At 41.3% G+C, this 288,358-nt stretch overlaps 4 protein-coding genes across 16 annotated transcripts; all 4 read right to left on the reverse strand.

The window, feature by feature from the left end:
* Window positions 1–7,920: 7,920 nt before the first annotated feature.
* PER2 (period circadian regulator 2) lies at window positions 7,921–51,200 on the reverse strand. 8 transcript variants are annotated; one of them, XM_062005416.1, is made up of 26 exons: window positions 51,086–51,200; window positions 43,077–43,132; window positions 42,126–42,179; window positions 39,425–39,675; window positions 33,557–34,030; window positions 33,005–33,073; window positions 29,863–30,017; window positions 29,222–29,343; window positions 27,422–27,623; window positions 26,162–26,213; window positions 24,670–24,812; window positions 24,275–24,353; window positions 23,200–23,306; window positions 22,447–22,600; window positions 21,988–22,096; window positions 21,511–21,642; window positions 19,992–20,088; window positions 19,103–19,259; window positions 18,889–19,016; window positions 17,271–17,444; window positions 16,751–17,008; window positions 14,577–15,424; window positions 12,687–12,873; window positions 11,905–12,097; window positions 10,164–10,314; window positions 7,921–9,159 (listed from the first exon to the last, which is right to left on the reverse strand). In XM_062005416.1, the coding sequence occupies exons 5-26, from the start codon at window positions 33,940–33,942 to the stop codon at window positions 9,010–9,012; spliced, it is 4,053 nt and encodes a 1,350-aa protein (XP_061861400.1). In that variant the 5' UTR covers window positions 33,943–34,030; window positions 39,425–39,675; window positions 42,126–42,179; window positions 43,077–43,132; window positions 51,086–51,200; the 3' UTR covers window positions 7,921–9,009. The 8 variants fall into 8 exon arrangements, with proteins under 8 accessions (XP_061861400.1, XP_061861397.1, XP_061861399.1 ...); XM_062005413.1 differs by lacking the exon at window positions 51,086–51,200 and adding an exon at window positions 50,757–50,811 and having other exon boundaries at window positions 39,425–39,585; XM_062005415.1 differs by lacking the exon at window positions 51,086–51,200 and adding an exon at window positions 50,757–50,811 and having other exon boundaries at window positions 39,425–39,591.
* A 12,626-nt stretch (window positions 51,201–63,826) lies between these two features.
* On the reverse strand, window positions 63,827–121,988 carry LOC104559328 (vesicle-associated membrane protein 2). Of its 2 annotated transcripts, none has more exons than XM_062005825.1 (5): window positions 121,887–121,988; window positions 80,883–80,997; window positions 76,891–77,049; window positions 74,846–74,897; window positions 63,827–72,732 (listed from the first exon to the last, which is right to left on the reverse strand). In XM_062005825.1, the coding sequence occupies exons 1-5, from the start codon at window positions 121,916–121,918 to the stop codon at window positions 72,716–72,718; spliced, it is 375 nt and encodes a 124-aa protein (XP_061861809.1). In that variant the 5' UTR covers window positions 121,919–121,988; the 3' UTR covers window positions 63,827–72,715. The 2 variants fall into 2 exon arrangements, with proteins under 2 accessions (XP_061861809.1, XP_061861810.1); XM_062005826.1 differs by lacking the exon at window positions 121,887–121,988 and adding an exon at window positions 114,582–114,850.
* A 6,223-nt stretch (window positions 121,989–128,211) lies between these two features.
* On the reverse strand, window positions 128,212–218,007 carry PIK3CB (phosphatidylinositol-4,5-bisphosphate 3-kinase catalytic subunit beta). 5 transcript variants are annotated; one of them, XM_062005992.1, is made up of 24 exons: window positions 217,928–218,007; window positions 196,638–196,808; window positions 165,872–166,057; window positions 164,660–164,885; window positions 162,931–163,154; window positions 160,226–160,354; window positions 159,747–159,917; window positions 158,812–158,889; window positions 157,490–157,741; window positions 156,824–156,920; window positions 155,804–155,934; window positions 152,749–152,802; window positions 150,553–150,741; window positions 147,800–147,921; window positions 145,588–145,731; window positions 144,534–144,633; window positions 142,079–142,257; window positions 141,354–141,463; window positions 140,955–141,033; window positions 133,572–133,739; window positions 132,976–133,099; window positions 131,777–131,922; window positions 130,135–130,267; window positions 128,212–129,727 (listed from the first exon to the last, which is right to left on the reverse strand). In XM_062005992.1, exons 3-24 carry the CDS (start codon window positions 166,022–166,024, stop codon window positions 129,590–129,592), a joined length of 3,147 nt encoding a protein of 1,048 aa, XP_061861976.1. In that variant the 5' UTR covers window positions 166,025–166,057; window positions 196,638–196,808; window positions 217,928–218,007; the 3' UTR covers window positions 128,212–129,589. The 5 variants fall into 5 exon arrangements, with proteins under 5 accessions (XP_061861976.1, XP_061861971.1, XP_061861972.1 ...); XM_062005987.1 differs by having other exon boundaries at window positions 160,172–160,354; XM_062005988.1 differs by lacking the exon at window positions 217,928–218,007 and adding an exon at window positions 216,616–216,673 and having other exon boundaries at window positions 160,172–160,354.
* Window positions 218,008–248,872: 30,865 nt separating this feature from the next.
* On the reverse strand, window positions 248,873–249,790 carry FOXL2 (forkhead box L2). Its single transcript, XM_062006055.1, has one exon. The coding sequence runs from the start codon at window positions 249,788–249,790 to the stop codon at window positions 248,873–248,875; it is 918 nt and encodes a 305-aa protein (XP_061862039.1).
* Between the last annotated feature and the right edge of the window lie 38,568 nt (window positions 249,791–288,358).

Genomic DNA, 288,358 nt, shown 5'->3' on the forward strand with positions numbered 1-288,358 from the left:
AGTATAATAATGCTCAAGCATATTGGGAATTCTGAAGTATTACCTCCCTCCTGAAACACATTAGATAACGTTCCCAGTACTTTTAAGTCTTGTATATAGAAAGAGGTGGACTCTTTAGTCTGGTAATCCTACCCTACTGTTAGTTACTTTTACAACACAGCATATACAGATAGTCACTAGAGTCATTCAATACATCGAATCACCTGCAACAAACAGGTCCTTGACACAAGAAAACAGCAGTTTGTTTCACCACTTCTGGGAAAACCAAAATAAAACTGTGGCCCACAGTACAGTCCCCCTAGGAACACAGGGGGACTACAATGTAAGAGTCATCCCTCTGGCCTAAATGGTAAGATTTTGCCACCTGGTCCCTTCCATTGCTGAAATCCCTGTTAAGAATCCCATTAATGGGCAGGAATTGGATTGCTGGAAGGTATCAGGGGAGCCTACCTTGTGCCACTGCCTTGTTTTTGTTTTCTGTGGCACTTGTAACCATGGCACCTGAGCAGCCAGAAATATAAACCATGCACCCTCACAAGCAGAAGTGCTTCCCCTTCCCCTGAAACAAAAGAGTTTAAGTTTTCACTTGTTTCGTGCTTACCATTTTGGCTTTAGAGAACACTTAATGCCTACTTTATATATTGCTCTGAATAAAGCCACAGATGGATTTAAATGGCCCAATTACTTGAGTTATGATTTTCAAAGGTACCCAAATCTGAAGTGCCTGGACACTTTGCTTTGACTCTGTTTCTCAATGTTACTTCAGAGTTCTGATCTGTACTGAGACTATACTGAGACTGAGGGAATGTAGCACAGCAGAGAGCCCAGTGCACACAGCCCTTTGTGGACTTGGTTTCTGCAACTCCAGCTTTTTGTTGTGTAAAGCTCTAAACATCACTTTTTCCTCTCTCCCCCATATTTTCTATTTTTTTTTTTTTGTCTAGCTACAGGGCAGTTTCCCTGCTTTGACAGCTCTCTCATTTGTTATGGTCAGAGATTTAAACCTCTGCTTTCCTTTTGCATCTGTATTTTAACAACTCCCTGCCTGAATTCAACTAAACCTTTCCTAAAGGTTCAAATACCAGCAGGACTCAAGAGAAATTTGTCTTCATCTCTCAAATTCTCTGACAAGGAACCACTACATCTCACCAATAAAATTGTGTTAAGCTATTTCAAAGAAGAGGCAGCGCCCTTTGGAACTGCATTATTATCCTCTTCCTCCAATTCTTTTGTGAAAGTCACAGAGTGCAACAACCCAAGTGTTTCCAGAGCAGCAGATTGTCACCTTCTATATATAGCCCAGGTTCAACCCTAGTCTTATCTAACAGGCTTAGAGGTATGGAATACACAAGGCTTGGAAGGCTGGAGATACATTTAATTACAGCCATTTAACTCACAGTAAGTTTTGGCAATCCACTTCAAGTCACTACCTGTTGATGAAGACTCTGGAGAAGGCTATTAACATCCATGCTCCTGGGCAGGCTCCTGCAGAACAAATAACACAGATTGCTCTTTCACACCTTCCTTTCAAGAAAAAGAACCAAATATTATACCTGAAAGTTTTAGAAGTCTTCTTTGTAAATGCTTGAAATAGGCAGGTTAGACTGCACAAATCAAGTAGGTGATAAACACATCAGAACACAATGCTGTGCTGCCTGGACTGAATTTACTGCCAGCTCCCTGACATATGGAGGATTTACATTACAGTGGCCAAGATATCCCAACCTTCCTCTGCATTACTTCAGTTTGTCCCCTCAGAAGGCACTATGGGCAGTGTCACTGCTCAACAACTTCCTGAGCATTTGGACCCTTTGATGCTGTCAAATACATTCAAAAAGTAAAGCCACTGTTGTTCAGTAAACATTAACACCATAAACTTCACAGGCTTATCAACATTGACTTGGGTGACAAAGGCAGTCATACATCATCTCAAACTAATTCTGTCAGTAGGGGAAGTCTGTAAAACCATTTACAGTATGCAGTCTGGTATCATTTACATCATTTTGCTGTGAAATTGGTTCAAGACTATACATAGTTAAACTCAGACTAGGACACAGACGCCTTAATCTTCCTAATCTGTTAGCTAATAAATCAAATACAAAAGATAAAACCCAACACAAACAATTTTCCTCAAAAATCCAAACCAGGAATTCCTGAAAGTTCTACTCTTAAATGTAGGACCTCAGCATCACTTCATACTGACAGAGTACACACAGGGAAGGAATTTTAGGTGGTCTGCTGGGACTAACAATGCTGTATGTATATGCTTTCATAGTTGGGTCTCTACAGCCAACCTCATTTAAATTCCCTACTCATGTACCACGTAATTATTACTAAAAGAATATTAAATACACTTCCTGACTACATCCAAAGCTTTAGGAGCTTCCAAAGTAGTTTGGTAACCACCTTTTTGTTTATGCACAGATGAAGACACTGCAAGAATGTCACAGTTCTTTAGGTGATGTGGGAATCCTTCATTGTTGCAATGTGATTTTAGCAGTTACACATTTCTATGCAATTCTAACGTATTTATATTTGTATCTGGCTTTAAAAGAAAGAGAGGCAAAAAGAGAACTTCCAGACAATCGACAGTGAGCAGTCTCCCAGCCTCCATCAGCAGACGGGGAGGCGGAGCTTAGGCAGAGGTATGCATCTTCCTAGAAATCAAATCTGAACAGAAGGCACTCCTCCTCGCCCCTGCCTGCGCAGCCGGGACAAAGCCTTCACTATTCACAGGCTGGCAGCAGCTCTTCCGAACACAAAAAAGTAGCTCGTAAAGACAACGGTAAATAGACACTGGAAATAACTCTCACTTGCCACATTCCTTACCTCATCACTTCCTTCTGCATTGTGGCCCACCCTATGCTTTTTTAAACGCACAAACTGCAGTAGGTAAGACACTGCTTTTGGCCCCAGGCTGGGATCCCTGCCCGAGGGTCTGAACTCACAGAGCAGTAGGGTTGCTGCTGAGCCTTCTGAGTCTCTCCAGAGAGCATCCTGCAGAGGGGTTGCAGGGCTTTCCATCCCCGGGGGAAGACTTTTTTTCTTCAATTTCATTAGTTCCTGGAGATAGCAATTTGAATTTTTTAGTACATTAAACCCTCATTTAGCCCAACCAGGAAAAAATACTCCAGCAGATAGTTATTATATTGCACAACGTAAGAACACAACAAAGGTCACTTAAATACCATCTGATACTAAAACACACTGGTGGACATAGTAAATTACACACTATTTTGCTGCAAGACTGAAATTACACAATGCTACTGTATTTCTTAGAATTCTGTATTGCTGCAGAAACAAAATACAGATTTTAAGACTCTAGAAGCAACAATGCATCTGCAATGCAGCTCTTGCTGCTGCTAATTGTTTAGCACAGAGAAGCTGGTCTGCAATCTGATTCAACACCTTCATTATAAACTGCTGGTTTTACCACAGTTAGAAATGTAACTGAACTGTGAAAAAAAAAACACTTATCCACAGCATGGGAAGGCAGATTCAAAATTCAGTATTCAAAACTCAAACTGAAAGTTAAGGGAGGTGGGAGAGGTTTATCAACACAAGCACAAGAAAAGCACTGACACCAATTCACGTATTAGCTTCAGTCTTGGTATGTACCAGTAACTTTGTATGCACTCCCAACAAAACTGCACACACTTAACAGCTGGAGAGATGCAGTCAGCAGGAGCACAAGTTGCAGCACACAGATAGATGGGTCAGATTAAATTAGTACAAATGCCTGTGTACAACCCACACCATGGATGTGGCACTTACCTCAGAAGCTCCAAGTCTCACCAGAGCTGTGCAAAACCAAGTCATGCCAGTCCCAGCACTCAGCTAAATCGAAGCAGAGGCAAACACAGGACACCCAACCCTTCTTTTGCTTCCTGTAGCTAAGAAAATTAAAGCCAGAGATGCCAAATTCACCCACTACTCACATGAATGGGTTCCTGGGTTTCCTGGTTTGGTTTTGTTTCCCCCATGCAAAAAGGCACAGAAACTTCAGGAGTCAGCTGGTGACAACAGAAGGGAAAGCAGTAGACCTTATCTTAGGCAAGCAATGGCCAAATATATTTCAAACAGCAACAAAAATCCCTTATTGTATTAATATAGAGACTACTGAGAGAGACACACACCTTGACAAATCCTGGAATACCAGGAAATTCTAATCCAACCTATTTGTCTCCTTTTGTCTAGTTAACAAACGAATTGCAAAGTACTATGATCCTCTAAGGCTGATGGTGTAAGGGCTCCCCATCAATTCACCCACCCCAGCTGCAGCAGATGCTTGAGAACTCTCCCTACTGATTTCACCCTTGTGTGTTACACAGAAGTCTTTGTACCCATCATGAAAATGCATCACATAGTTCTGGGTTCTTTTATTGCAGGGGTGTTTGGTGGTTTAAACTCACATCCTGTAACACCAAAAGCAAAGGGCCTGCTACCTCACTGCACTTTCACAGCACCTCAAAACATGGGACCTCCTTCACAGCAGGTTCATCAGCTAAAAGGCATCATCTTTATTAGTGAATGGCAAGTGTTTTCATACTTACATATTGTCCACTAAGGTTAAACAGCATTAGTGTGCTGCCACAGCAGATTCTTTGTGTCTGCAGTCTCTAGATATAATCCAGAGCCAGAAACACTGTAGAATGAAATCCCATCACACTCCTATTGCAGGTGCAATTTTGACCAATCTCAAGTTTTTCAACAGATGCTAAGAGAAAGACCCATGGCTAAGAGTTCACTTGTCTCAATTTCTACTCAGTCCAATACTTCTTTTCCACTTAGGAAACCTGGCAGAAGTTTCTTACTTTTGAGTTTTTGGTTTTGTGTCTTCTGGGGTTTTTTCAAGTTGCACCAGTGAAGCACACTGACGTACCAGCCCTAAAAACACCATCCTCTTCCTCAGCCCCCAAGAAAGAGGAGCTGATGAGCTGTTCATTACCTCATTCAGTAAATCAAGCACACTTCTCAAGTCACTAACCACTTGTTCATAGGGAAACACAGGGATTTATGGAAATTACACCTATCAACATTACTCTCATAAGTCAGCCACTTGTCACTTTGCCAGAAGTGTACAACTCATTTCACCATGTTCTTTCAGCCAGTCTTATGAATGCATTAGGTTCTTTTGACCCTTGCTAAAGAGACAAAAGAGGCATCAAGAATCTTAGTTCTCAGTAAAGACAGGATAGCCTCAAAATACAAACCAAACAGAAGAAAAATAGGTGTGTCAAACCTGCCAGATATAACCACAGGACACCAGTGACGCCTAGGGGCTACTGAGGGGGCAGAAAATATCTCTGACAAAAGACTGTTTTCAACAGTTCTTGCAGTGCAAAGCAAGTCATTATCTTTGAGTGCTGTCAGAAGGCACATCAAGGAGTACATGAATACCTGAAGCCACATTTAACTCACAGTCTTATTACTAGTGCAAAAAAAAAATCATGAAAAGTAGAGATAACTGAACTATTACCTGATAATTTGTCACAGCAGCAGCACTTCTCCCAGTGTAATATGCCCATTATCAAAACTTACATGCTAACATATAACAAATGCTAACACAATGCCTTCTCTACCCAGTTGCACAGATACTCTGTGCAATACATCTCTATGTTTGGCTAACCAAGGAACTATTAGGGCAGAAGCATTTTCAGACTTGATACAAACAAAACTGCTCATGTATTTAGAGGTCAATTCAGAAGGCTTCAAAGGGACTTGGATGATGTGTTGAACAAGTATGCTTTAAAAGGCATGTCTTGACAATGGAGTGTGATTCTGCCATTCTACCCTTGGTGTGAAGGCAATGCAGCTATGTGGTGAACTGCCTGGGGTACAGTAACACCTTAATTTCACAGCTCTGAAATATCTGAGTCCTTGATGATGAAAGCAGGGTTTGCACCAGCTTGTTCCCTTTAAAAAAAACCAAACAAACTAGAAGCCCCTTGAAACAGAGTCATAGGAAAAAAAAGACCTAATGAGAGTTTAATAACCCAAGTACCTCCTAAACCACAGAGGCAGTGGCCACATGCCACACTCCCTAAACTACATCCCTGGCCCAAGTCAGAAAACAGAACTCCTTAGGACTCCCCACTTTCTTCACTCAAGTATAAAACAACACCATCAACAGGAAAGTACACTAGCTTGACAGGTTTCAGCAATCTTCAGAAGACATGACACTTCAGAGCATGACAGAAGACTAATAATCACTGTACAAAGCAAATTCAAAGGGCATAACTGAAATTCTCTAGCCCTAAGCTACCAGTATAAAGCCAGAGGGCTGCAGGAGAAAAGGTGTCCACAGATGACGTTATACAAAGCAAAGAGCACAATGTGTCTCCTGGTGGTTTGGAACACCACACACAGAGAATGCAGCCACATACACTCTTCCAGATAGAAAGTTTGTACATGTCTTCAGAGCAACTTCCATTTGACCTCTAACAAGTCAGACAAGCAAACAACAATTTGACTTCAGGAAGTAAGCCACAACTAACTTCATAGACTGCAAGTTCTTCAAGTTGAAACACTTCATATACTACCAGTGATGCATATTTTAGTTGAGTAGAAGGCTCAAGGAACAAAAAGGCAACTAAAAATATATCTGTTTTATTTACCAGTTTTCTAAAAAGCAAAGTCATAAAAATTAGTCACAAGTGGCAAAACCAAAATATATTGCACAGTGTACAGAAAACATTGTTGACATGTTGACAAAATGTCATCACAAATAAGTCATCTTACAACAGTTTGGAAAATTACAGCTTCAGAATCTTATCTATAAATGGAGGCATGTAGATTTAAAGTTACAGGAAAATATTTTAATACCACCCTGTAAATGCAAACACTTTAAGGATGCAAGATTAAAGTCCATAAGTAAGCACATCCACAAAATGCTCTAAATTTACTTTTCTCTTCCTTTCACTAAGTTATGGTTACAAGATGGTCATTGAAAAAAAAAAAGGAAAAAAAAGAGGATAAATTAGAAAAAAACACAACAAAAAAAAAAAGCATGCTCAAGCAAAGAAGTTCAAAGTGGTTGAAAAGTCCCTGAAAATAATTTGTGTCATTATGATGCACTCCTTCTACATAAAGCTTTTCTTTTCCCCTGGTCCAATTAAAACTACTTGTGTTTACATGTAAAAATGGAATATATTTAATATGCTGGTATAGCTGCACTGTTCAATTTATGATCAGAACATTCAATACATTGGACTTGAACACCAACGTTTCACAATTTCTCATTCAGTTGATATTTACATATATTTAAGTTTGACCTTGCTAAACTATTAAAAGCCAGGAAGCAGATCTTGCTGGGTAGTGCTTTACACTACATTTAACACACTTCTTTCTTAAATTGTGATTCTATTTGTTTCACAAGTTTACCCACTCTGCTACTTGCAGTACCTGTCTCCAATGCAAATTTCCACATGATACTCTCCAATTAATAACTAATTACTTAACACAAATTGTTTTTTCCACTAAGCAAATACCAGTCGCTTCTGTGTGATTTTGGTGGTGTCAGATCCAACTTCACATCCTCTTTGTATGCAAAGAGAAATATTTTTATGAAATAACCTTACATTTCAGTGAATAGAAACATTATCCTAATAAAAACAGGATATGTTTTCCATGAAAACTGTTTTAAGACAAATATAAAGTGATTTGAATTTCTCCAAATGTTTTTCTCCCCAAGACTTACAGCTGACATCTACCAACATGGCAACTAAATGTCATTTAACTAACCAATATATTAAAGTTGCTCTTTTGTGTTCTCTTCCCACATCCAACATGTATAAACAGCACAAGAACATAAAGTACATATATTCAAGTCAATACAATCTCAGAGGCATTAATTTAAATCCTTGACAGAGCAGGATTCCAGCCATGCCAAGTTTCAGATTATGCAATTCAAATGTAGTGAAAGTCAATGCTATTGTCAAAAATAACTTGTTTGGTTTTGTTTTTTTTTTTTTACAAGAACTATCTTCAAGTGACAAGAAATGCCTAATCCTCTCTTGTCACAAGTTTGATGCTTGTTTATCCACATAGGGAAAAAACCAACCCTGATGTCCTACTCTAGGTGGTCCTGCTCTGGCAGGGTAGTTGGACTACATCATCTTTCGAGGTCCCTTCCAACCTTAAGATTCTGTGACTCTGTGTGATTCCAACCTCCTGACAGAACAAATCAGAGAGAAAGGTTAAATTCACACCAATCTTTGTCTAACAGTCACTGGAGCATACGCAGTCATCCTCTGTGGTCTTAGCTTTTAAAATCTTTAAAGCATAAAGACTTCTTGTGTATACATTCTCAGAAATGATGCTTCAAGGTAATAAACAGTTCATAGCATTGCAGTGTCCATTTAAATAAAGGCTACAAAGTTGTCAGCACTCATCTACACTTTCTTACACATTCACATAAGTATTTTAACCCAAGACCATGTTACAAAATTTCTTAGACAAAAAAGGTTCCTACATTCATAACCTATAGGAAGCAAAGAAGATGGAATCAAATGATACGAGAAGGGCAAGTGTCAATTGGTTTGCTTGAAGGTTATTTCTTCTACTATGCTGGACCACTTCAAATATTAAGAATAATGCTAAAGAGCCACTAAGCAAAATTGCTAGAACAATTTATAATGCTGAATCGTTACCAAAAGGAGATCTGAAGAACCATATGTCTGAAGGGGATTTTCAGTACTCATGAACCCACTTTGCAAAAAACAGTAGGCATCAATGAAAGTTTCTGTAGTTTATAAAGAAATACTTGAGGCATGTAAGTGCAAAATATGTGTCTCTCGTTTAACGAAAAGCTATGCCATCTTCAGCAATGTCCTTACTGGGAAGAGATTGCCACCATTTAAAAAGAGATTCATTCACAAATGACTCCTCTAGAGCAAGAAAAACATATTTGTTTGATGAACTGGATTCATCTTGCTGGATACAAGATTAAAACCTTTATTGATCATCACTGTAGTTTTGAAGCAGCTTTGAAAACAACAGACTCAAAGGCTATGTCTGTTCTTCACTGACTTGGCTCAGGGAAACCAGGTTGGTTTCCCCACTGTCTTCAATCATTTCATTAAGGTCCATTTCATGGATTTCCTCATCATATGATGTATAAAAATTGCTCTGTATATTGTCCTCACAAAAAATACATTCCTAAAAAGAAGAAAAAGAAAGTTTTAGAAACACATGCACATACTCCCTCATTCCAGGGGAACCTTTATGTCTGAGCTACAACTACCAGATATATTCCATTTCCCAGCTTTGCCACACACAATCATTTTATAACACATGGTTAATCAACACAAGTACTTGAGAACTCTACTCAAAGTCGTCATGTCATAGATCATTTATAATGCTGATATTTTACACACACTTCCAACCACCTTCTCCTCCATTTGATTACCAACTCCTCAGTATTACGTTCCTGTCAGCTTAAGACACTGAAGTATCTGTAGGCTTACACAAGTCGGGTGCTATAGCATTAATGTTTCAGTAACATTAACATCAGGATTAGGATTCCACTGCAGTTCTGTTACACCAACTTCTGAAACACTCATGTGAAAGAGAGCCTCTGCATTTGATAACACAGTGCCAAAAAGCTAAAAATGATGAAAAGCTTAGGGAAAAGAGAATGCAATCGGGCATTTGTGTATAAATAAGATACATGGACAACAAGTAAAACTTCAAGGACACTTTGTTTACTTTTTTGCATTTCAAGCCATTAAACCACTACCAGAATCAAGGCAAGATGTGTTTCCACGTAAGAAATCTGATAGAAAAAAAGGAACTGTGTACTCCCATTAATTTTGTGCTCTCTAGAAAGCAATGGGTATAAATTTCTGCACCCAAAATATAGATTTTCACATAGTGAAGTTCCTGGCTGTGTTGATGAACGACTTTGAAAGGCATCCAGAAATTTATAAACAAGAAGGAAACTTCTTATACTGTATTCACCACTACTTTGACCTTCCCATCAGAAACACAACTTACAGTAAACTAAATCAAGCCAGAAACTACTACATAGAAGTTGGAATCTTTTTTTTTCTCCTCAACTTTTTCTGACCACACTTTCATAGCAACAGAAATGGAGAAGTCCAGCATAGGGAGCTATTAACTTACACACAGTTATACATGCAAAAGTAACCATTTAAACTTACAGAATTAGCAACAGTTTTTGGCAGTCCACCTTGCTGGATCCATGGATGAACTTCAATAAGTTCTCTTTTTTGTTCTTCTGTAAATTTTGGCTGTAGTTTCTGCATTTGCTTTAACTTCTGCTTATCTTCTTTTAAAACTGTTTCCAAATCTCTAAAATAAAAGATATTTAGAAATTGAGCTTCAACAGTTTCTGGGCTTTATGCCTATATAAGGCTACACAGTCTTACACAGTCACACACTAACATTTTTAAGAACCTATTTTTTTCTGGAACATTAAGCTTATAAATCTTAAGATTGGAAGAATATTAAATGTCATTATTTCAGCAACTTTCAGCACATGCAGATAACTTTTAACATCTATCCACTGGCTCATTGTCCTTTCAAGTCCCACCAGTGAAAACAGTTTTTAGAGCTATTCAGGCAGCACCACCAGTGAAACCAACTAGGAACTCATTTCCCTCTGCCATTGCTGCAGTAAGTTCCAAGCTCCCCTGTTACTGGAAGGGCAACCCAAACAAGACACTAGATGCACACATGAGATACTAAAGCAGAAGAAATAAGATACACGTAAAGGAGGTCATAAGGAACGGATTAAACTTCAGGACAGAATGAGAGAATTTGAAATCACTGCTGTATTTCAGCAGCCAAAGTTTTCTCCCCTCAATGCCCCACCCTGACACCCATACCACAGCAAACATACATGTGTCTAGATAAGATTTGTATATCGCTGTAAAAGATGACAATAAAAAGTATGTTCTAAGAAATCCAGCACTAGTTCTGCTCCTTACAGCATATCTAAAACCAGGCTGGCTTTACATTTCTCTTCTTGGGCATCATGCTCTGACAGTGAGCTTAACTCTTCTTACTACAACAGCCTGTTTTATATTATGTTCTCTTTGGCAGGCTTTGCTACTCTTATAGTCTACTGGAATTCCCATATCTAGCTGTCAACCCTTCAGGCTACAAAAACTGAGAAATGCCAAAGTATTTTTAAATTTAGGGAAAAAGTCTGAAGTCCTTATGATGTGTTCTCTATTGTTTTCCTTCCCTTTCAAAGGACGTGTCTTACTGAAACTTCCTGTGCTTTTCAAAATGCCATTCACTACTCCCAAGAACTATAAACAAGATTAAAAAATGATGTGCAGACTTGTTACCTCTTCTCCACCTCTATCTGCTTTTTGCTACTGAAGCAGGTAGGTTTTTTTAATAATGCTTTTCCTACTTGCAACTTTGATTTTTGCCTTCTCTCCTATATCATATTTGAACAGAAGTTTCACCTGTTCATTTTTCACTGTAAGTTAACAACCCAAGAAAAAACCCCACAAGGCAGAGAAAACAACATGCCACTGGATGTGGCATCTCAAGAACTGTAGGAAAGTACAAATTTTTCCATGCTGCAGAACTAGATCTAAGCACACTCGCCAGGATCTGTTAATCGAACTACAAGGGTTTCTAAGCAAGTAGCTGCAAACCACTAAATAGAAGAGAACTTCAAAAAATATACTTCAAGTAATTGATCTAAAAACACAGGTAAGTCTAATCAAGTACTCTTTACTGTTTGAGAACTTCCTATATGGTATACAAAAGACATAAAGGAAGTAAGAATCCTTACTGACACCGAGCTAAACATGAAAACTGATTTCTATTGAGACAGAGATTCATATGTATCTTCACTTCTGTATACCCTGCTCCTTTCAACATACATATATATAGCTTATGAAAGACTACAATTGCAATTACCGTGAAGGAATCTGGTAGGTCATCATAACAGTGTCATCTGTGTTTGCCATCAAAAGCCATATAGGATCCTGAAGAACATACTTGATGAAGTGCTCACTTTCTTCCATTGCTGCCTTCATTTTGGTTTTATGATGATTTTCTGAGGAATCAATACTCCCAAAGTATTTGCTGGTATGACTAGTTTCGCTACTACCTTTAAAGAGAAATGTAAAGTTTCACTATAAATTATCAAATCCTAGTTTATCCGAATGCTTCTCAAAATAGAGAAGATTCAAGAGAACTGAAAGTATCAACACAATCAATGTTCTATTTCTTACAGTAGAGGGAACTTTCACCCCTAATAACTGCATTTTTTTTTTTTAAAGCTCACATTCTCAAGTCAAGCCTCTTATTCTGTTGAGAGTTAATGCTTAAATTAAATGAAAATCTCTCAAATGAAACAATGTTACTCTGTCCTACCTACCTATATAGAATCATAGAACGGTAGGGGTTGGAAGGAATCTCTAGAGATCATCTAGTCCAACTCCCCTGCAGAAGCAGGGTCACCTAGATATAAAATCTTACTGGTCATTTACACACATCTAATGGTTCTGTATATTTTCTATAGTTTCTTGTTAAGTCCAGCACAACTGAAAAAGTTGCATGTTGTGTAATAAAGAAAAAAATAAACTGTGCAATGAGGAGTAAAGACAACAAAGTTGTTTACATAAAGCATTTGATGTTTGCAACATCTCACATTCCAACTCTTCTAAAATGCTAAGAGTACTCTTTGCCAGTGTTACCTGTTCTGCTCCCTGACATGCCACAGCCATTGGATCCAGACCCCAGAGACTCAGCAGCTGCAGATACACCACTCCCTGAAGAAGCTGACCCAGTGCCTGAACATGCATCTTCTTGAAGTAAAATGTCAAGTAGGACACTTGACATGGAGAGTGCATCGCTATTTTGAGCATCCATTGGTGATTCAGCCTAGTGGTAACAAGGAGGGGAGAAAAAAAATGAACCACCCAAACCAAAACAACCAACAAGGCTACTGTTTACTAACCATTTACATTTAGTATTAATGAATACCACTTTATATTCCAGTGTGTTTACGCAGTTACTCAAAGACAGACAATGACCAATAATACACGACAAGACTAACTAAGGATCAGTGAAGTGGACTGATGGGCAAACAAGTGGTCCTTCAGTAAGATTAAGATTTTCATTTTATTTCATTTAGGAAAAAAAAATAGTTTAGTGAGGCAGTAAGCAAGGCATCTGCTCTTTAGTTTTTTCAGTCCCTACTGTCCTGCACAAGCCAATTTATGCAAGCCAACTAAGGCATACTAGCAGTTGCTAGTGTTGTGTTAACAGTCCACCAGTGTTACTACTCTCAATGCATAATGAGGTGTTCCCAGGCAAGACAATTTATTTGTACGTTTTTAAGAGAAAGTGCTGTAACTACACTGATTTCTAACACAAGTAAAACATCACTGCAAGTCACTTTGAAGATTAAATACTAGAAATTAAGGCTGACAGAACTTAGCAAGATACATAGTAATGAAAAGAACTGGCTTTATCCTTAGCACGTTCCTGAACAAATGTCTGTATTGTCCTCATTTTCTACTAAGTGATGAGGAAATTGCAGAAATTACTTTTTGGAGGTTTCTAAAGAATAGGAACTAATAGCTCAAGGAAATTAAAAATAATTTGCCAGAAAAATTGTTACTATCAAGCTTTTAATGAACTTCTTTTAATCCAGTAGAGGCGTCTCCGAGCACGCTGTAGGTTACAGACTGTCCAGATGTCACTGTCATGCCATGGCACAATTCAGAAGTCCTTACTGAGATGTCAGAGATGTTACATAGTGTGCACAACGCACATAAAATATGGCACTGATGCACAGATCTCAAAATTTCTCTCTAAGTGGCATTTGCACAAACTAGTACGAGAGAGCAATGTTTAAAATAAAACCCAAATGTATGTGTTCAAGATCATAGAAAGCAAGTAATAAAAGAATGTGTCAAGTTTTTGCACTCTATCAATCAAGTTCATAAGCTTTCTAGAGAAATCTAATTCTCCATGTTCTCCTTCCCCTTAAGGATCAATATTGAGAATATTCAGTGAATTAAATCATTTGGAAACTAACTGGGGTGAAAGACTGAACATGGAGATCTAAATGTTCCCCATAGTCTGGAGAACGAGCACTTTCAGAAGTTTTTCCTTCCTCCACCTTTACAACTTCTAATGTAAATACATGCTTATGACTCGCTGTACTAAGTCACCTCATCAACTGCCAGTATCAACACTACCAATGCTTTTTACTAATTACTTAGTTTAGATTTCAGACATGTCTAAAAGTAAAATCACCCCTTCCCATGCCTGATTTTGGGTTTAACTTTTAAAGGCTAAGACTACTCCAATGCTGGGATTTCAGTTTTCTATTCAGTCTGCTGAAGTTCGAATTCACTAACTACAATTGGGAGTTCGTCATCTGGCATTACATTGATCAACTATGTTTAAAAAAAAGGTCTCACAAGTGAATAGATTAAAAACAATGTAGTAGAGACAAGAAAATGGGAAGTGAGGAGGGGAAATCCATGTTAGGCCTCTCTACATAATTCAAAACTTCAGATATATTCAATAATGTGAAGACTAAGAAAAACCCCCAAACCTATGAGTGTACTTACTGGCAAGGATCCCTTTCTGCCACAGTTATCAGTTGTAATGATTTTGCCTGTGGCTGCTTCCTCACTTAAAGCTCCATGTAAACCCACAGGAGCTCCACTTTCAGCAGTTTTTGTGGTTTCTTCTAACTGTAGAAGATTCAGAGGAGAACTGCACCTTGACTGGAACAGAGGTGGTGAAGCCTGGTCTTGAGGACCCACTGATTGTGGAGTGCAGGAACGGGATGGCTCATTTCGTGGCTCTGGGACAGGAGCCTTTTCACTCTCTGCTGGTGGATTATAGTGGAATGGTTGTGTTGGAAAAAATGTCTGCTGTGGGAAAGGGCTGGGTGTAGCAAATGGTGGCTGTGCTGGAAATACTGTCTGTGATGAGAAAGTAGAATGGGCAGTGAAGTTGGGTTGGCTGTGGTAAAGTGTTTGAGGTACATTACTGTTCATCTCCGAGTAGACATAGTTGGGGAGCACAAAAGCTATGACAGGTGTCATGAGGGGTGCAGAGTACTGGGATGGTTGCACAGGGCAAGTACTTCCAGAGTCTGGCAACTGATTAAAACCAGAGAGTGAAGTCTCAGGAGGTGGTGGCACAGTCCCTGCTGCTGGAAAAACAGGAAGTGGATATGCAGGCATAACAGTGGGAAAAGACATTGCTGAGTAGCTCGCTTGTGAAGTCTCTGATGGTGACCAAGCAGTAGTATTTAAACCTTGAAGAGGGAATCGATGGGGGAATTTAGTTCCAGAAGTTGTACTGTCTGAAGACTCCTGTGGTTTAATGCGCTTTGATTTCCTGTTCTTTCCACTTTTCTTCAAAGGCTGATCCATTCCAGAAGGGCCATTTCTTTGTCCACGGCCACCTGCAAAAAAACCCAGAAAAAACAAACACCACCATCAGGAAGGATCCCTACTTGCAATCTGATGGATCTCTTCCATATTGTCATTACTAGAAGTTGCTCAAAACCGTGGTTCTGGACTTAGCCTACCCAAATGGAATGCCTTCGAGAAGGGGCCAGGCTCACATTTACCTCTTACCACAAAAGCTGATCTAACTGGACAATGAAACATGCTGACACACCATGGAAGAAAACAGAGGATCAATTCAGGCTCAAATGTGCCACCCAGACAGCATAAAGCTGTAGAACAGAGGCTCCCAGATGGGCAAGCTACTTCAGCAACTACAAGGAAAGCAGTATGGGACACGAGTTAAGATGACACAGGTCCATAACTGAAAAGGTGGAGGGTGGAAGCAGGACGAGACAAAGTACACATGAAGAAAATTTCCTGAGTGGAAATAAAAGCATGCTACCTTTACAATCTTAGTTTAGGAGAAGTATGTGCCAAACAACTCTTCCCTAGGTGAAGGCTGGCAACTCATCTGGTCACAGACACGAGGAAATGCATAAAATATCTTCTGGTTCTAAAAACTGCTCAGATTTTAACTTCATCTAAAGCTTATTTATATGTTGAAAACTTGCAGAATAGGTTTTCTAAATCAAAGACCTGCATAACTATTCACATAAAAAGTGAAAGATAAGAATCTGCAAAATGTGCTTAGCAGTGTCTGATTTCTCTTCCAAATCAAATCAAGACTGAAATGGGAACAAAGTCAGATCACTATCAAGCACTTCTGAAAATGCCATCTGGAGTTCCTTTTCCTAATAAACAAACCAATCTCACTATTATGGCTAGTCTGTGAAATTTCCATCCTATCCATCTCATTATTAACTTAAGGGCAAGCAAACAATTATCAGATTGTTTCACTGATAACACAACAGTGAAATGGGAGAAACTGGATGTAAAGCGAAGAGGCTAAAACCAAAATCAAGCCACAATCCTGAAAAACAACCAGATGGAAAGACAGAAGGAAAATAAAAGCAAGGGAATACAAGCACAGATATGTAAAGCAAACATTCTAAAGCATGGATTTTGTCCTTTGAAAGTAGATACATGACAAGTAATAGTTACATTAGTTACTAAAATATCAGTTATTACTTGAAAAGCTACATTCTACTCCCAATCTTCAAGCAAGACTTCACAGAAAGAATTTGAAAGTGGACCTTAAAACCAGCATTCGACTGTCACTATTCAGTGGCCCCACAAAACAGCTAAAAATGGAAATGCTCTCTAAACAGGATTTGCTTCCTACATTAATGGAAATTTTATAGTGAAACCTATTGCCATACCACGCTCGCCAGGTCGTCCTTTTGGTTTATCTTGTAAGTAGTAGTTGCAGTGGGACTGAAAAATGTTAAACCTCTTGATTTCTTTAAACTTATTCAAAAAGCTCTGCTCCTCTTTTTGTGTATGCATTGCAAGGACTTCCTTTGTAAGTCCCAGCTTTTTAAATGGCTCCTTTTCTTGATTTACATGTGCAGAGCTGGATGGAGGGGCAAGCTGGCCATCTACGAGTTCTGCTCCACTTGGACCATCTTCTATCATTTCTACATAAACAGAAGGGGGGAGAAAAACATCAAGATGAAGTAACAAAAAGCTCTGTATATGCATTTTAAGCTCTTACAATACTGTTGTAGTTTCAGTGTAAATTTAAAATACAAATTCTGTCCCTCCTTATTCCATTTTGATAGAAACATTTTAGTTGTAAGAAAATGGAAATCACAAGCAGATAGTAGCTGTTCACATGTCTGAAGTTGGAACTTGCTAGCAATCACCATTACAGAAAAAATTTATAAGCAAAAAGCTTACCTAATTCAGGCTGTGTTTTTTTGTCTCCAACATGAACAATGGTACTACTGTAGCTGCACTGACTTGTGAGAGAGACAACACTTTCAGGCTTGCCAGGTAAAGCCAAAGATGTTAAGTGAGCACCAACCACTGGGGGACCGTTTGATTTACCAGATTCCTTCAACACAGCAGGATCTATTAAGAGAAATAAAGTTGTATTTTATTGAACATAAACAAGAGCAAAAGTGATATCTTGAATTGCAAAACAGTAGAAGCTAAACTGTACCTGACAAGACAAAATTAACATTTTATTTACTTGCATTCCACAAAGAACTTTATAGGAATAAAACAACTTCTGAGCAACCACATCCCATCCTCTTTCATGCACAGCCAAACCAAGTCTTTTCAATGAAAGACTTTTAAGCTCTTTCCTGATCTCTCTTCTTCCATGGCACAATTTTAGAAGAAAGTTTCTAGTCTCTTCCTGCCTAAGATAAAGTCCCACCCAGTTCCCATGTTGTACACCAATGTGTCATTAGCTGCTTATGCTAACAGCTTTGCTTTGAGCATCCACCTATCTGCATTCTCTCACCTGAAAGCTACACACAATAATCCAGCAGAGGTCCTACCCGTGCCTCCTTAAACAACATTAGAACATTCCTTCTTTAGTAGGAATACTTGACATAATGCATATTTATGACCTAAAGTTTGCCTGTGTTCCTAACGACATGATGCTAGTTCCACCACTTCTTCCTCTCTAGTTCTCAAGCCATTCCAATTCCTTCTACAGGACGCTTCTTTCCTACGTATACTGAAACCTTCCAATTTGGTTCTAGAAGCTGTATTAGAACTTCTTTTTGAAGCTCAGAAGGAAATATAGACAAGATCACTCCCAAGATCAATTTTTGAGAAACTTCACTGGACATTTCCCCTTCAGCCTCATATAAAGACAAAGCTGAATCAGCAAGTATCTTATTTATGTGTAGTTCTTTATCAATCTCACAACTCTTGTGCTAACCAAACAGATATGTTCTTCACTTTAGCTCCTCATCCAGACAGGGACTGTATTAAATGGTACACTCAAGTCCTAACAAATTAAGTTAATGCCTTTGCCTACAGTAGGCTTTTTAGATAACTACCCTCAGTAATCCCAATCTTTTGTTTTCATGGCTGAACATTGGTTTTCAAATGGGTTCTTCTGCCTCACAACAACAGAGCAGTCCAATGTTGCACTTTAATGTTCACCAAAAAAGAAAGTATTAAGAGAGAGTAAACATACACCAAGAAATAGAATATTTGTTACAATTAATTAGCTGACAGGTTCTTCAGCTGCTTGTTCCTACAAGACCCAACTGTGAAACAAACTTGTATTTTATAACAATTCAAGTCATAACTCAAAATCCTGCTGTGTTTTGCACAGTATAAATAAGCTTACTGCATCTAAAATCCAGATATTCAATCCACTACTCAGTATTCTGACTGTAATGAGATTTTTCATGATAAAAGTTAGATCTCCAAACATCTAATAATGAGAAAACAGCTACAAGGTGATGTCTAAGCTACATACATCACTAGCTTGCAAAGAAATAACATGCAACTGGTTGATAGCAAAAATCAATAAGAAATCTGACAGAGATACCTCCCAAGGGCTGTACAGCATTATCAGCTGGTTTTTGTTCATGAACTCCAGAATTCAGTGATGCAACACTTGATGAAGGTTCACATTTTCTTTTTGCCGTACCAGGCACATTGCAACTTTCCAAGTACCTAAAATGCAATGATTTAACCATATTAGGTATGCAAGTCTTCAGTTTAGATACAGGTCAAAAGTAATTTACACATTGGTTGCTTACCTGATGACACTGTCCAAACAGCTAATCTGCTGGTAAGAATATACAGGTTGCTCTTTCCAAGCCAGTTCTTCAGTAGTCACATTTTTAGGAGCAGCTGTTACTGCAGTATCCTTTCCTGCTGCATCTTTCACCTGACCACCAGGACCATTTTGTTTTTCTGTGAAAACAGATACTGTTATTCTACAATTATGGTATTCAATCCTTGCAAATTCCTCTAAAAGCAACAGAAAAAGCTCTCATTTATACATATTCAACAGGTCACAAGTTAACTGCTGTAAAGCAAGTAAGAGGTTTGTACACAAATAGATGAACATTGTGTAAATATTCCTGTCCTTATGCACTCTTGGAGGTGTGAAGTTTAGTTAGGTTGACGCATATGGTTCCAAAGGGAATAGATATTATGGCTGTAAGAGAATAGATATCATTAGAGTTGAAATACACTCAATATTAGGACAAATGTATTGCCCATAAGTTGTAACAAATTATTAGAAGAATAACCTATTGCTCCAAATCTCCTTAGTAAGATTTTAGTTTACCAATGTAAAAAGTTCTGAGGTTATAACACAACAGGAAAGACAACAACTGTTAACATTTTCCTTCATCTAACAGCAAAGTTGTTTGACGTGTATGAAAACATGATTTACAACTAAGGTACTCCAAAACAACAGCTTTTGGACAGGCCTTCACTGTGTTATACCACTATCAGTTCACGTACAGCTGAACACAGTATTTTCCTGAATATAGTGGAGAGACATAGGGCAACATAATTGTAATTAATAAAAATGCTGGATTATGCATTGATTAGAACTGAATGAGAAAAAAATCCCTGCTGTCAAATAATACAAGGCACTACCACAACAGACTCATTCTTAGCTTGCTAATGTCTTACCTGCAAAAGGCTCTCTTTTATATTCCAGTTTTGCTTTACTGGCACTGAAAATATGCTGTCCCTTGGTTTTGGCCCTACAGGCATCTTGACGAATCTCCTGAAAACATTAGAAAAGGGCTATTGCAAAATTCTGACATAAAACATCACATATAGCAATTCCTCAGTAAACCACACCTGATCTCAGTTAATCTCTATCTTACAATTAGTGTGATCACAGGAGAAATTGTGAGGTATGTAATTTTATTGTGCAGCATCAGAATCTTGGGAACTGGAAAGAAGAATTTTGAAGTATGTTTTTTGTACACAACCATTCCCTTTTGTTTAATATGGCTGAACAACTTGGATAATAAAATATGAAGACACATTAAAACAGAATTCAGAGAAAAAACAACCAGTATCACCTAGTATGCAAAATACTGTTGTTAAGGCTGAAACCTTTTTGTGCTAGAAGTTTAGCAAAGCACTGACAGGATGTTACAGAACTATACTATAAAAACCCTCATAAACAAAGAAAAGGTAATTCCCTCAAAACCAAGATTTCCTTAAACATTACTTTTCTGCATAGCTCTGAAGTGTAAAAGTTCTCTGTTAAACAGAAAAAACCCCTCAAAACCAGAAACTTCATCTCCTTAAGCCACTGGTGTTTAAGGACTGAAACCAGTAAAATAACCATTTTGGCAAGAGCAGCAGTTGCCTGATAACAGAGCAAAATCAGATTTGGGAGAACTAGAGTGGAAGCAACATAAGCAAAGTAAAAATTTGGCTTTCAGAATTAAACACAACTCAGTGAGCTACAACCAACTTTGGGAAGAAAGGCCAGCAAGGCCAAAATTACTCGAGATGTTAAAAGATGAAGTTCCTTTGACTGCATCCACATTCAGTACATTATTGTCTGTCTCATTTACTTTGCTTATGGAATAATTCTGTTAAGTCTAGCTACAAATTTAACACTACTGTTTTGTTCAGACTAGCAGAACTTTGAAAGTTACACCTCACTATCAACTAGATGTAGCAATAGCACAACCTACAGTAAAGCTAGGTTTTAAACTTCTTGGTTTTTTATTTCATTCCATATTATATTGTTTATGTTTGCAACAGAAAAAGTGATCAAGGTCAAGCTATGACCTGGTTACATGGGTATTGCTACATTTTATCTTAGTTGCATTTATGCAAACACTAATTACAGACTTTCCCCTCCCAGAAGGAATTGCTTTCAAATATCCATCTGGTTTTCCCAGAAACACAGCATATGGACATTAGGCTAAGTTAACACACTGTTCAGGTTTAAATTCTTCATTCACCCCTCTAACCTGTAACTGTGCTTCACTAACCTGAGACTTCATCTACACCAAAACCGTTTATTCTCCCAGACAGATTTTTCCCGTGTTAAATAAAAGACATTACTTTTTTTTATACTTTATTCCCCCCCTAATTTGAAAGACTTAAGCTAAAAGTAAAAAAACCCACTTTTACTAGTATGTTTTGTACCACACACTAGAATAAGAAAACCCAAACCTACCGGTTTATCCTTATGAGTGTCATCATTATTATTTCCTGTGCTGTCACTGGAGGATGCCACACTCATTAAGTGCTCATGTGAACCATTGCTACCTAGACTTCCATAGCCACTGGATCCACTGTTGTGTACAGGCTGTCAAAAACAACAGAATTTTATATATATATACATATATATATGCACACACACATACACACCTCAGCACCTGCTTTAACCAAAACTGAATCGTTACCAGTAATTCCATGGGGAAAAAAATTGATTTGTCTTGGGGCTTTTTTTGTTGGGACTCCTATCATAGATGCAGGAAATCCTTAACATCCCACTTGTAACTTTAGCATACTGAAGTAAATCTTATCTGATAATCTTAAGGGTAAGTGATTTCCAGGATCGTAGCTAGAAATTCCAGTACAGTAGCAGATAGCTGAAGGAAATGTCACACCCACAGAAATGAAAAAGGGGACACTAAAACACATGCTATACCTGCAACAATAGCCGATATATTTGCTCAGTGATTTCCTGAACACTGGGATGAAGGATTCTATCCTCTGTATAGTTGGGAGCAGCAAAGACATCTTCATTTAAAGGACCCCTGCATAAACCAAACATATCCCAGCTCATCACAAATGCAAGTACTTCTATCACAGAGAGACCACAACTTCAATTTAACATCTATATATAGTAAACAGAATCTGATACTTATACTATTATATCTACAGCCTTAGAATCTGAATTTGAAGGATTTGAAATTTCTTTTTAAAGCAATAGCTACATCACAAACCCCAGAGTTAAGACAATTTGTAAGTGGGATTCCACACCTCCCACATCCCTCAAAAAAAATCCCTTATTTCTTTATCAAGGATCATCATGTAAACACAAGTGGAGGACACATTAAGAGGTTTTATTTATTTGCTTTTATGTCGCTACAGTTCATTGACTTACGTCCTAACTTTGTGTCTTCCAATAATAAATGATACTTTTCGACTCCAAGGGTTGATGAAACTGGACCAGCTAGTGTCCATGGTTATATAATCTCCATTTCTCGTGCAAAACCTGATCGGTGAATAGTCAAAAGGCTGTCCTCCGTACTGAAGTACTGTAATGAACATGCCAAAGAAACTTCAGATTAAAATATGCACAATTCTACTTAACTATTTGGGATTTTCCAATGAATTGCGAAGGAAGATGAAGACATTTGAAGGAACAAATACCAGTTACATCTATACGTTTAGAAATGCTGGGCTACTAGAATAAGAGTGCTTTTGTAATTTACTAATTATGTCGCCTCAGAATGTGAGCTAAAGATGACTGAAGAAACAGCTTTATGTTTTCTAAGTTTAACAAATTAACACTGCCAGAATGGCTCTTATTTTCCTCTCTAAGAAACGAAAAAGACTATCATTGAAAGTATGACAACTTCCATCATTGCACTCAAGAAAATTTTCTTTAGGTATGAAATACTCATTTACAGTCAATTTGTTTACAGCAGATATACATGCTTCACATCAAGCACAAAAATGAGTGATTTTTCACTTTCACCTGTTTGCACTAAGAAACAGGTTGTAAAGGATTCAGTATTTACTCGCAGAAAAATTCAGTCATGATTCAGTTTTACCTCCTGCTTGCTGAGGTTTTTGTAGTCATTAGTTTTAGGAAAAAACAATTCTGTTTCTACCACAGTAAGAGAATACATACTCTTTTTGTGAATTGCTAGCATTAAGGGTCTGTCATTTGGATGAAGATGCACCAAGACTGGCGTCCCTATTAAGTCCTGAGGTAGGTATCCCAAGAGAGGTACTGCTCTGTGGAAAGAAAAGCAAAGGAAGAAGTAAAAATCAAGAGGAATAAATGATTGTTTTCTCTTTAGAATGCTTCCATTTTAAGTTTTCTTTGCTCTTTTCTCTCTAAAGGGAATTAATAATTTTAGGTTTTAATTTGGTGGCACAGCAGTGCCAACTCCATAGCAGTTCTTGAACAAGTCAGTTTTTGTTTGGTTGTGAGGTGGTTGGCTTGTTTGGTTTTTTTTTTCCAACTTCACAAAACAGCATGGTCAGACCAAATTAAAACGCCTGCTACAGCAGTTCTGTCTTTTCTATGATGCCTAGCTCTAGAGTATAAATACTTACCCTAATTTTAAAAGAGCATTAATGAAGTTTAATCTTGTAAAACTCTCATGAAGGTAAATAGTACCCTAATCTATGGGCTGCGAGCCAAGGCTAAGGATTGCCATAGCTGAACTAGCAACAGAATAGCTGACCAGGACTCAAGAAAACTTTCTCTCGAGCAGGTTAAGAGTTCAACTCAAAGTTGCAAGGAAGTAAGTTTATTAATTAAAACAGACAATTAAAAGTAACACTACTGAACTCCTGCACATTAATAATGACCACTTGTGATGATGTGAATGACTAAATTATGTGATGAAGTAGTTTTCATTGATCAGTGAAAGCACTCAAGTTAAGGAGATAGAGTGAAAACTCACTAGTGTCAGATGGCAACTTACCCTGGAAGCTAAATGCCAAAAATATATGTTGGAAAAAAAATTATTAGGTCATTATCAATCAGTAATGTTTGAGAAGTTACCAGATGCCAACAAGTCATCTTGTAAACTCAAAGTGCTCCATACACCTTCCTCAGGAAATGTATTGGGTTAAACACCCTTCCATAGTGTCATAGTTTAACCCCATGCAAACTTAATGAAATCCTGAAACACCTGTAAAGATACTGCATTGCTTGCTTATCAGTAGACTAAGAAAGAATATCTTTAAGTTACCTTTCATCTACATCCTGGAATAAACAGGTTGGTGTGTGTGTAGTTGTAAAAATTCTTTTGTCAGGAGGAATTCTGGGTGCTGAGAGAAAAATAAAAGCAGATTAACAAGCAGGTTTTTTTTGCCCGTGTAAAATAATTCAAGCTACATGTTTCTACTAAATACAGAGTACAGTTTAAAAATATGTCTAAGAGCATACAGGAAAGCATCTTACTTGCTCATAGCACCTCAGAAAACACAGAAAACAGAACCAATTATCTTTCACTTTAATAAAATGTGAAATCACTGACAGTGGATGGCTTTCTTAGGTCGAAATTCAGTTGTGCTACACTGCATGGAAGTTCCTGTACCAAATAAGTCTTACTTTCAGGAGACCAAATTAATCTTTATGCATTACCTTCATAACCAGAATGTACTTTTTCTGCAAGCAATACACAGCAAAGCTGGTCCTCTGCTATTTCTGGATCTTGCACTTTGATAAGGTAAGGAGTCATCCGAAACGGGTGATAGCAAATCTCATTTTCACGCTCCTTTCCCGCACTAGTAAGTAAAAAGAGTGAATTATTTCAACAGATTCAGCATATGATAAAAAAAGTTTTTATTTATTTATTGTGATTTCCTCATGACAAGGACTGTGTAATAGCTCCTGAAACAGCTCCAACTTTCTGAATAGTTGGAGTTTCTTTGTTAGAAGATAAGCTAATTCTGGCAGCATCCTTTGCACACCAATTGCAGTAAAGAACATGCTCATCCTCTCTCAAATAAAAGATCTCCAATTGCTTTAAATAGGAATTTGATGAAAAAAGAAAAACTCATCTCCTGTAATTATTTTGTTGATCCAATAATCTTAAACTGTGACGTTATACCATTCAAAAGAATGAGTATTTTATGAAGATGAGTATTTTATTTTGCATTTTGTGAAGACTGCTGCATCCCCTCAGTTAACATAAGCACCTTCTTCTACTCAATATTTAATCCAATTTTTTAAAAAAGACGACTCAAATTCTTACCTATATCAGCAGTTGTTTACTTGGTAAGAATCCAAAGCATTCTCATAAAAATAACCATTTATACAGATACAAAAAAAAGAAAGAAAAGTTCTGTTGTAATATGTTTGTAACAGCATAGCTTTATCAAAGCTTTTGGAACCAATGTTAGTTGGACCAAAAGAGTCTACAACAGCAGCAGTACTGGAGCAGTGCATTGTCTCTAATGTGTTTTGAAGTTTACTCATACCTTAATGATAAGTATTTATTTACTCCAGAAGTAATTAAATAATAGGATCCACAATTTTTGGCTTTGGAAATGCTACTAGAGAGGCAATAAGCAACAGGAAATGGAATTCCACAAGAAAGAACACAGAATAAGTTGTCAGCATTTCCAAAATAAAAGCAACTAAAGTGTGTAGGGGCAAGAAAGGAAAGCAGAAAAGCAAAGTCAAAACAAGTGTGTCATCTAGGCTTGTCTCTTTTGCAGTTACAAGCTATCCCCATTATCTTTCTTTACAGAAAGCTCAAGATAAATTTAAGATTAGACAAATCTTCTACAATGAAAGAGCCTCTGTAGCAGGTGCTGAGCAGAACAGTTCCATTACTATGAACTGATGACTTTCCACAGGAGTAGGAGATACCGTATCAGCTTCCTTCATGGTGTAAAGGTCAATATTCAAACAGATTAACCGTAAGATGCAACTTCCTTAAATCACTTCGCAGTTTTCTCTTTAGCTTCTAGGACTTAAGCAACTAGAGGCCATGTGTACATTTTGCCTTATGCTCACATTAAGGAAAAGTAAGAAACTTCAAACCCATATGCTTCTTACAGAAATCAAATATTTTGAAACTATTGATTGCAAAAATATAGCACCAAGCTTTATGACATTGTTGCCTTACCTGATGCGACAGAAAAACGATTTCTCTTCCATGCAGTCCTGAGTGGAAGACTCTAGAAAAATTAAACACATATCATCATAAGTTAAAAATTGCTATGAGATGATGATATTTTAAGAATAATTTTTGCATACATGATAAAAGACTGAAGTATTTTAAAGGTTTGTGTTCCCTGAAGTGTCTATATATATTTGCTAAACAATGTACTACTTCAGCAACCAAACCTGAATGCCACCCAGATTCCAAGGATGGTGTGAGTCACAGCTGCTTGGCTACTAAGCCTTTTGCCAAACACACACCTAAACAGTTCTCCAGTTGAAGCTGTTGACTCTTACCAGCTTTTCCACTGTACTTCATTTCCCTCCTTCCCCATAGTAGACACATACTGATTTTCAAGGCAAACTCTGGTCTTTCAAAGGCCTCAGTGCTTTTGATATTACATTACATGGCAGTCAATACATGGAATAGTGTACACAGTTCCACCTACTGCATCTTTGAAATTAGAAGCTATCCACAAACATAAGAAAACTACAAAAATGTTTTGGAAAATAGAGTAACTGAGTAATATCTGTAATTAGGATCACGTGGTCAGAATTCACCATCAGCCCTGTTGGAACAGAGGCCTCACAAGGTCACTTATGACCTGCTTTATCTATTCATTACTTAGTATGTATTTATTGCCCACTGGTTTCAGATTAAATAGAGTTCACATTGACTTTCTTTAATAGACTTGATATACACAGTTGACAGCTATTTCTCAATTCTTAGCAGCTGTGGTTACACTAGTAAAACTATCCCCCCACAAAGAAAAAGTAAGTGCCTTCAGACATCTGATCCTCTATTGTAATCCAAGTATTCAAATCAGAACCACTCTAAAAGGACAGTGGCAGGATATCTCCCTTCTATCCAAAGAAAACACTTTTTAAAGAAAAACTGCAATCATCTGATTGCTAGTAAGAGTAGAAAGTAAATCCACTATTCATCACAAATGCCTACTTTGATTTCATCCATCATTTGGATGAAAGGGGCACAAGAACCAATAAACAAGGACATTCAGAAGACTTTTAGCCAACAGGCAAACCTTGCTGATTTATAAAAAGCATGTTATAAATCAAGTATTGTTGAGAGATTTTCTAATAATGTATCTGTGTTATACCCTCAAAATTGATGAAGAAGGATAGAAAGATATTAAAAGTCAGTTCAAGTATTTGCATTTGCACGATGAAGAATTTCAGAGAAACATCCTCTGCTGAGACCACTCACCAGCTCTATTGCAAATATTCCATGATGGCAATCTGTATGGAGTGGTAGAAGTATAGAACACACTGACATCCTGAGGTGCCAAGAACTCCACAAATTTGGCATTTTTAAAATATCCCCTCTTGCAGCGGAGAATAGAAGCAGCTTGATCAGAGATGTACAAAATTTTCCCAGTAATCAAAGAAACAGCTACAGCAAACATATCCTAAAAACAAAAAACTCAACTTATTTAAACAGTTTAAAACATTCTTCAACTCAATATGGATTTCTTAGTAAGACACTTAAGATAAAAGCATTAGTAAGTTCATAATAAAAATTAAGGCAATAGTGCTAAACTGTATCTGTTTAGGGAGCAATGAAATAAAATTAATCTGCTTATGAAGTAGACACTGGCAGCACACTTTGTACTATGGAACAATATGAGTAATAGACTAGCATCTTACCAGTTACAGGCCCTAAATATCATTGCCTAAAGTGTTACGATACAGAATGAATTTACAAGTTAACATTTAAGGAGCTTCCAGCTATAAAACTGCACATTTTCCTTGTGCTTGTTACCAGTACACTTTACACATTAAATAAGTGTTTTACGAAGTGCTGTTTATGTTAGCTTGTCCATTCACTGCAAAATGAAAAAGTGCTCTAAACCACTTGGTAAAATAACAAGTGGATGTGGGAAAAAACAAAGGTCTCACACAACCATAGACACACTCGACACGTTTTGTTTCACATTGATTTTCCTTCTTGACACAGGAAAGTTTCCTGTGTCACAACCTTAGTGGATGGAGCACTAACACTACACACAAACTTAAGAGGTGTTACCAGAACCATGGTTTCACAAATTAAGATGCTTCGTATCAATTCTCAGATGTACTCTAGATTTCCTATTTATTTTACCTTGTGGGCAGCTTATTATTCATATATACAACAAAACCCACCTACTTCAAGCTAGGGAACAACCCTCATCATGCCTTTATTTTATTGGTTTTAGAACTTCATACATTCAAGACAGAGGCTTCAGGTAAAAAAAAAAAAACAGAAATCATAAAATCACAGAATGGTTTGTGCTGGAAGAGATTTCAAAGATCATCTAGTTCCAACCCCCCTGCAATGGGCACAGACACCTTCTACTAGACCAGGTTGCTCAAAGTCCTATCCAACTTGGCCTTGAAGGTAGTCTAGTAAAGTTTAGATGTGATTATTATTTGCAGACTCCATAACATGTCCCTACAACTCAGGGAATGTAGAAAACAAAGAACCATTTAAAAAAAAAAATCAGACTAAAAATTATGTTGATAATCATAGCTGTTCTTATTTAGACAAGATGACAACATCACTGGATCACACAGAAGGCAGATCCCAGTTGCAAATACCAGACAAATACCACATTAAGAGGACACAACATACAGTGAATCCAACACTTTAATCACTTTTCAGTTACACTACCACAAAGAACTGATGAAACATGGAATAACCTCTGCTTATAAGGACAAGCTGAAACGATTCACAGGGTGCCTTGACTAAAATTTGGAAGGAGATACTCTCCAACTTTAGCAGGTGTTCTAAAATGAAAACTAGCAATGCTTCACAGTGCACATCACACAGATGTTGCTGTATGGTCACACCATTGTCTAAGCACAAGGTACAATTCTGAGGACCATGAAGTTAAAATTACTTATTTCCCCCCTAACTGGCTGGAAAAAAACCAAAAACTTTTACCTCATAAAAAGAAGGCATGTCTGAGAGCTGCAGCTCTACAAAACATTTTCAAACACACACTGTAACTCGGGTCACTATACTCACTGCATTTTTCATGATGTATTCCGAGGTTATGGTCTCAACTTCTTCCACTGTGTAAGATGACACATTGAGTCCAGCAGGTTGGGATTCATTGATCATCAACAATTGGTAATACTCCTCATTGGCTACATGAGAACATGAAACAATTCAGAATTTAAAAACCAAAATCTCATCAATAAACATTTCAGCCTGGAAACTGTAAATGCAGTAAACAGTCAAAATCTTCTTTTGGCATAAGCACAGAATGGGTAGTTGGGAGATCTAGGTCCTGCTCCACATTACGTTTTCCTCAGTAGATTCTCCATCAGTAATCCCAAAAACTTACCCATTTTAATATACCCACACATGCATGAACATAGATTTTGGTCTGTTTGACAGTTCAAATAGTATGAAATTTTAAATTGTTGTCAATTTAATTTTCTGACTCCACAAAGTATCAAGTAAAACATCAAGTATCCTGAAAACTGATTTCACTCCCAAAGGAACTCACAGAGCCAACAAATGAGAACACTGAGAAAACATCTGTTTAGAGAGGTTTTCAAACAGCAGAAACTTCGCTTTAAACAGACAAGCACATTGAAATTCCTATACATGTTTCATTTTATCCAGATAGGCATTGTCTAGGTAGCAACATACTCGATTACCTTTGACTTGTTTAATGCTTTTAAGGGCATATTTCAACGTTGATAGGACACTAGATTTGCCTTTAACTCTCTTTTCAGAGGGAAGGTGAGCTTTCAGCTCTTGTAATGTTTTCAGCAATTCCTTTTGCGTTTTGGCTTTAGTAGACTGCTCACTACTGTAAGATGAAAGACAAAAATGTAAACGTCACTGGACTGCTTGAGCATACTCTGACACTTGTCACATACCTAAATCTGTACAGTTAGCCATATTAACTTTTCCAGTACTTTGTATCAACAAAAGTTTAAAAAATTCTTAAGTTAGCTAGAATCACTTAAAATTATTTACTACCACCTGCAGTCTTATTGTAAAAATGTAATCTATGTGCAACAGTGCATATACCCAAGCATCAGAGCATTGTATTTATTTTTTGCCAGTCTCCCTCCTCCCTTTTTAGTGGGATTTTCCTTAGTTCCTTTCAAATTCAAACTCATAGAAATGTTCATGGACTTCAAAGGAGAGAAGCAGGAGGTCCATTCAAGTCTTCACCTCCTGTTCGAGCAGGTTCTCATAAGAAAGGTCCCTGAAAAGGGAATGGCAGTGGGAGAGCATCAAGTTAACAAAACAAATGGAGAAATCCTTGGAACAACGTATCCCAGTTAAGCACAGCAATACATTAAATTTAAAGATTAAATATGTAGGGAAAAGAATCAGAGGAGGCTGGAGACAGAAATTGTATTCACAGTTCTCAGGTGCATGTTCAGAAGTGCAGTCTCAGTGCAGAGGTTCAAACTACAGAGGTTATCAGTGTCAATACCAGAAAATGATCACCTTCCTTTGCAGTTCCTGATATCTCTCCCCATTATTAAGAGGTGCTGATCAAATAAAAAATGACTAGAAAAGAAAGGAAGGGAGGGGGAAGATGACAAAGACAGGTGACAGGTGGGTAGGAAGCAGTTAAAATGAATTTTTTTTTAGAAAAAAATCACTTTGTCTATTCTCATGAAAGTAGATTTTAAAAGCTTATTGGTCACAGCAATCAAAAGGATTCTACACCTATTCTTAGGCCTTCCTGAAAATAAATTCTTTCCCATCAAAAGGAAGGTCTCTTACCTAGTTACCCTAATACAAGAAACAATAGTCTTGGCAACTGTACTGCCCTGCCTGAAGTGCTCAATAAAGTGGCTTCAGCTTCCAGAGGATTTCTGAACATTTTTCTGGCAAGATTTAAAAGGTCTTCTAGTAGATCAGTCATCTGACAGGTGCTGGGTGGTTTTCACCAAAAACACCTGGTAAGTGACAAAGCTGACTTGTCCTAGAGAATAGATATTGTTCTTGCTTACGTCACACTGTACTACAAGAAACATAGCATTCACTTAATCAGTGGTCATTTTGTACTGAGAAATAAAGGCAAGGGCTAAGACAAAAGAGTATAGTACTCCCTTGGAAAACATCGTGTTCATGCTGTGTATTAAAATCACATCTACAACATGGCTTGACAGTTTGGACTGATGCAATAGGGCCTTGTTAATAGAAGAATTCTCTATGCTAGTAGTAGGGAAGAGAGGGAAGAGATTATGAAACAACTGAGCATATTGCTGGTTTTGTACTCTTGAGTATGTCTCATGAGAGCGATCATGCTCACTGCAAGAAAAGAAACCTTTCCAAAGTAGCCCACAGCAGGAGCAAGTATCGATGGGCCTCCTTGGAAAATGTTACACAACTCAAAAATGTTTTTCCAAAGGTCAGCAGCGTCAGGCCCAGCAGCCAACCACAGTAAAGGCGTGACTTGCAGAGGACAGAATAAGCAAGTTCCAGAAAGATAAGAGCTTTCCATTTTGCTTTATGTGGACAGTGAACCGGAAAGGTACCTACAGATAGCAAACTAAGTAGCTAGTTTGTGCTGACATTGAATCTAAAGCCCAGTAGTCTAAATCAAGGACTGAATCTATAGCTTGTCAGCCTATGTTCATCTTCTCTTGAAAGATCATTCTCTAGACTGAGGATACTCAGTCTCCCATTCCCAAAAGACAATCAGATTCTGTTCTGTAACCTTCTAGCACTGTGCCTGACAGATGGGGGAAACACTGTACCATCTGTGTTCCTAGTTATTTCTGAGCAGAGCATTATTAATTAAATTTAAAATAAAGATTTATTAGAAAAATCATAAGTAACCCCTTAAGAATCTTGCAGGAAATAAAACAGAATCAAATGAAAAGGAAGATAAATAAATGGTTTCATCTGACTTTGTCTTTCATACTAAGCAACGTGAACTCCAGAACACCATTTCCAATTGGAAATACAGCATGGAACAAGATCTCCGTGTGCCTGCAAGGCAGACTAAGAAAATAAGTTCATCAGGCACCAAACAGTGAAAAGGGTTACTCCTCTGTGTCAGGTAGAAACATTTTCAGGGGATACATGTAAATAAGGGTTTTCACATCAGTGTGTTATAACTAGATATCCTCGATCTGCTCAGAATCAGGCTTTAGTGTCCTGATCAGAAGAAGCTGACTTAAAAGACTCAACAAGTACAACAGGGCACACTGAAGTTTCCAGATTTGTGCCTTCAATGCCCCCGGGTTTCTCAAGGCTATCAGGGTCTGAAGCAGAATTCACACAGAGGGATTCCTGCAGCTGATGTTGGTTTATCGTTACAGACTTGAGGCTTGAATCCTGGTGAACGGAACATAGGAAAGGCAGATGATGTGGCTGCTGGACATCAGAACACATCCAACTCAATGAGTGAATTCTGATGTTAAAACACTACTAGATTGTCCTCAGTCAAGGGCTTCAGATTAAATTCTGAAGGGCAGAAAACTTTAAGAAAACCTACTAAAAAACCACCAGAGCTGCAGTAATATTCAAAGCAAACCACAAAAAAAAAGTAATTAAGCTACCAAATCAAAACAAAGTAAGATCAAATCAAAGCAAAGGCCATCACAAGTTGCATGGAACAGCAACAAAAAAGCTCTAATACAACCAAATGGTGAATAGCACACAGTCCTCATGTCGGACAGGAAGAGAATCAAAGATAGGATTTCTTGTCTACTCCTCCAGGTTTAGCCAAAACAAAACGAAAACCCAAACCACAGAAGTACTTAGTTTTCAACACTTAGCATTACATACATGCAAATTACTGAAAATATATGCACATGAATTTACCTGCATCCACTGCTAGACTGATTGTGTTCCGAGTTTGCAATCATCAGACTAAATGCATTAGAGCTTGAACTAGAATAAGGAAAGATAGAAAGAGTCAGTAAATCTAACAAAAAGCTTTTAGTTCATTTCAGCTCTATATATTCTTATTAACAACTGGCTATCTAGAAAAAAATCCCAACTTCAGAAACTTCTAGAAACAGATGCTAGCTTCAGAAACAAATGCTAGCTGTAGTTGTTACACATTCAAGAAGGTTCTTACTGTAGCTTTGCTTTGTACACTAAGCTATTATTGAAAAGATGAAAATAGCACAGTTGCATCCTCAGACATAATAAACTGATAATAAACTTTTTGATACACAATTATAGAAGTTATCATACAGGAAAATATATAAGGCAAAGACACAATGATTAGAATAAAGATCCTAATGTCCAAGTTATCTGGAACACTCAGCTTCAATATGACTATACGCCTTATTTCTTAGTTATTCAGAAAGTAGGATTTAAATGGAAAATTAGTGACAAAAATAAGTGAAATTTAATATTAGCTATTACCTTTTATGACAGTCTGAAGATTCCATGAGCATTGCTGATTCTTTCCCATTTTCATCAGATTCGTGGCTGTGAGAATCATGCCCACTCGAGTAGTTTTCATTTGTGTCATTTCCACTGAAGTCATTCCCACTGGATCCACTGCTCATTTCAACATCTTCCTGAAGAACTTCGTGAGAGTGTTCAGGCTTTGTCTGAATTTCTGAATCTTCCGCAATCATCTGACTATGGTTATTTGCAAGTCCAGAATAATCACTCATTTTCACTTGCTCTTTTAGCGAAAACGATGAAGAGCTGTTTTCACTGATGCTAGGTTGCTGCTCAGGGTTCTGCTCCTCAGTGCTAGAGTAGAACCCCCCGAACTTTGACAGAGTCCATGGGACATTCATTAGAAACACTGACACGCTCAAGAGCAAATCAAGCCATATTCAGAATTTCCACTCTCCAAACTCTGTTTGGAAGTACAGACCCACAAATCTGAGGAGGAAGGGAAGGAAGAAAAAAAAAATCATTTACTTGTTTGCCTTTGGTGACAAACTGGAATTCTCACTGGCTTATGAAATTGAAAGTGATGCATTTGAACATTTGAATACATTCAGCATTTGAACAGTGACAAGTTAAAACATTGTCAGGTTTGCAATATCATGGGAAAGGTATTTATTTTTATTTTATTTAGTAAACACTCCCACAAAAGAGGAAATGAAATTAAAATCTCCTTTAAAGTTTAAATATTTGCTTGATTGCTATTCTCCTACTTCATCCTTGACAGTTTTACTGCCTGGATTTGGCAAATAGCTGTTCTTATTTTCATTGAAACCATTCTCCTGGCTTTCAATTTATCTTAATAAGAAAGAGATTCCAGTTAGGCATTACAGAATTCCTTACTTGGCTTGGAGGTTGTTTGGTGTTGTTCAGGTTTGTTTCTAATTTACATACCTAGTCTTGCTTTTAAGCTCAGTTCTGCCATTTTGCAGAACACTCTTCGTTTCCTTCTTTATTCAGGAGTCATATAGGTAGACAGACTGAATGTACAGTAGGAACAGGGAAACGAAGTACACAAACCCACCTATTTTATCAACAAAAAAACCCCTAAAGTCAAATAAGCTTTGAGAATATTTTATCTACTAATTCTCACTACTTCAGGGATGAAAAGAAAAATTAACAAATTCTGCAATGTTTAGAAAAGTAAGTTTAAAATGAAAAATCCCTGGTTTTAAAGCAAGTTCTAATGCACTAGGCTTAAGATCAGAAGTGAATTAAGACACTCACTAGTCAAAAGAGAAGTACTACAGAGCACTTCAACTTTATTCATTAAATAATCTGATTCATTTCCTCCTCTATTTCAGCAACCAACAGAGACAACAACACTGCAAAAACACGAACTAAGATTCTCTGAACAATATAATTCTTCATCAGGAAAAAAAAAGGTTGTTTTTAAAAACAACAGAATCCTGTTTGTTCCTTCGAAGTATTTCAGATTACAATTGTTGACTAATAAACCTCTGACTGGAATGATAAAGTCAATATAAAAAATTGCAACTAAGTTTTGCCAATATTAACTGCAGCAGCTGCCTTTTAAACACAAATGTATCTATTTTTAGAAAGTCTATAACAAAAAACACTAACTTAATGTTCATTTAAGACTCACTATGATTCAATTTCCCTACCTCCCCCCCAAAAAATCCCACATTGAAACTATTTCCTTACCCTTCTAATTGCTGGTTTTCCAAACATTTTACATTTATTTTGAGTTTTTCAGAAATAAATACTTATTGTCTTTCATTGTCTTTCTTTGGCCAAACGAGGAGACATCTATTTTCATTTAAAAGGGGGAGTGTAGTTTAAGTACACTAACTTAAGCTATCAGTAATGGTATACAAATCTAAGTAAATGATTTTTTTTCTTTACAGATCATTCACTAGTACGTCATTATAGGTAATAATATACATATGTTGTAAGTAGAGTAAGATATACTGACACTTCGCTTCTGCATGTATTCATTTCAGGTACTCTAATCCAGACTCAACAGACATCCTGTTATGCTGTTGTATTGAACAGTAGTATATGGTGGTAAATTACACTTCAGTAGCTCTAACAGCTTCTTCTGGACTAAGTAAGCTACTTCAGTCTTAAAAAATACATAACTGGAACATGCAATAAAAGAATATTTACTCTTAGAAGAAACTAGTATTATTTCACAGTGGCACACACTCTTTTGGCCAATAATTAACTAGATCAGACAGTTTGTCTCTGATTTAATCTCTCTCTGGTAGACAGTGCTCACATTTTCACTTGCCTTACTTAGACATTTTAACAAAGTTCTGTCCCTGTATATAGTACACTGGCCAGCCACACAGGTTGTTCACAATTTTTTTGAGTAACACCCTTTCCCTTTGAAAATTATTTCTTCAAAGTCTTTCCTATAATCATAGGAAGCTTAAGAGTTAATGAAATTGTGTCACAGGTAGTGTGTAGAGTCTTACAGTTTGAAATAACAAGCTGTTTAACCACTGATGGGTAATTTTTTTCACTTCCAATTATCATCTATTGTCTCATCTCCCATCTTCTTTCCCGGACACCTTGGCTAGCTTCTGATATGTATTTAGAAAAAACTTCAATAGTGCTTCCTTAGGTGAGAAAGAATCAACCCATCCCCCAAGATTACATCAACTGCCCAATCACTTTAGAGGAATTTCCCATATCTCCTTGGAGAAGAGATGAGCAATTCACTGACAGTCAAGATTTCAGGGGTTTATTATTTTTTTATTTGAACTCAATGTTTAAAATGGCAGAACCTCCAACAGAAAAGAAACAGGTACTGGCCTATAGGAGAGACATCATGTAAATTTTCTTCCCCTTGATATCTCACAGATATCAAGGAAATGCTTAACTTGCATTACTTCTGTCTCTAACTAGCAACATCCTGGAGCATCTGCAGCTTTGCTCATGGGAAGTATACAGATCATGCATAACTACATTACAGTAACTACATTTAGAGCCCAAGGACAATGGCATCAGAAACAAAAATTAGTATCCCAGAAATGGAGAAAATACAAGTTTGACCTTCTTAAAGGTATCTTTCAAGAAAAATTATCTCAACTCCTTGAGGGGGGATGGTGTTCTCAGGCAAGACTAGAAGATTAAGATCACCAAAAGTTTGTCTTGCACCGTTTCTTCTGTTTCCAAATGTCAAAAGTCTCAGTGTCAGAGGCACATATCAGAGAAAGAAATATGGAAAGAATAAATAAGGAACCAGAAAAGCATTATGATAAACTTCCCAAAGCTTCTGGGAAAACAAGGAGGGGAGAATTTCTAAAACAACAGCCTGTACAATAAATGAAAAAGCCAAGATCCCCCAAAGTAACAATGTTAATATATGACATAAGTTTGAAGACATTTCTAAGAGAATAGAATAACTGTAAAAAAAGAGAAGATACTGTCATTTACCCTACACCACGCTCTATGCCTGTAATTTTTTAATAAGAACTCATGCACCTGGCTAGACTTTACTCTCAAACAGAGGAAGACCTTAAGTGGAACATCTACATGCATACACAAGCACCATGCAAACACTTCAGGACCACAGAGGGTCAGTCAGCCCAGAGAGATTAATTAAATGTTGAAACTAATCACAGTCAAAGTACTATAATGAATTGCATGCATTCATCCCACTTAAATGCTTGAATAAATTTTTCAATCAATAACCAAACAAGATTGAAAAGGTACGAGATTGTATGGTTTTCATGAGGTTCTTTCCTGGTACTGGAGTTTGAAGAACGTAACTGCATCTCATACCAAGTTCAGTAAGCAAGTGCAAACAGTCACATGGAAACAGAGGATAAGCTCTTTTAGGTTTGATCTTGAAAGAAGTACATTAAGCCGTTTTGTTCTCTTTTCTGCCCCATCTTTCTAAACATTTAAGGGAGGTTGCCTACTTTGACTCTGTAAATAAAGTCTTTTTATTCTTAAACTGGTACCAGTTGAGCTTGATTTTAAGGCAACTGTCTCACAAAAATCTTTCTACTCTTCTACAGACAGCAAACCTCCCACAGTCACTCTGGTACAGTCTAAGATGCTGATGCAGTGTTTGCAAAAACACAACCCCACAGAGCACTAAGGACAAATGTATTCATTCATATGCCAGGTTAGATGTGCAGAAAACGTCTTCTGGTTATTCATTAGCTACAGTAGCCCCCTTATCCTGCTGTAAGACAATGGAAACAGCCTGAACTTTAGTGTCCCTAGAAGAGCACACCAAAATACATATGGACAAAGGTCTAAAGAAATGTTTATGATCTTGAAAAACTCTCTTGAGAAGTAGTGTAGAACACTGACGAGGCCAATTTCTTTTGAAATTATGGCTAAAGTTTCTAAACTAAGTTTCACAGAAACTTTTTAAATTCAAAAATCTTGTTTCAGCAGAGATCTGGTTACACTGGGAGAACAGATTTTGCCACACTACTTATCACATGAAAAATACCACATCTAGTACTGGTGTTTAAAGAATGAAAAACTAAAAATCCAGAGTCAAAATTACCAAATTCAAAAGAACACCTGAAAATTGTAGTCTAAATTTGCAACTTATATGAGCTTACCAATATTCACAAATGAGTCAAAAGGCATACTGCAGTTTATGACTATACTTCAGATGTGAATATTTGTGGACTCCTAACTGTACTAGCACTAACAGGAGACACTCTGAATGGTCAGGAGTCAATGTTACTGAAGATGTTATCAACAGACTTTCCACATGTCTTCTGGATGATTTTGCTTTGCAAAATGGTGAAAGCTGTCTCATTTGTGTGACAAATAACTATCAGGGGTTTAATCCTATCATATAATTTTCTCTAAATTGTAAATTAACATCTACAATGAATTCATTCTCCTTGTGCAATTAGACCATAATTAAATGCTTGGTAGTAGCAAAACGTTAGAAAGGAGTGTTGAAAAACAGACAATAATCCAAGAAGTGACTTGTTTTAACTGAACAACTTCAACAGCAACAACATTGAGAGTTTCACTTCTCTTTTGGGGCAAGAAACAGAACAATTAACAGAACACCTTCACTAGGACACTTCCTAGGAATGGGAAAGAAATGAAATAAAGAAACAGATGGCAATATTTTCAGACCTCACTACAAGAAAAAAAACAGATGCTTAACAATTTTCTGCAAGCTTTTTGAATAAAAAATGGATCCCTCACCTCACTGCAAGTCATCATAGATACTTTTTGCTTTTCTTACCAGGGGGTGGGATGTAAGTAAATTTCCTACTTATGGCAATAAAATGATCAACAACAGGTAGACTATCACATGTGCTTCCATAAAACCTGAATTTCACAGCATTCATTCCATGTTTGTTGATACAGATTCATCTTTCCATTCAAGAGAATCCTGAACATCACACTTATTTAAATAAAAGTTAATAATATCTTTATAAAGGTGATCCTAATCAGCCACTGCTTACAGCTGCCATTTTACAACATAGGAACTGATCAGTCTGTGGCCATCCAGGTGCCACCCTGAATTTTATAAAAGTTCCTGTACAGGAAGAGGTCAGCATAAGCACCAGGTCAGGGTCCTTGCATCCACAATAAATATACCTCCAACCAGACTGTTTCCTCAGTGAAGAAATTAATATTTTAATATAAGAGTATGTATGGTTTTGGGAAAAAATATTGTAGGCTCAAATAAGGTAGCTCCCAGTTTATATATAAGAAAAATAGTTCTGAATGAGTATATATATATGACTGAAAACACAGTTCTAAGATAAATCACACATAGAACAATATTTTCTGCATAAACTCTACGGGGTTGGGAGGGGAAGTGTCTTTCTATTAACATGAATTGTAACAATTATACACGTCTCTTACCTTTTTTTTCTACGAAAAGTTGATAAAAGTGCTTATCAAGTTCCCTCCCAGCTAGCATCAAAAGCATGAAGTGCCTAGGTCCAGAGTCTCCCACATGCATTTAATTCTTGTCTCATCCTCTTCTACTGGAAATCTTTGACCATTACAGAGTCCGGACACCTCTATAACTATAAAATATAAAAGAAATACCTGGGCCCCCCAACAGTGTCCTCTTCAAACAGATACCAGAGAGATGCTGAGTTATGCCATGCCTATGCAGATAAATGTTGGTTAAACATGGAACTGTCATCCAGCAGAGGAATCAGATACAATTTTGCATTTTAAACACTTAGGGTCTAAAATAAGATCTTAAGACTTTTAAAACAATGGCACCTTCTCCACTAGACAAAACAACCCTTCTGATTTACTAGCCATATGGTATCACACAATGGACATGCATGGTACATACACTGTCTAAATGGGCTGACACAGACACTAAGAGCAAAGAGCCAATCTCTCCAGTAGATAATAGAGCAAAGGGCCTGATGCAGTCAACAGGAACTCCAAATGCTTAAGACGTTTGGTCAGAATACCATCTTAACAATTGATCTAAACTCATCTATGCTGCTGTAGGTTTAGTATAAGCATTAAAGAGTTTCAGGCAGCTACAAAAATTCAATTTGCAGAATCACAGAACAGTTGAGGTCAAAAGGAACCTCTGCTGGTAACCTTGGTCAATACCCTGTTCTAGAGCAGGCTGCAAGGTGGATGAGGATTCCTCAGCCTCTCTGGGCAATCTGTTCCAGTGCTCACTCACTCAAAAAAAAGTTTCTTTACATCCAGAAAAATCTCTACTAGTGAAGTCTATCAATATTATTATTCATCCTAGTAAAAAAAAAAAAACTACTAAAGAAGAAAAAACATTGGGAATTTTGGCAGGAAAAAGAGAATCTGGAAGCTCTTCCAATAAATGTAGGAAACTAAGTTTGTTGGTACATGCCACTGTCATGTGACACAAAGAAGTAGTACAATAAAATCAGAAGTGCTGAAGATCAACGTTTGTGTGGCAAAAGGTTACATCACTTCAAGTGCTTCATTTGAATATGCAGAAAGAATGTCTGGAACAAAAATTTGAAACAGTGTTCAAATCCCAAGCTAACCATTTTGGAAGACAGCCCATGTTAACATGCCTTAATTTAAAATGCTGCACGTTTACCAACTGTTAAAAGTACATTTGTGTTGGCCAGACTAAAGGAAAAGTCTATTCACAACATTCCATTCTGAATAATGTTGCAAAGCCGACAAGTTCTATAAGCCTCAGATTATGATACAAATCTGTGTATAGTTGTTCTTTAAATGTTTTGCCTGTGCCTTTATCATAAATTGATAAAACAGGATTTAATTTTCAAGCTATCTCTGACCAGGGGAAATGCTACAAATTCCTGTACCTGGAGGTAATTGCAAATTTTGCAATTTTTAGCTTGAACACTGAAAACATGGAATGTCTTTTAGCACGAGTTGTATCTTGTTTTAAAGACAGCTCTTCCAATTCCATCACACTACTTCATCTTGTAATTGTTATTTCCTTGATGGAGTTAAGTTTCTACCTTCACTAATCAAGATCTACAAGAAATTAGTCACAAGGTCTTGCTAGACAATAAAATGACATAACGTTTATCTAGTTTGGTGACCTCCATCATGGCATATTCATAGATCAAAAAAGTAAAAAAGATTAAATAAAATCTAGGTTTGAAGAGGACACTCACATTAGTAGTGTGTACCACTTTAACTGGGAACCATATTGGCTTGATCCACTTAAGGCATCCAGAAAAACATTAAGAAAAAACAGTCCTTGTAAACCACTTAAAATTCTCATGGTAAGCCTTCCTAGATTTAACTGAAAGGTAAGAAAAATGTATGCCAAAAGGATTTTTACCTGAAACTAAATACAAGTAGTTCAAACCAGACATCAGTTTGAGTAGAATTAGAGGCAGTTTAATCTTTCAGTTTTCTACTAGCTATCAGATGAAACGCACAAAAGACTGACTATCCTATCCTGGTTTTGGTTGGGATAGAGTTAATTTTCTTCCTAGTAGCTGGTACAGCACCCTGTTTTGAATTTATGCCTAAAACAGCATTGAAAATGTTTTGATTATTGCTGACTCTGCTTGCACAGCATCAAGACCTTTTCTGCTTCACACCCTGTCATGACAGTGAGTAGGTTGGGGCTGCACAAGAAGATGGGAGGGGACACAGCCAGGGCAGATGACCCCAACCAACCAAAGGGATATCCCAGATGATATGGCATCATGCTTAGCCGGTAAAGCTGGGGAAGAAGAAAGAAGACAGAGGCAGGAATGCTCAGAGCAATGATGTTTGTCTTTCCAAGTAACCACTACACGTGATGGAGCCCAGCTTTCCTGAAGATGGCTGAACACCTGGCTGCCCATGGGAAGCGGTGAATGGACTCCTTGTTTTGCTTTACTTGTGTGCACTGCTTTTGCTTTACCTGTTAAACTCTCAATGCACAAGTCTTCTATTCTTACCCTTCCCGTTCTCTCCCTCATCCTGTGGGTGTGGGTGAGCAAGCAGCTGTGTAGGGCTTAGCTGCCAGGTGCTGCTTAACTACAACTGTTTCCTCTGATACTGAGATATATCTATTCTAAGCATAGAAGATTTCAAGTATTAGAAAAGAATTAACAACCTGTTTTAGGAAACACACCTGTATTACAAGATCCCAACCAAGTTCACTTTCTGTAGAGAATTGAAGTCACACCTGCAGCATTGAAAAGGGAACATTGTCAGTTTTAAAGAACCTCTTCAGATCACTTTTTGTAGGCACAGAAAAAACAGTATATTTTTCAATCATTTAGACGAATCAGACACTGTGGTATTAATCCTCAAAATCTTTGCATCATAGATAACACACCTCCTCCATTCTCCTTAAACTCTCAGCTGTTTCCCTTTTTTTGTTCCAACAACTATCAACTTCTCTTCATTTTCAAAGTATTTCTGTAATTCTGACTGTCCTTCCACCACACATCCCACACAAGCTGCAATGGGCTTTTTTTTTGGTCATCAGCTTCTCACACATCAAATAAACATGTGTAAGTCAGTATTCTCTGATGCCATGTGTTCAGCTTCTCAAACAGGTTAGAATAGTATCAGCCTGTTAGAAAGTAAAACGCAACAGACCAAAAAATATTGGAAGCTACAACCTGCGTTCTAAATCAAAGCTTAGAAGCCTAATGTTTTCCTGAGCTATCATCCTGATTATGTAACAACAGCTACTTTGTTTCCTGGACTGCAAAATTTTTCTTATCATTAAAATTTCTTAACACAGCTGCAAGAGCAATGAAAAGACTGGAAGACATTAACAAACTTCTGCAGAGTAAACAATGCAGATGTACCACTTGATAGTGGACACTACACTAAAATTCAGTTTCCTTAAGATTTAGAGAAGCCACATCATTTCCATGTACTTCATTATGTGTACAATAGGTTTTCACAAATGTAATACCATAAGTATTCTTATTTTTCAGCATTCTGACAACACAACTCAAAGGAAGCTTACAAAGCAGCAACAACAAAAATATCAAAATATCAGTTGAGATTCACTAAGAAAGAACTGGTACCGAAAGTCACTTTCTTGGGAACGTCATAAGACACTCACCTTAAGGAAATGTACTAATCATGATCTTTCCAAGTCTGAAAGTCATCAACGTATTCCTGTTAAAGAAAACACAAAACACCGAGTTTTACATGCAAGGTAAAAAAAAATATGAAACATGTATCAAATCCACTTAATGCAATACAAGTTCAAGCATGCAACATATGTATTCCACAAATGAAGTTATAATACTACAAATAGAGAGAAAAATGCAAGAAATTTTGCTGATTAAAAATAATTACTATATCAGAGCATTATTCCTAAATTGGTTCCTTGAGCAACCCTCAGAATAACTATCTCACGGAATTCTGTTCCTTTTATAAAAGAAATGGCCCAAAATTTCATCTCCATGATCTTCACTTAGTATTAGAACACTGTTTAGATACAGATATCAATACAGCATATTTCATAATCAAGTGTTCACTCATTTGAGAGCATCCAAGCTGAAGAATGACTACCTAGTACAAAACCTGAGATCATATGTTTAAATTCAAGTTATGTTTCTTCTTACACAGATTACAATCTTAAAACATTTCACCATTGAAATACAAACTCCAAATTAGCCTTTGTGGATGAGAAGCTCTTCTGACATAACTCAACTAAGTACTGACGTCATGACCAAGATTAGTTACATATTCTAACATACGACTATACATTCCTAAAGCAAAAGCTTTTTCTAGCTTACCAACACTCATGTTTCTTTTACCTGTTAAAGAGAAAACAACCAAAAAACCCAAAACCTCAAAACAAACAAAAATCACAGAAAGAAGATTGCTTAGCTATGTTCCTGAGACCCAAACAGGAATAAAATAAATACCTCAGTCCTCAAACGGTTCCTAAATGGACCTAAGCTTATGTTACCACTCACTCCTATTCCTGAAGCACCCACGGCACTACTATTATTTAATTTCCTTTCAGTTTTAGATTGGTTTTGTTGTTTTTAAAGCTACTTACTCTCCCCGTAATAGCAAAATGTTAGCCTGAGCTAAGAGGACAAAGTCCACCCAGTTTTACTATGAATAGCACAGTACTAGCACATTGCTGAACTTACCAAGTTCACCTCGTGGAGAGTCAATCTCACCTATGCTGTGCTGACCAACCTGTGCCAGCTACTGATTCATCATTTTGTGTTTCCGTAAGCACAAGAAGCCAAGTACTAAAGTAATTGCCCATCTCCCCTGTTGCAAAAAAGCAGTCAGACCCACTCCTCTAACAAATAGCAGGAATTGCTCTCTTTCCCCCAAGACCAGAAGCAAAACTTATTTTACCCTCTCAGGTAATTGTGTGGTTGGTTAAACCAACCACTTGTGCTTAATTCTCCACAGCAGATCTGATCAATCCCAAGAGCCAACAGAAACTGGTGATTTCTTTACCTTGAATAATAAGCCGTGGCCCAGAGCTAAGTTGAATTGCCAACAGGTTGGGTATTTGCCATAAAGAAAAAGCCAGACATATACCCCTGCAGTTTGTGCCAAGAAATCTTAAGAAACTAAACACATTCATCTTTAGCCTCATGTTAATTTCTAGATATAGTTCCTTTTAGTCTTGCAATAGGCAACTTCTTAAAGGCAAACTAAAATGTTTCATGCTAAGTATGAATTTAAAAAGATGATTTTGTCTGTAAACAGAAAATGCTATTCTATTCCCAAGTGGAACTGTATAAATTATTAAGAAGATCAGTAGTCAGAACTAATATTTACATGTGCAAACTCTTACACTTTTTAAACAAAATAAAAAAACTATACATTTGAGGAAGTGTCATCACAGAAACAAGGGGAAAATTATCACATCCCACCATGCAGGCATATATTTTACCTTTATTAAAGCTGAAACTAGATCTAAAATATCTATAATGCCATATTTCAATATTTTAATATTTGTAAATATATCCATTAAACAGTATATTTGCACACCTACTGTTTACCTCCCTTTAAAAAAATAGGGCAGAATTTCCCTGTGAGGTATTACATTTACAAAAATTCCATGCTAATGTTGGTCTTTAGACATTGCTGCAGTTCACACCCAGTTAAAGATTTCAGTCAGAATCAAAGTCCTGTTCCTGAAGACTGGGTGCCAAACAACTAGTGTATTACTAATAAGGCCCCCACTGCAACAGTAATACACTTTACAAAGTGTGGCAACCTAACAAACACAATGTACTTGTCCTATGAGCTGGTTGTATCAGTACTGAGAGTCACAGAGGAATCTGTGGTAGAGAGGCAATTGAAATGAAAAAAGTGCTTTATATACCAAAGACCTTTGTACAATTAAAGAAACTAAGTAGAAGAAACAGAAAAGTACATGCAATAAGATCAAGTACAGAACCCACAGTAAGATACACAAGCTACAAGGAATAAGGAGGATAAGATGCAAAACCAACAAAAAAAGAAATGTACTGAATATTCTTACCACTTCATCTTGTCTCCCTAAGCTTCAATTATGAAAAATTAGAGGTGTTACTCAACAGTGAAGTGCCTCTGTTTTAGGACAGGGTGTTCAAAAGGCAGTACAGCCTTGGTTCTACTTTTTAAAAGCCAGTTCTACTTTTAAAAGCCATCTATACAAGGAAATTTCTAACTATTCTAAGAAAAATCAGGCATCAAGAATTACCACGGTACACTCAAAGTCAGCTGGAATCAAAACACTCAAGTCTCTCAGACTTTTCTACATACTTCCCCCAGTACCACAACTTTTTAGGATGAACTTTTTTATCGCTTCTACTTAATTTCTGCAGCCTGCTCCCATATTTTGCAGAGTAGCTATATATTCTAGCCCTCAAAAACATACTCTGTGTATTTTAGTCCACTTGTCATGTAAAGAGCATATTGAGTCTTTATTCCGTTGGGAGAAAAATGAAGGAAAAAGGAAAATCATACTCCATTATGATATATCTCAAGGAAGGTAAATTTAGCTTAACTTCTTATGATGTCCTACAAGCAAAATTGTCTAAAAAAAAGTCAGAAAAATCAGAAGACTCCTCTAGGACTATTACATACTACTTCAGCAGCAGCTGAAAAAAATCTGTAGAAAAACTTTTCTTGACCTTACAATAGCTTTCACACACACACACAAAATCTCATAACCTCACTTGCGTATGTAGATAAGCAGGGAAATGGTGCTCTGCAGAACCATTGCATGTGCAATTTGCATGAAACTTAGTACACTACTGCTGTCTCTCAGGAGCTCTTCAAGAGGCAGAGACGATCAAGTAAGAGGACGCTGTATGGGATTGGTAGAAGTTCATTGCAGGCATTTAGACATAGAATCATAGAATGGTAGGGTTGGAAGGGACCTTTAGAGATCATCTAGTCCAACTCCCCTGCAGAAGCAGTTTCATAAAGACCCTATGTTTACTTAAAGGATAACTTCATACAAAACAGAAGCACAGAAGCCTGATCCGTCTATGTTCCAGCCCTGCTGGTAGGCAGAGTACAAGCAGGCTGCACAAGCACACCCGGTGATCTACTAAGCTACTTACTAGAGTACCAGATCACCATTGGTAGGCTCATGCATGTGGATCCCCATGTGTTCAGTTGCTTTCCTACTACATACGGTTGCTGGCTCACTGTCAGTGTGAAGAGAACGTGCTCTAAAGAGTAGCTACAATCTCTCCACAGCATTTGCAGACATACCCAAACCATCTGACCCCTCTCCATTTTGGTCTTCTCTGTCATAGTGTATTTCACAGAAGTAGCCTAGGGTCACAAGAAATCCCTGCAACAGATTGCAAAATCATTAACCTGTGAAATGTGGTTTTGACTGCTGCCTTTTCTTTTCGCATTCTTTGAAACATACTTCACAGAAGGAAGTATCTCACCAGCAGCTAAAAGAGAAACAATCCCCCAAAAAACCCTCCATGTGTCAGAAGGTGGAGTTGCTCTTCACTAACCAAAAACTAGCAAGAAAAAAGTTTGCCTTACTACCAACAACACATGCAACACTAATCCTGACTCCAACTACAGTAGTAGTTAAGGCTGGAGCAGCAGTTAAAGCAAGAGTGAAGACAGACACCTTTTACACGGTACACAAAACGTCAACGGCATTATTTTCAATACCACCACTTTCTGCATCCAACCTCATCTGTACGCGAAAGTCAAAGCCTTTCAAAGTACTAAAACTATATCAACAATGGGTAATGTAGATATTAATTGACTCTTTTTCTGTTCAGTGCTTGACAAGCTAAGTTAACACAACAAATATCCAAGCAGTTTAAAACTTGCACAATGGGAGTGTAACTGGATCTGGAAAGTGTAAGTACGGCTGGAGAATCCAGTTAAAAAAAAATCTCTGTAATCCACCATTCTCATAGAGGAATTCTAGGCCATGCAACCAAACCTGGTCACAAAGATTCCTTTTCAGAAACACCTGATTATCTAGTAATTATGATGGGACAACATTATGACTGTAATATAGTGTCTACAGGACATTCATGCCAAGTATTACACAACACATTACTAAGAACATGACGTCCCATTTTAAGATAGGCCAACCATAGCAACCCTGTATCAAACACTACAGTTGATCTAGACTAGTGATAATTTACCTGATCTACTGGCTAGTGATAATCTACTTGCTTTTATAACAAAATCAAATATATTGCCCGTGTGCTTATACTTTAAGGGCTTAAAAAAAAGCTCCTCTGCAGTAACACGTTTTTAATACTGTAAAGATGTTAAAGAAATGAGGGTGTGGCAAGAATCCAGTAAAATGAAAATCGGTTTATCAGTCTCTATCTAAACCAAACACTTCCTGGTCATTATAAAATCTGAGGTAGAAGAAAAATCCAGAACTTAACTTCCAATCACCTCCCTCATTTCACTCTGTTCTCATATCATGGCTAAACTCCCTCAAAATCTCAGGTCACTCAAAAAATTGTGGATTCCTCACATGGGAAATTTATTACTATAAAAAATGTACTGTCCATGTACTGACAGGCTCAAGTAAGTTTACTTGATAAACTGAGTTATGTTACACCGAGAGCTGCCACAATATGCTGACCTTCTAATGCCTCTCTGTGGAAAATCCAGTAGGAACTGTAAGCTGTAAAGATGAAGATTACTTAGATTTTCACAGGTAGCATTTGTGTGTTCAAAGAAATCTAGGAAGTCTACAACAAGTCCTACCAACTGACAAATAAACAAGAAGCCCAGCAAAATCATGTAGTCTTTGGATCACAAATTGAATCCAAAAACCTGCTGAATCCTAAGAGAGCACACAAAAGCAAAAATCCTGCTTTCCATGCCTTCACCTTCCGGATTAGATTGAGCTGAACTACACTTCTTCACAACACAGGCCATGTTTTTTCACTGCATGGCGTTGGACACTTATGCCAACTACCCATCTAAAGTATTCTTCTCTCTACCTTGAAATAAACACCCGAAATGGACAAAAAACCCCCACAAAAAGTGAAAGATGTTACTTTTTTCTTCTACTCTAGGCCAAAGGCCCTCTTTCTTCCACTATGTCCTACTAGTGAAGTATGCAGCCTTCACAGTTCAGAACAAGGACTACATCCCTCAAGACAGTGCCATAACCCCAAGGCTAACAGCAACCCTTGGATGAAATAAGGACACAATTCAGTTCTTCAGTGAAATTCCCCTCACTTTGCAGAAATAACACAAATTTCAGTAAGAAAAGGCAAAAAACAAGATCACAAGAGCATGCAAACATGCACAAGCACAAGAAATAAAAAGAAACCTAATGTTACAGAGCAGCAATGTGGACACTCTCCCTAACATGAATCAAATTCTAGGCCCTACTCCCAACTCTTGTACTCGAGAGCCACTGTGTAAGGTGCATAAGCAGCACTGTGCCCAAGGCTGAGAAGATCAAGAACACATACAGGCACTGAGGCACTCTAGCAGGCAGATAAGTTTGACTTTCATCTGAGTTTATGAACCGTTTACGGAATGTGGCCACACCATCAAGGCTTTAACTGCCAGATTGATATACTTAAAAACTGCATTATTAAAACTAATAGTTTGCACTCAAGTACATAATCACAATGATTATAGTGACAAATAATTCAGATTTTACCTTTATCATAAGTCAGGTCCAAAAAAAAGCTGCAGTTTTCACAAATGGTAACTAACATTAACTGCCATCTATAAGCAAATTCTGTGGTTAAAATGATACTCGCAACTCAAAACAGTTTCTCACTACACTAAGTCAGTTTTTCACTCTACTTTTGAGTAGACCAGACAATCCTACTGCTAGAATCATTACAGAATTTCCACCTTTTTCTCTTTAATTCTCTTGTAATTCCCTCATTGGTAGCCATTCAATTTCAGACATACAAGACAGTAGACCTTTGAGCCTTACATTTGGAAAAGACATCTCACAGCCTGAAAACATAAACCAACGTATTTCTTGAAAATCCTTCACATACACTCTCAGCCAAGTTATCATTTCACTGGAACACAATTTCAAAGTGCTTCAGTTTCCAAGTACCAGAGAACTGGTACTGACTTCTCTGGGGACTTTTCAAGCTCCTCTGGTACATACAGAAATAATGTGCCCTATCCTAACCTATTACAAAAAGCCAGTTGTAAAGTGTCAGCTTGACTGTTACCATACTGCTCATCTATTTGCATGAAACTGTTCTTATATAAAGTGTTTTGTAATCATACATGTAATAGCATGCAACTAATGTCAACAGCAGTCCAACCACACAGTCTCAGAGAACAGAGCGTCCCTGCAATTACAGGCAATGCAAAGAAATCCAGAGCACCTGTTGCCTATGCTACCTGTAGATCACATATCTCAGCAGTGGGCTGTTAACTTGCTGCCACACAACTCCTCACGTGAAAAAAGCCGCTCGGCCAGCTGCGTACAGCGCTGTCCCCTCACGGGGAGGAAGGTGGAGTGAGGGACCGCAGTCCACGCTCACCGGACCGGGACACGTGTATTCCCCAAAGGTGCTGTCCGCGCCTTCAAAGCCCGGCGCTGATCTTTCGCACAGACGCGGCCGCCAGGGACGCCAGAGCGAAGCCCCGCGGCAGCGCCGAGGGACTGCCCCGCCGCCACCGGGCGGGGAACTCACAGCCGCCCCGCCGCGCTCCTCCGCACCGGCCCGACCGCCGCACCGCATCACCGCCGGACGCGGGCGGGGGATACCGCTCTGAGGTCACCGCCGTCCCTCGGCACCCCGCCACGACCCCAAACGAGACGGGGACGTGGCGCGGCTACCCCTCAGAGCCCGGTCCTGAGTTGGGCGGGGGTGGCCTGCGCCCCTCACCTCTGGACACCGCCTCCCGTCCGCGATGGGCGGGAGGTACCACACTCACCCCCGGAGCCCTCCCACACCGCAGCCGGTCCGAGGAGGGAGTTAAAGCCGCCGCCGCCCCCTTCCCCCGCTGCGGTCTGAGACGGGAGAAAGGCGTGTCACAGCCGCCCCCTCCGCGGTTTGCAGGAAGCCCCAGCCGCCCCCTCTCCGCCAGGCCTGGGAAGAGGAGTCGGTCGGACCCCCTCGGCGCCCCCTGCCCCACGGCTGCCCCGTCTCGTCTCCTCGGCAACGGGAGAGTCCCGGCGCGCAGAGGTTACGTAACCTCGGCCCAGCAGGCGGAGAGCCCCTCTGCCCCCCGCCGCTATCCCCCGCCACCCCGTCCCGCCGCCGCCAGGGTTCCCAAGAGCCCCTCGGCTGCGGCCGGCCACGGGGAGAGCGGCCGGCGCAGCCCGACTCACCACGCACAGCACAGCCACCCGGTCCGCCACAGCCCGGCACCGACTTCATACAGGCAGAAACGTGACTGAGCCCCAAGAACCCGCCCCGCCCGCACGGCCATTGGCTGCGGGAGCGTGACGAGCGCGGGGGCCGCGGGCGGGGGCGGGGCGCGCGCGTCTGCCATTGGCGGCGCCGGACGCCGCTCATTTTACATAAGCCTCACGTGTGGCACCATGTTTCCACCGGCAGCCACGATCGGCTCCGAGCCTGCCCCGCCGGCCCGCCCCTCCCCCACACCCTCCCCTCCCCCGCCGGGGACGCGTCCCCGCTCGACCACCGGAGCACTCACCGCCGCCGCCGGCGAGCGTGGCGCTGCCTGCCGCTGCGGTCCCCCCGGCCGCCCCGCTCCGCTGCCCTCCGCCGCGGACCGAGACGCCGCTGAGGGCAGAGGTTACATCACGCCTCAGGGAAGCGGCTCCGCCCCGCCCCCTCGGAGCCGTCCGTGACGTCAGCGCGCACCCGCCCGCGGTGTCGGCGCGCGGGAGGCCGTTGGCGGCCAGCAGCGCGCGCGCTGGCTCGCTGAGGCGGGGCGGGGAGGGCCGCGGCGCGCTCGGGCCCGCTGGCAGGGCAGGGCAGAGCGCAGCGCGTTGGCCCGGAGCGCGGCTGATCGCGGCCCTCTCGGCGGCGGAAGGGTGGGCGAAGGGCGGCAGGGCTGCCCGGGCCGCCCGCCGAGCATGATCCGAGGCGGGTCAGGAAGCGCTGCCGCGCTGTGGGTAGGAGAAGGCCGATCTGAAAGAGGCCGCTGCGCGGCCTGAGTGCTGCCGCTAGCGACGTGACGGGAGCCCGAGCTGAGGGGGAGAGGGAAACCAGCCCGGCCTGAGGACCCTCGCGCGCTGCTCGCGGCATGGACACAACAGCAGGAGCCTTCGGAGGCTGCCTTGGCGGAGCCAGGCGGTGCCCTGCTGGGTGCTCCGTTCGCTTACGTAAGGGAGAAGTGGCCGTATCCCGTTTCCTGGTGTTGCCACCCATGCTGGGTGCGCGCCCAGAAGTTTCGAAAGTCCCCGCGTGTAGTGTGCAGAAGTTAGCGTGTCACGGACCAAAGTGCAGGACAGGCGAGCGTGGAGCTTCACCTTTCTTCAACAGCAATCCGCTTAGCATCAGTTTGAATAACAAAAATGGTTCAGCTACGGTTTTTGAGGCATTAAAGATAAGTACTGTTCTCTTGTGCAAAAATACTTCCTGATATGCTAATTGCCATGTGATTACTTTCCATTCCATGTACAATATTTTTTTTTCATATTTATTCAAAACAAATCTTTTGCCAATCTACCCAGGCAAAACATTCACAGAGCACTGGTGTTTCCCATCTTATTGTAAAAAGTATTTCAGAATCCCTTGGGATGTTGGCCAGAGGCGTGTGCTTAGGCCTCTGCACTATCGTGTTGTGGTGAGAGAGAAACTGACATTGGAGGCATTACAATTCAGCAGTAAGATTACCCACTTAAATAGTTCAGCATACTTGAGTGGTATGTTTTGGTCTCCACATCTTAAAAGGCTAAGGAGAGCAATCAGCAGCTCAGAAATTGACAGCTTATCCATATTCTGCATTTCATTTCTCTTCATAGTGATATGTGGCTATGCAAATAAGGAACAGATGACATGCCAAAGTTCTGTCAGTCTTGGTGTGAATACAGCAGTCTGGCATAACAGCATTTTTACATTCACTGGCTACGTGCAATTGCTCCATAGGATGTAAGGCAGTAGAGAGCCATCAGGGCTTCCACTGTTTATCTGCAAAATGAGGTTAATGCTGTTTCCCTACCTTACTGTGGTGTTAGGGATAAGTCCATTAGGTATGCAGATATTTAAGCGAAACAGCCTGTGAGTAAAGTATTGTATTTAACTCCTGGAGAGGAGAGCGGATGGGCAGCGGAAGCATTAGGACCAGATTCTGCCACTGGATTTGTTGCAAAGCACAAGTCTGCTTATCAGGATACCATTCTTAGTTTGCACTCCTCTGAGGAGTCTAATTTAAAGACTAATCCTAATTAGATATTCTCTCTAGTTCAGTCAATGTACTGCTGCTGTTAGGACTTGGCATCCAAAATTTCATAATCTTTTCTGTTTAAAGTTCCTGCTTTAGGGTTGGTTGGAGGGATGTGGAATTATGGTCCTGGTTTCCATGGGATGTTGTTTTTCATCTTAGGTGCCAAAAATACCTTCTCTGACTATGCTAAGGTCTATATACTTCTTGCCACAGATTCAAAGAGAGGCACCTCATCCGAGTGCAAGCATGAGAAGCCAGAGGCAAACTGTGGCACCGTACTGGAACTGAGTGAGTTTCCAAAACAAACAAAATAGGAGACACATTCATCACTGTGGAGGAGCATGCCAGTTCTAGCAGGCAAACAGTAATCACCACTACCAGAAATAGCTAGTACCTTTTCCATCCTAGTAATCACCAGAGGCATTACTTAAGTTCTGCTTATTTTAAAGGGACACCAAACAGTTATTTTGGTCAAGCTCACAGGAATAATTTTTAAATTCTATTCCTGACACCTTTTAGTGTTTATAGCTTTCTATTTATTTTACCAAAAACTAGCAAAAACAGTGTTGCTGAAAATGTGATTGTGCATCTTGAACCAGTTTGGTCCAAGTTTTTCTGTTTTGCCATATTTCTCAAAGGCAGGCACATGGCTTCTAGAGGAGTGATTACTACTGTTCACTCTGGCTCATCTGCTAAGAAAAAAAGCAAAGAAAATGATTGCAGAACACTAAAGGACAAAATAGTTTATTTTAAGGACACTGTACCCAGTAAGTAGCTATAGAATAAAGGTTTCAATAGCAGCATGAGTAAAATGTATTTGTGTGTGCATACAAACAGCTTTTAAAAAACACAAACATTGTAACAAACATTTACACATTTGTGGGTTCTTTACCCAACTTTTATTGTGTGGCTTTCTAAATTCAGTTGTAACTCTTATTATTGTAACTCTTGGATCATGGCAAGAGCAAATCATTCATATAAGGCAAGCTCTTTATAAACATCTGTTACACCATATAACACAACATCTCACATGAACATTCATCCATCTTTTGGTTGGTGAGGTGGGGCACTCTCTATCTTTTAAATTCTATCTGTCTCCCTCCTGTGCTTTCACAGGGCAACTTGTCTCTATGAAACACCACAGAAGATAGCAGGCCTTTTAGAGTCCATCTATAAGCAGACAGGTTTGGACCTTGCTGTTTTCTTTTAACTGCACAACTAACATTGCTCAAATTGCACTGCTAGTATGTAGTTTCCACATGCTATTGAATCTCTTCCTTGCTAAGATTTTTTTTTCCAATATAGTATCTTTCTGAAATCACAGAAGATGAATTAGTAGATCTTTTCTTTTTACAGCAAAGATTTTACACACAAAAAAAGTCACTCAGAAAGGCTTTTATTAATGAAACTCCCCTTGCTTCTCTCACTTCCCAATGTTATCAGAACTTTACATGCACACATGCATACTTTAAAAAATGGAATTTTTGTTTAGGAAAAGTATTTCAGTCAATTCTCATAAGCAGCAACACATTGACAGTATCAATAGTTTTTGGGGAAAGAAAAAAAAGAAGACAATTTGAGACCTCCTGAAAAAATACCTGCGGATTGCTGGCTTGGGTGTACTACTGTTAAAGAGATAGGGCTCATCTTTACCAAGTAACTATGTTTCCCTGTCCACTAGCAGAAATTACCTGTTTTAAGTACTGTATATTGTCAAAAAATATGTAAAAAAAATTCCCTATTTTGCAGCTGGAGCCCACATCTAATCCTTCATTTCCTAAGTCTAATTACTCATCATGTACAGTGACGCCAACAGCCACTGATTCTTGTAAAGATCCGGAAAAGCTTTTTTGCTAATGAGTAAAAGGTGTTACTGTTGCTGCCTGTACAGACAAAGGGTGAAGGAAGGGAAAAAACCCACTTTCCTCATTGCCAGTGAATACATGGGCAGGTTTTTCCAAAAGCATTACAAAGTGTAGGAACAGACTACAACAAGCAGAAAGGTAGCAATATCCATACAGTCTTGAAAACTTTTTGATTAAAGCATAAAGGAATGTAAGAAACTTGATGAAGAACCCAACTCAAGCAGGAAGCTCCCGAAGAGTTCTGCAGCTCCAAAGTCCTTTGCAAAGGTGTATGGGTCTCCTCAGGCAGAAAGCTTTTCCTAATGAGTTTTGGGGACTGTAGTTTTTCATTCTGTCACCATTCTTACTGTTTTCTAGTTATTAATTTCAGTTTCTGTTGGCAACCTCAGTGTAATTCTAACTTCAATATACCTTGAAAAGTGACACATTAAGGACCCCTGCATTGTTCTGTTTTAAAAAGACAAGGATACAAAGTGGAAGAGGTGTGTCTCATCACTGTAACTATATGTACTGAATCCCAAGTCTGTTAAGATGAAGCAAATTACAGCTCTGAGCAGTCTGGGTCTAGGATCATGCTGTTCAGTGTGTATTAGCAACTCATTTTCTGCACTTAGCCTCATGGAAGGCTGAAGAGAGCATGAAGTTGAATCCACAGTGCTGAAAAGATGTTTTAAACTTCCTGTACAACTACTGGTACTCGTAGTTTGTGGTTTTGCAGTCTAAGGTGACCAAAGACCTTCCACACCCACCCAAAGGAACAGTCCTACCACCTCCACTAGTTAAAAATTAGAGTTTATGCCACTGTACTGTCAGGCAGATTAGGAAACTGATTTGACTGAAAACATCCCATGAAAGAAGTTTGTGGTTGGATCACATCACAGCTGAAAGAGCACAGAAGCCAAACCAAACCAGTATGGAAGAACACATTTGGAGTGTGAGCAAGTGTCCAAAGCCTATTATACATGAAATTACAGAGCTGGGTACTTAAAGTGAAATTTGCATGCTGTTAGACTAGCATAAGAGTGCTAGGAAAAGACGCCAAACAGAAAAGTGTATCTCCTCATCAGTCACGGGAACAACAAGCCAGACCATCAGAAGAGACCTGGTCTGTTCTTCTATGGAGAATACTAATTATAGATCAGTGACTGATGATTGCTACAGAAGGAAGCAGCAAATTTTAAATGAGAAAAAAACCTCTTTCTGTCTAATTCTGAACAGTTACTCTTAATTAAAAACACTTCATTTCCAGATTGAGATTCCCATTACTGTTCTGCCTCAATTAGTTTTCCAGCATTAGTTCACGCATGAGCTATTTTGAACTGAACTGCTGCTACTCAAGTCAGTGTAAGCTTGGTTTTGTTTTCAGGAGAGGGTTTATACCAGCTGGTTGAGTTTGCTTCAGGAAGGGAAGCTTGACATACCTGGCCACACTACTGGAAAATGACAAGTGTTTCAATAAGCCTTTCAGGCACTTGTATAATCCTTTCAGGCACAGAAGTCCCTTGTAGACCATATCAATTCAAGATCATTCAGTAAATAAAGCTTCACAGATTGTGTCCATAAATAAATGTGAAGTTTTTGATAAGCATTAAAAAATTCTTTAAATTACAAGTGAAAGGACGGCTCACTTTGCACCCTGTCATTAATTCACAGCACCAAGGGGTGAGTGATTGGCACAAATTCTGTTAGGATGTGGTAGTTTGACCCTGGCTGGATGCCTTTGATTTAAATCCCTTTGGGAACTTGCTCTAAAGAAGACAGTAGTTGAAACAAAGAAGGCAGAAATCTTTCACATCGTTGTGCATGATTTGATGTTTAATTAGTATAAGCTTAACTACAGTCCTTTCCTCAGTGCAGCTCTAGAGCTACTTTCCTCATTTACCTGCCGTCCCACATATATATAATTTATTGGAAATTATGTAGCTGAAATAACCTCAGCACTACTTCCTATCTGTCACATTTGTAGACACCAGCTAAAAAATTTAAAGTTATCAGGCAAGGGAGAGGAAGCAAGCAGACACAATCAAGGTAATCATGTGAGACATATTTACATCAAAACCCTCTAAAATATAGTAGTAATTGTCATAATGAGACACACTCCATTCACTTGTAACATGTGATACTCCCTTAATGGTAGGATAAATTTTGGATTCAGTGCTTTTGTTGTGTAACTACAGAATAAGTGAAATTAAACAAGCAGTTTAATTTGGTCAAAAGGAAAAAAAAAACAAACCAAACACCCTCACCCTTACATTTCATAAAGGAGAAAGTTTAAAGGGCATAAAAGGGAAGCAGGAGTTGGTAATCCTAAGTAATATTAGCTAAGTTTTGCTCATTAGAGGAAAGGCTGCTGTCACCTTAAAGCACTGTGCTGCAGGAAAGCTAAGGGAATATATTGGAGAAAATTGGCAGCTATAGCAAAACAAAAAGATTACAAGAACTCTTACCTTGCTGTCTGGTTTAGGCCCATCAGGGAACAAAAGACCACGATTAGCCTCAAGTACCATAGACCTGAGAATTGCCAAAGGGCAGGGAGAGCTTAATTGCCACTTAAGGTCCAGGACAAAACAGAGCAGGCTACTCGGCTTAGGGAAGAGAACAGAAAATAATGTAGTGCAACACCAACTAAAGCATAACCATAAAATCCCAAAACATAACCAACACAAAACAACACGGAGGGGTACAACGATGAAGAGCACAACCAGCCCTTTAAGACCACCTCCCCTCTTCCCGGGCTCAGAGCTCTGATCCCGGTGTCTTTCTCTCCTTCCCCGCCGAACGGCTCAGGGGGGCAGGGAATGGGGGTTTCAGTCAGTCTATTCCTGATGGTTTCTGCTGTTTGTATCTCCTCAGGGCAGGTGGGCTCCACACCAGTCCTCCCTGCATGTCCGTGGGGTACCTCACACACACGGGCTGCTCCGTCGTGCGTTCATCCCAAAGGCTGCAGCTCCTCTCTGCCTCGTGTGGGTCTGCTCTGTGGCCCGCAGGCTCTCCAGCACGGCCTGTACCATGGCCGCCTCCTCATACAGTCTCTGCCCGTCCGGGCGCACTCACCCTGAGCTGGTGGTGGCTCTCAATCCTCCTATTGCCCTCCAGGGGTTGCAGGGGCACAGCTGCGTTCTCGCCACAGGTTGCAGAAAGGTCTCTGGTCTGGTGCGCCTCCTTCCTTCCCTCTTTTCTGACTGTGGGGTCGATATGGTCGATTGTATCACTCTTACACCTCATCCGAAGCACTTCAAGTTCCCGTCCTTAAACAGTGATGGCTGAGGCGCCAGATTGGCCCAGCCGGGCCGGGGGTGGGTCTGAACCCAAGAGGCGGGGGAAGAGTCCCAGAACTTTTTAGCAGGTCTTCAATGCAACCCCCTCCCCCTGTTACCAAGCAAAAGCTGCTCCTTGCCAAACCATGACACTTACCAAAAAAAGCAGAGGCATGACATATGCCTCCTGTTGGCAATTATAAAAATGATATAAGGAATATGGTTTCATTTTTCCTAGCGGGTCTGAAAAACATTCTAAGCTGCCTTTCAGCCCTTTTATCAATCTGGGTAATTTACTATGATTATTTTGTGTCTGTGGCCTCGCATGTTCACAGCACATAACTAACCAGCTATTGTTAATAATACTGGTAGTTTTTGCTGGCTTCATTTAACACACAATAAAGCTTAGTTGGGGAGGCTGATTTCATTAATGCAGTAATAGCATTCTTTTTTAAACAAATACAGAGAAGGAAAAACAGAGACTTGGTGCAGCCTTAGAGAACCACATTGCAGGGACAGCCTCTGAAGGCAGCTTTAAAATAGTGGAAACTTGCTGGATAGGTGAGTGTGGATGCAAAACCCCCACAAAGAGCTCAGTCAGTGATGAGGCTTTTAGCCCATTCTGCTAGAGCATTCCTCCAGCTGGTTAGCACAAAGCGGGTTCAGACAGGCTGGTCTCTGTCCTTAGCAGCTGATGTCCTGAGCTGTGATACCTGGCAAGTTTGCTGAAGTATTTCTTGATGTGCTCTTCTGCTCATGGGACTACAAGAAGGGAGGAATTTCCCTCTGCACAAAATCTTTACACCTTTACTTTGTTAGTTTCTGTATGTTCCTATCTGGGATTCACTACCAAGAGTTACCTAGCTCAGGTTGAGAAGAGTGATAAAAACAATGTATTTTCATTAAACTTAACAGCTTGTATTTAAACACTAGTCTCATCTACTTCAAAATTAGTTACCAAGTTTCAAAGTCTCTGCTCTTCTAATTTGGATTAGTTCAAGGCACGTGCAAATCTCTTCTTGCAGCATGGAAGGCAAATTTGTATTTCATCAGATTTTTTTCCCCCCTCATATAGCATGCTACCTACCGTGGCATTTAAGCAGCTTTACCAAAACTAAACACTGAGTAACTTCAGAACTAAGCCATCAGTTTGTCCTTACCTGCAAGTCAAAGAGTTTGCAAATCAGTCAGACCAATTTAAGTCTTTCTTTGCTTTCAGAAGGGACAATAGGTCTGAACATCAGCAGAATTGGAGATGTTTTGGCCTAATCAGAGAGGATGAGTGTGCTACTCTTCAAGGCATTTCAGAAAGTGATCCAAAAAAGGGAAAATTTTTAAATGACAGATTTTATACTTCATTGGAACCTAATAACCAATGAATCATCTTTTCTTGTCATACACTGTCTACTGAGACAAGATGTCCTCTTCTGAAGCTCTAAAATGCAATTGAAGCACATTGTGTCACTATCTGAAAGCCACTACCTCACTGCAAATTTGATCATTACAGCTTGCACTCAAGTCCCTCAGAAATACAGATCAGTGCTTAAAACCAGAGACATGGCGCTCCACCACATGCCATGAGGCTCTTCAAGTAACCACACCTCACATCTTGAGATGTAGCATCTTATAATTCACTCTGAGTTAATGTGAATGTCAGTTACAGAAGCCACATCTATTCAAACTCCCCAGTCACGTAGTGAATTACAGTACAGTGAATAGTATAAGGGAGACCATTAACAAAATATAGTTCAAGATTGTACTGTGCCCATCTAGACACAGCATTTCTCATAAAGTGAATGCACTCCATTGATTCCTCCTTCAGATGCCACTGCAAGTTAATTAGGTAGAATCGGTGTACTACAGTCAAATAGAAACAACAGGAAAAGACCTAGTATGAGGACTAGTGCACTGCACACTCAGAAAATGATGCTGTTTGCATGCTGTAATACCTTAATCTGAGCCTAATCTGTATATCTATACACACACTTTCTCAAAAAGAGCCTTAACATAGTGATTACTGATACACCACAAGATGGAGAAGCAAAGGCATAGAAGGAATTAATTTCTTAGCTCCTTGTTAAGAAAACTGAGTGTGGAAGTTGAACATTCTTGGGTGTGAAGTCTTATGGACCAAGCCTTGATGGCCTGGTCAGACTAGACACGAATTTCCTTATTTGCAGAACTCTATTCTCATCTAAACATAATTATTATTAATATCATCATGGATTATGATCGCTCCTCAGCACACCAACATTTTGTATTTTTAAAGTTTTTTTGTTTTAAATCAACACAGAGCTGTTCTTTCATTAGTATTGGTATTGACATATGAGTGTCTCCTGCTAGAGGTGGTTACATTGTAAGGGCTCGGACATCAGGGAAGATGTAATTGTGGAGGGACAGTTGTTTCAAACATGCTACTGCGGCAAGTGGCATGTGAGAACACTGTGGAAAGCTGACTGAAGAACTCTTTGTTCTCCCTTCAGTTCTACTTTACTAACTTTTCTGAAACCAGTTATTAAAAGGGAAGGTAGGGAATGTTCTTAAATGAGTCATGTTTGTTCTACGACTGTCAGGCTACATCCGTAACTGGTTCAGTAGCTCTATTCAACTGGTGAGGTCATTCCCATGCAGCATATGCAGCCTTTGTACAGACAGCTGCAGGCAACATGCTTCATGCTGGCTCCTGACTTGAGATGTCCCTTAAAGGGATCAACAGGTACTTCTCTGCATTAATGCAGTGTTTTCTGATGCTTGCGAGAGTGCAAGAAACACTCCAAACATGAGGAACTTGCAGCCTTTCCTTCTAAGACAAAGGTACATTTATGTTATTTATTTGTTTTTTAAATAAGAGTTTAAAGAGTTTATTAAGGACAAATGAGACAATGTAACGTCACTTTGAGCAATGCCAAACCAGAGAATGCCAGTATGTAGGAGGCAGCCCTGGAAGCATCAGGAGAATACAAAGACCTTGATGGCTTAGTCGAAGTATGCAACCACTGTGGCTAGACACAAATCTTCTGATATCTTTTTTCCATAGGGAAAGTGGGGAACATAATTAAATGAAATTACTTGAGAAGTAATAGCTTTCACCTACAAGAGAGACAACAGTATTTCATTTATCACCATGAAACAGACACCAGGTGAGATGAAGTAGAGAAAGAAAATGAGACAATGCCAAAACCACACAGAAAAATGCTGTTAAGTTTGAGAATGCTTAAGAAATTTGAAGCCTGGTGGAAACAGGGGCTGGCTTCTTGGGAAGAGTAGAGGAACTTTGCCAGAGGAAGCACGGTGCAATCAGGAAGGCTAGACCCTTTTAGAATTAAACCTGTCCAGGAAAGTAAAGGAAAACAAGAAGGTACATCAGCAGCAAAAGGAACATTAAGGGGAATGTGGGCCCACTGCCGAACACAGAGGGTGCCCTGGTGACAGCAGCTGAACTACTGAATGCCTTCTTTATGCAGTCTTTATGGCCAAGGCTGGCCCTTGGGAAGCTCAGTCCAGCAAGGATAGTAGGATGGTCTGGACAAAAGGACTTGCCCATGGTGGAAAAGGAAGAGGTTAACGACTTGTTGGGCAAGCTTAACACTCATAAGGCAATGAGACCTGATGGGATATATCCAAGAGTGCTGAGGGAGCTGCTGATGTGGTTGCTAAGCTGCTTTCCATCATTTTTTAACAATCATGGAGGACAGGTGAGGTGCCTGAGGACTGGAGAAAGGCCAATGGCACTCCAGTCTGCAAAAAGGGCAGGAAGGACGACCAGGGAAACTACAGGCCAATCAGCCTCCCCTCCATCCCTGGAAAAGTGGTGGAACAACGCATCCTGAATGTTATCACTGAACATACGAAGGAAAAGATAGTTATCAGGGGGAGTCAACATGGATTCACCAAGGGGAAATAGTGCTTGACTGACCTGATGCCTTCTATGAGGGTATAACTGGCTGGCTAGATGAGGGGAGAGCAGTGGATGTCACCTGCCCTGACTTCAGCAAGGCTTTTCACACTGTCTCACTGTATTTTTTTTTTTTAATTTTACATCTGTCTGGATGTGATCTTAAAGTCATCTTATTCATCCACTTACCTCTGCAAACTTCAGCTCACAAAGCAAAATAGACAGTCACTTCAAAATTTATTTTGTCTTTGAACTATCTTCTGTTGAAAGCAGCTCTTTACCCCACATAACTTGGTAACCCCAAAGATACAGTCCTTCCTTTTGCTGCCTGAACTTCCAGGAACCATGCAGATCTGTTATCTGAACAGCAAGCAAAAATCCATTAGAATTTTCATACAGTTTTACTGATTCTGCCATATCCAGGTTAATTTCTCTATTACATTACACATAACTAAATTTTCACTTGGTTTTGTCACTTGCTAGAATTCTTTGTAAGCTTTGTAAGAAATTGGGACATTTTCTTCCAGCAAAACTGAGCTAACTGTGCAAGCTGACTATTAGAGAGCTAATGGATTATTAGCCCATTGTGCTCTGTTAATTATTAGCATAAGCTTCACTGTGGCTTTGATCAATTTCCTGTGTTCTTCAGTATCACATTCATACACACAAACCAACATAATTCCCTCTCTCACTTAGTCCTTCTTTGCTATTTCATGTAGTTTAATGTTTCATGTATGTAGAACATATACTGTATGAAATCACTGATTGTTTTTTCCCAGCTCCTTCTTATAGACTCAAAGTACTCCTAATTTATTGACAGGTAAGCTATGAGTTACCAAGGAAAAAATCTACTGTTTTCTAATAAAGGACTGTCATACAATAAGGCATCTTGACATGATCTGGTTTTGGTGTGTTTGGGTGGGAAGAGACAATACTATACCCTTTATATGTACTGAGTTATTTTGCAATAAAATTAGAAGAGCTGTTGAATGAGAGTAACATGCCCTATTCATGAAAGTGCAGAGCTACCAAGGAGTTACTGCAATGCTTATATATTTTTAAATGTACATGTAGTCACTAGAAGGGGAAGAGCAACTTCCAACTCTGGTGTTTTCAAAGAGCTTAATTATGAGTAATTAAGGAATAATAACTCATTAGGAATAATGATGGCAACAGTTAGCAATGCCTTATTAAGCTGTCACACCAGTGGCCAGCATCAGCTGTTTCAAGGCAGAAGATGACTCTGCAAGAGAACCTCTTTCCTTCTCACAGAGAATCCTTCTTTCTTCCTTTACAAAATGTGTCCGAAGTACACAAAATTTGTCAGCTAACAATATCTCATGGCAATCAGTTCCCCAAGTTAGAGAGTGGAGCACCTCCCTTCTGATGAAAGGCTGAGGGAGTTGGAGCTCTTTAGCTTGGAGGAGACTGGGAGTGATCTCATTAATGTTTACAAATGTGTAAAGGGCAGGTGTCAGGAGGATGGAGCCAGGCTGTTCTCAGTGATGGCCAATGACAGGACAAGGGGCAATGGGTACAAGCTGGAACAGAAGAGGTTCCAAAGGAAAAACTTCTTCACTGTGAGGGTAACAGAGCACTGGAACAGGCTGCCCAGATGGGTTGTGGAGTCTCCTTCTCTGGAGACATTCAAAACCCACCTAGATGAGTAAGAACTGTGACCTACTGTAGGTGGTCCTCCTCTGGCAGGGAGGGTGGACTAGGTGATCTTTCAGAGTTCCTTCCAACTCTTAAGATGCTGTGATTCTGTGATATGTTACCATTAAAAATGCACTAAATGCATTCTCCCATCTGCTGCTCTTCATAATCTTTTAGGAGTTGTACCACTGTCACCACTTTTTTGTACTGAGTCCATTATTGTTGATACAACAGAAGTGGGTTTTTTTCTATTCTATTAAACTGAACATATAAAAACTCAGTGTGAATTAGAAAATCTTAATTTCCAGAAGTTGTTAGGGAACAGGAATGACACAAAAAGCAACTTCTTAAAACAAGATTTATTGGCACAAACATACATGTTACAAATGTCTACGATATTCCTGTAAAATATGTTCACTACTTAAAAAAAATCACCATCCACAGAAAAGTAAAGGAATATCAAACTCAGTCATCACAATTTTAGCATCAAAATGCATGCATTCATCATTTATAAATGGAATTTCACTGACCTCCAGATTTTTCCTTCCCAGGTAGTTCTAATAAGATGCAAATGGAATGTTTTCTGTAGAGGCACAAATCACAATTTCTTGCTTAGTACGGCTGAGCCTATGAGGTGAGAAATGCTGTTCTCAGCAGAGACTTTGAGATCCTTTCTGAGTGCATTACTAGAAAGCTCAACATCACTCTGTGGCCTTTAAAAGGTTGCAACTAAATATTTGGTCTGGAGTTTAGTTTTTAAAAGGGCAACTGAAGACCTATTTCTTATTAGAACAAGCACAGCTTGAAGAGTAAGGAAAGAGGTAGAAGAAAGGATTTTGTTTTGCTTGCCTTTCCATTGAGGTGGCATTGCTAAGATGACTTGTGAGGAGAAATAGTAATCTCAGTAAATCCTCTCTTTTCTTGGGTGCCAGTCTGGTAACTTAGTAGCCAATCAAGGTTTTGTCACTGACCTCAGACAGCACAGAACTAGACTTCACGTCACGTCCTGGATCTGACCCTGCGCCTATCATCAGTTTCAGTGTCAGAAGAGCAGGCTTCACTGGGGAGAAAGCACTGATACCCTCAGCATGATCAGATCTCGCTCAGTCCAGTGTAAATGAGGAAAAAATGTTATTGGTGTCAGTGGAAGCTCTCTGAAAAATGGGGGTTGCACTTATTCCTACTAGATCTGAATTTACTGTAATCACATCAGTGTACAAAAAAACCTGCATAAACCACATACACATATGGAGGTGCATACTGCACTTTATCAGCCTTAGGAGGGCAGGGAATATATCCAATGGCAGAATTTGCTTGTGGAATTGCCAACCTTGGACATTTACAAAACCCATCAAGACAAACCTTGTACAGCCTGATACAACTTCAAGAGTGGCCTTGCTTGGAGCAGGAGATTAGACTAGATAAACCTCAAGGGTCCTTTCCATTCTGATTTTTCTATCATTCAAAGGAAAGGCTTTTCCTCTACTGAATCAGAACATGGCACAGATTCTGTATCAGGCCTGGACTTAGTAAGGACTAGATTTTGTTATCTTAAACAGCTAATGGAAATTCTCTAAATGTTTAAGCACATGTTGAAGTCACTTCCAGAACAGGGCATCTTTTGCTCTTTACTCTGGGCCAGAGAGTGTGAAATACTCAACTATCTGACCATTTAAAGTCTACAGTGCTGAGCTGGTTAGACAGCACCCCCAGAGGCCGCTTTTGTGTGTTAAGACTGAAGCATAAGTCATTAAGGAAAATACTAATTAGCTGGTTATAGACTCATTTCCTGCAATGACCAAAACAACTTTATAATAAATGTTCCTATATTGCTACTAAGAGAACTGCAAAACAAACTGAAGGTTGTTCACAGCAGATGCTGGCTATGTTTCATCTCTTTCACAAGTTGAAAGTGAACATTATCACCCAAGTGGCAAATGCTTGTCTATGTATATAAGCACTTCTTTCAGAAAGGAGGAGGAAAAAAACCAGTTCTCAAAAAAATTAACCTCTACTGCAGATGGTGTTTCCCCCTCAAAATGTATTTTTGCCACAAAGGATGTTTTTAAGCCCTGCTCTTGAGTAGGAGGTAACAATTTCTAATCTTTAAGTGGTGCTGATATACATAATGTGACTAATATTTTACCACGTATGGCGTCAGGGGAGTGAGGACTTTACAAGACAAAGAAATGATATCTTTTATGACAAGTAGTGGGCTATCAGTAACATTATATTGTGCAGACATGTGAGTGTGTCTCAGCTACATTAGCATTTTATTTTATTCCCAATATAGGGAAAAAGCAAATGGAGCATAGATTGAACTCAGCATTTCTAATGAGAAAAAATACCCATCCATCAATAAAGAGGCTTTGGAAATTAATTATTCAACTATTTGTCTAGCTGCTAATGCTTTAAATAATAGATAAATAATACTTAAATAAGTAATGCTTAAACTGTATACCCATGGCCTTTACTGTATATTTCTAGTTTTATTCAGGATCTTTTCTTCCCTTCAGTTTCATGAAAGGCTGACCTTACATTACTTAGTACGCTGTAGCTTGCTAGCAGCAAGGCAGCCAAGCTGACCACCAAATTTTCAGGTCCAACCAACACTACTGTGGCTAATGGAGAAATTGTTGCAACCTTTCAGGTTGATACTATGGGTACTAACAGCTCAACTTCTGAAAACATTTAGGCATAACTCCATTATATGCACTATCTCAAACATTGATCTTACAAAGAAAACAACCACAGCAGCCATTATTTACTCTTACTTTAAATAGACCTGCAGTTTATCAGGATGAAGAATAGATTCAAATATTGAGACCTCTTAATTATTTGAAAGTCTTTTCATTACAAAAGCTCAGACATCCATGTATTCACATATACATGAGGGGAATGTAATGGATTCAGCAAAGTGATTTTCCATCCTCTTCTTAGACCTTTTATTGGTGGACAAGCATAGACACTCGAATGGAAGAAGGGTAAGCAAAATAATCATGCTGTGTCAAAAAGACTTCATTACTGGCAGATCAAAGTGCTACACAACAAAGTAGCCATTCAGTTTGTATCTTTACTTCACCAAGCACTCTGGAGCCCTATTTGACTGAAGTCTGTCACCACTTCTGCAGCTGACAACAGCAGCGTATCTTTGGACGCTAAACCCCAAATGGTGCTCTCTGCAAAAAACCCTAGATCATCCTTCCTGCATGTATCTCCCGTGTTTTCAATTAAAAAGTGAAAGGAAGTAAATTTAACTACCATTTGTAACAGTTCAAGTTGTAGTCCATATACACTTCAATAGACTGCTTAGTTTTAACATCTGAAAAGTGCTCTTAGGTATAGCCACTTATAAAAACGAGTTTACTGAATGTTGGCTGTATTTCACTTAAACAGTTTCTCAATTTACTATTTTGTCATTATCACACTATCCTTATTTGCTATTTCCTCTCTTTTCCATCAAAATTGATGAAATTACTGTTACAAGGAACATTAAATACATTTAATTAAAATTCCAGTGTTTAATAATTAGTGTAGTAAAAATGCTGTTGTCTAGCAGTCAGAAGCCTTCTTTTGTGTTGCATCATTTTGAATCAAATGAGGATCCAAGAGCCATATTCTACTTCCAGTGTTCTCATCCCATCAGTGGTAGCTGGTCTGAAGACAGAAGAGCATTATAGGGTGGAGGTTCAGCTCCACTCTGGCCTGCCAGGGCTCTGATTGAGGTAAACAATGGCAGAAGGCAGGGAGTCAACTCAGAGGGCAGCAGAACAACCTTAGCCCTAATATGCTATGTTCCAAATAGACTACACTCTCAAAACACAAAGGCTTTCTTGGAGAACAAAGGGAGACTTGAAGAATAATAGAGAAGCCAGATGCTGTGGGAAGAGCTAAAGAATGGAGAAGCATTTTCCATAATTACCTTTGTTGTTCTCAATATTTTCTCTTTGAGAAAAGTACTTTGCCCTTTTAAATTTATACCACATGGCTTCTTTGGTTGAATAGAGTGTTACATATGAAGCATGATGCTGTATTCATGTTTTAAACCAGCACAGGTTATGATTTTTGCTTTGGATAGTTAGCAGATGTGATACAGTCATGACAGAATGAGGTTACTGCAGAAATGACTCATTGTTGAATAATCAAGTGTTTACTCCATCAAAACTGCATGTAGCTGGACTGCCACAGTTTTTCTGCTTTATTGTAAGATATAGCTTTTAAATGTCAGTGCATCAGGAAGAAAGGTAAACTCCTTGGGTGGCTTAGATCTCTTTTTACTCATATGTTTAAAGGCAAGCAGCCCTCTGGTTCTTAATGGAGGAAAAAGGCTGCTGAGTGTATCAATGGAGATACACATTAATGAAATAAGGAAGATAAATTAGCTGAAGGGGAAAACAAAATCCTTTCTTGAAGTGGCAGAGAGAAATGTTTCTGAAGGATATCAGATGAAGAAAGAACAATTGATATGAGGTTCTGGTTTCATTGTTTCATACTCGCCAGTCTAATATCCCTCCTGAAAATACTGGCCCCACCTGAGAAATCACCAGCCAATCATTTCTCTAGATACCACTGATTTTTTTTTCAAACTACATTCTTCAGTCTTTTTGGTTTTGCTTTTAAAGAAGGTAATTTGAGGATGCTTTGTGCTTTCTATTGCATGAAGGACAACGTGCTCAAATATATCTCATCTAGCAAGAGGGACCTAAATCATGTGAAAGGAAGAACTAGATGGAAGAGCATCTTACTCTTCTGACTACACAAGAGGGACCAAAGGTTATGATCTCTTATAGGTCTAAAGTACAGGTCAGGACACGAATCCAGACCGAAGAGACTTTGGTCTCTTTGAGGACTTTCTCCGATACTCACTGTGTACCTTGGGAGTGAGCCCAGTGCCTTATATGGCTACTGGTTTAGACCTCTTCCTTGTTTAAAGGGCAAGAGAAGCAGGGTTGAAATCTAAATCCTGGATCATACCCAAGTCCTCTGTAGTGTCTTTGCAAAGATCTAGCACCAACATGTATAATCAAAGCAATGTTATAGAAAAATAATAGACTATGCAAACTCCCACTGGATGAATAACTTCCCATAGAATAGAGAAAAACTCTGTAAAAACATGAAAAAGAGTTAACATCTGAGCTTCTAAAGGTTCCTGAAATTTGAGACTCCCATAGTAGATGCACCTCTGAGAAGCAGACATCATTTTTTAACACAGTTGTCAAGTCATGAACTTGGTCTTAAGAGCTAAAATCCATTGTAGTCAGACAAAAAGTAGCTCGGCTGTTTGTTCATAAAGTTACGGGAAGCCCAGTCAGAGGGGTAGTGACAAAAAGGAGACACAGAAACAGGAGAATTTCAAAAGGTCTTGCTACCCTGTCAAAACCACAGTAGATTGTGGCTGTTCTAATTAATTCCTGTTAATACTGTCCTGTTTTTCCATGACTGCAAGTGCTGACATCACTTGTTGAAGATCACGATTTAAAAAGAAAAAAGCCATGCTGGAACTGTTCCTAGGGCTAACTTCATGCAGGTTCCAACAGAATTAAAGTGCTAGCTACATTTCTAAATCACTTCTTGGCTTACAAACCCTAGGTTACATTCAGAATCTTTATCAGCTTCTCCTCTTCTAATAATATTGGATTATGTTGGACTACATTGGATTGGCTGTGCTGTTACATAATGTTGTCAAGTGAAAATCAGGTCAAGTGCCCCATTTGGGCTTACACACTACTTGTTCCTGCAAGTTTGCCTACCAGTTGTTTTTAAGTTTAAAGCCATGTTTATGTTATTGCCAGGTGAGCTAAATTAGAATGAAGGTGTGACATCCAAGCAGGATCTTACTAGGCTGTGGACAGTGGATGCAAATAACACACTTTCAACCTCAGAAGATGACAAGCACTCATCAGCGAGGCAAAAAGCAGCTGTGGTAAAAGTACAGACCAGCTCTTAACAGTGTCATTTTAACTCTTCTGTTTCTGAATGGCATATCATGCTGGCATCCCCACTGTGCAGTGCTAGCTCAGAAATCAGAGGACGAGTAAGTGTTTCCTGTAAGGATAGAATACGCAAGTCTCAAACAATGCCCAATTCTGGCTAAAGCTACCAAAATCCTTGCTTCCAGACAGAGAAGTCTTCAGGTCAGTCTCCAAAATGGTAGTCAGAAAGCAATCAGCCTTGCAGCCCCCTGAGGGTTTGCTGGAGAATGGGTAAAATGAAGCCCTTTGCACCTTTTTCCAGCCTAAGGTAAAAGCCCAGGCAGTAGTTTGTGATGAAGAGTATAGCTGAAATCAGTGCTGACCAAACAGGGAAACTGATGATTGCAAGTGGACAGTTGTCATTGCATGGACATTTTAAATGTAGAGGAAGTGAGTGGAAAGCAATCAATCCTGGCTTCAACACAAATAAGATCTCCAACTGTGTTTATATAGATTGTCCTCTGTACCAGTCTACCTATGCAAGATAAAGTTTCATAGTCTATGACCCTGAACAATCCTGTGTTACTGTGTTCTCCTTGCAGAAGAATTAACCCTCTGCAGGAGCAGTTCGACTCTGTGCATCGAGAAAAGACGTATTTGTTTATTCTTCCTGGGCTGAATTAGAAATGTTACATGTCTTATCTTATCTTACTGATTGCAACCAACCAGCACAGCATGACAAGGAAACATCAGCATTCACAAACACACTACATGCAAATGACTTAAAAGACACATTCATTTAGCATATTTCATTAGCACACAAGAGGAAATTGTCTCTTCACAACCATTTTACAGCCTACTAGAGGCTAGGTTTCTTGACTAAACTCTTCCTTGCAATTTCTCACCAACATTTAGCAGGCATCCCTATTAGTTACCGTTTTGAGTGAGAGTGGGTACATATTCCACAACCAGCAATTTCTCTTCCTCACTCAAAGCTTGGGCTTTGACTAGCTTGAGATACATTAGCTAGGAGGTTATAAGCTTTGCCTCCTTAGAGCAGTTTCATTTGGAAACTTTGTAGCTAGAGGATTCAAACTCTTTGATGTGGATTTGCAGCAGTATCAGCTAAGTAGTCAGTTCAGACCTTCATAGGAGAAGGCATTAAGGATCTACATAAGGGATCTGTAGCAGCACATAACCTTACTGATTGCACCATCTCCAGTGAAAGTTATCTCATGAATCATGAATCCTTTTGGCATTCCTGCAAAAAAGCCCTGTGAGGATCAAGACATGCTCAACATGGTTATGGGTGGCAGGGTCTCACTCTTTGGAGAGAATTCTTTTGTATCAGCTAGCTAAATATCTTAGTAGTTTAAAAAAGGTGCTGAAGTTGGACAGCTTACTCTGTTTCCAGTGAAGGCTCAATTATATATAGCATTCAGCTGTGGCACCTAACAGAGTCAGGCCCTTCACGACAGCAGAATTTTCCATGTGGCCCATGAGGATTTCAGAAGTGCTTATGACTCAGACAGAAGACTGATGTAATGGGGAATACCAGGGAGGCCAGTAGCACATTAGTAACTTTGAAAGTTAAGTTTCATTAAGACTGTGGCCACTTATTACTTACTGATACTAAATAGTACATATCCATGTCAAACAATAAATAGTGGAAAAAATGTAACTGGAACCTTTCAGCTGATCATTGCTTATTTTTTCTGTGAAACTCTACTTAAGCACAATTTGTATATGTATTCAGTGCAACAAACTGGTCTGTGTTTTTTTAATCTAAGACCATGTCAAGACAGATACTCTGCAGTGGGAATAGTTACACTACTACCATCACCATTTCTATGTCCTAAATAAATTGAGGACAAAAAAAGCCATCAACCCAAACCAACCTTAAGCCATTTCTTTTTTAAATTCTACTTCTTCTTAGAAATTCTGAAGGAGTCATCCTGAACAGACCCTTTCAGAATTCCCTAGCTCAAAATTTGATAATTCGATTTCAGTTAGGTTCTTTGTGATTAAACTAATCCAGTGTTTAAAAAAAGAAAACAACCCAAGGAATTCAATATCTGGGAGAAACTCTACAACAGCAACATACAAGAACTTTCTCTCAAACCACAAGATATTTTTCATTTAAATACATAAAATGTTAAACTATTTGAGTATGAAAAATATCTCAGCTGAGCACTTTACAAAGACAACACTATAGTTTATGAACTATAACCACACAAAAATTAAAGTTTTTAAAAGCCTATTAACACCACCACTTTGGAACAGTGTCTTTCTGCCTTCCTCTTCTCCAGGAAAGCTTTGCTAGGCATCTTTTCCTTCCTTAGCCTCTCTCCACTGTTCCCTCTATTTACTCATACCTCCTCCTTCCTGATTTTTTAACAGTCCTCAGAGTGGAGACTGTTTCTGCAAAATGGAGCAGAGGTAGCTTCCTACAACTGTGCTGAGAAGCCACAGACATCACCCAAATTGTTCATGTCCTTTAGGCTAGGGCTGTAAGTATTAGGAATTGCCACACAAAAGAGTGCCTTGAGTTTTTAGCAAGAGTCTGTATCTTAGTCATGTATTACGCTTATATGACCATTTTTGCATTTCACTTGGCCCTTTCAAGATTGTGCTAGCTAATGTCTTTTTGGTTGTCATACAGTTTTGTTTCTGGCTTTCATATTGAGGCAATCCTGGTTGTACAGAACACCTCATAAGCAAAAATTTAAATCCATAAAATTGAAATCCACCATTTATTTTCTGCAGGCCATGTTTTTAGACTTGGATCCCACAACTAATCTCAAAAAAAAAATCTCTGTTTGGTTCACTAAGTTGAAATAAGATGTCTTACATGAATAATTGTTGGTACCACTCTCTTCAATGGGAGTAACAGATACTACCTCAGAAAGTTACAACTGATAGTGGATTTTGTCATCCAACCTCAGCTGCTCAGATGCAGAATTTTGGCCCTGATGTTTGCTGCAACCTTAAGTTTGGGTCCAATCCACCTGACAGTGTCCCTTTAAGCAGGAGTTTCCCCACAGCTGCATTCTCTCATTCTGAGATGTTTAGGATGCTTTTCACAGACTACAGTTTCTGAAGGTCAGTGCGTACACATTTTAAGACACAGTGATAAGACAGTGTATGGAACTACTTGGCAGTATTTAGCTGGTACAGTTTCTTGTGGAAACAACAGAATCCCAAAACACACCACACCGAATGCTTATGGGTTATTACAAGCAAAAATCCCAAGACACCGGGAATTAAAAAGCGGAGTTCAACAAAGGAACACTGATATCGTTGGTTGATATGAACAAAGTTGTGCCAAGTCTTCCTTCTTTGCTTTTTCAAGTGGAGAAATAAACTGGGAAAGGAAGCAGAAAGAAAAAAGAAAACATAAACCATCAGTTATTACAGAGTCACTGTTGTGCTTTCCTTCTCAGAAGCCTATGCTGTCCCAGAATGGCAAACGCCTTTAGCACATCTTTGCTGACAGAGCATGACATGTCTTTCACACAGTATGCCTTCCTAGCTGGAATGGAGGTGCTCCTCCTGCATCTAAAGGAGTTTGGAGTGGAAAGCAGGAGAGACTGTGGCTTGAAAGATAGAAAGTGCAAGGACTGACAGAGATGGTAGACACCATCCCCCACTCCAACAACACCTGCAGTCCCATGTGTTCTAACTCTTCCTTCAGTAGGGACCCAGCCTGCTTTTCAGGGACCCACTACCAGGATGGTCGAAGCCTGGTTTGGGCCATTTTACTACCCATAGTAGCTTGCTGTGGGGAACTACCCAATTTATCTGCATCTCTAGTTGGCCCTGTCTGAAGGGTATGATCTTGTTCCCATTCAAATCAGTGACTGGAAAAGCCATGCAGGCCTTGTCTTCGACAGCACTTGGATGCTTGACATCAACAGGATGTAAACATATACTTGAGAGCTACTGTAAATAAATACATCATTGAGTTCAATACACAGGGTCCTTTCTGAACCTGCAACCTTTAGACCCTACTACAGAAGGATCAGATTGAAAAAATAACCTCAGATCCAGAGCTTAAATATATTTAAGTCTCACTCAACTTGCACTAGATCTCATTGTGGTGAGCCATGATCTTGGTTTGGTGATGTCACACTCAGGTGTGACCCAACCTAAGCCATGTCAAACCTGTTATGGCTGTTTCTAAACTCACCAGGTCAGGAACCTAACATTTAAAACCAGGAGGGAAAGAATGTTATTACTCATGTATACTTTCAGCCTTAACTTCTAAGGACAAAATTATGAGCTATCTTGTCTGCTTTTCACTTTCACTTTTGCTCAATGATGCATATATACACAGCAATCTGTTCAATGGCTGCACCTCTGTCTTCTCAGCTTGCCACACTAGACTGCAGAACCAAGGCCTATTTTTCCCTTGAAGCCAGTTGCTTTGGGTACTCAGTTAATATAGTTAATTAATATCTAGCCATTTCTCATTCTTGCTGTATCAGTGTTACGAAACCCTAGAATTATTCTGGGTCACTCTGGTGCCAGCATTCATAAGACGAATAAACTGACACATGTATCTCGATCCATTTGGTCATGTTTACAGGTGATTCTGTAAGCCTTCTTTACAGAAACAACAGAGGAAAACAGAAGCATGCTAAATACAAGGCATGTAATTTGAGAGCTGGGAATTAATTCCAATCCACAGTCTAGCCTCCTGGATTACTAGCTGGATTGTCTAACTCAAGAAATCTCCCTTTTAGGAGTTAATGCCACGGTACAGTTATGTCACATAACGGCTGTTGCTAACACAGAGGTTACGTAAATCAAATGTTCAGTTCCTGTCATTACAAGATCCCTGGCTCCCAACCAGCATGACTGCTGTTTTTCATTCATATGCTATCTTTCCTATAACAAATGTGTGGTATGAAATGATCTTTTGAGACAAGACATCAGTAAGACTTTGGGCCATCTTTTAGCAATATTTAGGTATTCAAGATGCAAAGGGATTGTCAGAAGCACCATCATTGCAAATTCCGGCTGATTTCGTGGGAAATAAGCACCTATATGCTTTTAAAAACTTCCTCAGATGCCTATTTGCCTGTGGGCCTTCATTTCATTTTTATAGGCATGAGGTAATTCAAGCATTACTGTTCTCACTAGAAATCATTGAGACTGTGTCACTGGTGGTAACGAAAGGAAGATATCTGAGACTGCATAAAAATTTATACGAACAGGAAAAGGGAGAGTCTTTAATCCTAGGGAAAGTTATGTAACATGCTAATGAAAATACTTTACATGTTAACAAATTCTACCTATCTAAGAGTCCAGGGAGTTTGCAGTAAATCTCACTATAACAGCATGGCACCAGAAAGGGAATTTCACAAATTAATCAGTTTAAATAGTTCCTGTTGTTTGTTTTTTTTAATATATCAGCACTTCATAAGTCACAGAGCTACTGAGACCAGAAACAAAAGAGAAAATTAATTACTCACTTATAATTATAATGAGAATGACTGCGCATACTACACCGAGGATGATCATCATCTATCAAAAGAAAGTTATGAGAAAAAAAAAAAAGAGAAAGTCAGGTTTTCACACAAAAGACAGCAACCCCTCAGGTTTTGTTTTCTTAGTGGCTCGTTCCTTGCACTTTTCATTCCTGCAAGGACTCACTGCGACAGACTTGTTAAAGCCTCAACTTTAGTGTCAGTTTAGGAAAAGCTGACCAACAGCAATGGATCATAGCATCTTGTTGCATCTTGTCAAAGCTAGTATGTTCTTGCCTGTCAACTAAGATAGAGTGACCAACCTTGTCCATTTCCAGCAGTAGAAAAAGTAAACTTCCAAAGTAAAACTGCAGACGTGGTTTACGTGGCTGGATTCACACATGCCCATGGCCACTTCCTATTGGACTAACCTCATTGCTTTTCACTGCATTGCCAAACAGTCAGGGAAGAGGCAGCTGGAGATGTCTAATGCCTGGCAGCTATTTATGCTAGCTTTGTGCACTTATGCTGTTTGAGAGAGGTAGCTCATGCTAGCCAGAACAGCTTCCAGCACATCATCCCCGAAACAGCACACTGCAAAGTTGAAATCTGTTCCCACAGGAACAGATACATCAGAGCCAGCTGTGCATAGACCATAGCAGCACTGAGTTGTGTGGGTTAGAGACCCCCATGTCAGGCCTGCTGAAAGCTAATGAGGCCTCCAGAGATACTGCAGTGCAATCACCATCATTACTACAGTGAGAATGGAAAGACTGAATAACAACAAACACGAACATGTCAAATCAAGGCCTTCCTTCCTCCCAACATATGTCTGGAGGACAGAGCTAGCCATTGGCTTTCAGGAGATTCTTTTTTTTCCCCTCTCCTTCCAGAGTTTGGGAACCAGTGGAAGAATAGGGGGATTCTGTTTGTCAGGGTAAAGGGACAGTGAGAAAAAGAGAATGAGGGTAAGTTAGAAGGTCTGGTGTAGTGCAGGTCATTGTGGTGACTGCAGTCACCATGGGTGAACCTAACTCAAAATCTGTCTGTAGCTCCCAAAAGCTCTGGCTTCATGGCAAAGCAACAGGGCAACAGCTAGAAGAGGCCTAGGGGAACTGCTCAGTTGAATTTCTAGCCTAGAACCACTTACTTCCAGAATGTTCATGTGTGTAGTTTACTCAGAATATTTTGCCTTGCTTTACATATCATAGCACTGTGAAGTGAGACTGAGAGACAAAGCAGGCAACAGACTGGTTACAGATACATGTGGGATTCTTCTTTGGGAACAGGTGATTTTATTTGGGTGGGCACGAATGGTCATCAACAATGATGGCAGCAAAGAGAAATGGCAATGATGCTCAACTTTCGGCATAGCGTTCATGTTGGTGTTACGTAAGTAGCAAGAAGCAAGGATATGGAGTCTTATATGAATAGGAGGAGACAAAGTTTGTGGGTCCAGAAAACACAAATCCTGAAGATCAGAAAAAAAAGAGGAGAGTAGGTTCCCTCTGCTCATGGGAAAAGATGAGACTTTGAAGACAGCAGAGACAGAGATGGTTGATTAAAGTCTTACTTTATTCTAACCATCCCCTCTTTAAAAGAGACTGTCATTTCCTCACAGTGGTTTGTGGAACCAAGTTTGGGGTTTTTTTTGTAGTTTACCATTCTAAAGAAAGAATGATCTCCCCCAAGGAAAAAGCTTCTTTTCTCTCAGTGCTAGAACTCACTACACCTGTTCAAGTTTTGTAGCTCACACAGGGAAATGTGATGAATTAACATGGAATGCTTTCCCATTCCTATTTACAGGCACTGCCTGAAGCATCAAAATTTCTGCCTACATTTTATATACTGTAGAAATTATATAAAGAATAGGTTCTGGTAAAGATCAAAGCTGCTTTACTTATCCTGAAGCCTAGAGGCCAAGGCATTTCTTTCTCTCTTTGACAAGAAGACTCCTTAGAGATGCCACCCTACAAGCAAAGTCCCATTAAATGCAAGTGAAAGTAATGTCTGCAATGAAGTTACTCTTAACAAGAATTTCTATTCCTTACCTTGCAATTTTTCCACCAGTATTTTCTCTTCAGTTTGGCTGCACTGGTTTCAAACTGTGAGGCACCTGCTTGCAATGCATCTGCCCGGTTGTCAAGTTCTGATAGCTTCTGGTCTCTTTCTAGCACCTTGTCCACGTTCATTCTCATGATGTCTACCACCTGCAAAAGCACAGCTTCACATTAGTTTCCACACACAGTAAAGATGGAGGTCATCCATATGTTCAGACTCTGGAATATGACATAGCATATTGAAACCAGCCATTTGGCATTCTGGTATGTGATGGCAATTATCTGAACAGTGCCTCAAAAACAACGCCCATGGAAACAGACACAGTAAGAGCAAGATGAATGTAGCTATATTGTACTCAGATGCCCTTAAGGGTAAAAAAAGAAAGGGACAGTATGAAATACTGTTATTAGCTTCATTTAAAACTTTTTATTTCTTTTAGCCTACAACTAGCTACTTCACTATACATACAAAAACCTGATAGAAACTCCTGTACTATTGTTTGGTTCACATTTGTCCAGTCATCACTAAGATGAAGGCATTATTTTTCTTATACATTTACTTAAACTAGAGAAATCAACTAGATAAAGCCCACAGTGAAGGGAACTCCATGCATTTCCTGACCAAGGAATTCACTCGCGCTGCAGATCTTTCTCAGACAAGATGACTTCCCAGCCATAATCTGAAGTAATCTGAAGTTCTGCTTGAAAGTGGAGGAGGAGAAATTTTTACCTCACAAAACTAACCCTGAAGCTTATCAGGGAGCTCATGCCACCTCATTGCACAGTCTCAGCAAAAAAAAAGTGTGCACAGCCATTACATAATAGGTAAAGTCCTTTTGTGCATATATTTTTTACATTCAGTTAGACAGACATCCTCTTTTAGCAAACCAGTAACTCTAAATAGAAATACTGCACAAATTCATCACTGAGATAAATGTTAGACAGTATACCAATCTCAATAAAGTTGTGTCCACTTATTCTTGCAGTGAATATTGTTGCTGGTCTGTTACTTCTCATGCTGTATAATACAGAAGTTCAAGTAGGTTTTGTATTTGATATAATTTAACCATTACTTGGAAAACCTCAGGGCTATTCATACATTATTTCAATGGAGTGAGATGCAATTAGTAGTGAAAAGATCTGTGAAAGGACTGGCATGGGGTGAAATGCCATTCCAAAATTCAGATTTGTTTCACTTGTCTACCAAACCTGAAACAAAATCAAATGTTTCGGTCAACCCAAATTTTCCTACTTGCTTTTCCAATCTGAAACCCTCCAAACATTTAACTTCATATCAAACAAAAAACCACTGTTTTGTTTTCCTTTTTCAGCTGGCATCTAGCTCAATTTTGTCTTGGTACAAGGCTTTGTATTGAAAATCTTGAACTATCTGAAACTAAATAACGTTTCATATCCATTCTCTCATTTTCCTCCCAGAACAATTTAGTGAATATAATCTGACTGCAATCAGATTTAATCTGACTTGTTCAGATGAGACTGCAGTTTTGTCAAATAAATAAATGTTTTTCTAGACTAAAACCAAGACCTGAGCCTTAGAAAATAAGCTCTTGGATGCCTAGATAAATCAGAGGGGGAAATCCAACGTGGATATAACTGAAATACTACATCAGCATCGACATAGCTTTGAAAATGTCAGTCATTTTACTAAGACCAAGAATTTTCTCTTAAATTAAGTCATGATGGTGTTGCTGAGTTTTGGGGTTGGGTCTGAAGTGCTGTGCGGATCAGCCAGAGGAGTGTGGTGCTGTGCTGTGGTGTCTGACGCCACCTATAGGTTACTTTCCCACAAAACAAGAAAGGAAAACGACCAGCAAGGATCGAAGTAGGAAGGTTATTAACAGATAAGATTCTTAGGTGCTACAAACCAGTTTCACCTCAGTGACTTCACAGTACGGAAAGCCCAGTGGAGTTTGTCTCTCCTGGTTATTTTTATATTGTGATTTCCCTCTTAAAACAAGGAACCACTGATCATCTGCTATCCACTCAAAACCTACACCAAACTCAGCTTCCCTCTCAAACAGGAGGTGAAAAACCAGGAGGAACCTGATTATCACCCATATAATTGTCAAATCCTAGGGCTACCCATAGTCCTCTCATACTGGTTAAGAGTTCTTGCCAAAATTCTACCATCATGTTACACAAGAACAAGTGTAAAAGTCTCAGAGTGAAAAGTCTCAGAATACAGAATGTCTTAAACACAAAGCAGGGGTTCACTAACCTCACTGGAACCATCTTCATGCTGGAAAGCCCTGTGTAACTGACCTAGATTTCTTGTTTTAGACAATAAATAGCAATTGTTTTTCATCTTCTAAGGACAACTGCTTTTCCTGTAGCTCACATAAACAATTATAGCACCATCATGATATAAAATGTTCAGGTCAAGAAGCTTATTTCATTATTCTGACTCAAGACAAAAAAGGAAATGTAATATTCCTTTCCCATTGCAAATGACACTCCACTAACATCAATTAAGTTAGTGTGATGTGAAAAGCAGTGATAATGAGAACTGGGCCTAGAAATTTCTGCAGCCATTTCTGCAGCCAGAGGATATTCCTGTAATCAGCTCTGAGCCTCAGCAATCGAGAGGCCAGAAAGATTGTTTTAGCAAAAGTTCTCAAAGCTCAATTTGACAGGTGCATTACAGAATCATAGAATCATTTCAGCTGGAAGAGACCTTTGAGATACTGAGCCCAGCCTTTGTCCCAGCCCTATCAACCACTAGACCATTTCCCTAAGTGCAACATTCACCTGTCTATTAAACACCTGCAGGGACAGTGACTCCAGCACCTCCCTGAGCAGCCTGTTCCAGTGCCTGACAACCCTTTCAGTAAGGAAATTCCTCCTCATATCCAGCTTGAACCTCCACTGGTGCAACTTGAGGCCATTTCCTCTTGTTCTATTGCTTGTCACTAGAGAGAACAGACCAACCCCCTCCTCACTACAACTTTCTTTCAAGTAGTTGTAGACAGTGATAAGGTCTCACCTGAGCCTTCTTTTCTCCGGGCTAAACAGCCCCACATCCCTCAGCCATTCCTTGAATTCATCTTAAGAAATACATTTGAGTTGGCTGTTGTGAAGACTGCTCTACTGTTTTTAAAGCATACATGTTTAAAATAGAGGCTTTTATACATGTCAACAGCAATTTTCTAATGTCTATTTTACTGAATCACCATTAAAGGATCACACAAGTGCTGGCCACTTCCCCACAGATGCTAAGCTATGAGTTACTCAAGCCTTTGCAGGGGTTTAGCAAAACTCTGTAATTGGTAGCCATCACACAAATCTGCACAGTAGGTGTGCAAGGATGTGACAGCTGCTACTGTACTGTGGGTATGCTCAGGGACTACACCCACATGCCGTGACACGCTCCCTCATTCCCACTGTCACACCACTTAGATGGACACTGCCATTACAGCCAAGTTCATGGAGTAGTCTATATGCTACACGGTCCTCCAAGGCCAAGAAAAGGAGTGGGGAATTGTTGAAGATACTGTTATCACATCATATGTGGGTGCATTTCTTTGGAGCTAAGTTGTGATGATTAATCAGTAGAGCTCTGGCTAATGAACACAGTCCCCAGATGTACAATTCTCATGGCTTGAATCTATGAGAAGCCAATGGTCTGTCCCTGTGAACTAGCCTGTAAGATTAGTGTCTAACCTTTAGGAACACATTAGAAGAACTGGTTCCACTATGACATTTCCTCCTAACCTGACTGGGATGAATTCCTGAATTGGCACCAATGGCCACATTTTTTCTACAGAAGTATTACTGGTACAAGGAAGTTCATACTCAAAACTCTCTTGTATTTTCTGCCTCCTCAAAGTCTATCTTTTGGTAAACCTCATTTCCTAGATCCACTGCCTTCAGGTGATCACTAGGGAGGAAAGCATCTTAAAGAAAAAAAAAGTAACCATATCAGTGCCCTTATGAGGAGCAATGAATCACCTGGAGCCACTTACCTCATCCACCTGGGCTTGTGTCTGTTGCAGCCGTTTGTTGCTTGACACATTGCTAGCTGGAGGTGGCCCTGCAGCTCCAGCACTGGTGGGACCTTGAGTAGGAGCTGGAGCAGACCTAAATCAAAATCAGGGAACAGAAAAAGTGACTGAAACCATCTTCACTTGTTCACTACTTTTCTAGAAGTCAAAAGTACCTATCTCTTTAAAAGGCTGTCTCACAGCCCACATTTTCCATTCCTGGATCACAAGCCTAATATTCCATTCTCTCCCATGCTGCAACTAGTTTTCACACACAGAATTACAGAATCTGGGCCACCAAATGTCCCACCAGAGCATCTGGCTTGGCCTGAGCATCTGACACAGACCCTGGATGAATCTTTGCAGCAATGCTGTGAACAGAGCCCTGGTCACCTATGCAACAGCTCTTTTCTTAAGCATCAACAGTGGCTTTCCCCAGCTTGCTCTAAAACAAAAGGCCTTTAAAATCCAACAACAGATCCATCCTGTCTCAGTGCACGACCTTGTGCAGACAAGTCACTCTGCTGGCCTCAACCTTAGCCAGTCATTCTTTGCATCCACACTTTAACCTATGAAACCTTACCTTTGCTTTCAAGGGACCCCTGTCACTTCTTCCTGCAGAGAAATAAAGCCCTTCCCGAAGCTGCAGAGGAAATCCCTAAGCATGCAAACTGAAAAATACCACAAATCCCACTCATGCATTACCAATGCCTTCCCACAGTGACAGACTGAGAGAACACCATGTTTCTCTGTGAATCATTCCCTTTTACATCCTGGGGTCTGAATAATGCTGCTGGAAATATGGCCTCATTAATACACTGTCAAAGTGCCTAGGAGCACTAATAGTTCCCCAAAGGTACCTTGAGCTGCAAATTCAGTTTGCAAAGCTCAGTTTTACAGGTAATACTGACCCTTCCAGACTCCCAGTGATGGGGCAGCTGTTTGCAGGCCTGGAGCACTGCCGTATCTTACACTTCAGGGGTTTTTTAATTGCTAGTAAGAACTTCATTATCAAGCTTTACTTGAAAGAAAAGAACCTGACCTATACACAAATTGCTCATCCTTTGAGGACCTCAGAACCACTATTAGAAACATAGAAGAGTAGATGCTGCTACCACCTGCAATGAAACTACTCCATTGAAGGGCCAAGGGCTAGGATCCCCAATGGGATTTATTCTGAGTTTACATTGTTGTCAAAAAGGATCAAACTATAATGCATATTAGATTCAAATAATGCAAAACAATATCTCCCTGGAGCATTAGTAACTTCAAAGGGAGTTTCTAGCACAACAAAGCTAAAATGGAAATGGTGCCATTTCTTTGCAGTCAAGGAAGTAAATAGGCTTTTCCCAAACAATAAAAGCAGATTTTTTCCTATGGAAACATTGTGTCACACTATTCACCACTACAAACATTAGCAGAGCTCCCTTCTTGAGCTGTGTACTGCTAGCATCCCACAGACTACAGAAGGGAAGAGCACAACAAGTAGTATTTTTCCTGGTCATGTTTCTACTAGCAAGCACAGTTTCTACAGTGTTCTTGGTCAAAGCCCTACGATAACTCAAGAGTTCAGTGCTGTGCCATGTGCCTTTTCTGCCTGGCAATTCTAATCTTCTTTTCTTTTTGCACCTCCCAAGCTATCCTTAAAATGATTTGGCATAAAGTAGACATTTCCTAGTTTGTTCTCTTACAACATCTTTGTTGCCATCTGATTTGGTATCAACTGTATTTCCTGGGCCCTCTCTGCTCCATGTGTAAGGGTTAAATAGCAAGAATGGAGACTTGTACAGGCACTCTGACCATCCAGCAGGAGCTACTGTAACTAGGAGAGATGGCAATCTTTATGCTAAGGTACAGCAAGCTTATAAATAACATACTCATCTTAATTAATGACATAAAATCTAATATAAGAGTAACCAGAGCTGGGTGCTGCCTGCAGTGCTGAGCTACTCTTTTGTCTCTGGAGTTGTGTTCTCCTTACACAGTAACAGCAGCTGCCTCACTTATGGCCTCATGGTTCAGAGCAATGAGCTGCCTCAAGCAGAAGAGCTCTCACCAGAAGACAAGAGGTACAGAGGGGACAGCACAGGTTTCCGGACATCAATCCTTAAGCACGTGGCTTTAATGCCAGCTGCAGCTCTTGCAGGTTAACAAGGCCTGAGCCCTCTCTTGCCATGAAGCAGTATGACAATCCAAATACAAAATTGACAAGATAAGCACAAAGATACCTGCATCACCTCTGCTCCTTCTGTCCTCCCTAGGCACTTCAGAACAGGACAGAGGGGTCTCCATGCTTCTGGCTCAGCCCTACCAGTGTTTGATCTCTGTAGAAAGTATTCTGGCTGGGCAGTACCTTTGTGAGCTAACATGGCTCCAGTTCCATAAGATGTTTGTTAAGACAGATGTCTTTGAATCTAAGTTTTCCACTAAAGAAGGGAATTGAAGGCCTACATCACTGGAAAGCACCAAGTCCTCTGAGATAATTTAGTGTAAAACTGCTAGAATGAAAGTCCAACCTCCATTTACATAATTCTTCTATTATTACCTCTGTACCCTGTCACATCAGCTTATAATCACTCAGAGAAATTTATGCAAAACATCAGCTCGATGTTAGAGAGGCTTTCTTTTGAAATACATGAAGCACCACAACTTTAAAGTCAAATTGTTTCATGGCTTAGTATGATTTTTGGGAGCTTTAAAAGAATGCAAGATCCATATAAAAGCTCCATCACTGGACACTTAGCCACCAGGCTTGTGTACTATTGCTTTTCTTTCTTTTTAGGAAAACAAAAAAACCTACCATTGATGCTGAGAACCTTCACTCCCAAGAACAGGTCAGATTAATTTGGAATGGAGAACAAAGCTCTATTACTTTTTTTTTTTTTGTGAAAAGGGGTATAAATCAGTAGTAAATATTCATAAATGGCAACCACTCTGCAGTGTCACTTAGTTCAGGACAACCATATCACCTGCCTAGAGCCTCAGCAGCAAAGTTGTTCTTTATGTAACATTAGTGACATCCTTGCTCCCCACTGTGCCAGATTTTACTTCAGTTAGCACGAGCAATGTGACTGAAAGCAGATGCTGGGTCTGCATGTGCATGTAGCCCTCTAGGAAGAAACATTTGAGGACTGTCCTAGTGATTCAGTAAAATGGTCTCAGCTGACTCAGATGTCCTCAGTTCTTCTGGTTACTTGCTGAGCCTGAAATTGGTAAGTCAAAATAATGACTAAGAGATTTCTCATCTCACCTGAGTATTTTGGAAGCAATTTACTATGTAGCTCTAACAGTTAAAGGGAGTTGCAACTCTAATTAAGAGACAATTGGAGATATCCAATGTTACTGTCTTCCATTACAGCTCTGGCTGAAAGAACATTAAGGATGATCATATATCTAATGTTTTGGGAAGCTGCCTGACACATATTTCCATTTTTGTTCATATGTACAAGCTACATAGGAAAAAGACTTTTGTGTGAGTCAGGCTAAGGATGGGAAATGCACAACCTGAATACCAGAAGGATGCTGGACCACCACTATGACTTTGGTAGAGTTTAGGTTAGCTGCTCTCATCAACTAGTTTTATCCATACAAAGTATTTTCTAAAACCTCCAGCTACAGCACCTAATCCCTTCAAAGTCTTTATCCTAACAACACTGCAGTAAACTGAGGAAAAGCTATTATCCCCATTTATGACTGGGCAACAGGTACAGAGAGATTAAATGGCAAACCTCTCCACTGCCATCCTTCTGCTCCTCAGTTATATGCATAACTCATATATAATCCTCAGTTATATACATAACTGAACTTATGGATATTTAAGCCACTGTTCTCCTATTTGGGCCCAGTGCTTAGATGGGGTTGGACACTGTAGTTACAAAGGCATTTAAAAAACAACAAAGAAACCCCCAAACCCAAACAAACAAAGCCAAACAAAAAGCCCTCAAAAGCTTTTATTGAATTGTAAATTTAATGATAAATCAGAACAGTTCCAAAGCTCTGTAGCTGAGCTTTAACTCTAAAATAATTATTAAAAACAGATATAAATGCAAATTCATACACTACTTAAGGCACTATGGATGCCAGTGAAGGTCCTGAACCTAATAGCAGCTGTAGTAACAAACCACTCTCACGTGCTCCTGGTGCTGAGAGTGTTCATCTGTGAATTTAGATGCCTCTGAAAGCTTTGCAGCAGGAGGGATCTCTGAGGAAGCAGAGGAGCTCTCCAGCACTGGATGTGTGCTGCTAGCTTTGAACTTGCCTTGTTTATTCTATGTAATACTAGTGGAAACAGTTTTTCCATTGCTAATTCACAGTTTTCTGTGAATTGGGTTCTAGCACATAGGAATTTATTGCTGCAACAGGTCAGTTTAGCCAACATTAGCACAAAAGCTTTAACACTCAGCTTGGCTATATGCACTTTGGTACAGCCCTAACAAAATCCAGTCCAACCAAGAAGGCAGACTAAAATTCTGTGCTAGCCTATTTACAAGCAGTCTCTCAATGAAATTGGTGCTTCTGCTATCTAAACTCCTTAAGGTTCTGGGCTTTCCAGACTTGGGTGCCTAATTGTACAACACAAAACAATAGTACAGGTCTAACACAGCTGTGTGTGGACAGTCATGTTTCTGTTTGGGAATACATAGATGTGTGTATGTCTAAAATCAAGAGACATTAGCTATCCATCCCAATACCTCCCACTCAAACTTTTGCTTTTCCCACAGTGAACCAGGACAGTGTCATACAGCAGGTTGTATTACTCTTTCAAATCACACACTAATTCTCTCAGGAGACTTTCAGAGAAGACTTACTGGTAATGCCCCCATAAAACTAAGTGCCATTTAGAATTAGGTTCTCAGCCTTCTTACTTGTAGATAATGATGTTCTCTGCCTGTAAGGTAAGAGGACTCTTCAAAAGAAAACCCTGGCTAGAAAGCATGACCTACCCAGTTCCAAGATAGATGCACCCAGTAAAGTAATTTGTTTTTCAGGTCAGTTGCCCCCTAATTGTATGTACTTCAGATTTCCAGCTCTTCTTCCCCCCTCTGTTATTACCTAGCCTATTTTAACAGGCTAAGATTACTCCTGTTTTCATCCCACTAATCTCACTTTCAAAAGGGAGAAAAAAAGCTGCTCTATGGGAGTAAAAATATGATAAAGTCATGATATTACAAAACTGATTATGGTAAAAAGATAATTAGGTAATTGACAGAGAAGTATCACTGCTGGGCTAGAGGACATTTGCATACTTGAGGGTGGAGGGATCTTCAGACTATGGAAAGATGTTTTCAGACCTCTGAGATTTCACAGAGGAAGCAGAATTGACTGCCAACAGAGCAAAAAGGCTTCCTTCACTACCAGGGAACCATCACTGCTTTAGCAGAGATGTTTTTCCTAACTGTACTTTCCAGTGTTTCATCTGAGCCTTTCTGTATTCAGTAAAACTGTGAGTATTGCCAAGTAAATGGCTACAGACTTCAACTTAGACTCATTCCATTCTATGACTATCAATTTTAAAACGATTTCTCATGCTCTTTGTAATAATTGGGTAGTAATGAGTAATATTGAATTGGTGGTAGGAAGAAAAGAAAGCACATATAAAAGGATTAACATTTCAGATGCCTTAACTTTGTGACGAAAGCTCTGCTTTGAACACATTTATGTTCCCAAATGTGGTTTTCATGTTCTAGCAGCAATACTCTACAAGGACTCTCCTCTATTACAAAATATTTACTCTGATCATCAGCCAAAGAATTATACCCTACATTTAATGTCCTAGGAGCACATTTAATTAAATATTCCCACCAGTTTATTATGACTGCATTGACCATCTGGTGTGCTAAATATGCACACAGAGGAAAAATAGAGGGACCTAAAGACATCATCTTTAACTTGATCATAATTTGTTATGCCAGTAATGACTGACTGATTTATCTTCTCCAGTATCTTCTATTCAAGCCACATGAGTATTACTTACGAGCCCCAAAGCACCCGAATTCTAAATCATGCCAATTAGTTCATCCAAATTATTTTTGTGACAAACACAACAAATTGCCAGAAAGAATTGCATTCTTTCCATAATTTCTCTAAATTACAGTCTTCACAACAAGCAGTTGCAGTGACTCAGGCAGGGTTTCTGTCAGTCAGAAAAGTAACACAAGGCAGGATTCCTTTTCTAAAATATCAACACTACAGATGCTTTTTAGATCCTTCTTTCCCCTTGCTGGCATATTTTGCAAAGACTGTGGTTTAAGTTCAAATCAATACAATGCAGGGATTGACTTGTCCTGTCACTAGATCCAATAGAAAAAAGTGCTGCCCCAGCCTCCTGACACCCACCATTTAGGTATTTCTAAATATTAATGAGATCCCCCCTCAGTCTCCTCCAGACTAAACAGCCCCAGTTCCCACAACCTTTCCTCACAAGGAAGATGTTCCAGTCCCCTGATCATCTCGGTGGCCCTGTGCTGGCCTCTCTCTAAAAGTATATAAACTTTTTAAAACTTTTTCTGACATTCCTCAAGCTGTTATGATGTGAGCTAAGAACCATAAAACTGGCAGAAAGCTCAGCTCTGTGATCTGATTTTGCCACAAAATGGCTACTATTTCAAGTTAGTTGAATATAGATTAAATATAGATTAAATCTAGCACTCAGCATGGGTTGCCAATTTCAAATAGATTCAAAAGTGTAGATAAATGAACTCACCTTTACAAAAATACTAGAATTTTCTGCTCCATCAGCTCTGTAGTTTTTATCTTAATCTAGCTTACTGACATGACTCTATCCCTGAGAGCTCTTTGCAAAGTGCATTGGTAGATGCCTTTCTGCAGTTACTACGGCTCAGACTTGCACACTGAGGTAACCTTATATGCCTGGAAAAATAACACAAAGGCTGACCATCACAGGTAGAGCTGCATTTTTCTCCCCAGAAAACTTAATTAAATGAATTTCAGTTTATAAATAGGAGAATGCTTTTAATGGGCATAAAGAAAACCCAGCAACCAACACGGTTTTCAGCAGAGAAATCAAACTCTGGAAAACACAAAGCCTTTATTTTTCATGTGCTAAGTTACTGATCTGAAACTAGTGAAAGATAGAAGGTACTGTAAACTGAAACAACAGTGGATTAAAGCAGAAAATCACCAAAGCATGTAGGCATATAAGGGTATGGGAGAGTGGAAGCACAAAAGCACAAAATTTCATTCAATGCCTTTAGTGAGATACATCTGAAACAACTGAAGAATAAAGCAGTAAATGCACTGGAAATGCAGTCAGTATCATTGCTGTCATTTTCTCCTCCAAATTGGAAGAAAAAGAAGAAACACAATCTGTCTTGGAAACTATAGGGGAAAGATATAAATACCAAATATGTTGCTAGAGAAATGTTTCAAGAATGCAAGACTTTAAAAGCCAGAGTCCATTTGAACAAGCTGATGATGTTAAACATCCTCATCTGACAGATATTGCTGATTCACAAACCTTTCCTTTCAACCTCTAGAGCAATCACTAAGGACATGGTTCAGTGGAAATGATCTGCTCTAGGCAAAGTTCCAAATCCTATTTCTGAACAGGAGGTGATGTACTCAAAGTTCATGCTGACGTGGTTAGACTTCACCTGTTTCTCATGCAGAGGAGTAAAAGCATCCACTCTTTCTATCTTTCTGTATAGACTGCCAGGATTATAGGCTATACCCAAAGGAGTAAACAGGCAGCAGCTGGGCAGGGAGTGGGAGGGAAGGATCAGGGTAGAGTTTGACTCAGTTATCCCCTACTCCTTGACTCATGTACTGGTGCAGAAGAAACTGCTGCAATTTGTTGCTGGTTGCAGTCAATTCAAAGTTAACTCTGACAGAAAGGAGCAAGGAAGACTCTCAAAGGAATAGTAAGATTGATATGCCTTCCCTGCTTTTAAGTAATATTTTTTGAGTCAAGGATGTTTTCTGTGCCTGTCTTTCAAGAGGCCAAAATGAAAACCTAGGAGGCTTGGGGGCTCTCCATTTGCCTATGAATTCCTTCCCAGCATTCTTCTTTCACTTTAGAAGCAAATAAAGTATTAATGTGCTTTTTCTTTTCTTTCTCATTAAAAAAGCCCCAACAACAAAACACCTGAAAGTAAGTCACAATTTCATCAGCACTGAAATGTTCTTGTGGCCTTGCTATACACATCTATTCAATGGCAGTCTCATCACAACTGCATTTTATAGGGCAATTACCCTTCTTATAATACAGCTTAATTACCAGGAGGCTTATTAAACTTAACTATTCTCTAACTTCTTGGCCAAGAGAACAACAGTAAACATTTTTTTTCTCACTTATTCACTACTTAAACAGAAGTCACACAGTACGTGCTATAAGAGAGAATAGCAAAAATATCTGTACAGAAAGCCAAACCTTCATCCTTATTTCTTTCAAAATGCCACATTCAGTCTTGAAGAGCTTCCATGGTGCAGAGCTACCATTTGCAAATGACTGTTCTTATCACAGGTGCCTTGCCTTCCCACAGTGTTATGATTCTTATGCAAGGTATTTTCTCCCCAGTTTCAACATCCACCAGTTACTGAAACTAGACTCCATTTAACCAATTAAATATATTAACTAATAAAACAAAAGGAGACATCTCATTTCAAACTCTCACTGAATGAAAAAAGCCTCAAATGTTGGGACATTTTGAATACAACACAATCAGAGTTTTCTAAAAGATTTGTCTATATCATCACAGACATCTCTCAAGTTCTTCAGGCTCACCATCCTCATGGGATCTCTGAGACTCTTGTAGTTTCTCCTTAGACTATGCTCCTATCTTTACCTTACTATCTGTCTTTCTCTCAAAACTCAGATAGTTTTTAAATGACCATCTTTGCTTTAAGAAAAGCCCTATATGTAAGTCACGTTTCCAGAACCCTCAGTGTGATTTCAGAAGCTTACAGATATGCTGTGGATCATGCTGAGGCTGAGATGTAGCATCTGACTTTCTTATTTAGTTGAGGCATTTAAATCAATGTTGTGCACACCTGGATATTTTCAAATTGCTACAGTCCAGAAACTAAACTTTGCTTCCCCCCCCCAAATAAATCCATACACTTCTAGTAGTTCAGCAAGGACCAGTTTATCTTGGTTCTGTCTTTTAGTCTTGTTACACTTAAGAGACTGTCTTTGCTATTTGTTAAAATGCTTAGACACTTTGCTGAAAATCTGTTGTGAGTTGCATCATTATAAGCAGCCCTTGGGGTTCTCTAGATAAATGGAAACACTCTCCTCCATGTCTGCTGAGTGAGTATTGCAATTTTGCTCAGCATTCATCTGAAACTTGGAAGTTAATTACTTTTACAGTACTTCAAAAGTAACCACTTGGTCCTCATCTTCTTTGAAAACAAAAAGAAAACCCATTAGGATTAAGGAGAAATGTTTGAGATTTAAACCTGATGTGTTGAAAAGCCAAAGATTTACTCAAAAATTGAACTGTCCACTTGTTATTGAAGTGAGAAGAAATTGGTGAGAATTATATTTGGTCCAAACCAATCCATTCACAATCAACCATAAAGTCCTGTTAATATAAACAAAGAAAAAGTCAGATCGCTGAAGCATTCCTACAGTTAACATTTCCTGACCTCAAAGCTACTTTTCAAGCTCTCTTAGTCTTTCCATTTGCATTACATCCCTTGAAGGGCAAGGTATTACCTCTTCCTTTTGTGACTGGGATACAAATATATACTTTGCTTTAGAAGCAAATTATTCATGCAGCTTGCTTCTGTAAAAAAGCTAAATAACTTTCTACAGCTATCTCAACTAAATATTGAGAATTAGAACCACCTGTCCACAACAAATTCAGACTACCTACAGCAAGATTCAATGCATTAATAGAGCTATTACTCAAATGAGTCATCATGCTGCTGCCAGTGCTGTAATGCAGGCCTGGCACAACAGCTTCCAGTCGTACAATTCTTCAAGCACTACTGGGAACCTTGTGTATGGTGTACGGGAGCATGATGACGCACCAAACAGAGAAAGAAATGTGCAGGGCTGTAACCAGTTCCCTAGGTAACAAAGAAATACTATTAAAAGAGAAAGTGGTACCAAGGTGGTACATAACTAACTAAATAAATGCATACAATAACATCTCACAAGCATGAGTAACTTTCCTAGGTACTGCAGAGAACAGAGAGGGGCAGCGTATGTAAATTCATGCACCATCTATGTGTGAGAAAACAGAATAATCCCTCCCCAGTGAAATGACCAAATAATATCCTCATTCACAAGTTCCTTTTAGGCAGCCAGGAAAACTGCCTCCCAGCCCTTTTCCTCTTGCCTCACCACTAGTTTCTCAACGCTCTTTCACATTACAAACAGCTATTAAGCAACAGGAGGTTTGCTGAGAATGAGTCATTCTGTGGCTGATAGTCTGAGTGCAGGATGGAGATTAGTGACCTGACAATGCACAGCCCCACAGTCCTGCTTCAAGATAACCAATGTGGTCACTGAATGCAGCAAAACTTAATAAATAAGTGCTTTCAAAGGACAAAATTATGTCATGCCTTATCTTTCTCACACATAGATTTCTTAGCCTAGCAAGAAGACTGCTATATGTTAGATGCAGAGTTGATAAACTGCATCAAGCAATAGGTATTAATAAGATATTCCTGTAAAGCAAACTAGGTAATAATTGCATTAGATTTTATTTAGATAGCAATATGAAATCCTTAGGTTTTGGAATGACAGTAAAAATTTGGGGAACTAAGACAAGGGGAAGTGGGGCACAACCATGCAAGGTCAACCAGTTCCTAACGTAAACAACGGATTTTGACTTAACCAGAAGTGTTTCTGGCAGGAGACATCTTTTGACTGAGGCTTTACTTTTTCTTTTATTTCCTTTTTTTCTCTAACAGAATAATGGAAAATAGAAAATTTATTCGGGAAAGGTCCCAGGAGTTCATCTTCTGCACTCCCTTATCTCCAGGCAGGACTGACTTCTTCAGATCTGAAACTAGTTTGTCTGCCTCAGCCTTGTCTGATTTTTCCCCCCAGCGATATTTCTATCACACATTTTCATGGTTCATTTAGCACTTTTAACTCAAGCAAGCTCCAAGGGCACAAGATGGAACCCTTAATCCTTGCAAATAGGTTTTGCAGTATTTAGTCTTAGGGCCCCTAAGCAAGGACTGGCCAGAACACATTTGTAGCATAGATCCCTCAATCATGATCAGCTGAGGGACTAGAATATCTAGAAGAGGAGTCATGAGTTTTGTCTATGATGCATCTTGATGCCTGCATGAAAATCTTAGGAGCAAGTCCATGAAATCCTGGAATAGCTGAACATCTATAGAGCAATTTAATACAGTAAATTAAGTCATTTCTCTTGTTAAGTTTGGTAGAAATTACACTGATTCTGGAGGAAGCCTCTACGAAATCTTTCACAAAGCACATTTTGAAGGGATCTGTTCAAATCAAAGCAGAGTTCTCTCATTGCCTATTCTCTTGAAAACTGGGTTGCCTCAAGTTTTCTAGTCTTAAATAGAATTGGCTGACTTCCTTAAAAAAGTAATAACATACTCATAAAAGTATTAAGATGTGCAGTGCCTACTGACTGTGAATATTTAAATGAGTTAACTGAGACAAACATTATCAGAAATACATATACTACAATGTTAATGGGAAAAAAAGAGTTAGAAGCGAGATTCCAGTATTCAAACTGGGGTGAAAATTAGAGAATTAACCTGGCCTAAATAAACAGACCACATTTCTGGTTTTCCCATCACATTTGAAGTAAAACCAACTAACAGCTTGTGAGTAATCCACTGAAGAACAATTCTCAGAGATTACTTTCAAATAATTGTTGAAAAAAAACCTGTTAGATGCTTAGACTTCTCACAGACAACTCCAAATTGAAGAGTCAAAGAAATAATAAACCATGAAGTACCGACTCACCAAGATGGCAGAAGTTACCTGTGCAAGACTTTGTTATGCAGGTTACTTAATAGAGACTGAAGTAATCCCACATATATGTAATGCATCAAGATATTTGTGTCTATGTGTATGTGTGTATCTCAAAACCTCAAAAACTGTGACCATCAGAGTTCAGGGAGAAGATTCTAGACACTAGCTTGTTCTCCAATCTAGCATACAAAAATGTAATGGTCGAAGACCAGTGGGTTACCAGTTCCAATGGTTAAATGAATGCCAGATTCCAAATCAAAAGCCTGAACATCAACAAACCAATCCTTGATGTAATTCAAACAAACTGGCAGTGGCTCTAAAAAAGTAAAACATGAAATAATATATACATGACACAAAGTCATGAATTTAATGGCCTTGTGGCCTTAGTCTGTGTTTCAAGCTACAGTATGATTAAAGAAACCTATTTGAATGAATTCCACTTTTATCAGTAACTGCTAAATACAATTTAGGATAAAGTGTATGTTTGGTGAGCATGCTAATCTCACACACTGCTACATCCAAGTTATCTAAGTAAATGAAACACAATCTGTAACTTGTAGAAAGCCCAATTTTGTTAACAATCATCTGGGACATGGCTAATTGTAGAGGTTTTCTCCCTATTTGTTTTGCTCATATGCTCTTGATATCGTCACTTAACTCTAACAGAGATTCTTAAGACTTTCATGAGTCAGAAGAACAGCATATGGTTTCTAATAATTAACCAATAATTATCACAATCTCACCATGCAGCCAGGTTTGGTTTTCACTTAATGCTCACACAGGGAAGTAAATACAACAAAAAACAATGACCCAATTTATGTTATTGAGGGAGTGCATGTTTAGTTTTTGCTCTGGATAAGGCTGTATGAAATTCCTAGGTCCTCTCCAGTAAGGTTCCTACTGCATCAGGACCTCAAAAACATCAAAATATCTGAGTTTTGGCATGGTACCACAGGCTTTTTAAAAAATAAATGCAAATTCTTACTAGTTGCAACAACTGTGTTGCATTCGCATGTTCTCCAGTAGCTATCATATATAAGGTACTGTCTGTGCATATGTGGATTAACACCAGCACTTCTTCAAGGAGCTTGTAGCTAGCACGAGAGAATGGTTTGTAAGTGGTTATTGATATCTTGAGACCACATAACTATGGTTTATGGCCACATTCCACAGAACCAGCTGCACAGTTCTATATACAACCTTCCTGAATGATACTACAATGATAAAGAACCTTCCCACACTCTTTGTTTAGCATTTTTTTCTTATTAAGATTATGACTAACATTTAATGAGATTCAGTAGATTTGAAGGGCATGCTTTTCTGGAAAAGCCTCTATTTCAGAAGTTTGCAGTGCCTTGTACTTCAACTCAGCCTTCAATCTCACACATGCAGTTTTACATCTGATTTACTGATGTAAATCAGATTTTACTGATGAGAAATATTATTCATCTACCTACCTGATGGCATGTGCAGGCAGTTCAGAGATTTTTCTTGAAGTCAGTAAGATTACTCTCCTACCACCGTAAAGGAATGATCTGACACAGATATCTTATTTTGAGAAATGCCTTGATGAATCCCATTTAATCTGAAGAGCATTCTAATAATATAAATTCAGAGCATTCTGTCAAGCAAATATGCCTGAATCACACATATTTGGTTTAACTCAACCTGAAAAAAAATGACAGCAATTGCAGCACTCTGTCATCATCTTAAGACAGCAATTTTAGTTAAATATTACTGTCACAGCTCCACAATGTACCAGGCAGTGTCCAAGGGGCTTTCAATAGTAGGAAACAGCTCCATCTTGACATTTTAGGTGTCCTGTGGTGCAGACAATTATCAATGTCCGAAAAGAAAGAACATGTTTGCTTGACTCAGTTAGAAGAAGTAGCAAATAAAGACATTAAACTATTCTGACTGTATCCATTGAACACAGGCACTTTCCAGAACATCTATCTTGGAATGAATATATTGAGTCAAACAAAAGAAAGAAGCAGCAGATCTGAGTCTGTTAGTTCTTGCTTTTATTGGCTTGTCAGTTATGACTTTGAAGATATGTATGTGGACTCAGAAATTTCTGTTACATACCACACAATGAAACATAGATTTCAATAAAAGTGCCAAAAGAAGTATATTAATAATAGCTGGCTTTAATTTTATCATTTGTATGTTAGTTTGCTTGGAAACAAAAGGTATCAACACAGGACAAATGATCCGCTGGCTTATTTATTTATGGAACAAACACTCACGGTATAATAATGTCCTTCACTGTGGTTAGGGTTCCCAATGGGTTTTTATTGATACCAGGACTGAGTCTTAACCCCTTTACTGATCTAAACCAGCAGCAGTATTTAGAATTACTCCATTTATTCCTTGTTCTATGGTATCTTTCATGAAAAAGCAACCTTTGCAGACTATATTATGAACTGTTCTGTGAAGAAACAAACCAACAAAGCCTGGCTTCATATCCAAAATTGCTAACATTACTCCCCAGTCACCAAAAAAACTCAAGCTTACTTCCCTTACCATCTTGCAAGACTTGCTAAATTGTAATATTTCCTGTTTCTAAGGCATCCACTAGATCTTCTTCACCCTTTCCCCTTCTAATGAACATGGCATGGTGAGGTCCAGAACATCTCTGCATACAGGCAGCCAACAGCTTCTGAGCTTCATTTACTGACTTTTCCTCAGCTGGCAGCAATAATTTGGTCTTCATCTCTACCTAGCAGCTGATTTCTCAACAGCTGTTAGAAATTCTTATCTATAAGGTCTTTATTACTCTATCAGGTTTAGTAGAAGAGTAAAGATACAATCACACAAACTGCATCTCCTTGGAAAAGCAGGTCAAAGCCAGCACCATTTAAAAGCCTTAAAAGACACCTCTTTTTTTAGCTTCTGCTTTTGCTACTGTTATTCAACCATGTGTTATGCCCCAGTTATGCCAATGACTCTCCAGTAGGGGAAGACACTGTTGGTTTTACACAGAAGTGGTATAACAAATGAGTGGGCAATCAATCAGCTTTCAAAAGATGTGACTACTGCATTCAGTCATTCAACTGCCCTGAATGAAAGCAGAACATGAAAAACATGGGGTGTTTTGAAAGTACAAATAAAAGCAGCCACCTCAAATGATTGTATTCATTTCAGTCCAGAAGAAAAATGTTAATTTTTTTTGCCTGAAAATTCACATATATGGCTAGTGAATAACACTACAGGGTCCAAACACTTTCCCATTAACAGAAATCCTACTGGAAGATTGTGATGGACCAGCTCAATTCTAAGTACTCAAAGTACTTGGAATTATCTTCTAGAAGTCAATTCTAATGGGCTTCTGCATCTCCAGCAGACTCATACTGCAAAACAGTAGTTGAAGACTGTTTTATTGCACCTGCCTATGTTACTTACTAACCATTCTCACATGACCAGTTTGATGATAGACTTTAAGGGTTATTTGGAGTTTGCTTACTAACACTTCTTTCAAAGGTGTGCACAAGGTGGTGCACATAAAGGCATGTACACACATCAATCGAAGAATACAATCTATATTCAGTTTCTCTAACTCAGCATTTAACAAGCCACCAGTAACCTACTGTCTCCCACCCTCCTGCATAACAGTCACTATTATCCTTTTTTCTTTCTGTTTTTTAAATCTTTCACACATTTTTTAAACTCTAGGAGAGAATAAGTTAATAGTTCATATACAAAAGACGTTTAGTTGAAAAAAAAAGGTTGTAGCTTTAAGAGTTACTTCATTTTGTAGTAGCCGAAGCCCCATCTCAGCACTTACACAGCAAACACACCAATCTTCAAGCACTATTATGAAAAGCTTTGTAATTTCTTAAGCCAGAGTAATTGCAATGAGAAAAAAAGAAGCTGGTAGAGTAGAAAGAAATCGAGGAGACAAAAAGAATCCTGAACAATAAATTACTTGAAACATCATTTCTTATGTTTCATTCCCCACAAACTCTCCAGTGGAAAACCAAGAGGGAGAACTAGCGATGCGTCATTGCATTGTTATAGATATTATACTTTCTTTAGGACAGGAGTTAAAGTTACCACAGCTGCAGGTGCACACTGACCCAACTGACCTGCAGACTTCCCAGCAAGGCAAACGTGGAAGCTACAGATGGATAGCTGTACTACCTGGTGTGTGCTTGAAATGTGAGGTATGGGCTCCTCCACTAAGCAACCTACACACAACAGAAACAGCCTTGGTAGGCAGACCCTACAGAAAATCTGTAGCAGAAAAAACACCCTGCATAAAAGTTTAAGAGCTTTTAACTGGGTGAAAGACTCGAAATAGGTAACACACACACTTGGAACAAGTTAAGAGGTTTATAGAAGAGTAAATTAGTTTAAAGAAATCAATTCAAGGCTTCCTTTAAATGTTATCTGTTACTGCCTGCTGGAGGCTGTTCTCTCAAATGAACAAATCTTTCTGAATTATTTTTCACAAAGAGTATTGGTTATGAAATACACACCTTATTCAATGCCTGGGTGTTTTACACATTGCATTTCTCCTGTTACATTCATGATACAAGCAATCCAAACATATTTCAGTCCATGGTTTGTTTACAATTCAGAGCAAACCTTAATCCTCTGTTATTTTCTGCAACTTTTCTGACCAAAATCTCTTAAAATCAACAAGAGAGTACTTGTGCTTCTGCAATAGGTATTGCAGGACTAACAGCTCTTGATAGGGAGATTTCTGGTATTGCTTTTGTTTGTAATCTTTGCAAATATTTAACTCACATCCAATTAGGCACAAATACTGAACAACGGGACACCCTAACTCGGGTATCTATAGTGCAAATAAGTATCTTTCTTGCTTGTTTAGCTTCTTAGTTTACAGAGACAGGGAGTACCTCTTGCAATATTTGGACATGACAGAGTAGAGCAGAAACTGAAGTCCACTGTAATACCAAACACTAACAGTTTTAATGTGGATGAGTTGCTCCTTTCAAGAGAATATGCAAATTAAAGGAACACCCAGAGCTCTATCTCAGCCACACTAATCCTGTGACTCACCTACTAATGGCTTTCCATAAATTAGGCAGCTAAAAATGAGTAGGAAGCGTGAAACCATTAACACTTCCTATAGTGCAAATTCTCTCACTGCATGTGAAGAAAATCCATGACAGTCAAAATAAGAGAGATGAAGGTGTCAGCACCCATCATGTTTAGATTTTGTTAATAATTCAAACCTTTCTCCTTTGGAGTGTATGGTTTTAGAATGAATTATTCTCTATTTCCTTTTCCAAATGAAAACTGAGAGTTTGTCATTCACTAATTCCATATGTTTTCTTCCCAACTATTAAAAGAGGAGAAATGAATTTGGCTAGTTATTTGTGTTGCCAGCAATACCTCACAGTAATACCCTACTGTAGCAATGCTTTGTATGTATCAACTTCCATACAACAACACTGCAACTGAAGTGCCTGGTGGCAAAACTGACAATATACAACAGAAAAGCTGTCATAGAATCATAGAGATGGAGGAGACACTGCACTTTGGTAGCCATCAATTTCTTTGGGAGTAGCCCAAAGCAATCCTTTTTACCATCACAGAGCAGATTGGTTGTTCTGGGCCTGGCAGGAACAGGGTGTGTCAAAAGGGCACCACTGTGATTACCACTTTGTAGAAGCAAAATAGGTTAAAAACTGAAATTCAGGGCCAGTATTTAAAGCTCATACACACATCTGTATAGGCCCAGAATGTAACTGGTAAGCAGCAAGTGCTGCAGAGTTTGGTTAAGCTCTATAATGGAGCTTAATGTACATGACCAAAATGGTTAAGTCACCCAATGGCAGCTAAATTTTGTCAGCATCCTATTATCAAAAATTCTGAATATCAAATATTCAGGTTAATGCTTCTTATCTTCTCATTTCTGAATGGGTACAGTTATAGCATTTCTAATCAAAACCATTTGTTCTATCCAACCCAGCCTTGCTGCATCTAGTTCCCATCACTTTTTGTTTCTCTGGTCTATACTATATCAAACTAAACAAGATCTTAAGAGAATAGACGTTAGAACTGGTTTGCTGTTAACTGAATTTTGTATTCATGTTGCTATACTCTTTCTGGACTAAGCATCCACTGAAATGTATTCCTTTACATAATACTGTCTTGTCATGGGGGCAAATGAGAGACTGCTGTCCTTGCAGCACTGTAAAAAGAACTAGTTTGAAGTAAAGCTGCCTAACAAAAAGAAAGGCTTAACATTTTAAGGTTGGTGGGACAGGAGGAAGGATGAGTGACTAAAAAGAAGGACAAGAGGAAATGGGCTCAAGTTGCACCAGGGGAGGTTTAGATTGGACATAAGGAAGAACTTTTTCACCTAGAGGGTTATTAAACATTATTCCCTGCCCAGGGAAGGGGTGCAGTCACCATCCCTAGAGATATTCAAAAGACACATAGATGAGGTGCTGAGGGTTATGGTTTAGTTTAGTGATGGGCCTGGCAGTGTGAGGTTAGTGGTTGGACTTGATGATCTTAAAGGTCTTTTCCAACTGCAATGATTCTATGATTCTATGATAAGTGAGGTGTGGCTTCTGCTCTGCCACAGAAACCAGCATAACCTTGGACAAAGTCATTTGATCTCACCTTCCTGAAAGGCATTTCAAATGTCTGATCCCCACTCATATATGCCAATGACAGTGAGATCTTTGAGGATCTGTTTTCCTGCCTTGGCTGTAGTTCTGTTTCTGTATGAATGTGAGGCAAACACTACAGCATGGAAGAAGACACATAGATATCTAAAGCAGTACAGATGATCTTTGATAGCAATAACTTTAACAGGTTTATCAGAGTTCTTCACCCATGAACATTTCTCAGCTCACCAAAAGGGGTTTTACTTTTTTTTGCCTTTGTAGACTCCATAATTTTTTGACCCTAGTAGGACCTAATCAGACCAGTAAAGTAACTTTAATGGTTACTACAATTACATCAGTCTGAGAGGGTGCATTAGGCTGTAGTGACCAGCACAAAGCACTGCAATAGAGCAGGAATTCAAGACTGCAACTCCAAAGCTACCTTGGCAGTGCATAGGAGGCTATGTCAGGTGTGAGGAAAGAAATAGCTATTTCTGCTAAGAGCCTTTTAGCTACAACATATAATCTCAGGTGCTTAGCTAGCCATCTGACTATCCTTTATCTCCAACAAAAAGTCACTCTGTCCTATTTGCCTCTTTTATGTTTGAACCTACTATTTTCTCCAGGTATTTTTTTACCTTGCAATAATCCATTAACTTCATGTGCTTTGATCTTTCCATAGGGAATTTATTTTCTCTCTTCAAAGATCTCTTCTAGTGAGAAGATATTTTCCCAAGTCCATAGTTTCTGTTCCCTTCACATGTCACAGAATCACAACTGTTTAAAATTGTTCTCTTTTTTACCTTAAAATAATACAAAAAAATAAGAAATCAAATTCCAAATTAGAAGGAAGCCAGACAAGTTTACTCCCAATGGCACAAGATGTGTCCTCTGATGGAAAAAAACCTGACAGACAGACATTGCTGGAGCAAATTCCCTCCACTAAAGGATTTGTGAGGCAGAGTAGTTACAGGAGAGCAAAACTAGTCAAAGGTAGTCAGAGGCAGTCAAAGATCAAAGGTGAGGAAAGAGGGAAAAAAGAAAAAGCAAGGCAGAGATGATTATGTTTTACCCCAGGAAGCCACTTTACATGTGCCTCAGACCACAACATCTCTCCTAGCAGCATCAAGATATTACAACCTGTTGTTCCTCTATTTCACTCACCAACTTTTGCATGTATCACTAGACACTCTTGCAGTTACAAAGAACCATGAAGAGCTGAAGCTTTCACCTTCCCACACAAACAGTGAGTAAGGGTTACTGTAAGCTGGTTTATTTCCTAGTACTCTGAGAAAAAATATTCAGGAAGAGGTCAGAAGCCCTAATTTCTTTTTAAATGGCAGTTTCTGGTGCATTCTGATGGAGACACAATCCCACACTTACTCAATTCTGTGAGACAAGTTTGGAGAACATCAGCAAAGAGAACACATTCATTAAAGCTCTGGGACAATCCTAAGTATGTAACAGAATGACATAAATCATTTTTACTCACTTCTGCTACTCAATTTAGATATTAACATTAAATTCCCATTAACAGTTATTATTTCTGAAGTAAAAAAAATCCATAAAATATATATAACAGTTATGTTCATCCCACTTTTCCAACAAGACTTTAACTCTTCTTTGTTTCACATATCAGTGTTCCTATGGCATAAATCTGTGCAGTGCTGAGGCTACCAGTACCACTGTCTTCAAGACACAGAGGAGTATTTTCATAGAATCATAGAATTGTTTCAGCTGGAAGCAACCTTTAAGCTCATGGGGTGCAGCCTTTGTCCCAGCCCTATCAACCACTGGCCCATTTCCCTAAATGCAATATCCACCTGTCTCTTAAACACCCCCAGGGATGGTGACTCCAGCACCTCCCTGGGCAGCCTGTTCCAATACCTGACAACCCTTTCAGTATGGAAATTCCTCCTCATATCCAACCTGAACCTCCCTCTGGTGCAACTTGGGGCTGTTTCCTCTAAAATCATTATTCTAATTAAAATTCACTGTTTGTTCCCTCACTTAAAAAAGCTGCCTTGCAGACACATGTTTTTAGAGGGAAATCTCTTACTCTCCATTTCAAGGAGTTTTCAACCTTATGCATTCATTTGAGCTTCCAAATCCCTGCCTGCTTGATCTATGGTGTTGCCCTGCCCTACTGTACCAGATGTGAGACACTCAGGACCTATGGGACATTTACACATTGATCTTGATTTCAGTCAATTGTACAGGTTTAATACAGGACTACTGCTATATTCTGAGAATCAACTTGCTTTATTTACATGTACATTATAGACTGGAGATAAGAAGCAGTGAGAAATGGATGCATCCTCTTCTACCTAGTATGGTATTACACAGTCCTCAGCCTTCAGCTTTCATGAAAAAAGCTAGTTCCTGTGTCAATAGCCACAAACTCTCCTTCTATAATTCTCCTTTTCTCTGATTCTATAGAAACATGACTTAAAATAGTTGTTACTGTTTTGTTGTCCTTAAACTTGCTTATAAAGGATACCTCCACATAGAGAAGATAAGCACCAACAACACATCCTGTGTAAAGCAAAGTACTACTATGAACAAACGAGTACTCTTCAAAGCCAGGTTGCCTGAACTGTGAGAACAAATACCTCAGTGGACTGTAGATAAGAGCCCAAAAAGAACAGGCTGAGTTCCAACATTTTAGTTTGTCAAACAACTTCTCCATTTTAGATATTCTGAAAAAGAAACAACCCATCTAATGCACACACATGCAAAAATACCAGCCTCTCAGGATTTTGTTTCTAAAGGCAGAGAAAAACACTGAGTTGTCAAACAGAACACACTTTGCATCTTAACACTCATATGCAGAACAGCTCTTGCACAGCAACATGGAAACATCTCAGTTGGGCATTCTCTATACCCAGTTACACAAAGCAGCTGTCATTAAAAACACTGGCAATTTGAAAAAGCCTGCAAAGGTGTTTGTGCTGTGCTGAATATCTTCTCACCTAGAAATCTCACACTTCTTACAGTATATTAATATCTTCTCCCATAATCTTTGTATGGACAACTTACTTGTCTTTTTGATCTCCAAGTTAAGCATCCTGAATATTTATCTGAGTATGCCCAAGAGCAAGTTCTAAATAAAATCTATGTTGTATCTGGAAATACAAAATACACTTCATTCTGCAAAGGCTTCTGGAGAAGAATCCTATTTTGGTTCTGGCAAGGAAGAGAGAGGCAGCTACAATATCTCCCCTTTGTTCCACTTTGAAGACAGGAGGACAGACACACTTATTTCCTTCTCTGTGCAACAGTGAGGCAGTGTGATGTCTAATGTAGCAGTGGGTCACCCACCCCAGTCTATCCTTGTGTCTTTTTCATTCAGCCCTTCTATATCTATAGTAAAAAGAAAGTGGAAGCAAACTCTTCCATTCCAAAGACATGTGATCCCTGATTCAGCCCTGCTCTAGACCTCATTGACAGACATGGATTAGCAGCAGAAGCAATAGTATTGCCCAGGTAATAGGGAGATTCATCATGTTGATTTCTTTTTAGCAGGGTAGCTATCCCATTTCACTTCCAGTGTGTGTGTTCAATACAAAGCCAATCAGCCTTTGTCCAAAAAGCTCTTTCACTGGAAACAGGAAAAAGGTCCCTTAGCATGACCCCTGTCTATATCTGCAAGTCCATAGCAAGTATTTAGAGTTCTACCAGCTAATTAAAAGAGTCTGGGAGGGTGAAAGCTTTGTTTAAAATTGGAGGTGTCCAATATGATACAGTTTGGGGCTGTTTGGTCTGTTCAGAGCTCACCCCATCTCTCATGTGCCTAGTATTTTTGCAAATGCTGAGGCATCCACGATGCAGCCTTTTGAGATGTGAGACTGAAATGAGATTAAATTATCCTAGCAGTTCTCAATTTTCTGAACTGCTCCAGAGAGAAGTTTTTTCAAGGCTGGAGCTTGTCAAAACAGAAGATGCAAAAGCTTTTTGGAAATTCAGAAGTTCTATTTGGCATAAGAAAGAGTCAAGGCCCTCATCTTAATTCTTCACATATTCTCAACTATTTTTTTCTGACCTCAGCCTACCACCTGTCATTTCTCTTATCAAAGAACAAAGCCAAGTTTGCCTAGTTTACTCTCTCAAAGAGACATTTATCTCAAAGATAAATGCAGATTATTCTACTTGGACCAAATGAAAGGAAATTGGAGCTCAGAGCCCAGGGATTCCCTTTGTTTATTCTCCACCACAAGGGAATTTCTGCAATCCTGCCTCCTGTCACCACTGGCAGCCTGTTGGATATGTTTCTGCTGCTAGAGCCCTGAAATGCATGCCATCATCTCAGCATCGATTCAAAGGAAGGCCATTTCCACAGGAAGCTAGGTTAGGAGCCCTCTGCCACTTGGAGCTGTAGCTGATGCTTGCTGAATGTTCAATGTATAACCAATTTGTAATCAAGACCACCTCAGGAAGGGAAAAGTCTCAAATATAGGCAGATAAGTCCTATTCAGCTCTGGGAAGTTGCAGAAGAAGGCAGATATCGAGAGACACCATGTGCAGGTTAACAATAGATCACAGTGAAAACAACAGCAAACTGTATTCAGCACCTGAGTCACCGCTAAGACACCTGTCTGCTGGAGACTGTTATGTGACTGTGCTGTCAAGAGACTGAATGTTGGCTTGGTGCAGCAAGCTGCAAGTGTAAACACCTAGATTTGACTCCTCTTCCCCATACACTCATTAGGTTGCTATCCCATCTGTTACAATACCTGCCCATCACCCTTCAAATAAGAGGAGTTTCTCATTTTTTATCCTGAACCCCAGATGATTTTTTTAAAGATATGAAGAAACCATTCTCAAGTGCCTTCCTTTGCTATTTACATACATAATCCCAGGAGCAAACTGCACAAAATAAAACAAAGATTGTAGAAACAAACATAAGCCTTTGAGAAAATTCCTTTCAGCTAGAGGAGTTTTGTAAATGGTTGCATATATACCCAAACACTGAAGCACAACTACTCTGGTGCAGGGTGGGGGAATAGCTGCCCTCACTGTAAACCACATTCAGTCCTATAGACAAGCAACAATACAACAAAACCAAAGACAAGCACCATCAGCAAACTAAAAAAGACCCCAAAAGTGCAGTTTTAAATGAAAGGAACACTTGCCTAGTTACTGGTTAAGTTTTGTTTACAACATCTGGGGATTCTTCAGGTACACTCAGTAAAGTATATAATGTTTAATTAATTGAGACCTACCTATTGAACTATATTTTTTCTACCTTTTTAACGTTTTCCTTCAAGTTATTTCCTTCAAGTTATACTCAAAATGAAAGTACCTTGTACATAATGATTTAGCACTGAGCTGAGCCTGATCTAGAGCCAGTAGCCATGTTGCTTCCAGGGATTTTGAATCTCACATTCTAAACAGATAGGACTTCTTGGACTCCTTTTCCCTTAGCTAGGTAGCACTTAAGAGACTTCAACACTAGCAACCACTCAGTTGAATCAAAATTTAAGTTTCTTGAGTTCTTTCACTTGCTACAAGAACTACAGATTCATACACACACACTATCTGCCTTGTTAAACTATTTCAACTGTCCAAATACAGAGTGTTTGATTCTGTAATTGTTACCTTTTAGTCTTAAGTCAAAGTGCCTTCTTTGTGCAAGACAAGTGTCCCTATCCAGACTGCTCATGAAACAGGAAGGGCTGGGAGAGGAAGCTCAGGACTGAAATCAGGCTTTATTCCTAAAACTGTGGTGGTGAAAGAGATCCTTAGCAAATGGCTATCTGGGAGTTGGCAACAATATCAACTAGCATAGCTCATACCTGGCTTTGCTAGGTGGGGGTTAAACAGGGAAAGCACCTGTCAGCTGTGATTTCTGTTTAGGAGATGATTCTGCTACTAAAACATTTCAGTCTCTGCACAGAACTTAATAGCAAATCCTCTCATTCTCCCCTAGAATTAACTGCATAAAAGTGGTTGTCACAACAAGGGCAAGGAACATGCTAATGCACAGGTCATTGCTTTAACATTACTACTGTAGCCATGCATCAATTATGAAGCTGAAATACAAGAGACTAGGTTGTCATGTACATGGAGCAATTGAGAACTGACATGAAAAACATGCAGTTCAGTGACACCAAGCCAAGACGTATGGGGCATATTTTCCCTTTCCATTCCCTTCTCCTAGTCTCCCTAAAATGTTCAATGCAATGAGAAAAGCATCAAAATGTTAAGTGACTTGAAATATTTTTGTATTTATATCATCTAGTAAACAAAGTTGCTGAAAAATATCACTGTGTGATCTTCATGTATGTGTGGGAGACTGTCACAGCTGTCAGGGAATGACTGTACAGCTCCTTGCTGGAAAGAAGCAGTCAAACATTTCATAAGCAGACTGTTATGGTCTGGTGGGATCTCTGCTAAACACTTGGGATATCCAGACTGTCAGTTGCTTCCAGGAAGATATCTGCTGATTCATCCTGGCAGTACCCACTCTCAAGCTGAGCTCTCCCTGGATCCCAATCAGCAGAAAGGCTCTCAACCACAGCCCTGACACCAGCTCTGAGTATTTTGCCTTGAAATTCTCGGGTAAGGTCATCAACAAATAAGTCATAACAAAATCTCAGTCAGCTTTTGAAGTGTAGGAAACACCCAGATGCCCAAAGCCTCCTGGAAGGCCTGTTCTGTCACTCAGTGCACTTGTGATGGAAAACAAACAAAGCTATATTTGTACACAACTGGCTCCTGAAAATATGAGTACTTGGCCAGAATCAGTCCTAGCAAGTCAAGCCTGCAGCATGCACCACTCTCCCCCCATGCAAGGGATGCAAGGCCATTCTGCCACAGGTGCTCAGGTTATTGATGCTTAATCTGATGCCCATTTTGAAATCTTTGCAATTTTACAATAGGTAAGACCAATTATAAGACTTGATCCCACTCAGGATGTTTGGCAGCACAAAATGCCATGCCAATGAGTTCAGCTGCTCAGTGATTGCTCAGATTTAACCTTCAGGGTTAGATAAAAACTTTTTTTTTGCTGCTATTGATTAAAACTCTTTGTTTCTTTGCTTCCCCTCCCCTTTCCCCATGTGAATTGTCACCATGGGTGATGGCTGTGGGGTGCAGCTGTTCTCTCTGTGCACACACTGCAAATGGGTACTACTGGAGACATGAATGAATGAGAAGGGGAAATCATTCTCTATCAAAGCTACCATCAAACCAAGCTGGAGCCAAGGAAACTTTCCCACAGATCAACAAGTTAGTGAGATCTTTGTCTCTTCTTTTCAGTGTTGTTCAGGACCACTGAGAGAAATAGGAAAAGTCTGTTCCTAGAATTCCCCTCTAAACTCCAAAATAGCATTCAGACCACTGTCCCATGAGTTACTCTGTGCCAACAGCTCATGGATAACAGCAGATCAGGTGTATGCTTTCAAGCAGCAGTGCCCTTTGCCTTACTGCTGCACACTGTAATTAAGCCCCTGAGTTGGACCAGATACAACAGCATGCTACAGAAGAGCTATTTTTGTATGCATATTCAAATGAACAAATGTAGTTTCTAACCATTAACCTCCTGAAGTAGCTAACAAGCAGGTCTAAGGATAATTAACGACCTCCATAGTTGCTAAGAAAGCTTTAACAGGACCATAGATTTCTAAAGTGCTGGCACATTGCCAGACTCAGGACCTCAATGCCTAAAAAGGCAACTAATGCGTTATTACACCCCCCACAACCCTGAACCAGCACCCTAGACTTTCTGTGGGTGTAGAGGAGATGCTGAAAAGCCTATGGAGCCACTTCCTAAGCCCTTTCCTTCACAGATCCCCACTTGCTCTTATATAGGCAACCATGTTTCTGTAGAGCTGAGTACTTTGGGTGCATTGTTCACTTTGAGAGTTCAGAGATTGATTCCAGCAAGAACTATAGTTCAGAAGGCTCACTGGGAAAGCTCTCTCCTCACCTCTTCTTCAGAGGGACATAAAATGTAGACTGAGGAAGGAGATCTGGAGAGGCAGGCAAGATGCTGGGCTAAGGATCTGTCCTGCTTCTCACAGCCCCAAAATCAAGAAGCACCTGCTACCAGCATGGATATAAGGAGCACTCTGCCAAGAGTTCCTGTACAGTTCCACAGATGAAGGATCCATCCCCAGGGATTAAATCCACCACTTTCAGAAGTTACAAACTGAGCTGCCAAAGCCAGAGCTCTGTTGCAGTGGGTCACAACTTCTGCCTGGTCAGCACACCACTCTTTTGTAACTTTGCCTGCTTCCAGTCTGCTGCACGAGACAGTGAGATTTGCTTCTCCTTCATTATGCATCTGGACACCATAACTTGATAAAGGCACATTCTTTATTAAAATGTGCACTCTGCACCACTAAAGCAACTTTTAGAACAAAAGGGGAACAGAAAAAGAGCTTTCTCCAAACTTTCAAGCTATTGCAAGACATGGAGTAGAGAGATGGGAGCAGACACCAAGACACAGAAGATCACATTGAATATGAAAGATGGGAAAGCTCACTTGCAGGGAACCTGGGTTTTCTTCTCTGTAGGAGGAACATGAACTTTTGCATTCAAGACAAATTTAATCCTGTATTCCAGTGATCTGCATATTTAATTATTTAACTCCCCTATTTCCTCCCTTCCTGAACATCATATGTTTCCCCCTTCCATTACAGGTAGCATCCACTACCAATAGGTTGAAGACGAAAGTGCTACCATGTTCTCACAAATAAAAGGCAAACAGAATCACAGAAGCACTGAAGTTGGAAGGTTGGAAGGAACCTCTGAAGACCATCTGGTCCAACCACCTCCACAAAGCAGGGCCCACTAGATGGAGTTGCTTAAGACATAGTCCAGTCAGATTTTTTTTAACATCTCCAAAAACAATTTGCAAAACATCTCTCCTGCACATGTGCACTACAGCCCTTCAAGCTATTTAAAACCAAATTTTGCAATTTCTTTTCAAAGAATGCAAAGAAGTCTTTGGATAACTTTGTAACATTACACATTTTCCCACACCCAGACATAGAAAAATAAGAAAAACCTTTTCCCTACAATGACTGCATTTTAAAACTGCTCCATTCTTCTATTTCATTTTCCAATGAAAACGTTAAAAGTTCAACATCTAAATTCATAGAATCATAGAATCATAGAATGGTAGGGTTGGAAGGGACCTTTAGAGATCATCTAGTCCAACCCCCCTGCAGAAGCAGGGTCACCTAGATCAGGTCGCATTCCCATCTGGATGTGGTGTGAGCATCTTAAAATCAGCAACTATTCAGTATCAGGCACTAACAACAGTTCAGTACACCACTTAGCACTGTGTATGTCCTCTCCAACTCTTTTCTAGACCACGTAAGGACTTTTGTAACCTCTGTAGACACTTCCTTTCCTACTTAAGACTCCAGCATAAGGACTCCATTTGATGAAACAGGATACATCACAGCCTCTGGTGTATTCCCACCACCCATCAGCTGTTTCTGCCTCCAGCTCCTTGCAAAGGCTGTCTCAATTCTTCATGGTATTGATGTGTTCCACAGTAACAACATGGCCAGTGAAGCTTGCAGCATTGACTCCTCACAAACACAAACTGTCAGCTATTTGGTGCTTCCAAAACACAAGCAAAACTACAGCTCCAGTGTACAAATATGGGGTGGCAGCACTTGATTCCAATACATTTACTGGCTTACATTTAGAGAGCACTGCAATAGATGAGAACATACTTTAAAGGCAAACAAATAAACCCCAAAACACACAAGCCACAACTCTTGAAACAATGTGGGTTTGATCTTTTAAAAAGTCAATATCAGAAATTCTCTATTTTCTAAAGGACTTCTCTTTTGACTCAGTGATATTAATTCCAGCAGGTGTTAACACCCGATGAAATGGAATTGCTTTCTCATTTACTCCAAAATAGAGACACTTCTTTTCTTTTCCTACATACTTTTCATTTAATTTTGCATCTGAAGACATTGAGCAACTTGATCAGGTAATTCAGATCATGTGGTCAGAACAACATGTTATTCACATGTTATTTCAGCCAGTACACAAGCTACAACATAACTGTGACTGACAGAACACTTGCACATGTACACACAGATCTATTTCCATGAGTTACTACTTTCACAGAAAAATGTAACGTGGTCATAAGTGAGCAGTTAAAAAAACCCACCTTGCAATCATTTGGTGGTTGTTCAGTGGATAATGGAAAAGAGTTTAGAGAGCTCAAGTACAGACAGCAGGGAAAAAGGAATTGTGCCATTAAAAAACACCAGCCTAGTTAATTGCTGGTAATGGCTATGAGTGAGGACAGCAAAGAGTACCCAATTATGTAGGTGAGAGGATACTCTCTCTCTAGGTCATAATTGCTTAAAATGTACCATTTAGTTAATTTGAACTTATTTGGGACAGTCTGTGCTGCCCCTTCCAGCATCACAAACATTTGGCTAAAGCTGTCATCGAGAACTTTCCATGCATTCTGCATCCTACAAATGGTGGCAGAAGGCCTGTGGAAGGAAGGGAAGAACAGGTTTAATGCATTGTTCTCCTTTCTTCAACCATGCCTGTCCAGCCCAGGACCATCCTGTACACACATGTGCACACAAGGAGGGGTTTGCCTGGCGCTCTATAGCCTAATTATTGATTCTTCAGGAAGACATTAATTATGTAAATAGTATCTAAAAGGGGGAAATGCTCCTTTAGCAAACCAATTGAGCTCCCAATACAGCCACTTTAGGTGTCCTCTAGGTCAATCCACAGCTGGAACTATCAATACAAAATTCCTGGAAGACAACAGGAACAAGCCATGGCTGATCACACCAGAATGAATGACCACTAAGTCTCATGGAAAGAGACCATCAAACTAAATATATTTGGGGTTCATCTGCCTCATATGAGCCTGTTTTGAAGACATTTACCTTGACACATTTCACTTTGTCTGCACTTGTCACATGTAATTCCCAGTTCCTGTCACTCTGGGATTCTTTTCTTCACTGAGGTCCTCAAGACACCATTCAGTTTGATCTCTACACTTGCAAACACTCATCACCCAAATATCCAAAAGATTTATGACCTACTTGGGCAAGGTCAAATGGTGAGTGTGTGAGGAATAACACTTAATGAGTTGGAAGCATTTATTTCTAATGCAATATGTGAAGATCCCTCTCTGCATGACCCCACAAAAAAGCAAGCCAAGGGAAGCCTCAAAACAGCAGAATAAACAACAGCTCCTATTCCCAATGTCCTTATTTCAAGGCTCTTACTCAGAACTCTGAGCCTTAGATACAGCAAACATGGGTCAGAATAGAACCATGCTGAAAATGAGCTCCTTTCTCCTTCTCAACACCTTCTTCTCATGTACACAGCCCCCCTCCACTGAGTGCAGCCTGGTTGTTTTCACTACAAGCTCCATTACAACCCTTTAAAGAGAAGAACAACCCACTCTTTCATATCTGTGCTTGTGTGAACCAATGCCACAAGACCCTCAAACCATCATTCCCTCTGGCTCACTGTAGAGGCAGGGGGAAATGTCAGAAAATGTCAAGACTGAATCTAGCCTTTCTGGGTCTGAAGCAGCTGGCCACCAGATGAAAAGCCCTGAGAGCTCCAGAGGACTCAAATCTTCCTGCCACCAAGGATTTCTGGAGCTCTTTTGGAATGTATTTCTAAAGGAATGTAGATACTTAAGATCACTGAAGAGCTGCACCACCACTCAGAACACTTACCTCTTCATTCCATGCTCGTTATACTTTCCTAGGGCATGCACTGGCTGTACACACCTTTGTAAGCCACTGAACTCCCTAAAAGCAGTGGACCAGCACTCTGTAGAGAACAGTATTAAACGAGTTTGTTAATCAGTACAAGAGAAGGGCACAGTATGGAGATTTTGCCAAGTTTCATAAATGATGCCCACAAAAGGAGGGCTACATATTGCTCTAGTAGCAGCAGAAGACCACAGCCATTCACAGAAACTTAATAGACATTCAACCAGAACAGACTCATTACAATTGGTAGAACCATCTCAATCCCATCCATCCCCTCCAGGATGGACTCCCTGCTGCTTTAGAACAGGCAGAAAGATGTTTTTTTCAGAAAGCTCCAACTGCTACCCGAGGAATGAGAATCAGGGAGGCAATTCTGCCCCACAGAGAGCCAGGTGCTTTGCTCTGCTGCTTGTCTCACCAAAGTTGTACCCTGCAATAGAATAGATTGTATTGGATTAATGCAATCAAAGGCACCCTGCCATCTGGTTACTGACCTGTCTGTAAACAACAGATGACATGATGCCATGAGCTTCTATTATATATCATTTCCTATTGAGATGTGTCCACTGTGAAAGAAACAAAACCATACACTTCACCTGCTGCTGTTAGCCTATTTTCCAGAGAGGAAAAAAGCCTGCAAGTGCCTCAGCTTCGAGTGTTATTTCCTTCTCCTCATTCCTCCTCACTGCTGCTCATATCTTGTCCAAGTAAGTTTGTGTGCTTTCCCTTACACCCAGAACAATCTTCCCAGCTGTACTGGCAGGGTCCAATCCTTTTCTGGTTTTGCTTTAGATCCATTTTATATCTTTCTCCTTTCATTGAACTTTTTTATGCCACAGCCCCCTCTCCTCTGTCTGCACCAAGGTGAAAGATGTTTGTTACCTTAACGTATCTTACCAGCTCTGGACTGTGCTCACTGTGACAGAGACCCTAGGGACAGATTCCCACCTGATGTAAGTCAGTGCAGGTCCTCTGGGCTGATGCACAATCATTAATTACAAAGAAGACGGAGCATAGGGAGCACTGTTCTCCAATTTCTAATACAAGAGCAAGAGCAGACAGAACCTGCTTTCTGAAAGCTCAATACAAACAGGAAGCAGCTTTCAAACCCTGCATGGTCCAGCTCCACTGCAAATGGAGCAACTGGACACCATCCTGGAAGAACAACAAAACCTATTGAGAGTCAAGAAATACCAAGAATTCTCCTCAGGTTCAGACATTCCCTGAGCCTTAAATCACTGTAAACTGGGGAAGCATCCTGGGAATACCACTGCATACCCAATGTTTGCATGGACTCTTTCCTGAGCACTCCCTGCAAGCCACTTTAGGAGACAGCACCCCAGGATAGATGGAGCAGTCATTTGACCCAGTGACAGTTTCTTCAGTAGTCCACATGGGCTGAAGACACAGCACCATCTCTCACATGCGTGTCTGTATACGCACATGAGGAGAGTCCACCTCTGCAATACTCTAGAGGTGTAACAGCAAGAGAAGGAACCTCTACAGAGTATTTGGTGCTCACTGGCAACTGGCTTTTTATAGTCCAGTAAGCTACAACTATAGCTGCTGCTCCAAGTGAGTAGGTAATACACATTTATCTCTGTTGTCCATCAGTAATGCAGAAGCTACTGGGACACGATATTCATGCAGATGTTCAAAAAGTTTCCCTTCCATTATCTGGCAACGAATCAGAAGCTGACTGGCACCACCAAGGACAAGCTGTTTATTTGTCTTGGCCTTGTTTCAATTATCAAACTGAAAGTCTATAATGACAAACCAGCCAAAAGCTGCTTTCACTTTTTCTTCTAATTTGTCAGAAGTCTGATACAAGTCCCCTGAGGAAGAAGCATGACCAAGTTACCTTAGTTATCTTAGCATCACCCTTCCTGCTTTATTTACAGATGCTCTCATGAACACCCATACACAGCAAGACTCAAATATACATAGGTTAAATCAAACCTTATCTGTATATTACTTGAATTGTCTGAGCTGCTTAGATTGTGTAATACTGCAGCAGCAAACTTCTGTGTTAATCATTGAAGAACAGCTCACATACAAATGAAAGTATTTATGTCATCATCTGTCTCTCGATATAAACACAACTAAGCAACAGAAGCTTACAGTGAATTGGCTTTTTCTAGCTATAATTCAGGGTTTATGTAAGGAATCTTCTTTTAGAAGCAATTCTTTTTCCTTCCAAAGAGTTCCTTGCTTTAGAAATGTTGTAGACAACATGGAGAAAAGCTTATTGTCCAAGATGTTATGTAGGAAAGAGCATTAAAGAAAAAAGCCAACAATTCAGAATATGTGATTGTAGGCTATTTGGAAAACACCTCATGCAGAATAGCTGGTTATTGGAAGTATTTTTCATTTAGGTTGCCAAGATGATGTCCACTCTTGTCAGAATCACCCAAGCTTGAGTTTTTCCAAGATTGCCTAATACCAGCAGATACTTAGTTCCCTACATCACACATGAGCAACTGTTTCAGACATTTTCTCTGGCTGTCCCTTAGGACTCACCACCACGAGTGAGCAATGAATTGAGACGATTGTAAAACGATGCCTTTAGCTACCTGAATTCTTTTGTGAATGAACGGGAGTCTGGTCAATTCCTACTTATCTCAGCACACTTCTGGTCTCAGATTGACTTTGGGGGTTTTATCACAGCCTAACAGAGAACACTAAGCCCTTTCATTAATCCTGAATGTAAAGACTTGGAGGAGATACTCGAAGAGATACAAGCAAGAAGGAACAGATTATTAGCAAGCGCTGCTGCTGGCAGGGAGCCATTGGTACTGGAGATGGTGAGGCTCAACTGATCAGAGCTCGTAACTGAGACAGAACATTTTATTAAACAGCGAAAATAAGCAGGATCCATTAGCTGAGGATCAGCAGCTCTGAGTGACTCAGACTATTCAACAAGCTTGCCTGGAACCTGTTGAGGATCTTGGCCCAGCATTTCGAGTATTAATCCGAGTTCGAAATGTGCCGATAATCCTCTCGGCTGCTGCCCGGCAGCTGGATAAACAGCAGTAAAAGCCCTAAGTGCTCCCAGGTTAACAGCAATGGCACAGATCAGCCTTTGATGTCGCTCGCTCCAGACTCGGGCCGCCGGGATTACCCGCGCCCAGCCCCACGCCCTGGCGATGCAGCGGCACGGACGCCCCCCGCGAGGCCCGCGGCGGCTGCAGAGCCTCTCCCGCCGCGCCCGCGCCCCGCCGCACCCCGCAGAAGTTATGGCCCCGCTCTGCGGAGCAGCAGCGAGCGGCCGGCGCTGCTCCGACCCGCAGAAGTTCTCGCCCCGCAGCAGGGAGCGGCCGGCGCTGCCCCGGCCGCAGAGCCCCGCGCCCCGCTCCCCGCGCCGGAGCTGCCCGCGCACGCTGGGACGGGGCCGGGGCCGAGCGGCTGCGGGGCTGTGCCGGCTACTCACATGGCGGGCACCGGGCGGCTGCCGAGCGGCTCAGCGGCTGCTGCCTCCCTCTCCGGCAAAGATGGCTTTCCGGCTCCGCTCCCGCTGCAAGCGGTCTCCTAGTACCGTAGGCACTGTTGCTGAGATAGGAGGGGTAGGCACCGGCTACTGAGCATGCCTGTGCCTCGCATCACAGGGTAGGCAGCGGCGGCGTGGCACGGAGGGACCCCCTCCCCGCCCTCAGCGCCGAAGGGAGAAGGTCCCAGCGCAGCCTTGGAGGGGGGAAGCCCTTGCCCGCCTCCTCCCGGGGCAGCAAGGGCGATCTGCCCGGGGTGTGGCTACCGGAGCCGCACTTCCCAGCCAGGAGCCTGGCGAGGGATGGAGATGGAAACCACCTTCCTTCTCTTTCTCCTTTCTAGAAAGAAGGGTGGGGGGGGGCGAGGGAAGAGAATCAGGAGAGGCATTGCAGTTCAATCTGTGCTCTCCTTGGTGAGTACTTGCCCATGAAAAAAAGCAAGTTGTCAGGATTTTGATTCCTACCCATAAGGTAGAGCAAAACCAGAGGCAGATATACTACTAGATCAACCATTGCCTCTGAAGTGATTGTCTCTCAGATGAAATACAGCCATTAACAAGTTTCTGTGCTCCTGGCTTTGACTTCTTGCAGCCCTCACCTCACACTAAACATAGGGCCAGACATCCAATCTCCCCTTGAATCCGCTGCACACACACCACCCCTACACAGAACAAAAGTTCTTCTGAAGAGGAACGTGCTCCTTTGCACTTGAACAAAGACCATCACATATGCTAAACAGAGGCCAAGGAAGAGGCAAGTCTACACAGTTTTTCAAGAAGGAGGAACTTAATCTTTCTGTCCTCAATGATATCTTCTTCCATTCTACTTGTAAAAAGATGCTCCACCAGTCACTGCCTTCACTAACTTTCCACCACTCTCAGCTAACACAAGCCTTTAAAAACAGATATCTCCTCAAGTAAGGCAAGGACTTACCCAGAACACGGAGAAGCTTTTATTAAGTGTCTAGACTTCAGGTCTTGAGGTGCCTGTTGGGGATAAAGTACATGGGTGTCATCAGGCCATGTGTGTGTTTTCTGCACGTGGAAGTGTGATGGGTCTGTGTGGAGCTACTTTTTCTTGGTAACATGGGGAGGGGGCTGCAATGCTGGTCCCAGTAAGCAGTTTTCAAAACATCCCTTGGTTCTGAGGTGGAGGAGAAGGTGGTCTTAAAGGGTTGGTTGTGCTCTTCATCATTGTACCACTCTGTGTTTTCTGGTTGTTATGTTTTGGAGGGTTATGTTTTTGGTTGGTGGTGGATTAATTTGTTTTCTGCCCCAAGCTGGGTAGTCTTGTCTGTTTTGCCCAGGACCATAAGTGGCAATTGAGCCCTCCCAGTCCTTAGGGGTTTCCAAAGGCCCTTGGTACTTATTGCTTATATGGTAGTCATACGGTCTTTTGTGGTCTTATATGGTCTTTTGTTCTAGATAAGTGATAGGAAGCCAAAGAAAGGATGAGTTGTTCCTCAAAGCAACAGGCAAAGGTAGAGATACTAGGAGTGAGCAACACATCAGTCCCAATTTCTAAACTTAGTATCAACCAGTTGAATATTTTCATGGAAAAAGAAAGTAACCATAGAATGTGTCAATCCTCATAGCAGTGGTACACAGCCTGGACATTGGGATGTTGGCTTATTGCCTAAATCCAGCCTCAGATGCCATCACAGCCTGATTCAGATACAAGCCCCCAGCTCCTGAGAGGCAACCAGCTTCTTGGAAGCTGAGAGCTTACTCACTGTTTTAAAGACTCACCATATCTACTGCCACTGTAGGGTAATTCTGTCTATTGAAGCCAATTATTTGCATGGATCAATAAATATCCAATAGCAGCACTTGGAACTTTAGTTTTGTACATTTGACTGCATCACTAAGGGCTTGCTCACATACTGCACTCGTAACAGCCTGGCCCTAAGGGAAGTAAAAACCACTTAAACTGGATTTTCTTTATGAAAAGCTGGTGTTTTAACCAACTGACATGCCCTGATGACAACCATAAGATTTAAGCTTTATCCATGCACAGACCACATAGCTCAGCATTTCTCATCTGGAATTCCTCTATAACTCTCCTCCTAAGGACAGTTTGCTCTTCAGATGTCACAAACAATGACATATGTAGATGATATCCCAATAGCATACAGCCACACCTACACCAACATGTAGATTTAAGCCCAATACTGAGACCACCTACTACTAGGTACTTTATCTTCTTAGTCTTTAAACCCAAAACACGTTTGAATACTGAGGAAGTGGAAAGTAATGCATGGCTAGTGTGGCCAGAAGCACTTGGGACAGAAGGACCTTGCTATTCAGACCTTCCTGCCCTTTCTGTGGTGTCACTTGATGTCCTTACTACATAAAGGGTGGAGCAAGTAACTGTTGATGCCAGAGCAGAGCTCACAAAGTCCTTGAAAATTCCAAAACCACCCTAGAACAATTTTCACCAACAAACTATCCAGAGAACACAATACAGTGTTTATGCTGATTTCATGCCAGCATCATCCTGATTGAAGGAGAACAGAAAATAGCCACAAAAGCATAAAGGTAGAATGACACAGACACTGCCTGCATTGGCAGAAGTGTGCCAGTAGAGGGATAACGCTTCAAACATCCTGAGCACAGTGCAGAAGGAGATTAAGCTACATCGGTGAATCAGATCCTAAGGCCACACCTTTCTCTGATCTGATACAGAAGAGCGCTCAAAACTGAATTAAATACCATCATTGGCCTTACTTACTGAAGAATAATTTCCTAGCAGCTAATGAAGGCATCACCATTCCAATCCAAAGCTTATGATGCTGAAGAAAATCCAGTTAAGCTGAGGGATAATTTCCTTTAGCCCTACATTTCCCTCAGCAAGTTCCCTGCTGACACCAAACTGGGAGCACTGGCTGATTCCCCAGAGGCTGTGCTGCCATTCAGCGGGATCTAGACAGGCTGAGAGCTGGGCAGAGAGGAACCTCATGAGCTTCAACAAGGACAAGTGCAGAGTCCTGCATGTGGGAAGGAACAACCCCATGCACCAGGACAGGCTGGGGGTGACCTGCTGGAGAGCAGCTCTGCAGAGAGAGACCTGGGAGTTCTGATGGACAACAAACTAACCACGAGCCAGCAATGTGCCCTCATGGCCAAGAAGCCAATGGTATCCTGGGATGCATCAAGAAGAGTGTGGGCAGCAGGTCCAGGGAGGTTCTGCTCCCCCTCTATTCTGCCCTGGTGAGGCCTCATCTGGAGTCCTGTGTCCAGTTCTGGGCTCCTCAGCTCAAGAGGGACAGGGAACTGCTGGAGAGAGTCAGCACAGGGCCACCAAGATGATCAGGGGACTGGAGCATCTTCCTTATGAGGAAAGGCAAGGGGTGATGGGATGAAGCTGGAACACAGAAAGTTCCATTTAAACATAAGAAAAAATGATCTCAGTGTTTGAGTGAGGGAGCCCTGGCACAGGCTGCACAGGGAGGGTGTGGAGCCTCCTTCCTTGGAGGTCTCCAAGACCCATTTGGACGTGTTTCTGTGCAACCTGATCTAGGTGAACCTGTTTTAGCAGGGGGGTTGGACTGGATGATCTTTAAAGGTCTCTTCCAACCCCTACCATTCTGATTCTATGGTTGCAGCTTGCCATTAAAGGCTACCAAATGTTTTGGTGTAAAAAGAGGTGCAGAGACACCCTGTGGTGGCAAAAATAATATGATCAGAATTAGTTCAAACAACTTAACTTTTACTTAATTGAGATACAGAAGTGGATCAGAAAAACTGCATCCTGGGGACACAGAGAAATCTTCCTGAAGCTGATAGTCATTTCCTCTCTGCAGACCTCCTCTCCTGTCTGGCATCTTTTCCCTGTGTGTTTGCATGACAGTCCTTGCCACAACTGTTGCACCTCTTGTCCTGTTTGGTTCTTTTAGCCACGGGCATTGGCTGGGTCAGGGCTGCCATGTGCTGCTCCAATTGGCAGGATGGCTATGGAAATGCTCTGTTCCTGGAAAATAGTTTCCTGCATCTTTAGCCTGCCAGCCTTTAAACTATCAGTCTCATTTGTAAATTGTAGGGTTGTCTGGGGTTTTTTTTTTAACCCATCCATAATCCATATTCTGTCCTGAAATCACATTTATTACTAAGAAGGTAGTTACAGAGGCACCAACACCCTGCTCAGGTAGTCCAGGAATGACAGCAGTCAACAGCAAGCATGGGTGCAGATGCTGTGGGCAGTGGGTGCCCCATGCCTGGAAGTACTGAAGGGCAGGTTGGGTCGGGTTTGGAGCAACTTGGTCTAGTGGAAGGTGTCCCCACCCACGGCAGGGGAACTGGCATTAAATGATCTTTAAGGTCTCAATGTAAATCATTCTAGGATACTATGATCTGAAGCCTTGCAGGTGCTAGACCTTGCTTATAATCAACTAGAGGCAACCTACAGATACAACAGTGAGGTTCCTGAAAATGCCACCTGCAGTCCTTACCTTCTCTTCCTCTGAAGGAAACATGTTTTCTCTCCGATCAACAAGTGGGATTCCTGTTTTAAAAGAGTCATTTAAAGGTTTATAGGTTGGCCACATAGTAAGGTAAACCTCAGGGCTAGCTACAGTAACACTATTATTGGTTACTTTGGCTCAAAGTAAAAAAATCCCACAACTGCTGTTGCTGAGTAAGAAAGGTGAGGGCAATTACCCAGCATACTGAATGCAGTGGTAGTACAGTGGGACCAGATATAAGCAGAGAAGGAAAGCAAGGCAAAGAAATCACTCATTCAAATTCTGGGTATTCAAATCTTCTAATCTGACAACACAGTTAAGGATTTAGTGAAAGTATAGGAGGAATTCCCCCCCATCATCAGAATTAAGTACACTGCAAACTCAACTCAGCCAGTGGACAGCTTCACTTTTAAAAGCAGTGAAATACTCTGCAATATACGCCCAGAATACAATTATTTTAAATGACTGACTAAAAGCCTTTAGAAACGACCCCTATCTGTGGATCTTCAATACTTTTTGCCAATTTCCACACACTTACACCTGCACTTTCAACATTACATCTTCCTCTCTTGATCTTTTAGACAAGGGGGAATCACAACTGAAAGTTCCTGCCATGAGAAGCCTTTGAAGCTCACTTCTCTGAGGCAAGGTAGATTCCTGCCTCTCTGGTAGCCAATTTGCTTAGCTACAGATTGGGCTGTTTTGCAAAGCTCCCCCTCAGCCCCACCTAAAATCGGTCTTGAACTTGCAGATTATTTTGTCACAAGCTACAAACTGAAGGGAACTGTGTAATTGTGAGATGCATAATTTTCTTTCATTCACAAACTTTTATTCATTCCTTAATAGCACAGCAATTCTTCAGTGACAGTTTCCTTTTACAGGTCAATCAACTGTAATTTTTTTCCATTGCCTTTTCTGGCATTTCTCTCTCCTATGGGAGAAACAGATCCAACTGACCTTGCAGTTGCACAAGCAGCAAGGTGTGTCACTCTTTGTTCCTTCAAGATATTTATAGTTTCTTGTTAATGCAGGTCAACATTTGGTTTTGGAGAACAATTTAAAACACAGTGGAAAACAATTTCAGGGTGCAAGGCGTTTGCACAGAGTTCCTAATACCTGTGCATATGCCACTGTAAGAACTGCTTAAGGAAAACTGTCCTTAAAAGGTGATGGAGGGGGGCACACAGAGAGGGGGGAAGAGGTGAAGGGTGAGATCAGAAAACTGAATAGTTCAAAATGGTTGTCAATTTTGTTTTCAAGCCTCCAAACTTTTAATGACTTGTTTTAGATGATTTGTGGAAAATATTTTGACCAGGAGAAACATGCAAACATTTCCTGTCATTAGGAGGGGGTGAACACGACCCTCCAACTCAAACAACCAAAAGTTAATGCAATTACTAAGCATCAAATGTAGAGCAGAGAGACTAATTCAATCAGAGAGGCCAAAGGGATAATTCTTGGAGACAAAGCAATGCAATGAGGAAATTCAGACTAATCAACTGCTTCACCAAAAGAAAAAGGAAACGATTTCCAAGCCTTAACTAAAATCCCCAGTTGGTTCTCCATCTTTTCAAGGTTCTTGTTTTTGCTTTGTGGTGTTTGTTCCGTCTCACATTTGTTTCACTGCTTCTGTTCTCTGCACAAAACTGTTTCATTGGCTCCTGGGTCTTTGCTTTTATCAAACGAGCTGCCTCCTCTCTGGGTTTTCAGCAACTTGCCGAATGATGAAAGAGAGCACGTCGAGGGAAATATTTATTATCTTTAATGTCCAAGCCTACTTTCCATAATTGGGTGGAATAGCGGTTGAGTAAGCATATCCAGAGTCGCCTTGTGTCTGCAGGATTTTGCAAAGCAGGTATTTGCTCCATCTGATGGGAAGCAGCTGCTCACCGATCTCAACCAAACCTTCTGCATAACCAGGACACTTTACAGGTTTGTAGAGTAACAGATCCAGACTTTACCCACCAAGCGCAACGCAGTAAGGTGGAGGCTTTCAAAAACCTACTTAGACTTCTGCTTTCATATAAGCAGGTGCTGCTGTTATGACAGATAAAATGAGCTGGCACAAAGGAAAGAAGGAACTCACAGAAGAAAGCCTGGGAGATGGGAAGCACGGCCGAAAAAAGCGAGAGCGACTATTTAAGAAGAGATTTTCTGGACTGAGCCTCTTCTCTGGGTCTCCAAAGAATAAACTGTAAGTACACCCAAGATTATATTTTGTATACATTTCCATCCAATAAATTTGTAAGTATTCCCACAGCACCTTTTGGAGAGCCACAGGCACCTTTGCTGTATTAACTGTTTCACAAACAAGAAAAGAGTTTCAGGCTAATTAAACAAATTCACCTCTGAACTAGCAAGTCACTGTAAGAAATTAAGGTCTCCAGACCATTTGTGTCTGCATGTTTATCTTATCACCATTTCCCTACGTTTCCTCCCACTCACCAAGAGATCTGGAGGGGCAACATCTCAATTCCTCCACATACACACAAGAAGTGCTACTTGTGACACCCCAGGACACTGTCTCTTAACATTGCTCTAGTTCTTGTTGCATCAACACCCTTAGCTCCAGGATGTCATGAACAGCAGCAATGTAAGGGCAGCAGCCAAAAACAACTCTTCAACAAAGTGCCACTAAGTCTCTCAAATCAGAGTGTAACTGTTGCCTGTGTTTGTATAATAGTGCTTTTACGCTTACTGCTTTTCAGAGAGAAATAAAAAATACAAGCAATGCAAAACTATTCCTTTTTTAACCAACAAAAGAGATAGAAATGAATGAGTTTGAGCTTACGGTTTTGGGAGTGTCAGCTTTATCGTCATCATTCTGATGGGACTTGAAATTCTCTTCTTTGGTCTTTGTACTTGGGATTATTCTTCCTTAACGTGAGGTAAATTTAGTGTATGAGATGCTAAGATCAGTAGTTTCCAAAAAACGTTCTTTCTAATCCATGACAAAAGCTGTTATCCATACAGATCTTCTAAAAAGAGTCTGTCTTTGATAATTATCATGAAATTACCGTCTTAGCAGGAAGTGCATGCAAGTCTCAGCAATTACCCTGCTAACTACATTATAGCCACAGCAGCTGGTTACAAGCTCAACACAAGATACACCAGCCAGAAATGATCCTGAGAGCCAGATTCTTCTCTCAGGCTGATCCAACTGCAAAACAACTAATATCAAGTGCTTTGCTTTGGGATTTGTCTTGCTGCACTGTAAGGAACTGGACTGGGAACACAGTCAAACATCCAAGTCCATATTTTCACTGAAGCATGCATTCAGGAGGCAGACGAGTGCAAGTTAAGCAGTCAAATCAAGCTTTCTGGGCCTTAATCCTTATTTGTAAGTGATGAATATGGATTCTCACAGAATGGTAGGGATGATCTAAAGATCATCTTGTTCAACCCCTCCTGCTCAAGCTGGCCCACCGAGATCAGGTCTCAGAGGAACGTGTCCAGGTGGGTTTTGGAAACCTCCAGAGGAGACTCCACACCCTCCCTGGGCAGCCTGTGCCAGGGCCCCCTCACCTGAACAGTAAAGAAGTTTTTCCTTAAGTTTAAGCAGAACTTTTTGTGTTCCATTTTGTCCATTATCCCTTGTCCTATCACTACAGAAAAAACTGTACACTGCAGAAAAAAAAGCTGCCCCAACCTTTTAAATTCTTGTATTAAAGAGGTCCCCTCTCATTCTCCTCTGCAGAACATCTCTGCAGTTTAGCACTTATTTGTGAACTCTTGTAAGGGATTATGTAGGTTAGGGTCTTGATTTTGAAGCACTGTAATGGTGCATAATTTGACTAAGAGCACTTTCCTTCTAGCTCTTCCATCTCTATTCAAGGAGAGTGCAGCATAGGGCTTACCTTCCAGCCAGCATAATTATTAGTGCACACAAGTGGAAAAAAGAACCTTTATGATAGTGCAGGTGAGCTCTGCTAGGTCAGAAGCCTGTGATTTAGATACACAGAGCTGTATGAAATTTGTCTTCATGCAAACATGAGGCCTGTGCCATGATCACCCACAGAAAAGCTGGTAGTAAAGGAGTAGAAAGCTCTGATCTGGACAGCTGACTACTTTTTAAATGTTTTTGTTTAAATGGTGGCAATCCTTTATGTTCTCAATCTAATGGCTTGTCATTGCCACCCCAGCACCACAGCCAGCCTCTCCTTTTCCTGTCCATTCCTGCAAGTGACCGTACATTGCACCTGCTCCTGGTGTGTCATAGGCAAAGCCTCAGGATGCATTCAGAAATCACACACAAATTGCTTCTACTGAGCTCATTCACAGAAGTGTGCAACTTAAACTTGTCACCTTTCTGACCGTTCTAGCCCTCAGGGAAGAAGTCAGCTTTTTGAAGACAAGAGGAGATGTTTACATAGGAAAGGTTCCAAAAAGCTGAAGCCAGCACGGGAGGAAATATGTTCCTTAAGGCAGCCACACTCTGGGAAAATGTGTCCAAAATGTGAAATCCTCGTCTGCCGAAAATGTGAGACGCTGCATTCAGAAACCAGCTTCATTGCCCACAGCCTGCTCGATCACTACGACCGAGGAAGAGACGTCACCTCTAGCACACTGACGGCACAAAGTCAAGTATGTAGAGGTGATTAAAGCTCTGCTGTGAGTGCCTTGTCAGTACCTGACTACATGCAAAATGCTAATGCTTGGATCCATTCAGCCTGGCTGGAGCTTCAGTCTGTGCCATCTGTATGCAGCATCAGCAGATACAACCGCACTGTAGTTCGCACTCACTAGGTGTAGCAGATGCAAATCTTTCTTTGCAGAGTTTGTGCTAGCTGCATTATTGAACCTGCAAGTAAGAGAGAAAAGTTTCTCAGCTATTAAGCACAGGGAACCATTTCAGCAGTGCTTTCAAAGAGCCTTCTCTTTCCTCCCAAGGAAACAAGACAATTGTATTGAGCTGCAAAAGAGAAAGTGAATACTAAATGCAGAACCACTGGATGCATTACCCGTATTTGTAACACTTTGGTATGTTTCAGTGTTGTTTGTGGTCTGGAATATTAAACTTTTTATTTTGAAATAGCGTGAGTATGCAATTTGATGAGGGAAGGGGGCTCCTAAAGGCTATCCCGGCCACAGAAACTGCAGAGCACATTCAGGTTCCCTTCCAGAATTTCTGAACTTGTCCAGCCTTTCAAATCCTAACTTATGATCCAGCACCTTTCATTAAAAGAAGCAATTCCAGCCACAACTCACAAGGTGTTTAAACCTCCTTTGGGTTGAAGATCCGTGTGTGCCGGTGGAAACCAGACCTGGCGGTTCGTGCCCACGTGGTGCCCACCAAGAGTGATGGAGATGGGCAGCACACTGAGCTGGGGGAGCAGTGATGGGCAGCACACTGAGCTGGGGGAGCAGTGATGGGCAGCACAGCGAGCTGGGGGAGCAGTGATGGGCAGCACAGCGAGCTGGGGGAGCAGTGACGGGCAGCACAGCGAGCTGGGGGAGCAGTGACGGGCAGCACAGCGAGCTGGGGGAGCAGTGACGGGCAGCACAGCGAGCTGGGGGAGCAGTGATGGGCAGCACAGCGAGCTGGGGGAGCAGTGACGGGCAGCACAGCGAGCTGGGGGAGCAGTGATGGGCAGCACAGCGAGCTGGGGGAGCAGTGATGGGCAGCACACCAGGCTGGGGGAGCAGTGATGGGCAGCACACCAGGCTGGGCCAGGTAGGCAGTGTTCAAGCCCATGCATATGCAAGGTGACTCACCTCCATGGAATTCACACAAATGGGCCAAGTGCAGAAGCAGCCTCTGGAGCAGATCACCCCCAGCAAGCATCTCTTCCTTCCAGGCCAGTGGGCGCAACTCTGTCTGCAGGATGAATTCCTTCCGACTGGAGAGGGAAGGGGTTAAAGTGACTTTGTGTCATGTAGTCATTAATATTAATGGTTCTTTTATTTAACTAAGCAGACAGAATGTGCTGGTGAGTTTGGACCTCTGCTTCATCACTCCTGTTCCTAAGTTCCCAAGCCAGTACTCCACAGGGTAAAGGACTCTCCCTGGCTGTCTGTGCCTCCCGCTGCCCTTCTGGAGCAGTTCCATTTCTGTTCCAATGAATGTTTGCTAAGGCGACTGGAATCCAGATTTTTTTCTTCCTCCAGTCCTTAGGGATTACTTTAACTGTGCTACATCATCCATTCTTGTACTGGCCCCCTCCTCCTACGGAAAATAGTTTCAAAAGGAGGAATTCAGAGCTATGAACCTTCCCACACTGTAGAATATCCTGAGCAATACTGCCCAGCTCCCCCTGCAATATGTCAAAGGAATACTCAATGCTCCTTATGCAAAAGAGGTAACAAGGCCATTTCAGAAACCAGAATGAGGAGCTTTGCCTGTGTCCTAGAGGTGGTCAGATCACAAATGCACATCCAGAGAACGCTCACAGGGCAAAACCTGCTAGGTAAGATAGGTAGGAAGAAGCCTTGGGAAGGACGCACTAACAGGAATGAACCACAAACAGGTTTCTTACTGAAACTGAAGCAGTTCCAGGCACTTGAAGCAAGTGCCCAGACTTCCTGCTCAAACATAGACTTCTAAAGCAAAACACAATGTCTTACAAACATCCTTGCAGTACACAGGCTGTAATCCCTCAGAAACCATGTTTCCATGGTGCCTGACTGTTGCTTCCGCTCATTTGCTTCTAGAAGCCAAATGATGTCTGGCAAACCAGAGTTAGCCTTTTACATTTCTCTGTCATAGCTATTCTGAAACTGCAATCCTTCAGAGGTTTGCCAACAACAATCCATGCTATATGCTCATTCCCATCCCTCTTCATCAAGCAATCTCAGTGGAAACTTCTCCACATAACCGCACAAGGAAAAGCAAGGTGCCAGACTGAAAGGATGAAGGACTAGTCCATCACAGCAGCTTTGTTTTAAATCTGGCAGTCCAATACAGTAAAACCTGTGAGTACAGGTTACCTTGTCAAGCCAGCTTTCAGCCAAGTGCAATAGAGAGGATGTAACAAGTAAAGTTCTATTGACATCTGACCAGTGGAACTTTCCCTCGTGTGGTGCAGGACAGACAGTGAGCTCGTGCTGTGGGCTGTTACATTGGAAAGGCACTCAAGTAACAGTAGTATGCAAACCCCAGCCCATTCAAGGAAGAAACTTTCTCTTCTCCTCACTTCACCACCAGTTAATGCTATTTTGCTACACTTTGAAAACAACAGGTAGCAACGTGAGAAGGGTGAATAATTCCCTGGTTAACACTGATGGCAGCACACACCCTCTTTTTCATTAGTGTTGGAAAGAATGACTACAATATGCATTGAGGTAGCACAAGCAGCACAGGACTCAAGTTTCCTCAGTAGCATTAGCTGTTAATTTACTGCACCTTTCCTGGATTGGCTGTGGAAGTCTTCCTCAGAGATGCTTGCTCCTTCCACACACTCAGGTTGATATAAAAACTCTCCAGTGTCCCCATGGCAAGATCAGAAATGGTACATTTGTCTAGGAAACACCCACAGCCACAGGGAAGTTGTGAGGTCCAACAGCAATGCAGTATTGCCACCTCATGTGGCAGCACCTGCTAAACGTTGCTTTCCAGCAAGACAGCTCTGCTCCCTCATCTCTCAGCAGTGCTATGCCAGAAAAGCTATTATTAGGAAGAAAAGCTTGATTCCTTCTGATTTATGCAAACAGTCCAAAGTAATGGCTCTGAAGAATGAAGTAGTATGATCCCACTCAGCCCAAACTGCCCTACCATTTTAACACTAGAGCTGGACAGGCAAATACAGAAATAATTAGTGGAGTGATGTGACAAAATTCCAGTCTTCTCCTCTTGGATGAAAACACATGGAGGACAGATTGCCTCTCCTCCTGCTTTCAAAGAGCAGTTCATTGAATTACTTTATTTCCTGCATTAAAATTTGTATGTTGCAATCTGTAGCATGGAAACCCAGGGACAGTGGTGATCATTCCCTAATACAATTCAGCAAATCAGTATTCCACTCAAAACTTCACATGAAAGTATCACAAAGTACACCTTGGTGGCCTTACAAACACTGCTTATTGCAAGGTTTGTCCCTGAGAGGTCAAACTGGAGAAGCATTCTTGTGGGCTGTGCCATTCTCTAGGCTATCTGAAGATCAAGTTCAACTTACAAGAGAAAAACATTCTTTTCTGTTGCTGCCAAACATGAAAAGACACCATTTAACATGCCTCTAACTTTTTTTCCCCATTCTTGCTTATAAATTGCCATGAATAAACATAAAAAAGGCAAAGACACCAGATACATCACCTCCCAACCAAGGGCTATTCACCACAAGCACTGAGCAGAAGCAGTATTATCTATCTCTACATACCAGCTTTCTCAAAGAAGATGGTGAGGTTTTATAACCTGTAGTGAAGTAACATCTAGAAACAAATCTCACAACACAAAACATCTTTACTGTGTGCAACGTGTCAGTGGTAAGTGAGCGAAGGAGCTTCTGCTGCTTCCTCCATCAGACATGCAGAGCTGGGATGGGAATGAGTTGTTCAGAGGCTGACTGGCCTCTTAGCAGCAGAGATAAAGTTGTCATCCTGCTCCCTCTCATCACATGCCTGCAGCCAGCCCTGGGCAGCGATGGTGACCTTGCCAAGCTCATCTCGAGTCCTGGGGAAGGTGACATCTCCCTCAACAAGACATTCCAGAGATGTCCAAGCACCGTCCCATGGAAAAATGGAACGTACCCAGAAATGGTTACTTACACAAACCCACATGCTGTGAATTAGCTGAGGATGAAAGTACTTCTTTCAGAGCTGTCACTTGCAAAACAGATTCTTTTCATCCTTCTTCCCATCTGCTTTAAAGAGAAATTTTAAATGGGGGACATGGCATACTTTAAAGGTTGATACATTCTAAATACCACACACCACTCTCCCACCCAGCTCCAAATCAAACCACAAATCCCTTAAATTGTCTTCCTTTGGGCTAATCTGTCTGGAAAGGCCTCTGCTTCTAGAATACTTAAAAACAACAAGGCCTTTACAGATTAGCCCAAAGGAAGAGGACGAGAGAACTGAACCACCACATAACACGTTATCCTGGCTCCAGACAGGTTCTTGACCTTTAAAAGAAACAACAAAACCCCAAACCAACAAAAAATAATAAATCACTCTCAACAAAGTAAAACCACCTTTAATTAAACTCTTACACAAAACAACATTTCTATGCAAAACACCTGTTTAGTCAAGAAGTAAATACATCTGTTTAATTCTCTTTCATATGTCACCAAGAATGGAGAGCTACCAGTGTTCCTTGGAGAACAAGCAGTAGTTCAAGTCTGCCTTGCTGATGTTCAGAAACAGTACATTACATCTTTTAACCAGCAGTTCCCTATTGCACATAACAAATTTGCTCTCCATTTAAGCACCTAAAAGCCTGGTACCTCACTAAATAAGTTAAATCCAGTTTCTTCAGCAACCATCTTCGACATATATATCATGGTAAAGCAACGTTGCTGCAAGCTTTTAATAAATACAGAAAGAAAAGATGAATGACTTCTCATTGGTGTTTTATGGAATGATCTTTTCCCACACACACTTGTTTTTCCACACATTTGGGGGTTTTGGTATGTGTGCTTTAAAAAAATATAAAAATCACTATGTGTAGTATGTTTAATGAAGATTTTCCATACATATGTCAGTACACTTGCATGGCACAACTAATCTGAGACATGAATTTCACCGTAAGGAGCTTCTGGCTGAACCTAGTGAAAACATGCCTCTTAAGGAGTTGGAAACAAAGCCCCGGGGGCCAAATGGGAGACCATTGCCAAGGAGGCACTCTCCAACATGTTTGGAACTGCCCTGACTTTCCACATGACATTCCTCGTACTCAAGGGCATCTTCTGTGTGTGTAACATTAGAGGAACAAAACTGTGCCACCCTGGGCATCTGGACATGGCATTATTTTCAAAGGTCTCCCCCACATATCCCCTCCCTCATCTCACAAATACCTCTTCTTTCGGCAGCAGTATAAGACATTAAGCAGCTCCCTGCAGTACAATGATATCGTGGTTGCTATTTACAGTAGAATTAATGCATCTGTGCCAGCAGGGCAGAGTTCATACGAAAAATATGCACAACATGGTAATTTTTAGCCAGATTAGGATATAAAAAAAATAATATTAAAAAACCCAAATCACTCTTCAAGTCCTGTCAGAGGTCTTCACACCTCCTCAGTATGTTAGAGTACATTACCCTAACATATAAAAAACAATATTTACACCTCCATAAAGTACCAAAGAATTTTGTAAATGCCTAGTAGCTCTCAGAGTGCAAAGTCAGCAGGAACTGATTATCCAGGGTGTTCACTACTTGTGGAGACAGTCTGAGTGAAGCATTCAGGAGCAGAGTGCAAAAGACTCACGAGTTATTTCGGTTCACTTCTTTTTGTTTTTGTTCTGTTTTCTTTCTTATTGGAAATCAGTTTTGTTGGTCCATATGACAGATCTTCTTTAAAAACACTTATCAACACTTAGTGCAAATGCAAAAAATCTTCTAGGATCTGTAATCTTTTCGAACAGTGTGAGCCATCCAGTTCACTTTAGTAGTCCAACTTTCCCGGAGCGCTTCATCAAACTTCTGCTTAAATTGTTTTAGTGCTTCTTCCTCACTCTTCCCTAAGGCAAGGGAGTCCTACAGTGATTGAAAACAAGGACTGTTAGGAATTTTAAAACCATGGCTAAGGCCCCCTTCAGCTTGCATCACAAACCACATCCAGATTTGTTCTGGTTTGACACTTTTTCACCTATTACTCATGAGGTAATACATTGGTATTTTCTGGGTTTAAAGACTAAAGCAAAGAGCTTTCACCTATACAGGTCTGTTCTGTGCATGAGTCAAGACATATAACACCCCTGAAATGACACCTTTAAGATACAGGGATGCTGAACACACTACAGAATGGCTGAAAGGCACAGATACTCAGTTTCCTTGACTGACTTACAGACCTCGTTCTATACAGCTGAAAGTTTTGAGAACTATGTGGCAGTCTTGACAGAAGCTAAAAGCTAAGTCCTGCAAAGTTGGAAATGTTACTTTACCTTGAGATACTGGATGTCTTTGACAGAGGTTAGCTCTGGAAGCCCTGCAGTTAGCATCAGTGCAAAGAGTGTAATAAATAGGTTTCCGTGCTTTCTCAGAATCAAGTACGCTTCTTCACAATACTGGCGGAACCTTCACGTTCAACCACAAAGCACATGCAATAAAGAGAATAGGTGAGAACTCACACAGCTGGCAAACACATGCAACCATTTCAAAAACTATTACCTGCTCCTATAGTGCATGTGTATCAGAGGAACACAGGAAGATAAAAGATAGAGATGCCTACAGAACCTGCAATGCATTCCCACAGAAATATCTCATGCCTCTCCAATGAGCCCTTAAAACACTGGAACAAAAAAGATCAAAAGCTTTAAAAACCCCACTGTTCCAGAAACAGCAAAAAATGCCACAGGTAAAGGTGGTGTGTCCCATCTCCCTGAGCATTTGTGAGGTGAAAGGCCCTGATGAGCTTATACAGCCAATGGATGGTGGAAAACCAACAGCTCTGTAAGTAGTTCCTGCCAATCCAGTCTGCCTCTGCAAAGTAATTCTTTCCTGTACACATGGTCAAAATGGAACTGACTGCCAGACCTGCCATGCAGACACTTCAGACCTTGAGCAATGTCCCCACATGTGTCTGTCCAGTGTGCAATCTGTACATTTCCCCAGGAAATGGGAAGAACCCTGCAGACTGAGGGCATGTAATACTTCAAAGAATAAATTCTCTTCTGAGGTGCTTGTATAGCAAAAGTGGAATCCTACTGCCAAGAACTCTATATTGCACAGCCCTTGCAGCACCATGGTCACCTAGTAGCCTTTACTTCTTGGTTTTAAAATGGAGCTACAAGCTGATTTCCTTCCTCTCCAGGAGAGACATGAGTCACTGGAAGTTGCTTTCCATTCTTCCTAGACACATCATTAAACACACATGTACAGCTGCTGCTACCAGAAACAGCCTTAAGACTTATCAAGCCATAGCAAAGCAGTTAACTTCATATATGTCAGCAAATTCTTCCTGTGAAAACTGATGGCAAAGTGAGTGCCAAACATTATGAATGCCCCTTGACATTATGAATGTCAAGTGGTGAGGATGCAGAAGGGAAAAAGACAAATCTACCTCAATAGGCAGAATGGCAGATGGTGCTCTACCCTTGTCACATGCTTTCATGTTCCACTGCAGGTCTCTCACCCAAGAAGGGAAGGGACATATAGAACTTCAGGCATGTGGCTCTATATGCTTGAGCATCTAAGGGCAGGATTAATTCACACACTGAATGTGCAGATGGACATAAGGGCAGGGAGAGCCTGTTCCCCATGAAGTCCAGTGCTTCAACTCACTTGTGGAACCTCTCCCTAGTGCCCAGCCCAGCTGAGGGGAAAAAAGCAGCTGCCATCTCCTGCTGGAGGAGATAAAGAGGAACAGCAGTGTTCCACTGCCCAGCTGCAGTTTCTGATGTATGGAGTAACCTGTGTGTATATCCTAGCTCAGGTAAAGAAGCAGGTAGTACTGTAAGTACACGTTAGCACACTTCCACACAAGTACAAATGAGCAAACAAAGCCCAGAGAGGTTCCTGGTGTGACAGAAATTACCACTAAAGATCATTTCAGTTACAAAAGGAAGAAATGAAAGCAACACTCACCGACCAAATTTTTCAGTGTTCCCTGTTTTTCCTTGTTGAATAACATGAATGAAATCATAAGTGAGTATAAAAGGTACCCTTTCCCTTTTAATTCCAAACTTGGACTTGAAGTTTCCAAGAATATGCCCAAAATCTATATGAAAGAGCTAAAAAAAAACCAGAAGTGGCAATTAATTTCTGCAGTGAAATATTTCACTTTCCTAATATCCCTGCCAGATGCTGCTATCAGTGCACCATGTTGCTCTCCACAGCCCATGGTTTCAGCTCTTTGCTAACACTTGGTTTTAAACAAATCTTGAAGCATTTTGAAGTCAGTGATAACACCCATCTCTTAGGAGCAACCACTGCTACATGGCACCGTGGAAAAGATGATCTCAGGTTTAAGCTTCTGATGTCAGTACCAACAAGATGTCTGTTGTCAATCAGGTAGAAAAATGAGCCCAGTGATGAGCCCATGAAGTTCAACATCATCACACCCAAGGGTTTCCTACATAAAACCAGGGGCAAAGGTGGGAGAACTTCAGTTAGTCTCAAAGAACCCGAGAGAGTTCTCCCTTTTAGAATCAAAAATAAAAGTGTTTCAGCTTTCTTCTAGGAGGTAAATTCTCAAAAGAATACTGTGATTGTCTCTCAAACTCTCACTTCTATAACTCTTCCTCGTTTTAAAAGTAGAATAATATAAGTAAAATCAGATAAGTTGCAGTAGAAAGTGACAATCAAAGAGGAAAATGTATTTCTAGGAGTTTATCTACATGTTCCAGGTTTTTAGATTCACCATCATAGCGCTATGCTGACACTGAGTTCACATTGAAAACTGCTGCAGGGGTGGGCTGTACAGGTACTTCAGGAAAACTATACTGCTCAGAACTGCGATTCATGTTTTATAAGGATGGCCTGTTGCAAGATACTCTCAAGCCACTTTTATGCAATGAATCTGAACCATTCACAGGCCTTTTGGATGTTCTGAAAACGTTCAAGAGAATGGCCTCACTTGACACAGGATCTCTTACTGAACAGACCCTGGCTAATCCTGCCACTCATCTTGCATTTCCTTTCTTTGAAGCTCATTTCAATTCCCAATCAACAAAGACATCACTTCCAACAATGTGTGGATTTAATTTTACTCAGATACTAAAGTTAAGATAGTTCTTGCACAGCAGAGATATTGCAGTTACTCTGCCTGCAGGAGAGGTTTTTACCTGACCGTTTTTTCTGACCATGATGTTGTCACTGTGTCTGTCACCAATTCCCAGTACATAAGTAGCTACACAGTAGCCAGCACAAGACAGAGTAAATTCTTCGATGGCTCGATCCAAGTCATCTCTGTAACCAAAGACAAACCAAAGTATTAGTGCATTCTACTGGTAGTTCATGTCATGCCTTTGATCTCAAAAAGGACTGCTGCTTGTTTAAACTAGAAGCCCATTAGAATGCTATAAAACTAGATTTATTTAAGAGAAAATACTGTAAGAAGTAGCTATGGTGAACAGGAGAAATGCGTGTATTAAAGGCAACAACATCAAGGCTTGAGACCTACGTAGTTTTCTTGGGTTTGTTTTGCCAAATCTAATATAACTTACTCAACAACATGCAGTCAAAATGCTGCAAATGCCAGGTTTTTGGCTGGATCATTGAATTCCAAAGGCATCATGATTCTGAGTCAGAATTTGAATTACTACAAACATAAGAAGCAACAATCCTGTCAGAAGAGTCACACATTCCTCCTTGCTGAAACAGAAACATACACAGATTTGCAACCTTACACAACTGATGAGAAAATAACTGTAGAAGTTACCCTAAATTGTATTCCTTCAGCCAGTTTAAGAGGGCGTCTTTGTTGAAGGCAGCAGCAGCAGCAACATTGCTACTATTTAACTGAATGTCAGCAATGGTTTCTGAACTAGAAACAGCCTCAATAAGGCCAGAGTGATCTCCAGTTGCTAAACAGCCATATGGCAGGATCCTGAAACAATACAAAGATTCACATGAAAAATGAAACCAGTCATGAATGCTTCTTTAGCACATCCCTGTTTTGAGAGGGCTGAATGCTCATGTTAACTCAAACATTAAACTCTTGGCAGTTCACACACAGATATTGCTCTTAACGTTAAAATACCTGCAAGACACTTAAGATATTGTTTTCTCCTACTACATACATATACATAAACCCCAACATTTTAACCAACCCTAATTCTTCCACTTTGCTAGAGAACAGTCGTGTGCAATTTTACAGGAGAAACCGTAGAGGGAGCCATTTGTGTTCATTTGTTAATTTACTGCTAAACACTAAGTTACACTCATCCTCGGCTAAATGATTTGCTTAAATGGAAAAGAGAATCTTACCTTTCTCCCCTATTCTCCCTATTTCAACTTAAAATATCAGAAAACCATTTAAATATGAACATACAATCATGTTTTCCAAATCTTACTAATTTTAAGCACAGAAACCTAACGAAAAACCTGAATACATCTTGTACCCCATCTGATACATAACAATATCCCTGTGTGCTCATATACTGTGTCTAGTAAAAATATCCACAACAGTATCATTGCATTAAAATAAGACACAATTAAAGACACGAATCAAGGAGAGATGTGTCTGATAGGTAAGTTTCTTTTGCAAAGTGTTACCTCTCTCCAGATGCTTAAAATACTAAACTGAATAGCAACGTAGACAGGAGCTCTATGTATGCAATGGAAATGGAAAGCAAACTCTTCAGAGGCACTGCATCATAAACTGAGGTGTCTGCTTTCAGGTGAGGCACCTCAGGTCAAGATTATCACCTCAGTTCTGCTTGCAGATCCACAAATAAAAGAATGGGTGCTCACACAAACCTAACTGCAGTACCTGAGCTCTAGACCAGCACTCACTACTTACAAAAGGCATATAAAGTCTGCAGGACCTATCAAAATTGACCTAATCAAAATACTTACATACAGAAAAAGCACTGCTGGTGGAGTTGTGATTGGTATTTTTATGTATGTAACATTTGACTGCTACAAAGCAGAACCACATCTGTAACTGGCACAGCCTACTGTCCCAAGCCATAGAAGAAAAAGAAATCAAATTCCAGCTGAAATTAATTGGAACTTTATGCCACAATAACTATTAGGTAACTGAATAGTTTCTCTGCCTCCATGATAACACACAACTGAAGCAGCACCAGTAGTGATGACTATATGGTTGAGGATTCTTTTCTACTCACAACAAAGCAAACTGAAAGCCAGGTTCAATGGGGTATTTAGAGAACATTCAACTTCAAAATGATCAAACAAAAAGAGAAGTGCAGATGTGAAACCTTCTTCCCGTTGCTATTCTAATCTGTTTCCCAGTTAAGAAGCCCAGGTCTCCAGCCCAGAGGGTTCTCACAATGAGCAGAAGGGTGTCGGTAATTACCGAACACCAGCGTTCGTGATACAAGGAAGCACTGCCCATCCTTATCACGACATGACAAATGTAAGCCAAATATTGCCAGGTTAAAGTGCATGCTGGCCTTCTTCCATGGCATTTCAACCCACCCTGCTTGCAGCTTAACTGGGCACACGTCCAACAACTTCCCCTTCAAAAGCAAGCAATGATGAAAGCCTTCAGCCCCTTGAGGACTGTGTGCTTACAACTGGAGGAAAAAACATCCTTGTCAGAGAGACAGTTTGACAGGAGTCAAGTTAGGGACAAATCCTCTGGGCCCTTTCCATCTCATCCTGGTCTTTCTGACTTCAACATCTGTCAGCAGGATATGCTCCTTGCTTTTTAATGCCAATAAAGACCACGGACAGAGAAATACAGCAATCCTGCTTCTTATTTCAAGAGTTTAATTCTCAAAACTGGTATCTTTCCAAATACATCACCAGGTTCTGGTAATTTATGAACACATTCTCTGTAACTTCAGGTTCCAATGGTTTAAAAATAACAACATTATTTATATTTGCAACAAATTTATTATTCAGTATGTTTGTGAATTGTGATTTCATTCATACACAGTCACTTAATATCAGACTTCATATACATCAAAGGAGGTAAAAGTGAAAACTCACTATAAATAGGCAGTGAAATGAAAAAGCAATTTGGACATCTCTGTCTGTCCAAAAAGTAACCAAGTACTACATACTTTTATAATAATTTACCACAGCAAAGGTCATTCAATATAGATCAAACTCCTCAAATCTGAGATGTTCTTTTTCTCTGTTACTTTACTAATTTCTCCTTTAACACAATTTCAATGCAGGTAAAGCAGTGGGAATACTTCTTGATGCAGGGATTCCTCTCCTAAGAGGTGCAGCCCTGCAGATCCCACAGCACTCTTGGGAAGACAGATGTTATGCTTCTCTGCTGTGACATGTATATTTGTATTACTTAAACATTCCTCATAGAAATAATAGAAAGTTATGTAACCTGAGTATGCCAATACACATGACTTCAGATGTAGAATTTTTTAAACAGAAATAGCATGAGCTGTAACTTTTCAGGGGGTCTGAACCTTGAAAAGTCTCATTTTCTCTCTCTGCAGATGTGTCTTTAATATCATTACCATTTCACTTTGTAAGTTTAATCTATGATTGCCCATATCTAAAGTATAAGAAACAAGTAGAGATAAAACTACAGAAAGAACTGAGGAAGTCTGGCTGGACATATTTCTTAATGTCTTAGGCTATTTGCTGCTCCATTTTCAGGTAATAGTTTGTCTTACAAATGACTAGCTATGCAGATAAATTAAAGCATACTTTTTTCTCTCTGGTACTTGAGGGATGGGCCTGTAGCAGGGTAAACTGACTCAGAGTGACTTCTCTAAGTGTCTGAGCTGTGTCTGTCTGGGGTGATGTTTGCTGCCTAGCAATTGGGTCTGTACTGAGACTCGGATTCAATTCCCATCTGGAGTTTTACTCATCTGTGCACTCCAGTTCACCCAGTGACAGCCCAGGATGAAGGACCTCATGGAGCACACTGCCATATCCTCCCACATTACAAGTGTTTCCTTTTCTGACATAAACCCTGGTCTCCTTCTGGTGTTGAGTCAGAATGCACACACAGGAACCTAGACAACAAAACACACCGTGTGTGAAAGAGGCCACTTTACCCATGAGACAAAGTAGTTAGTTAAAAAAACCAAACTACCAAACCAACCTTTCTCCTTCTTCAGCTCTGGAAATCTCAAAACCAATATATAGTTGGTGTTCCTCTCCAGAGCTGAGGGATCCCACTGGGAATCTCGTGCTTGCTTTAGCCACAATCTGGGCTAAGATTTCATATTTAACTACTACTAAATAAGTGGCTGAGCATTGTAGTGCAATTATAAGGAAATGATTCTATCCCAGTCTCCTGATGGCAGCACACTGGTTGCCATTTCATTCATACAAGCTGTACAATTTGCTGGTGACAAGATATTACTGACTGGGGGAGAGGGGCAAACAGCACATGGCTTCTGCTCTTAACCTGCTGAAATAAACAAGAAGCCCTGCTAGTATCTGAATGGAGCCATCAGTTGGAAGGACAAAAACCATTATGCACCCACAAAAGGAGAAAAGGGAAGGCATAGCTTCAGGGAAACTGAAGCCTCAGAGGGTGATACGGGGCAAGAAGAAAAGACTGCTCATTGGTATGGACACATGAAGTTCTGCTTTTCAGGGATGCAGACACTACTTTTTTGGTTGACACCATGCCTCTTACCCAAGCAAAAAGAAGCAAGCCAGCAAGTCACAGCTCATGCATAAGGTGAAAGAACTCATTACCACTGCTGTTAATTCATAGATTGCGGAGTTGCCTCTTCTTGAGAGGCATGTAGACTGTAAATACTGAGATCTTATGCTCTTAGCTGTGTCCAAATGCTCCAGGCGTTCGGAGTGTTGTTTTGTCCAATTCTGTTTTCAATTCAGGCCATTTCAGAGCCTTCTCTTGGCAACTACTTGGTTAAATCTCTCTTTGACAGACATAGAATTGTAACCCAGCCTCAACCCCAGAATTTTATTTTATAATCATAACTATGAGAGGAGGAATGGAAGGAAGATGCTTCCAGTTAAGTAAATAAATGGAAGAGGACAATTAGAGAACTTCAGTTCTTACCAGTAACAACTTCCTCTTTCTACTTTTTCCTCTTTGAAGAGTTTTAAGGAAAATCTTGGGACATCAGAACCTCTTTTTGGTTTTTCTTTATTGTGCTTTAAAAAAAAAATCCTCATTCAGTATATTTGATGACTTCCAATCACTATTTCTGTTTGTTAGCCACTGTGTGTGGCCCAGGCTGGAACCACAAACTAAGCTTCTTGGAAGGCAGCTACCAAAGAATGCCTCATATGGGATTCCATAGCTGCCAGAGGTTGGCCTTGCCCCTAAATGCTGGATAAGTCTCCTCATAGTCTGCTTATAATGACATAAATTATCTAAAGTTTCTTTAGGTCAGTGCTCATCTTCACATATGTTCATCTACCTCGTTGCAAACACACACTTCCAGAAACCATTTAACATTCCTACCTTATCCCACGCTTCACTCAAAGGAATCTTTCCATAAGCAGCATAAGTAACTAGTTTATCATTTTAATTATCTGTGTGGGTTGATGTTATGAGCCTTACAAAGCTCCCACTTTTATGCTTAAACCACAAAAAAAAAAAATGAAAGGAGCTCAAAGAATCTAAACAAAGTATTTCAAGTAATATTTAAATAACTACTCCTAGCCTTACAAGTAATGGTTAAAAATTCAACACAAACTATTACAGTTCTTTTCACAGTCATACAAAACAGAATTTATGGCCTCCAAAGGGTTTATAATAATGTGACACTCAGTAGCTTCTTTAGAACTATTTTTTCTAAAAGGAGAAATAATTTGAGAATTGAATTAGCTAAAACTAGTGCACAGACTTGGCTGGAAAAGTCCACATGTACTTGAGGGTTGTGTGACAACACTGAACAATGCCTGCTCCTGTTTCTCTTTGATATACTCCTGTATGCCATAGGAAAGGCATGGCATGCATACAAAGCTAAGAAAGCTGCTTTGCAAGAAACTTTGGAAGATACAAAGATATTTCTGGTCTGAAAAATGTTTTCTGACATCCAAATATTATTTTATCCAGAAAAGAATGCACATTGGGACAAAGAATAGGGAGAAAAAAGATGTTGCTTACACAATGGGCTAAAAGTGACGAGCTTACAGGGGAGGAGGTATCACCCTAGAGACTTGACTAATGAACTAATAAATAAATGAAAAGCCAACAACCCTCCTTATCATTCTAAGACAAGTTTTCCAAACACTGGAAACTCTGGTACTCATGGTACCTCAGAAACATTTGCTCATTTTGAGAGATGTGGCTTTGCAGGAGCAGCAGAGCAGATGAGAAGATTCTTCTCAAATGAAGTATTTCTGCCCTGATACTTAAACTATGAGTTTTCACTTCTGCTGTAAGCTTACAGCTTCACAAAACCTCACAAAGGAAGAAGAAATGAAAGCTCTGGCATGAAATACAGGCGAGTTCAATATCAAGAGGTTCAAAACCTCTTTAGCACTTTAGTACAAATGCATTGCGACATCATGTGTTTCTCCACTGACTTTATCATGGCTGGGTTAGAACTGCTTCACTGAAATGGTGTTGGAAAGCAAAACTTCAAGGAAGCTGCAGTATGTTACTTTCTCAATATAGTAGTGTTTCTCAAGGTATCATCTTTTCTGTCAACCCCACCTTACTAAAGAATCTTGTCCTACTCTTGGATGACTGTCTGCTATTTATCATGATGCAAAAATACAACTGAAAACTTGTACTAACTGAGATTAACAAGTGTTAAGCATAAAACAGATGGAAGTATTTTTTCTTACATACATACTTAAATAATGAAAGTCTTTCACTGCAGGATACTGACAAGGCTCAGAAAACAAAAGTTCCCATATATACTCCAGTGCTAATCCACTTGTCATCAGCCTCCAGGCAGAATATGTAGCTGTGCACTCGTCCAGACTGTAACATGCTAACTCAAGAGAGATTATGGGAGTCAGACTCAAAAGCCTTGCTGAAGTAAAGCTAAGGACATCCACTACTCTTTCCCTCCCTCAAGAAAGCAACGAGATCAGTCAGGCATGGTTTCCCCTTGGTAAATCCATAGGAACTGTTCCCAATCATCATCATTGTTTTTGTGCTGCAGCACTCCTCAAAGAGAAGCACAAGCAACCAAGACCTCATCTTCCTGAAGCCTATAATGTGAGTAATAGAAGACAGACATTCCTCTGATAAGTTTCATAGGAAACAGACCACAAGTATAACATTTATTTAGACAGTAATACATTCCTTTGTGGCCAAGACAGCACAAACCATACATGGCCTTAAGAAATAAGACTGAGGGAAATATAAAAATGTTAAAAAAGTATTTGTGCATTCTACAGTCTGGTAATTCTCAACTATATAGTGCAATTCTATTAGAAAGAACCTCAAGCCTCCTACTCCCCCACTCCAAAACTACTAGTAATTAAAGCTGACTAATTTCTCGAGAGGGTTTTGCCTATTACTTTTACCTATTAGAGAGTCTTGACAGTGTATTCCAGATACAATCCTCAACAGCTAACTCTCAGCCAGTACATTTGAGTCCTATGTTTGTACCTCACTTGCACACATGTATTAGAACTTAAGTGGCTATGCAAATTGCACCTCCAAGCCCTCACTTTGCATAAGCCTGGAAAACCAAGTGAGGTAAATCAGTGACTATTAATAGGTAAGTTTGTTACATGAGGAGTTTACGAAATACCTCAGTCTGGAAAGGTCACAGATAAACAAAAAGGCACAAAACCTGCTTGCTGAATCCTTAACTCAAGCATTGTTTCCTGACTTCATACAATGCTTTATGTCTAGGCGATTTTCAAAGGATGAAAACAGTAAACTATAGAACAGTGGAATTCCTAATCAGCATGACAACTTGAGTGACAAGAGATACAGTGCACCAGGAAAAACATTCTGCTTGATAATAAAATCTCAAAGATTCACTTCTTCCACTACTTCTGTTCATGACTAAATGTGCTATCTAATCTAGTTATGGTAACTGCTGTCTGTAGCCTGTTCATCTTGACTAGGACAGTTGAAATCCTTGGGCATTAATAGAGATGTTTATGAAAGGGCACAGGAGGGAAGGTATTTAAAAACCAGGAAACCTTCACTACTAAAACTGGACTCTCCGTCTAACTTAACTACCCTTCGAGTGATCCTTACCGGAGATCCAGACCCGCTTCTTTCCAAAGTATGTCCATCAAACGCAAGATCTGGAGCGTCAACATGTCTTGGCGGAGATCTGTAATGAAAGGTTGAAACTGGTACTTCAATTTCTCAGTCTGTTGTAGACAATCTTTCTAGTGCTTGTAAAGCCTTCAGAAAAAAATATCTGAAAATACTCATCAAGTCTAAAGAGTAAAGCAGGATTAATCATCGTTATTATCATGACTGGTAACGTCTACACCTTGAAACCCAATCGGAGGAAGATGCTTAACTTGTTTACCTATGTTACAGTAAACCACATCTATATTCTGCCAACACAGAGCAACATAGCTTAGGTGCAAATGTGGGAATAAAGAAGGAAAAGAAAAAGAAATGTAAATTGTTAGCATTGCTTACCATCACCATTTTTAAAGATGATCCCTACAAGGTCTCCTCCAAACATTTTATTGTTGTATACGATCCACAGAGGCTTCATTTTAGAATCCATATATCTACACTTCTCAACACTAGACAAAAATACAACAACAGTTTCAGTCAAATAGAAATAATTCAACTGAAAAGGTCTAAACATTGTTCAAAACACAACAGAATATGCAGACTTCCAGCTCAGAAACACAAAAGTGTTCTCTCTGCTTTCATTCTTCTACTGTGCTGAGCATTTGCCAAGTTGGAACACAGATGTTACAGAGAGCACACAAGAGATCTTGTGATTGGCACACATGGATCTAATGTATAAATTAAGTATATGCATTTTAAGAGAAAATACTTTTCTTTATATCCTTTCCCATTAATTTTTAGACTTTAAGTGCTATTAAAAGTTTAAATGGCTTTTGTGCTTACTGTTATAAACAGAAGCCATGATTGCAGCCTAATGCACTTTTGGGCTTATATTAAAACACATTTAGCTATGGTAATGCATTACTAAGTTTCACAGTGGAAACCTTCTAACTCAACTAATGTCTTAACCTTAGGAAGAGACCTTCTCTCACTTCAGAAGTTCCCCATGACAATATATCTGCTTAACAATACAGCCAAATGAAGCCAAAGCACCTACCCCTTTCAGCTTTACTGTCTCCATGCAAAAGTTACAGTCAAATTTTATTCATTCATTCTTAACTTACTGTAGTTCTGAGAGTATAACCGAAGGATTCAGAGGAGACTGGAGGTGAGAAAGCGCTTCCCTGTAAGCATTTTGTTTCAAACATGTATGCATTGCATCTTTTCCTTTTGCTTTGCTTTGCTTCATGGCATTCAGCTTAATTAGGCTATTTAAAGTCTTCATTTTATTAAGAGCTTCCACCTGAAAGAGATATTTTATCTTGAAGTTAGTGCTCTGATTGTACACACAATACAGTGCAAAATCCCATTTCAAAACAAAACAAAGTATCAAATAATTCCATAACTTGTTAAAAATGGAAATAATAGATGGCAATTGATGTGGTATTCCTGACAAAAAAGAAGAGAACAGTCTTTTCTGAGTCAGTCATGCCTGAAATACTGCATTTTTCCTCAGTAACACATTGATGGGATGAAAGCTCCTAAAGCTTTGAGTCACCTTCTAAAGCATGATTCATCCTTTCAAAAACACATGAATGAGGTATTTTAACGTGTGATACATTTTACACACATTCCTTCTTCAAAATACAATTTCTGCCCACCAATTCAACACAGCACATAACACAGGACTCGGGTAATGTAACATGTGATGCAGGTACTTCACTGCACACAGTCACCCAGCCGCATTCCACATCACACGGTTGCTATCAGGCAGCTTGCACACACACAACTCCACACACGTAACATCAACAGAGCAGACTCTCCAATGTTTGTTCATTTAAATTCTGCATTTTAAATAACATTTAAAATCTAGACAATAGTGTTGCCTTAAAAACATATGAAGGCAATTATGTACAAGTGGGTTTAACCCTTTCTTCCCCTTCTGTTTTCGAAGGTTTTCTACTGGTACATAATTTCTAAGAGAACAAGTAAACTAGTGATGCAAAGGTACATAACAGTAACAGACAGCAGCCCTTTGGTAAGAAGGGCTTTGGTAAGAAGCCCTTTGGTAAGATAGCACACACAACATGCAATCATTTCAATGTTCCATCTACATCTAAACAAAAACCATTAGTAACAATCAGCCACGTTTGCACTGGCTACAGTCAACACACCCAGCAATTTACACCTTCTCTAGCAAACAGCAGCAATGTAATAATTACAAAAGCTGATTTCTATACAAGGAAGCTTCAGTCTAACTTACAAGGTGCTGAGTCAAAACTTACAGACAGACTGAGCCCTGTCAGGCAGGATGCTGTGGAAACTGTATGCAGCTTGATTATAAAACTGAGGTAGTGGAGACCTACCAGGTCAGCCATCTGTCAAAACCAAAAGTGCTCTGCTTTTCCACTATTCTAGGAGCTGTACAAACATCAGTGACAAGGGAACAAAATGGAACCTGTGTTGTAAAAACAGGAACTTTTTGAAGTATTTCTACTTTGAATTTCTTCCGTGTTTGCACAGTTGGGAATTTTTTGGCCCTTTCTTTGATTGTCCTGACATTTGTTTCCTGTGAAGTGCACAAAAACTTTACTGACCTTAGGTCTATTGCTTAAAGCATTTCATCACCTAATCTTTTTATGATTTTGACAATACTAACAAGCACACATGTGTAAAAGAGATGGTCTTTCCAATGTCCTGTGAAGCACAGTAATAAAGAGGCACAACAGTACATTCCTGTTTCTTCTGCCTCTCAAAGAACAGTTTCAATGTAAACAGTATCAAAACTGATAGAAATAACACTCATTGGACAAGTATCTACTGAGTTAGTCTTTGTGGCCAGATACAGCAAATACATTAATTTTTCAGAGTTTTATGGTCCCAACCTGAATTAACTTGCTAAAAGGGTATTAGAGACTTCAAACACGACTGGTGTCTCCTAATGGTCTGCTGATACATTTAGAGGGATATTTAAAAGCAAATGTTTTGGTTTGGTTTTAGTTTTTGCAAACAGCACATCTACATTAACACCAAATTGAGTATTTCTTTTCTTCAGCACCTCTGTTTCCAAGGAGTACTACAGTATACTACAACTTCAGGTGATTTTGCATCACCTTTTTAAAAAAGCCAAAGCTGCAGGAAGTAGCCCTGGAGTCATCTAGATAAAGTTTAGACAGAAAGGTAACAGTTCCTATTGAATCAGTTACCCTTACTGGAGGAAAAAAAAAAGGCCACCAAGTTTCAAGTGCACAGAAATCCTCCTTCAGTTGTTAATCCTGACAGGCTGCTGTTCTACTCAGAACAAATGTGTACTGCTGAAAGGGTTTCACCCATCTCAAACATTATAAAACAGCTCCCCACCTCCCAGCCCCAGAGCACCAGCTGCATTCTGTGCCAGGGCAGACACCTCCAGCATCCATCTATTTAGCCCCTTTATTTCTGTCTCACCCATGCTACCTTCTCTTCCCCACTCCCCAACAGACGGATTTAGTCAGGGTAATCAATATGTCCCATAGGAGCAATGGAATAAGTATCTCAGTTACAAGCTAGGATAAGATTCAGAAGAGAAGGGAAGTCTACCTGTTTTGCAAGCACTTTCATATGAGCAACACTCCCTCGGCAGTAAGCTTCAAGTATCAAACCGAACTGCACTGAGACGGCAGGTATGTGAACCTCTGACCTACAAGGAGGAAAGCTTCTCATCAGAGCACAGCATTTACAGATTAGCATCCTGCAACTCATGAAATAAAAACCCACCCAAAACCCAAACCCAACAAACACCAAAACACCTCACGCTCATGTAGATTAAAAGGGCAGATTTCTGAAGAAACAACAGAATTACGTGCTGAGGTCTGGCTGGTTTCAATGCATGCCACTTGTTTAAGGTCTAGGACTGTTCTGGAGGCAGTAATGTTAAGAAGTAGCAATTGGATCTTTTTTTCTTCAGAAACTCCTTGTATTCAAGAAAGCAGTCCTGATAAGTCATAGAAGATGATACTGCCAATCAGGGCTGAGGTAAAACCATGTGTTCTCAAACCCTTGTAAGGAAAGGGACAAAATTTGCCTGAAGGGGAACACTTCAAAATAAACTACTGAACTTTATACCAGAGCCAATTATCCTCCAAAACATTTTCATGTAGCACTTGCTCTTTTTATTTAGAAATATCAAAATAAATTGTACTTTGAAGACAGCATCAAACCATAGTCCACTCTGCAAGGTTTCTGCCACTCATGGAACTGGTCATCAAAAGCATCAAGGACACATGGAACTGCTTTTATTTTCTACCAGGTTCTCAACAACAACATAAATTTTCCCCAACTGTGAGGTATAAATATTGTACTTTCACTGCATGCACAGTTAAAACAAACACTAAGGTTGTATACAAACCTAACTGATTAGACAAGGAAAGCTGAATGAATGCAGTTTGGAGTATTTTTGTCAGAGTAAATGACAAACCACTGTAAAATACTTTTAATTATAAGTTTACTCTGATCTATAGATGCCCAAGGTAAAGAAGCAGAGGACCTGTAGTGGACTATGATAATGATTCATTCAGAAAAATCATCAAGAAATCACACTTGAAAGTCCAATCAGGCTCAATGGTTTTGGAAAGACGTAGGGAAAGACTCCTACCTTAGATGCCAAAACAACATCTGTCCTATTCTCCTGTTAGCAAGTGCTCTCTCTAGCAGAAATCTGGAGAGTGCACAATCAAGAAAAGGTTCGTATTTCAGGACTTGCACAAGTTGAAGAAGATACTGAGACAGCTCTTCATCACTAGAATGAGGTACATAAAAGCAGTTTGTAACAGAGTTAACCACAGCCCTGAAATTCAGATGCATGTAACAAATCCCAAGGATGACAGATATGTTTCAACAGCAATTTTCAGTCACAGGGAGAAGGACGGTAACAGACAACCTAGTACAACTGCCAGATTGATCAATTCATCTGGAAGTTATACCTCTAACAGAACCTTAAGGCCTTCAAACCTGTCAACAAAAATGTAGTGTTCTGATAAGATCTATCTTATCTGGAGTACTAGGTTAAGTATCTGGGAGATTATTTCCAACCTGACGCTGGCTCCATTTGCCCACAACCTCTGAGCTGGACCTAGAACCATGCAAGGAACCACCTTAACCTAGCAGCTAGCAGCAGTGGGCAAGGACAAGAACTGAGAATAACTGCATATATCTCAGTCACTTGGCTTACAAGGAAAGGGGAGAAGAATATTTGTTCCTCCAAAAGCAATTCATGTCATGTATCATTAAAGGTTACTACCTGGCAGCTAGATGTTAATTTATTAAGATACACCTACAAAATGATCTATTTTGCCAAAATGGTTTGTTTAGGGGTTTTTTTTGGCATGTTTAGGGGTTTGTGTGTTCATTTGGGAATTTTTCTGTTTGTTTGGGTTCTTTCTGTTGGTTGGTTTAGGGTTTTTTTTTTTTAAATCATACAAACAGCATGATGTTCTTTAGAGGCTAAGGAGAAGTACATCACCTTTGAGAACCAAACAGTGTCTAGATTACTACTACTCCAGCAGTGCAAATTGAGGTATTTAGCCACAGTTCATAAGCATACCTTTGAAAAGCCTCCAATCAACTGCTTCAAGTAATATTCTGACACAATACAAATAATTCCAATAGCTTTCTGTAAAATTATGTGTTCCCCTCCCCAAAACCCCCCTCACACTTGACAATTATTTCACTCTAGAATGAATGTGAATGTCCTTTGACTCCTTACATTTGAGTATCTTTTCTCTTATGAAAGGCCAGCAGAATTCAAATTCTCTGCCTAAGATGGAAGAAAATGAGTAGATATTCTTCTGTCCATCACTTGGAACAACTTCAAAGATGTAAATACTAAAGTCTTCCATTCTCTCCACCTTACTCTGAAAAAGCATTACTAACTTGGTAAAAACTTTTGATTATGCTGTGCTGTATCTATTTTTGCCTTTTTTTTCATTTCATCTAATTGGATTACTTTTAGGTTATAGTTTTTTACCAGCTACCTTCATCAGACTTGTTAAAAAAGTTGAAAATTGGTTTGTGACATCAAAGTGAAGAGGATTTTGCTTCAGAGATAAAACTAAGAATCCATGAAATAATTCCAGATGTAACAATTCAGTATTATTAGAAGGGCCCAGCAGCTAAATTGCTTGTTTGCATTTGAAAGAAGTCAGTTCTTCTTTTTTACCCCAAAAGTCTATCCTTGACCATTAAAGAAATAATCATTCAACTATTGAGCACTGAGAATTTAGAATTCAAGGAGAGGAAATATGCCATAATGCTACAAATGCTAGTGTTACACAAAACTTGGCCCAGGTTACAGTGAAGAATAAAATGATATGCAAGGAAGGAAGAATTGCAGGTAGCAAAGGCTTCTTTGAAGAACAAAAAAACCCATCAATTCTCCAGGTTTTTGTTATGTACTACAGCTTGCATTTGTATTAAATGATACAGCCAACACCTGACAGATGTGAGGCAGCCAGATGGCAGTTTTCATAGTACTCAACTACTACAATACTTCATCCTGTTGTTATAAAAAAATGTTCACACTATCTTGTTCTCTCCTTGCCAGAAAAAAAGAGGTGAACACACAACTCTCTCTAGGCCACAGGTACACTGATGTTCTCTTAGCAATGTGGAAAATAATCATCATTGAAAACAAGATGTCAGAATAAGGTTTTGTTTGGCTGCCTATGTGCATCTCTAGAAATTACTCTTTAGGTGGTCATCTATTTGTGTGTTTGTATCTTTTCTCTTTGGGCTCTTTTCTCCTACAAACAGAACGCAGTTTTTCACCCCAGAAATCCCTGCTTGCTGAAGTAATAAAATATACTCACCTCATTTGCTTTAAGCAACCCACTGCATATTCTCTGACATACTGGTCTGGGTAATTGAAATCCAACAATTCTAATGCTTCTCTAGGCGGCAGTTTGGGCCATATCTGAAGGAGAGCCTGAAGCTGGTTTAAAAAGAAGACTATCAGGTTACAGGTAAAGTAACTATATGAGTTGGGTATAACTGCCCATGAAAGCATTCATACTAACAAGAAGATGTTATAGACTGGTCTGGAGGGAATAAAAAAGAAAGAAAACAAAACCAAAGAAACAAACCACCCAGAAATAATTGTGGGAAAATGGTGGCAGTTGTGCTTAAGTTTCTTACCCTTTAAAATGCTCCAGATTCTGATTTTTTTTTTTACACCAGGTCTCATTTACACTTAGAATGAGAAATCTGTTTCTTCACACACAGACACAATGAAGAGCAAACAAAAATAGCTGTCTTAGAAACAAAGTTTCAAGAAAACTTAGATCATGTTTTGTAAATGCTCTCAGAGATATAAACGTTTTGGCCATTTGTAACAAAAAAGGAAAGAAGGTTTCTGTTGAGAGAGATCTTTACTACAAATATTTAAGCAACTCAGCTCAACTGATGGCGTGTTTTCCCACAAGTGCTATAGATTATGAACTGAAATTGAAAAGAAGAAAGATACTGGAAAAAATACCCCAACACTGAATGCAGTGATGTGCTGGAAAAATTACAGAAAACTAGTGTATTATTTTGGACTACCAGGAAAAAAACATCTAGAGGTCTCACAAAATAAACTGCTTTCATTGTATTTTGATCAAGCTACCCACAGAGAGTGTATTTTTAATAATATGTATATCACAGAATCTTAAGAATGGTGGGGTTGGAAGGGACCTTTAGAGATCAACTAGTCCAAACCCCCTGCAGAAGCAGGTTCACCTAGATCAGGAACATAGGAACATGTCCAGGTGGGTCTGGAAGACCTCCAAGGAAGGAGACTCCACAACCCCTCTGTGCAGCCTGTGCCAGGGCTCCCTCACTCAAACACTGAAAGATTTTTTCCTTATGTTTAAATGGAACTGTTTGTGTTCCAGCTTCATCCCATCACCCCTTGTCCTGTTAGTATCTACTATAGAAAAGAGGGATGTCCCAACCTCCTGACACCCACCCTTTAGATATTTATAAATGTTAATGAGATCCCCCCTCAGTCTCCTCTTCTCCAGACTGAACAGCCCCAGTTCCCACAGCCTTTCCTCATATGAAAGATGCTCCAGTCCCCTGATCATCTTGGTGGCCCTGTGCTGGCCTCTCTCCAGCAGTTCCCTGTCCCTCTTGAGCTGAGGAGCCCAGAACTGGACACAGGACTCCAGATGAGGCCTCACCAGGGCAGAGTAGAGGGGGAGAAGAACCTCCCTTGACCTGCTGCCCACACTCTCCTTGATGCATCCCAGGATGTCATTGGCCTTCTTGGCCATGAGGGCACATTGCTGGCTCATGGTTAGTTCGCTGTCCATCAGAACTCCCAGGTCTCTCTCTGCAGAGCTGCTCTCCAGCAGGTCAATCCCCAGCCTGTACTGGTGCAGGGGGTTGTTCCTTCCCACATGCAGGACTGTGCACTTGTCCTTGTTGAACCTCAGGAGGTTCCTCTCTGCCCAGCTCTCAAGCCAGTCGAGATCCTGCTGAATGGCAGCACAGCCTCTGGGGAATCAGCCAGTGCTCCCAGTTTGGTGCCATCAGGGAACTTGCTGAGGGTCCCTCTGTCCCCTCATCCAGCATGAAGATGTTGAGCAAGACTGGCCCCAGAACCCATCCCTGTGGAACTCCACTGGCCACAGGCCTCCAACTCGACTCTGTGCCATTGATCCCCACCCTCTGGGCTCTGTCATTCAGTAGCTCTCCATCCACCCCACTGTCCACTCATCCAGCCACACTGCTTGAACTTTCTGATGAGGATGTTATGGGATACAGTGTCAAAAGCCTTGCTGAAGGCAAGGTAGATGACATATGGTTGTATGACTGAAATAGTACACTATTTATTACTTGAAATAAAACACCTTGAACGTGTAAGTGCCGGCTATTAACAACACAAGATTTTATCTCTCTGTATGAACAAATTGTAACTCACAAAAAACCACTCTTTCCTACAAATTAAGATATGTATTTCATATTTAAATAGCAACTTATAAAACCTGGATAATTAGGAAGATCTAAATTTCTTCTGGACTTCATAATTCTCTTACATCAACAATGAAAAAAATCTCTCTATTATACATTGTTCAGTCAATGTTTCCAGCTCAATCCTTGGGATTCTGTGACACAATTTTACTGAAAATGCAATCTTGTATCTCAGCACCAGTCCTCAAGCCCTTAACTACTTACAAAGAGACCCTATTTGGTCAAACAGTCAATATGATAGAATGAAGTATGTTGTATCACTACCAGCCCCTTTCAACCTGAACAATTCTGCAATTCTCTGAAATTCCTTGCATTGAAAGTCAGTTGACCATAAGATTTCAAAATTAGCCTGTATAAGTAATTGCTGTGCTTTTTGCATCATTCAGAGGACCTCTGAAATGCATTTTGTGTTGTTTTGTTTTATTCTGTATGCTTGGGATTTTTTTTAAGTCACTAAGTTGTGGCTTATGTGTCCAGGCAGCAGCAGGTGTGCAACGAGCTCTTGTTTATACAATAGTACCATTTTTAAAAGGTCTATACATGGGAAAGAAACCCTGTTTACTCATGATTTGACTCCAGCATTTTTCCCCACCATCATCTTTTCCCTTACCTGAGCAACATCTTCGAGTTTGTTCCATTTTAAAGAGAGCAGCAGTTTTGGCAATGATTGTGGAAAATTTTCACGACAGTCATATCGCAAAGTCCAAATAAGATCCATTTCATTTTCACAGAGTTGAGATAAAGGATCTCTTTCCATTATTTCTTTTAGCACAATATAAAACTTCTTACCACCTCGACCCTAGGAAATGAGACATGTAAGAGTTCTTGATATTTTTGGTAAGATGGTTGTATCCTACACCAGGAAAAACATCAGATAAAACTCATGAAACTGTTGACAGGTCTGCAATAGTGAATAACTTCTCTACACAGGAATGCAGATCAGCAGGCACTTCTTTATTATGCAGTGCTGGGAAAACACAGGGATGGCTCCTCCATACCTGCTTCATTGTTAGTTACCATTCTCAGGGTTTTTATACATCTCAAACAAAGGAATCACATTTGTCAACACAAGCATGCATAAAAAGTCCATCTATCAATTTAGCCCTTCACCCAATCAACACAAAATTTCCCAAATCACAGTGACTGGTCAAAAAAAGATATCAGTCCCTCTGTTTTAGTAACAACTAAGGTACCAGCTAAGGTAACCTAACAAATACATTTACCAGGGTCTGTGGTTAAGGTAACAGTCCCTCTCAGGTGTGGTATGTCACTCTTGCAGTTTGATTCAAATGAATACTTACTTAATCAATAGGTATTTGAGTTATTTGCAAGTGCTTAGCTAATTGATTCAGCTATTACTAGGTGATTAACAAGTGCCTAACAAGTGCTTGACTACTTATTGTGATGATAAGTTGGTAAGTAAAATAATTGTGTATCTACAACAAAACAAGGTAATAGCTACTCTTCCTTTCTTTCAGATTTCTTAAGCCTCTAACTTTTTAAAGAGGCTCTGAAGTAACTAAACCCCAGTGACACTAGATGGCAGTATTTGTGTTCTCTAACTCTAACAGGGAGCACTCATTTAGGATGCATATACTTTCTCCTTTTGTTTTTCAAGTGAGCAAATTTAATGGATATAGTAATCTTTTGTAAAATTCAAAGCAAAAATATACTTTTCAAAAAACAACCAAAAGAAAGTACATTTGCCAAATATATAGACACTTTTTTGGTCTTCTAATCCAGACCTGTCTTTTCCAGACCTTTTACTCCATTTTATCTCTCTGAAACATGAACATTAGTACTGATTCTGTCAAACAGCTGGTATGAGCAAGTCTTCACACTGGCTCATTTAATGCCCTCTGTCCCCAGCCATGTCCTTACACAAACTATAAGGGCAAAATTAAAGCAACAGTATCAGCAATAAGAACATTCCATTTAAAAAATACCACCTAAGTAGGAATTCTTAAGGAGTGAATAGACTTTTAAAAGCTATTTGAACTGCAATGTTTATGTAGTAAAACTAAGTGCATATTCTGTTTCTGTGGCAAAATAAGTAAACAGCCTTGACAATAAGGTGATTCTTGTGTCTGAAAACATTGATCAAGTTGGCATGGTGCTATTTAAGATTTCCAATTATTTAAACACTAAGTTGTTTGCACCCAAAGTAGCAGCAAGTTTTCACATTTCCTGAGCACTTTGGGCATTTTGGTATCATAACTAATGATTTTTCCATTTACCTTCTTTATTCTTTTATGAAATACAGTTTTCATTACTTCAACTGTGCTTTCACATCCTAAATTGCAATCTTCCACATTTTTGCATATAATACAAAGAAAATACCTTCAGGTTTTGGTGATCTTTTCAAAATTTGTCCTCAAGTTAGAACTATCCACTTCTTCAAGAGGAGTATATAATCATCATATCTAAGAACTATCACCTTATAGATCAAAGGCCATTTTTGAACGAGCTTATTTGGAAACATCTGCCAAACAAGTAACTATTCCAGCAATGTTTTAGACAGCCTATGAATGCTTTCCAGATCCAGAGCAAGTAAATCTTAGCTGTATTCCAAATCCATGGTCTGTGTAAAGCAATTGTGCTTTTTGACAAAAAACAGCCAAGATATACTGCAAAAAGTGGAGAATGACCTGAACTTTAAGGCAGTTCAAAGTGCATTACATAAGAAAACAAAGACAGTGGAGCTGACGTTATTTGAGCAGTTGAGTTTTTTCTAGATTGATGTAGCAGATACAAACAAAAACAATGCAGAAAAATAATCTGAAAATAGTCTTTAGTAGCTGCTTACCGCCATTGCAGCATTGTCACTGCTTCTTGCAATCTCAGCTGCCTTTTCAAGTATCTGCAAAGAGACATTTTAAAATACATTGTATTTAACAACAAATCCGACTGCACTCAAAGAATAAATATAACAGAAATGAAGCAGATAAGGCATTTTTTCTATCTCTTGGATAATTAAAACACTTATTTTGTATATACAGTGTTATAATATGGATTTCTATGCCCTATTCCTTTCCTAATCTGCAGGACTACACTCAGGAATAGGAATGCTCACGATCATGTCCATCTTATTTTTCTTCATCAGACCTGAGCCAAATAGTCTTCCCTATAGTTTCTTGTTTTCTGTTCATTTTCTCCTTATTTTTCAGTACAGAGAACTAATTCCTCCAATCCAAAGTATTCTTTGATTTCTCATTTCTGCTTCTGCTGGTTTCGAGGCTGTTGCTTCCACACGTCGTAGCTGTTACCCACAGATCACACTTCTAGCTCCTTATTTCAGTATAAATCCAAACACTTACTCCCTTCACCATCTCTCAGATTGCCCATATGAACTCAATTAGTGTTTCAAGTTTCTTCTCTAAATCTAGCTATTTCCTTGCCTAACATCATGAAAATCATCTTCCAACACAAACTCATTTAAAGATAAAGTGAATATTCCACCAACAAGCTCTCAGTACCAGTTAATACATGGCAACTCTCAGGAACAAAACCTGCTACATTTGTTATCAGAAAAGCAACATTTTCCCAGAACTCAGCTCTCAGTCACTCTTGCTAGGTTTTTTCTCTCCTTAGTTTTTGAAGTGCATGTAACAAATTATGATGGGTAGTTAAGTACAGAGGAAAATACAGTTCTTCTAACTGTATTCTCCCATCTCTCAGGAACATAGAACCACCCCCAGACACAGATTCAACAAGACTTGCAGTGTCTTTGCTCAGGCAATATGAGAAACAACAAAAGACAACAATAAGCAGACCACAAATACTCAACAGCTAAAATCCTTGAAAAGGTATACTAACTTGTTTTATATCTCTGTATGAGGCACATATTAGTATGATGTATTACATCTGCTACTTAGCCTCAAAGCTTGTTTACATACTGTGCATGAAAACATGCATTAAACAGAACCACAACGTCCTAATTCTATGTTTGAAGTTTGCCTCCTTGTGTTTTTTAGAGTTACTCCGTTTGCAAACAAACTTTGGAAGTTTCTGCAAGTTGAGCTTTCTTCAACTGAACTATGACACACTCAATGTGTCAGCAGCACTGATCATCAAGTGGCCCAATATATGGCTCCTGCATTAGAAAACAGTTTTCTTACCAGTTGTCAAGGCACTTAGGCTCACTCAGCCCCAAACACCTGTTCACTTTAAGTGAATTGATCAAAAAAGATTAATCCATTTTTACACATTATGTTTCTTAAAACAAATATTTGGCATCTGATTCTATTTTTTCTTGGCAGAAAGAAGCAACAACACTGGGAAAATTAGAAGCAGCCATACACCAAGCAAGTCTCATCTGGACAACTTTGAAAAACAGATTTTCAGCAAGTTTAAGTCACACAGCTACAATGTTACTCCTCATTCAACAGGATCTTCTCCTGGAGAATCTGTCAGAGAGAAGGTATCTTACTCTCTTTTCTGAGGGAGAAATTTTAGTATACCCACAGAAATATCATGAATTATCAAATTGTTTATCAAAATTATCATTTTCCCCAATGATAATTCAAAACAGTTTTTTAAACCCAAGGAATTGCAAGCAGCAAATTTACTGGAAAAAAGTAAGAACTGCTAAAAAAGCCCCACCAAAGTAACCTCTACTAAAAATAAGTTGAATCATTTCAATGAATGTCTCATTACCAGCCCTGCAATTACTTTATAAAGTCACTCTGGGATTTGCTTCTATCTGATACCTAGGACTTCTAAGGTACAGGTCAATCAGGGGGCAAATCCACAAAATAAAAATGCCAGCAGTCAACAAAAATCAGAAGGGATGGTGAAATCATCAGACACTACCTTAATGGCAATATATCAGGTAACTTACTTTTGCCATTTTAACACCTTGAAAGTTTAGTATTGTCATTACAAATTAAAGGAATGATAGAGCTAGAGCAAACATGTGATTACTTAAGAAACATGCTTTTACACATCTGTGCTATGTACATAAGAGCAGGTGTTTTTTCCTTTAAAAATTAAATATACTGTAGTGAGAAAGACACTTAAAGCATTACAAACAAATCAATAACACAATGGATCAAAATATGTTCAGTATGAATGGTAAACTGGTCTACCATAATTAAGGAGGCAATTAGTACTGGTCTTAAGCCATTTCCAATACTGTTTTAATACAGGAATGAAGGGAAAAAAAAACCCAACATCAAAGCAAAAACCTATCTTACTGATTTCATTTTGAAGAACCTTAAATCCAAAATCAATTTGCATCAAGCCAATACAGGTCAGTGGTTTCTCTCTTCTTGTTCATGCCCATCAAAGGTGCCCTTATGAGAGATGTATTCCATCCTGCCCTATCATCATTACCATGTTTATTCCAAATACACATTTCCTTTCTAGACATTCTCACCCAGATCTCTAGAAGATGGCAGGGTAACTTAAGTGGATATAGTTCAAGAACAGATCTTCAGAAACTTCTTTTCATATAGTATTAAGAGTCTATTTATCTCTAAAAAGACTTTAGCTTTTAGAGGAAAGAAATACCACAAGAAACAGGTATATCTGTAAAAGAATTAACAGCTTTATGGCTCACAGGCAAGTACAGTTTGCAGGTTTCCAGAATGGCAGGTAAGTGTGGCTTTTTGTACAGTCACTGACATGGGCAACTGATTATGTTTCTGACTCTCAAAAGACTATGTACAGAGAGTAGTTTTTTAAAGTATACTTCAAAATAGTATCTGAAAACCCTGAAGTCAGAGCACTGGCACTCTCACACAGTGAACTTTCAAAAACCTGCAGTATGTTAACTAAAAATAGGAAGAAAAAAATTCAATGGAAGAGCCAGAACTGAGAGGAGAGAAGAATTCAGGACTGCTCTTTATGTCATACCTTACCTTATCAAAGGGAGGGTAATTAATAGGCTGTTTGGAATATTCTTGAAATCTAATGTGCAAAGCTGTTGCATTTTCAGTGTAAGGGTTAGTCTGGACAGTTCCCATTGGGTTCAACATTTCTTCAAGTTCATCTGAAACATTAAACGGAACAATTAATATAGGCTAGGGATGTATGGAAGTTTTTCAAAAACTGAAAGGCAAAGACACAGTAAGAAATTGCTTACTGTATACAAGGGATAGAAACACATTTTGCTGCAGCACTTTTACTACAATGCCATGCATTTCCAGAATGAACTGCTCATACCTCCTAAATTCACAAATGTTGGATTATAATCCTGTGAGAAATTATTTCTCTCTATCCAAAATTAACATAAGAGTCAATGGAAGCTGAGATAACCCTATACTGAACCAACTCCCAGTAAGATCTGCAGCTTCTGTAAACCAATATACCCACTGCCTCTATTTCAAATCATGTGAAAAAAAGAAGGGCTAAATTTCTTTCCATACTACAGCCAAGCTGATAAATGGTTTCTCAGGATGGAATGGAGAGTGACACAGAAACTTCAGACACTTCCTAAGCAAACATGAATGCCAGAGGAGGAGGGCCTAAAAAAACCTGATTCACATTTTTTACTGATGCAAATACTGGCACATACAACATCCCTTATCTATTTAGTTTGGGATGCACAGCACAGAGAACCAAATGAAATGCAGCTGAAAAACAGGTAACACTGCATATAAACATGCATCTGTGCATTTATGTGATTTTCCTTCCATAACAGATAAAACTTTCAGAATACTCTTTCTAAACCAACTCTTGCCCTTCCTCTTTCCTAACACACAATACTTTCAGGAAAGAGATTAAGACATTATGTATTTACCCACATAAAAAATACAAGTAACAGAGAGATTATGACAGGAGAATACTCATGAATACAGTACTATATAATATTCTACTATTTGATGCTACTCTTCTTTAGTCTTAAAAGTAAAGGCCAAGTCTTAAAAGTTAAACTTTACCAGGAAACGATGACCAGCTGTGTAGTACCAGTTCTCCAGTCTTCAACTGTCCTTTATAATCAAATACCATGGTATTTACCCAGGCTACAGGATAATGCTGTTAAAGAAAACATTTTGTACATGGAAACTAAGATGCCAGTAAAGATTGCTAAGCAGCAAGCACTACAATACAAGCAAAAATGGGTGGGATTTTTTAAAGAAAACCAGCATCCTTAAGAAAAGCAATTAAATAGACATGTGTAGCTTTCAGTGTGCACTCCAGTGTCCTCAGTGCACTGAGGACAGTAAGACTTAATTTTAAGAGTGTCACTCAGCCAATGCAAAAATACAAATGTGAGCCTGGATGCTAATTCTTTCATCTTTTCCCAGTTATAACTCATCTCGAGTTCAGAACAAAACTCACCTTTCAAAATACAATTCTTTACATAGCCTTTTGCCAACTGGCTCACAACTCAAATTTTCATGCCTTTTTCAGCATCTGAGAAGTATGAAAAGCTTATTTCATACCAAGATGTGCAATTCCTAATACATATGCTCTTTTACAATGTTTGTTGGCGCTTGGTTTTTTCATTCTTGAACACTAAAGTGAGGACAAGGAAAGATTTCTGAACACCCACGTCAATTTAATTCAGAGGTACACTCAAGAAAAACAAACAAAGTAATTACCACTTTTCCTGCTTTCCTAATGGTTTGGTATTTGGAAGGATTCATTGCCTTGGTTGACTTTTTAGTTTTCATCTTATCCATCACAGCATAAACTGCAAAGCAGAGCCTTGCCATTCTTGGTAGATCACAGACGTTTATTTCAAACTCTAGTACTTCATTCCAAATGTGGTCACTTCTCCCAGATATTTCTGTGCTTACAATAGTTTTACAAAGAAGCTCTGTACCATGGAAAATACCAGCCCTAACATGAACCTGTAATAAAGAAATAAAACATTTTAAGCTTGCCACAGAACCTACAGAACTCTGCACAGAATATTATACACAACATACACATATCCATTTCATCAATGTTTCTGCCTTAACAGAAACAGAAGATAATACAACTAGCTATGTTATGTGTTAGAAAAAAGCCAACAGAATAACAGAACAAAAACAAAACCAAATAAAATAACAAATACAAGCAACATAAAAACAAAATAATACAGCAAACAAACAAAAATCTGGTTTTGCAGACCTCTGTTTCCACAGCTAAGAATATCTCAGGTAGTAAAATCTAACTATGGGTCTTTTAGTAAAACACAGCACTGCTAATACACAAGGAGGCTGTAACAATAGTTCCAAAAGAAAGAAAAATGCACTGTGTCTCCTGAATAAAGCATCAGTGGCACAAATTTCAATGGCTAACTGAAATTCTTCCTAATCTACCATAACAAAATACAGGAATTTAACGTTGCTCTTCCTCACAGGCAAGTGTCTTACAAGGTCTTTAAATAGTTGAGCAATAAATTCCCATGTGTTAACAACTTGTGGTCTGTAAAACAGTCAGTAGCTCAGTCATGTACATTTTTCCAGGAAGTAATACTTTTGTGTGTGTTCAGCATGTTTAACAAATAAAAGACACATTGTATAAAGCACACAGTCCATACTTAGACACATATAGAATATGTTCTGGACTACAAAAACACCTCATGTTCCACAGAAAAATGTTTAATATTTAATCTCTTCTGTTTGTCATGTTTACAAACAGTTTAATGTGAGTCAGTTTATTTCACATCAATACCAGGACTTGACAGATACCATTTGCAAGGAAGTTTATCCATGTGACACTGCCAGTGATTATTGCTAATGTGCTAATGCACATATCTAGCTTCAGAATATAAAGTAATACTCTAGCAATAAAGCAAGGTTTTAACCAACACTACCAATCTGACTCAGAATAACTAAAAATGCTTATGCTTTTGCTGAATGAAATCTGTATGATTTTGTGTTTGCTAAATATGGGAAAATCATCAAAATTATGAACACCAGGTATAGCTACTTACTTTGGCATTTTCTTCTGTATTTAACTTATTACCCTTTAACAGAGTAATCTTGAAAGGGTTGGCAATCCCCCATACGCTCTGAGAAAGAAAACAAAGATACAAATTCATACTTAGTCAATGTAACATATTGAGACCTATAGTATAAGCTAAGCATTTTAAGCAAAAATCACAAATACAAAGAGATGCATTTTTTAACATGTACAAATTTGAAATATTAAAAAAAGAAATTGGTTATCACAACTACAAGGGCATATAAACTGCCCTAAAGGGAAAAAAGTTACAAACCCTTCAGTGGGGTAGAGAGGGAGGAGAAATACACTGAGTACTACTTTATTGTTCATTCTGAATATATACAAGGTGTGTGATGGAGTAAAGTCTGTCCACATTTCTTAGAATGGCTACATAAATTCTAACTGTGCTGTAAAGCCAGAAGTTTGCAATAAATGAAGCACCCTGTTAAAATAAAAGTTAGATGTATGTTATGGTAAAAGTTGCCATCATTGATGTGGCAACACTATGTGAGATATGTGGGCTAACACGAGAGATCTGCAGTCAGTAGTGCCCAAGCCAGCAGAGTCTAAACCCTACACTGAAGCTGAAGAATCCACCTTCTCTGTCATGATTTCTTCAGTTGCTGTTAACATATTATTACCCAATCTTTTGGGTTATGATTAAGAGTAAAATCAATAGCTATAGAAAGGAGACAGTGGGAGGAAGAGGATGGATGAGGTGAGGGAAGGTAAGAAGTTTCCAAAAAGCCTCAAGACCTGCTATTCCTGAAGCAAAACATCTTGCAAGCAACAGGAGGTTCTGTGTAGACCCAGTGACCTACACTGGAAAATATTAGTAGCAGCACAAATTCCAGGCACTGTGATATGCACATTCCACAAGTCACTATTCCTTTCAGGCATTAGATTTCCTTCATATCAACTTACAGTTGTTGCTCTTGTTTTTTTTGGTGGCAGAGGAAGAGGAAGGTTGGATGATTTTCTGTTTATGGCAGCTTCTATGGCAATCATCTCCTGCTCACACATTTTCTTTATGGTGCAACACTCCACTAGAGTCAGCTGAGGAAGAGTTCTGTTCATCACACAGTTGCGTATATACTAAAAGCCCATGGAAAACAGTTGTTATCAGCTAGGAGACCATTTCTATTGCAACTTTCAAATCAAAGGGGGAAAAAAACCCAAAAAAGACAAAGGAAATGGTGCATATGTATTTTACTGTCGAAGGGGGCTGAGGAGGAGGAAGTGTATTAATGTTCAACATAGCTGACCATCCAATGGCACAGGAAGCAAAGTCAAACATTGGCCATAGCACCAGAGAATTGTTATGGCAATTTCCAAAGAGCTTTATGTACCTGAAACTGAATTAATGGGTGATCACCAAAAACGTACTCTAGCCTTCCACTAACTTGCAGCACATAGTCAGCAGGATCAATCTCCTCATCTTCTCTTCCATGGATAGTCAAACGTTTTCGGATTGCCAGCTCATTCAGCTTTATGGGATTCATGTTGGGAGACACTTGAAAACTAAATACATCCTAACAAAACACAAAGAGCAGTACTGAATGTCAAACTTGCCAGTCAGACATACGAGGCTTAAATCATGTCTACACAATAAAATACATAGAACTACTTAACTGTTGAAAACAGTCTATTTTACATTTAACAGTTAATGTCTACATCTTCAGTGCAAACAGTACAATAGTCACCCTAAAAGCTGCAAAATGGTCCAATTCCCAAACTTCTAGAGTATCAGAAGTACTTTTAAGAACACAGAACCTAATCTAATTGATTAGCAGTGATTTAAAGAGTTTTAGATCAGCATATTGATCCAGAAGCTTGCATTTTAGAATGAGAATGAGTGAGACAATAAATTGTTCACACATTTCAAGGTATTTAGCAGTACTAGATGTGTTAATTCCTCCTTCTTCAAGCCACTAGCAAGTTATCCTCTTTCTATGTATCACTGTACTCATAAGAAAAGTAAAAGCTTCAAGTAATAAAGCAGAAGAAACTCTTAATGTGACAACAATCTTTTATTTGAAGAAGTGCAGAAAAAAGGGGCAGCAGCTAATACCTGTAGCATTCTCCAAGAAAACTTTTAATCAAACATTTGGAAGCTGTGTATTTCCAAAGTGTTTCTCAAAAGGTAAAGCTAAAAAGTTGCTTTCAAAAAAAAAAGTTGCTTTTCATTTGAAGTTCCTAATGTCTTCTGTGAAATCTTCCATGTCCTTTAATCTACCACGTTATCCTCTGCAAAGGCTTAATTGCAAAGGTTGAGTCACTGAGTTCTGGGGTTTTGGTTTGGTTGGGTTTTTCTATTTACACACACACTCTCTTGAAGATGTAAGCATTCTAAATCCAGTTATTTACAAATGTGACCTCTTTCTCTGCCTTAAATTTGTTTGACTTGTGCTTTACTTATATAAAAGTTTACTGGTAAGAGGCCAAGCTGCCCTAATGGAAAAACTCTGTAAAATCTGGCAAAAATAATCCTGTCTTTTCCCAGCTTCTGTATGGTTCACAACAGTTTACCCCTTTCAGAAAGCTGCCAAACCATGAAGGCTTTCTTTTCCTATCATAACTAGAAGTGGATAGACAAGAAATGACATTTTTTCTTCCCAGTAAGCTGGTGCTCTGTGCTGACTGCCTTACCCCACGTTCTAGGTCTTTACATATGTCACAGAAAGGAGAATCAGTCTCTTTCTCTGGAAATAATTAGGTAACTTTGACAGCTGGTGAGCTAGACAAAAAGTACTTTAAGATTCTGTTCCCTTAATCTTGCATTCCTACTGAATGAACACGTCAATCCTCCCACCTTCCTATTCTCCTGAGAAGATTCTAGTACTTAGCACAAGTAGTAAGGTCTGGAACAAAGTTTACTACCTTAAAAAGCAGCTCAGATTTGAACTGTCCATTGCTTTGAAGGTCAGAACTGGCAGCAGAAGTATTTGAAACATTTGAAATGTCAGCAGCCTAAGCTATTATAGTGGCAGGCAACACATTCTGCATCAGCATGAACCTTTGTACTGCTTTTTTTGTATGGTTATCATATGCATATATATATATATATATATATATACACACAACATTTTAATCTAAAGCTGATAAACACTCAGATACTATCACTCCTGGACAACTGCAAGTCCTCTACTAAGCCAAAGAAGACTGGAAAATGGTTTTGTCATAAGAAACTCTATGCATCCAACATCAGCTAGTGTTACTAGTGACCAAATTTAGGACTCAACTCTGCATTTCATGTTTCCAGACTGAGATCTGATTTTACAATTTCATAGTTTTAAAGTTATGTTTAAAAAGATAGTACCAGTAATAACACAGTTTTGTAAATGAAATCAGATGAATCATTAAAAAAAACCCTGTGTCTAGTACCTGGGTCAAAATGGACATCAAATACAGCCTGATACTTTTACACATTTGATACTTTGAGCTTTCCAATACCGATCCCTCACTGCTGTCCCACAGAACACAGTGCAAAAATTAATGATGGGAATGCTGGACTCATATCATCACAACAACTGAAGCTATATCATTTTAAGTGGAAACTAAAAGGGTTCTTATTTCAAAAGCTAAAGATCTGTTCCCTGAAACCAAATGGTAAGTCTGAGCTAGTGTTTTATTAGTCTGTATGCATGTCTAGGATGGGTAATACTAATTCATCTTTTTTTTTAATGTATTGCTCAAGCTAATTAGCAAATCAACCCCAAAGATGTTAAAAAATGAATCACACAGAGTGTGTTAAATATGGTGCTTCCCAGTTCACCAGCACTCCCTGAACCTAAAACTAAACACTAGTGAAGCAACATTGTAACAGCTGGCCAAAAAAGTTCTGACAACTTGGAATTATGTTTTCTATTTAAATAGATGTGAAATAATGTAGAATATTCAAGTAGTACATTTTGACTTTAGAAGTTCAGCTCACAACTGGAGGTCCATGTCTTCAATTTCTTTCAAGAATACTGGTGAAGCAATTTGCATTTCAAAGCAAACACTATAATGTTAGTATTTTATTTCATTTACATCCTTGGTCAACTACATGCTAATTCACAGCAGGATCAAGAATAGTAATGGAAATGTGATGAACGCTTATTCCTACCTGACAGTTGTCAAAATGAACAGCCACTACTAGATTTCCACTATAGAGCTTGTCCTGGAAGCTCTCTGGGATAACAGGTTCCTGTTCTGGTGGGTAAGTGTGTTTTAACCAGTCCATCCAGGAGAGGCCCACAAGTGACTGAATCTTTTCCTCACTGATTCTCCGCATTTTTGCTCGAAAGTCTTTCACCTCAGGATCTTGTAAGGCATCAAACTCATGGAGACCTGAAAGAATTCAAGCAAGCAGAGGATACATACCTGTACAACTCCTGTCCATCTATTTACCAGCCCACTCAAACCTTTATTACCTTTAAGGCTATGTAAGTGGGTTTTTTTCAGACTTCCTATCCAAAATAGGTGCTGAAAAGTGAGCTGGGTTCTACATTGTCCTGTACATCAGTAGACTTCCAAAGTTACTCACACAATTCCTACTCAACCTAGCATCATGGCTTACTGTAAACAGCAAGAACCCATGCCTCCTTTAGGTGTTATTAAACAGAAAAGCCAACCTCACCATGATTTCAAGATACTTCAGAAAGTTTTAAGCCTGTCTTCACAAGTGCAAATGAAAAGAAAGCACAGCAAACGCATCATTAAGGGAAAGAAGTACTTTTTCTTAATACCACAGAAAGATGACATTTTCTGTTTGTTTAAGTGTCAAAAACAAAGGCAAGGGGGATCATACATAGATAAATTTTATTCTTGGAATTGCTTATAATTAAAATCTTCTACTCAGGTCAAAATGAGAGGACTGAAATTTCAACCAGCCCAATATCAGTAAAGTTCACTTTACAAAAGAGAGAATACACAGTGGAAAGTCCACACAGCTGTGATTTCTTTGGTACTTTAAGAACTATAGGGCCTGCAAGTGTTTCTTTTTTCCTTCTCTCCTGAACTTTGAAGGACATTGTCCAAATCACACAAGGCTTTTTCCTCTGTTAAGGTAAAGAATAAGAGCTGCATAAGGAAGAATCTCACACAGCTATAATAAGCAAAATATTCAGGCAAAGAATGTGGATCTCTCAGAATCTGTCAGAATATGTCTGAATGGTTAAACTGGCTGTTTCCATTGTCATTTTTAACAAATAGGCAGACAGTGTTCTACTGAAATCTAAACAAAACCTGGAGTCTTTATAAAAGAGCTAACAATGGTTCATTGTTTTAAAAAAAGAGGTATGACCTCACATGACCCTGTCAATCTTGGTTGTATAACCAAGCAGAGCACATTTAAAAGCTGAAAATTCTGAAATAACATCAAGAACAATTTACTGTGAAGCATTTAAAAATAACTTTTCATTGTTTGCTGAAAATCAGTGCCATAATTAGAGCAAAAACAAGAATCATATTGTTAATGAACTCAGAAACCACGTATAACAAAAACCGTAATAATTTCTATTTCTTTCGGTGCATCCAATTTGCTCTTTGGCTATTTATTACACTTTTCAGGGACTATGCTTTCCTTCACTCAGCAGTAGTACTACAGGATTTTCCCTCATCTAGTAAGGATAAAATTGGCTCTTGATTGATGTAGTAATACAATAAGGTGCCAAAACACAATAAAGAAAGTAGCTTTCAATGACTTTCAAATGTTTCATCTGGAGTGTTTAAACTCATTTAAATTACATCAATATTAAACTGGGAAAGGGAAATAGTTTAATTTTAAATATTAGATCCTCATACAGAACCAAGTTTACCCTCATTTAAAAAAAAATCAGATGCAATGTAATTACCTTTGCCTATAAGGACACCTATTTTGGAATCCAACTTTTCTCCTGGATCACAATTCCTTGTCACTAGTTTAAGGACAGGAAGAAAGGGTCTAACATCACAAAGTCGCCGTGTTTCATCCTCTAATTCTTCACGGACAGCAGTCTGATTCACACACGAGAACATGTAAGAGTCAATCTCCATAAGGAGATGAAAGAGTGGATAGGCGTGTGCCTGCTTCCATAACAGCTGCAAGGAAAATGAATAAATAAATGGATAGATAAATAAAACAAAGCAGGAAAGTATGTACATATCTTATGGCAGTGAAGGTAACATTAATTTCCATTTCTGCTTTGGCTCTTTTTAAGCAGTAACTTATGTGCATAAATATCCCAGGAGTAAAACCACACAGTGACAGGTACTATGAGGTGAGAGTAGGGCAGCAGCAACCCTCACCCTGATGCTCGTCCTAGGATTGACCCCTATTTGCAGTAAAGTGGCAGGATGGTGGTTGTCACTGCAGTAACAAAGCACTTACTGATTTTGGAGGCAGATGTCCTTGATATTGACCTTGATATTGAACTGTCACTCTACTCCATCCATTCCTATAGCTTCCTATCAAAATCCTTCTCCCTCAAGACACATCTAGACTTTCCTTTTCCACTAATTATTGTAATATACGGATAACAAGTTCCAACTATAGAACTGATTCCTGACTAAAAAATTACCTATTGTCTCGAAAAGCTTAAAGCAAATTTGTTTGTAAATTACTGTCAGGCCATTAAGAGATGCAAGTCACCCACAGAACACTAAATAATACTTTATGGCTAAAGTACCAGACTACAACTTAAGTAACACCAATGTATCGAATACATAAAACAACAAATCCTTAGCAGAAATCAACGATGGGAGTAAAAAGAGCTCTCTCAAACTGAAAACTATTCAAATCTATATCTCTGAGAATATTTTTGTCCTAATTTTTAATGTTTACATTTTACAGATTGGTTTCTGAAACTTACATGGAAACAGGAACAAGAAGATCAATGATGCAATGGCAAAAACCTCAACTAATTGAAGCTTAACTGAACTATTTTTGCCCAACTGAACATACCTGCATATATTTCATAATTTAAACACTGAATTCTGCCTTCCAGAAGTGTATTCCAGTACATTTTGCCTAGCTGAGTGAAAGCTGAGTAAGTTAACTTCTAAGTTCATTGACCACTTGTTCTTACCTGTTTAATATGAGATATGGTGGCATCTCGAGGGACATCCAGATTGATGTAGATACCAGTGGGCAACAGGAAATCCACAGATATTGAGCCATCAGCACCAATCTGTGAATCCACTGCCCAGATGTCAAGGCTGTCTGTCATGGTAGGAGGCATTATGGAATCTCAATAATATTATAACCACATGGCCTTAGGGGGAGAAAAGAAGATTCAGTATATTTAACCTTCTATAATTAGACACACATTTTAAAGCCTTTGGAAAGTTTACATAAGCCTGCTTGTACAGTTCAGCTTGCAAGTCTGGGGTCTCAAATGCCAGTATTGCAAACACATAAGTATAGTTTTACTCATTAATTCCATTTAGTATAATAAAAGCACTTACCTGGTAAAGCATCACTGTTGAGATGTTTATATCATTAAGACAAAGTAATAAGCTAATTCATTGGAGGTTAACTAAAACAAAGGTTGAAATTGATTGTAGATGTTCCCTAAAACTCTTTATCTGAATAAAGTACAGTTAAAGCAAATGTCCTAGACTAAGCATGGCATATTTAATGTGAAAACACACAATCAATTTCATAACTTTAGGATCTTTAGCAAATTTCCTGTTAATTGTCCACAAATGCAATCAGAGTGTCACTCCAACTTGAAAATCTATCCTAAGAGCAGGAAAATCACCTTCAACTCTATTAGAAAGTGGCATTTTCCTTTAAAGGCATTTATCTCAATTTGCTTTCACCCTTAAAGAAATATCACCTCCTATGATTTCAATCCACTGCATAAACTACATCTGCTGCAGGTAGGGGGAAACCTTTGTGTGATTTACTCCAGCTCACTACACTGGCTTCCTGATTACTTCTCCTTCATATTTCAATATGTTTTTGTTTATTCTTAATGCTACAATTACTTCTGACCTTTCAAGTCCTATCTTTTGTTTACCACACTCTAAAGATGTGGTTTCTGTTCAGTCACCTTCCTCTTCATCCAGACAAGGCTGACAAAGGGATGTGAAGTATTGTAAAACATTACTCCAACAAAGACAATTTATCTCTACATCTTTCTAATTCTTGTTGGACATCACCAGATGTGGGAAATCCCCATGTGTAGAAAAGTAAGCCTGAACATGCAATTCCACTACTATTACCTCTTCCACTACTATTATTTTATACTACTTTTATCACTCCTTCTCTTCTCTTCTTTTCTTGGTTCCTTCCCTGCTCTGAAATCAGGTCTGTCCCCTATTACAGCACCAGCAGAAAAAGCAGGATGGAACCAACACACTGTGCTGCTGTTCTTTACATGTCACAGAGTTGAAACAAGTTGAAACAAGCTCATCACCAAATGAGAAGAAAAAAGGAAATAATTCTCCTTCTGAAACACAGTCAGTAACATTGACTGCATTGCTAGAAAGCCTGTTTGACACACAGTATTTCCCCCTTTGTTAAGACACTATACAAAATCCATTGTTAAAAGGTAATCCTTACACATGGTGCTAAACAAAGGCATTCCTAGACATAGCACAAGATTGCTGCAATTGGTCGTCTCATTTCATTACAGATGATTACCATGCTGTGCAAACTATACATGTATCTATTAATATAGCTTTTCAATCCCAAAGCACCCTATCACTATTTTACCCTAAAATGAGCAATGAAGAAATCTTTTTACACAATAGTTGAACTTGCCACAGAGCTCCATGAGATCAGCTACATCATAACAAAGGTGTTTCATTCCCCTCCCTCTCCAGCTTATCTTTTTTCTTTATAAAACAGTTTAGTGTAGGAAAAGTCACACCATCAGCTACTTAATCCAAGCTTTGCAATATGCAGGAGTTAATGTTTCATGTATACTCCTATTTCACAGACATTTATCCACAAAATCGGTAGTTTTTTTAATGAAACAATTATTTGTCATATGGATCATTGTCCTCTACTGTCAATAGAAATGCACAAGTAGTACTTCAGACAGTCTCTTTGTAATCCCTTGCTTCATACACGCAGCTTGCAATGAAATAAATAAGCAAGTAAGCACAGAGGAAAGCTGAATGTCCCCACAATGGATAACAGAACACGATAGCAGCACAAAAATAAAATGCTAGAAGGCATAACTGTTCATTGACAAACAATCTATTAATATTTTATATATATTATAAAGCACTGTTCAGTGCTAACTTTTACTGATCACCACTGTTAAACAAGTAGTACCATTTAAACCACCACTTTAAAATATTCACAGTCCACCTCTACCATCAGTACTGGTTTATCTCCTTGCTGTTACCATAAATTTAAAATGCTATTACATATCCCATTACCTGGACACCACAAAATATAGTTAGAAAGTTCTTGTAAGATATTGTTTATAATCACAGAGTTCCAACACAAGCCAACAGAATCCTTTAAAATTCTGCTTCCATTTTCAATTAAAGAGTGATCATCATGCCAATCTGAGCATGCTGGAAAGCATTCGTGTTTTCAGGCACTTTACCTAATATTTCCTTCCTCAAGGAAAGAGGTTAGTGTCTTTTACAGTCAGCACCCAGTTTCCACTAGTAGCTGACATCACAACCAAGAGAGAACAAGTATTTATACTGAGAATAAACGGTTGCCAGCATAAAGACGTTTGTGAGAATGAGTCACGGGCCAAACTGTAAGATGTGTGATGTCAACATCACATTTAGTAACTGAAACAAAGGCAGAAAGCCATCTGAATCAGGAGCAATAACACCAGAGATATTTTAAACAACTTCCAGCTAAAGGAAAAAATCAACAATAACAACAATAAGCTATTTCAGCCTGTTCACCTTATCCTTGCTTACTCTCACAGTGAAACAACATCTCATCCAAAAGGAGGAAATTAATCTTGGCTACTCAAGCATCTAATCAATGATTATTTGAACTTAATAGGAGTAAAGCCCAATACTAAATGCTTTTCTGAGTCATGGGTACATAGTACAGATAGAGAGCAATCAAACCTTCCCATGTAAAGTGTAAGTTTCCTGTAAATTTTGATCCATACATTTCAGGTTCATATATTCAGATTCATAACACAGCCTCAAAAGTTCTTCAATTTCTGTTTTAATATACTGGCAGTTCTTAAAGAGTTGCTTAGAATAATGAAAAGAAATGGAACACAGATGAGCAGAATGTCTGCAGAAAAAGAGAAAGAAAATGTAACACGCATCTTTGTGTTTACTTATTTAATGTACACAAACCAGAAGCCCTACAACAAGATTTCTCAAACCAGGACAACTGCCTGCAATTTTTCTGTCTATAAATCTGTAGATCTGGTACATGCAGCAAGCATTAGGACAGAAGTGGACAACTCCACTACAAGTTGTCACCCCATCATCTAATCAAAGAAACTACTAGGAAAGGAAAAAAAGTAAAAAGATCCCCAAATAAACAAAAGGGCAGGATGCTTCTTGATTCCTAAAAGGGTTTCAGGAGGATGACAGTCAAACATAAGCTATATTTCTTTTTCTGTGAATTGGAATGCACTCTTTTTTTCCCAACCAAAACATGGAACTAGAACCATGAGTGTATCAGCTATACAGTGCAGGTAAAAAAATCAGTCCATAAAAACAAATTGGGCAACATTTCCAGCAAGTGTTTGTCACCAGCAGAACCCACTGGAACATTATACATTACCAACTAACAAAAGCCAGGCATCCAGAACATCCCTAACAAGACTTATCTCGTAGGCTAAAGGATCGGCAGTGTTTCAGAAGCCGTGGTTGCAAGTTGGGGTTGTGTTCCCTTACTAAGCCATTTGCTCAGAAGTTAATCCCATTTTGCTGAAAAGGCAAGCAAGACCAGTTTGTGGCAAACTCAATTCCATCGTGACTACTTCATGACAAGACAGCACTGAGAGTCCAGGACCACTCAGTTGCAAAAGCTTCACTGCTGTAAGAGCTGGTGAACTCAGTTGTACATGTGTCAAGTAGTTAACTTGTTCTAAAGGAATCAATCCAAGAGGAGTAGCATGCAAACATCTGACATAAAAACAGTGCTAAACAAGAAAATATGAAAGACAAAGAGATTTCATAAGGTTATTCTGAAACAAATTGCTCAATAAAAGCATGCTCAGAGAGAGTGAGCCTGTCTGGAGGAACTGCAAAACATTAGACACGGAGTAACACTGCAATCAACTTTCCTTCAGAAATAATTCACCTGTGTCAGCTCAGTTCTTCTAAAACCTACATTTTGAAGAATGCACCAACCAAAATTTCACATTATATTATTAAGTTGGAAACTGTCCTTTACTTGTGAACTCACCACAAATTCCCCAGCATCCTTTGAGGTCTATTTTCTGTTAGCAAAAGAACACCAATATAAAATCATGCAACATTCAACCTACTATCCTGAAGCAAGATCAAAAAGAATACTACTAAAAGAAGCTGCAAAGATGCTGGTAAATATAAACACACACATAACACAGTATTAGAGGGAAATGCTGATACTCTATTACCCCTCTCAGTTTTCCTGGGCTGCCCTGTAGCATCAAGAGAATCTGGTCTTCAGACAATTCTTTAGAGGAGATATTGCACATTTTAAATGTCACCTACCCCTGAAATGTAGTCACACAGGATAAAGTAAGTATGCTATCCCAAATAGATGACAAAAAGGCCAGGGGGGTGGGGGCGTGGGTGTTGCAAATCCATATAAAAAAGTCTGTTTCCTTAATAAGTTTCTTTTACACCACCTGTTTCAAACAAGGATGGGCACTACAGCACTTCATGTTAAATACAATCGTGGATTGATTTTGCTTTTCACTAAAAACACGAATATTTACATAAAGGATAAATATCAGAAACTAACTTGTTTTGATTATGCAAAAAAACTAAGAGCACTCTGCTTATCCAGATTTCTGCTTTATATAATAAGCTATTACAGCTTCAAATACCACATTCAAGAGGAGCATTGCTGTGATCAATACAGCTTTTTATCTACTGCTTGCTGTGTCATGTGGCAAAGGGCTACAAGAAAAAAAATCTTGCAGCAGTGGAAACAGTTGAAAAGGGCCACCCTATCCAGACACACAAGAACTGTGTTTAAACAATATCTTACTGTCCAGAAGAGACTAAATGACAATCTGACCACAGTAATTTTCTAGAAAACAGCACCAGCATGTCACACAGTCTAAGTAGGAGAAACACTAAGCACTGACACAATATACTCATTGTAATCATTTTTCTAACTACGCAAACATCGAGTACTATAAAGAGATGAACAAGCTACAAAGGAAATATTTGAGAACAAATGAGATAAAAGAATCCAGCAGCAAAGATAGAAAAGGAGCCAGAACATGCAGGAAAGTTTATGTCCTATGAAACTTAAGAGGGTACTTAAAGAGAAAAACCTGATTAAAGGAAGAATTCTTCCTTCTTTATATTGGAAAGAATTGCAATTTCTTCTGATGACGCAAGTTAAATATGTGACTTAGATGAGTGTGCCAGGTCATGGCTAGGCAGAGATACATCCTCTTCTGTTCATAACAACTTCCCAGGTGAGGCTGTCACAGCCTATGAGCTTACAGGTCCAAGACAGCTGCTCTGCAGTTAATACACTGGCAGCAGTTCCAGGGGGCTATGTGGCACTTCCATCTTGCTGACTTCCACTGTGTTTATACTGACTGCAACACGACCGCTTGAGGCACTGGCTTGACTCTCACAAGTCACTTTGTTTCCTGCAGTTTCACCTTAGGTGGAGAACTCTTCAAGGGCAGTCTACAGTCAGAAGTACCACTGTTATGTTTTTCCTCTTTCCTGGATGTCTCCCACCTTCCACACAATGGAAAAATGATACAAACAAACATTACTGGTTTTCCATCAACTCTGGAAATGATGTGCCCCACCCTGTAAGAAGTCAGGCACTGTATCTGAAGCAAGGCTGGGTGAGAACACTGTCTTTACCCTCCAGCAGCAACCACAGGGATGAAATTAGATGTGGCATGGAATTGTAACCTAGTTTTTGCTCAGAGGTTTAACACGACACGAGAAAGCCCCTGTACTACTACGAACTGCATTTTCTGTTCACTAGACCTCACAGTTCACACAGGATCAACAGTAACCCTCTTTTAAAGATAGATCTTAATGCACAAAGTTTATTCTGTATGTAATTTCATACCATGCCACTGAAATTCCTAATTTGCCCTAAAGAATGATCTCACTCAAGGTGCTTGCCTTCTACTGCTTCATAGGTGAATTTCAATCTACACTGCTTACAAACTTAAAAAGTAAATACAACAAATGCCTAAATCAGCAAAGCCATGACTTTTCCACTCCAGCAATATCTTGTTTATACCAAAGATTTTAAGAATTCAAGATGTCCACAGTGTAGCCTGGGAAGTTATTTTTAAAGATCATGTGGTACTATAAATACTTCCCAGCCATTGAGTTCAACTGCCACATGACCTGGCCCTATGGAATGGAAAATGAAGTGTCCATTTCGTCAAGATTCCTCTGGAAATCAGAATAAAAATATCTCCATCTAGTTTCCAATAAATATCTATATATAGAAAACACAAAAGGCTTATTTGAATGTAATTCCTTCACAGTGCTCAGACTGGCACCAAGAGTGGTCTCTCAGCTATTCAAGTCAAGATTCTTCTCAAGAAATAAAGCTAATCTTCCACAAAGAGAATTTAATTAGTTTTTCTTCCGTGGTCCCTGGTTACTTAAACTGTTCATCTTCTGTAGCTTTAGTCCTCTGCTGTACCCAAAGCATGGCACATTGAGTTTTAAAAAGTGAAGCTGGGATTTTAAAACCACAATGAATGACATTCCTACTTTGATGTTATTGCTTCTCAAGAAAAGTGGCCCAGTTTTCAAGAAGTGCTGAGCACCTGAATTTACAATTGACTTCAACAGGACTTATGAGATATGAAAAAAATGTAAACATGTTAACTGGTTTCAAATTAAAATTTAGTTTCATTTTAAGCAAGTTGATCTGAATAGATGGTTAGAATAGATTACCTCTGGTCATCTCTTATGGAAGTGATTTGTTGATTCAATGAAAGTATAATTTTAACACTAACTGCAAATGAGATTATTGGCTTCAGGAAACTTTTCCTGCAAAACAAATCTACAGGCAGAGAATAACCCTATTAAAATGGTATTCCAGACCCAAAAGATTTATCGGAAACGATTGGAATAATGAGAATAAAAGGAAATTCATACTCCTCATTACCTTCTACTCAGGCAAGTAAACACAGTTCCTCCTTCCTTCAAAGATTATTCATGATGAACCAAATGAATGAAACTTAAGTCTCAGGCTTTTAACAGACTCCAGAAAGTTCACAAGCCCCACACCATCATTCATAATGAACACTAAGTACAAGAGTAATATAACAGCTCATTCATGACTATTCTCTTGAAATCATCATAATGATACACTAAAATGTCTATAAAAGTAATAAGTTTCAGGCTGTCTCTTTGTATTGTACAGTTAAAGTGAGTTGCAGGGAGAAGAAAAATTCCTTTCACATTTAAATATTTGACATGGTTTGACCTGGAGCCATTTCTGGCAATGGGACAGGGGGTGTAAAGGTGGCTCCTGTAAGAAGTTGCTCAAAACTCTCCCCAGCTCTGAGTCAGACCCACTGCTGGGGCTGAGCCAGTTGGGCACCTCCATGATCACTTGGAAGAATACAATGAGTATTCCCCTGAGAAGAGCCAAGTGGCAGAGACTGATCAATCACCCCTTCCCTACCTACCCTGAGCTGTTGAGGGGGGAGGATGTAGAGATATTAGGAGCAGTGAGCTGGGCCTGGAAAGAGAGGAGGTCTTAAAGTGCTGGTTTTATTTTTCTCATCATCCTGCCCTGTTTTTGCTTTTTGTTCTGTCTAGTTTCTAGTAGGTAGTACAATAAACTTTCCTTGCTTCCCTCTCTGAGCAGTAGAGTCTATTTTGCCCAGAACTGGAACTGGCAGTGAGTTCTCCCTGCCCTTGCCTCAATCCACAACATCCTTGATTATCCTTCTTTTGTCCCATTTCGCTATCCGAGGGTGGGGGTGGATGGGGGGCACCAAGCAAGAGACTGTCATGGTGCTTCTTTGCTGGCTGGGCAACACCATGACAATACTACTGCCTGAAAATGTCATTTTTTTTGCTTTTGTATTTGCTTTTGCATTTGATAACTGGATTGCATTGAAGCTGGGGCCATCCAGATAAAACATCCTCTTTTGGCTCACTGGAATCCAGGTCTGTACAATCAATATGGCAGAAAATAGCAGATTAGAAAAGCATTGTCATAAAACCAACAGTTCATTTCACACCTTGACAACCTTTCCACAGAGTTAGGGAGACAAAGTGGGAGAAATAGCTGGGAACATATCTGGTACATTCATCTTTGGGAAAATTTGTAAACAGCTCTCTTAGGTATTTTGTTAAGTTTGAAATTGCAGCAGGCAGGGAGGGACCTGTCACAAAGACCAATGCATTCTGTCTAACATGCTCCAGGATAGTAAGATGAGACTGAAGTACTGGGACAAGATTAGTTCTCATCAGTTCACAACCTAGGTAATTTGTTTTTGATAATCCAGATCACTCTAGATATTATTATGTACAGATATTATGTACATGGGAAAGGTTAGCATGAAATGTTCCAATATGTTGATTTCTAGTATTAGAAAAAGATTCTACTAAACATTTAAACGATGGGATGCTCACGTGGATATTTTAAACAAACCAAACAAAAAGTCATGCTTAACAAAAAGGGTTAATAGAGCTGGCACATAGGCAGAAAAAGAACTGGACAGTCAGACTGAAGGGAAAAGGAAAGAACTTAACTCAGCATAAAGGTGCCATTTTAACACAGGAAAGTCCATTTCCTACAAAGCCACATAATTGCTTGTGCCAGCAAAGCAAAGATGTAAGCAGAAGCAAGATGAGTGGTGGAAGAAGAGTGACAGATTCTTCCAGCCCCAGGGCTTGCTTGCCACTTGAAAGTTCTTAAACTCATGTTTTACAAAATGTAGGTAAAATGACAGCCTAAAGGTCTGGCTTTTATAAAACAGCTCAAGCTGTTATTCAAAAGATTACATAATGTGTCTGTCATGAAGCTGAAGAGAGGCACTAATAATGTGGAGTTGTTTTTCACTGATTTAAGTACACTGTATGGTCCCTGTCCCCCCGTTGCTAAACAAGAATTGCACAAGAATTCTTAATAGTCTAACAGAAAACTAGGAAACATTAAATCAGTATTAGTTCTGCTCTCTGACATTTTCTGGCCTGTTCTACCACTCAGAGTAATTACTTGTTCCTCTATAAATACAGTGGAAATAAGGAGTAAATATTCCACTTACAAGACATCTAAATATATAAATGCTTAATACTTCTTCTTTTGAATTGTACAAATGAATCTAAACCATAAAATTTCATCAGCAGTCAATTGTTTCCTTCAGCTATTAAAATGTTACATCTCTAAATTACGAGCCAGATGACTTTCTACTATAAAATGTTAAGGCCAGAAATTGAGGTTTTCCTATATATAGACAGCTGTTCACACAGTGACTAAAAGACTCACTTTTCAATTATTTTTGATACTTCAATCAAAACCTCTAGGAAAGAGGGTTATTCTCTAGTAGACAGATAGCATGCATCTAAAAAGAGAGGCAAAAAAGTGAAATAATTAAAAGCAGTGGAAAACTAATTAGGAGTGAAATTTTCTCCTAAAAGGAGGGCACACAGACCAAATCACAGACCTATCACATCATCAGACTGTGCTTAAGTCTCATATACAGAGATGCCACAGATCCTAAAAGTTAGAAAGATGCTCTTCAAGGAAACAATGAAAGAAAGTTACATGCTTCATCAGACATGACATTCTTCCTGACTGGGTCAGCTTCTTAAACAGAGCAATCTGTTCTGGATTTTAGCAGTTTTCTTCCAGCATCAGCTTAAATGTCACCCACTACACAGACTTAAGAGGTGGCAGCTCACAGCTGTTTGTTGTATGAACAGGACTGTTCAATGCTGAAATAAGTATGGGAAAAAATCCAACTACTTAGCTCTCATGTAAATATTTAGATGTATTTTATGCATCTTTTTCATGACATTTATAAAGACAATTTGAAACATAATGCCATTTGGTAGGAAAGAGTAATCCTAAAAATCACACACCATCTTTGTGTTCTGTTATTTTTGTCATAAAGTTAATGGTAATAACATCATAAGGCCCAAAAATCATTACAATCATCCAAGAATCACAAACTAATTCAAGGTTGGAAAGGACCTTCGAGTCATCTAGTCCCAATATTAGTTTAAAGACTGAAGTTCCAGTGTGTTGCTTAGGAGTTTCCACAGTTAATTTTGGAAGTCTCCATGGATGAAGGCTCCACAGTTCCCATTACTATCTAGGAACAAAGGACCACAATGAGTCATAAGTACTAAAGGCCTTGGGAACCCCCTAAGGACAGGGAGAGCTCACTTGCCACTATGGTCCCCAGCAGGACACAAGATTGCTTGACTTGGAGAAGAAAATGAAACTTTATTTAAACAACCATCAACAACCTTATAACAAACAGAAATACCCAACTGAAAGCAATACAGAGTAGGGAGATAATGCAAAGTGCAACCAACTCCTTTAAGACCATCTTCCCAGCAATTCATCCTGAGGGCTGCAGCTTGTCTTCATTTCCTCTAGGTCAGGGTCTGCAACAATCACCCTTCAGGCATGTGGTTCTTCCTAGAGCTGCTAGCAACTATTAGTCCTGCCATTGCCCTCCATGGGTTGCAGATGGACAGCTGCACTCCCACTGTGAGCTGCAGGGGGGTTTCTGGTCTGGCACTGTTCCTTCTTTCCTGCAGGATCCATGTGGTTGCCTCCATCTCACCCTAATCTTCCACCTCCTTTCATGCACTACAGGTTCCTTTTCCTAAACAGTGATGGTAGAGGCACTAGATTGGCCAGAGGTGGGTTCAAAACTCAGGGATAGGGAATGTTTCAAGAACTGTTTACAGGTGCAGCATCGCAGTCCCCTCACTCCATTACCACATAAATGCAACTCCATATAAACCCATCACACTAACCCAACTCCAGTGAGAAGCAACCCTCACACTGATTTTTTTTTTTCCCTTATGTTCAACTGGAACTTCTTTTGTTGCAAGCTGGCATTCTACCATTTGCATTCTGTCTTTCCCTCTACCTCTCAGATATCTGGCCACATCTTCTCTATAATCCTCCTTCAGGCAGTGGAAAACTCCCATAAAGATTCTTCTTATCTTGTCTTCTCCAAACAAAGGTTATGCACACTCCCACCTTGAATCTCATATGCTGCAGACTCCAATCACCTCAGCAGCAACCCTTCACTGGACTCTCCAGTTTGTAAACATCAATCCTATTCTTGAGGGTCCACAACAGGACAGGGTGTTCTGGGTGCAGCTTCAGAGGTGCTGAGTAGAGGGGAATAACCAATTCCCTTGCTGTGCTGGCTGCACTCCCAGAGGCAGCCCACTCTGGGGTCAGTCTCCCCCATCACAAGTGCGCATTGCTGACTCGTGCTGGCCCACTGACTGCCAGGAATCTGCACCCTTAGGAGGCTCAGCAGTCCCTCTTGGCCTCTCTGCTGTGTGGTTGCTATTTCCCAGCTCCCAGATTCAGCATCTGCTTTTAAGATTTCATGAAAATGTCACCTGTTTTTTTTTCTGTGAATATAGACATTGCTCAGACTTTGTTTAAATTACTAGAAACATTAAAATAGAGAAATACATTGGAGTGATTGAAATCTCTACAAGACTACACACATCACTAAATCAAAACAAACAAAAAAAAGGGTTGAAAAATATTTCCCCAAAAAGGACAAATTAGAATCAATTTTAGGTTCTAACACCTGAATTCTCCAATTTCATTAACAGTTTTTTAAAAGAGGAGGGTGTGAGAAACACAAATTTACTGGCTACTAAACACATGAGCAAGTTTTGTGCCCGACATAAATCTGTACACAATCACTTAAAATTACTAAAGTTATCTCCAGTGGACAGTTTTCATTTCATTTGTTCAGAGAGCTCAGTTTCAGCTTTATTGCCTGTCTGTTTCAATAACTTCATTACCAGAGTCAAGAATTAACTTGTCAAATTAAACGTGTGAGCAGCAAATATTATTTCATTTGAACATTGTGATAGGTGCCTATATTTCTATGTTGTCTAGTAAGTCAGTAAAAGACAAATAACTTCATACAACATGGTTTTTCAAAAAATTCAGAGGTCAGAAGTCAAGTGTCAGGTGCCACAAGAACCTTTTGTGAGTACATTTAGGGGTGACTTCACATGTTGCTCAATTCACATATCAGGAACTGATACAAATTTGCATGTGTTGACTTAAAATTGTAGCATCTGCTTCAAGTACTTAGGGAAAGGGAACTACCACAGTTACCAACCTCTAAATCCAACCTTAACTGAAAGTTTACAGTCATTTATTTCCTGCCTTTAAAAAAAAAGTTATCAACCCAAACTTGTTATTCTGACAGTTAAAAAAGCTTCGGAGAAAATACAAAGTAGGAAAAGATGAGCTTGCTTGACTAGGCTTCACATTTTCTACCCAAATTATGACACCATGTACACATCCCTTTTGAAAAGAGAAGCTAATAAGACTCATTTCCTCTTGGCAATAAAGCAATAAGTTTGTTTTAAACCAAAACCATTTTCTGCTTCCTTTTAGTTTTAATGGCCACACACTTTTCATTGCTAACTGTGCATTCAAGTGCATTTCCAATTACTCCTGCAGAATTGCATTCACATGTCACATAGCATGAGTAAAACTTGCATTAGGCAGAAAATCATGAGGATTTTTCCCAGCTTCTAATCTCTACAAGAATATTTTTAAACATCTTACAATCTAATGCAAACAAGGTGACAGAAAAGTGATTAAATTTCCCATCACAAGCAAGAGAAGCCCACAGAAATTAAGAATTATTCTGTATCAGTACAGAAATGTCTATGTATTTAGTTCCAAAAGGTACAAACCACAGTCCAGGAGTTAAGGTACCTTCTTTTATCATAAATGAGACACATCATCTCAGTCTAGAACTCCCAAAGGTTATCAACAAAAAGACATATCTGAGATCTGTAAGTTTAAGATTTATACTAGTTTGGTCAATGGTGGAATTCAAATACAAAACAAATATTAAAATATTGACAATAAAAATATCAAAGTCACACAGGAAGAGCTAGAAGTGGACAGCTACAGCCAAAGAAGCAATTATACTTTCAAATTGCCTGGAAGGTACAAGCTGGGCTTTAATTTTCACCAGCAGATCAGGGGTTCTGTGCAATTACATCTATACTAGGCCACTCCCTGCTCACTACTATACCCAAAATATCTAAGAGCCAAGAGAAAAATCTGAAGTCCACCTAAATGTCAAAATATATAATTGCTTCCAAGGTGGGAGATGCTTGAATAAGAGCTGAAAAGTATCTATCACCAGTTGATCATGGAGTAGCTGCCTTTGCTGCCTTTTTTTAATGACACTATAACAAAGTTAAATACAATAATTTAATACCCATGCAACTGACTTTACAAGTAAAACGATTCAAAATTGTAGTACATATTTCAGAGAACTTGTTCCTGTTTCAGTCTGACTGTGAAATGAGGATACTTTTATTAAACACTGTTTTCTTAACACTACCCTTATTTTCTCAGAAGGTTCCTCAAGATGACCTAAACGTGACTCAAAATGACCCAAACATGACCTAAAAGACCAAAACACAACATAATGTAATTAAGTAAACGAGAAAATCAGCAAATTACAGGTGGTTTAACAGCTCCCTAAATTTTTTCTGCAGAAATAGCTAATCAACCATGTATTTTCATTCCCTTTAACACTGCAGCACAATATTCACATTGCACTAACAGTTCAATGAATGTCTAATCTTCAAATGCTCAATTATCAGAAAGTAAGAAGGAAAGGAAAGGTTATGTAGAAGATGCCTCTTATTCTAACAATATAGGTATAATTATTAATTACATACTAAAAAGTATTTTGTAGCTGCTACAAATATTTACATTTTTGTATTCTCTATTTGGATCAGATCAAGAGACATCCATTGCAACTGAAGGCAAAAGAAAGGGGAACAAGAGCTTCACTCTCCAAACCACGTCTTCTGTTTTACACTTGGCTTCAGCTGCTGTGTGTTTGGGTTTTTTTAAAGAGCATAATGTCATTTCTAGTTCAATTGTGGAGAACTTGAGTTGATGCCACAAGTGATCCCATCTTCTTATTCATATTTCTATTAGTGAAACATCAGGAGAAAAGTTCAATTGGTCTCCTCTTACCAACATCCTGCAGATGAACAGGACAAAATATCTCCATAGAGCCAAGTCACCATCTACATTTAGCTCTTTTTTTTTCAAACCAGTCTCTCAGTAAATAAGTAAGAAATATTTAAAACCCCCTTGAGAACAAAGTAGTGCTACCAGTGTGCACTGATATTATCTACAGGTTTGTAGGCCAAGCCACAAAACAAAAGACATGTAACTACACTCCTCCTCCCATAAACATTTCTTCTTCTAAACACACTAGGTAGCCCATACAGTGTTTCTAAGGACTCATGGCAGTGCAGCCATCAGGAACAAGCCTGGCATTCCCTTTGTCCCATGCAGAGCAGAATCTCTCTGGGGATTAGTCTGCAGAGCACAGCCAAACAACTTAAGACTCTTTCAGTGGTTCAAAGAGAAAAATAGTTACTGCCCCATCTGCTCAAGTCTGAGAAAATTAAGTTACTGCTCCATGCATAACCTTTGGAAAACAACCATGTGGTGCATAAAGGTATGACCTAGTCCAGAAACTTCTCATGATTAAAGCCTAGGAGTCTATAGCAGACAACAGCCATACAACCAATGCTGAAGTACTAGCCTGGCAATAATGTTTTACAGGTATGTCAATATCTCTTTAATACAGTCAGAAAAATCAGAATCAAAAGCCAGTGGTTAGAAGACAGGAGCTCAGGAAGAAGTGTGAAATGTATCATACTGTAGACACAAGATAGATAGTCATTACTTCCAGAACTTCCACCTGGGGAAGCAATCTTTCATATCCCCCACTCAAAGTGGGGATACAGCCTATGTCTGAAGTACCATACCCTGGGGCAGAAATAGTATGTTATTTTAATTAAACTTTCAAATCTTGGCTAAGTAGACATATGATGACAAATGAAATGGAAGGAGCCTAAGACACCATTCTAAATTCATAGGAAACCTTTCATAGGAAACCTACCAGCACCAACATAGCAAAGAATGGGGTTTTGAATTAAATATATGCCACTGCTGGGATATAAGAAACAAATTTACCTGAACAACATCTACCACTTCCATAGAGGTTGGCAAACCACAGAGAAGCCTCCCAAGCACAACGTGGGAATCACAGCAAAATGCATGATGCTAGATTTCCACTATCTGTACTGATAGTCTGGAAAATACTGTGACCTTATTCCTTTCCTACACCATACATTCTGCCCATTTTATTAACCTCTTCAACGGGAACAATGTGTAACACAGACGTAGTGTCAGGTTTCTTGACTAAGACTGCATTTGAAAAAAACAAAACAAAAACAACACAGTCAAGACTGGAACTAAAAAAATATATACTTTGAACTCAAGTACCAGAAGAGAAAGCAGGTGGTCATATTAGTGCTGCAATTTCCATCTTAGAGTCATCTCCTGCACTGCTATCTATCTCTCAGACACTGGCTAGGCAAGGAAAGATAATGCTCCTCATACCTTATTGGTGATAAATACAGAAATGTGTGTTAGTACAGTGGTCTAGTGACATTCAGTCTGAGGGTTAGGCACTGGCATAAAGCCTGGAAAATATTTAGGGTGCATAAATCATACCCATTTAAAAAGCCAGTACATTGGGAATAGCTCCTGTCACGGTTATCAGCTCTCTTGCTTGCTAGGTCTCTGCTCACTTCTCTATAGCTCTCTGTCCTTTTCCCTCACTATTCTCACAGTACTTTGCACCTCCACTGTAATTTAGACATGACATGACACTAGCAATAGGCTTCCTGCTGGTCCTCTACAACCAGCTGCACACAGAGGATAGCTAAGGTAATGGCAAGCCCTCCAGAACTCAAAGCATTGCTGGTGTATACACATCAGCTACCCACTACTACTATGACAGCTTGATTTTTCTAGTTAACCAACCTTTATCATTTTTCAGACCAGAAGAAAAGATGTTATGAGAGATGGTTATCAGTCTACCTGCAGATCACGTCATGGTCAACTTCTCAGCCACTAGTATGCTTCCTACCTTCAAAGCACGAGTGGAAAATTTTTCAAAGGCTGGTGACTGTACCACCTAATAGACTATGGTACAAATTCTGCTGGCCTTTTAACTACCATAAACAGCTAGTGAGAACTCCAACTACATAAGAAACATGCAAACATACTCTGGGAACAGAGTAAAGGTCAAAAACACTTGAAGCAACTGCCTCAGAAGTGAACGCCCAGTGGATCCTCCAATGAACACACACCTTTTCCCCACTGCATCACTCTGGGGAATGTTGGAAAAACAGAACTGTCACCTGGATGTTACCAGTGGGGCCTCCTTCATGGTTTGTTTACTGTGAGCCTAGCCAAAAACACAACACAAAACTACCTTGGACAGTTGCCCTTAGCTCCACATTCCTACCACTTCTGCAGAAAGTACCATCAGAGACCTAACAGAAACCCTATTGCATTTCAGCTTGCAGCTTCTGTATGAGAAGTTGTATTTTGCCAAAATAATCAGTTTGTGAATCTTATTCCTTACATAGATACTGGTCTTATGCAAATCAATTATGTTTTGGAAAAAAAAACCATTAACAATCTTACTAAATAATTCAGGAATCAGAAAATCATGTGGAGGGCAATCAAAATGTCTGTGACAATACAGTAAAACTTCCTACAGTTCTATAGCTACCCTCTATGGTTCACGTCACCAGAAACACTTAGGAATGTATGACAAAAAAAACCTGTACCTCAAGAGAGGAAAGGTGGGAAAATGTACATGAAGCTTCTGCCTAGAAATCCTGTGTGGTATCTAATAATAATGCTGAGGAAGTAGGCCCACTTGTAAAGAAAGCAAAAGAAACCCCAAAAAACACAAAAAGACAGAGGAAATATTCATTCATAAGCAATATAAGATGCCACACAGAAATTACTGGGCTAAACTGTAGCCCCTATGATCTTCTACTCTATAATAAGCTTTAGACCTATCAAACAGGCTCCTCCGTGAATTCTGCCAGAGCACACAAAGAAAGCATTTGTTACTCCAGGTTTTCCTTTAGGATGAGGAACTCCAAGCAGGTTGAATGACACGATATGGCAGTTTCTGGAGTATTTTCCTCTCTGCAAATTATCTTGCTCTGGACAAATACATTGAGAATGGCACCTGGACCATCCCTGGGAGCACTAGCAGATGTTTTGGGCAGCAATACATAGAGAAACATACAGGTAGGGTATTTCATGGCTGTTGGTTCACATCTTCAAGCTACCTCAGAGCTGCTGCATGCATTTCATGTTCTCAATAGCACTTAAGTAAATATATACTTAAGTAAAACACACAAGTAAATGTCAAGCTGTGACATCCACTTGGCAACAAAGAAACTCGCCATTTCACCAAGTCTGAGAAGAAAGAGAATAACCATCAGTAAATAACTGAATCATAAAACATCAAAACTGCACAATATATCCTTTTCCTCCTTCCTCATTCCTGTTTCAACAATAACAGGCACAACATTCTTCAAGAAATTTCATTATCAGTAATTAAGCCATTACAACCCAAGCTCAGAAACTAAAACACTGAGGTAAAGAACTTGCCGTTGTGCACATTTGGCTAAATCACAGCAACTTAGGACTTCCACACACTGTAGTGCAAATGTGGAAAATGGAAGTTAAAACCTGAATCTGAAAAAGATATTTCTTATATATTGTGTAGTGTTGTGTGCAGCCTGATCCAAACAGTAGAACTGTACATAAGCACCATCCAAATTATGCAGTGCCCGTGGTCTCTTTAATAGCAGAGACCAGTTTTGAACTTGTAAATGGATAACACTTAGACCCATGATTTGAAGTTAAATTCAGTCTTCATCAAGAAGTATCATAACTGCATTTATCCAGTGAGTGATACAGAGCAGAAGTTCTGTACTCAACTGCTATGAATAACCCTCTAAAGAAGCTATGTTCATCTACCTAGAGATTCAGCTTCACTGAGCTATGGCTCACCTCTGTGAAATCCCCTTCTGTATCCTGACTATTTCCTTAAAAGAAATTTATATTCACATAAGCACATGCTTTACATTAAATCAGGGGCTTTTTTCCTTGGTTACACATTCTTTTTGGCTTAGAACTGTAAGAACATTAAAAAGATGTTGCAAGTTTTCAACAACCCTTTCCTTTCAAAACACTGATTTCTATCAGGGTGTCAGTTACTGACTTTGAATTTCATCTCAGGGGGGAGAGGTGGGATATGTATCCCTCTTTCAGTGATATATCATCACAGTAAGTAACTCAAAAATCCCAACTCACTGGGTTTAGAACTCAGTATCATTGAAGTTGTGGGGCCAAATTATAATCTTTTGTCCTTACAATAAATTCAATAAAAGATCAAAAGACTTAAGGTTCTTCTTGGCCTTAGAAAACTAAGAACCTTCAAGCAAAAGAGTAAAGAACAGATACTTCCAGATGGCAAGGCATCACCTGCACAATTCAGGATCAAACAGAAATGTAAACAAAAATAACTTATTTTCCCAGAATGATGCAACTGTCTTTCTTCTGCTCTGCCACGTTCAAAAGAAACGCCTCTGGGCAAAGCAGAAGTGGAACACATCACTGTTAATGAATCTGAACAGAGAAGATTCTAACAGATGGCAATGAACGTGTTGTGCCACCACCACAATCTTACTGGTTCCACATGAAAGTTACTAAATGAAAAAATATTTACTTGCACTTTTAAACAGAGAAAACATTAAGTCTTCACCTGGAACTGCAAAGAAACTAGCACAATTATTTAGTCACTTGAAACACTATTAATAGGACTATGTGTGATTCCTGTTTCTTGTGACCTTTTCTGTGTTGTCTATTTTCTTCACTACTTTCACAAGCTGATGTTTCACTTCCCATTTACATTCTGTTAAATGCCTAATATGGTGAGACCGTACAAATTTACTTCTATTTAGTTCTGAAATTCTGCTTTTTGCTGTGTGCATATTTAATTTTATATAAATGAGAACACATTAGTAAACAGCAAGACTAAGCAATTCTTTTTTCAGTAATTGTTACGAGCCATTTTATGAAGCTTACTTCCCACTCTGCTCCACATACCAGTTTAAAGACTTTGTTCTGTACAATTAAACTCCAAAGCATAGACTGCAAGAGATTTTGAACACACAAAGTAGCATCTCTAGCTAAGTGTACTTCAAAGATATACTGCTGTGGTCCAATTTGATGTTTGATTCCAAATATTAACATATCAACAATATTTCATCACAAAGACTATGTATATAGTAAATAGTACCTGAAATTCAAAGTAACTACCATGACTATTTCTTGAGCTGAAGAAGGAAGAATTCAAGCATCAATGCAGCTTACCTTCAGCTATATCCAACACTCAAAAGCAAATCTATTAACCTCTTTCAGGTAATGAAACACTGTGCATTTTAATTTGCTCTTGCTCCCCACTCTCTCTCAGGTCTCTCAGGGAATGTGGGGGCAAGATGAGTGGAGTTTGAAGACAGCAAGGACAGCCACACTCCTGCTCATATTAGCTGTTCAACAGTAAACCTGATATGTATTTGGTTGGGTGGGGAAAAACAGGCAAAACTGAACAGAAAACTAATAGCAAGCCTAAAGACAAGTTTGGGCTTTTGGTTTAATTCTTACACTTCTGAAACACTGAAATGACAGAAGCTTTATGATGTCCCCTTTCTTTCTCGCCCTTATGTATGAATTTCAGACTGGCAGTACGATGATAATCAGTGCACAATTTACAACACAGAATGTATCTGAGGGAGATTTTGGGACTAACTTTTCTAACATAAAATTAAACAATCACAGGCCCAAATTCCAATATAATCCTTTACATTAATACCTGTATTTACAGCAAGATTATTTCATCTCTTTCAGAAACTATTTTTTATTCAACATCATAAAAGTTCCAATGGAACTTTTGCTAGACTGTCTCAATGCCTCTTTACATAAAAGTTCCCTAACATCCTCGATCATCTGGTACACTCATTTTTAACATGAAAAGAATGTGTGGCCATCAATGATTCTGTCTTCTAAGAGGTGATAAATAATTCCTGGTATCACCAAAAACTTTTGTTGTTTAGTTTTTTACAATCCCTTCCACATTAATAAACTTAAACAGGTTTCTTTATGAAAGTTACTAGTATATAAAAAAAAGGAAGAATAACTCAACAGGCATGCAGCTACCAGGCTCAGCTCATGGCAGCTGGTTGTGTTTTCAGTGAGTTTTTGTGGTTTAGGGGTTTTTTTGTTTTCAGAAAGAAAGTATATAGAAATATCAAGCTTAATTTCAGTTCAACAACTCAATATTGTGCTTGGTTAGAGAAAGAAAAAGAAGGAAGAGAAAAAAAAAAAGAGGGGAAAAAAAGAGAAAAAAGGAAAAATAGGGAAAAAAAGAAAAAGACAATCCTCTCATCAAATCAACAGTTCCAATCTGGATTTTGATGCAAAAGACAGACTTAAATTTTATTCATATATGTTTTACACTTTTAGACATATCACCTAAAATTACAGAACACTAAAAAAAACCACCCAAAACCTCTAGTTTAATCAGATGCAATGCTCAGCATAGTCCTTCACACTATTTGCCATTTTTCAGCTTCCTTCATTAATGAAAAGTTTCAGCATATTAAATAACTATCTTTTCTACAGGCTTATTTCTGACAAGTAAAAGGGTTTTGTGGCTTCAGGGAACACTGCAGTGAGAAATGTATATCTATATGCTGAGAAGGAACAGTTATAATAGTATTAGAGCTGTAACTTGTTCTAAATACCCTTTTCAGTGCATTGCTATGTGCATTCCCCTCAGCAGATTTCACACAGAGTAACAACAGCTATGACCCTGTGTGAAGGCAGCATTGCAGGGCACAGAAACACTACAGAGAGGAACCCAAAAAGAGGAGTCTGCTTGGCAGATCTCTTGCACGGGTTACCCTTGGAACTGGAGATGCTATGGTAACTACAACTGCTCTAACCAGATGAAAAATGCTTCTACATTCAATAGGATCAAATTCCAAAGCAATTCCTGACACTGAGATGAGCCATGAACAGCAAGATGGAAAGAAACCTTCTTAACTTTGTGTGACATCCCTACAATCACAAGACTGAGGAGGAACCTGATAAAGCCTGGACTGAAGATTATATGTTGACACTTGCACAGGCAAGGTGTGAAAGGACTGAGGAGAAGCAACAGATGCATTCTGAAGAATGTATTCCTCCTCATGCTACCACTGAACTATGAGATCAATGTTTACATCAGTTTCTGGCAACAGGCACCTAAAAGCTCTCTCTTTCTCTTCCAGCTGCTTCTTCCACAGCAAACCACTTGAGGAAGTTTCTTTTGACAGCCACTTTGCTATGTCAGAACAACTCTCTGTTACAGAGCACGTTGCTTCATCTCTTAAAAAAGAGTAGCAATATACCAGGTATATAAACCTGGGCTCACAGAACACTGGAGCAGCAGCATTTGGAGATAAGATAGTAGTTCTTAAAATATGCTGTAAAATCAGATATCAAAAGCGTGTCTCTACAAATGAAAGCAAAGGTTTTTCCGTTTTCACATAAACAAGGATGTTTGACTGATAAAAACTTCTCACCACCATGCTTGACAGCAAGAGTCATATATACCAAGGGGTGCAAGTCTCAAGGAAAGACTCAAAAAATATTTGCCTCAACTCCTTTCAAATTCTTTCCCTCTATAAGTCAGAAAGAAAACAAAGCCCCTCTATTTTACTTCTCACAAGTAAATCACGGGGAAAAAATGTATATTACAGAACAAAAGAAAATGAGACAACATTTACACCACTTCATTTGCCATCACACTCCAAGAAATCTTTCTTCATGTTGTCTGGGTCTGTAACCACCAAAATTTAGAAGCTTGAGCTGAAAAGTTTTGTGAACGCTGCCATTTGTGAAGACTTCTTATATAAGGGGTCTAACCAATCACACTGACAGTTTTTCAAGAAAACTGCCAGAATATAGGTAGAAACCTTTTATTACTCCACAAAGAAGAGCAGTATAGCATGCTACTTTCCTGGCCAACAAGTTCCAATTAAATTAACAATGAAGCAGCAACTTTTGGCATCAAGAAGGTGGAAAATTTTCATGATACTTGGTGTATATACTAGGTTGGGCTCTTTCAAGTATCAGTGCACACAGACACTAAAAAGTAACTTGACACCAAAATGATCAGTTGCAGTGATAGACTAAGGCAAGAATTGCTCTGACTCCTCATAAAATTTACCTAGAAGTTAACTGGAATGGGAATATTAACTCAGAGAAAATAGCTATAAATAGAATGCAGTTAATAATTCATTTTTCTATTCCCATGACAACAATACACTAAAGATTCTAACTTCTTAATCTTTTAATGTGATACTTTAGCTGATGTAATACAGTCTGCTTCTACCCATCTTTTATGAATAACTTCTCTGGGTTTTTTTTTAAACACAATAAAGGAGATTTTCTTTCAGCAAAAGCATTTTCATGGATAGTAGGCAAAGTGAGGCTGTGCATCAGCTGGGATGGTTACATGTGGCCACTTTAACGGATTTTTTAAAAATGAGGCCACTTCAAATTACATTTACTTGTTCTCCATCCTAATACAAAGGCCATAAAACCTACTTCTTGTTCATTTCAACTACCACAGTTGCTACAAAGTAACTTTCCATTAAGTGTTTGCATTGCTCCAAACATAGCATCTCACCTACTTTAAGCTCCATGACAGTTTGCATTATGTCAGGACACAAACACAAGAGAAATTTACCAAGCAAACACACTAAAAGAAAGAAAAAGTTATCATCTCATCCTCAAAACACTGATGAAAACATGCTAACACCATGATAATCAAACTTCTCCAAGCTCAAAGAGCAGTGGTGTGTGACACACTTGGAAACAGAATCTAATTATTACAAATCCCCAGCCAGTGCTTTAGCCATAGTATTTCTCACTCGAGTAAATTAATGTTGAAGTTTTCCAGTTAAACAAAATGGAGTAAAGGAAAAAGACTAGTGACAGTAGTGTTTTTTTAAAAGCAGAATTAGACAAAGACTTCTTGTGGTGAATAATAAATTGAATATACAGTGACTTGTCATCCAGCATATTTGCAGTGACAGAAATTATGAAAGCACTCAATATGTGCTTTCAATTTCAAAAGACACAGCACTGCTGCAAATCTTGATGAAACTACTGCATTTTTCTGAGGAAAAATGATGATGAGAAGACTTGATTGTGGTCTTAGCAGTACACCTAACTTTTTAAGTTACATCTTCACATTCCTGCAAATCTTGTTTTCCTTAAAGAACTCAATTCCCACTAAATAATCTTTATTATGCAGTAATTTTCTGCTCTTCTTAATCACTGTAGCTCTTCATACACCAGATTTATTTACAGCACCCAAAGGAAGTAGAAATTACCAGTTATCAAGACAAACTGCTGTATAAAAATAAGCAATTTTGATGTACTAGCATTAGCTGAACTCTCAGAACTTGGGCAGTACCACATGGAATATTAAAAAATGGTACTCAACACAATTCAGTAAAGAAAAATGTTCTTCTTATTACTCAGGTAAAAATAAAGTTAGATTTTATGTCAAGCTCACTGATGTTTTCAACGTGGCTAGGGACCATGTAAATAAACATTTTTAAATAACAAATATTACTTCCTTATATCACTATCACTAATAGTAAATGCAAAACAGTACTTTCCAAGTGCTGGGGAAGTAAAACTGGCCTAGGGTGAAGACTTACCACATTCCATGCAGTTTAATACATATGTTTAAATACATCTCTTTAAATACAATTAAAGTTTTGCAGTAGTGTGTAATTCTAATAGTTAAAGTTAGTGATGTAGATTGATTTAGATTATCAGCATATTAAAAGCTGGGTTTAAAAAAAAATAAAAGGACTTTTGTTGAAAGTATTGTGTCTATTTTATTTGGATACTAAAAAGATGCTGAACAAGATCAGCCTGCTGAGAACAGATAGTAACTCGCTTCTCATTTTTATTATTAACAGAAAGTCTTTTTTTGCTAGCAAGAGTTTTGTGCCAAAAATTAATGTACCATTTGCTGCTGACAACCTGCCAGACTAATAATGTTTTGCTTCACTCAAGAGGGTTCAGAAGCTACTAGTCACTTTCCAGTTAGCATTTATCACAGCTTCCCAAACACAATCCTCTCGTGAAAAAAACCCCACAAGACAGCTCTTCTCCACATACATATACACACCTCTTGAATGAATTTACTATGAGTAAATAATCTGAAATACTTCAGCAGATGCAAACACGTGTTTGTCACATTCTGATATTACAGCTCAATCCTAACGTCATGGTGCACATAAGGCTCCCGTGAAACTTCCACTCAAACTAGATGGAAGAAAACGGAAAGAATAAAATCATAGAACCATTTAGGTTAGAAAAAAACCTTTAAAACTATAGAGTCCAACTCTTTGAGCTTGGAGAAGTTTGGTTATCATGGTGTTAGCATGTTTTCATCAGTGGTTCGAGGATGAGATGATAACTTTTTCTTTCTTTTAGTGTGTTTGCTTGGTAAATTTCTCTTGTGTTTGTGTCCTGACATAATGCAAACTGTCATGGAGCTTAAAGTAGGTGAGATGCTATGTTTGGAGCAATGCAAACACTTAATGGAAAGATACTTTGTAGCAACTGTGGTAGTTGAAATGAACAAGTAGAAGTGCATTTATAGAGTTATTTTATCTGTAATAGTCACAATTCTTCATGATCCCTCAGAAGTACTTCAGAGACAGATTTATACCATCAGGTCAACTCACTTCACCCCTGCCCCAAGGAACTATATATACCTCCCTTGCTCAGATATTCTGTTAACAAAAAAAGTGAAAAAGGTGAAAATCTGGGGATCATTCACCAACTTAAGATGTGACATAAAACCATTCAGCACTACAGCAATGGGCAGAGTTAAGTTACACAAGCATGAAACTAGACACTGTATCTCTGATGTATCAAATCTGAATAATAATTGCAAATAATAGTAGCATGTTCTGGAAACGGAGAAGTACCCTTTACAAATCAGTTTCATAGGGAAAATTTAATGCAACAGTATTTAACAACAGTAGGCAAGCTTGACAATCTTGAAAGAAACGTAAGCTACAAGTAGTAAATTTATGTTAAGTATATTTTGCATCAAGAGAAAAAATGAAATCCAATTCTTATGCTTTTTCAAAAATGAAGTTAAAATATTTAATAGATGTAGATTTAGCTCCAAAGATAATATGCTCCTAAAGCAAATTAATTCATAATGTAAAATCAGGAGTATCTAAGGCAAGAAAGTAAATAATCAAAGTTCCCATACCTGTACCCCTGCACCCCCACCTTTGTTTTTAAGTGCAACTGAAAAATATTTGGGGCATTTTTTTGCCCCACAGTCAATAACCAAAGCCAAGAAGTGGAAGTACCAAAGATGGTATTCGAGGATGGGGAAATTTAGAAAAGATCCTATATATATCACTCATCATCCCCAAAAAATATCTGTGGGAGACAGTAAATTGCTCCAATCCTAATTCTCAAGGAAAGTATTTTTGGCACATCAGTGTCACCATTTGTTTCTTTAATCTTCTGAAGTCAGTATGTACATTCCATTATTTTGGTAGCCACACATCCATATGCATCTGCACATAAGGGACTCACACTGAAACTTGTAATATATGTAAATGGATCCACATTCCTCAGATGAGTTTGAAATACAAAGATTTATCCATGTAAATCTCACAGACTCTAAAACCAGATTGGGCAACATTGCACATAAGCTACCTGGTACTTCAGGTGTTATACAAATACATGTAACCTCAACCTTACAGAATCTCCAATTTGTGAGTTTTAGCAGAAGCACCATCCTGTTACCTGCTGTTAACTGTGGTCCATAAGTAAACATCTCACCAACCCAAACCAAAACTTCCTGCTTACAAGTTACTACTGTGACTTCTGAAAATTAATTTAAACATCTGTTACATTTCTAATGCCAGAGGATTTTTGCCACCAGATCTGATACAGTAGCAAAACACATTCAAACTTGCACTCGCTGAAAGACTGTGAGGACAAACAGCAGCGAGGAAAAACAAACTGTTTAATGCACTCAGACACAACTATTGACATTTTTTTAGCCCTCTGCAATTTGAAGTCTTCCTATTCTGAGGTGAATGAATTGAGATTCCAGATATAGCACACAACATTATGTATGGCAGTGCTCCAAGGGTATCAGATTGCATATAACCACAAAATTACTAAGAAAACCCAAACATGCAAGTTTTTCAAGTGTACCTGTGTAAATGATGCTTATTTCACATTTTGCTCTCCTGGGCTGCTTTCACAGAAATTGCCAGTTGTGAAAACTTAATTGTCTGCTGCTACTCCGTGTGGCAAGTCAGAAAGTTCACCTCAAACCCAAGCAGCCCCCTGGACTTTGCACAACATACAATGTCACATTCCACAGCTCAACAACTCATGTATTTATTTGCAAATAAGTTAACTGCTGACAACTTTCAGAAAAGCAAGGGCAAAGATTCCATATGTATCTGTAGATCTACAAAAAAAGCACTTAAAACTACTTGAATTCTGTGCCTCTGAATACTGAAAAGCAGTATCAGCTTTCTAGCTCAACAGCCAAAAGACCAACGTGCATTTCCAGCCAACTTCTAAATAATAAGTTAGTTTTTTTCCTGCACTCTCTTTGTACACACAACAGTCTGATGGCATTATTATACTGCATTTTGGGTTTAAATGTCATGCTTGTGACACAGAGCATATTGCAGACATCAGCAAGCTTTTAAAGAAGTGTGCAACACTTCACAAGTCTATCGACCCTACATTCAACTTCCACGAGAGGGAAAGGAGTAGTGAAGTAGTAAAATCAGGGAGAAGAGGCAGGGTATGTTCTCTTTTTACTGTATCACAAGAATAAAAGAAAGATTTTTGGGTTTTAGTTTTATTTTTCTAAGAAGGCTTTTCCTACACTAGAGTTTGGAGTTCAGTCAAGTCTACAGGTGATTGGAGAACCAACAAGTTTATGACATCAGATATTCCAAGGAAGTGAAATCTGATTAACAGAAGTGAATTTTATTCAAGAAAACCAGATATTCAAATAGACAGAAAAAAAATAGTTTAAGACCATGTGCAGAGGAAGTTTCTTTAAAAAAAAAACCACAAAAAAGTCCCCACTTAATTACAGTCTGAAACTGCACTCTAACGTGTTTCCAAGTCAACATACAACAAAACATTCTTGCTATTACTGACATCCTTGATACTCTTTTAAAAAAGGCCAAAGAACAGTTAGCAAAGAATTTTTGTTCCACGACCCTTTTCTTTCTAAAAAGCACTCTCTGCTGGCATGGAACTTCCAAAGCTTGGAAAACTATCATCAACCTGAACTGAAGGCTCTAGCTTGAAGCTTCCAACTGACCTAGGGACTGATTCCCCAGCCACCTTAATGCATTTCACTGGACTTTGCAACCCTTTGACATGTATATGGATATTCAATATGTCTTTAGATACAATTTTCCTAAAAGCAAGTGTATTACAAAGTTTCATTTTACCTTTTAATTAATTTTTTAATAGCTACAGTTATGGGAGTCTCTAGCTAATACTGCAAACCACAGGCCAATCAAATTCCTACAGCATTCTCCATATATTCATGTAACTTCAAACCCTGTAAGTACAGTCCTGGCAACATAACTAATGTGTTCCTGGAGTTTTGAGAAATGCCCAGCCTCAAGAACTTCCTAAGCCTGAATAAAGTTCAGTGTAAAAGCCGTGCTGACTTAGAGAACACATAACATTTACTTTAGCTACAGTTGTCAATTCCAGCTCAACAAAACTCATCAGTGTATCTGGTGACAAGAAAAATCTGTAAACGCAGAGAGTTCTGGCAAAAACAAACAACACTAAGCTTGCTTTATTTTGGAAGGTATTCAACATCAGGCTGCAAGCACACGTGTGCTGGAGCTAGACAAACCAGCGATTCTAACAACACTTACACTTCTCTTTCAGGAACTCTTTGGCATTAACGAAGATTTATTCCTCCTTTACACAGAAACAGGTTCTCATCTGTAGAAGAGTTTTACTTGTCTCTTAAGAAAGTATAGGACACTAGCATGCTGCCAAAGTGATCGCTCTGCGTGCTGCCCACTCTGGGCGGCACGGAAAAGCAGCATCTGACTGGAAATACGATCCATAAACACTGTTTTTCCACACAGATTCCTGTGGTCCAGAAGAAAAACAGCGCTCAGAAAAGTGGCTGAAAATAGCCACGAGTATCGGATAATGTAAACGTCACTTCAGAAAACAAAAATCATCACAATGCAATCTACAAGAGCGCTCCTCGGAGAAGCATTTCAAAAGTCACTAGGCACAAAGCAAAGCCCAAACTTCCCGGGCAGAACCTCACGGAGGAGAAAGCGCTGAACGCCCGGGGAGCGCTGAGCGTCCTCCGAGCGCCGCTCGAGCCCTGGGGCTGCGGAAGGGCCGCCCCGGCTCTGGCTCTCGTCACCCTGACACGTGGGGCGGCCGCGCCAGAGCCCGCGGGAGCGGCGGCCCCGCAGCGACGCACCGTCCCGAGGGCGCGGGCTGCTCGCGACACACTTGTTGCGGCGGCCGTTACCGCCGCGCGCTCTCCCGCCCGCCCCACCGAGGCGGCCACCGACCGGAGCGAGGCGGAGACGCCTACGCAGGGCCCCGAGCCCCCTTCCGCTGACAAACGGCCGCAGCCCGCCCAAACCTCTCCCCTAGCGCCGAGGAAGGGAGGGAGCCGCCCGGTCGGTTGAGCAACTACCGTGTCGCAACAAGCGGCAGCCGAGAAGTGCCGTTTTCCTGCGGAGCTCACGACCGGGGCAGGGAGGGACCGAAACGAGCCGGCAGCGCCAGCAGCCGAGGGGAAGCCCCGCCGCACGTCCCGCTGCCACGCAGACCTGCCCGCCCGGTCCGCTCCATCTCCGTCCCGTCCCCATCAGAGCCCGGCACAGATAACTCGAGACATCTCCCCCCTCCCCCGCCACTTCCCGAGCACACCCACCTGCCCAGGCAGCGGCCGCCGTTGTCTCCTGCGCCGCTTCTCAGCCAGCGCGGCGGCGCCGGCCCTCGCGGGGACCCGCTCCCTGCCGCCGCCGGGCCCGTCCCTCGCGGGGACCCGCTCCCTGCCGCCGCCGGGCCCGTCCCTCGCGGGGACCCGCTCCCTCCCGCCGCCGCCGGACCCGTCCCTCGCGGGGACCCGCTCCCTGCCGCCGCCGGGCCCGTCCCTCGCGGGGACCCGCTCCCTGCCGCCGCCGGGCCCGTCCCCGCCGCGCGCTGCCGCCTCCTGCGCGGGCACGGAGCGGGGTGCGAGGTTACCTAGGCAATAGCTTCGCCCGCGGGCCCCGTCCCACCCCCTCGACGCCGGTCGCCAACGTGGGTGCAGCTTTCGCTATCAAACTGCAGGCGGCGGCCAATGGCCCGCCGCGGCCCCGCCCCTCCTGGCGCTCCCGGGTCCATTTTTCCGTGAGAGGCGGAGATGGCCGCGGGGCGGCGGTGCCTTCGCTTCGTGCGGTGCGGAGCCGGCCCGCGCCCCCGCCTCTGGTCTGCCCCGGCGCGGGCGGGGGCTCTGCAGTGACCGTCGGCCAACGGAGCCCCTGCAGCAGTCCCCGGCTTTGAGCTCCCGCTGCCTCCCTGCCCCGCGGATTTACGAACAAGTTTCGTTTTCCCGCTCTGGTTTGGGACTTTTCTGCCGCGCTTCTCCCTCGCGGATGCCCCATAAAGCGTACGCACCCCTACTTCCAACCAGGGACGCAGCAACCTGCGGGAAGGCTCAGAAACCGAGCTGCGAGAAGCAACTATCCCCCTGCCCTCTCCTGCAAAGGGTCCAGCAAAGAGCAGCTCTCCGCAGCGGCTGTTGGCAATGAGCCGGGAAGACCTCATTAGGGCAGCTTATTGCCTTAACAATGATTTCCGTGATAAATCCTCATTTTAAGAGTCTTGGTGCTGAGCTCGTGGGAACAATTGCATTGAAAGCAGTAGGTATAAAAGAGGTGGTTTCCCAAGGTTTAACAGAAGCAAACAAAGAAAAGCAAAGTAGAAGGTAGCCAGTAATGAAACTACTTTTGCTCGCAGATAGCCCTGTCCCACGCAGTGCTGGGCTGCAGTAACATTCCTACCGCCTTTAATGAAAACAGGGCGGGGCATAGTCTACACTCAGTGTGATCACACTATTGTAACAGCCGGTTGCTAATAATCATGCTGTATTATTAGTCTTAGCTAGTTTTATCTGATATTTTTTCCAGTTATTCCAGCTTTGAAAAATAGATAGGTGGATTTACTCTGTCACCAACGTCACCGATTCTCCAGGCACTAAAAATTCATTAAGTTTGGATGAGTTGTTTGTTACAAACAAATCAAGCAACCACAACATGGATTGACTGGAAATTTATGTCGAGGACAATGATCTCCCCACTTATTTCAGCAAATAGGATTTTTGCATGAGCGGTGAGCACGCAGTGCAACATTAGGCAAACGTCAGCAAAAGGGAAGAAGATAAGGAGAACCTTGCCTACCACGTGTCAGTTGCCTTCAAAGCTCTGTTGCACACACCGATTAATAGTTCCCCTTCCCACTCTTAAGGAGTTCTTTTAAGGCTGCTGAGTTCTACAGGCATTGTTTCCTGAATATCATGCTGCTGCTTCATGCCACAGGAGAGTGGCAACTTCACTTGACTTCCCTTCTTCCTGGAAAACAAAAAAGAAAAAAAGCCAATGGATTTCAAATGAAAGTGGCTGGTTTGTCAGGCAAGCATCCAGATCATACAGAGGCAGCAGAACCTCTACAGATCCTGTCCTATATCATGAAGTTTACCTCAGCACATTGAGCCACTTGTCTCTTTTGTTTGAAGTTTACGTTGCTACTGAAATATGTTTCTGGAAAGCAAGGTATTCATGAAATCCAGTAAACAAAAAGTCCCAGATATGTAACTTCTCAAGCCATTGTAATACTTGTGGTTTTGACATTAAATATTCCAGATAGTCTTGGCCTGGATGTTCAAACCTTGGCTCACTCGTTGGCCTTACTGATGACAAATAGGTTTGTGCCTGGAAAGGCTAGATAATGCTTTTTAGAAAAGAGCTATTTATTCTGGATCTTTCAACACCAGGTTGTTGTTCCACAGTATCCCATGCAGTCTTTGTAAAGTGTAAGTCAACTATGATGTGAGTGATTTACTGGACTGAGCAGAGGGCTACAATCCAGAAATCTGTTTACTGCACTGCCATCTTTCCAATTGAATAATGACACCTTGAAGTGTCCATCATGCTCCCAGCACTTAAAATGTCTTATATAGACAATTTCTGCTATATCTATGATTAGATTTCAATGAAATACGCCCTCACAGTTTTTTCTGTAGGGCTGAAAATCCCTGATTTAGATTTTCCTTTCCCTTTTGTGTTTTAACGCTTCCAAATACAACATCAATATTTAGCTGTGGTGGCAGAGAGATCTCAGTCAGTAGTTAATCAACATTTTTTGGATTACAGTAGATCAACTTGCTTGATATTCACATTCTTGCCACACATGCAGTTTTTATGCACAGAGTGTGCAATATGGATAAGGAACTTGTTGAAACATCTTTTAAGACATGTTTTTTAAGAAACATTTTTATATGTGAAAAACAGACTTTAAATACAATTTTAATTTTCAGTTTCCTTATCTTCAGATTCTCTCTCCACCACCTTCACAAAACAACAAATCCTCTATTATTCTCCCCCTTCAGGCTATTGTTACATGTGTTCTCAGTATAACAAAAGGGTTTTGTCTAAAAAGGCTGTATCTGAGTCATGTCTTTGCATGTGAAACAGCTGTACACCTAGGGCACATTCTTGGTCACTTGAAAAATGCACCATTTTCAGCATTCTAAGTTTCCAGTATTTTAGCTCTGTGTCACTGCAGTGATCAAAAGAAAGGAACTAGCACAAATGTTGTCTGCATATCTGCAGATGTCATAGAACTGCTGCAGCAGACCTGGACAGAGGGAGAGAGAAAATGCAACTGAAAAGATGCTACGTGAAAGATCTTGGCCTAAAGTAGCAGTTTAGTGACTCTAAATGATAATGATGCAGAATACAGCTCAATACTGGTCAGAAGTTTCTTAGAAATCATTGATTACAAAATTAAATGCTCATAGAAAATTGCCAGTATCTGATACTGTGATACAATGGAAACACCTACAACATGTAGCTGAGGCAAAGGAATGTTTTGTGGTGAATACAGAGCAACATGAGAATCTCTCCTGAGTATTTATTTTCTTTTTAAAAGAAAGTTATATTGAAAACTGCATGGGCAATAGTTGAGAGAATAATGGTCACTTTACACCTATCAGTCCTTGCTTTGTCTGTGTGCTGTATACTGCCATCCAAATAAAAGGCTTTAGAACATCTTGTGTATGAAAAACATGTAACATTCTCCTAGGCAGTCACTAGAGGAAAGCCAGTTTGGATAGTAACACTGAAAAAATACCTTATCTGGAACAAACAAAACTTTCCTCTCCCATTTAAAATCTCTCCATTTATACTAGGAAAAAACTGTGCCCTGTTGCCAAAGGTTGTGGGTTGTTACCATTTGGGGGATAGAATTTGTTGTTAGTCATTGAAATTTAAGAGGTGCTAATCAGCAAGTGGATATTTTTGGCATGACTATTCCAATCCATGTGTTTAGAAAAAATAAATCACAAGTATCAGATTTAACTGTCAAAGTCTATCTCCTAAACCAGAAATACTAAAGAGATTTCCAAGGAATTTTGGCTATTAAAAGTACATTTACTAAGTCTATACATGATTTCATGCAGTAGGTTAAAGTACTACAACATGTAGAGATGATGCAACAGATAGCAGGATCGTGTAACAGTCTGAGCTGATAAATGAAAGCTGGTAGGCTGGACCTGGACCTTCCCCATCTCTGCATATGTTAGACCAATGTGTGAAATCAAAAATGGCCATTGCCATTATGGCCTTTCAGGGTGCACTGACACAGTGCTAAAGGCATGGAGAAAAACTCATCTGGTTCAATTCTGTAAGCCTAACATTCCCTCAGAGGTGTTCTCTGCGGTATGTTGCTCTCTTTTCCTGCACTTGCACCACTGTGTGTGTCTACAATAAGCTTCTCTCTGTTTCTCACACTGACTCTGTTGAAGAGGGAGGCAGCAGCAGCAAATAATGGATTGAGTAACAATCAGTACCAGACTGCAAATGCAAATGTCAGGAAAAACGGATGCAGAATTTGGCTAATGAAGCTATGGCCTAAAGCAAGAACAAGGGGCTATAAACAGTGCATTGCTAAACCAAGTTATTCAATATGTGTAAAACTCAGCTGAAAGGTGCATCTGCTGAGAACTTGGAGTGTACATATGGAAGCCAGAGAGGCAAACCACTGTTATCTACAGCAGCACCTCAAATAGCCAACAGTACTGATACCCAAATATTCAGCATCCTGGCACTTCATTGCTCTGTCCCTTGTACTGAATTTGGTGCCTCTCATCTTAAAATTTTAAACTTTCTTTAATGATGTAAAGCTGTTTGAAACAGAAGGCCTCTACCTCAACCTCTCTGACGTCCCCTGGCTGCTGTAACACACCAGAAGCACCAGCATGTCAGCTGACTCAGCGTCAGAACAGAGTCCTGCTGTGAATGAGTGGGCTCAGCTCCTTCCCCTTTTCCCCACTCTGGCAAGCTGTAAGAGGTAGTGTGCAGCAGCAGACCCAAGCTGGAGAGAGGCCTTAACCCACCAAAGCTCTCTTATGCTTGTGACCCCACAGAGTACAACTGCTTTTCTTCAGCTCCCTAAATCTGGGATGTGGACTGAGAGATGGACTCAGGGAGCTAGAGAGTTCCCCTGTATACAGAGGCTGCAGAGTGTCTAGAAGGTGCCTAGAAGGTACATCATCATATTGCTTCCAGTTCACAGAAACACCACAATCAGGAGCTCTTAAGACAGAGAAGTTTTAAATGGTGGGTTTATTGACCAATTTATGCCAATTCTATTGTTAATAAAGCAGAAGCTGATTTATATCACTTATCTGTAGAGAAAGTGGTTGAAAGTATTTAGTTGTCACCAAATCTATACTACAGCAGATATATATATATGATAGTTGCTTACTTTCTGCACCTGCTTATTGCAAACAGAGGTCTGCACAAGAGGTTCATGAGGCATGTGGATATTCATCTCTCACCAACCAGTAAAGTCCAAAAAAATTGCTCAGAATTAGGAAGAGTAAGGGGTTTACAAAAACCAACAACAGCCACCTGACTGCTGCTACAGTCTCACTTTATATATAAAAAAATCTCCACATAGTGTTTCATTTTTCCAGCTTTCCAACACATATTTTCCAAAAAATAGTTCCATTCATCAATACAAAACAACTTATTTCATCAAAAGCCTCTTGAGTAGTTGATGTCTAATAGAACCAAGACTTCTGTCCACATGTAACCTCACGCACCACACGGGCAACTCTCCCGTCAAGCTATTATCTCCTCTGCTCACTTTATGGGTTTGACTTCAAACCCCATGTTAACATATTTTTGTTACAAGAAGCAGCACTGGTTTGTTAAAATTGACAGTTTTTAGATGAGGCACTGAGTTCCCTTGTGTCATTTCTGCTGACTTTTCTAATCAAATACAAAAATCCCATGACACATTTTGACAAAAAGTAGGACACAGCTGGCTTATTTATTCTTTTACTAAAAATAGGCTTCAATGTCCAGCAGGTTGTAATGTGTTAGCACTTCAAGTTGCAATAGCTGCTCTACTTGCTTCGAAGCAGCTATATTAACAGTTCATTTTTGCAATATGCTAATTATGAAAATTTAGGCTTCACAACTAACTTTTGTGGATCCTTTTTGCTGACATCCTTGCTAGGATTAGACTGTCTAACAATTTACAAGGCAATAAAACACCTTTTTATCCTTACAGGAGGAGTTTCTGACACCCTTCAAGCACAGCACAGCATCTTGTGGGTTAAAGATATACTACTATTCTCAGCCAGAGGCAAAGACTACAAAGAGTTTCATTACAGGAACTTTAACATAGATGGTTTAAAGAAATCTCTGTCTTCCCATCTTCTTTACATATTTTTTTTCTAGCTGGCCTTTTTGTTAAAGCTGTTTTGATAACAGGATGGTTGTAGCAACTGTGAAAATGAATAGTGATCACAAATACTATTGAGTCTAACACATTGTAATGACTGTGGATACAAAATATGCTGTATTATTTCTGAATTTGTTCTTGCAGAAGACTTTTAACTGATGTTTTGTCAAGTTTGCTTAGAGAAGCTCGTTGTCCAGTCACAGTGGTATAAGTCAGGGTTAGCAAGACTTTCTTTTGTGTAGAAATGCTGTAAAAGAGAAAACATGTAGTCTTTAGCCCCTAAATTACACTGATGTTGTTACTCTCCGAGTCAAATATGTTTACTGACCTGCAGTGAGCTACTGAATTCTGTCATGTGCCATTTGCAAAACATGAAACAGTTGCTCAAAAAGAGATCTTTATCTCACACAAGTTACATGTCATGTGCAAGCCAAATGAAAGAGGTAAAAGCAAATGCGACCCATTACTGCTGCCATAACACTCAGGTGCTGTATTAATGTTTCACTAGTTTGTGGAAAAACATCATTGCTTTAATATCACTGATTATTATGTTGTCATGGTTTGGTCCAGCTAGCAGAGAAGCACCATGACAGTCTCTCACTCAGTGCCTTCCATTCATCCCCATCCTTGTTAGGATGGCAGAGGCCCCAGCTAAATGGGAGTAAAAAGATAAGCAAGGTTGCCTGGACCCAAGTCACCGCTCCCCATATCTCTACCTCCTCTCCCCTTCAATGGCTCAGGGAGGCAGGGAATGGGGTCAGTGTCTCACAGATGGGCTCTGCTGCTTCTCTCTGCTCAGATGAGGATGACTCCTGGCATTCTTCCCCTGCTCCAACATGGGGTTCCTTCCCCAGGACACAGTCCTTAATAAACGTCTCTGGTGTGGGTTGTTCCCAGCAGCTGCAGCTTCTGCCCATACAGGGTCCCTCACACAGGACAGTCCTTGGTGAATATCTCTGGCATGGATTCTTTGCCAGGGTTGCAGTTTCTGCAGATATAAGGTCCCTTCCTTGGGACATGGTCTCCTCCAGCCACAGTTTTAATGAAGAGAATCACTGCCCCTGGCTCAGTGATGAAGTGATTGGGTCCCTCCCACGGGACATGGCCTCCTCGAGCCATAGTCACTGCCCCTGGCTTGGGGTTCTTAAGCAAAATGAGTCTCTGCCCCTGATACAAGGTCATTATCAAGATAAGTCTCTGCCACTGATGTGGGGTCTTTAGCAAAATGCAAACAAATCTCAGCTTCACCAGTCCTCTCCATAGAATGCAGGGAAGTCTGCTCCAGCACACCTCCTCCTCTCTTCCTCACCCACCTTGGAGTCTGCACGGTTGTTTCTCTCACTCTTCCTACTCCTTGCACCACCATCAGCCAGAAAAGAAAGGACAGAAGAAGGAAGAAACAGGAAGAAGAAGGAGGAAGAAGCCTCCTCTTCTGACTTCTTAAAAAGTGATCATGGAGGCATCTAATTGGCTCAGCCCCAGCAGTGGGTCTGGCTCAGAGCTGGGGACAGTTTTGGACAACTTCTTACAGGATCTTCTTTACAGCCCCTTCCTCCTTACCAGAAATGGCTCTCATGTCAAACCATGATATGTGTACTAGAAAGTAAGTACATCTGTATCTATACCTACACATCAGAGAAAACTGAATTGGTTCAAGTAAAATTTTAAAAATCAATAAACACAAGAAAAATAACAAATACTACACACAGCATCATTCCTTTAAAAAAATCAGTTCTCAGCTAAGAATCACTACTTAAAATCTCAGATTTGAACTTCTTAGCCCTGGTGAATACCATACAGTTCTAATACTATTGATGAGGTTCTATTTCTAAAAGGACTATTCAAAATAGGAGGCTTAGATTGGACATTGGGAAGAACTTTTTCACCAAGAGGGTTACAAAGCATTGGAAGGGGCTGCCCAGGGAAGTGGTGCAGTCACCATCCGTTTAGTGATGGGCCTGATAGTGTAAGGTTAGTGGTTAGACTTGATGATATTAAAGGTCTTTTCCAACCATAACAATTGTTTAAGAAGGGCAAGTGTAGAGTCTTGCATCTGGGAAAGAAGCACCCCACCTACCAGTACAGGTTGGGAAATGAACTCTTGAGAGCAGTGAAGGGGAAAGGGACCTGGGGGTCTTGGTGGGCAGCAGGATGAGCATGAGCCAGCAACGTGCCCTCATGGCCAAGAAGGCCAATGGCATCCTGGGGTGGATTAGAAGGGCTGTGGTTAGCAAGTTGAGAGAGGTTCTCCTCCTCCTCTGCTCTGCCCTTGTGAGACCACATCTGGAATATTGTGTCCAGTTCTGGGCCTCTCAGTTCCAGAAGGACAGGGAGCTGCTGGAGAGAGTTCAGCACAGGGCCATCAAGATGATTATGGGAGTGGAGCATCTCCCTTATGATGAAAGGCTGAGGGAGCTGAGGCTGTTGAGCTTGGAGAAGAGGAAACTGAGGGATGATCTCATTAATGTTTACCAATATGTAAAGGGCTCTTCTGAATGATGTCCAATGACAGAACAAGAGGCAATATGTACAAGCTGGAACACAAGAAGTTCCAAGGAAATATAGGGAATAACTTCTTCACTGTGAGGGTGAGGGAACACTGGAAGGGGCTGCCCAGATGGGTTGTGGAGTCTCCTTATCTGGAGACTTTCAAAACTCACCTGGATGAGTTCCTGTGTGACCTACTCTAGGTGGCCCTGCTCTGGCAGGGGGGTTGGACTAAATGATTTTTCAAGGTCCCTTCCAATCCTTAAGATTCTGTGATTGATTCTAAATATATATAAATATCTCTCTCTCTCTCTCTCTCTATATATATATATATATATATATATATATCTCAGGCATACAAAAGGCACCCACAGTTCTTATTAAGGATGTTTCAAGTGTCTAGAAACTTCCCTAATACTCATTCATGAACATCTAATCACATCAATGTTTTTTGGCTATAAAATTGCCCTACACTAAGATCAGTGCAAACAGTCACTAAGATGCAGTGAAAGCAGTGAGAACCAAGAATATTTTGTGCCCTGCTGGAACAAACAGAACCACTTTCATCTCCCAGTTCTATTACTTTAACTTCCCACAATCATGAGACGTGAGTCCCACCTTCAGAAAACAGAGTACCCTGATGCATTTCAGAGCAGTACTCACAAACTGTTATTAACCAGCACCAGACAACCAGTGCAGGATTGATTCTAGGAATACTCCTAAAAGGCCAACATATCTTTTGAACCAATGCTCTGCACAGTCTTTTGTTGCTAGATAATCCAGTCATCCTGAATCAGGAAGACTCATGTTATTTCTAGGAATTACATTTTAGACAGTTTCTTTGAGCTACAAGTGCACCATGTTCATTTTTAGTCCTCCCTAGCTAACCTTACTAAATCTGGCTAGATGCCATGAAGAAAAAAAGTTGTTGTGGCATAAGAGAGGAAGTGTATTAGCATTAGCTTCAAAACTAACAAATGAAGCCTTCCTCACTGTTTTGGAAACTCCAGGCTTCCTGGCAAAACACTTTTGAAAACAATGTTTCCAAGTATTGATTAACCAAACCAAAACATGTGTGTGTTTCACCCAGTCTGGAAATCTATCACAAGACTGAAAGCTTCATGTATATGACTCATTCGCCTTTAAACAGCTATGCAAATTATGCCAAGTCTCTGTTTATCACAGCTTTGTCAGCAAAACAAATACTTCAGCAGGTGAATCATGAAATTACTGTCTGTGTGGATGCTAAGCAAACATAGAGGGAAGAAGACAGATGCCAGTTTAACTTCACGCTTCCTAATCTATTTCTCCTTCCCCTCTCCTTCACTCCATCACTGTGATGTTGCTAACGTGGGCAGATGAACTCTTTTTGCCTTTTCCTCAACACACAGTCCTTTTGGCTGCAGTTCAGAAAGTCCTTTAGACACATCAGGAAAACTGAAACACATGCTTAAGTGGTTTGCTCAGGAGGGAGTGCTTGCTGCACATAACTCGAGGAGACTGGGGTTTCATTTCCAATATGAGAAATGCATCCATTTAAACAGCTCTACCATCTAGCATGTAGCTCTCCTGCTTGGAGGGGGCTCACAGGGGACTTTTGTTGCAATTCTGTCCTAGAATGAATAAAGTTTGACAGGCTAGCACTGCTCAGAGAAAGGCTAGCCATCTGGACAAGGTTAGGTCACCTTTGCAAGGGAACAAACACATTCCAATAGTTCATAAAAACTTGGCTGAAGAGTTGTGGTTCTTTTTTCATTCCTGGAATGTACCTCATTGCCAAAGAAGGTAGCTATTCTCAGGAAAATACTCCATGGGGAGCAAGAAAATTCTTCTGCAAAGCCATTCCTCCCTGCTCCACCCCTGACATTACACAAGTTGAATAATGCATGTCAAGGTATTAAGTAACATGTAAATATTTCCAGTAAACGTTTCTGCTGCAGGCCTTGGTTTGACTGGTATTGCTTCCCTCTGTGATAACGGAACAACAACTTCCTCAGTTATTATACACCTAAAGCTTCATATTAATGAAGCATTTACTTACAGTCACTGACTGGAATCTTCCTCTTCCCTTGTTTCCCAACACAGATTTTAAACCCATTTAAAACTTACCTACTGAAGCCTTACTTGGAGATGTCCTTCTCCTAAAGTCTCTGATTGGCCTTACAGTCTATGCAGTGATGTCCCAAAAATATTACAGTTCTGGTAATACATTTAAGGACAAATGACAAATTCCAATCAGAAACAAGTCAGGTTCTTCTCATACCACTAAGGATGTTTTATATGGACCTCTGGCTTCCCATCATGAATTGGCCAATAATATTCCTGCCTCTATTTTGAGATAATGTATTTTCTTTTTTTTCCTAGGGATGTGAGTGCAGAGTGTTGGGAAGCTACAGTTCTTTTCAATCTGGTAGAGGAAATCCCCTTGGAATTTAGTATTGCTTTAGGCATGCACACTGACTGCACAGCATATGCCAGTAATTCCTTTTCCTTTACCATCTATGACACTTCTCAGCATAGGCAAATGTATCTCTGAGGCAAGTAACCAAAAGGGAACACACTTAAAAGCTAAAACATTGCTAGGATAAAGATGAGATCTCGAATCACCACCGTAAGACTGAGAATTGTTAGTCCCAAAGGAGAAATGCCCAAGGAAATTTCTGGGATTTTCCACTGGAATTTGTACTTTCCCAAAGTGTTTTCTGTAGGAGAGACTGACCTAAGGTCAAGTATCTGAGAAACTCTGAGGAAACATCACCAAATTCCACTCCAAAAAGTGCTTGGGCAAAAATTTGAACAGACCTGTTAAGTGGGAAGACAAAGTCATCCACTTTCTATAACTTTCTAAAGTATAAATCATTTCTTGTAATGTCTGTTAGCTGCACAGGGCTGAGTTGTGGGGAGAGAGAGATTGATTTCCCAGCAATCAAACTTGCAGCCCAGCTGAGGACACAACACTGGCACCACTAAACTTCAGTTAATACCAAGGGGCTTCCTGATCCTGAAAAAAAGAAGTACCTTTCTCACTACACAAAGGTGTCTGAAAAGCAAAAAGCTCAACTGATCTTACAAGCTGAAAGTAGGCAAACTAACACTGGAGTTTACTGTGGTTTTGATAGGTGTTCATAAGCAGCATTGCATGTGAAGACTACTGGCATAACAAGACATAAGGCAGACAAAGGACAGGAGATTATTAACCTCTTTTGATGCTTACTGATCATTTGGTTCCAATATAACTTTTTGAAAGACTGTCTTAAAGTGAAATGAGTTTCCCTGGACTTCATCCTAAATTGCAATAAGATTGCTTCCAGAGTAAGAAATGTGCAACTGTTTGGGCAAAATATGGAAAGCAGAAATATCAGAGAACAACCTCCTCCAAGCCCTTTCTTTACCCTCCCTACTTACAGCAGCAGCCTTTTTTGCCTGATCTCCCACACCTGAATGAGAAGTGATGAGTTAACAGTACTGAATATCACAGCTCCCCACCTCAAGGCCACCAACTCTTAGTAGGCTTCCCAATGCAGCAATGAGTTACTGATTGCATTACAGTTATCACAGGAACATCAGTGCTCAGTAAGGAGTCAATAAAGGTTTTTCAATGCTACTTCTCTGCTGCTTTTAGCTCCCTCACAGAAGAGGAACTATTGGAAAGACCAAACCATCCACAAACACTTTTGGAGAAAGCTTTGGCTAGCCACTGCTGCTTTCCTAAGAAAGAGTAATCCCCATATGCAAACAAGAAGCATGCCCCCCAGCTCATGCCCTGAGATGTCTCTACAGGCCCTAGAAGGAGGCAGCTGCCTGCCACAGCCTTCACATGAGCAGCACAAGGCTAAAGCAGGACATGGTACGGCAGAGAGAAGAGGGACTTGCTGCTCTGCACATTGAACACATATAGATGTATATAATCCACACCCCCCTACAACTTCACAGCAATTTGGCCTTCTGTTTTTTAATACATGCAAGAAATGTCAGCCCTCAGCCTGGCATTCACTGTAATCTTGTTATAAAGCAGTGTCTGGCAGGACTGCAGCAGCCCCTGCTCAGCCTTCTAGTCCCCTTTGCATCAGTTTTGTGTACCACATCCCACCAGGGAGCTGGGAGCAGACTCATAATCCAGCAGATAACCATGACTGTGAAAAGCCAAGACTGGATGGTAATGAAAGCCCATACACATTTGGTGTATGGAAATGTTTACATACCTGTCTACCCATACATCTATATCCTTCCTACTGTACATTAACTCACAGAGCTTCAAGCAAAGCCTTTGGCAAGCGTATTTCAGCAGCAGTGATCCATATCTTAAACTACAGCAAGTTGCTAAAGCAAAGCAGTGATGTAATGCCATTAAATGTGAGCACACTGCCTTTAACTATCCCATGCAAAATCCAACAGCATTTCTAATGCCATCATACAACTGGTACAGATGCAAAATCATTTAAACTGCCAACTCCAAACTCATCCTTACTTTATTATTAAAGTACCTTTAAAACTTCTTTTGCCAGTTACAGCTTCCAGTTAGAGTCAATCCATCATAGCGTGGACTAGAAGGGTGTCTTACAACAGCAGAAAGTATCAAATAGTAGCTCTCAAGCACCTTTATTCTCAAGCATCTATTAACAACAAATGGATCCAATATCTAGAATGGCCACAATACAGAAAAAGAAATCTTCTCCATACTGTAGTGATTACAAAAGTCTCTATTTCTCAAATACCATCTGCAAACTTAACAAACATGCCAATTCCTTCATACAATACATCCAAAATCATCTCTTAAACCCCTAAAATGTAACATTATCTTCCCTTCAATAACGTAACTGTAAAATGTATGCTTAACCTTTAAATCTTGACTCCAATGCTAAATATTCCTTTGAGAAAAAAGTCTTGAATTTTAGTCACATCACAAACTACTGCTTTCCAGATACCTATTAAAAAGAAATACACACAGGTATGGAGAATGAGGTCCTGCTACAGGATGTCAAGTTTTCTAGCAAAGAACATGCTATTACATTTCATGACTTAATGATTTTACACAAACCTAAGAATCTATTCTGCTCAGCTAATTATCATTTACCATAAACATACTTTGAAAAACTGAGCATTATCTTCTTTTGCTGTTTGCTCTTTTTCCCCCATGATGAAAGCTGAGGGGAAAAAGATGCAGTTCTATATAGGCTTGACCATGTGAGCTCCATTAAAAACCTGTTTATTTCAAGTTGTTAAAGATCAGGTAATAACCTCCCTCAAAAGATGAAAACAAACATGAACAGACCTTAATTAGTATCTGATAAAGAAGTGGGGCTGCTGCTGTGTAAATCCTGAATAATGTAGGGAGACTCAACAAAAGATGCTCTGTTTCTCATGAGAGTAACAACTCTTCAGGCAGCCTGCCCCTTCCAGCACCAGAAACACACAGGACACTGTCACAGTGTAATATGGTTTTTCCATGCTCTCTATCTGAAAAGTGCTTTTATCCTGTAGTTTAGAAGGACAATCTGCTGTCCCATGCTATACTCCATGCCTGCATCAAAGCACTGTGAAATAAATCCATCCTCCTGGGCAAACTCTGAATAAATCACACTCCCAGTAAGGCAACTATTAATATTCAAGCACATACATCCAGAGAGCACATGCAAGTTTTACCACATACTGGATGTGCCTGTGGCATTGCCTTGCAGACTGTCAGAAACCTCAGCTATCTCAACATCGTTCCTCCTAGTCTAAACTGGAACCAAAGATGAGTTCTCTCTTCTACCTGCATTTCATCCTGATGAGAATATGCTGAGGCAACTGATACACCTCACCGATTCACTCAGCAGCAAACAACTGATCTGCATATTAGCAAGGTGCTTTTTGCTTAGCAAATGATGGCACACAAACACATAAGGATTAAATTTAAGGCTACAGTTAAAGACTACAAATCAATGCTTGTACAGCAAGCTTACTAACAGCTCTGCATTACTGCAGTTGTTTCACTCAGGTTTCTTAACAGACACTGAGATACAGAGCATCTTCATTAGCCATCTGCCTTTTTGATGCACAATTTATGCATTTTTAAACCACAATTTGTTTCACCCTTCGGGTCTGTAGTGATCAATTTCACATATCCACATGTATAATCCTACACACATGAGCAATCTTGCTGACTTGAACCATCTTTCTAAACCAATCTGTGCTCAGTGCAAGTCAGGTTCTGTATATTTTACCCTCTTCCAACTCATCCCATCTGTTTATGTCCTTTCCATCCAGATGACTATAATCTTCCAAGGTTTCAAATTCACCTTTTTCCTTTCAGTTTTTCCTGTCTGATGTACATTGTAATGATACTAAGGAGACATTTATTAAAGAACTAGCTTAACACAATTTCTTTCCACTGTGTTTCTCCAAACTGACTGTCTGAGTGTGACCTTTCAAAGGTATTTGGCAGAGGCCTGTCATTTGTCAAGTTATTTTTCCAGTTTTCGCCACTATGAGTTTTAAAATTGATATGAAATTGTTTTTGTTAAATCAGATTAAAAAGAATGCTAAATGAGCTGTCATCTTTTAGTCTAACTCCTTAAAACTGCATGAGATAAATAAAGTACACAGTGGGAATTCCACCTAGGCACAGAGCTGTAGGGGGAGAAAAATTACATCTCTTGGGCAATACTTCAAGTGTTTGTGAAGAACTGTTTTCATTCTTAACCTCAAATCAACAATGCTACATCTGGGCTTGATGGGATCTGTGGAAAATATAACAGGACAATATCTCATTCTGCTGCCCTGCCATCTCTAATGTTACGTGTCTGTGCCACAGACCAAGTTGTTAGTTTCTTACAGCTTTTATTAACCCCAGGCTGGTGTGTTAGTTCCAGATGCCAGGGTGGAATCGGGAGATCAGTTGCTGCTAAGCTGTAGCTATTTTAAAATATTGAGTATGACAGGTCAGAGCAGCACAAAGAGTTTTATTCATGGAAAATCTTACTAGCCTTCAAAGCAAGTCATATGAGAGCTATATGAATACATATATTTTTATAGCTTGTGCCTAAATTAGAAACAAGACTAAAAATCTCAGTGTTGCTCACAAACTCCTTCCCTTCTCTCCACATTCTCCTATTCTTTTTGCATGGTACACTGTTTCCTTTCTTTTTTTCCCTCCTCCTATTCCTTCTTGTCCCTTGTCTCTCCAGTCCTCCCATCCTACCACATCTTGACTTCATGTCCACTTCTAGCCACATGCTGGATTCACAGATGCAACAGAACAAGTTCTGGCATTTTGGAAATCTGGCAGTTTCCAGGTACAAAAAGACCTCACCTTGCCTGCCCCAAACAAGGCATTGCTAAAAAGTACAGGAGGAAAAAACCCACAAACACCAAAACCTGAGACTGCTTAAAATTATGGTGTTACGTGTCCTGAGTTTTCACAGTTTAAAGCAAAGTAATCAAACTACACTGGCAGAAGCCAGTAACAGATGCAGCTCAAACTATCTAGGATTGGTTTTAATATTTGGGTTCTAGGAAGTACACAGAAACTGTCACTACCCAACTGTGCCAGAATCCTGAGGGACAGGGCTGCCTTCTCAGCAGCATCTCAACTCATCAGTCTTGCTGCAGGTTCTGGCTCAGTTACTTTATCTCAACCAACCTGCCTATGCCACCTGCTAACTGCCACAAAATAACTGTAGTGACAGAATATTCAATACTTGCCTGTATTCTAGAGGTGAGGAAAACAGGAGCATCCATTGTGTCCCACGTGCTTCTATTACTACAGTGTAATTTCACAGATCTGTAGAGCTTCAGAGAGAAAGTACTTTTGGTCTGCAACCTGAGGGCTGGCTCTTCACAGTATCTCTGCCACCAACCACTGTCCAAGAAGCTGAGTGTCTCTGTGAAGCTCAGGCTAGCAAAGCCAGATAACAGCTTCAGTCAGAACCACGTGGAAAGAGTCTTCCTTCTGCTGATCACCGTGATATGTTTCATAAAACAAGCTCAGCATATCTTCAGTGCTTCACTTTGCACCTGTCTGCTAGGTTGTATTTTGGATGGAAGGCTTTGGTACTGCCTTCTCTATATATTATGTCCTCATCCTGCTGGGAAAGGCAGACAGTCACTACCAGCTCCTTCAGCTGCCTCAGACATTGGTACAGCAAAGCTAACTGTATTGCAGTTTTAACTGAGCATCTCTAGGGGACAAGGACAAGCAGTGCATGTGTACACTCATCAATATTCAAACCAAATGGTATCATACATTCAGTGACATCTCAACAAAACGAGTACAAAGCCAGAATCTATCTCTCCTAAGCGAGCTGTGTTTAAATGAAGTTCATTACAAGGCAAGAAATATGCCAGTTTAATGCTGTAGATGTGAACCAAAAAATTTGTCAGAGCCAAAATAGACAAGGAAAAAGGCCATTTCCTCACCCTCTAACTTTTGGAACTAGACCAGCAGAGGCTAAGTGGGTGCTACCCATTCAAGCATGTGAACAGCGAGAGGCAAACTTCTAGCTGGATATAAAACTCTGTCTACAAGGACAACAACCTCTAAAAGAGGTAAAGGAAGCCACAACAGCTACTTGGATTTACATGCTTGTAATAAAACAGATTTGAAAACAGACAGTTAGGTATCTCTAAATGGTACCAACAGCTTCACTGGTGGGTGTGGGTTACAGCTTCAGAAGATTGCAATCTCCCTTGCCATACAGGAAAGGAAAATCGTTTCTTTTGGAGGAACTCAGAGTTGCTCAACCTTAATTAATCTTCTAAAACAGGAAATCCCTGCCAGCACAGGTGGAACTATAATATGCTGTCTGTGCAGCTGGGAGCATGAAAAATGGGATTTGCCTGTTCCCATCTCACTCACCAGAAGTAGAGAGTAAATACTGTAAGGAAACGTGACACTGAAAAACTTGCAGCAAAGTAAGCACAAAAGCTGCAAGGAGGACTATAAACATCACTTAGGTAATTCACAGGTAAGTTCCCTACAGCAGTAACTAAGGTTTGAGCCCTTCTGAGGAAGCTACTGTCACTTTGAGAACTTAGTGACAGGACAAAAGAAATTCATTTGAAGTTGTATTTTAGGAAACAAAGTTGAGAGGACACTTTGCTGTCTTCTGACATCACCTGTACTCCTGAAAGAGAGTAAAGTGTACTCACAACACCAGCTTCTCTCAGCCATCTGTGCTCTTTAGAATTGGTATTTTTAAATACAGTTTACACTGTTACTTGCTGAACCACATTACCAAAGATGAATGTCGGGATAGAAATTGCTTTGCCTTTGAAATGTTGAGTTAAAAGTCAACACAAATACACATTCTTTTTCAGTGCTTACTTGTCTGCAGCATTTTCATTGTGGGAGCGTGTAGAAAAGAGGGGCAAAAGCAATTTAGACTTCTGTCTTATTAGAAGCAAAAAGACTTATGGACATGTGGAGATGATGCATGTGATCACTGCATGGATGGGTATGCTCTGCACTCCCTGCTATCAGCACGAAGGCTATGTTTATTCTAAGCTGAACTTAAACAGTATTTTTCATGAGGGCATACTTCAAGCTCCACAAAGCCATCTGTATCAAAAGAGTAACACAAGGCAGATTGCAGTGAAAGTGAAAGAAAAGCGTGTCCACAATGAAAACAACCAACACAAATAGCAGCACCAATGCTTTGTTTAGACTAGGGAAAGCTTAGCAAGTCACTGATGAAAGAGCTATACGGGTGCAATACTGAAAGTGATGTTTTCATCAGAAGAGTAGCACTCTCTTTACAAAAGAGCCTGAACACTTCTAATCACATAATATGATCCTCACTCATCTGATGCCCCAAAACAAGTGAGTAACTAAAAGAAAGCCAATCTGTTCTTGGTTAACTGCAGACATACCGTCACCACACTCACCCACTGAAGGAAAATATGAAGATATTTACTATTAATTAAATCAAATGCTATGAGGAGTGTTATTTTTTCCTTTTCCTACAGATACATGCAACTATCACACTGTTTAGACTACTAGAAGGCTATGTTTTCTCAACTATACATTTCAATTGATATAATAGATAGGAATTCACATGATTACAGTACTTTCCCACTAATTTATGTATTATTGTTCCATTTCCAAAAGTCATTGAACCTACAGGAGCTTTAATAGTCACTATATTATGGTATTGCACAGCAAACACATGCTTGGAAATGATCTGAATACATACAATGGAGGCAGTAAAATAAACAAGATTACACAGCTGGCCTGGCACTTCAACCTGGATACTAGTTGCAGCAAGGAACTAATATATATTTGCCAAAACAAATGCCCATCAAAGCCACAAAAGCAATTTAATGCTTATAAATATGCTGACAATGCTTTTCCAGAGCTGTGAGTAACACAACAAAGGAGCCTGAAGATAGATCAGAAGTGGTTCAAAATGTACATATCCTCCTCATCAGCTTTAAGTTCATTTTCAATCTGGCCTCTGTGATTCAGGCTGCTATACTCTCAATATTGAAAGTAAATACATAACAACAATTGAAATCAATTTTCCTCTTGCCCATATTGGCATTTCATTTATCCTGGGATTTAACAGACATGTTCTTCCCTCTTGAGATGGACTGGTAAGAGACACAGTTTAATATAAGGCAACTTTGCAATGTTGAGAGAAAGTCATGAGCTTTTGCTTTCTACAAGTCAAAATGAAAGCCATAGTTTTGGTCACTACATTAAGTAAGGCGAGGTACTCTAAATAAAAAGCTACTCTAAATTCCTGGCAAATTACAAGGTTTAGGTCATCTCTGGAAGGAATTTGTGTCAGCTGGAGGAGGGCATCTATGTGAAAGATTAATAATAATGAAAACAAACATCTTTTTAAAGTAGAGGTAATAGTTGTTGAATTTATCATCACCTGCAGGACTGGTTATGTTACTAATCCTTCACATCACACAAAGTAAACAGAAAATAATGAATGCTTCACAAACAACCCTCTCACAGAAGCTTCAGTGCCAATGTTGTTCTGATCAGTTACAATTAATTAAAAAGTTATAAACCCAAATATTCAGGCCTTGAACACAAATTCCTTATCTCTGAGAAACAAAATATAATAATAAACAAACCAATCTCTCAGAGCACCACCCTGTCAGAGGTAATGGAGTTCCTGGATCACAGCATCACTGGGGCACCCTGGTCTCACTGTTCACAGCTTTTTAATGAAAAGCCCATTGTGTTCATGAAATGGAGATGCTGATCCGATGTGTACATGCAGGGATTCCACCACTGAGCTCTGCTGAGCCACCACAGGAGTCAGAGGGTGAGAGCCTGAGTACTGTGATGCTTTCAAAAAACAAGATCAGAACGTAGCTGACTGTGATATTTATGGGATGCTCATTAAATCCACCTCACTGCACAAGCTCTTTCCTCCTCTTTTCTGAAGAAGCTGGGAAACAATGGTCAATTGGTAATGTGTCTCAAGCCAGCAATAAGGAATGTCTGCAAGGACACAGGACTGTGAGAGAGGGTGAAGAGGAAGAGAAGGAAATTGAGAATAAAACAAAAGATGGAAATGAGGAAGGTCAGAAGGTTGTTTATACATTTACAATATCTTTAAAATAAAGTCACTCCCCCAGAGAGATGCAGGTGGCACACTGATCTCATTAGAAAAACCACAATGGTTCAGAGACAAGGTTCATTTTTGACACAGATCCTGTTTCCAAGCACTGCTCATTCACAGATGTTGTAGAGGAAGGTTCCCAGACACACTGTTTGATACACTTAAATGTGATTCCACTGGGGAAAAGACAGAAAAGTTTTCCTCAAATTCATGACCAAGTTAGAAAAATACGATGCAAGGTGAAACATGGGATCTGCTATTCAGAACAAGCCATCCATGGTCATAATGTTTAGAACCAATTGTGATGTTTTTCCCCTGAAAACAGCACTTGGTACAGCACACAGCATCCCAGCAGAACTCCCAGGTCCTAAAAACTTGTCTATATACCCCAAAAGCATGGAGAAATAAACCTGGCTGCTCACTGCTCTGTTAGCATGAGAACTAGGCAACTAGTGTACCAATAGTACAAAAGGGACTAGTATTACCAAGTACTCCATGCAGGCTTTGAGAGCAAAGCACAAAGAATTACACAGGCCACCTACTCCTAAGGAAGAAACTGCCACACCAGGATGACGTGGCAGTCACTGTTTCACTCATGGAAGCTGTTGAGGCGAAAACCAGACAAGATCGACTGCATTCACTTCTCATCCCTTCATTAATATTGAAGCTTAATAACTGCTGCCTGGGGCTGCTCAAATACATCCCTCTATGATGCTCTTCTGAAAATTGTGGTGTTCTCCAGGGGAAACAAAAAAAAGCTTTCTGCTAAAAGCACTCACTCTGACTAGTATTTTATTTCTGTAAAAAACAGGATCTACTGTCTTTCATTCTCCAACAAAACCTTGGTTTTGGAGCAGTGGCACACCCCCAGGGCACACCTCCCACGAGCAGTGAGATCACTCACTGGGGAGGTGATGACAACTGGGGAGACACAGCTCAGCCAGGGAAGCCAGTTCTGACTCTGTATTGAGTCAAAGTTGAGTATTAAAAACTTTTAAAAGATTTACTGCAAGTGTTGGCAAAAGTGTGATTTCACCTTAAGATTTTCTACAAAATATAACCATTTGATGATCAGGTGTGTTCCTCACCATTCCTGGGGACCCTTGAAGATGCCACTACTAAAGATGGAGCCAACTACATGAGGATGCAGGAGGCCTCAACAACAGGAGCCATAGCTCAGCACTGCCAGACTCTTTCCATCCCTAGAGTCTCCAAATAGCTGTTTCCTCTTCCCTTTCTTCCCTTCTCAAGCATCTTGGCTCCAGTACCTATCAACTCTTACTGTCAAAAGGGACTAAGCTCACCACAGAATGTTGTGTATCACCCTGACAACATCAAAGATTAACTCACTGACCTTTGTGTTTAATGTAGAAAAACTATTTACTGGAACATGGCATTCAAACGTTTAACACAGATTCTGATCCAAGGGCAAAGGATAGCTCATCGTGCTTCAGTAGCTATCTGAGCTCTCTCACAGGTTGCAATGTCTGCAAGAAAGAAACCCAAGCACACATATGTGTAAGCAATCAAGGTTCCACTCTTATCAGACTGCTCCCAGTCTGCGCATGCTTTGACAGGTCGTTACAACTACCAGGAAAACACAATAGCCTGAATCTGAAAATACCTCTGGTCTACCAAGAATCCAACCTGAGGGACAAACATGCTGATATATTCTAAGACCAGTTCATATGATGAGACACTGATTATCTTGGTGCTTCAAGTGAACAGCTTAATTGGAATAGAAACCCGGGATGATTAATCACAACTAAGGAAAACACCTTGCTACAGATGACAGGCAACATCAGTGCTTTGCATCGTTAAAAAATACTGAGGTTACCGTTCAGGACAGCACATGCAGAAAGCATTTAAGAAAAAAACCCCAAAGATAAAATCTTGTCTAATTGGCAAATTCCTCCCAATAACACCCTAAACGGTTTGACACACGCTGGCAGGCGACAGGCGTTAGCCTGAGACGTGCTGCCAGCCACACTTTCAGCCCACTTCCCCACTCCCAGCAGCTGCCAGCCCTACCTGGGGTTTGGAAGCTTCCCCCTTGCTTTCTGGTAAAGCAGCCTCTGGAGTCACATCTCCTCGGCAGTTTGGATTACTTTTTTCTCACTCGTTTGTTGTTGTTTTTTGGGGGTTTTTTGATACAGCAGCATCTGATCTTTTCCAGTCTCAACTCCTCACCTCCCCGCCTCGAGAATGGGAAGGGACCCTTAAAACACGTCCAGGGGGTGGGATTCAGCACCGCCAAGGTCTGGGACTCCACTCAACACACGCTATAGGGGCGTAGAGGAGCTTGTCGCTCAAGGCAAAGTCGCCGGGGCCAGGAGCGGGAGGGTCCCGGGGCAGCTCGGCGCCCGCAAGGCCGGGAACCGGACCGGGCTGTCCCGGGCGCTCCGCCCGCTCTCTTCCTCAGCGTCCCGGCGCACAGGGAGCCGGCCACGCCAGGCTCTGCCCAGGGCTGCTCCGGAGCAGCTTCAGCCCCTGTTCGCCAGCGGACAGAGCCCGGCCGGGCAGGACGAACGCCCGCCCCGCCCCGCCACTCACGGTCCGGCTGGCTGCCGAACGGCCGAGCCCGTCCCTCGGCTGCCGGGCCTGGGAAGAGCTCGGGGACAAGGTAAAATAAGGAAGCAGAGAAACAGCCGAACCCGCTGTCCTACCCGGCTGCGCTGACGGGCCCTCGCTCCGCAAGCTCGCACCGACGGCACGTCCCGGCACAGGCTCCCACAGCACAGCGCAGCCCAGCCCGCCCCGCCCCACGACGGCCAACCGGCCGCCCCCGCCTCCCTTTCCTCCTCCCCGGCCCAGCCCCGCAGCACAAGCACATTCAGAGCTAATAGGTAATCGACGCTGGGTATGCTGGGCTGCAGAGGGCTTCCCGGTACCTTGCTCCTACAAGAGCCTTCGAAGCAGTTCTTTTTTTCCCCTCGGCGTTAGCGTTTGCCGAAGCATCGCAGCCTGCCGGAGCAGCTCCAGCGGGGCTCACCAGCATGCCACCCCGACACACAGCCCCTCGGGTGCCACAGAACAGCAAGATACCGCCTCCCTGGGCAGAAGAGCAAGCCTGCCCCCACAGGTTCCAAGCACGATTTTTTTAGCCATGATTATGCACTTGGTAGTGAAGTACAGAGTCATGCTAAATGCTACACAGCTGATCCTTGCTCTCTCCCCTTTCACTGCCTTCCCTCCGGAAAGGTGATTATTGCACTAAAATCTCCTGGTTCACTGCATGCCAGTCTCCCATTCGCCCGGAGGAACTGGCTGGGAAGGATCGGGTGATACTTGGCACAGGTGGGGAATACATGGCCCAGGTCTGCCATGGCCATCTGAGAGCACTGCATCTTTGCCATCTCATACCTTTTCCTTCTCCCAGCCACCCTTCATGGTGGTGCATCCAGCCACCCATCCACAGAGCCTGTCTTCCTCACAAACATCACAGGTGTCACAAGCCTCTGCCTACCACACACACTAATGCAGAAGCCCCTTGTCAGGTCCTAGACTGGCACACCCCATCCCACAGGCACCTCCCTGAAGACCAGGGGATGCCCTGGCTTGCTTGAGTTGCTGCACATTTTTCAGGCACCAGCAGAAAACAGCTACCCACAGCCAATACAGGCATCTTGCTATCCTCTGGCCATTGAAATGCCTTCAAAGCATTCTCCTCCGCACTTCAGTACAGCACCTTGTGCCAACCTTCCCCAGTGACACAGCCACCGTGTTTTGGGCCACCACATAGGGGGCAGTGTTTTAGTAAGTCCAAACCCATGATTTCACATCTAGTGTTCACATATGTACAAATTCAGTCATTGCATTTGGCAACATGTCAGGTGGTAGAGCACAAAGCTGTGCTGCTGCAGGCTGCAGGTTGTATTTAGGGAGAAGCCTAAGGGGTGTCTGCTAGGAGATGAGGCAACTCTTAGAGCTAAAATGAGGACCATAAACAAGCTCCCTAGAAAGGATGGCTTTGGTCACTGAGACAGGAGGCAAATATGGCTTCTAAGAAAAGCCTGAAGCCAAAAAATGCCCTAACAGGAGGCCTGGGACATCTCACAGGGCAAGATGAACCTTGTATTCCTGTTTTATTAACTGTCACAAGCAACAAGAATGGGTTTTGTCAGCAGAGGAACTTGAGTAAAATGGTGTGTGGTAAATTTTAGTACTTGTAGGCAGGTTTAATGAGCATTTTCAAACCTAAAAAGCTGAAATATGTGCTAACATGCATCATTATATTTTTGAAGCCTGGTACTCTTTTAATGCTTGGTATGAGCACTAGGTTGCATTGAACAATAGCAACTCCAACTGCAGCTGTGCTGGTCAAAATAGGGGTCTGGACATGGGAGGAAAGCAAAAGTCTCAGAACAAAGGAACCCAAAGCAGCCTCCTCAGGAGCCTGTGCTTATGGGTTTGCTCTGTGGATCCTCAGTGTTAGACCTCTTCCCTTCCTATCCCCTGGAATGAGCAATGCCCTCCAAGAGAGCAACTGGCAGTAGCTTGCTTGCCATTTACTGCAGGGTGCTGGTTCCCCTCCCTTTGAACAAACGTCTCTGCCTACTGGTTATATTACCATACTGCAACATGCCCTCACTTACAGGGAAGTGCTTCAAGGCATTCTGTACATGTAAAGCTACAGTTCTGTCAACATTTTATCTGGCATAAACTCATACCAAAAGACATGGCCTTCCTTTGCCCACTCATGGTGCTCTCTGCATTGTCTCTTTCTGACTATTGCAAGCTTCTTTCTCATCAGACAAATAAGGGAACTAATTGAGGGCTAAAACAGAGCTTTTTGCATCTATTCCCAACTTGACAACTGCCTTCATAAAGGAAAAAGAACATATTCTGGTGTTTTCCTTCAGTACAGAAGGGTCAGTACTCACTTTGTATTTTGAAGTGATCATTTAATAACCTAAATTCAGAAACCTATCCTAACACCTATCCTAGGGATATAGGTACGTAAACAGTGTATGTGATGAAAACCATATCAGCAGCTGAGAAGAAACAACTAGGAGAAACAGTCTTGTTCAAGACCTTATGAAGTGTTTTCCACCAGTAAGTCTCAAAGACTTCTGGTGCTTTTGAGATTATATCTGCACCAGAACTGACAGAATTTGAATGAGATATAGCTCTCCATTACTGACTTTTGACAGCATTTTACCAGCAGTTTTTACAGCATCTGTAGGTTAAATGACACTTTGAAAGGACCCTGCTTCCTTTCCACACCCTGTTGTGACCACCTCCACCAAGGGAGCTGATGTGCCAACTTAAAAATCCCAGAGAACAACTAGCAGCAAAGACACTGCTGGCTCTAATTCTTGAGTGTCTCTAAGAGAACTCCTTAATCCAAACTTCCAACTTCCTAAGACTTCACTTCTTCCACCCTCCATCAGCCCTTCCTCTCCAGGTAAGAAAGTTATCTGTGCACTGAAAAGAGCTGCAGTATCTAAGCGTTGCCTGAAAAGGGAAAAATAAGTACTAAGGTACTGCAGAGACAAGTCTGACTTGCTCAGTTTCTTGCCCTTGCTGTGAACAAATCTTATTTTGAATGTCTACTACCATAGTTAGATTTTTCAGCCTGTAGACAGCTTGTCTGCCTGGCCTAAGTTACCTACTCCTGACCACAGTTTCATCTCAGTTGTCACTTATCAGTGTATTTAGCACTCTTCAGATCCTGACAATCCACCCATGCCTCTCCCTCACCCAGCATCTTTGTGTTCTTATCATTATCTAGTGTTGACTTTTATTCTTCTTGCTTCTTCTTTTCATTACACACCTTGAGGAAGGTGGGTTTCCTGGAAGAAGGCTTAAGGAAAAATATCTTGCCTCAGTATCTGAGCAAGTAAGGGAGCCAGAAACTATTTACTTATTTTCTGATAACCAGGGAGAATGTCCTGGTGGTCCCATAAAGTCTATGGGGAATGGATTTTGTGTTGTTCCACATTTCCTGCTTGTCTATGCTTGCCCATCTAACCAACTAACACTAGAAACACATTTTCATGTATTGCTATAACATTATTAGGAGGAAAAGGCAATATCACAGTCTCGAGTTTAGCCATTAAGAGATTATATTGCCAAAACTTACCATTTAAAGTCATGCAAATTACCTTAGAAGTATAACTTTTTCGTATTAGCTACCAGATAATTTGTGCCTGAACTATTAGGTTACAGCTGTATCTAATTTCTAAGTTTTTTCATGCAGAGCTGCCCACTGCTCCCCAGGGCTCACTCAGTGTGTAGTCCCTGCTGGTAGTCACAAGTGCTGGGCAGGGAAATTCAGGGGAAAATAGGCATGGTACTCCCAAACATGATTTCCCTTTCTGTAAGTGATCTTTGTGTATTATGAAAGCAGCAGATTTCTGACTGCTTCTTGCTTTATAGCTAAGAAAAAATAAGACAAGGCTGGGAGATGACTGAGCACTAGTGAAGAACCATTTCCTGTCAGCAATGTGCATGAGCACCCCTAAAAACACAGCTGAGACTCTCTTGGAGGCAGATCCTGACATTTACTTGGTTTTACCCAGATGATATTCAAATCAACCTGTGCTGATGACAAACAAACCAAAAACTAAGCCTAGCCACAGTCTCAGGAGGAGATGCAAGCAGCTGTGAGAAGAGAGCACACTAACTGCCCTGCGGAGGCTGCCAGCTGCTTTCAGGGACAGGGTTATTGCTCTGGTGGGAACTCTCTTGCTCCCACTAATTTCATTCTTTAATTTTTCATTAGATACGCAACCTGTTACGACTTTCCCTGAGCATAATTCAAAGTTTCATCTTACTAACAGCACTTATCAAGCCTTAGCACTTAGTAAACACCTCTGGCACACCTGCTTTGAACCTCAGTTTAGATTACAACATAAAAACTACCAATATGGTAAACTGAAGCTGGTTGGTCACCTGCCAGTCTTTAACAGTTCCACTCATTCTGTGTGACATTCACCTGGTACAGTGCCTGTTGCAAGCAGATTAAAGGAGTATCTATTAACTTTTGGTTATTTTAATTGTCGGGATCAAATCCTGCTATGGACACATTTCCTGAGTTTTGAAAAGGCTTATCTAGGTGCAGTTTCAGCCCAACACTGACTCTAAAGCACTACAAATACACCATTTGCACAAAAAAAAATCCACAGAGGAATCAATCAGATGACAAGTTTCCTGCCAAGGAGCTAAGTCCAACATCTCAATCCCAATGAGCCCAACACTAATACAGTACCTTGAGGATGGTAGAGACCTAAATCCTGTGACTCCACACATGCATCTTGCCACCATACCAATGGTCCAGTCTAAATGTTTACATGTGGAAAACCTTCTTAGCCTGGTTTTTGGACCATCATGGTCATTTGTGTTCTACATGTGCTACTTTATTCAGCTAAACATTACTGAGCTGTTCCTTCATCTTGCTGTGCCAGACTCGAGTAGTGCTGGGAAGAGAATGACTCCACAAAACAGGGCAAGGGGGCTGAGGAAGCGGTGGGGCATCCTCTGCTACAGAGGCAGGAGATGAAGCAATAAATGAAAGAGAAAGAGTTGCCAACAGAGAGGATGGCTAAGGCTGCCAAAAGCGTTCCTGAGTGCTAGCACTACTGGAAGGTGGATACTCACTTGCTGACTATGTGAAAGGGAAGGGCTGGTTGAAGGAAGCTGCAGAAGCTGGCTGTAATTCCCAGCATCAATCACTCCAGCTGCTCCCTGTGAACAGTGTCTGGGGTGAGAGCCCCAAAGGCTATAGGGTAGATCAGCTGCCCATTCAAGGCCCCAGTGGGGCCGACAGCAGGGCTGACAGATGCACCAAAAGCACGTGGACTGTGTGGCTCCTGGACAGGTTGCAAATGCTGAGGAAAGTAATGTTTCAGTGCACTAGGTACTGCACAAATGTATTGTAAATAACCCCACCTGCACTACGGGCAGTCTTTCGTCTTCGAGGAAGCATTGCACTCTCAGCCCTGTTGACAGCTGTGACCTTGAAATGGTCCTGAGAGAAGGGCTGCAGAGGAACGAAGCAGCAGAACGCTTGCAAGTAGCTGCATTCAAGCGGAAAGACAGCCCTGCGGCACATCCGACACGGGAGCGCTACCGCTGCCCCATTCCGCGGCGCAGCCGAGCGTGCTGCCCCTGGGAGCGGAGGCGGCTGGAGCGCAGGGGAGGAGGGCGCCGTGCAGACGGAGCTGTCTGAGCACCGCTCACCTCCGCGCGACCCGGCGCCCAGCCAGGCAGCGCTGCGCACCTGAAAACGCTGCAGAGAAAGCCAGCCGCTCACTCACCTGTGAGCTCTCTGTCCCCCAGCGGCCGTGTTCCACCATCGCATTTCCTTGATGCCAAGTGGCATCCGTACTGACGGCTGCTAACAAGATGCTGCCATGGGAAAAAGCAAGGATGCTGCTGGGGTTTACTTTAAGACAGCTTTTGCCTGCAAAGTCACCTTCTAGAATCCCTGGGATACTTTTATATTTGTCCATTATAAAGTGTAACAACTGCTGCAAAATAGCAAGGGCTATGTGACAACAGCATTGCATATTAAGGATGGCTTTAATTACATATACAATATCTATGCAAATGCCAGATAGCATCTTCGGCATGAAAGGCAGGGTTGGTTTGTTTGCTTCTTATCCTCACAGTGTGGAATCTTATTGCTTCTTGTGATGCAATATTCATTTGGTTAAGTTTAATTTCATTTATTCTGTTGGTAATTAAATTAACATTTCTCTTTTTTTAAAACAAACCAAACCCCACAGTATCATCATTAAGTATTTCCATTGTGGTGGCTCTTAAAATATCCCCATCAGGACTAGATCTCTATTGTTCAAAAGGCTGTGAAAAAACCCCACGAAACCACAAGAAATACAGGGCAAGACAACCTGATCTGCCTTATAAAGCAAGGAAGCCACCACTGAATGGCAGGTACCCAGCACCTTGGGAAATGGAGTACAGGTAGGTGTCTGTTTGGCACCAAAAGCAACATTTTTCTGAATCACATACTAGTTTGAGTACCTTGGCCTGAGTGGCATACCCAACATTACACCATAAATCACTGAAGCAGCTTTTGTTTCATGGTTTTCCTTTAGCTGTTTAAGTTTGTTTGGTTAAAGTCTCAGTCACCAGAGAGTAAATTCATAGTGACAATACTCCCATGTAACCCAAGTGACCGAGAAGTAAAGTGGCTTGACCAAGGTAGTAGCTAACTCAGTGGTTTACCCTTAACTCTACTGCTGTCCTAGCTGTGCTAAGTAGAAGGGCTCCCAGAGTATATGGAAACAGATTAGGCCCTTGCTAAGTCATTGGCACAATCAGAAGAGCTCCAACGTCCTGCCAGTGACAGTGATGCTTAAGGTACAGTACATATGGGAATGGAAGTCTTTGACTTTGCTACAGGAGCAGTTTCCCCTAATGTGGTCTGGCATTAACTCAGTCATGGAATAAAGCTGTTTTGTTGATTATAACTATTCCAGAGTATCATGTGTAGGGCACAAGGTTACACACATGCTGAAGAAATAGAACCAGCCCCATAGATAACCAGGACAGAGGTTACCAATACAACTTCAGCTTAGTTCTCTATTCTACATGCTGTGTGGCATAGTCTTGATTCCATATTTCTCCTGCATTAATTTATTGGTGAAGCTCGAGTCCAGACCCTTCCATGCAGCTTGTAGGGAGATACTGCTCCCAGACTCTCTTCCAGCTGCACATGGGAAACATTCACCATGGGCCAGGAGAACACACACCTGACAGCAAGTTGCACAAGCATTTGTGAGACAGCACTGGAATGTCAGCAAACAGGATCTTTGGGTCTAGTCCTAGCTCTGCAGGCAGACAAGCAGCCTAAGTCATCATAAACAAGAGGCTCAGTCACACCAGCAGGTAGATTTGTTTTGAAAGGTGATATGGCAAAACAGATGAACCTCTCTGTGTTACACAGTAGAGCTCTGTTCCCAGCTCTGTACACAGCCCATTTGCTGGCAGTTTATCTGCAGTGTAGGTGAGTGACCACTGCCTCCCTGCAGGAGGGATAACTGGCTTGTAGGAGTGTATATGCTAACTGCAGTGGAGGAACACGTGCAATTAGACATCACAGACTTGGCCAGTGGTAAACAAACAGAATTATGAATGTATCTTTTCCCCCTACACTCACTCTTCCCTTGTCATTCTGTGGGCTGGCAGGAGTCTCGCCAAATGTGTCAGAGCCACATGAAGTGTGTGACAATTGAGTGCTGACCTTGTGGCCTCCAGGCTGATGGTGAAGTCCAAGGCATTAGACCAACCCAAAAGGAAATGGTGAAGGTCCTATCCAGTCTCAGTTTATTCTGTGAAGATAAGATAAGAAAAAAGATGAAAAAAACCCCTGTAGTAACAACAAAGCTTTTGAATTCTCTGCTATGTATAGCAATTCTCTCATATCTTCACCCTGCATGAGCCTGTTGATGTCAGTGCCCTGTAACTGAGAGCCACTGCTGTCTATCACACACAAGCCCTCATTATGTTGCATAACAAATTACCTTTGTTGCCTAACAGAATGGCACAGTAGATTCTGTTGTTGCCTCATGTAAACTTTAGTCTTGCAAATTCCATTTTGCACTGACGCATTGCTTCTGCCTGACAAGTGCTTAATTTCTGTTGTTCAGCAGCGAGCTTCATGATATACAGACAGCCACAGATCCTGAAAAACAAGTTTAGAAATACATAAATACACCACCATTATGTCTGCAAAACAATCAGCCACGTGGATCCCGATTGCTGCTGTAACACTGGGCTTACAGGCTGTTGCCTCACATCCTGGGAGGCAGCACCGCTGCATATTCATTGCTGGTGGTCATCTGATGTTTTCAGTTACAAGAAAACACAGTAGCATAAAGAAACAAAGAAAGTGGCAGAACAGCAAAGGAATTTTAAACCAACAAAGAATTCATGGCATTGGCATTTTTATGTTATACTCTTGCCTTTTTAATGGATTCATCCAACCGCATTACATTGTCTCTTGTTTTCAGTGTTTAATTGGTGTTTTTAACTGAATAGTATTAGTTACAATGCTCATCTGTTAAAGAATCAGTGTGAGAAATGTTTACAAATCCATCCCTATGATTACAAAATGCTAAACCTTGCTAAACACTTCTGAATCTTCTTTATGTGTGTCGAACACATATTTCAGGGTAAGGAAAACATTTATTTCCAGGCTTCAAACAGTATTTCCTTTCTTAAAACATTTTAGTTGGCAGCTTTTTCTGTTGGCATATGACCAACATTCTGTATAACTGTGAAAATAGCAGGGATATCTACATGCCAGATTTTGCCTCTTCTTGTAATGAGTAATGCTATCTTATCTTCGTATGTGCTGGCCATAGCCTCTCCTTGGAGCACTGCTGGAAGCCCACTGATTACTGCTCCCTACTTTCTCTGGACAAAATCCAAAGAGGAAGAAAACCCAGTCATTACATAAGCAAACTTCATTAAAGTCTGAGGGTTGGTCTGCTGAGATAACCTTAAATAAGGGCAACTAAACCTGGATGACAGCTTCTTTAAAGATGCTCATATTTTGATGTCCCCGCCTCCTTCTTCGAGAAACACACGTTTCATTCTCCAATATACAGTCGTCTGCCACACTCTCCAGATCACTCAGCAATAGTTGAACCAGCTTCTTCACTGGGGCTCCTGTCTGTCCCAGTGAGAATCATTCCCACTGCTCACCCCATCCCCTACATGGCTGAGCAACAGGCATCAAATAACTCATTGGAGGCATCATCGGACAATGGGTGAATGAGTAACTGCTGAGGGATTGGGGTTTGTCTCTATTTACTGACTGCAGTTAGAAACATTTCAAGCCAAATTTCAATGACAGGGGTAGAATAAAGGCTAACCCAGTCTGGGCATTTAAAGAGACAACTGTACTGCAGTAAAGTAATAGGGGATAGCTGCTTTCAGACATTGTTGCTCACAGTTAATGGTGCTAACACAATATCTACCTGGGTATTAGTGCAAATGCATTATCTATGGCCAAAGCAGGCAACAAGGTGTCTGAATGCTTGAGGTACAGGACAGGGAAAAAAATATCTTTGTAGGAACCTGAGATATGTGAGCACTCTACAGCTGTAATTACATGAAATTGTACAGCTGCTCCTTCAGCTTATGGAAAAAAAAACACATGGGCAGTGCTAAGTGGCACTAGGAGATTACAGCCCTGCCTGCACCAGGGTAAAACATCAGCCCTCAAGCTGTTGGCTGCTGCTTCTTCACAAAGACACTGATGATACAAGGCCTGGAAAATTCAAATGACTGAAAGACCAGGACTTTTGAGGACAGAGAAGTGACAGTAAGAGAAGACTTGATATGAGCCCACCCTGGAATGGATAGGATGCATATAGCAGCTAGGAGCTTGGCTCTTTCCCATCTTGATGTTTGAACACAGGGATATGCAAGAAAACAAGAAAGGATGGGAAGCTCAAATCTGAGGAAAGGAAATACTTTTTCACACATAATGTAAGGTGAGTTTAGAGAGAGCCTGGACATTAACAGGAGTGGATAGTAGCCTCAGTCTGGTTTGTGCTTAATGTGCTTTGACAGTGACGTATATTGTTTAAGTCCTCTATTGTCAGCTCTGGACTGACTGGTTGCCCGCTTTTAACAGCACAAGAACAAGATGACTTCAATCCAATTTGAAAGGCACCACTTTAAATTACAAAATCCCTTTCCATACAGCATATAATTAACCTATGGAATTAATTCCCACCAGACTTAAACTGAGCTGAGACTCCTCTGTAACCAAAAAGGATTGGATGTGTATTTATAAACCAGGCCCATTCCACTTGGGGCAAGGGCAATAAACATTCAATTAGGTATTTGGAAATGATCCTTTTAAATCCCCTTGTAGAACGTGCCAGAAGGCCGAAGGACCTCAGCAATGGGCACATACAGCATGACACACCCAGGAGGCAGCAATTCACTAGTACCATATCTTAACACTCGATTTCTCTTCAACAAGAGATGTAGCTGAATTTTCAGCTCCGTGGAAGGTGGCAGCAACAGCCTCAGGACTTCACCTGGAGCCGTGCACATGCAGTCGCTCCCTTCTTGCCTGTTACTGAGATTTTCTTGCACCTGCTGACCTCATGAAGTGTTAATATACCGACTCTTTTTCATTGTCCAGCAGCTCCAAGTAGAGATGAGTGTCCTCTACATCAGACACTTCACATACTTGCAAGCCCCAAATCCGGTGTATGTGTGTCTATACGGTGTTTGCACCGGTGCTGTCAGCACCGTTTCCCTGGTTCCCTCGGCGGGAGGATGCTGTGGCAGGATGGAAGCGGGACGCAGGCACGCGGGGCAGGGGGCTCCTCAGCGGCCCCGCCATGGGAAGCCCGAGGGGGCGGCCTCCAGCAGCCGCAGCGTCCCGGCTCCCGCCGCCGCTGCCCCCCGCTACCGGCACCGGCACCGGCGAGGCGCCTCCGCTCCCCGTGGCGCCACCTGGCGGCCGCCAGTGGCAGCTCCAGCAGCCCCGTCCCGCGCAGCCGGGGCGCGGGAGTCAGTCGCGAGAGGCGCTGGAATCGGGAGAGGCGCTGGAATCGGGAGAGGCGCTGGAATCGGGAGAGGCGCTGGAATCGGGAGAGGCGCTGGAATCGGGAGAGATGTCCCCGAGGTCCTTTGAGAAAGAGTCGCTGTTTCATACGCACAACAGAGAGCAGTTTGGGTAACTGAGCGTTTTATTCCTCTGCTCAGCAAACACTCAGAAGCCTTAACACGAAATCACTTAGTGGAATAAAATACTCCAAACCTGCCTAAATAGCAAAACAACAGTGGAGCATCACGGAAAGCATATGCAGCCCAAGACAGACAATCTGGAACCAGAATGATTTTGTGGAGGAGCCTCAGGCAAACATTCATCAGTGTGCAGAAGATGATCATAGAAGATTCTCCTTCACTAATAGAAATACAGATTTGGCAAAGTAATGTCTGAGAGGACCAAGGCCTTGCCCTGTGTCCAACACCTGAAGGCCCTGGGACAAAGGCTCCCTCCCACACAGCTGGCGACAGAAGAAGTAAAGACAAGTAGCTTCATTCCTCTGCCGTGTCCCACTACTACAGCCCCCTGCCCATGTGCCTGCAAGTGAACATCTGCAACACCCCAATAGTCAAAAGCAGAGGCAGTGCAGGATGCAGCAGCTGGGTGACCACTCTCCAGTGGCCAGTTGCTAACAGCCTGAGGTGCTGCTCTCTAGCTAACTTGCCCTTTTAGCATTCAAGCTGCAAACAATACTCAGTGCCCAGCCTCCAAGTCTACTGAGAGAGGAATTCCTTATGCCTGCTCTATAAAACAAGTTTCTGTTATCATAAAAGAAGGCAGATCTACCCATTGTTCCTTAAAAAAAGAGACATATAAAATGCTTTTACAATACCCAGGCTCCAGCAACACCTAAAGCCTTTTCCTCTGTGTCTGTGTTTTCACCTACATGTGCTACAGCTTTCCTTGGCCTAATCTCATTTCAACTGCCTTTAATTTAACATTGGGTGGGGAGGCCAGGCTGGATGCAGCTGCTCTCCAACACTGACCCAATCTGCCTCTGCAGCTCAGCAGGAGGGGAGAATGAAGGAGGATGGGACTGGACTTCAGGAGGGAAGAGACACATCTTACTGTAGCTTGGCCATGAGCAAGGTAGCCTGAGAAGTGAATGAATTACAATGGAAAACCCCTGGGAGTTTTGGTCTTGTCCAAGACTCTCACTTCAATTTCTCCCATCAAAGGGAAAAGTCTAAAGGCCTTCTGAAAGTAGAGGAAGTGGTACCCCCTTGCACGTCCTTGGAACACTATTAGCTGTAAAGACAGCCTTAGCAGCCTCTGCTGGAAACAAAGAACATTACCAGAAAAGCACAGGTGACTGAAGAAGCAGCAAAGGAGACCTGAAAGGTGAAGTTGATCTTAAAAAAGACAAAAGTAGCCCAGTCAGGAGAAGGAAAGGGAACTTAGAAAGGACAGGCAACATTCAAACAAGCTAACTGAGAAACAATACTGGAAAACAGGGGAAGACAGGTGGGACTCTACCATTTTTACCTCTGTTATTCATCTCCACCTTCTAGGATACATTGACTCTGCACAAATCTACCAGGAAGGAGTTTCTGTGCCTTATGTAGCAGGGTTCCTTCACCTCTGGACAGAAATCACACAGATGGAGTAGTTAAACGTTAGGTCCATCTCCCAGGCTTATCTTCCATGTCAAAATGCAGACAAGGCTGCTGGGTCCTCATCACTCCAGCAATATACCTGTCCTCTTCAAGTCTCCAAGAAAGGTCCATAGTGACAGGGCAGTTCTGAGGCCAGGCTGGAATGCCGGTCTGTGAGCTGGAGTCCAGGGTTCATACCTGAACACAGGTGTGATCCTGACTGGAGACAAACATCCCTGTCAAGTTCAGGTCAAGACTGAAGGCTGCAGGGTGGGCTGAAGGAGGTTCCTGGGCCATGGGTGTCAGTGGAAGCCAAAGGTGAGGCTGATCAAGCTAATTATAATTAGGGCTTGCTAGTGCCCTTAGGGTGCTGACACAATCAGAGTCACATTTCGGACTTCAGGTTCATGGTGACTCAAGACCTCACTGCTAGGTGAGAAGGGATCTAACAGCAAATGGTTGACAGAAGCATGGGGAGATGCTGTTGATGCACAGTACCATGGCTGCAGTGGGATGGTGCTTTATCATGGCCGCAGCAATGAAAACCCACCTTCTCTACAACTAGTACTTGTGATGGCAACAGCTCCCTTCTGAAGTGAAAAGACAGAGAGCTGTCACCAGTATCCTAGGGAACAAGACGAAAGAATACTGTATTTTGAAACTACCAACATCAAACACATTATTGCAGCGTTTACAATTGGGGATCCCACAATTAAGAAGAATTTGGAAAAGCAGCTACAAGTTTCAACAGTTTCCAGTTCCATTTCAAAACAGATGCATGCTCTGTCCCCCTGAAACTGCAGCCTGAAGTTTCAAAACATCTCAGGCCTCACTGTGCTGCATTTCCTCAGCCTCAGTCCCTCTGGAAAACTTCCCATGTGCACACTGCATCTCTCCAGATTTTATTCTCATTCCAAATCTGCAAGTATAAATATAGCAACATTCCACCCTCCTAATGCACACTTACAAGATGTGCTGAAATGTCAGATGCTAAACGGTACGAAAAAGCACTTCACCACATTCCTCTTGACATGCAGTGTAGCAGAGAAGGCACAAATTGCTTCAACATCTATTGATTTATTAGATCAGAACTCTTCTCCTTTCATCTGGTGGCAACAGAAGACTGCAACAGCTTCTTCAGAGCTTGCAACTGTGCCCTGGTAAATACATACCTTGATAACAAACTCATTTCTGCAGGATTTTGAACGTGGCTCCCTCTTTCCAAATCAGAGCTGCCAGGGGAAAGAGATGATAGGAAGGTGAACCCAGCATAGATGAGAGGACAAGCAGGTAATACCCCTGCTGCTGGGAGGAAGCAGGGGTGAGGCTAGAAAGCTTCCTAGCCCTGTAGCTATTGTCTCAGTGCTTCCTCTGACACACAGCTAGGGAAACCATGGATGACGCAGCCGGTGGGAGTGACCCGAGGCAACAGCAGTTGCAAGGCTCTGCCAGCCTGCTCGGAACCGGCTCTCCACAATTAGGATTGCTGAGTCATTCCAATGAAAGCAACGCTGGGTCATTCCCCACGGTTGCCATTGTTTCTCATGCTGCTAAAACCAGCCACTTGGCACTGGCACATTTGTATTACTCAGAAAAATCCAACTCAAGTCAACAGTTTTGAGATAACATTTTTTTTCCTCCTTTTGGATGGGAAACAGAATATTTTGACATAGTAAGAGTCTTTAAAATAAAAACCCACAAGTTTTTACTCTGATAAATGTAACTTCTCTCAAGGAGTGGAGAGCCAGGGAATCGCTTTGCTAACGTTTTGCAGTGTTTGAATAATAAGGATGTGACCTTGAAGAAGCCAACTGCATCATGAACATTTCCTCATAACAGAAGATACAATTGCTACCTTACTGTGGGTCTAAAGCAATGTGGCTGACATGTTGAGCACTGTCCAAGGGAGACAATGTGTGTTTAAATGGCAGCATCTTGTCCAGACCCAAAACTCAATGTAAAGGCGGCTCAGGTGGGAGCTCATGTGTCTCTGGTCCTGGCCCTGCTGCAAGGTTTCTAAGAAGACACTTAGAGCTTTCTTCCAATTAGGTATATGTCCTATCTCCTCTTAGACAGCATAGCTGTCATGGGCTCTTGTGGTGTTAACACAGCTTGCTGATGTGTTGGCTTTTGCAAGGGTGTCAGACATCCTCCAAATTGGCCCATTGTGTCTTTCCTTTCCAAGGGCATGGGCACAAAGGCACTGCAGCTGTCAAAACCCTCAGGCTAAAAAAAAAGTAAGGACAAATTTGTTTTGAATCAAATTAGAATTTCACCAGGGGATAAACACCAGATTAAGCTGAACCACCTCAGAGCATCCTTTAAACAAGCAGTCCTCAGTTCTCCTCTGCTGGTAGGATGTCTCTTGACTTCAGCATATCACTTTACTCAAATACTCTCACATTTTCCTACTGTTGAAATTATAAACTGCCAGAGCACCTAAACATAGAAACAAAATAAACTAACTGTGCCAGAAAGAAAAGCTTATTTTGTGTCTCTTCTGATTTTATTGGTCATATTATTTTCCTTTTTCTAAGGTTCCTTGCTGAGATGGGAAAAAACCCACCTTGTTGCCAAATCTGTACTTAGTCTGATGTTTCCTCCTATATATTTGTTATATGTTATTTCGTTCTTCTCAGTCAAGGTAAATGCAAATTCTCCACTCTATCCTAGCCAAAATATATGCTATATTAGTGGGAACTAGCCTCTTTGCTGCTCAAGGGGTGAATCTCAAGGGATTTTTCTTCAGCAAGTCCGTAATACTATCAGCACTAACAAATACTGCAATTCATGTCTCTCACATTTAGGGTCCAAAACATAAACTTCTCACAGCTGCATTTTTGGCTGTGATCTCCATAGAGGTGCCACTGACAATTTCCCTCTCAACCAAGGGAAATGTGTTGACCTAAGCTGGGGCTTGCATGGCTCCATGCTGCAGCTGAACAGCCCCTGGCCCTGCCTGCAGCGGCGTCTCACCCAGCACAGGCAATGTTGCTGAGCTGGGGGCACCGTGACCAACTGCTCCAGTCTCAGTGGGGTTTGGTGTGGTGGCCTGGAACTGGAGTATAGTACAAACAGTCCTGAAATGTTTTTCTCCATCTGTCTGTGTGAAGCCCAGCTAACTTTTGCCATCTTCTGGAGGAAGGGAATAAAATGAGGATGCTCAATCGTGTTTTATCAAACTCTATGACAACTCCTTTCTCTAGTCACGCTGAGACAGATACTGCAGGTATCCCCAAGAGTGCTCACTCTGTGATGATGTTACACCCACTTCTGTAACTCATTTGGGGCTATAAACTGAGAATGTGACTCATTTTCTATGTTATGCAGCAAGAAGCATAATGCTCTACTTAGTCATTTGCTATTCTCATGAAGGTCACTAAGCTTGTAGTAGCACCTTTTGGAGGTGCTTTTAAACTAATTTATCCTAAGTTCTCCAACGATGTTTTGGTTCTGCCTCAGGGTCCAGAAGCAGCTTTTATCTGCTTGGTTTGTTTCATTCTGTCTCTTTTTTAATCTTCTTTTATTAAAGCATAGGGAAATTCAACCCTTTGGACACCTCAGAAGTTCCAACTTCCACCTTTCCACTATATTTCATGACAATAACCCAAATCTCCAGTGGTTTGAGGATGCCTAGCCCTTGACTTAAATGGGTTTCTAGGTAATTATAATACCCAGAGGCACATCAGGGATGAGAACAATGTAAAGGAACAGAATAATAGAATGGTAGGGTTGGAAGGGATCTTTAGAAGTCATTTAGTCCAACCCTCCTGGAGAAGCAGGTCAACCTAGGTCAGGTCGCATAGGAATGTGTTCAGGCGGGTCTTGAAGACTTCCAAGGAAGGAGCCTCCACATCCTCCCTGGGCAGCCTGTGCCAGGGCTCCCTCACCCTCACAGTGAAATAGTACCCAAGATATGGACAAGGTGGGAGTCTCTAAAGAGGCCAAGAGTTGGAAAGCAACAATTGCAGAGGTACTATGGACTAGAAGAGGTCAGACTCGAGTGGACACTAAAAATTACGCCTCTGGAAAAGGCACAATATGGTATTTCTTTATCCCTAGAAAGACCAAGTATGTAATGCTGAACTCAATATGAATTTGCCATTGACTTCACTCTGGTAGACTGAGCCATTTTCATAACCATCTTAATTAGAAATGCTCACTAAGTACATATTTGGGGTTTCAGCAGCCTGTTGAAAGCAACTCCTCAGTACCAGAGCACTGCTGCATTTCCCCTCAACCGAAATAAAAAGCTCCTTTGCAGGAGAGCTGTGCTTTCCCATGGACAGTGAATTCACTTCCTTCTGTTTTGTTTATAGCTGTATGGGAGGTTTTTCCTCTTCCATTCCCTTTTCCAAAAGCAATGAGACAAGAAGACATTGTTAAGTGTTAAACATCCATGTTTCTGTTTCTTGTCTTCATAACAGAACTATTAGAATGATGAGAAACAAAACATGGAAATGATGAAGGAGCAGGGCAAAATGTAACTTTTTATCCAGAATAGTAGAAAAGACATCCAAAAATGGTCTAGTAATGGATGGAAGCCTTTTTTTTTTTTAAACCAATAAACCTGTTAAGGGTGTAATGTTTCATGAAGTTGTGAACTCTGCCTAAACTGGAAAACTTTGTACCCTTGAAAAAGTGATTTGGATGATGCCGACTGCAAAGGGGCATAGGAACAAAGCATACAAGTCACTAACAGTATGCAGAGACACCTTTTCTAACAGCACTAGGAAATCAACTATCCATCCCTGAACTGCAAACACACTCCTCAAAAAAGAGCCCTTCCTTGAAGAAGCTGAGGACAAACACAATCATGGGAGGACCTGAGGATACCTTTGGAGAAAGGGAAGATCTACACAGTGCATGGAAGAAAACAAAAGGAGTCTGATCCTCCTCAAATCCTGGGGAAGACCTCCAAGGCAAGACAAAATGGAGTGGAAGTGGCCCAGACAAAACTAGGAATCGGTGCAAGCCCAGGAGCCAGCTGTATGGGTATGCTCAACTCTGGTATGGGTATGCTCACCTCTGTGGACATCCAGCAACAAATGCATTGCTGTGCAAGATGAGGAAATTTGACACTATCCTCAACATCTTGGTTGTGTTGGGTGTGACTATTGACCTAAAGCATGAGAACACCACTCACAGGGACCCTGGACAGCTTTGAAATGAATGTTGTAATCAGCTGAGAAGAACCAGAAAATGTGTATGTGGTTTAACAAAAGTGAGTCCAGCACATGGGCAGCAGCTGGCAGGGAGGTTTTGCAGCACACTCACTCCAGCAGGCATTGGAAATTCCTTGTGATGCTCAGCTTTCTAGAGAAATGGGTCACACCAACCTGCCCAAGTCAGAAACCTCATACATTGCTCCTGTATCCCTGAGACAATCTTCCTAAAGCCAGATAGATGATCATATCTAATCCATTTTTGCTTGCTGAGTGTATTATTCCTCATACAGTAACAGAACACAGTTTACTGGGCATTAATACAAATGCTCTTAGTCAAAGGTATGTAACTAATGGTCCCAGTAGTCCCCAAGCCAAAGGTGAAGATGATGTTAAAAGAAGAAATAGATGAAATATCATTCAATGACATTTTTAGCCAAAAAGAATTTGAAAAGGTACAGCATTTTACTAGCACCTTGCACGTGGAGGGACAGACCAGTCAAAAACAATGAAAAGAAACCCCAACTAATCAATAATAAACAGCTGACACCATTTGGATCAGCCACTGCAAAATGAAAATGGTGCCTCAAATATCAATGTAAGGAAACAGCAATTCCAAACAGTGGTATCTTAGCAGACAGCCCTTAGGTCATACTAGGTTGTCATCTCACTGGGGGCTGCAGAGCAGAGGAGTCGAAACCAGAAAGCTCTGGCTCACAGGGTGGTGGATAGGAAGGGCATTGCTGCTCCAGACACAGGGCAGGATGGGGAAAGCCCTGATTCTAGGGAACAGTGTGAGAACCCTGAAAGATTGCAATTTCTATTATATATATATAAAACTATCAAAGAAATACTCTCCCACATACTTTCCCTACATAAATAGTGGTCTTTAGGTCTGCTGCAGGCTTTGTTCTCCTACAGAGAAATCTTTTTCTTAGTGCTCTCCTTCCTTCATTTTTCTCCCTCTCCTTTTTCCCATTCCTTTCTCGCCACCCCTCCACACCCAACACCCTCTTCAATTCCTGGCTCTCCCTAACCCCCTCATATTATCATTTAATCTATCTGCTCATTCCTGCTCCTTTCCTACTGCTCCTGCTCTTCTCTCTCATTCCCAGTCACTCATTTCATACTGAATTAACTCTACCACAGGTCTATGCATCCTGACAATCTATTTGTTTTTAATTGCTGCACTAAACTTAGCTGGACTATGTCAGAGAGCCATGTACATCTTAAACTTTTCAATATCTTCATAACTCAACTTGATTTCATGCATTTGATACAAGAGCCATATGTATTGTTTTGCACATGTGAACACTTACAGAACAGCCACGTATTTGGGTATCAATTGCTTTTGCTTTCTGAGTTGACAATTAATTTTGAGCTCTATAATAGCATTGATACTTGGAAACATGCAGAGATTTTCTCCATACTTCTAAAAATACTCTGTAAGTGTAACAAATAAGGGCTCACAGTGTGGAGTGGGTTTTGCTTGCCATCCTTTCACAGGTGAAAAAGAAGCATCCACAGACAATTCCCCCTTAGGACTAACAGGGTGGTTGAGTTTGAGCAGCATGGAGACCACATTCCTTCTCCATCCCCATCAGCCTTGTTAATAGCTTTTCACAGATGCTGCCAGCATTTCTAAGGTTTATTGATTCATCCCAACAAACTCCCTAAAAGTGATAAATTACTCAGTTGGGTTCTCAGAGCAGATCTAGCAGCCTTTACTCAGACAAATTTTCCTGGTGCTAAGTCTATAAAGAAGAGAGGAAAGATCATAATGGATTCTGGCAAAGCCATGTAAGAATTGATATTTTCTTTTCAACAGTTAAAGCAGTAAATCAAATGTTAAAATCCTACTGTAGGTGTGGGTGTCCCTAGCACATCTTTGTATCAAATGTGTGCATCTCCAGCAAAAAGTGGACAGAGACTAGCACTGATCTAACTGAAGGGGAAAAGTCCTCACACTGATTCAATTAGAGTAGTATATGTTGTAATATAGCTTCAAGGGATAAAAGGGATAACTGAAACTTTTGGAGAGTGCTTCTCTTTTTTTTTTTTCTTTCCCTTTTTCTTTCTTTTGGCTGCTGCCACATGGAGCTCATTTCACATTTCAACTATAATCTAAGTGATACAGATGAACAGCTCTCAAATTGTGTCAGATCCGCTGGTGCCGAGGCCACGGGCACCCTCCTTCAAGTAGCCTGAGAATACAGTCAAGCAGAGAGCTTTATCTTTTCTACCCTACTCCTGCACCGCCTGGGTTTCAAGTGGAGCTTCTGACTGCTCCCCAGAAAATACTAAGTGATCACTAGGAAACAATCCCTCTCACTCAGTTCTCTGGGAAAAAGTGCAAGAGTTAAATCGTGGCAGCTGTTCTGTACTACAGTGGAGCACAGCATAAGGAAAAAAAGTACTATTAACTGAATATGTCAACAGAAGTAGAAATACACACCTAATGTAGTGAGGCTGTATTGACTTTGTTACTACTGTGCTGATTTTGCACCAGGGAAGCATCAGTCCTATGAGCAGGGTGCCCTTCCATCTGAGTTGGCCAATAGTCTGGAAATATTTTGAGTGAGGGCTCTTGAGAGCTGGGGCTGCTTCACACACTGGGCTGTTGCAGCAACACCCCAACCTTGCTTGAATGCTGAACAAAGAAATGTAACAATAGCTACAAACATAAACCACCAAAAAAATCCCCACTACTCGAATTCCTGCTGCAAGGTGAGTGCTTTCTTCTCAGAAATAGCCAGCACTCTGTCTTTCCACTCTGCTGGCACAAGCTCTTTTTTTGTCACTCAAAAGATAAAAGATCTAAAGAAAGCAACTACCCTGGAAAATCATGGCATGAATATTTGTGGAGAGCTCTCCTAGCTCAATCCTAGCAAAATGACATATTACCATCAGAGCTCTGGTGTTGACATTGCAATGCTGAAAGGGAAGATGGCTTCACCCACCTTAGATCTGGGCAGCTGGAGACTCAGGGGATTCAGTTGCAGTCACTGCTTCCATGTTGGCAATGAAGGCAACAATAGCACAGCTCGTCCTCCTACTGGGACAACTGCTGAGGCACTGGGAGCAGGGTCATCATTGTGATCTTCCTCAGCTGGCTCAGATGAGGGGAACAAGGGGAAGCCCAGCAGAACTGAAACAGGGAAGGCCCTCCACCAGGCTTCAGCAAGGGAATTCACATGAGAATAGATAAACCCAAGACTTCCTTCTTACTTCAGTATAAGCTATTTCCCTGTGCCTTGTGTTTCTCTAGAATCTGCAACGCTTGATTCTCTTTGGCAAACTCCCTATACTTTACAAATATTTAGTTCTTTTTCAAATAAAAGGCAATAGCTGATAATTTTAAGAATATTTGAACTCATGTAGGATTTAATAACCTGTGAGCACCTCTGTTCCTCTGGGAACTACAGCACTTGGTGATTTTGTTGCTTAAGGTACAAATTGCTGCTACAAACTAGCAGCTATCCCATGTCTGTGTCATAATAAATGCAAATAATGTATGGAAAGGAATCTTTCCTTAGCCTATATCCTTCTCTTTCTTTCACATTTTGCAAACTCAAATGTGCTCATTTGCTCAAAATCTGTGGGTTTTTTTTTTTGGTATAAGGAATACAAAATGAGGGCTTATCACCAACAATTTTGGTATGTTTACAAAACCATTTCCTATATTTATAAGGCCTCAGTTACCAGAGAAGGATTTTTAATACACTTATTGTGTCTTGCATGTATTTACCTATGATTGACACCTTCTACCTCTCCAACCCAGCGCTGCACTTCACATTGCTTTACCAGTGTTTGGGCAGGGCTACACTCCAAAACACAAGGACTCAGAATGACTTGTTATATGAAGGAGATTTTCCTTAAAGGAGACATTGGTGGTTAAAAACATTTAACGGGGGGGTGATGGTAGCAGTCTGCTGTCAGGATGGAATGGTGCAGCCCGTGCAATAGCATCGCGAGTGAGCAATGGTCACAAAAAGAGGGAAATGGAGAGGGCAAAAGGAGAAATGTGCCACTGCACATTTCCATCCCAGGAACTCCCCATGTCTCAAGACCGAACGAAGAACGTCCTGCAGGCTGGGAGACCCCTCGCGCTCACCTTGCCTTGGCTGGCAATCGGACGGACCCGAGAGCCGCAAGCCGGCCTTCTGCGGCGGGATGCCTCCCCTGCACGGGATGCCGCCGAGGTCGCTCCCTCCGGGGCCGGGAGCGGGGCCGGGCGGCGCGGTGCGGTGCGGCGCAGGCCCGGCAGGGGGCAGTGTCGGGCCGGCGGCGGCCGCGCACGCAAGAGCTCCGGGAGGGCGATGACGGCGGCAGCGCTCCCCGGGCCGACTGCAACCGCTTAGGATGGACTCCCGCCTTCAACTCCGGGACGGGTAATGTGGAACATCAGAAAAGCACACTGCTGAACTCTCGGCCCCTAATGGGAAACAGTTGAGAGTTTTACCAAATCTGTCACTTTTTAAACGAAAACATGAAAAAGGGTTGAGATAAAACAAAACAACAACAAAAAGGAGTTGGAATAATGCACTTTTGATTCAGATACTGAAAAATTTTCCTCAAGGAATGGAAAAACTGATGAAAAAGAAAAAAAAAGGAAGGCAGACTGAAATCTTATGGTGCTTGCAGCAGTCTGGGCAGACATTCCTCCCTGTAATCCCTTTGCTCCCTTCCCGGAGCGGGAAGGGGAAAAAAACCCTTTTGTGATGGCTCGTAGAGATTTGGGGACCTTAGGATGTTTAAACAAGTGGTTCCCATTTCTGTTCCAGGGCAACTGGTGACTGTCCCAGACAGCACTTGGCTGCTCTGGGCTGAACTGAACGGTAGTTTATCAAAAAAGGCAAACCGTGAGGCTTCCAAAGCCAGCTCACCGATTTGGGGAAAGAGCAGCAAAAGAGCAGGGCTGTTCCCTGGGACTGCAACTACAGCAGCCCGGGGCAGGAGATGGCTCTACATGAGGGGTGATCGAGGATGTGTACTTTAAAAGACCTTTTACGTTCTTCTGCCAGTTTAAAAAATTTCCGATCTTCTTGAAAATTTAACCGTATCACAGAGGCATCACAGGAACCAGAAAGGGCAACCTATAAGGCCAGAGGATAAGAAGCCAGGCCGTCCCTGCCCCCACCGCCATCCCGGCCGGGGGCCCGCCACCCCGCGCCCCTCTCGCCGCACACCGTGGACTCTGGCTGGTTGCCGTAGCAATCCGCGAGGACATGAATTCAAGTACCTCGGGATCCGTCTCCCCCTGGTACCAGCGGGGATGCCAGTGGCCTCTACCAGCCGGTGCGTGTCCCTCTGCCCCAACTGGGAATAGCTCTGAAGGCAGAAGGGGCTGGCAGCGCTCTCCTGCCTCGCAGAGGGTACGGCCCGAAAACCTCGTTGAAAATTAATAAGGCTGAAAGCTCCAGCTGCCAAACTCGGCGTCCCGAAACCTGCTTCTCCCTGACATCCTTCCAAGCCTCACTCCGCACCCGGTGGGGGCTTTCGCTAGCCAGGAGGCCAGCGGCGGTGAACAGTCGCCGGGACGCTGCGGCTTCATGAGCACTGCCCCGTCCGGGCAGCTCCAGCCGTTACCGGCACCGCTTCGCACCCTCTGCCGTGGCTGAAGCTCCCACGTCGGCGCTGGGATGGGTGAGGCGGGGGTATGCAGCGAGACTACTGGGCAGCCTCTGAGCTCCCAGAATTGCTTCAACCTGAGCGCAGAGGCGTTCAGAGTCACGGAGCAGGTGCCACAGGTGCTGATAAGTACCAAGAGATGTCGGCTCCCGAAGCAAGGCGCGGAGCAAACTCAGCGCATCGTCAACAACATGTGCCTGATAGTTTTCTTTTTTCCCCTGAACATCTTGTTAAAAGCAACACCTGCAAAAAGATGAGCAGCGAGTGATTCCTTTTTGTTCCTTCCCCCTTTTGATAACTTCGGACATCACGCCTCGTGCTGTGCTCAGTTTTGCCCTGTCCTTTATTGATTGTTTGGGTTTTCACAGAACAGAATGATAGTAATAAAAAGAATCACAGTTATCTTTGGGGAAAACGGGGAAACAGGCACCGTGTCTTAAACAAGAGGTCACTAAGTCTTCTTTGCGGTGGGGCCGGCAGGTTGACGATGCAGCCCAGACCTTGCGTACTCCGCTTGCCCCAAGAAGTGGAAACTGCCTCACCAGCCTAGAAATCAGTAACCTCTCTCCTCTCCCAAAGCCTGGTGATTGGAGCCTCACGGGTCTCTCAGACACCCCCGCCCCAGCCAAGTGCCGGAGTTCTCATTAACTCTCCGTGAAACACACCCTCAGGGCCGTCCTGCGGGCTGGAGCTGTTTGCACCGCTCCCCGCCGTCATTTACAATTTCATCGAAAGTAACCAGTGTGAACGACAGATGTGGTATTTCGCCCCCTTACTTCGTAATCGCTCCGAATTAGCTATTGGAGAGAGAAAGAAAATAAACGAAAGTAGGTGCATCTGCCAGCAAAACTGCAGCTGGAGAGACAGGAACCTCCGTCGAGGCGGCTCCTCTCTCGGGCAGGCTGTGAAGCCACCTCGTTGCCCGCACCCGCCTGCGCCCGTCGAGGAAACCACGTTCGGGACCTCCGGGGCTTCAGGGCAGGTATACAACCTCCCAAGGGCAGAGCTGGAAGAGACGTCTGATGGGACATCATTTTAAGATCTCACCTGAAGAGATTTCTCACGGTAATTTGCTCGCCATGCAACTTGGGAGAGAGCAAGGCTCCCCTCCCCTGTTCGTGTCCCCGTGGCCCTGTGGTGGCAGGGGGCAGGCGGGCTCCCGCGGGGCGCAGCCCGGCCTCGGTGCCCGCAGCCTGGCTCCATGTGCTGGGGAGGGAACAAGCACGAGGTTTTGTCGAAACCCGGATTCTGCTTCAGGCAACATGCAGCAGATTTTGAACGAATTCCCAACCAGTCCACCAAATCCTGCAGCTGCTTGTTTGGCTAATAGAACCCCCCTGTGGATTCTAAACTTACAGCCAGAAAAAAAGAAAAATATGTCTATCCAACTAAACTATAAGTGAAAACTCATCGATTACCTCCGCCTTCCTGTCTCTGATTTGATTAATCATTTGCCATTATTCTTTCCAAGTCACTTTTGTGTAGATTTCCCTCTGCCTGAATCCTGTAAGACTTTTCCAGAAGGGTGGCTGTGATGTTGAGACCAACATACTGTAAACAACCACAAGAAGCAGAGCTCATGTTTTCAATACAGCTCAAGGACTAAAATAAACTCATTGGATTAGGACGGCCCGAGCGATTGTTTTGGTGAGCGCTTCCCAGGCCTGCTGCTGAGCACATCCCCGAGGGCTACCTGGGGCGGACGGCGGTGGCCCCGGGCGGCGGAGCGGGCGGGCGGGCGCCGAGCCCCGCCAGGAGGAGCTTCCCCCCCGCCGCCGCCGCCGGCCCTGCGCGGGGCCGCATCCCTGCCGCGGGGCAGATGTTACATCGCCTCAGAGCAGAGCCCTGCTAAGGCGCGGAGATGCCCCGCAGAGATGGGGATGGGCTTCTGGGGAGTTGCCTATGGGTGAAGGCGCAGGGGAGCCCCTCCTGAGGTCCGGCTCCAGCCCCGGCCGCCGGCCCCGAGGAGCGCCCAGGCCAATGGCGTGGCTCGGCGCTAAGCCCAAGGCTCTGCAGTGTTTCTCGGGGCTCTCTGGTTTGCTTATCCCGAACAGTGTCAGGCTTTTTAGCCTTCGTATTCTTATTTTTCCCGACGTTTTCTATTGCCTAAAGCACCACATCGGCTGCTCACGCCCGCCTGCACGGAGCTGCCTCCGTACGTTTGAGGGAGACCGGCCTGTCCTGCTAGCGGGCAGGAGGGAATCCTGGCGGGCGCTGAGAGAATAAGGGGACCCCGATTTTCTGCCTACCTCCCCCACCCTGTCGGGCCGCCCTCCGGCTGCGCAAGTCCCGCGGCTCGACCCAGGACGAGCCCGCGGCGCGGGACAGGCGGCGAAGGGCTGCAGCGTGGCCGAGCGCCGGAGCGCGGCGAACGGCTGCCGCGGAGAGCACCCGGGAGCCGCGTCCGCCACACACGCAGAGCGGAGATTTTTAAAGTAACAAATGGATTCCTTTTTTTTTTTGGGTATTATTTGAAACAAAAATATCGTTTTCGGCTTAACAATAGCCGGATCTCGCTGAATGAAGCCTTTGCATATTTTCCTGTTTTAATTGGTTGTATAATAAACAGTCCTGACCCCGCACTCTCTTTTCAATGAGTTCAGGGTGAAACGCGGACCATGGGACTGGAAATGACTTTTTCGCCACTTAAAACACGGACAAGAATACCAGGAATCAGGCAGCATTAAACAGCCGCACCAGCCGGGGCTGGGAGAGGGGGGAGAGCGTAAGGTGAGCGCTGTGCGTGCACCTCCTCCCAGAGCACGGCTCTGCCTCCCGCAGCCATCGGCACCGTCACCCACCCGTCCCGGTAGCACCGGCAGGAGCCTCACGACCAGAGGAGCCGGGGCGGCCCGGAGACCACCGCTCCCCTGGGTACTGCAGAACCCCGCTGCCTGCGGCTGTTCCTGCGCCAGGTTATGGGGTGGCAGCAGACCGGCAGGGACGGGTCCCAGCGCACAGGGCTCTACCACAGTCCGAGCCCAGCCAGGGAAGAAAAACATGCGGTCGCAAAGCAGGCCCCCGGGTGCGGCTGTGCCCCGGGGGCCAGAGCAGCTGGGAGCCCTCTTAGCCCCGTGGAGCGAACCCGTCCCTTCCCCCGAGGGGCACGGGCAGCGCGCCCCCGCTCCGGCCGCGGCCAAGGCAGACTGCTTCCACGCCTCTCCGTGCAGGCAGAAAACAGCCCTCGCTCTTCTGCTTTCATCTCTCGCCAGCGTTGCATAAACCTGGGGCCGCTCCGGCCTGGGCAGCGGCAGCAAGCTGAGCCGGGCCTGCGGGCCCGAGGCCCCCTTGCTCAGCCCCAGCCCCAGCCCCAGCCCCAGCCCCCGCAGTAGCTCCGCAGAGGGCGGCAGCGCCGAGGCCGGAGGAGACTCCGCGCCGCGGGGCTACCCCGGGGAGCACATCCCACTCCTCAGAGCGTTCCTCCTGCTGTCATTTATACAACGGGGAAAGGCCTTACACAACGCGCAAACTCAGCTCTGGCTAAGAGACCGGCGCTCGGCAGCTTGCCTCCCCAACGAGCCGACAGTACAGGGCTGCGGTACGGAGCAGGGGGTATGTGCGAGCCATGGGAGGGCGGGGGAATGGCGAGCCCCGGGGGCACCCCACGGTACTGCCTGCACGTGAGGTTGGTATAGGTCCCTCCTCTCGTTCAGCCGCTCCCGTGCCGGTGCCACTGTCCCGGGATGCGGGCCCGATCCTACACGGCAGCAAGGCTTGGGCTCGGGTGTGCAGGGAGGCAAGTCCCCTATGGGAGACCTCAGCCCCTGCGTGCCTGGCTGTTTGGTAGTGCACGCCGAGGTCCCCGGCGGCTCCTCACGGTTCGGTGCCTGCCAGCAAGCAGAGATGTGATGTACCCCCCATCCCCAAGGCCACCGCGACCTGAACGGGAGGCGCAGCTGCTCCCAGGAGCGGCTGAGGCTGTAGGGCTGCTGGCTAGATGAGTGCCCCACACCAGGGCTGTCTGACAGTCCCGAGAGCAGCATGGAGGAAAGACATTGCAGCAGTGCCCAGGACACAGTGGCTGTTTAATAAACCATGCTAGTTTACATTTAGTGCAGCCTCTGTTTATGAAATACAGAAAACGATCGTGAAAACATCCTACAAGCTCGACGGTGGTACCAACTGACATGGAGACGTGCTGCTGCCAGGGAGTGAGGCAGGGGACTTGTGCTGAAGGCGAGCGCAGCTGCAGCTGGGCACAGGAAATCTGCCTAAAGCACAGGCTCCTGACCTGGCAGGACATGTGGCCTCTCCCAGCTCTGCCCACCCACATCCTCCCCTGACAGTGGGCCCAGACCCCGGGGAGCCGCAGCAGAGAGTCCTGAGTGGGTGAAGGCTGGCCGGTGACCCCAAGGTCACCTTTGCCTGATTCCAAGCTGGTCCACAGTCTCACATGGTGCCTTCTTGGGAAGAGGGACCCTCGTCCAGGGGCAGCAATTGCCCATGACTGAAGGGTATCCAAAGGCACTTTTCCCTGCCTCTCCACGCTGACACAGTGGGTGCTGGTTACACATGGTGGGCTCTGGCTCTGGCTCTGCCTTGCGGCCTGACAACCCAGAGACCCCGTGGGAGCCGAAGCAGCACCAGGGTCCACATGGCCCTCCCCTGCACATCGGCCCTGCTAGCTATCACTTCACCCAAGGCCAGTGAAGCCCCAGGCATGTGCCAACAGTGCTGGAGCACAGACAAGCAATGGCACAGCCTGGGAAGAGGCATGGGGTGATGCTGGGGGCTGTGCAGGCACAAGCTGGTGCTCCTGCTTTCCCTTTGCCCCGGACCCACTGGTGGTGGCAGGAGGGGTTCCCTTTGCCAGCTCGCCATTGCCCAACGCACCACAGAGAAAACAAACAGCTCTATTGGTATCTAAAGAATAAGCAACAAGCAGCCAAGGCCCTGAGCAAGGCTGAAGTGCAGAGATGGCATCCAGGCTGTCAGGGCCAGTCACCATGTTTTCCCTGTGCTCCTCAGGGCACGTGAGCAGAGCAGCTTCTCCTCTTCCCAACAGCTCCCGCCTGAAGGCCCCGGGCAGGGCAGCGACCCTGAGCCAGCACCAACTCCAAGTGGTGACTGGCAGAGCCATGAGTAGCAAAAGTGTGAGTTGCAGCCACGTCCTGTGTGTACTAGCAGCCCCAGCCCTGCCCGCTACCCCGCTCTGGCCTTTCGCCTCCTGTTCCATTGGTATTCGTGTAGGAGCTGGGCTTGCTCCTTTTCTCTTGGTCCCCAGGACAGCATCTCAGCCATGCAAACCCCTGTGCATAGCGCAGAACAGCCCTAGAACCCGTGTGCTGCATCCCTATGCCTCTGCCCAACTGGGAAAGGAGCCCCTCGGCTGCATCACCGCTCCCAGTGGCCTCCCGTTCAGGCCAGGGCCTGCAGACCAGGGACAGAGCTGGGCCCCCAGCCTGCAGGGAGGCCAGGCTAGCCCCCAGGAGATCTCAGGCTGTGCCTGGCAACCTGCACTGCAGCAGAGAGCAGACAAGATCCCATGTCCCTCTGCTAATTTCTGCGACCAAGCTGGAGGCTGCTGCTTCCTCCCATGCAAAGTCTGCAGAGGGTCCTGGCTGAGAGGGAGTGCTGCAGGCAGCAGGGCAAGGGTCTGTGTGTGCCCAGCGCCCGCAGGCCACCTCTCTCTTAGGTCCCACCACGGTGCTCACCCGTGGTGCTGGTTTTGCTCTGAGCAGCCCCTCTCTAGGGGATCAAGTGTCCAACACAACCCGGAACTAGTGTAACAACCACATCCCTGCTCCCACCAGCGGAACAGAAGGCCTGACCTGGGCTGGCATCCAAATGGACCAGCTTGGCCCTGGGCTGGCACCGAGCAGGAGCCACACCAGCTGCACCGCCACCCCATCTCCCCTGGAGCCCCTCGGCTCCCGTGCAGGGCCCACGGCGTGGGCAGGCCTTGAAGCGAGGTCCAGGCCTTGCTGCCAGAGCCACCAGCTCGGAAAGGAAAGCGAGACACACCATTTGCTCCCAGCACCGGCACCGGCGGGGCTCAGACAGTATACTGGCCTCGCCGCAGCGCAGCCGGGCCGGCCACGGGGCAATGCCAACGCCGCGGCTGCCAGCATGCGGGGAAGAAAGGAGGGCAGAGCCGGGTACAGTCTGCGGCACTGCCAGGGGGCTCTGCCGCCCGCCGCCGCGGGAGTGCCGCGCACACGGGCAAGAGGCTGCCCGCTCCGTGTGCCCGCACAGCCAACGGGACCGTTCACACACCTTCCCGGCGGCCGTCAGGACGGCACCGAGCCGCCGGTGCGCAGCCACCGTAACGGCCTAACGGCGCCGACAGTCCGCCCAGGCGCTGCTCGCGTATTTCTCGGAGCCGAGCCGGTGTGCGCGGCAGCGGAGAGCGCGGCCAGCCCGCTGCCCGGCACGGGGTGAGGAGCGGCGCCGTGGCCGGGGCGGGCTGTGCGGCGCGGAGCGGCCTCGGCCCTCGGCTCCCGTCTGGTTCTCCACTGCCGCTTCGCGATCCTCAGCGCGGAGTGAAACAAAACGATATTGAAGGAAGGAAAGGCGGTTTATTGGAGAATTTACAAGGCTAGAAAGTACAATAAAAGTGCTAGTTCAGTCTAGAAAAGTTGGTCCCAAAACGGTACTATGCCACAGCATCTATCAACTTACATAAACATAACATCGCTATGAACTGGCCCCAGTATTATAAATGCTTCCCCCCCCGCCCGAAATCTATGTAAAATTGAAGTTTCCAAACTGTTTTTAAGAAAAAGGGTAAGCACTCAAAAGCAGAACCTACCAGAAAATCCATTTTGGGCCAGGTTTGGGGTAAAAAAAAAACCGAAGAGAGTTTAAACTTTCATTATTAATAATACTATGCACACGGAAAAATATTCCAATTTACAGGAAACCGTCTTTTTTTTAACAACATCAAAATATTTTTAGACATGTATAAAATTACTTTTAAGACCTCAGAGGACATTGTCTCCTTTAAAAAATATATTTACCGCTGCCGAAACGTTTCACGAGTGACCTTGGCGGCTTTTGTTTGTTGGTTTCTAATAACCAGCAATATCACACATCTGCTGCTGTTCCAGCAGTCCCCACATAAGTACTATTTTGACCAAAAGACACCGCTCAGAAGAAGCGCAGTGCTTTGCAGACAGAGTAAGAAGAAAGAGATGAAGAGGAGAACGAGCACCCCGGGTACACGGCAGTGTCTAGGCCCCACATCGCCACGCGTGGAAATGCCTCCGCTATTTACAAGCTCCGCTTTACAATCTCCACGGCTGAGCCCGAAAAGATTACGGCCGAATTATAGAGTCAGATCCTGAGGGCTAGATAGCCTATTTTTAATTACATGCTCTCCCCCCCCCCCCGAAAAAAAAAGACCCAAACCGCTCCGAAACGAACAAACAAACAAACACATGAGCAAAGACTGGTAAATCCGAGCTCGCCTGGAGGCAGTCGGCCCGGCCACCGGCCGGGAAAGTTCCCGCACTTATACTGCCTTCTCCTCGTCGTAGGACGGTTCCTACACTTAGAGTACACGCGGAACAGGGCTGCTGTTTCCCTACCGCAACAGTCTGGGCAGAGAAGGACGAAAGTCCGCAGCTAGACAGGAGGAGGAGGAGAGACACGAGAGCGCGGGGGAAGGCGGTGGGATCGGAGGGGGGTAGCCAGGCCAGAGCATTTATGTGGCGGCGGCCGGCCGGAGCGTCCCTAGATGTCTATGCGGGAATGCAGGGCGCTGTGTTTGCTGTCGTGCTCCCAGTAGGAACAGTGCATCATGGACAGCTCGGTGGGCTGGCGGGCGCAGGCGAACTGAAGGCCGGCTCCGTTCGCCGCCGGGGCCGCGGGCGGCGCGGGGCTGGCCGGGCTGAGCTGCTGGTGATGGTGGGCATGCGGGTGGTGGTGGTGGCCCATGCCGTTGTAGGAGTTCACCATACCGGGTAGAGCCATGCTCTGCACCCGCGAGTAGGGGCTGTAGGACGCCGGGCCCGAGAGTCCTTTCACATTGACGGGGCTGACGTTCCCGCCAGACATTTGGCAGGAGGTGTAGGGCATGGGCGCAGGGGGCTGCGCCAGCGGCCACGAGTTGTTCATGAAGGTGGACTGCAAGTATTTAGGCGGGGAGAGGTAGCCGTAGCTGTCGGGGCTGAAGAGGGTCTTGCCGGGCTGGAAGTGGGTCGGGGGCGGCCGGAAGGGCCGCTTCATCCTTCGTCTCCTGCGGTAGTTGCCCTTCTCGAACATGTCCTCGCAGGCGGGGTCCAGGGTCCAGTAGTTGCCCTTGCGCTCGCCGCCGCCCTCCCGGGGCACCTTGATGAAGCACTCGTTGAGGCTGAGGTTGTGGCGGATGCTGTTCTGCCAGCCCTTCTTGTTCTTCTCGTAGAAAGGGAACTTGCTGATGATGTACTGGTAGATCCCGGACAGCGTGAGCCTCTTCTCCGCGCTCTCCCGGATGGCCATGGCGATCAGGGCCACATAGGAGTAGGGGGGCTTCTGCGAGGGGTCCGGCTTCTCGGGGCCCTTGTCGGCGCTCAGCTCCTCCTTGACCCGCTCCGGCTCCTTGCTGCCTCCGGTGTCATGAGCCAGCAGTGCCACCGTGTCCTCCTCGCCGTCCGGGTAGCTGCTCATCATGGTCACTCGCGTCCGTCGCCCCGCCGCCCGCGGCGCGATGCGGAGCGCTGCCCGGTGCGCGGAGTCCGCTGCTGGCGGCCGTCCCGCCCCGCGCTGGCAGGGACCGAAGCAAGGGTCGGAGCCGGGGCCGCTGTCGAAGCCAGGACCGGGACGGAGATCGGGAGGCGCCTCTCGCGGCGCCGCTGGTCCGTGCAGCGCGGCGCCGTCCCTGCCCCGGCGGGCTCCGCTCCCCTCTGCCGCGGCGGCCGGGCTCTTTTCTGATTTGTATGGGCCCGGCCGAGTTCCGCTTTCGTCAGGAGCCCGCTCCCCTATCGCCGCCGAGCCGCTGGGCACGGCCGAGTTCACCCCGCAGTCACGGCGCCGTGGTCAGCCCCGCTCACACGCGGCCCGACGTGGCCCCGCTGAGCAGCGCGGAACCGCCCCGGCCCGGCCGCGCCGCCGGGGGCGGGGGGGGGGCGGCACGTCTGAGGGGCGCTGAGCGACCTCCCGCCCGGGGAACCGCCGGGACCCGCGGCGCTGCCCTGCCCTCCCGCCCGGCACGGGGCCGCGCTGGAGGCGGTGGGTGCGAGGGGGTGTGCCCGCAGCAGCGGCGCTCGCCCCTGCCCAGGCGGTTGTCACACGTCCAGTCTCACACGCGGTCGCATTTATATGTTTTGGCCCAGGGCCCCGCCAACCGATCGCTCCCGGGGAGCACAGGGAGGCCGTTACCGCTCCCTGCAAGTCGGTTCTTGCAGCCGTTATTTGCAGGAGGCAGAGAGCAAGAAGTGCCGGGTCGCTTCTTGTCCCTCCCTGCAATGTACGCGCAGGCATCCAGCGCGACTGGTGCGCGAAAAGACGCCTGGAGGGCCAGGGCCGGGTGGCGAGTCAGGGGATGACACACCGGGCAGCTCTCCTACTCATTCCCCTGGAGGGCTCCGGTTTACTTCACACGGTTCCAGAAGCACCGTATGTGGCACCGACATTGCCCTGCTCCTTCAACCTTTCCTGCCTTCAGGTAGAGCCTCCCCACTCAGTAGAAAGGCAGGCTCAGCTGGCCCGGGTATAGGAGGTGCCGTGTAATAACAGATGGCTAAGACGGGGCTGCTACAACCACGGGTACAGAAGCGGGTGGGTGAATAGAGGACACTTGGTACTGGTTTCTAACGGAGCCTTCATCCCGATCCCCGAGAGCAGGGCAAAGTGGCCCAGTTCATCCTCCTGAAGCCCTCACTAGACAACGCGGCCACCGGCCACCGCAGGAGCCAGGACAAACTCTGCGGGACAGGGGCCACCTGTGCTCCACAACCGCGGCACCCACTCAGCCCCTGAGATGCGGTGATGCAGGTACAGCTCCTCTCCAGGGATTTGGCCGCACAGGGCTGACCTCCCCTCCCATAGCCAAGCACAGCGCAGTAATTGCCCTCCCAGGCTGTCCAGAGGAGACCCTCGGAGAGATTATTCGTACAGCGCGGCGCCCGCACGTCTGCGGGCCGGCAGGTCACGGCCCTCAGACTCGCTTTTGCTATCCTTGAGCATGAGCCTCTGAGCTTCACTGTTGCCCATCCCGCGTATTTTGCGTGCCACAGCGCTTTCCGTAAGGCAGCTTGGAGGGCTGGCAGCACTCGAGCGACGTACTTGGTGCAACCCGGCCGCTCCCGTCGGGGTGCCCCAGAGCTCTGGCGTTTCGCGCAGTTCTTGTGCCCGGCCAAGGACACGCGGGGCCCTGTTCCCCTCCCTGGGAGAGGTTAGTTGTGGGTGAAGACAGTCAAAGATGCAGAAACTTATTTTAGCCGATAAATAAAATAGCCTTAATGGGGGATAAAGTATTTGTACATATTATTATGTTTCTCCTTTGAAAGACATTTCTGCATTTTTTCCCTGTAGCCATATAACGAATCTCTTGTCTCCTATAGGCGGAGAAACGGATACCCTAAAACCTGGACTGCACAAATTCAGTCACAGAAACGAGGCTCCTATGTTTCCGCACACAGCCGCGGAGCAGCGTACACCGCCTCCCAAGCACTCCCTTAACACACAAACGAAACTGAGGAGGGACGAGGCCCACAAGAGAGATGCTCTCCGGTTTGCCTCCATGGCCGGCCCCGGCAGCTCGCTGCGCGCAGGGCGGCGGGGCAGCCGGAGCCAGCTGTGCCTCGCCGGGATGGCGCTCCCGGGGCCGGGGCTGCCGGGCTCCCCAGGGCCCGAGCGAGCCTTTTTCTGCCCACCACCCATGCTCCTTCCGAAGCTCTCCCTTGCAGGCATTTCCGCGGCGAGAGCCGGTGCAGGTGTAAGAGCACTGCGGCGTGTGTCATCACCTCCGTCAAATGGCATTTTCATTCCTAAGCCGGGCGAGCAGCTCCTCACCAGGGCTGGCTGACTCACTCGCAGAGAACACTTGAAATCCGAGGGGCTTATTTGGGTGTTTTTGACAGCCCCATCAAGGGGGATTTCGGATGAACACCAATGCAGAAGCTCAGCCCGGCGCTGGGACCGGCAGTCGAGCCGAGCAGCGGCAAAGGTGAGCCCAGAGCCCCGTGTGCGGCTACTTGAACGACTGACATAAGGGCAGGCAGGATGACACTGTCTAGCTTTCCCATCTCCCCGTGCTAATGAAGCTCTTCTTGGGACATTAAAGTACCACTTCAAAACGTAGGGGCACGCCACTGCAGCTGAGCCTGGACAACGTAGCTGCAGTTAAGCAGAGAGCTATGATCTTTACCGGCATTCACAGAAATGTCTCAGGGAGGGGAGTGCAAGTAAGAGGGACGGGCAGCGAGCACAGAGTAGCAACGACCCCTTCCCCGGTGATGGAGCGCGGTAGCCCGTTACGACCCCGGGGAGCTGCTCTATCCGCCCGTGCCGTGGCCGGGCAGAAGTTTAGGAAATGTGGGCAAAGTAGGCGCAGAAGGAGCCATCAGGAGCCACCATCGGACCGGGTCTCAGCAGCCCTCGGGGGTAGGGGAAGCAGGAGGGGAGGCAGCAGTGGAAAGGGCGCAGGGCGCCGGTGCACGGACACAAGCCGACTGCGGCGAGGGGCAGATCCCACCGCGGGACGCTGAAAGGCGGCGGAGAAACGACTCAGGCACACGAGGGCAGAAGAGCCTCGGCTCCAGCCCGTTCCCACTGCCGCGAAGCCGGGAAGGAGGCGGGCAGAGAGCGGCTGAGTCCCGGCCGCGCAACCCCGCTAAGAGGCCCGAGAGGGGCTGCAAGTCAGGGCTTCGCCCCGCTTCTTCCGTAGCGCACCGACGCGAGTCCCCCTTCCCGAAGCGAATACGGGACGCTCCGCTGCCGCCCCACGTCCAGTATTCCGTCTGGGCAGCAGGCGAGCTCGTACCCGCGGTTGGAACCGCCGTGCGGAGCGGGGCATGGCAAGCGACGGAGGTCTCCGTGAGAGCACCGGGCAGCGCCGCGGGGAGACGGGGCAGAGCACCGCCCCCACGCCTTGCCCCAGCAGCCCGAACAAGTCTTCCCGCGAAAGCATTACCTTCAGCTGCAGTACTGATAAGACTCGAGTGGCCTGAGCTGTATGGTTTGGTTTTTAGGTTGTTTTGTTTTCTACTCACCGCCGTGCAGACAGGAGAGACGATTTCTATCTGGAAGGTTTGGGGTCGGTTTGCTTGAAAATATGGCAGGCTTCCTCTCCCAAAGTTTTTTCTCTCTTAGAGAGAAACCGCGTCTCCGGCGGAGTGCCGCGGGACGCCCCTGGCCCGGGCGGGGAGCCCCGCTCCCGTTCGGCCAGCGCAGCCAAGCCGCCGCCCGCAAGCACCGGGGCAGGGTCCCTCCTTCCGCACCGAAACCCGGACGGGGACAGGCGACAGTCCTTTGTCCTCCGGCTCTTACTCTGCTCCGAGCGCCATGCCGCGCCGCACCTCCCGGATAGGTCCCTTTCGGGACCACTCTAGCCCGCAGCTCACTGCAACGGTAACGGCTTTAACCCATATTAATTTGAGTCGCCTAGACACGGCACGGACACGGATCTAAGAGTAGACCCGGGCGCAACTTCTTCCGAGTGCCGTTTCCCCTCCAAGCGGGACCGCCGGCGGAGCGGGGCGCGGGGCCGGGCAGGGCCGGGGCGCGCTCGGTCCCCGCAGCACCTTCCCCCTTCCTCGTCACGGCCACCGAAGCAGCCGGGACAGGGCAATCACAGTGCTACCCTTCCAAGCGTTTCTATTTTTGTTTTGTTTGTTTTTAGGGTTTTTTTTGTTCTTCCCCCCACCCCCTTCCCCTTCTTTTTCCAAATACTACTGATCTTTAAGATCGCGGAGTATTTATTCCCGTAACGAATACAGGAGGTTACATGGAAACCCGGCACGGGAGAGTCTGTCCTGCACCTCGGCGCTTACAAGAATTAACAAAATGTACTGCGGAGACTGAAATAGTCCGGCCTGAGTGAAAATTCATCAGATTTAATCTATTTAAAAGGCTGGGCGACGGAGGCGTTGTCCCGCGTTACCCGCGCGGAAGCTCCGCGTCCCTGTAGGCAGAGCAGTCCGGAGGTGCCCGACGGACCGACTCCTCCGGCCCCGCAGCCCGCGAGCAGCCCTGGCCAGGCCGTGCCGTGCCATGTTATACCGTGCCATGCTATGCCGTCATGGGCTATGCCGTGCAGTGCCGGCCACAGTGCCCATTTCTCTTCCTTTCCAGATCATACCTGAAGGCGAGGCTCGATCTCAGAGGGGCTGATCAGCAGCACCACGTTGGCTACCAGGAATAACCACCTCTGCAACCTTAACGCACCCATTATGTGAGACAAAATTGCATGCATGTCTCTCCCTTTAGACTCTAAACTCCGGCGTGAAAAAGCTTTCATTTTCAGAACCTCACCTCTTGCTTGGCCTGCAGATCCCCTCGTTCATCTGGGGGTAACACACCAATCCTACTTTCCCCTCTGTTCAGGATTCTCAGCAGCAGAGTCCTGAACATTTCATAAATGCTCTTTAATTGCACTACTTGGCTTGTGATGCCAAAACAAGGAAATATGCACCTGGAAAGTGTCTTCTTCTGCATGAATGATTCTCATTGTCAAACCCTTGAGCACATATAGCCAAGTATATGTTTTGCAGTGGAGAATTTAGTTTCTCATTTATACTGTAAAGCTAAAAATTCTGCTAGCTTCAGGCTTGTTTTTACAAACTCCCAGCAGTACAAGGATTTCTGTTTTTACAGGAAAAACTAAGAGTCCATAGACTGTGATGGCTGTACATCCATAATGTGAACTTCATGAAGAACAGAGCAACTTTATTATGATCCGAACTGAAATCACCTTCAATAAAAGCCCATCTAACAGAGCCTGAGGGAAAAGTCACAAATAGGCTCAATTCTATACCCAACTCAATGGGAATTTTAGAAGGAAAGGTTTTAGGAGCAGGAGAATACGTTTACCCCTTCAGCTGACACCATGAAAATACCTTTCACTGTCCCAATTAATTTTGAGCATGTTCCTACTTTTGAGATAGCAAAGAAATCTATCTCACGGGAAAAGGCAGCACCAACCTTTTCCCCTGTTTTATCCTCCTACTTCCTATCTCTTCTCTACTCAGTTTCTTTTCTGTAGCCTGAGTCCTCACTATAGTATATTTGTTTATGCTTAGAGAACAGGCCTACAGGAAAACAAACTATATATTTCATTCTACCATTTGGTAGTTCCTTTCTTTCATCTGAAAACATAGGCTGATCCAGGGAAGGGTCCTGAATCTACACAACCGGTTACATGATGAAATGCAAACAGTTTCTTGTGGTATTAAATGGCAGCCCACAGCAGAGTTCAGGTTGGCTGTTATGGATTCGCTAGTTACGGCTCTGCAGGATAATCCTGTGTTACTGCCATCCTGCAGTTAGTGGCCTACAGCAATGCTGCCGAATGCTGCAAATAAAAACAAACAAGCCAGCCTCTTCTTTTTTTTAGACAGAGCAGAAATTATGTCTCTTTAGGAAGCTCGAAGCAAAGATCGTTTGTACCAGAGCCTGACAGCTTCCAAAGCAAGCTGCTCTTTCTAGCACTTTGAAATTGATGCTTATTTTTCCTACAAAGCATGGGTGGGAAAAAAAAGAAAGGAACAAAAACCTCTGAACCACACAAGTCCACTCATGTCCAGATCACCCTGAAGTTGCAAATTAATAGCATTGTACAACAAAATTAGAGCCAAAGCTGGCTTCTCCTGTTGTTGCTACAGAGATACAATGTTTAACAGATAATTTTTTAGGTAATAAGAAATCTGCATGCTCATTTAAACTGTCTCAAAAATTGCTCTGTTAAAGATTCAAACAGGAAAAATGGTACAGATTTCAGTTTATTTGGAAAAAAAGAGGTTTGAAGAGGAAAAAAAATATCTTCCAATCAACCTGGGGACATCAAAGACTTCTATTGCTTCTCTGAAAACATGGCTCCCAAACTACAGACATGCTTCTCTCTGAACTCATGTAGTCTACTCAAGGCTGCTTTTGTCCAGAGTTCAGGAAGTTACTGTGTTGAGGAAACAGTATTTGAAAAGGTTATTCAGGTTACAAGTTGCAACTCCCAAATTTAAGAGACATATCTCCACCAAGATAATAAAACAGCGGAACTGGAGTGTTACTGATTGCAAGAACAATTCCTCACCTGACAAAACTTTGCTGACAAAAGCCCTTTTAGAGAGACAGTCATACTGACAAAGCTCTTTTAATCTGGGGAGCTGTACAACAGGCTGGAGGCAGAGGTAAGCTCTAGCAGTTGCCACTGTTAGCTGTGTCCATACTGTGAGTGCTTTGCTGTGCTGACACATGGGGATACTTAATCTCATGGCAGAGGCTCCCACTCTCACCACAAACCTGGCCAGATGGGGACAAGCTTGCACATGCTTGCAGTGATCCCAACTCTAGTTTGAGTGAGTAGCTTGTGATGACTCACTCAGGCCACTCAGTTTGGATGGCAAAACCGTGTGCTGTGAATTCAGATTTTGTCTTTAGCAGCTTGAGAACCTGTGCAGGGCATCTTCAGTGCTCTCTGTCCACTTTCTGCAAGCTCCTTCAGGGAAGGAGTAAAGCTACACAAGTATAGCAACATACTGTAAAATCTCACACACACACACACACACACACACTCTCTTCTTCCTCATCTTCCTATTGAACAGAAGTACTAGCTGAAACACTCAGAGAACACTGCCAGATCCAGAAGGCAGAGTTAAGGTGAGGGAGGACTACCATGCCCTTACAAATCACATCCACCTCCTCTTAAATACTTGCCGTGTCAGATACAGCCCACGCTCAGGAGGAATATGTGGCATTGCCACACTGTTGTACGAGCAGCCTGTGCAACTGGTACAGTCAAACCATTTCTGTTTTCTGAGCTCCCTAGCTGGAGCTCACTTGACAATCTACTATCTCCCAAATCTTGCTGTGCCTCTACTGGGTACATGCTGCCCTTTAAAACAATTAGAAGCCCAAGTTTGTTTCCTTTTAAATGTAACTACTGTGTCTCTAAAAAGATTATAAGATTGCAAATTATGAACAAATCTGTTTTGTTGGATCAAACCATATACAATCTCCAGAGAATCAGGTTAAAAGTGATGTGATGTAAGTAATTTTCTTCCTTCTGGAGGAAAAGAGCTAAGCTTTAGCCAAAGTCAGCTTCAGATTACATATGGTCCCCCTAAAAATCAAATGCACAACTTGAAAGCATGCACTCTTACAAGATATAGGTGTGATGCCTGTGGAAGGGGGATCTGACCCTCGGACACCTGTGAAGTCCCTGCAATGTCCCAGCCAACCAGTGGGTTTGGAAGCACTATGCAATTCCAAAATGTCAGATTTCCATTCAGGGCAAGAACTGAAACCTCAGAGAAGTTGAGTAATTCTCTGTTTAAGCTCAGCCACCTAATTCTGGAAGTTGATTTTTGTCTGTACAATCACCCAGAGTTCTTTTTATCTCAATCTTATTCCAACCTTCTGAGTATGGAAACCTGAACTGGAAATCTACCAAACATGGGAGTTTGCATGGCATAGCTAGATTGTCCTGCTTTTGACCTGGCCAGAAACAGCACATCAGAGTTGCTCACAGTTTTCCAGCATTTCTACTCTTGGTTGCAACGAGAGCAAGGAAATGCAGAGCAGACCAAACAAAAATAACTAACGAAACTTTCTTAGACTCTCAGAAGAGTCCTGGTTCAAATCCAGTTGAGATGGAGGTGAAAGTTCAGCCTGTTCGTTTCATTACAGTTGGTTTACTTACATATAATTTTATTTAAACTTGTTTTCCTTTTTGTCATCCATTTTGTAGCTATCTATCACAAGAAATAGAAAAGAGATAACCATTATAAGAATAGCTTCCAGAAGAAGTTAAGCCTCACAGCTGACTCCAACCTATGCTAGGCACAAACGATTCTATCCTGTGACCCAAGGGTTCAAGTGAAAGGTTCTGTCAGAGCCAGTCCACACAACCTGGTCAGGCAGTAACATCTCTACATGGAGATCAGGACACTAATATCTTCCTGATGGGCTGGCTGGCACAGCCCATAGAAACAATGCTGATCAGAAAGGTGAAAGATGAGAAATGTCATAAGTTTAAAAGATTCAGCTCATCTCCTAGAAGCTTTTGCCAGAGCAGGTCCTGCAGACCTCTGGCCAAAGGTGTGGGTGTGACAGGGAATAAATAACCTTATGAGAATCACCATGATGCCCACAGCGGGCTCCAGAACACAAGCATCACTTACATTATTTAACAATAGAATGTAAGTATTTGAAAAAAAAGTCTCTCTCACTTCCTAGCTGACTCCACAACATCCACCTTCATCTTCCTGGTGCCATAGGTGTCTCATATTCACCATGAAACAATAATATTAGCATATAGAGGCTACTACTCAGTTGTGCTACCTGACTGAATATTGCATTGAGTCAATTCTTTCAATGGCTTCATGTTTGGCTTAGCTCTCACAATGCCCATTAAATATGGAAGCAAGTATTGCACTGAATGTATGCTAAAGTCTTCAGCAGGTTATTTGGAACAATAGTTCAAAGAAATTAAAATTTGCTCTTCTCCCATGGTTTGTGTTTAATGGGCAGGGCAAAAGGCTGGATGATTTAAATCAGCAGCAGAGGAAATGAAGGGGTTTGGCTGTTTCTTTTTTCTTGTAAAGATTTTTGTCCTGAGTGATTTGTCAGCTTTTTGTGCTTTGTATATCCTGGCATCTTTACAGAGATCAGCTCTGAAAATTTGCAGTACATATAAAGGAGCAAATGCAGCCCTACACATGGCTTACACTCCAAAAAGGAGAGCTAGGCTCAGCTTCATCTGATCAGTTAGGTCATTCACAATTACAACTCTCCCCAAAGCATGAGTCTTTACTAGTGGATGTTATGATTGACATACGATACAGTGTTTAAGCAGCATGTCACATTTTCAAGTATCTTACAAACAGCATAATTGCTGTAAGGCATCAAGTAGTTTTACTTGTTAGTGGATCCACACTAGTCATTTAATGCCACATTTTTGGATGTGTGGTTTCTCAGAATTAGGTAGTATACAATATCTTTAAATGCACCTGTGGACATGTGTGTCTAAATACTGACTGTGATTGGTAATGTCAGACATCTCAGTTTGAAAACATGATATTTAGAGCTTGACCATAAGAAGCATTAAAAGTAATGAATGAAGGGCACTTCAGCACTTTAAAGGAAGATATAACTCCAGTTGAAATAAACAAACAAAAAAGTCATCAATGTCACACTGTTAATGTTGCATGCCCTTGAAGAAATGTCCATAACACTCCAGGAGCAAACCCTCTACTGATCTGGAGAAGATATAAGGATGTGAAGAGCTGAAACTCTTTTCCCTGCTTGTGGGAAGGCTGCAAAATGGCAGAAACACCAGGGTTTTTAAACAGGGCTTTTCAGAATAACACAGAGCTAAATTTTGGTCCTTTTGAAGCTAAAAAGGAATTTCCCCCTTGATCTCAAGGGGAGCAGGACTTCCCCTACTGTTTAAGATTCTTGGTAATGAAAAGGTACTTTTCTGTTTCAGTTCTTTTTGTTGAGTGAGGTGTTAATCCAGTAGTGTGATGGCCTTGCAGTCATTCTACACATTTGCTGTGAATTAACAACTACAGTTTTAGACACATTCAAAGATTAGTTTTTCTAGTAAATTATACCCTTACAAAACACATTTTTACAGACAGCTTTGGGACTGGGAAAACAAAAGGCCACCTATCTTTTCTTGCCCAAGTATCTATGCATGCAATCCTGCTCACCTCAGAGATGTACTACCTTAATGTTACCTATAGAAGGACTAATGTGAAGAACAACCCCATAACTCATTCATTCATGGAGCTGGTGTAAGTCTGGAATTGGAGAGACCATTTGTTAGAAGACTCCTCACTTTTCAGACAGACTGTTAGATTTTAGAAGAGGTTCTTCCCTGTAGCTATAAAACACTTTGTTTTGGGACAAGAAAGAAAGGTATCTTCATAAACAATTATTTTCAGCTGAATAATGCAACAAAAAAATCACAACTCAGCTTTAGTTTTTCATTAGAAATGCCATTGATATTTGACAAAAAGCAAAACTGCCTGACTACTCCTTTGGGCAAAGGCCAGTTTCTCACTTAAAACTGTTTTGATAAAAGATTTCTGATTAGTATTGCCCTGGGTCTCTGAAATGTCCAGCTGAAATGTATCCCAGGCAGGAGTACAGGCCATCTGTGGCTTTACCTTCAGCCCACAGGCAGTGGTGATACGATTGTCCCACACTGATGTGGAGCACCTCTGCTGCCTCATGCCCCAGACAGGAATCAGTCACCAGATGAAATGTTTTAGGAAAGCTTTAGATGAGCACTAAGTTTTGCAGCTATCTAAAAGAGTCTTTTCACAGTTTGGTTTAGTTTTTTTAAAGGTGATGTTATCATGCAGCAGCTCCTGCCATAGTACCCACAATTATTTGCTGATGGGTTAGAAGCTGCTCCCATCTTGCAGAACAGTTATAAATGATACAGTGCTTATTGTGCAGATAGCAGGGTTGTTCAGCTAAACTGGTTCCTCTCAACTTCAGTGTTTCTGACAACTGGGAGAAAAGCTATTTATCAAGATCATATACCCATCACATCAGGGCCATCACAAGGTCCCAATTAGGCAAAAATAAAAGGAAAAATTTGGCTTATGTAGCTTTTCCTAAACACTGGAACTGTAGCCAATCAGTATAACTGCTGTTTGTATGACTGAAGTCAGCTTACTTTGTGCAAATTTTTCCAATAAAACAATTACAATTGCTCACCCATCTTAAGGGCAGGGTGGCTTGCTCCCTCTTACCTCCTTGGATCAACCAGATTCTCCAACTCTTCTTCCCCCTTTTCTTAAGTTTTATTTCTCGAGTCCCTTTCTGGGTAGGCTGCAAGCCTTATTTCAATCTTTTAGTGGCTGCATTAGTCAAACACACAGCAGATGTCAGTGCATTACAAAACTTGGTTTGAGAATAATAAAAGAAGTTACAAATGAGAAAGTTAACCAAGAAAGTAAAACCACAGGGAACTGCAAAGCTCTGAAGCTATTGAAGGGTCACCGCGCCGTGTTTGCCGTTATCTCATTAACTGCTGACACTGGGAGTATTACTGCAGTTTTGCAGCTTCTCCTCTTGAACCTTCCTAAAGCTTTTAAAACACTCACCCACCCAGGCTTTTTGGGAACTGTAGCACATCCATCTTGGTTGGTATGGGAAAGTGATGCCTGGGTATTTTTTCCCCTTCTACACAGTTCAGATTGTAGGAGTGCAATAGAAAGTGGAGCAAATGGAAAGCATCACTGCTGATCGCCTTTATTCTGTAACTAGAGATTCTCTCCCTGCTTTAGGAAAGCCAGTCTAAGCAAAATATTTCCCTGGCCCGAGTGTCACGGCTGAAGCAGAGGTGGGTCATTTAGAGTCAAGCTACACATACCCTAAACCAGACCTCAGTCCTGCTCCCGCTTCTCCTGATTTTGTCGAAGTTGCAGCAATCCAGGAACAAAAGAGAGATCCAATTAAAGGCCTCCCTTGCTTCCCCCAGAACAGAGAGCGCCCTGGAAAAATAAACAGCTTCTCTCACCCTCTGGGAGCTGCACAGCTGAAGCCCCGGGAGTGTGCAGGGACCCCTGGGCGATAAGGCACATTTTCAGGAAGCAGAGGACACACACCTCAGTCCAGGGGGCTTCCTTACTTTGTACACCCAGTTTCCCCGCGTGCCAGGGCTCATTGGCAGTGGAAAGCTTCAGCTCCAGAGAGCAGCTCACATCCAACTGCCTCGCAGGAAACTGCAGAGAGTTGTGGGCTTTTTTTTATTTGTCTTTCTTGGAGAAGCAAAGCTGAGTGTTTATCTTTCTTATCTCAGAAAGGAAACCTATGGGAAATGCTATGCCATATTCTCCACTGTTCTCCTGTCATATAATTATAATGCATTACACAAAGCACAATCTCTTGGAAAATTGGTAGAGCTAATGAGAAGACAATTGCATATTAGAAGGCGCTTTCCTTTTCTTTCTAAATTCTACAAGTTTCATCCAAGTAGCCATTGGTATAAAACCAAAAGATGAGTTAAACGTTTGTGTCAGCAAAACACAACACACTCTGAGTGTCCCATGGCATTAGGAGAATACTTGTTACACAAGGCAAATCTCTTTTCCCCAAACAATGAACCTAGGCCAGATTTTTTTTCAGACTTCAAAGAAAGAACACAGTAGGGCCTTTCCACTGCCAAATTGTTAAGTGGAATAAAAAATTGTGATTTTGCCATTAAATACTTGGTGTAAATTCAAGAAGAGTTTTTTTATTTTGGGCTTTTTTGTTTTTTAAACAGAAATGGTATTACATTGTATACTGGAAAAGAGTACATTAGAATTTCAAAGGCTCTAAGGAGTCACTGGAGAAGAAACTGGGCACATAATACTTCTCTGCCACAATGCACAGCATCATAGCATTTATGATCACAAATGCTGCTAAGCTGTGTTCTATATTCTATCTGTCATTAAGGTCAGCACACATCATACCAAAGAAGTATCTATCGCTAATAATCAGTATGTGCCTTATGTTCTGCCAACAGAATTTTCCCTTGAAGATTTACTGCAAAGCTCACAGTATTTCTCCAGATCCCACTGCATTAGATTAAAGAAACCTCAGAAATAGTTGGGAAGGCTGACATAACCAATATCTCTAATGAACTTTAATTTTCTTAATGAAATGTTTAATGAAAATCTAATTAAGAGGATACTGAGACCATACAAGAGGACAGGAACAAAACCAGCTCTCCAACAACACACTCACTGCAGAAACTTTAAAGAGCTCAAGACTAGATTTTAAAGAGTTGAGCACACACAAATAGGCACAAAAATGCATTTTAGTGAGTGCCCAGCACTCAGTATCACTCTAAGAAACAGATATTTTTAAGAAAGAAGAAATCTAAACTCCTGAACTCTTTTCAAATTTAACTACTTTTTTACCAGACATAGATGGGAACCAAAGTTCCTTGAAAGAAAGTATGATCTATATTAGTTTCAGTTTCTTGCAGCTTGTACTCTTCAGGATTGCCCAGAGAGACACACTCAGGAAATTATACCAAATTAATGTTTAAAGTGGATTAATTAATTGGCATCAGACCCAAGCATTCACAATGAAGAGTCTTTCAAGTTAACAAAGTTAAAAGTAGTTCATAGAGCACTCTAAATTCTATAAAAAGAATTCCTACACAGCATTTTAATGACATTAATTTGTTTTAAATTAACATCCTCACTTCATTTAATTTTGTGGTTTGTTTTTTTTTTTGAGCCTTCCTATGCAAATGGGTGCTAAGGCAACACAGAAAAGGGAGTTTGGATGGGTAAACTTGTAATTTTTAAAGTAAACAAAGAAAATGTTTATTATCAGCAAACATTGCTGTATCATTTCATGAGGGCTCTATAAGCAAGCTTTAAAACTGTGCTGTTTTTAAGCAGATGCCAGTACAACAGCAAGAAACTTGTCAAATGAGAGCGCTTCCCACAGGTATTCATGAGTTGGCAGGTATTCCAGGCTTCTCAACAGTTTACATAAAACAGAATATTTTCACCCAAAGAATCAGATAAAAATAATAAGAATAAAGTGATGTTTCTAAGCCCTACCCAGCCACCAAGGGAGAGAGAGAGATGTGCTTAAGGGCGTCCCCAGCCCTTGTGACAGTGGGGTGGGAAGTGGAGGGAAGCAGGGCAGCTTGGCCTTGGCACTCCGTGGGCCAGGAGCAGTGAGGTGGAGGCTGAAGGAGTCCTGCTGCCCCTGTACTCCAGCTCTCTGAGGCAGGTCTGACTGCAAGAGTCTTGACAAAAGCAGGTGTAAATGTATGCTTCTTCCCAGCCATCCCCATGATACAGACACCCACTGCCCATCTGTCTAGAACTGGTTCTACAGGGCAACAGGCCTATCAGTGTGGATCACTTGGCAGTTACTCAAGTGTACTGTATTTACTACTATCATCTTTGTCTTTTTGTGGTTGGGATTTTTACTTGCTATCAAAATACATCTCCCATTGCTTCTTTTTTCTCAGGTGTTGCTTGAAAAGAAATGGTTTGTACTGATTAAGGCCTATTACTTGTTAGTTGTCTTCAAGTTTAGGTGGCTTGTGACACATCATGCTAACAGGAAAACCCTCAGCTCTTACTGTGAATTATTGCAAGCCTAAATGTTTAAATAAGGTATATAGAATCATAGAATCAATATGGTTGCAAAATATGGGATAAATTACTTATTGAGACCAGTTTTTGTCATACTTGCTTGCATCAACAATACTAAACTGCAAAAGCAGACAGCACATAACCAGTGCAACAGGCAATGCAAGTGCTTGCAGAGCATAGTCTGCAGAAGGTTTCTCTGAAACCTGACCACAGTGTACTGTAACCCTGTGGCCCTCTTCAGACTGACATTAATCAAAGTAAATGTGGGTCACGTAGCTAGGTGATGCCTCAAAAGCAGCTGATTTTAACCTTATGTTCCTTTATGTGTAACTTTTACCTATATCTGAGGTATAACAAATGACACAGAGAGCATCACAACTTAGATCTTGTTCCCTAACCCAAGTTTATTTTCCACTTTTCAATTACAAAATGAAGATGTGGTGCCCTTCATTTCCTGCTACTGCTGTCCTAAGTGTTGTGGAAGCACTCTTACTGTCCTTCCTTCTGCAAACCTGGACATAATTTGAGCAAGAATAAGATTAGCCCTCTGCTTGCACTGAGACTCTACTCCAAAGCAAGATGCCCATTTTGCCTCTGAGATTCTAACTTCATTGTTTATTGCTAAACAACAGCTTAAAAAAAATAGAATCCAGACTTACATACTTTTTAGAGACAACTATAGAAAAAATCAGCCAACCTATTGCTGATACTCCACTGCATTCCCCTGCTTTCAAAAGACAACCACTTAAAGCCTGTTTACAGAGCAATTCAGTGAACTGGGAAAGAGCAATCTCCACACTATTAGGTTTCATCTATGCATTAGGTTTCATCTGCCTATTCCTCATTTGAGAATAGGGCTAAGTAGAGACACCACTGCTTCAGAATAAATAATTACAATAGAAACTATTTGTCTCAAAGCTTGCATCTATCAGTATGTTAATCCATAGTTTAATATGTGAAAGAAAGACTGGATACACAGAAAGGCACTCTTTATCTGGCTGCATTTTCTAGCTAGACAAGCATTTTTTAAAAGAATATAACCAGAACTAGAAGGCAGAAGAGACAGTGTGCTCCATTTCCTGCATATTCAGTAGTCTACAGAAAGATTGCAACCTTTAAAGCAGTACCAAGACAAACCAAAACAAAGACATCTGTAGGTTAAGCACCAATATGGTGTTCATTTTGTCTCAAATCTAACCCAATGAAAAAGCTATTTAAAATGCAATTCATTTTGTTTGTTGCTTATATTATAATGGGTTTAGCATTTGGTGCCTTTCAGTGCTGCATACATCCTGGGATGCAGATAACAATATGGAAAACAGAAGCACTGAGTTTCTTTGCTATGAAAACTGTACTCATTACTAAGCTACTGTCAGTGGGTGTTAAACTGCTGAATGGAAGTAAGTCAATATGCCTCACACCAAGCTGAGTTTAAGGTGAAATGTTCTCTGCTGCAAAGTCCACCTCTAAAGTGGATTTGGAACTTTTTGAAAGCACACAGCTCTTGCTTAGACATGCACTAGCAATGGGCAGCACTGGCTGCTCTGAAAATGTCAGCCCTTGTGTGAACTGCAATTGCTTTTTAGGGATTGAAATATTCAGGATATGGGTAGTTCCTGATTTCCTGATAGAAATTAAAACAATAAGCTTCTTTTTATCTCACAGAGTTTCTCCATGTCTCTCACACACAGATTAATCAAGCTGGGACCACAGTTCACTTGCTCTTGCTTTAAAGTCATCTGACAGATCACTTGTTACCTCTGGCTTTTGTACAAGGCTGGAAGAGAAACTTCTCTTTCACCAAGAAAGAGAATTCTTAGCTTCAGTAGAGCAAATGGAAAACCACTGTTGACTTTACAAGGTCCAGTTTACATGGGTCTTAACAGCAACTAAAATTCCAAGAAATTACTGTTTCTACAAAAATTGGACATCAGAATAAGTCAGTGAAGTGCAGCAGTTTCATGTAGGTAAGAGCCTAACGAGGTGCTTACAAGGATGTATGGTAACTGCTGTGAAAAGGCTGGGGTTAAAACAATATTCTTTATAAATATCAATGTCACAAAACTATCCCCTTCTCAAGAGGCTCTTTTGGAAAATGTAAGTCATTTTGAAGCAAAATACTAACTGAAGTAATTCAATTTATGAATGGTATATTTGAAAAAGATATCAGTAGTGAAGAAGCATCTAACATTCATATATTTATAACAGGTATTTAGCATCAGTTTCTCTGTGTGTTACTTTCAGAGGGAGAAACACAGAGCTTCATTCTTCACTTTTCAGGCAGATAGTTTATCCTCTATAATATCTTTCCAAAAGCCACACAAAAAGGGCTTTCAAAGCAAACTGATTGAAGTGAGACAGTGGATTTCTGTAGCTTCCTAAAATTTTAAAGCTGTGCCTGCTTTTGGGTTTCCTTACATGCTGGCTCCAGCTACCACCTCTTGCTTTGGTGTTTCCTAAAGTGACTCAATTCTCATCACCCAATTTGTGTTGGAGAAAAAAAAAAGCCTCCTGTCAGACAGAAGTCATCAAACACTTCAGCTGAGGTCCTTAAATACATGAATCGGGGTTTACAACCTATTGTAAAGATTCATGCATCAAACACATTCAGATTTGTGAGACAAAAGGAGTAGGAAAAGAATTCAAATTATTTACCACTGAGTACAGGGAGGTTTGTGGAAATATTGGCAGTACAAGTGTATAGTAGAGATCCTTATCACAGCAGTTCAATCACAGGTGTTTCCCTATACTACTACATTATCCTTATCCAGAATAAATATTTAATGTTAGTATTAACAAAGAAAATCTGTAGCTCCAACAACAATCTCTGTATATTTAAACCTCAGTGATGATTATCCACTTGAAAATCAATTGAATAGTAAGTATTAAACAATTTTACACAATACAGGCTTTCAAATCATAAAGAAGAAGCTTCTAGTCCCCAGAGGCACCTCTTCCTGAGCCAACACTCCAGGCAGTTCTCTGAGCTGCAATGCAACCCATTCAGAGCAATGCTCTCCAGCTGCCTGGACTGATTTTTTCCCCCTGTAGATGTCTTCACTACACACAAGTGATACATTAATGTAACACATCCATCCACTGCAATGGAGGACAGAATTCCTGACAGCAATTTGTTTGGTGCTTGTACCTCTCAGGAAGTTGCACTTCAACTTGCACTTTTCTCCTACTTTGTAAAGCCCCTCTGCTTAGTGTCTCAGTACAAGTTTTCCCCCAGTGCAAACAGCAGTGTTCAACCAAAGCAGGATAATTTTAGAGGAACTATTTGAGTGTACTAGGAGTGATTGAGCCTTGATGACTTGTCACTTGAGGTTTCATCTTGCCAAAGCCAGAGGTGTGTAGGTGCACAAGATCCCCAAGCCCAACACCCACAAAGTCTATGGCACCCTTTCTGCCATTGACAGAGCTTTTGGAGGGGGAGTTCCAAGAATGTTCCTCTCTGTGTTACACCTCCCAAGAGTAACAGAAAGATGCATTACAGACTGTGCCAGTGCTCTGTCACTCTCACAGTAGAGAAGTTTCTCCTTATATTTAAATGGAACTTTCTGTGTTTCAGCTTCTTTCTATTATCCCTTGTCCTGTCACTGGATACAACTTAAAAAAAGTGATGTCCCACCTCCTGACACCCATCACTTAGGAATTTGTAAATATTAATGGGATTCCCCCTCAGTCTTCTCCAGACTAAACAGCCCCAGTTCCCGCAGCCTTTCCTCATATGAAAGATGCTCCAGTCCCCTGATCATCTTGGTGGCCCTGTGCTGGACTCTCTCCAGAAGTTCTCTGTCCCTCTCTAGCTGAGGAGCCCAGAACTGGACAGAATACTCCAGATGAGGCTTCACCAGGGTAGAGTAGAGGGGAAGGAGAACCTCCCTTGACCTACCTGGATGTGCTCCTGTGTGACCTGATCTAGGTGGACTTGTTTTGGCAGCGTGGTTGGACTTGATCTCTAGAGGTCCCTTCCAACCCCTACCATTATATGATTCTATGATTCTATGATTAGGTGAATGGTGCTATGATCCTACCAAGAAAAGTCTGCATTTGTAAAAAGTCATGCAAAGCCTGCATTTGTGATAAATACTAGGGAGGGATTTTGAATGTCCAAGGAACACAGACTCCAGTAAGGACAGTGGGATATGTACCTCAGAGGACACTGAAAGTGCCACATAAAATTCACTGCACGAAACAAGAAAATAGGTTTCCTGCCCAAAGTTCTCTCTCAGATAGCATATGAATGAAAAATGGATTTGATTATTTTCATGGAGCTTAAGTACTAGACATTTCTTCCCAGTTTTAAATACTTGAAGACACTCAGTACACACCTAAACACAAATTCAACTCATGTACAAAGCTTCTATCTTTTTTTTCCCCTTTGTTCTCAGGAAAAGAGTAGCCAAGGGAGAAAGAACAGCAGAGACACCCTGCAAAACTCACCTTTTCTTAATTTCCTAACTGTCAAAGTTCTTCACAGCCTCCTCATTTTCCTAATTTTATTCACTTTCTCTTGAGTTTCTTCTGAGACAAGAAAGTCTTTAATCACCAGTATATTCAGGCTTCACTTTCCACCTCTTCTCTCCCCGTGCCTTGCACATCCCACCACCCTCACAGCAAATCAGCTTTGTACAAATGTCTTTCAAGGCTGAGCATAGATACACAAGCCACCTTTCCTGGGGGATTTGGGCCCCTTCTCAATCCCTCCTACCTTCTTTTCTTCTGAATTACTCAGCCTGCTAGTTCTTCTGACCTCTTCCCCTTTATTCACTCTTCGTGCTGTTCTTTCTCAAAATTTTAGAAGTGGTTTGGGGAAGACCAAAATCATCCTTCCCATTGGGATAGCTTTGTTAGAGACTTAGGGATGTAGAAGGTGACAGAGAGACCATCAACTCATAAGCCACATGTCTCTGTAGTCTCTCAGAGCACATTCACTCCACCCTTGCTATGTCTGTAGGATCACTCATGCTCTTTCAACCTTCCTTTTCTTGGCTTCTTCTCTCCTAATAACTCCCATTTTTCTTTCTTCCTAACCAAGCAACTCTTCTCCCTCCAAATAACATACTTCTATATGGGCTAGAAAAACATACCACAAGTTGTTTCCTTTTTGCCTCTCCTTTTGCAAAACTGAAGTACATCTGCCTGGATTTGGTTATTTCTTATTGATCTTTCTTCTTCTTTTTTTGTATTTTGAGAGAAAAGGATGAAAAAATTCTGTCTTTCACAGTATTTTGACCAGAAACTTAAAAAAATCAAGGAAAAAAATAAAGACTGTAAAGAAAATAAATTATGTACAACAGAACATCATTCTTTATCAATGTTTTCTTTCAAGCATTAAAATTACTGGGGGAGAAATGAGTGTCTAAGAGTCTGATGAGATGATATGGATAGAAGGATGAAGATGGAGGGGTGGAAAGTTTTCAAGAACAAACCCTGTGTCTTCCTGCCAGCTACAGCTCAAGAACTGGGTCCACTCTTGATGAGTACAAGCAGTAACATGAGGTGTAAAAGGAGTAGAATACTGCATCAGACCCTTCTTTTGTAGGCTCTTTCAGTAGCAATAGTTTCTTTTGAATATGATCATTTTATCTTGTGGTTTTAAGTTCAGGCCTGCCTCCAAACAGCAGAAATCTTTATTGTGGCTAATTGCTTTTGACTAGAAGCAATTGGTAAAGATGACTGATAATGATTGTGCAATTATTGTTGAAACGATTATTTCCATTGGTGTTTGTTAACAAACACCCATACACCCACTGGATCACTTAATACTTACACATTTGTACTGTTTCTAAGCATTACTTTCCATAATGCTCCTGTGTGGATGCATAGAGGGTGCAACTCCCCCACTGCCTCAACACAGCCTACACAGAAGAGGCAAAGCCTAAGGGGGCCTCATTGGTGTACTGGCCCTCGCTCTGTGCCAGGGCAATGCTATGCTGCATGGTTCAGCCCACTGACCAGTTTTCTCTAGTTGCTGCCCTACGCTCTTTCCTATGCACGCCTGCATCCACCTATGGATTAACCACAAGGGCTTGGGACTACCCTGGGTGTGTGTGTGAGCAGTACGTGGAATTCATGCTGCAGGCATAAGCCTACCCCCTGTTCCCACAGAGCAAACAGGGCTGGGACTTGCCTGCAGCACAGACCCAACGGCCCACACTGTGATGGGGCTGTGGTGGCCCCTGGTGTTCCCAAGGCAAGGGAAGCAGGCAGCTGTGCTCTGTGTGATGGACACCTAACAGTGAGGGTCCCCAGGGACTGGGCCATCCACCCTCCCTGCTGCCCTGCCTGGACCTGAGGGACCAGCCTGTGCCTGGCTGGGTCAGACAGCAGTGGATGGAGCCAGGCGAATTGCTTCCATACGCAGCCCAGCCATCCTCAGGCAGCCAAATCTGCTATTCTTAATTGGAATTATTTACAAATGCATTGGCTTTCTTTTTCCTCTTGTTTTAGTTAGTTCCAGGAGCTATGGACCTCATTCAAAACAGAAAAAATGCAGGGGCTTTTTTGGTTGGTTGGGTATTTTTTCCTTTAGATAAAACAACCAGGGAGATTAAAAGCATCTCCAAGCTTTCTATGTACTCGTGGGAAGTGTAACCTCTATTAACAGAATCAGTGAATTTACCTGATTGAATCAAAGCTGTTTATAGAAGCAACACTTAGAGGACTAGCATGATACTATATAGGTGGAATAAATGGTGCCAAATTCAGCCTCCTCTTCAGTAAGCACAACATTATGTGATTTTTTTGTGCTACTTAAATAAAAAATCTGCTTTGTCTTTGTATTGTATTAAAAGTGTAAGGGAAAACATTCTTGTCCCTACTGTCTCACTATACCTATGTTGCAGGGTACAATAAGTCTCTTTTCAAAGTATTGCACAAGTAATGATGTAAAGCTGTGCTTTATTTGTGCTAAGGAATGCAGCATTAAAACCAGGCTTCTCTGTGGGACATCTCTGGGGGACCCAGAGGAAGCCTTGTGCAAAGTGCTTCCTGCATTTTGCTGCTTCTCCTGGGAGAGGATTAAGATTAGGGACCTAATTCCAGAGAACATCCTTGGGTTTTTTTAGCTGTCCACAGAACAGGCTTCCTGCAAAGAATCTCATCTAATTAACTTAAACTCATGAGTGACTGATATGTGCTATGTTATGAAATATAGATATGATGGCATGTTTTCATACTGCATAGCTGAACTGTCCTTCCCCACAGTGCCATCAGGATGGCACAGTGAGCAATATGTTCAATATAGGCATGCTGCCAGCAAATATAGATGTTTTTTTTCCTTTCATGGGTCCCTTGTACTATCTTGCCTAAAACATTGACCATATCGCACAATTCTAATAACAAACATTGTAACCTTGCAAATAGTGACACTGGGAGTTTTCTTTAATATTTTATATTTTTTCACCCCAAAATGGAAAAGAATTTACCATACATAGACTGGAAAAACAGTGTGCTAATTTCACTTTCCAAAGGCGTTCAAACCAAAGAGCCTGCCACTAATAATAGAGCGTTACAAAATATTCTTCAACGCAACACGTGTTTCTGTATTTTAGGATGTGCTGGTACCTAGTCCTAAATGTCACTATTTTCACAGCATAATTCATGTCAGCTCCCAGCTTATGACATCAGAGCATGAGTTCAAAGGAACGCAGTTTTCAGCTTTATAAAAACAGTTTAAAGATAAAAGCCAGTTTCAACTGAAAAGAAAATGAAATTATTAAGCACTGCATTAGCCAAACAATTCTATAAGAGGCTAATGTCAGTCAAAAGAAGATGTCAGTGTTTTATAGTGAAATCATATTAGTGCAAGTGATCAGCTGCCCTTACTTAATGCCTTACGCAATGCTCGGTGTCTTCCAATGAAATCATGCAGCCAAGGAAGTGGTAAAAATTGTATCAGCTGTTGAACAGAGAAGATTGAAACAGAACCATCCTCCTTCACATCACTGGACAACAGAGTAACGAATCTATCGAGAAAACAACATTTCTGTGTGAGCAGACAAAAAAGAAAAGAGAAAGTGTCACAATATTATTTTCTATATTTATAATTAAAACAAATAAATATCAATCACACAGCTTTAAGCATTCTGTAGATCTTTCAAAACTTTTTTGACCCAGCACTCGGTGCTCTGGAGCTTATCAATGACACCAGGGGTCAAAAGTGTTAGTGCGACTAAAATTACTTGGACAAAGCCAGAACCAGGTCAGATCGCCATGGGATAGTCCCATAAGGCCTCCTGTAGGCTGCTGCCACCAAGGAGTTCTAAGGAAAAGAAAGGAAAGACCATGAATCAAACATCCCAGAAAATTCACAAGCAAATGTGTTATTAATCAAGGAAAATAAAAACAAAGTTTATTAAAATGCCTTGTAACAGTACATTTCAAAACAACACAAAGACATCTTATGTGATGACCATTTTATCACTGAGGCTCAGTCCAAATGAGTTACATTCTTCAAACCCAAAGAGCCACAAGTGTGCCAGAAAAGAAAATAAACATTGGAACGATGTGTGCAGTCACACATCTAATTTGATGATTGATCTCACAATTTAAATAGACACTTTCCCCCCAAAATAAAAGCAGAAGTCTGTATCAATGGCACTTCTGCAAACCATAGCTATGAGTAGGACTGGTACAATTTACACATTTCTTTCCAAATGTAGTGGAAAAGTTCAAATTAGGACCTGAATGAAGTCAGAGGATAAGAAAACAAAGCAGGAGGGGTCTACTATGTTCTGTACGATTTGGAACATCGTATTACCACATTCTTTAAATTGCTGTAACTTTCTCATTTAGTGCATAAATATTTATGAAGGGGATGGATCCTCATACAGCAGAAACTGCCCTAAATTCATTGGTTTCCGTGAGTCAAAGGCAGTCAAGGAAGTTCCATCAACCGTGAATTTGCTCCAACGTGTTTACACAGGAATCTCAAATCAAATTCTCTGCTGTTCTGACTCTGGGGAACCCATGGAACTGTGACAACGTATGATTTAGTCTTGTATGCTGTAAACCAACATCAGAAGATGGATCCTGTTTCTCCCCTCCCACAAGCTCTTGTTTATATGAATATTGTCTGTGAAGTGACTCATGGGATTGAACTATCAGGCCTGCTTTTGCACTAATGAGGCCAATACAGTGATATTTGAGCTGTATCAAGTTTTTAAGCTAAAGATAGAGGTCAGAGTTACAATTTTATCAGTTACATTTTGGAGCCCTTCACTTGATCATGACAATACAGTGTTCATAATATGATTATTGTAATCATATTTCCAGTATTGCTTGCCTTCAGTGGAAACAGATTGCACTAAATTCAAAAGCTGTCTCAAATGGTATGCACATTTCAGTCAAAGTCAAATAAATGGTACAGCACAGGATCTTTGAATTCATGTGCAGCACATAGTTGCTGCTTGATCACTAGAGGTACTTTTGAAGCTTTTGTTAACTTAGCAATTAGTGCTAGTCATTATATAAGAAAAGACAGAGGAGTTCATGGGTAATAAGCAGCTCGTTGATTGCAAAGCTAATGGTAGTGCTGAGGGCTCTACATGATACCTGCACTGTTATCATTTATTCATGCTTACAATTTACTTGCTTGAAGTTTATACCAGACCATGGCTCATGTCCCTGTTGCTGCAGCAGAGATCTTCAAAAATCTCCATAGTTTGTCAGGTGGTGTAAGTCAGTGTATCAGTCCTGTAAGTCAGGGCACACTTCTGCAGGAGAAGGCTTATTTCGACTTCTAGTTTCTGTTCAAATAGCTCTTTTATTAATATTTATTAATAAAAGCAATTAAAACACATATATTTTGTGTATTCTTTCTATCCTTACTTCCTGATGAATTTTACCCATTAGTCTGTGCAATTATTAACGATCTTCAGTCTCCAACAGTTATACTAGAATGATTTGTCTCCAGTCTTATACATCCTGAAGTAACATTACATAGAAATGAAACTATCATATTACCAGGAAATATAATACACAGCAAATGTGTCTTAATTATTTGAACAGAAGCTGGATGAATATTTGTCACCCCTCTAGCTCTAGAGATCGATGGCTAGAACAAAAGAAGTTTTGTTCACCAACTAAACAAAAAGTTAAGAAATAATTTTGTTTTGGTTTTGTTTTTTCAGCTCTCATACAAGTGAATTTCTGCTTTCAGAGGTTTAGGTTTTTTACTGGGTTAAATAAGTCCTTCTGTCTGACCCAAAATGAAACTTTGATTAAATACTGTAGTTTTTGCCAGTCTGTAGAATTATCTAAATTAACATTTTGTATTTCAAATTAAAAATGTCTTGAAATCAGAAATAGAATCTTTATTTAAATATTGCAATAGATTTTTTTAAAACCTATTCTTTTATTTATTAGGAGCTTTAAATTAGTAAAGGATTTTGGAATATTTTTGGTGCATTTTGGTGAATCATAAAAGCAAGCTGAAAAGCATCACCCAACCCTAGTTGTAACACTGCCTGTAATCACAGAACAAATCACAAACTTCTCTAGAAGTGCAGAAAAAGCACTGAAGATGAAGCCAGACAGAATATTGAGTTTATATAGACAACAGTTTGGTTTATTAGGAGTTTTTTTGTTGGTTTGGTTTATTAGGTTTTAGTTTTTATGAGCAAAAAATTAGCCATCTGCAGAGGCATCTCAGGGGCTGAAAATGAAGGCAAAATCCTCTTCTCTGCAGCTGAGCTCAGCACTAACACTGCAGGCTCGTTTCTGGAGGTTCCCCTCTTCATGCCTAGCTCTACGGTATCAACATCTCCTCCCTGCCATGTGTCTTACATCCACACAGCTTAGAGCTCCAAACAGCTCCAGAGCAGTTGCTCCTGGTGCCTGCCAGCGCTTACACAAAAGCTCAACTTGACACTGCCAGGCAGCTCCGGGGAATGTCCTCAGACTCCACACATGTAATTTAAGAGTAATATAGGAACATTGGAAAGACCTGAGCCTAATCAGAAGTACAGTAAAAGGGGAGACTTGAGTAATGAGCAGTCCTCTACAAGTGGCATATATGTATTCAGGCTTCTTACACACACTCTTTCGTAGTCTCAATAGATGTGGACTCGGAGTAAGCTCCAAGCCCTATTATTGAATGTTAATAGATTGTAAGGTGATCACGTAACATGTAGTCTGACTTCCTAAATAGCACAGGCCAAAATAACCTCACCCACTAGATTCCCTCTCCATTAGTACAGACTGTCTTCACCTTGGAAAATATCACTAATGTGAATATGCAGAAGAATGAGCAGAATGCTGTTTCCAGCACGGCCTCTTTGCCAGAGCGTGCTGGCTCCTGCTGAAGCCAATCCAGCCCTTGTGTGTGCAGAGGGCAGATCTGAGCTCTCACTGCCTAAAAGGAAACTTTGCAGAGTGTCATGTTACTTTTGAATCAAGAGTTCTAGGGTTATTTTCAGAAACTTCCAGCTAGGGTCTAGAGGCATTTAGTCTCCCCAGGCCGTGGCAGCTCAGCACCAACTATCTAAGAAATCTGGCTCTGACGTTCTGTGGTCCCAGTCTCAAAAATAAGAGAGTGTACTCCAAGTGCAGCACTACCACAGAGCCCTTGAAAAGCTTGTGGCAGTCTGTAACAGCCTGATCACAGGACTGGAGTCTTGGACTGCGGCGGCTTCAGGGCAAGAATCATGGCTTTGTCATTTGCTTGTGAGATACACAGCTCCACAGTTCCCAATCTCAGCCAGGATGAAAACAGCAGACAAGCTATTTGGAAGCGGGTCTAGCTAGTTGAAAACAATCTCAGCACTTCTTTCACGTCTCTGAGTTTCCAAGCTCACACTAGCAAATCCTACTCCAGTAAAACAGAGTTGATTGGAAAGATAAAATGCTGAGGACCTCCAGGAACCAAATGTTTCTATGTACCTTTCAGAAATCCTGACTGGGACGGCCTGTGTGCAGCCTTTATCCTAGGACAAGCCCTGGGACGAAGTCACTGTGAACAATCCCACTTCAGGTTCCCCCTCAGAAGAAATGCCATGAATTGTGTGCTATGTAGCACTGGGTGGTTTTGGAGGTCCCCATTGCAGGTAGCTGCTCCACATGTCACCCGTGACTGGAATCCAATAATACTCTGGGAGTTTTCCCAGCTTACAGAGATCATGTCCAAGCTATCAAAATAGAAAGTGATGAGTTCCTAGATATCCTGAAATGCTAATATTAGCTCAGTTTTGGTTTATATCAGATGTAAATGGGACTTTCTTTTCAAGATCGCTTTTATTATTTCTGGTTTTAAGATAACAGACTTGAAAGAAAGAAATTAAATAGTGCCTAAACTTAGTAAATGTTTTCCACAAGTGCAAAGATTAAAGCAGAAGTGAGTGGTGGTCTGTGCTGCAACCTGAACCCCACTAAATAAACCAAAATATTCGCTTACTTGGACATTTAATGAAGGTTAAATATAACCCTTAAAGCATGAAAACAATGATTTCAAAAGTTTCCAAGAGCCTCTTAACCCCCCCCCGCCCCGATTCCCCTTAGATTTTGGAGCTGTGATGAGTGATACTTCTGAGCTGCTTCAGCTATTGCTGAATCTCTTAGAGGTTTAGGAGGGAAGTTTTCTGCAATTCTCCTTCTTGGCTAATGACTCTTAAGCTGGGGTTTCTAGCACAGACTGAGAGGAACAGTCTCCCTGGAGGTTATACAGGTGTCATTTGTACGAGCCTTTGGTGATTTCATACAAATGATTGCCTCAGGATTCTTAACAAAACAAGCCAAATGGCCTCCATCCTTTAATATATTATTTAAGCAATAAACTCACTCTAGCCTCAGGCAAGCAATGCAATAATTGCAACTAAACTAGCACCCACAGAGATGGAAACGATGTATTTAAATATCATGGCAGTATGTAAGGTAATTCTAATTCAGAGAAAAAGTAACTGAAGAAAACATTAAAGAGATGTTAGGGACTTGTATACACATTAGGGTTAATCAGGAAGTTACATTGGCATATATTATGGCTAATAACACAATTTATGTGGTATGGTAAAGGAACAACTGTTCACATTGATGGTTGCAATACTCACAGTAATAAAAGATAACAGGAAGAATATCATTGAAGGAGAGTTACTGGAATAAAAGGAACGATCTGGATAAAGCTGGCTAGCCCCTTGCAGAAAAAACTTGGTTACTATGGGCAAAACATATACATAATTTTGCCACTCAGACCTACTTGGTGATACTTTTCTTCTCTCCTCTTCCAGTTGCATAATTTTTCCTCCTCACGTGAAGCTTCAGTAGGATCGAGTTTCCATTAAAAGAATAAGATGGCATTCCTGCTTATGTGAGAAATTTGATGATAAAATTAATGTATGCTACCAAGCAAAAAGCATCAATGACAAAATCAAGTTTTCAGTGTAGACCTGAGCTCAAGGCTGTGTTTCAGGTCTCGACCCAGAATGACGGGGTCCATTGATGAAGTGCTGCAGCCAGGCTTGGTAGAAGCGCCCTTTCCCGGGAGGAAGTGCACAGAGGAACAATGGCAGAAAGGGAAGCCCAGCTAACAGGCATGTGTGTCTGCATTGGCTCTGCCAAGTGGCCTAAGGGGAAAGTTGTGGCTATGTCAACATTTCGTGAAAGAATTTCCTACCCATTGTGTGCTTGTACAGGGTGAATAGCAGCAAAGAATTAGGCTTAGAGAAATACTGAACTTGCTCAAAGTCACCAGTTGTATTTTACCAATTTGCTTTGTCTTATGCAACACTTATTAGGTGAGGTAAGCTCACCTCTATGTGCTCACACAAAGCAGTTCTGCATGCATGGAAAGTAAATGTTAAGTGGTCTCAGTAACAGAAACAAGAGCTTACATGACTTGCTTACAGTCTGTCTGGCAGTTTCTGGCTGAGTCACATAACAATTGTTTCCTGATTTTAACCATTGCTACAGTCTTACTAGAGACAGCAACTGTTATAATCTCTTTTAGCTATTCAAACTCAACAAATCCCTTTAGAAAAAAGAGTAACTGATTTGTGTTAAGCTCAAGTCTTTAATGAGACATCTAATCCATCTTTCTCCTAAGGAAGACAAGATCTATATGTCTAACTCAAAGCATGGCAATCTTGAGCTTGACTGGGGACAGTAGGCACCAAATAAAAATAATAAGCAACAGAGTTTTTTTTAGTTAGAGAGGGGCTTCTGCAGCCAACTTGCCTTGCTAGTTGGAAGCAGGGTGCTGCCTTTCCCAAACACACAGAAAGAAGATGCTCCAGGCTGGCTGGGATGAGCATTCATAAGCAAAACAACAAACAGTAGTGGGAAAAAGAAACAAAATTAGAGGGAAAATGGGCCCTTAAGAAAGAAAGGAAAACAGTAAATAGTCAGGAAAAATGATGCTGAATACAAGCACTGGGGACATCTCCAGGGTATAATTTCTCTTCCTCCCCTTTTTGCTCTCAAGGACGTTAGCACAGATTTTGGTAGAAACCACTTCAGATGCTTTTTGACTGCCATATTGCTTTTAGTAAAACTACCTTGAATGGTGCTGAAGCCTGAAAGACTACTCTGGGCTACTTTCTCTTTGGTCCTGCTATATCCTCTGTCAGAGAGTACTGTATGGAAAGTACTTGATGTAAGAAGCAAACTGAGATGGTATTCACATCTGTGGTGATGCAATGTGGAGTATGTCATGCTGTAAGACAGAGGGTATACAGGGCAATGACAGTGTTATATTTTAGCAGTATAGAACTGTAAACTCACATCAGTCCTTCCAATCATCCTGTTCCTGGTGGGTACTTAACCTTTTTTTCTGCCTAAGGAGTTCTCTCTGTCCTTCCCAACCCCTAACACACACCTATACTTAAAGAACCAGGAGTTAATGGGAGCATTAGAGGAAAAACAAACAAAAAGTACAAACCTGTTTTATTTGCATGGGCACTCTGCATTTTTCACACTGTGGTATTTGCCAGGCAGAGGTAATTTGTTAAGGTTTTATTTTATTCTTATTACCTCCCAGATTAAAAAAAAACAGCCACAATGGATTACATGTGTGAGGTCCTCCTATTTGTTTTTGGTGGCCAAGGTTTTTACTTTAGGAGGGTTAGAGAAATAATTATTGAACCCTCTTTGGATAACAGCTACAGGTTGTTTTCCTTAAGCTGCTCCAGATTGTTACAAGGCAAGGTTGAAACTATAGGCTTTCATGTGGCATTTGAAAAGCAGGTAGTGAGTCAGAAAGGCAGCAAGACACAGGAAGGCTGCTCCAGGTGGCAGAAGCAACAGGGTCAGGGAGAAGGCCACTTCTAGCTGAACAGAGGAGAGCAGAGAGGGGAGGTTATTTAGCAAGGCTGGAGCTAGCCCAAGAAATGCTGGGGATAAGCCTACAAACAAGAAGGGCAGTTTTGAACTGAATTGGGGAATGATGGAGCTATTTGAAATTGGGGGCTTTGAGTTTGTGCCTCTTTATTTAGGAGACCCTGGATGGGAAAATTGCTCTTGCAGTGGAACTGAAGGGGAAGCAGCAGCACAGAGCTGAAATATGCAACAAGCTGTCAGCAAAACTATGGATCACAGCGATGTGAGGGACCAAGAAGATTTAGGCACCTGATATTGAATGTCAATTGCCTTGGCTCTCAACATAGTCAGGAAAACCAAAACAGAACAAAAGGCAGCTCTTACAGAGATTTGTTGTAACCAAACGGGAATTGTTTGAACTCCTCATACTTAAGTAGGAGGCAGGACTACCCTGCTCTGAAAAGACAAATGGATGAGAGGAGACCAGAGAGCAGTAAAGGCAACTGAAGCTCTCATTGGTTCATAAGAGCAACTCTTCTTTACAATTATTGTGCTCAGCAGCTACGCTGACACCAAAGGTTCACTTTGCTAAGAATGGCAGCGAAGGTGAGAAGTGGTTATTCAATCAGTACTTCACAGTTCAATATTGTCCTAAAGAGATCTAATGAAATGAGAGAAGTTATTAGTATATTAGAGCAGAGGAGGACTAATCCAAAAAAGAAGATTGGCATCTAGATCTGGAAAGGGAGGAAACCAGGCAATTGTACAGGCAGAGGTAGAACTCAGCACATGTTTAGATGGAGGATCAAAACCTGCACTGACATCAAAGAGAACAACAGTAAGAGGAAACCAAGGAGAAGAGAAAACAAAAAGTGGATGCCTATGCAAGAGAAGGAGGCACCTGATGTGGCCAGACAGAAACAAAATTATATGTTATTATATATTATATACTTTTGTTGTCTCAAAAAGCCTGACATACATTAAATAAAAGCAAAGAGAAAAGACCTAAGAGCTTTAGGGATCTATTTATTTATTTATTAATTAAAGTTGTGACATTAAAATCTATGTAATAATATCAAGAAACTCTGATGTTTTCCAGTATGGAAAACCCAAAATCCCTTTTCAGTTTGAATATTGGAACTGGGATGTTCTGAGATGGTTTCATTAGAAATCACCAGAAATATTGTATGAAACAGAAGTAGATACCTAAGAAATTTCAGCTATTCCACCAGCCTACATGATTGACACTCTAGCAGAGTTAATTTACATTTTAGAGATTTATCAAAAAATGAGATTTTCTTGTGTTGACTGACATTCAAGGTGCACTTTACCAGCAACCATCTTTCTGAGTGTACAACCAGGGAGGGAAATTCAGTGTTTTTGTTATTCAACAGGATTAGCAGCCTAGATTCAGCTTAAAGTGATACAGAAGGGCATTAACTAATTCTAAATGACTTAATTCCCTGAAAACAGTATTTTTTAATGTGGTGCTAATTAAAATATTTAAGAACTCACTGTAACCACATTTTGAAAACAAACCAGAAGAACCAATGTAAACAAAATATCATTTTACAAACCAAATGGAATCACTTAAAATCCAATGTAGTTCTATGTTCCAATGAAAATAAATATATATACAGGTGTCAAGTTAAGATTGTCAAGCACACTCCCAAGATACTATCTAAGAATGCACCAAAAAGTTGAAATTAACCCCTCTTGTACTCATTCTTACTTTTTGGGACAGGCAATATAATTTCCCATGTAGCATCTACCTCTGAAGCCCATGACACTGCCTAGGAAGACATGAAATGGAGGAGGATAGTCACCAAGAAATGCTTTGAAGGAAGTTCCCCAGAAGTATCTCTGCAGGATTGCATTGCACTACTACTAATACACAATGCTTTTGGGTTTTTACTCAACATTCTTAAATGCTGGGAGACTTTCTTCACAGTATTTTTCTTATATTTTGATTCAAACCTCAGTATGGCAGATAGGGATTTAAGGAATCTGTGCTGCATGACATGACAGTGCTCAGCAGTCCTAATGACTACCTCTTTTTTGGGAAAAAGATTATTCTTGCTCTTTCCCAATACATTGTACTGCCACAAAATGACATAAAGATGACATGCTTTAAAGGCTCCAGATTTGCATTCTTTCAGTTCAGAATTCTTTTTCCACGGTCATTAGTTTCTTAGTCCTGAGAATGTTTTAAGTGCTGATTAACTGTGGTGTGAGCAGGATCACAGCAAAACACTGAGAAATAATCATTCAAGGCCAGCTTCATGAAACAAACCTTGTGCTCCTGAACAGACTGATCCCTCCACCTGGAAATAGTTTCTTTATAGAATCTGGTGTTTGCACATTTCAGATCTGTGTTTCTTCTCACATTCAGCTCCTTCAACACAGCTAGCTAGATAACTTCAGGAGAAAGGGGGAGAATAACAGCTTTCTTCCTTTTAATTTTCTGGTATTTCCTTATCATTTCTGAGTCTTCAATTTTTAGGTTGAGAGATGTGTCCTTGGCCACAATACTGTGGAGCACAATGCTGTGACTCCAAGCATGAGCTAGAATAGGACTCTTAGTGCTCAGTTCAGACTTAATCTTTCTCTGGTATTCTCTGTACTGTACTAGTGGTTCTGGTGTGTTGTTCAGCAAATAACTTTTAATCTATATAAAAATGTTTACTAAACTGCATGGCATTACCTTCTAAGACAGCATCTTATAACCATCCAGTGCAAAGAGATGCTCAGGATCTACGTGACAGACAAGTGGGGAGCATCACAGCATAGATGTAGTGCTTCACTCTAGCCAGCTTAGAAAGTCATTATTTTCTGTCCACAAGTCAACATCAAGTTACTTGCAGTGTGAATAAATATGTTCTTCCTCTGGGATTTATTCTGGTTCTAACTTTAAAAAATCCTAAAGTGGGATAAGTGCTATTTCACAGTTCAAAAAGCTAACATTGAAAAGTTAATTTTACACACACATTTAAAAGCTAATATTATGTTAGAATACCATTTTGTCCATTAATAGAATATGGGTGGTAGCTTCAGGGCAGAAAAAATAGTTTTGTTTCCTCACATTCAGCATATTGTCAGAGACCAGTGAAGAAGACAAGAATGTTTCCTAACAAAGTCAGAAAAAAACTCATATTGATCAGTATCATGGGATTATTGCTGCTAAATTGTTGCTGTAAGCTCTGAACTCCCTTAAATGTCTTGTCTTCCAGAGGTCATTTTTTTAATCTGTCGGTTATTAAAACCAAAAATATCTTGCCCATGTCATCCATATTATGGTTAAACTCAGCAGTGTATTTTGAAATACCTTAAGTTTGACAAACTTAAGGTGACAAAGGAGAAGACAATGCACTTTTAGTAATTTGCCACTTCTCTTGTACATCCAGTTTAAAACTGGATGTTTGGTAATGGAAAGGCCTATCCAGCTCCTAAGAAGTTCTACCTTTTCCTGAAGACTGAAGTAAGCATCACCCAGAGTGCTGTGATGGAGAACCCTCTCTGGAGTTTTTTAGAGAGATGCCAAGGTGGAAGAACAAGAAAGAAGGCATAGCCTGGATTCCTCCTTCAGTTTTTTTCTGCCTCTACTGGCAAGTTTCTATAAGTAGAGGTATCAGGAATGCTTCCAGAACAAGGTTGTGCCATCATCTTGACTGAAATTGTTGAAGAGAGAGGACACAACTGTTTATTCCACCACTTGCCCCAACCAAACTAACTTCATCATAGTCTTTGGAGCAGTAAATTTGCTACAAGTTTCTTTGCAGTTCTGAAAGCCATTGCCAGTTCTCACGTGGGTACAAGATTCTCTGCAGATCAAAGATCAAACTGAAGGGTCAACATGAAAAAATAATAGATTATTTTCATGAAAGCATCTTCAAGAGTTCCTCAAAAGAAGATTAAACCTAAATATTTTTTTTTAATGTTCCTATTGCAGAAATGAGCACTGAAGTCAATTGAATGCCAGTCTTTAACAAGCTGGGCAAAAAGCCAGAGGGACAAGGGGGTGTCAGATGGAATTTAGGCCAGGCAGGCAGGAAACACCAAGAGGAAACACCAGCAGCAGCTGTAGAAGCAAAAGAATGGGCAGAGGCTCTAAGACAAGTAATAACAGGCAGAGCAGCAGCAGTAGCAGATGTCAGACTAATGCTTTCTGGAGGGGGATGGAATGACACTTGTGAAAAAAAGAGGATTTTTTAAAGAAAATTCACTTTGAATTAATTATCTGAAAAGAGATTCTTCCCCCAAATTCTTTGAAACATTGGTATTTTGGATTAGTTTGTGAGGAAAGACACCCAACTGAGCACCTACTCAACATGTGCAATGCACAGGACAGGTGCTGTTGCTGATCCCAGTTTCCTGTATGGGTTTGAGTTCTCCCAGTGGCTTGGGGAGATGATGAAAATAATTCTGGAAATCAGTTGGGTAGAGGAATCTCTTATTTCTAGATTGGCTTTACTGAATGGTTTTCTGGACTTTCTTTAGGGGTTTGTAAAGTGAAACTATCACAGAGAAGGAGAAAGTTCTGTTCTTGCAAAAGATGTTGCAATACTGCTTTTGTCAGGACTGTATTTATAGGCCAGCTAATATATCTCCAATCTATTGAGCACATTCATGAGTTGATTGATTCACTATGTAGGGAAAAGCAGCACTTGCATCACAACAGACTGTTATAGTCATGTCTGTTGTGGAGGTCTGTCATTCTTGAGGAACTTCTCTTCCACACAATGTAAGAGGCACTTTTCACAGAGGATGCTATGCTCACTAAACTCCATTTATCTAATGCTATATTATAGACGTAGCAGATAAAAGGTCTAATCAACTCCTGTCTTCAAACACCTTCAAAAGAGGAAGAAACACCTGCACAACTTCAAATAGGGCATCAGTTCAGTTAGGAGCCAGAGAAAGTGATTGGAGATCCTTATGAAGGCAAAAAATATGAAGAGAAAAATATAAAGCCAAGTTATCTACACATTCTTATATTACCTTTATTTCACTCATAAAAACCAGTGTCATTATACAAATAAAGGAAGCATAAGCTCAAACAGCTTAATGAATGTAAAGAAAGGGAACCAGCTTTGGAATGTAAGCCACCACAAATGGGATGTACAGAAGCCACATATTAATAGCACTAACTCAGTGGCTACTCACTCACATAGTCACACTATAATAGATGGTTGGACTGACAATTTCCCAGATAATTAATAAGGTGGATCACCTCATCCTCCCCAGTGGCTGTGGTATGGTATGCAGCAATCCAGCACACTGCAGAGCCCTCTGAGATGGTCTCTGGGGTAACAGGATGCTGTTTGGCACAGCTTCTGAAAAGCACACTTACCAGTAGCCTATAGTCCCCTTCTCCCCATATAAGGATGGCAATCTGCTGTATGCCAGCCTTTTAGAAGACACCTGGCATTTAGATGAAGTGGAGCTTATAGTAACATTTTGATTTCTTAATCCCTGCCAGAACCTAAGAAAGGCATGAAGTAATCTCAATTATCTATGGTTTATACTGGTTGAGGAAAGGAAGGAAAAAGGCAAAATTACAGACTCAGTAGTAACAAAAGAATGCCTATGAATTTGTCAGGATTCATGTAAGTGGTCATGTCAAATAAGCAAAAGCATTCTAAACAAAACATCTAATGCATTTTTTTTTAATGAAAGGTTTGTAAGTAAATTGTCTTTTCATCTCAAAATCACCTTCCACTTTACCTTCAAAGAAAACTGAAATGGAAGCTGATAATTTCATTATGAGACCATTTAGTTGGGCTTTTGGAAAATTTATTTTAAGATTCTATTTTCCAAATTAAACAAAAATAGAGAACTAATTGAGGGTGGTGATCAGTGGCACAATTTTCTTCATGCAGTGGGGTACTCTGGCCATTACTATGCGGTAGGAGTATTTTGAAATAGCTGGTTGTACAAAAATACCAGCACCAGGACCAGCAATAGACATAATGGTAGGTAGAATATTATGAATTATTAGCAAAAGAATATGACAGAAAATATTCTTATGTCACTAAACCCATGGTTCACTCATATACTGAATATAATGAGTTGCTTGGCATCGCCTCAGAAAGTACAAACTAGAGTAGGCAAAATCAAGGTCAGAAAGAAGGATCAAAGATAGAGAGTATCATTCAGAAATGAAATCACAAAATAGACCAAGACTTTATGGGCAAGAAAGACACACCATTGAGCAGGACACAACGTGAAGCAAACAAAACTGAGCATCACAGAGAAGATGAACAAAGTACATCTTAGATCCTTGTATCGATGTCTGTCTTCCTCAGGACCTTGTCAATCTATTTGTCTCACTACTCGTGGTTTTAGACCAGGATGGCTAAGACTTCATCAATTTCTAAATTCAGTTTTCTCTTTACTTATTCCATTCTTAGATCTTAATAGTTTGAAACAGGTTGCTGGTTGTAGCATAACTCTCCTTGTACAGCCAGCCGAAGCCACTTCCTTACTGTTCTGTCTGATTTCCTTGTCTGAACATCCACCATTGCCCAGGAATCACGTGCTAACCTATGCCTTGCCTTCACAAACACCTCACAGTCTTTCTGAGTTTAGTGCTCTGCCTGGGTGTGAGAAAAGACCTTTCTCCTCTACTCCTGAAGCTCTCACAATGGAGAGAATATGTCTAGGGGTGAAGTGGCCCAAAGGGTTGGATATAAAGCTGCATTTACACCTCTAGAAAGCATGTACAGTGTAATCAGTCTTCTATCAGGAACATACTGAATCTCTGAGAGGTGAAGACACTGAGACTGGGTGACATCCACCTACATCTGGCACATACATTATGATCAACTCCAGTCATGTTTCTGCATGCCTCAAGCACTCATGCTGTCCCTTCACAAAGTACTGTGGACTTCCTGTAAGGCAATAAACTTAGTCACTGTTCTTTCTGTGTGTGCAACACCCTCTGTCTTGTAAATCATCTGTCAGCAGGAGCATCCTGTATGAATGTGAGGGACAAGGGAATATCTAAGGGCCATGATCTAAAGGTCATGGTCTACACAGCCTGTAATCTTCCGCTGGCTTAGAAGGAGGCACAGGACTCCTTGCACAATTTGGGCCTTTTCCAGATCCATCTCAGAACAAACCATAAGCCCACATTAGCTTTTCTGAAAGGCTAAGCAGCCTCAGATGGAAAAGATAGTGAGCAGACCACTACAGGCAACGTTTTCACTGATGTCAACAATTTCCTCTCTGCCGCACGTGCCAAACGGACACACTGAGTCTGAGCCGACAGGGCCGGCAAACATCTGGTTGACATGAGAATCTGAAGGTCCCAGCCCATAACGTTCTGTGTTTTTACTTTTGTTACATGCTTTTAAGTACACCAAAGATATCAGTTGCAAGAAATGATCGTATTCCATTCCCCCACAACCTTGTTCCTCTCCATCAGATGTGATCCATTGTACAGATGAAGAAGATCTGTCTCCCTTGTTGAATGTCAGATATGTGACCAAATGATCTGTCTGGGTACTATTCTGTGAGTTGATTTCAACTTAATATTTTCTTAGCCATTTTTAGCACTCAAAATGGACAGAAGAGCCAGGGTGAAATCCTTTGGAATTTGCTTATTGGCTAAATGTCAAAGCAGCATAAAAATGCCAACTACTTAAATAAGTCAGTTGATACTGACAGAACACCTTCACTGAAGCAATTATACCAATTTAACACTTAATATTTGTTGAGTATTTACACCTAAAATAGCAACAAAAATGAACTTTGAGAAACTAAGTAAAATTGCAGGCTACACTTTTGAATAAAAAAATCACCTATAATTCAAAACTGAATTTAGTAAAAGCAAAGAGGAAAATACAGTTCACACTGTACTCAGGATCCCTTATGCATCTTTCTTCAAATATGAAGATAAAAGTGCACCATAGTTACTTTCTCAGAGCATAACATGTCAAATTTGAGCATTTTCATATTCCCTTTTATATAACTTTATTTTACACTTCCACAATCTTCAATCACTTAAAGCAAGTCAGTCTATTCCTTTTAAACACTCTCTTTTTCACTTTCGGTGTGTATGGCTTTGCATCTGTTAGCACTGGGCTTGTTAATTTCTGTATTGTCCATTTATCTGGCTTATTTATGTGTATTAGAGATAGTTATCTGGGTTGTTTCCCAATTTGACATGTTTTATCAAGCAGCCAACCTCCAAATGTCAGTTTTGACTAAAAATTAACTTAATGAATTCATTGATTTGTGTACTACTTGTATTAGCACGTATTTAGAACCAAATTCCCCTCCAGATTAAGTAAATGACAGTACTGTTAACTAGACATACATTTTCAGGAAGAAATAGAATTATTGATAACTATTCTCATAGTTACTGATGCATATTAATATTACTGACAGAGTCTTGATAAATTTGTGTCAATTTAAGGACGTTAATCTGAAGTTTACATTATTAATTGTATGTTTAAGATACGCTAGGTCCTGTAGGAATTAAGTTTTCCTGAACATCCTAGTAGTCACCAACCTTGCAAGAGTTAACACAGCTGTACTTTCAATAACAATGCACTCTCACCAGTACTCTGTGCTGCTTAAGTTTTACACACAGCTCAGTTTTCATAAGAGTGACAATCATGGACAAAATTTGGCTGGTATATTGCAAAGACAGAACTGCAGAAAGTATTTTGCATAGCATGGTGACTTATAGTGTAAC

Source organism: Colius striatus, chromosome 12, assembly GCF_028858725.1.
Source record: "Colius striatus isolate bColStr4 chromosome 12, bColStr4.1.hap1, whole genome shotgun sequence".
Lineage (NCBI taxonomy): Eukaryota > Metazoa > Chordata > Aves > Coliiformes > Coliidae > Colius > Colius striatus.

Bases quoted from the DNA above. Each gene is read 5' to 3' on its own strand.
- PER2 (XM_062005416.1), bottom strand. From the start codon at position 33,942: ATGAATGTCCCATGGACTCTGTCAAAGTTCGGGGGGTTCTACTCTAGC. The intron at 27,624-29,221 runs GTGAGTATAGTG...TTTTGTTTTTAG, and splicing joins AATACATCATGAAAAATGCA to GATATGTTTGCTGTAGCTGT. The intron at 10,315-11,904 runs GTAATTGCAATT...CTTTTATTTTAG, and splicing joins ACCTACCAGATTCCTTCACG to AGATTTGGAAACAGTTTTAA.
- LOC104559328 (XM_062005825.1), bottom strand. From the start codon at position 121,918: ATGATGACGATAAAGCTGACACTCCCAAAACC. The intron at 80,998-121,886 runs GTAAGCTCAAAC...ATTTTGATTTAG, and splicing joins AAGCTGACACTCCCAAAACC to GTCTGCTCCAGCTCCTACTC. The intron at 74,898-76,890 runs GTAAGGAATAGA...TTCTTTTGATAG, and splicing joins ACTGGTGGAAAAATTGCAAG to ATGATGATCATCCTCGGTGT.
- PIK3CB (XM_062005987.1), bottom strand. From the start codon at position 166,024: ATGCCTCCTACCATGACAGACAGCCTTGACATCTGGGCAGTGGATTCA. The intron at 158,890-159,746 runs GTAAGTTGATAT...TTTCTTTCTCAG, and splicing joins AAAAAACAAGAGCAACAACT to AGCGTATGGGGGATTGCCAA. The intron at 129,728-130,134 runs GTAAAGTAACAT...CAATCACTGTAG, and splicing joins AAGACATCCAGTATCTCAAG to GACTCCCTTGCCTTAGGGAA.
- FOXL2 (XM_062006055.1), bottom strand. From the start codon at position 249,790: ATGATGAGCAGCTACCCGGACGGCGAGGAGGACACGGTGGCACTGCTG.